Source organism: Botrytis deweyae, assembly GCF_014898535.1.
Source record: "Botrytis deweyae strain B1 chromosome Unknown BDEW_010, whole genome shotgun sequence".
Lineage (NCBI taxonomy): Eukaryota > Fungi > Ascomycota > Leotiomycetes > Helotiales > Sclerotiniaceae > Botrytis > Botrytis deweyae.
Window position 1 is genome coordinate 1,080,460 of NW_024066217.1, and position 228,038 is coordinate 1,308,497.

Here is a 228,038-nt window from a genome sequence, read left to right on the forward strand (position 1 = left end):
GAAACTGTTTTGGGGGTTCTTGGGTGGGGTGCTGGTATACTACTAGGTATGTACTGTGTTTTTGATTGTGGAGAGGTTGTGGATGGAGATGTGGATGTGGATGAGGTTGTGGATGAGGTTGTCGATGTGGATTTGGATGAGAAGGGATAGGGAGGGTGAGGGAAGGTGAGGGAGGGTGAGAATGTGGAAATGCAGGGGGAGAATAAGGGGATGTGAGTATTGAGTTGGGAAGGGAAGGGAAGGGAAGAATAGAAGATATGATTACGAGGAGATGGGTGACTTGTCTTGTCTTTTCTAGGTAGGTAGGGAGGAAGGGAGGAAGGGAGGGAGGAATTCCCACTCGCGAGGAGAGGGGTGAGGTGTTAAGGTGTTATGGTGTGGTGTAGTGTAATGTAGTATAGTACAGATACTTAGGTATTTTGATAGTATACGAATGGGAATTCAGAAATGATTGATGTAGTGCGAACTGAGATCTAGCTAGCTAGTTATTGGGATATGGTATTTTGGAGAGAGGGATGGGATGGGATGATTGTGTGATTGTGATTGTGATGGGATGGGATGGGATGGATATGTATGCATGGAGAATGGGAATGGTAGATAGGTGTACTAATACGGTAATACCATCCGGCTTTTTTTCTTTTCTTGGATTTTTAACTCCGAAATGCGAGAGGGTGTTGATGATATTTTGTATATGTGTGTGTTTACTTGAGATGAGAAGACTGGGACTTTTGTTGGATGTTTTATTGTAGATTGCTGCTGCTGATGATGATGATGGTTAAAAGACTGATTGTGAATGCTGGGTAGAGAGAGAGTAAGTCACTTCTTGAATTACGGGCCGGGCTCTAAGACATACGAGTGATAGTCATGGAGAGTGAGGAGAAGGGAGAAGTGAATATGGCACGCTTTTCACAATGATAAAGCGAGTGGATAACTAGGTACGGAGACCCAGGAGGAATTGGAAGGGAGACTTATGAGACGCTAGAAACTTGGATTTGGGGATAGATTTTGCGCGATTGCTTCAAAAGCTTTGAGAAATTGTACAAAGACTCATTTTCGATCAAGTATTTAGATTGTAGGTTTTTGTCACAAGTAATCGATGTTTGGATGGATTGTGATTTTTCCCACTTTGAAGAGTTCCACAAGCCCGTGCACCTACTGTTTGTTGGAGTATAGATTTGTGAAAGGATTTGGATAGAACTTGGTTCGGAGATGGAAAATTGCTGTAGGAATGTGTGAATGAAAATGATGGGAGATTGAGTTTCGTAGACATGATGGGCTGTTGGCAGACTGTGTAATACTGAGCTGAACACTAATCCCATTGTTGTCTCTTGAGAACGGAAGAACTCGAGGTATCGATACAGCCTGTTGTCGGCAAAATGAGCAAGTCGATGGTGGTGAGTCGAAAAATGGTGATCGTATCGTCACCATCATTCTAAACACCGAGAAGTCAGACAAAGTTGAACTCTTGCGAACCAACCAGCGAAAGGCGCTGGTGGTTTGACTCAGAAGATTGGTAGATAAGGATTGATGAGCTCATCACTATAACAGTCATCTTCTTCACTACATGCGCAAATCACCGTCCTACATCACTAAATAAGGCTGTCGAATACAATAAGAAGATAGAGTTGTACGACGAGACTTCTCAGATGTAGAACACAAGCTCCAATTTCCTTCCTTTTTTGTCTCATCGGGCCATCCTAGTGGGAGCCAGTGAAACCGGCTGGACTGCGAGACAATTCTTTTTCAGCATCAATGATGTCCATTCGATAAGTGCTGTAATTGACGATTCAGGATGAGTTCTATTGTTGGAAGGTTACTCTCACATCCACATGTCCGAAGAGAAAATATCCCAATCATTTCGAGATCCTGTGGTCCGGACTTGGCCAAGTTGTGTAACCGGCAGGCCTCGACGGGTAAGAAATGCGACATTAAAACCTGGAAAACTTCCGGGAGAATGGTTTCCATTTCATGTGTCTGTATGGTTGGTTTCCGTAGAATCTGAAATTGAGGTATTCGCTATTAGGCAGCAAAACTGGTATTGCCTGCAAATACCGGTATAGATTGATAAGAATAAATGATGTATCGCGTTACATTGCGTTTGCATCACTGCATAGAAGGAATCTATTATTGTTCCTCGTCTTTTTGAAGCCATCTGGAGAAAGTTCTCCTCGCTTGGGTCTTGACTCATCGTGTAACCACAGAAGCTCCAAACCCTGAAACATATCAAGATGAAGATGGTGGTTCGTGATTCGGAGACGGATCAATTCGTAACGAGCATGATTGGCGATGATAACAATTATCAAGACGAGGTTGCAAGCGGCCCGGTTCGTACGGTGCGAATTCTGAGATGTGATAGGATTTTGTGCCCAACGCTCATTAATGGATGAAGATGACCTTATTTTGATCTGGATATCAAAATTTCCCCATATGCCGAACGAGGTAGTAGATATTGTAGATCATGCCATCTACCGGAGTTTTTCACCGCACCAGCCAGGAAACGAATTTAGTCGGGAAAAGTCGGTTCAAAAAGTTGAGCATGTTCATTGTACAGAGAAGGTAGCGGTAGATTGCTAGAGAGGATATGGACGGGTTGATATTGAAGGGATTATTCCATATTGAGCCATGGTTGTAATAACCATTCCAAGTTTTGTGTGTGGTTGAGCGTTTAAAAAGGATTAAGAGGAGCATACGACGCACGCGTTTGTATGGAGATTGGTGAGTGGTCGAGTGAAAGCTGGCGTCGGTTTTATATCTTACTACTTTCTACCTAGTCTTTGGTATTTACCTGAAGAAGAGTAGTATTATACTTTGAACCGTAGTCCTCTTCCAAAAAGCGGAGCGAGCGAGCGAAGTATACTTACTGCACCGAAAGACAGCCCACCAGTAATTAACTTTTCAGGGATTTAATGATCAAGCTGTGGCTGATGAGATCGTTTTTTGACACACCTGGTGCACATTCTATGTGTTCTAGCCCTTTCAAGTCTCGACTAGAGCGCCAAGTTTCCTTTTTGGCGGTGGAGCTCCTCTGCCTTGGAAATAGATATAACATGAATGTTGAAGTCAAGGAAGGAAATGGGTGAAGGAATTAACAAATGATAAATAAATAATAAATAATAAATAACTAAACAAACAAACAAACAAACAAACAAACAAACAAACAAACAAACAAACAAACAAACAAACAAACAAACAAACAAACAAATACATGGATAAATAGAATGAACCATTGGATATCTGAGAATTGCATCTTCTATGTCGCAGTTATTAAGAATGCAAACCTCGAAACAATGCCAACTACCTATCGTACAGATACAACAAAAGTGTGATAGTCCTGGTGCCAATGCTAGTCAGTCACACCTCCGCATGGAGCTTTGTATTGACAGATATCTTTGAGTTTGTGAAGACCAATTCAATACGAGTCCGAAACAGTGGTTGGCTAAGAGGAATTGTTGAGTAGGTAAGAATGGTTAGCTACAGAGGTCCTGAGCACATCACCACCATCCACCGCCATCCACCACCATCACAGGCTTTCTTTTGATCGAGACAGCTGTGGTTTGGATTGGTTGAAATAGAGTTCTCGATGTATACTTGGGAGAGGCACAGAGTAGCGAGGGAGTTTAGTCCCTTGCCGTACATACACATTACACGCTTCATGCCAAAGCTAGCCAGATGGCGCGTTCGTCTTAGTCGTGAGGGGTCTTGACTGTTGGGGAACTATGTTTCCACGTATATGCTAAGGGACTAACCTTATATCCAAGAAGATCGTCCGGACTGAGCTATAATTATCCAAAAATGGCTCAAGTATACCGGTGTCTAGGGAATGTACCTTGGTATTCGTACATCGTACAAAGTATCGCTTCAATGGAATCGGTATTGAACAATGAACAGACAGACCGTGAGCGTGTTCCCCTGAAAGAGGATGTATATACCGGTACTCAACATTTGATAGAGAACAATTGCGGCGGGATGTGGATTCACATTGCATACCTAGGTACTTGCATCTCTAATCCATGTCATGATTGTCATGATTGTCATGTTATATTCGATTTCTCGTGCCTGACGTAAACTCAATGGATAAAATGCTCCGGCTATGAGATAATGATTTTTATGAAGAAACGGAATTCTCTAGAAAGTACCATGTAAGAACTTTTTAGCTTTTGATATATAAGAAAAGAAAAGAGGGACATGAGGAAATCTTTTTTCATATCACATTGAATGAATACCACCAGGACTGAGAGATAGATATATCTACCCGTCTCTGCTTTCCTACTCTGTACCTCTCTCTCTCTCCCTCTCTCTCTTTGCCATAGTATCGACTGGTACCACGAAGAAGTATACTTACTACTACTTCATTTCACACCTTACCTCATCCTGCTAGCATTGCATCTCTCCCGCATTTCCCCCAAACCCAAAATAAATCATTCGACTGGTTGAATCCAATTTCAAACTTTCAACTTGTAAGTTTAAACAAAGCATGCGTGCTTCCTCTGTTCTTTTACTGGTCCGGCAATACCCTTGTGTCCCTTGGAACTTTCCTATCCTTTACGCCTTTTACCACGTATTGGCCTCAAGAAAGATTTTACTAACTTCCTACGTATTACTCGTGGACCAGATCAAACTTCAAATACAGCTCAGCCCCTTCAAACAATCACAATCCCTCTTTTTCTCCATCGACACTCATATCTATCTATTGCATTACTTCTTGCTCTGCTTTACACATCTACCGGTATTCCTGTCTTCACTGATTCGAATTCACACATCTGCCCCACCATCTATCTATCTACCTATCTATCGATTTATTTACTGCCCCTCCTTCGACCTTGCTCTCCTCAAATAAAGAAAGATCTTGTTAAGCTATCAAGCTACACAACACAACCCAGCATACCCTCACGAAGCTCATGATTGCGCGATTACCACTTTACAAAACAAGTTACTTCGAATTTCATTCTCCTTCTTCGTTCTTGAGGATCTCGCCAAAAATTTCATCATGACCGTCTTTGTGGTCTCCCTGTACGTGTTTCCCTCCCAGGATCATTTCGGTGCTAGGCATATGTCTATTGTCTCTTTCGACCATTACAGTTGAAACCCAACACTATTTTGTACTACAATATATGCTTTCAGAGCTCCGCAAGTTTTGCTATTAAACTTGGCAGGCTTCTGGCTATTGGCAGGCTTCTGGCTACAAAGTCACAAAGATTGGAGACATTTGTCTGGTTGCGATTTCATCTCCCAGCTTTTTTTTAATGATAAAAACTAACATGAGTATTTCTAATATAGTTTTCTCCCAAACACAATCAACTTCAAACTTCCTTCCAATAATTCTCGTCCTCCTACCAGATCCAAGCTTCACCCAGATTCCAAACTAGACGCTTCCCGCTCTGGGCGTCCAGGTGCTGCTAGAAGAACTACTACCAGAATCGACACTGGCAAACCGAGTCTTTTTGGTCACCAAAGAGATATTACACCCCCAGCAACACCAATACACGATGTTGATCATGAACAATTCTTCGCTCAAACCGACCCGTTAAACCTAAAAGCCTCCCTCCCCATACAAGAGAACCAACATTCCATAATCGCGCCCAGCGATCCCCATTCACCAGCATGGGGTGCAGGAAAGATGTTCAACCAACCACGCTCCCGAGCCAGTTCCCCTCCTCCCGCAGATATTCTCAAACATAATAAAATGAAGGAGAAGGCAGAGCTTCTTGGAAGCGCTGGAGTTCGTCAACCACAATATAAAAGAAGTGACAGTCATGATAGGGTTTTCGCAAATGCCGAATGGGAAGTTGAGCCAGCGGAGCAAGGTAATGGGGGTTTAAGAAATGCTGTGCAAGCTGCAGTCAGAAGCGGAAACCTTGAGGATAAGATTTGGGTCGGTACCCTAGGAATGCCAACGGATGCTCTCGAACGTCAACAAAAGCAGGACATTGACGATCGTATGGCTACGGAGTACGATTCTTTGACAGTTTTCTGCAAAGATGGCGATTTCGACGGTCATTACACGCACTATTGTAAGCAAATTTTGTGGCCCGTCTTCCACTACCAGATTCCCGACAATCCCAAAAGCAAGGCTTATGAGGATCATTCTTGGGTTTACTATGTCAAAGTAAATCAAGCCTTCGCAGACAAGATCGTCAAGTCATGGAAGAGAGGCGATGTTATCTGGATCCATGATTACCATCTTCTACTGGTACCTTCAATGATCCGTAAAAAGCTTCCAGATGCTAAGATCGGGTTCTTCCTTCACGTTGCATTTCCATCTTCAGAAGTATTTCGATGCTTGGCAGTTCGCAAGGAATTACTTGAGGGTATGTTAGGAGCAAATCTTATCGGGTTCCAGATTCAAGAGTATGCACGCCATTTCTTGCAAACCTGCAGTCGTATCTTGATGGTTGAAGCCACAAATGATGGTATTCAACTCGAGGATCGATTCATCGATGTTATTAATCTCGCAATTGGAATTGATCCCGTTGCTCTGGATATGAACCGCCTGGACCCTAAAGCTACCCATTGGCTGAACACAATGCAAGAGAGATACCGTGGCAAGAAACTTATTGTTGCGCGAGATAAGTTGGATCATGTACGAGGTGTACGACCTAAGCTTTTGGTGAGTTTTATGTCTACTTTGTTCTTCTGAATATACTTGATGATGCAATTTTCTAATGAAGTCCTTCATGAACAACTACTAACTCTTTTCCTCCAGGCTTATGAGCTATTCCTGAATAAATACCCTGAATGGCGAGACAAAGTTGTTCTTATCCAAGTAGCAACCTCTACCACAGAGAATGCTGAACTCGATGCGACTGTTTCAGATATTGTTACTAGAATCAACTCTTCATGGGCAAATCTCGCTTATCAACCAGTCGTTTACCTGAAGCAAGACATCATCTATCCACAATATCTAGCTTTACTCACAGTCGCTGATGCCCTAATGATTGCAAGTCAGCGTGAAGGAATGAATTTAACATGTCATGAATATTTGTTTTGTCAAGATGGCAAGTTTGAAGGCCACAACAAGCATGGATCCCTTATTCTTAGTGAATTTACTGGTAGTTCTTCTATCTTCGGTGGTAATGAACTATCTGTTAATCCTTGGGATTATCGCCAATGCGCCGATGCAATCAAACAAGCTCTTGAAATGGAGGATGAAGAGAAAGAAGAACGATTTACAAAACTTCATGCAGCTGTCATGCACCACACAGGTGAACACTGGTTTAATGAATTCCTTCATCGCCTCGACAAGGTCTATGATGAACAGCATAAGAGGGAGACCACATCTGTTCCTCGTCTCTCGATCAATATACTTGGCCAAAAGTATCAGAAATCGGAGCGTAGGCTCTTCATTATTGATTATGAAGGAACTTTGGCATCATGGGGCTCACCGAGCAGTATCATTTTAACAAGCCCGCAAGTAAGTGATTTTAACATACTCGATCTCAGGTTAATGCTAACAGTACATAGCGCACAATTGATACTCTTAATGATATTTTACAAGACGAAAGAAATACAGTCTATGTAATGTCTAGCAGACAACCAGAGGAGCTTGACCGTTTATTCAAACGAGTTCCACGTCTTGGTCTCATTGCTGAAAATGGATGTTTCCTTAGACAATTTGGAACTTCGGAATGGACCGAGATGGCCGACCCCGAAAAAATGCGCGCCTGGAAAGATTCAGTTGAAGGTATCATGGCTTATTATACCGAGCGAACCCCAGGATCTTGGATTGAGACGAGACATTGTAGTTTGATCTTCCATTACAAGAATGCTGAAGACTTCGAAACTGCAACTCGACAGGCAGGTGATTGTGCAAGCCACATTAATGATGCATGTGTTGAGCAAAGAGTTAGAGCTCTTCCTCTTGAAGGTACGTATTCCTAGCTTTTGATATTTACGAAAAACCTGCTAACGTCTATTATAGGAGCTGTTGCAGTAGAACCAATTGACTGGTCAAAGGGTACAGCTGCCATGAAAATATTCGAAGGCCTTGCAAAAGACATGTCACCAAACGCTGAACACACTTCTCCTGTCGATTTCTTACTAGTGATAGGTGATGGTAGGGATGATGAGGTTATCTTTAGATGGGCGAATGATTTGGGTAGAGCTAAGAATGTTGATAATGTTACAACTGTTAGTCTGGGTAGTAGAAATACTGAAGCTGGGTATACACTTACCCAAGGTGTTACTGGTATGTCTCTACTCATCATAATTGTATGATTGATCGATTGCTAACGTTTCAATAGGTGTCTTGACAGCTTTACAAAAGCTAGCTCAATTGTCTTAGAATGTTTTTATTGATGGGTTGCATTTCTTTACGAGAAGAAATGATTGAAATGGGATAATTATCGGGAACAATACACTGAGACGATGATATAGATGATTTTATGAATGGTTCTAATTTGGCGGCATAGCGAGGGCGTTTATTATTATTTTTCCTTTTCTCTCTCTCTCTTTCTGTAATGTTTTCATTTCTTTTCTTTCCTTTTTGGATTGGATTGAGGGAATAGAATTAAACACATATACATACAGACAGAACATACATACATACATGTTATGAGAAAGTACTCGGAAATTGAGATATACAAATATACGTACATATACGCAGATATATCATATGATATGAAATGACATAATAGCGCATATTCAAAATGGTCTTTTTACCTTTAGCCTCTGATGCTAAATATGCTAGATCCCCAAAAAATACTCTGTTTTTTAGTATTTTTGGGGGGAGGGGGAGGGAGGAGGGGGAGGGATCTTTCGCTCCTTCGTTCAGGATGTATAAGTGAGTACCTATCCGAGCTACATATCTACCTACCTACCTACCTACCTACCTACCTACCTACCTACCTACCTACCTACCTACCTACCTACCTAGATAGATAGATAGATCAGTAGATAGGTATATGTGAAGAGAGCTGATAAAGTAGATTTTGGAGTGGATGGGTGTAGTGGATAGCGAGCGGGTGGGTGAGTTGAGTAAGTAATAAGTATTGAGGTGTGAGATGTGAGATGTGAGATGTAAGATGCGAGAAGAGAGAAGAGAGAAAGCTAGAAGAGAGATGTAAAGATGACAAGAGATGAGCTATACCTAGGTACACACTGAAAGATCCCAAATAAAAGAAGAGGGGGAGTTAATAGAAGAAGGGGATATATTACATAATAGGGTAATGGTATAAATAAACACAGTAAGAACCTTGGAAGATAAAAGAATATACATTAATCTATAATATATTCAGACTTAAGAAAGAAGGAGGAAGATGACAAACAGAGCAGAAAAGAGTATTCATACGATTGAAATCACCACAGCATCCTCACTCACACCAAAACTCAAAATTGATAAAATAATTATGTATTCCATTTCATGTATACGTTCAATGTATGCTTATACCACGGGAAAAGAATGTGGGCATGAGTAAAACAAACGAAAATCCAGGTCCGGATCCAGATCCAATATGTTTGGTGGTGTAGTTGCCAGTCCAGGAGGGGGGAGCTTTCATGTGAGTAGTAAGAGGTATTTTAGTCAAAAAGGGGGTGGGGTGGGGCGGGGAAGGTGAAGAGATGGGTATTGATGCGTACCTTGAGTAGCGAATGCCGTTGATATTGATGTGATTTGAAGTTGAAAGTGGCATATAAACCTGGAGTAAAAAGGTATGGAATGCTGAGTGTTGTAGGGGAGAGGAGAGGGGAAAGGGTGGAGGGGCGGGTCGATCAGAAGGTACGTACCTCACACAAAGAGAACAATAAATCAAGAGAAGAAGAAATACATGAAAGACAAAGATATCATCGTCCTTGACCAACCACTAGCCTTCAAAAACACAATTTGTAGAAGAATGCAAATGCAGATATACTCCATGCATGAATGTCCTAATAACCTTCCAGATACTCCTCCAAAAACAAAAACAAAATCCATGTAATGTCTCGCCGAACAATAATAACTTTCCCCATATTCCATGCCTAATATGCTCATCTCTATAGAAATGCTAACTATAGCTACCTAGAGTAAAACGTATTCTTATTTACAACATCTCCTCGTCTTCGCCTCCATTTGTGTATCCACCAAACTGATAATTCTGAAATGCTCCATACCTGCAATGATCGAGTTAGTAAAACCCACGTGTGCAGAAAAGCTATTCAAAGGTGGGCAAGAATTTGGAAAGGTGGGGTTGTATTCGGAGTGGGGATCGTTTGAGGTGGGGTTAAAGAAAAAGGGGAGAGGGGAAAGATCAAGGTGCCAACACATTAATTTGAGATGAAGGGAATACTCACTGGTTCTCCATCGCTTCAACATTTGGGTATCCATGAACGGCTTCGACATTGTTATAGACTGGGTCTGTAGACTGTTTGTATTGAGGTCCACCAACTGCCGATCCAAAGTGCGAGTAGATATCCTTTGAAGGACCAGTCGATTGTTCGTATTCTCGTGCAGCTAAAATTTCATAGCCAGATGCCATATAAGGTTCAACATGCTCAACATGATTCCAACGGGCATCCCCACCTTGAATTGGTGTCAATGGAGCGTGGCTACTACCATCACTCATAGTGTCATCGTCCATACTTGAATCTTGTGTTCGAGACATTCTTTCTTCCATCATTTGACGTTCATATCTCAACTTGGCCATGGACTCTTCCTGCTCCAGGCTAGTAGAAGGACCAGTCCACAGATCTTGTGCCAACGCATGTCCTCCATTGTATGGTGGGCAGATTCTCCATAACTCAATCAAGCGCATCTGCTGAGTAGCATCTGCAGTTTTGAAAAGTTCGATTTGGGTAGGATATAAAGAAGAAGAATCGACACCATGTCTGGCAAGTATAATATCTACTGTAAGTTGATCTGTTTGAGGTGGTTCGGAAGCAGGTCTGGATGCTTGCTTAGCAACGTGTGCGGAATGGGTATAATGTTGAGAAATTGAGTATGTGTATGTTGGTTCAACTTCCTTTGGCTCTTCTACGGGGGCAGGAGGAGGAGGAGGGTTGTGGAGGGAAAGGTTACGAGCGAAAAGCATCGCGAGCTCTTCTTGTGTAGCCATGACGTATATGTGTGCAAGTAGTTATTCGATACTATGGCAGATACGTTAGTTGAGTGATTTGGAGGAGAGCAGGTAGAAAAAGGAATCGCATACCTTATGTTGTAAACGAGATGAGAATCTGCAAGACCAATCTTGCAAATGAATTTAACTGTTGCGGGATGTTTCTGAGAACGCAGAATGTTCGAATCGGATGTTGATCTGATTTGGAGTAAAGGCTAAAAGTCAGAGGAACATGCAGGTATGTATGCAAGAGAATGGAGCAGCAGACTTTGTGGACAAGTGCAAAATGATTTTGCTTGTTATTATTGACTATGCTATGTATGTACTGAGATAAAGGGGTACTGAAGTAAAGGGGAGAATAGAATGACTCCTGAGAGAAATTGAGGGAAGGGAATCCTGAGATGGATTGATTGATGGAATAGAAGAGGTGGCGGTGATGGCGGGTAGGAGAGCAGGGAGGGAAGAAAGATGGGAGACCTTTTGGTTTTGGTAATGGTAATGATTGATAAATGAGCTTATTTGGAATGGTTCAGCAGAGTAGCGGTACCCAATAAGCCACCGAAGTTGGGATGAATCTGAATGTTTCAAGTGTCTTGTAATCTCGTGTGTGATTGTGATTCTTTTCCAAACATTTATTAATGGCAAGGCAATATAATCTTTGTGAGTTGAAAAGGGATATGAGAGTTTATGAGAGTTTATAAGAGTTTATAGAAAGTTGAAGGAAGGAAGGAAGGAAGGAAGGAAAGAGTCGAAGGAAGAGAGATAGACAGATAGCTACCTATATAGACACAGATCTACCATCGATATTGATATGGATATTGATTGATATTCCCCCTCATCAATGTGCTCCGTACTAATACCAATCAATGTACGATAATTATCGTATCAAAGAGAGATAAGCACGTGCTGGGTAGAGATGTGAATGGTTAACCCCTCTTTGTTAAATCATCAAAGACGATAAAAGACAATCAAAGATGATATTCCAACCATAAAAACCATAAAAACCTTCAAATCCTATTAAAAGTATCATTCAAAGTGTCAAAGGTGGTTAATTTTCTATTTTCGAAACATATTGGGCTGCTAGCGTCACACTGTTCATTGCTTTATCTGCCAATTGTTCCATGACACGAGTATCACCTGGGTTCAATTTGCGGGCTCGACTGGATCAGGATTTTCTTTCATTTCAGATCTCCATGCTTTATTTACAATGCAGCGTGCACATAAAGAAAGAGATGAACAGTTGTTTGTAGATCATTAGGTACCAATAAATTAGATAGAGACTGGGAATGTATGAAGGGTACTTACTTATACTTGGGAAAGTATCTCCTGTATCTCCTGTGTCTCTCATGTCTCTCATGTCTCCCTTTATTTGATTTGAGTAACAAATCTACCAAGTACCTACTACGAAATATCAAAGACGCTCCGCTGGGCCACTGCCGTGGAGGCTTCTTCGCTTCGCTCTAGATTTTCCAATCTACTATGTACATCTTCTGGTTCGAAAGATTCATATTCATTCAATTATCTGATCTGATGACTGCCTGACTACCAGGTATACTGGGCAGGTATTAAGATACATCCATCCGTATGTAGACGAACTGGAGCGAAGCGAAAAAGCCCCCACGGCAGTGGCCCAGCGGAGCGTCACCAGATCTAATCCAATGCTGTATTCGTATATTCTTCGTATATTACTCGTATCTTATTCGTATAAACTTTGAGAACTCTCTATACTTTTCCTTTCATCACACGCAGGTATAAGATGGACGTAAAATGGAAGCATAGCAACTTCAAGGCAAAAAATGATAATGAATGAAATTCAAGTGACCTGCTATGTGCCTGTATGAGACATCTCTTCTCTTCTTCTCTTCTCCTTCTCAGTGACGCCCTCTCCCCCTCAAAGCCCCCCATGTCATTATTGTCATTGAGTAGGTATCTCGGTATCACCTACGAGGCTACGAGTATTGAGTATCACTTTCTGTCAGGGGGGTTCATGACCCTTTGACTTCTTTTAACTTTCTTTATCACCCACCACTTGACCTTATCCGATCATTTTTCCGATCGATATTCTTATCATCATGTGATTCATATCCATATCCAATGAGCCAATCTTCTGCCTCGTCTGGTAGATATGTTGACACCTTATCATTAAGGCTTGAATTTCAAAGATGACGCTAAGAGCCGCCCTCCAACCTAAACGCGTTTCGTGGTGGCCTGGAGCTCTAAATATACAGAATCTAAAGAGCTTCATTAATAAATCTCCCTCAAATTACACCACCCCATCTCAATTATTTGTCTTTAAAGCTCTCGAATATCTTCCATTAAAATCTTGAAATCATGGTAAGCTTCAATTTATCCAAATTGGCGGTTTGGATCAAATAAATGAGCTTCTTAAGCTAACTTCCTGCCCTGTATTAGACTTCGATAGGTACAGGTTATGATCTTTCGAATTCCGTCTTTTCCCCTGATGGACGAAACTTTCAAGTCGAATATGCAGTAAAGGCAGTTGAAAATGGCGGAACTTCTGTTGGAATCAAATGTAAAGATGGTGTTGTGCTTGCAGTTGAGAAGGTCATTACCAGCAAGCTCCTAAAGGCTGGAGCCAACAAACGTATTGCGACAATCGATAGACATATGGGTGCTGTATGTACAATCCTGATACTTGGATGGTCATTTTGAAGTGATAAAATGGCTAATGATCCTTTCATAGGTATCTTCAGGATTAGTACCAGATGGTAGACATTTCGTTTCCCGTGCCCGCGATGAAGCTGCAAGCTGGCGTAACGTTTACAAAACTCCAATTACAACCGCAGATTTGGCTAGTCGAATGGGTGGATATCTTCAAGCATATACTCTCTATTCATCCGTACGACCCTTCGGTATAACTGCAATCGTCGCAGGTTATGATTCCGAACAAGAATTACCAGTTGATGGACAAGTAGGAAGTGGTCCAATCATTGGTTCCGGAGGAAAGGTTGAGGGCAAGAAATATGGAGGACCAGGTCTTTACATGATTGAACCAAGTGGATTATACTGGGGTTACTATGGAGCTGCCACCGGTAAAGGACGTCAAGTCGCAAAAGCCGAATTGGAGAAGTTGGATCTTGCAGCTGGCAATTTGAGTTTATTAGATGGTGTTAAGGAGGCTGCACGAATTATCTATGTTGCGCATGATGACAATAAGGATAAGGAATTTGAGCTTGAGATGACTTGGATTAGCAACCTTGATGGGCCAACAAAGGGAAGACACGAGGAAGTACCCAAGGATATCCTTGAGGAAGCTGAAAGATTAGCGAAGAAGGCTTTGGAGGGTGACGATGATGAGGAAGAAGAGAAACCGGCTGAGACCGCGGCTGAAGGAGATAAGATGGAGGAATAGTCGAAGAAGTATGTGTGAGAACCCCACTGTATCAACACCTGCCTTCACATTTTACATGGCTCAAAAGGTTTTGAGCTTGATCACAGCATATGATACTCTAATGATGCATTTACGCCCTGATCTGAGTTTTGTTAATGATTTTGACTATTGAATTTGGTGAATACTTTGGATTGTGCCATTCTATAACTTAGCTAGGTTGCCTGCGTTACCTGCTTCAAATTAGACATGGCATCATGATGACAATATTTGTTCACAATCACGATTGAGGAAAGGTGGTACATTTTCTATTCTACTGCTTTCATTATATGGCGTTACGTGATCCGTTACAGACAAGTCAGTCTGACACTGGAAAGTTCTGGGTGATTGAGAAGAGTTGACAGTTACCATACCTCCCTACCATTTAGCTCCAGTATACAGTGGTAGGCAAACTTTCCTATTTTTCAGATTGGCAACAAAACCTTTCCAACGTTATCCTATTGGTTGTCGTATGGAAGGCAATTTACACTTTCAATTAGCGTCTTGTCTCTAGTCGACAGTGGTGGAAAAATTCTCCTTGATTTTAAGACATGCAACAAAATTCCGCTGTATTATCTTATTGGTTGCATAGTTCTCACAATCTCACTCAAAGCCAGGAGCTCCTTTTCCATATAATCTTCTAGAAATAACAGTCGCCAAAATACATCTGAGAAATGGAACGAAGTCACAGTGCAGTAATTGACGGGGTAACGCCTCTTGGTACTCTGTGCCCCTGACTTTCCTCCCACTTTGCAATTTTGTGGTGACCAATTGTCAAGTCGCCATTCATTCAGAACTTCATTTGCCATCATTGCAGTCATTTATCCTGGCACTGAATTTCCATGGGATTCAAACGATAATGGCGGCGGCGGTAGGGATCCACATACTCATGGTTGATTCGTATATCCCCTGGAGAAAGAGCTGAATAGCTTGAAAGTTCTCCGCATTTGGCTGATAATTTTATCGATCATTGCCTCTACAGTGAGTCGAATGGCCGTTTTCAAGACCTAGCGATTGATACCTGGTGAAAACTTTATGGTTGATCATCGTGTGGAGATGGGAGAGACTGCTCACGCTTCAGGGGATGATTCTCGTCACAGTATCTGAATTACCTTGATTCAATTATCTGGAATATGTATACCTCACCTACTGAGAAGAAGCACGATGTACCCAAAATGCTCACATAAAGAATCGATCACATTGAAAGAAATTTTCCTTTCCTTTCCTTTTCAAGTTTTCACCCCCGACCGATCTCAAGACCCATTCCATCCATCACCATACCCACGCCTCCGTGGCCACTTCACCCCCGCTCTCCTCATCCTTCCTTCCCTAAGTTCCTAGAGAAATAAATACTCTTCCATGCACGTGGATGCGTAATCGCGAAAGAGATAGTCGGAGCATCTCAACCCTTGAGGATTTATCACCTAATACATTCACTACATGGTCCTATATGATATACAACCCCCCCCCCCCAGTTTAGTAAACAAGTGACTAACTCGTTGGGCAGAAATCTAAATCTATCTCCGTGTAATACCGAGCTAGCCACCACTCGTGAATGAGTACCTAGTAGTATCTATCGCCTTTCGTTAGCATGGCTTTTTCTTCCAGGATGACTTCATCTTTATGGGGTTCTCCTCTTCCTTTTCCCCTGGGGATTTCTTGTTACTGGGGTTGTATCTTCTTTTGATGTATATATAGATTTAAAGAGACGAGAGACGAGAGACTGAAGCTCAAGATTCTAGCTCTAGCTCTAGCTCTAGCTTTTTCCTCTAATCCATACACGGGTATACGGGTTTCGGGACTGATATACATCGCTTCGATTCTCGAGTCTCGATTGTATCCGTCACTTCCTGAGCTTCTAAGCAAGAGCAAGAGCAAAAGCAAGAAGTTGCAGTTGCAGTTGCAGTAAATAAACTATGGGTTTCTGGTCGCGAAAATCATCTCCTCCTCTCCCGTCACCCCCCCACCGGGAGAATGTTAAATCGAAACATAAACCTGCTTCGAAGAAAGTGGCTTCTCCTCCTCCTCCTCCTTCTAAACCCAAATCAAAACCAAAACCGAAATCCAAACCCAAACCCCGTCCTGGAAGAATAATCGTACATTTTGTTCGTCACGCTGAAGTATGTATCCCCCTCCCCCATTCAATCCTCTCCATCCAATCCTCTGCTAACCCGCACCCCTCAGGGCTACAACAACCTACGCACGCGCGGCGCAGGAGAACTCACCGATCCCCCGCTGACCCCCCACGGCAAATCCCAATGTGCAACCCTGCGCAGACAATTTTCGCACCTCCGTCCCCAACACATTCTCTGCTCTCCTCTGCGACGCACACTGCAAACCGCACTCCGATCTCTCTCCCCCCGCACCAAGATCCCTATCACGCTCGATCCGGAGCTGCGCGAATACGGGTCCGTGCCGAATTGTACGGGGACGCCGGTGGCGGAGCTGAGGAGGAGGCATGAGGGGGTGGGGATGGGGATGGGGATGAAGGTGGATTTTGAGAGGGTGGGAGAGGGCTGGGAGAGGAATGGAGAGAGGGATGGGGGGTTTGTGGGGGGGAGGTGGAGGAGGAGTAGGGAGCAGAGGGAGAGGAGTCGGAGGGTTTTGGAGAGGTTGTGGGAGCTTGGGAGGGAGGGGTTGGAGAGGGAGAGGAAGAGGGGGGAGGGGAGGGATGTGGAGATTTTGGTTATTTCGCATGGAGAGTTTTTGCATGGGTTGACGGGGATTGTGAGTTTTTTTTTTTTAGTTTTTTGTTGTTGTATATACCTCCCTATTCACTCCCCTTTTTTTCACATTATTCTCTCCCTCCCCCTCCCCACTCCAAACCCAAAACTAACCAACTCCCCCGGGGACCTTCACCAGACTGGCACAACGCCGACATCATCTCCCTTACCATGATCAAAAGTCGTCGCGGCTATGGATTTATCGATCCGCCGATTCGGTTTGCGTATCATGATTTTACTTTGGTATTCTTTATTATTTCTTAATTCTTATTTCTTTTTCGGAAGGTGGGTTGGATTGGTTGGGTTGGGTTGGATTGGTTGGTTTGGTTTGTTTGTTAAGATAGTTAGGGAGGAACTTGGAATTGGAACTTGGAAATTGAAATGGCTATGAACTTGGAATTGGAACTTGGAATTGAAAATTGAGATTTAAGATGTTCGATGTGTAATTTGAGGGTTTGATTAGGTGTAAAATGAAAGATGTAAGATTCCAAATCCCAGATTATCTATCTATTTTATATAAATATCAATATCAATATCAATATCAACATCAACATCAACATCAATATCAATATCAATATCAATATCAATATCAATATTAATACACAATATACAATAAAATTCTCGGGGAATTTACATATACGAGTTATAATTAGATTAGAAATAGATAATATTGATATATTAATATATATATATATATATATATTATCTCTCTTCTCTTCTCTACTCCTCTTACTCTATATACTCTATATACTCTATATACTCTATATACTCTATATACTCTATATACTCTATATACTCTATATACTCTATATACTCTATATACTCTATATACTCTATATACTCTATATACTCTATATACTCTATATACTCTATATACTCTATATACTCTATATATATATAATTTCATTTCTCCCCTTCTCCCCTTCTCCCCTTCTTCCCTTTTTCCCTTCTCCCCTTCTTCATACAAACAACAAAAAACAAAAAAAACAATTTGATTTACTTCATATACCTAATACAATATATCATTTATACTTCTATTGATTGATATCTCTATTCATCAACACCTTATTCATCAACACCTCATTCATCAACACCCCATTCATTTCATTTCCCATAGCTATCTAGATACAGATACAGATAAAGACAGAGAAAGATAGAGAAATATAAATATAAATAAAATAGTAAGTAAGTACATAAGTATACTACTCTATATACTATTATACTTCTCTCCCCTTCTCCCCTTCTCCCCTTCTCCCCTTTCCCTCTTCCCCTTTTCCTCTTCTTCTTTTTTTCTCCCCTTCTCCCCTTCTCCTCTTCCCCCCTTTCCCTCTTCTCCTTTACCCTCTTCTCCTCTCTTCTCCTCTCTTCTCCTCTCTTCTCCTCTCTTCTCCTCTCTTCTCCTCTCTTCTCCTCTCTCCTCTCTTCTCCTCCAATCTCCTTCAATCTCCTCCAATCTACCCACATAATCAATTTCTAACATCGCCTACGCATCCATTCATACATTTTGAACAAGACATGTTGATTCGATATTGATATCAAATATCAAATATCATTCTTATATACAATTCATACGTACATATACTATACTACACTACACATTCACATTCACATTCACATTCAATTCATTACCATGCAATCCAAAATAATCAATGAATCAATCCATTCAATTCTCACTACACCACACCACACCACACTACATCACATCACATCACCTCACCTCACTCTTCAAACTACGAGACTACATACCCCTCACCCTACACACCCAAAGAAAGATGAAGAAAAGAAAGAAGAGAGAAAGCCAAAAAAGGAAAAGCTACCTAATAAAAACGTATAAGAAAGAGACACACACACACAAATGAGCGCTAATCGTCAACCAACCAATTACTCCCCCAACGCCATCCATCCATTCATCCATCCATCCATCTATAATTTCATGTTCCCCCAATTTCATGTTCCCCCAATTTCATATCCCCATCCATCCACCCATCTCCAACGTGTGTAGTCGTCATAACTCATATCATAGCTTCTGCTCTGCTCTGTCTGTTCTGCTCTGCTGTTCCATCCCATCAAATCTCGAGATCCATCCGCCTATCTTCAAGCAACCAAAGTTACACTTGATAGTTATCAACTCCAATCCAAATCAATCCAAATCAGCTCTGTTTTTCCATCATCTTTCTCCATCTCTCAAAATAGTGCATCGATATAATACTACTCAACCATGTATCTGCTACATCTTTGTGTCTCTCCATCCATAATGAAGTCCTCCTAAATGGGAAAGAAAGAAACATGTGAAATCTAACGTCATCCCATGTAATCCTAGACAGTGACTGACTGCACCAGCAAAAAAAATCAGGCTATCAAAAAAAGAAAGCATTTGCTACTTGATAGAACCAACTTAAGATCTTATAGTCTTTGCGAAGTGACATTAAGAGAGAGTAAAAGAAGAAGGGTATCTTTTATGATCGATTGCTCCAAAACCAAATCCATCTCAAATACGAGGTATAGAAAGGAGAGAAGCCGTTGACCTCGCATACAAAAGTGGAAGAAAGTCTATCTCGCTGAAAGATCATCATCATCATCATTATTGAGCGCCGTTATCATCCATTTGTCTTAACATAACCAACATCTGTTGTACCCACAGACAATCATTGACATAGGAAGAAGAAATATTTCGTGGTTTTCTTACATTCGAAAACATGAGTACCGTTGACATCTCAAGATGCTGTTTCTTGTTTATATGCCATATCTGTCATACCACTTGCTCGTTTTTGATCAACGATCTCTCGAGCATAAAAATCCACAAGCATTGTGCCATAAGCCTCTAATACTTCAACGGGAACAGATAATCGGAAGTCGTTTAATAATAGAAATTGAAGCTCCAAATGGTTCAATTCATTCAACGGCAATCCACCAACCTAGACAGACGTTAGCACGAGGAATGAAGTATTTCATGATCAAATTCACCTTGGCGTATCTCGAATTTGTGTAAAAAACATCAGAGAAGAATTTGCTGGCACAAGTGACACCAGCAATAACCAAACGATGAATGTTAAAACTGTCAACTACAAAGAAGTGGGACAGGGGGAACTGAGCCAATCCAGGTTCAGGATCTTGTGAGTGAGAGTATTGAGCATTTTCAAACTCGGATTTGAGCTCCGGAACGCTTCTAGCTCCTGGTGGGGTATCCGCCAAATCAGAACCCTCTGCAGAATAAGTAGACGAAGGTCGAGAACCATCCAGATCCATGGCTTCTTGTCGCATGGCATTTATGGGTTCCGCATTAACTCTCTCCGTCATTCTATCAAAGTAGACTAACAAACTCAAGAACACCTCGTATGTTGTTGGGCAGTATTTGTGTATTCTAGTTAAATAACTCAAGATGGTAATGCTAGGCACATTCTTTCCGTGAAATGCGAGTACGCTCGAGGATAGTCCTGTAAGATTGGCTGTATTTTCGGCAGATGGAATGGATCTTTGTAAAGTTTCGTGTTGACGATCGTTTGTGGTGGTGATTTTGGTTAAAAGTCCAGCTACCATTTCAATAACATCTGTAATAGGCATACCACTGATCTCGTATTTTAATCCAGGCTCATCTGCTGTCCGTGAACCTCCAATTTGACCTCTGGATGAGAGGAATTCTGGGCTGGCGAAACTTTCAATATGTGCCAAATCTCTAACTTTGATCGTGTTACCACCATAATTCTGTACATCATCGAGAGACTTTGCCGATCTTGGTACTGTCCGCTCAGATGTCCCAGATGTCATTCGAGGCCTTAAAGGAGAATCGGTGCTCAAGGTATGCGAATGCTCGGCTCGTGCATGATGCGCTGCAGATGGAGGGAAATTTTGCTGACTTGTAAATTGTTGTTGTCTATGTGAATTCGTGTTTGGACTGGAGCTCGAAGGAGGAGAAATAGGTTCGGACTTGATATGAGGCTCGGGTTTAACTCTTGTGCGGTGGTCTACATCATGAGAGTCGCCATATTTGGCTTGCATATTTGCGCTTGGAGGAGGGGTACCATCAACTACTGATGTGGGGTGGGGGTTCGGACTTGGTGGAGGCTCGACTCTCGACCGGGAAGGTTGTCGATATGGTGAATCCTCTGAAGAACCATGATGCCCTGCAGCGGGTATCATTGTATGGGGGTGGAAGCGTGATGAATCTGACACAAAATCAATCACCGCAGCCATATCAAGTGAATGTGATGGTCGTGAAAACCTGATCAGTCGTTGCGATTAGCTCTTTGATTCTGTCCCAAAACTGCGATGGCTGGAACAATGTGGAGAGACAGGAGAGAATATAATAATGATAGGAATGTCTTCTTTCCAAAGAAGTGAGCGCCAACTGAGTCCTTGCTGTTGATGAAGGGTGGCTAGGATGGCCAGAAGGTTCAGAAAGTCTTATCGTGAAGGTACTTTGCCTATCGATCGGTCTTTAAGTACCTAGTAGGTACCGGATAAAAAGGTAAATGAACAAGCCAACATCAAAACAATCCTTCCTGACTCTTGGAACATCTGCCGACTATCTCCTGATGCAAACTTCCATTTCTCGAAGATTGTTTATGAATTGTGAGATTGCGACCACAAACCCAAAGGTTGACAAACGACGCGCCATTTTCTGGCCATTTTATCAATCTTTCGTGGGGGTAACGAGAGATTCCAATATAACAAAACAAACAGACACACACGCACACACACTGGGCACTGATTGATGACTTGAATGGGCATGCACCGTATTGGCACAAATATACAGATATAAAGAAGATTATTAAAAAAAGACTTACCTGCAGCATTCCTGATCAAAACAATTCAACGATTATGGGAGAAAAGAGGACAATTTCTCTCACGAGAATCGAAAATGTTGATATTTTAATTGTTGTATTAAGAGAAGTTGAGTAAAGAGACAAACAAGTGTAGATAGGTAGAGAGAGAGGAAGAGAGGGAGAGAATAGGTAGTAAATCAGTTGTTAAGTTGATAAGTTGATAAGTTGATAAGTTGGGGGGATTTTTATTATTATTATAATTATGATTGAGGGACGTGAATTATGGAAAAGAGATTTGGACGGAGAAGGTGGTTGATGGAAGAGTACTGACTGGCTCGACTGGGTAGATACTGGGTATGAAGGTATGGACTAATGGACTAATACATATGTACTGACTGGGGCGGCTGGGCTGTCGGGTTGAAAGAAGATGTGGAGAGGGCGCTGGGTGTGGTACAATCGATTCACTACCACTGGCCGAACGCTGGCCGACTGCAGTAAAAGGACCTGGGAATCCGTGGAAATAAGTTACCTATGACGAATACTTGGAGATCGATGAGAACCCTGAATTGGCAAAGGACGAGGTAGAGGACGAGTATTGCCTGAGGTAATCATGAATAAATCATTTAATCAACATGATCGATCAATCGAAGGAGATGGAAAGAGAAGAGAAGAGAGAAGAGGATTACGATATGATAGAGTATGGAATTATATAGTAGATTTAGACTGATAATTACCTAGTACCTGAGTAAGAGATGAATAGGAAATAGAGAGATGGATGTTGGAAAAAGAAGGGAAAGAAAAGGATGAATGATGCATGATGAATGATGAATACTAGATAATAGATGATACCATCACCTAGGAGGTACGAGTTTGTAGTCCAAATTCTATATCCTAATAATGACCTCGAGCACTTGAGTATCTATCTCTCTAGTAGTATCTATATTGATCATCTACACTATAATTATTATCAAAGTAATAGTCCGTCGATTTACCTAGGAGGTAGTAGATACCTATGTAGTTCCAACAGTCTATCTAGATACCTACCTAGTAGATAGTAATCAACAACTCAAATATAATATAAGTAATAAATCACTCCAAGAAAAAACAAGAGCAGGTAGAACTAATAAATAGATCTCCGTAATCGACCAAACACTACTATAATACCTAGTAAATCCATGAATCTATCAATCATATTAAATTCCATTTAAATTCCATTTAAATTCCATATATAAATCTACAGCTTCAATCAATATCTCCCAGGCCCTAGGAAGAGTTCATCCCGACATCCTCAACTTGATACATCCTTCAATACTAGTCTATGTATGAGCATCTTCCAACTCCTTTTCGCTTTCAAAACTCTATTCATCTAGAGCGAATCAACAAATCCTATCGAATGAGTACTTATTAGATACCTATGCAGATGTATACCTATACCTAGTGTACCTATATATATATATACCTACTCTGCATTCGATTCTAGACCGGTATCGCTCTGGAAATCTAAAAGGAGTTGTTGGAGTTAATTAACGCTGGTATTCCCTTCAAATTCATACCAAGAGTACCTAGTAACTACTAACCACAGGCACATCCATCCACAACTCAACACCCCGAGATACCCTTAATTTCACATCATTAGAAGCATAAAGATGATCCTATCGCTTCTTCTTCATTTAAAATTGCCCCGTAGCCTATAACAATCACACATGTTGTAACACGGAAGAGTATCAAATCATACTCCCACTAGAATGGTGATACGATTAAAATTCGGAATGGAAGCCACACATGAGAATCTTCCTATTCTTAATCTCACCGCTTCAATCAAAATGCAAATTTCCCTGGATTGACCGTCATGAAACCTTGCAAATTAATCCATTGCGTAAACTCCATGGTATTATGGTCGGGTTCTATTCGTACATTGATTCATCATCTATTGATGACGGACGGTATAATTCGTGTCTGGCAAGTACAGATGCCTGTTTGCTCCCTTGGCCGTCAAAACCACCATTCTAATGACACCTCCGGAACTCCCATCCCATTTGATAGCCTCCTGCAGTGCGCCCTTAACAAAGTCAACAGCATCAGCCTCTTCCATACCTTCCTTCCAGTTTGCATCACAGTATCCGTAGATGTATGTTGAGCCGGAACCTCCAATGGCATAAGATTGCTTGTGTAACGATCCTCCTAATGGTATCGAGTAGACTTGACCTCCATGTCGCTCATCCCAACCAGCAATAATCAAACCAGCACTAAATCCAAATTAGAACAAGAAACTCGCGGAGCTGAACAACATTCATACCTCAATTGATCCTTGTTATCGTAGCAAAGTTCCTGGAACATAGCGGCGGCCGTTTGTGTGGTTGGTGTTTTGCCATTCAAAACTCCATACATTCCCAACTGGTAATGAACAATATCCGCAACAGCTTGAGTATCAGCCGCAGAACCTGATCGACAACACCAAATTGTATCATGTACTTGGGTGAGCTTGTCTGTAACTCGATTTGCGATATATGAGCCGGTGGTTGTTCTACTGTCCGCACCTGTCCAATATATCCATCAGTAACTCTTATACCCCGCAGATTGTGAGCTAAAGGAACTGACCCAAAATGACACCATCCTTAAAGTTTATGGCCATACTGAAATCAATGTCAACGCTGATCTCGAATCGAACATTATTGTTATCGTGGTCTCTAGGCTTCTTACATGGAGGTTCCTAAGCTATCATATCAATCAGTAAAGCTCAAAATATAAGGCCAGGCTACCTAGGTATCTTACTTGACTTCTCCCTTCTTCAAACGATCCATATCCACATGAATACCATCTTCAAGAAGCTCTCGTTAGCTATAATTCCACTGGTAGCTGAGTTGGATACCCAAATACCTTCATTCAACATTCCTGTGTTTCCAAACTCCATCTTGAAAGTTTTAATATTGGTCTTCTTTAATTTGGAATATGTAGAAAAAACAAATGCGAATCGTTAATCGTTATGTTCGTCGGGGTGGAAGATGAGCTACCGATTTGAAGCTCTCGAACAGGCAGACCTTAGACGCGAGGCAAGGCAAGCAAGCGCGAAGGTGAGATAGATCACGTGGTGATAGTGATTTGAGCTTGGGCGGTTATTCCCGTTTCTTAGGGTTGCTCCCGGTGAGGTTTCTTAGGCCTTGTAAGTTAGGAGGTAGCGTGTACCTAGTCTTCTTATATACATACATAGCAGTGAAAGTTTCGAGTTCAAGAAATAAATGATTACGCTAATAAATGCTATTTACAATTTATACAAATGGATACTGGGCGTAACATTTTGAACACCCCCTGCCTATTCCAATCCAGATAACAATATCCCCAATAGTCCAAAATCTAATCAACGCCCTCTTTCGATAAGTTCCTGACCTCGATTCCTAATCATACATGATCTTGTATCCCCATAGTTGTAAGAGAACTGAGGCAAGCTTTTTCTTGTTCTTGAGAATTAGAATCAGATAAACGTGCTTTGTGCCAGACGAGAAGTTCCTTTCCTGGACTAATACTAAATTCCAAATGCTTTAACCTCCCCGAGTCAAACTACACCCATTTTATTAGCATCACATCATCCTCTCAAGAAGACGCTTAAGCTCAAGGAAAACCTACCCTTCCTTATCCAATTCCAATGGCGTGAAACCCTCTCCCTCCCCCTTCTTAACCTGAGTCTTTGCCTCGCCAGCTTTCCCCGGCTCACCATCCTCGGCACATCCACAGTCGTAGAAGTCTCCAATCTTACTACAATCGAATATCTCTTTCTTCAAACGCTTATTGACTTCGTTATGGACATGGCATGCCCACGCCGCTGCCGTACTCCTCGTTGCCACTTGAGGTGGATATTTCTTCAATAGCCCTTGGAAATGTCGCGCACAGTCGCCACATGGATAGAGGCGCGCAAATAGATGGATGTAGGATTTCAAAGCCGAGCTGTCTTCTTCTGTAGGCTTATCGGGGAATTTGGCCATCATCGTGTGTAGAACTTTCCAGGCTGCGTGGCCGAGTTCCGCTCTAGAGGGTGAGAATGTTAATAAGTACAAAGATCACATCATTCCAACCGTATTTTGCAGATGGGTGACATACTTTAACGTGGCATTTTCCAGCTTAGGGGCAGTGGCTGCTCCATGAAGAAGATTGTCATCGACGAGAATTGGAGTTTTATCCAGAGGGAATTCAGCGTTATAATCGCTCTCTGTGCCATAATCGACAGCTCTCGTTCCATGATTTTGATTGCGAAATGTGAGCACAAAGAATATGCATAGAAAAGCTGCTACAGCTATTCCCGCAAGAGTAAAGTGCGGCTTTCGAGCCATGCTGTATTATGACCGAAGAGGAATTATTATTTGTATTGATGATTGTGATCTGGTTGGCTAACGGTACAGAATAAGGGCCAACTTCTTGAATTGAACTCGGCTCCGAATGTTTCGATGGATACTTCGTAGCGTTGTTCGAGATGTCAGCAACAAAGGAAAAAGAGAAGCATCAATTCAAAGTAATGAATGTTAATGTTAATTTGAGAAAACGGCCTCGTCGAACATTCGACAAATTCATTCCCAAGTACCTACCTACCTACTTAGGTACATAGGTACATAGCGTGATAAATTCCTATTTTAGCAATCGCCGTCCCTCGAATAAATTAATTCCAAGACTCTTATTCGTTCTATTTGATTGTTTCATATTCATTCAAGATCGTATCTTAATTGGCTACAAAGCTGTAACATTTCCTTTTCTCCACCCCCATTTCTTCAGGTACATCTCGGAGCATCATTCCTCCCCTTCCGTCATTTCTGCCCCGCGTTCTCCGAGCTCGGAAACATGAAATATTTTTTGAGCTAGCTGACTGTGTTATATTTACTACATCTCCGTGGAAACACTGAACGACTCAATATTATCAATCTTGAATCCTTCACCATCTTAAATACTTGCTGTGCTACTTCCAAATTTCTGGATATCTTGACTTTCAAAGCAATTCCCATCAGATCTTTTTTTGCAAATCAATATGACTTTCCCTCCTCCCCCTGTTAGCACAATCGACTGGAGTGACATTGGCTTCAAATTCCGTGAAGGTAATATCAATTTCTCTGTCTTGGCCTTCCTATTATTACTCAATTGACTGCTGTCAAAAGTCTCGTCCACATAAAGCTAATTCCTCCTTCAGTCAACGGTCACATCGAATCCCACTACTCAGTTAAAACCGGCCAATGGACCCCTCCAAAATTCATTACCGATCCCTACCTCCGTCTTCATGGCATGTCCCCCGCTCTCAATTATGGCCAACAAGCATACGAAGGCATGAAAGCTTTCCGCACTCCCGGAGACTCCTCCATTACCATTTTCCGTCCTACCAAAAATGCCGCTCGTCTAGCCCACTCTGCAGAATTCATCTCCATTCCTCCTGTTCCTGAGAATGTCTTCATGGACTGTGTACATGCTGCTGTCTCTTTGAATGCAGAATATGTACCACCTCATGAAACAGGCGCTGCCATGTACATCCGACCTTTGATCTTTGGTTCCAGTGCTCAGTTGGGATTGAGTCCCCCAGAGGAATATACTTTCTGTGTTTATGTCCTCCCAGTAGGCGTTTACCATGGTGTACACCCAGTGAAGTGCTTGATTCTCGAAGAATTCGATCGTTCTGCACCACACGGAACCGGAAGCGCAAAAGTGGGAGGAAACTACGCGCCAGTGTTGAGATGGAGTGATAAAGCCAGAAACGAGGGATATGGTATAACATTGCATTTGGATAGTCAAACGCGCAGCGAAATCGACGAATTTTCTACAAGTGGATTCATTGGCGCGAAGAAGGAGGGAGATTCCATTACATTGGTGGTACCGGATAGTAAGAATGTTATTGCTAGTGTAACATCTGATAGTATCTTGGAAATCGGAAAGAGTCTTGGGTGGAAGACGGAAGTTCGCTCGGTTAGTCAATCCTCCCCTCATTTTTTTTTTTGTGCAATTCCCATGTCCCATCCATTTTATTACCTCCATTTCACATCCAACCTATTCTAACCCTCATCTTCTAGATCAAATACGAAGAACTCCCCACTTTCACCGAAGTAATGGCCGCCGGGACTGCCGCTGCTCTTGTCCCAATTCGCTCCATAACTCGTTACTCCGATAACAAAACTACAGAATATATCCCTTCATCCTCCGAAGAACCCGGTGCTATCTGCGCGAAGCTTCTCACCACCCTTAAGGGAATTCAAGCAGGAAAGCTCAAGGATACATTTGGCTGGAATAAAATTGTTGAAAAATTGGATGTTAAGGACTTCACTCCAGAGGCAAATGATACCAATGGTTTGAATGGAAATGTGGATGAATTGCCTTAGATGTTAAAAAGATTTTCAACTGAAATAGTCTAAAAAGAATGGAAGCGGCGTTGAGTAACTGGGCATTAACAAATTGTACTATCTACTAGGTATTCTTCAATAGAATTTAAAGTGCGGACCCTTAGGAGTTAAGACTTCTCCCCGGATTTCGTGCAATTGATTGAACAGCGGTATTACGTCATAGCCCCCAAGCGCCCGTTTTCTCGCTTAGTCATTCGGTCTGGATCTTTCTTATTATTACGCCTCTTCACGACCAACCATGCTTCGCGAGACACGAAATCAAGAAACAAGTAAATGAATGCAAATCATCCATTCATTTGGCACCAGCACAACATGATTAATATAACGAAACGATGTGAGATGGGGGCTTCTTTTTGGGTGGAGGTTGCTTGCAAGGTTAGTGGGGTCGGGAATCAAAGTAAAAAGGTGAATGTATGGCCAAGGGTTCTCCGGATCTTTTCTTTGTACACCGGTGAGGCAATGCTGGTCATTTGCTACTTTTTTGTCCTTGGTTTACACTTTCCAGGCTCGGAGTTATAGGACTGATGAAAATTGGGTTCCAATCAAAAGTAAGAGCATATATGCGAGGACTTACAGGACTTGGGGTGAGATTTATATGATGTCGATGACCACAGACTTCACCTCACTTTCATCTCACGACTTTTCTTGCTTCTGACGCGAGGGTATTTGCTATATATATTTGTGTATTCTGCTGCGACGGTGTACTTTTTTGCTATCACTGTAACGTTAGTTCTTTTAAGATACTCTTGTTTACATAGAATCACTTTTACAAGCCCATTACAAAACCACATCTCACAATGCGTATCCGCATACCCATAAATCTGCTTTTCCTGATACCTCTGGCGACCGCGAAAACCACAACTGTTACAACAGTCACGGAATCGGCAGCCTCTCAACCAACTTCTACATCATACACCTCTGATTCTCAATTCCAATCCGATATGATCGCGGCGCATAATTTCTATCGGGGAGAACAAAATGTTAGTAACTTGGAGTGGAATGATACCAGTGCGAAAATAGCGAAGGAATGGTCGAAAGGTTGTGACTTTAAACATTCTGTACGTCAAGTCCTTCTTTTCTGTCTCCCGTCCCCTTTCCCAAGTTGGACACTTCATAAATTCAAGCCTCCAAAATAATAACAAATAACTAATACCCATTACCAGGGCGGACCGACAGGCGAAAATCTAGCGGCCGGCTATCCCAACGCGACCTCATCCGTCGACGCTTGGGGTCTCGAACGCCTCAAATATTCGTACTCCTCTCCAGGTTTTAGCGAAGATACAGGTCACTTTACACAATTAGTCTGGTCAAACACCACATCTGTCGGTTGCGCGCGCACCAATTGTGCAGGGGAAAATGATACGCCGGGATGGTATGTAGTGTGTGAGTATTGGCCAGCGGGGAATGTTGTAAATGGGGGGAAGGGGGATAAAGAGGAATTTTTTAGAGACAATGTGAAAGAGCAGGTTAAAGGGGAAGCGAGTGATACGGTGGAGAGTGGAGTTACGAGTGTGGGAAGTAGTATTGCGGGAGGTAGTGTGGTGGGGTGGAGGGGGAGGGAAGGAGAATTGAGATGGGGTGTTTTGATGGGAGTTGTGGCTGTAGGAGCTGCGGGGTTAATGTTTTAAGATGTCGGGTGTATTTGATTGGGATTTTGGGACGAAGAAAGGCGAATGGAGGAAAGATACCTACGAGAAGGCTATTTTGCTTAAGCGCGGTGTTTGGGGTTCTGTATTTAACTTGGGAAAATGGATGCAGATATGAGATCAGGCGTAGAGGAACCAATTTGGCATTTTATTTAGTCCCAGGAATATACCCCATGATATAGAAAAATGGGGCTAAGTAACTCCTCGATGGATTTGAAAAATCACAGGCCAGAATACATCTCTGCTGTTTCTGTTCTGGAATACATTCGATTCATCCATTGATCATGGAAGTGACAATATCGATTTTTATTTCTTGACAATAGCTAGATGGGTGAGCAATATTTGCGTTCGGCTAGAGTGGAAAATGGAGAAATAAAAGGGGGGAGGGGAGAGTGGGGTTCAATTTAGCTAGAACGGAACTTACTTATGATTTTTTGTTTGCTGTGGGGAGAAGATTTGTGACTCGCAGATGAAGTGTTTGATGAACACGATTAAGTTTGGGATGGAATGTTTTGGGAGTGGATGTGATGTTGTGTTATTTAGGTAGGTATGCTTACCTACTTATCTACGTACAAAGAAAACATTATTTCGCCGTGGGAGGTCGATGTATATCTAGATACTACTGTTTTCACGCATGACAATTTGGTAAATAGAAAGAATGTAGTGAGTTTCAATGTTCGGAGCATAGATTCCAAGAGTATTAGAAACGTAGACTAGAAGATGAGGAAGAAGTATGTGGCCTGGGATGGATGTTTATTTATCTTAGCTGGGGTCCATCACTCAAGTTGAGAAACACCTGCACAGATACCTGGTTTTGAGTTAAATGGGTGTTGGAAATTATATTAGGTTGGAATTGGGGACTTGATAGGTCTGAGTAGTAATTTTATCCTAGGTAATGGGCGAGGAGGTATTGTAAAGTTATCTATATTGTGAATTACCTGGAAAATTCACATAGGATTAAAGCTCCTACTCAACCCCTCCCTTTTCATTTCTTGGCAAAAATTAATGCTCTGTATCCTATGGATGTGTACATGTAACAATCGCATGCTGTCTAGCCTTTGAAAAGGTGTACACATCCTCATTCTGACCATTTGAAATGGTGTTCTCCTGTTCTCTTATCTCCGGTCCTGAACCCTTCAATCCTTACTAGAGTCCCCTCCCAAGAAAGAAAAATAGGACCTTTCCATCTCAAGATGCGTGTTATAAATCGACACGAAGAATCGATGCGTAGTGTTCTTGAAAGTCGGAAATCAGAAAGCTAAATTATGTCAATTTTGGTGATTCTAGAGGTGAGCATACGTAGTAGTTTGTGGGAATTGAAGAAGGTGCGTCTCACCTGGTTGCCATTTTAGCCAAAATTTTGGTGTAAGTTTCTGTCTCGAGTAATTATGTTTGATGTGAATCTTCTGGTCATTATAGAAGCTTAATTGATGTAGCACGAAGACTTTTCAAACAATGTTAGGCCTGCAATCTTGAATAAAAGGAAGTATCATCATAGTCTTCATCATGTATAGTTCACCGAAGCATCAAACTCCTTGGTAAAACAGGTCAAGTTCACACGAAAAAAGCAGAAAATATTGTCGGAAGAATACATTCTTAGCTTAACTTTACTTTATTAGGCCAACATACATGTGTGTTGCCGCAATGCGTGAGGAACAGAATACCTATTATATCTCCTCCTACCTCCAATGGCAACCCATATCAATCCACATGAGCCTGTGTACACAACGAACTCACAGCTGAAAACATCCTTCAACAGTCTCTCGCGTCGAAGTAACCTGTGTGCGCTATTAACGGAGCACAATACTGGAAGTTCGTCGTCCGAGTCTAGTCAATCGACCAGAGAGAAACCCTTCGCAGCCATGCTTCGCAAAATTGCCGATTCGGATACAATTCAGGATTCTATTGTTCAATTAGTTATGATATCAAATGTTACAGAGAGAACTGCTTACCGGTAGTTGGATTCTCCTCAACCAGATAGTTGTCCCCAATCATCTGAGAAAGCTTCCTTGCCCTAACATTTTCAGGTAATTGTCTTTTTAAGGCCTTTATTATGTCACCCAACGCCTCCACTGGGTAAGAAAACAAATATCCGTCAAGGAAGCTAGGGTTTTTGCACCAGCAATTATGCTCAATCACAAAGCGACGAAGAGCACTGCCCTTAGCAGTATTATCATAGACGTATCTACAATCGTAAGAAGTCAGAGACCGATTGCAAACTAAGGCTTTGTTACAAAGAACGCGCATAGTATAATTCTGAAGTCGGTGAAGTAGGAATTTTTCGGCCAAGACCCAAAGCTGTAGCAGCACATTATCTTCGTCGACACACTCGACCGCTGAAAAGAAATCGTCGCTGTGGCTGACATCCCAGTCTGAATGAATATGGTCGAACTTCTCTTGGTAAACCCATTGCGTCAATAATCGAAACACCTCAGGGCCAGTGTCTTCAATACGATAAATCTGCGTTTGTCCCTCGACAAATACGCTATTGAAAGCACGATTCCAGACTTCCGAATGTTCGCATGCGATTTGTTTGTGGATCTGAAACGTCTCTTGTTTGTCGCCTGTGCCAACGATAAAAGTGACCATTTCGTTTGGTGAAGAGAACGGCTTCTTTGAGTTTGTTGGAGGAGGAGTTGTGGTCTTCTCAGCCGGCGGCTTCTCTGGTGAAGACATTGTTGTCGTTAAAGTGGAAATCAGGGAATTGGCTTGTGAGGTAGATTTGATGTGATGGTTTGATCTGGGGATAGATCGAACAGAATTGGTTGTAGAAACGATGAATAAATTATGATTTTGGAGGACGAGAAAAGTTTTTTATGGGTTTAGTACTAGTCGAGTGAATACTTCAGAACTTATTATCGTTTTTGAAGATAAAAAATAAAATGTGAAAGCAAAGTGAATATTGAGTTGTTGAACTGACTTCAGTGGCCTAGAAAATGTTGATGCTTCAATCCAATAGTGACTTATCACTCAATTCGATGTTCCAGACAGATTCCATTCATAAAGACGCCTCGAAAACCGAGTTTCTTACTGTTGCATTATTGTAGGTACGATTTAGGAGCTCCTTAGTATAGAATGTGAACCTCCAATTCTCTTTCAAGACCGGAGCCAACTAACAACATCCCAATTTGCTACGCCTTCAATCCAAAAAGGCACATGATTCGCTAATACCGACTACCAGAATTCTCTGCATTTCTTCCTGGAATATCCCTTTACACCAATTCGCCTATACCATCCCATTGAAAAACTAGAAAGATAGAAGCTCATCATCGTCAGAATTCTCACTTTCTTCATTTCTCCCCCTCGATTTCTTCCCAATCATTTTAGATTTCGGACTTTTCAGCCACCAAGAAACCACTGTGATTTACCGCCAATTTTCTCGTTATATGGAGATGTTGCAGCTCCCTCTTTGCCCTGATCTTCCAGAGCTTGCCTACATCCGAAGTCTTCATATGCGGGACCTACTTGTATGCAGTCTAAGTCTGGACAGCAAACTCTGATGCCGCTTATGGGATTGCATTTCACTAGTTTCTTTTTAATCTCAAATTTTCAAGAAAGTCAAGAAGAAAGAACTTACTGTTCATTGGTTTACACTTGGGTAATGCGGTGATATCGTCTAGTCTAGGGGGCATTTTAATTACTTCGAGAAAATCCCACTTCTTTGCTTCTTCTTTCTTCTCTTCCTCTGGCTCAAGACTTTCAGAATCCATATTCGAGTTCAAGTTCGAGTTCTGTTCAAGTGACAGATATGGTTTCCGCAACACATCCAGAGTTTCTTCATCTTCAGACTTTACATCGGAAGGTGGACGGCATTCACTCATGCTTGAACTTCTGGACATGTAGCAAACAAGTGAGGGGCAACAGTGTTCGCCTTTGTGAAAATCGCATGATGCTATTTTCCCAGTCGTGAGTTTTTAAGAAGTGTTTGAATTCTGGAAGGGTCAATACGTACAGCCGGCTTTACTACAAGATTCCTTCGCAGTAATAGTTTCACCACCTAGTCTCAAAGAAACCTCTATTTTCATCCCAAAAGCTTCACCAAACTCTTGATGTTTAGACTGATGAGCGAGATTATTCAAAACCGTCGCAGCCCTTCCCCCAAATGCTAGAAGAATCTCATAGAAGGTATCTAATGTCGATCTTGTAGTCGGAGTCGCATTATCTTTTTCGTATTTGCAAAAATGGATGCCATGACCGTCTAGTTGACATTCTAAACCCGAGTCTTTACAACAGGGTGCTTGGGCACAGAGACCTTGTTTCACTTTAGTACGGAGCGACAGAACGAGATAAGAGGAAGGTTTTACCGTCTGGCTTGATACATGCTCCATCTTGGGCGGTCGCTTTGGACCCGATACTTCCAGCTGGATTTAAGACAGCGAAGGAGGATGCGATCGATAAGAAAAGTATGACTTGTAATATTGGGGCGATGAGTAGCATCTTAAGTGGCAATCTTTATCGTCTGTTATCGAGCTGCTATCTAATTTAAGGGGGGCGAGGGTCAATGAGTTTTAAGATCGTTGGTCAATGTTGATATCACGATTCCCCGCATTCTTTGGATCCCATAAATCGGGAATCGCATTCCACGCACAACTTAAGTTTTGATGTTTTACATTCCAGACCGTTGAGGCGCGGCAATTGGTAGTGAATCACTAAAAAATCACGAGTTTTGTAATTAAAAATGGAGTATTCATATTTGTGTTGAAATTTGAAATAATGTTCTCGGAAGGTGTTGACATAAATTTTTGGTGTGGCTTATACGACGCCATTTAGCCAGCGAATGATATGTTGCGCTACGGTACTGTACAGATTTCTAGGTTATCAATACCTCTTTTTGGGGTGCGCTTGAAGAAGTGACGTTGGAGGAAAGAGTGAATGGAATTCGATCGATCTGAAGCTTGAATGATGAGTGATTGAAGAATCTTGATGTAATTTTTAGGATAGTTTTTGTTCAATGCGGATGAAAGTTGAATTCGTAAGATCTTACATCAAATATTCGAGCATTCGGTCAACCCAATATGTTCAGCTCTGAGTTCAAATATGATCAGAATTCAGAAGAAAACATGAATATGATGAAGATTGAAAGGCAGCAAGGGTTTCTGCCACTTACTGGCGTCAGCTATGATGAATATATATTGTTGCTTCCTTTTTGTCTTCTAGGATGAAGTGGTCCGGATCTCCAAAGGATAAACTTTAAATGGAGGTCCGAGTGATAATGCTAGGTAGGAAGTCAGCTCCCCAGACCTACCTATCGGGAAAGGATCCAGCGAAGGAACCTCCACACTGTATGGATTTGGCCTACCATGATTGAGTGGATTGTGAAAGTGGATCGCACCCCGAGAGAATTGGAATGTGGAAGTTTCTGCTGAGATTTCCATTTGAAAATAGGAAATAGGAGATGGATAATTTTTGTTTATTTGTCGACCGAGAGCTAACCGCCAGAAACGGTGAGGTTACAGCTGGATTTGGTCTAACGGGCCATACCTAGAGCCTGGCTACTGTACGTAGGTGTTGTTCTACGATGCGATGTAGGTCTGATAGCTTCTAGCCTAGCCTTGAATATCGGGTCACATCGTACACGGTCATACATGGATCATCTTGAAAGGTCAGCATGGGTAGAGGTACTCTGGAGTTTGTTTACGCAGAAGGCAGCATGATCTAAATGGCACGATCTTCAGAGCTCTTTCTCACTACTTCCTCATCGAAATGTATTTTAACCATCTTATTCACCAGTTTGATGATATCCGTCTACAGTGTGAATTTTTTGAGCTGACTATCTAGAAATCCAGGCAATCTGGGCTGAGTTTGATTTCTTTTTTTGATATGTACGAAGTACCACTTTTGATAGAAGCCCCTGTAATAACAATAATAAGTAACAAATCTTTACTCTAATAGACTTTGGAGAGTGCATTTACCCCATTCACGGAGCACGGGAAGATTTGTACCTTTAGGTCTAGCTTGATTTTCATGATCCTCCAAAACTTGGAGGTTGATAGATATCGTGAAACTTGAAACCATTACTTGGGAAAAGTAACGTCTCTATGACAGCTAATGTCAGCATTATAAAGATTTTAGATTCAATGTCGTCTCAAAAGCTACGCAGAATTTGGAATTCTACGCAGCGAGTCAGGAAAGGATTAACCGATACCGATGCCAATGGCAAATATTGCACAATCCCATCGCGGCTTCCCGTTCGCACGGGCCACATACGTCCTGTCCTGCTGCAGTAGTATTATTAGTAAGCTTCAATGATAGGCTTTCTAGAAAGTAAATGGCAAACACACTGTGATACTCGTATAATCTTCCCAATTTCTGATCCTGCTCTACGCGGTTATCTCCTATGTGATGAATGATGAGTATGAATTATACAGTGACGTCTTCTTTGGCTACACAATACGCCGTTGAAGTAAAGATCAATAACGATTCTCGTCAAAAGATATGGAGTAGGTTCGTTGTTGGTACAATGAGGCAAAATCTTAATCTTCCATTATCAAAATTCAAGATGATAATGAACTCTCGTCTTTGTCACGCACGATCTTAGCCTTGTCACTTTCCACCTTTCATGAATACTTTGGTATGCTTTGATGAATTTGGAGGAGGGGTAACTGAGATATACTGTACAAAATTTCAAATTGCTCCCATCGAGCCCATTTTTAAAGATTTGTTTGCTTCTCTACATTCTAGAGCTCCATGCACTTCACGCATAAAGTTTTCGGTATCCTTGTCATTACGGAGCATTTTCCGTGGCTGGTGTCGATAGGGATTCACTTCGATCTCCATACCATCGCGACTAACCATGGGATCGCTCGTCGAGCGGTCTCTCTAGACTTCAAGCTAGACCAAGACTTTGCTCAAATAAAATTAGCCCCCATGCACCGATGGATCTCAGTTCTATATTGATCACAATTTCTTTTCTACACGTCAACCAAGCGTTTAGAGATGGACACTTTCAATATTCAATATTCTGCTTGGTAGGATACAATATGCTGAATGATGTCCAACATAGATACAACACCTTCCAAGTCGGTGGTTTACCCATCGGTTGAAGAGTTTCAAGTCGAACGGATATTTCCCATTCGAAATCTTGTCAATGGAAGAGACCTCGATACAAAATTAGCCTCGCAGAATACCGAAGGTGTTTCATCATCAAATTCAAGCTGTCGAGGTCCTAATTCGGCTCAAGAGCCTTACGATAAAGATGACATTTTGAATGATGAAAGCCATTCCGATGGCTCTAGCGAAACGAACTTCTTGCCACCGCCTTACCCACCAATACCTCCCGATGACCAAATTCGCAGATTACCAAAAGATTCAATACATGACTACTCAACAGAAATTGGCGGTGGTGAAGGCCCAGCCGAGAATGAAGATAGGAAGATATCGCAACGTTCACAATTGATCCCTTCGAAATCGGGTCCCCCAGGCATAGCCCCCGGCGAACCTGTGAGCACTGAGGAGCGGACATTTTTCAAGTGTGAAGATGAACCTATACACATTCCAGGAGCAATTCAACAGTATGGTGCATTGCTAGCTCTGAGATACAATGATCAGGGAGATCTCATGGTTCGGATTGCCAGCGAAAATGCGTTCAAAATATTGAAATATACTCCAGAACAGCTTTTCTCGTTAAATTCTTTCCTTGACCTTCTTGGCGTTGACGTTCGCGAAGATTTTATCGCACGAGTCGATCATGCTCTTCGGGCTGTCACCAAAAACCCATGCTCCGACACAAAGCTGGATGTCTTCTCCATGTCGGTTGTTGCACACACAGGATTGGTAAATCTTTGGTGTGCGATTCATATATCTAAAGGCACAGATGATTTGATCATCTGTGAATTTGAACCATTTTCTGACGAAATGTTTTTTTCTGATGAACCTCATAATACCACGAACGATTTACCCAAGTTGCCGACGCGAACTATCGACAATGAAACAGTACTTGGAGAACGACTGAAAAGTATCTCCAGTGGAAGCCAACCTCTTCGCGTCTTGCAGATTGCAAAACGAAAGGGTAGGCATGCTGTCGGTTCTCTGGAAGTGTTTAATGCTATGACACAAGCACAAGAACAACTTGCTGCGTGTACTTCGGTTCAAAAGCTTCAAGACGTCTTGGTGGGCCTCATATTTGACTTGACCGGCTTTCATCGAGTCATGTTTTATCGATTCGATTCCACCAAAAATGGATGTGTGGAGGCTGAGTTACTCAATCCCAAAGCCAGTGATGATATATTTAGAGGACTGCATTTTCCAGGTTCGTTTTTGGATTAATTCCCCCTTTCATCCCCCCTTTTTAAACGGATTAGTGATAACTTATAATTGATAGCTTCGGATATCCCTAAACAAGCTCGGGATTTATATAAGATTAACAGGATCCGAATGCTTCATGACCGAGATGAAGAGACCGCACGACTGGTGAGCAAGTTTTTAATTACTTTGTTGTTTTTTTTGTGTAGATGGTGGCCATGTAACCGTTTTACTTTTTACTTTTTCTTGCCATGCGCCAGAAGCCACAATAATCAACTCCGCCGAATTCGAACATCAAGTTCAATGTGTCTCAACAGTTTGGACACGTGCTCCTCAAATACCCCAGCTAATAAATACGCCAATACACTGCTCGAAAATCGTGAGAGAATGTTTAAAGTCTTGATTTTTCTGAAGCAAAGCTGAACTTCGCCTTACTAACAATACGATAGGTCTGTCGTGATCAGTCAGATTTTGAAAAGCCCCTCGATCTAACGCACGCTTATTTACGCGCCATGTCGCCACTTCATTTGAAGTATCTTTCGAATATGGGAGTACGTTCGACAATGTCAGTTTCCATTGTAATTGATGGCGATCTCTGGGGACTTATTGCATGTCATGGGTATGGCAGCCATGGCACCCGCGTAACTTTACCAATGCGTGAACGTGAGTATTCTCCGAGCTGTCATATTCTCTTTGAGATTGTTTAGCGAGATTGGTTATTGTCTCTAGACGCATCAGATACATGTTGTGTTCAAAAGAATCATTTTCCACTTTACTTTGTCTTGAACAAGAAAAGCTGACTGTGCTATCCCTTACATAGTGGCCAGAAATATTGGAGAGTGTGCTTCAACAAATATTCAGCGATTGTTGATGCATCAACGCATTGAAGCTCGCAAAGCACCACGTCAGAATCCAGGAAAGACACCTTCTGGTTTTATTGCGGCATCTTCCGACGACTTACTACGAGTTTTCGATGCCGACTTTGGTCTTTTAAATATTCAGGATGAAGCACGAGCTATTGGAAAACTTCGCCCCTATCGCGAGGCATTGACAATTCTTGCATACCTACAGTCTCGCCACTTCACTGAAATATACTCCACGCACAATATTACAAAAGACTTGCCGAAACTGAAAGATTCTCCAGGAATCAGCGCTGTAGCTGGGATACTAGTCATACCTCTTAGCACGGGAGGGAATGATTTCTTGGTTTTTTTCAGAAGAGGTCAACTTCGCGAAGTCAGATGGGCGGGTAACCCTTATGAAAAGATCAAGCCTGCTAAAGGACAGTATCTAGAGCCAAGAAGTAGTTTCAGTCGCTGGACACAGACTATCAAAGGCACTTCTAAAGTATGGAACGCTGATGATTTCGAGACTGCGTCTGTGCTAAGTCTTCTGTATGGAAGGTTCATCGAAATCTGGCGACAGAAGGAATCAACAGGACTCAATCGAATGACTCGCCTTCTATTGAAAAACACCAGTCATGAAGTTCGCACTCCTCTGAATGCTGTTGTCAACTATCTCGAAATGGCCCTTGAGGACAAAATCGAAGGTCCAACCCGCGAGTTGTTGGAGAAAGCTCACAGAGCTTCAAGATCCTTGGTTTATGTCATTGACGACCTCCTGAAGCTCACCAAAGCTGAAGTTGGCCCGGTGAATTCCATGAAAGATGTTTTCGATCTTTCAGCTACAGTTTCAGAAGTCATGTCAGCTTTCCAAAAAGAAGCTGTCCGAAAGAATCTAGATTTAACCGTTACTATTCAACAAGGCATCCCGGAAATGGTCAGGGGTGATGCTACCCGGTTGCGGCAGGTTATATCTAACATTACAAGCAATGCATTCCAAAACTCCGTCGTCGGCGGTGTTAAAATCGACATCAAACCCATACAGATATGGCCAGCCAGCACTGTTATTTCTCTCACCGTTCAAGATGTGGGAATCGGAATGTCGGAGTCACAGCTTGATGAATTGTTCCAGGAGTTTGAACAGATATTAGATGAGACTGATTGCTCTACAATTAAAAAGCCGGCACAACCACTAAGTGATGTGAGAGAGACACTTGGTATCGGCCTTGCTGTAGTTGCGCGATATGTTCGTAACTCCAATGGTCAAATTCGAGTACATAGTGAGGTAGGCAAAGGGACTATATTCGGTATTGAGTTACCTTTTGAACACGCTACAGCTGCTTCAAGTGCTCAAGAAATCCCAACCAGCAGTACTGCTAGACAGATTCGTCCATTTTCAGATTCCGGAAGCAATTACGATGAGAGTGAGAAAATGAATTCTAGTTATACGATGTCGACTTTCGGAAGCACTCCGTTAGCTACACCAATCGAAGAGGGTTCATCTATTACTACATCATTTTTCGATCTCGCAATGCATTCGAAAGAAGAATTTGTCGAGCCACCATCCGCACGCCGAAGATCAAGCCTACCTTTCTTAACTATGATCGATCTTATGTCAACAAAGAAGTCGCTTTCTATTCTAATCGCAGAGGATAATCCTATCAACTCAAAGCTTTTGCATAAAAGACTCAGCAAACTTTTACATAAACCTGAAGTTACAGCTGAGGGGCAATCATGTTACGATTACTACACGTCTGGAAATAATAATGTCGACGTCATCTTGATGGACTTACAAGTACGTCATCCCTCTAATCCTATTGAAGGTTAATATGTGATAGCTAACATTTCGTAGATGCCACTTGTCGATGGTACGAAGGCAACGAGAATGATACGCAAGTTTGAGAGGGAATATCTCGAATTACATCAAGTTAGGAGGAGAGTTCCCATTATTGCTGCTTCGGCCTCACTCACAGAGGAACAACGATTTGATTATATCGAAGCGGGGTATGTCTATTCCCCTTATTTAATCTTCCCTGAATCACTTTACGAAAGAAACTAACGAACTTTTTTTTTTTTTTTTTTTTTTAGCTTCGATGGCTGGATAATGAAACCTATCAATTTTAGTCGACTTGACTTTCTCCTACAAGGGTTAAATAACCCGCAGCTCAAACAACGGGCTATTTACATTCCGGGGATGTGGGAATTGGGTGGATGGTTTTTCGCTTGAACATCATGTTCTTGTTGTACAAAAGTGTTACAGGCGTGGCACAGGTTATTCTGGTTGTTCTACACATTTCATGCTTATGTAGAGCGTCAGAGTTCAAATCAAAGGTGTTTCGGGCGTTGGTTGAGTACTACTTGTGAGTCTGACCATGGCACTGCAATTATCTTGCCGGCAGCAGCAAAGGATTAAGAAGGTTTCGGTTTTGTGACTTTGGGAATTTGCCAACAAGAAGAGTTCTTTAGGCTAATAAAGGGGTGGATTTCATGAATGTATAATATAAATTTCTTTGAATGGCGAATTCAACAACAGGGAAATGGAGGCGAGAATGAAGGAAACATAGATGTGAAGCGACTTATGGGGCTTGAGCCGGATGATATGATGCAGGATTCGGTTACAGGATACTCGACATGTCAGATCGAAGATGATTGAAACTATTTTCAGATTTAGGAATGAATAGGTCTGGAATTGAACGTGGGAAGAAAGATAACTATGGTACTAGAATTCAAAGCTTCTTACGGTCAGGAAACTTATATTTTGGCTGGTGATGAACGTGACCTTTGTGTGAATGTAGGTGGTGCATGTATGCCCTCTTTCGGGGAGCTTAACAACGAATCAGTATTGATTGTTTGATAGAAGTCTGGAATTTCTTGGAATACTATGTAGGTAGTGGTGGTTTGATTTGATTTGATGTGTGAATTGTGATTTGATATTTCCTCGAGCTCCCTGTTCTTCAAATCCGAACTAATTGTCATAGCCTCTCGTCCAAAAGATAGGCCGTGAGTCTCAATTGTAAAACTCGGCGTCAATTGTGGTGAAGTTTTGGCATGTTGCCTGTGGGTCAATGATGGGATTGTAGTGTACTGGTGACTGTGCGTATTTGATAGGTAGTCACTGTCACTGTGAGTCGAAGAGTTATGCCTAGTTATTGTAGTGATTACCAGTGAACAGAACCTTTTAATAAGTGACAATGCGAACTCATGTAGATAGGAATTTCGATCGTTCGTTGTACGCGAGTTTTTGGTATCGGTCTGTTACCAGCCCCTTCGTTTAACGGTCAGAAACTAAATTTGAATATGTAGATATTCGATCATGTGAATCTGATAGTCTTGACAATGAATAGGTGTGGCAGGTATTATAGGGTGGGCTGGGAGTGCTTCATGTAGATGACGTCATGAAGCTAGAGTTCTAGCCAACGATTCTCCATACTCGATATAGACTGGAAGATTTGATATATGATGTGCTTAGGATTTGTAGTATATGGATTGGTGAAGTCCTTTTGCTGAAGATCTCTCTAGTGGGCATGTTATTTCTAGTTAATAGCGATAATTGCCAAGTATAGTAAGTCCTCCTGCTTGGGTGCGAAGTGCTTCCTAAAGTCTTGCAATTGTTTCAAACTAGGTTAAATGCCTGTCGCCTTTATTTTCGACCATCAACCGTGAAACATAGCACAACACCACAAGGTTTAACGGGTCTTCCCTCAGCCGCATCTATTCAGTTAACGGTAACGGTCCATTTGATGAGGAGTGTCATGGGATCAATTTGTTCAAGGGGTTTGTTCTTAGCCGTTGTTAGGGTACTTCCGAAAACCTAATCATTTACTAAGGATTTACTAGACTCAATACTAGATGCTCTTCAAAACTTCACCACTCATTACTATCTATACAAGAATTATTCCCAACAAAAAAACTTCTGATATCTGTCATACTTGATCACTCATTGATGAAGTATCAATCACACTCCAGGCGAAAAGTATAGCACAGTTGTAGCATATGTTTGAGAGCTCTGGATGGACAATTGATAGAAAACCAATCAAACGCTAGAGTAATAAGATCTTATACTTGATACTATATCTTGCATTACTCACTATAAATAATAAAGAGCCAACACCTGAACAGACTCGGGATATTGAAGAGGGGCTATGAGACCTGGATATGTATCTGTGACGCGTGAAGGGTTTGCCATTGAAAACGCCATCTAGTCTAGACATCTGGTTATATATCACCATTTCATGGCCTGCTTTGTTTGAATTGGAGCATCCCAAAGAAACATATATGCCAACTCGGGGTTCATTATCCATAGAGAAAGTTTTTTAACACTTATCAGAGAATGACGCTCCGCTGGCCCTCTGGGAGCCATTGCCGTGGAGGCAAAACAAATATACTTCATCGGATAGAATGTCCAGATGTTCAACCCTCAAAGTACTATTTGATTGTCTAATCTAAGCTAATTCGGATATCAGAAAGACATACCCTATGTCAACTGCTAAGTTTGGATTGCGATCTGTTGCTCATTGGATAGAATGCGTATAGACGTCTAGTTCCAAAGCGCTATTTTATTGTCTAATTCCAAATCAGACATTGAGAAGAGCTATGGTGTAGATGATGTAAATGATATGTGAATAGCTCGTTGTCATGTGCTTAGTAAATGATCGTTTCCTAATTCGGTTAGAGCAAATAATTTAGTGGGCGATAGTCAGAATCTGTAGCGCACAGGGATTTCTATAATACTCGTCTCCCGCCCGGTCCCTCTTACAACCTTTTGTCGCGTTCTGATTGTTTACTTTTGATTCAAAACATTAAAATCTGTAAAATTTGTACATTGTACCTTCTCAACAATCAATTAATTAATTTACGACATGGCTCGCAATAACTACGAGGATACTTTATCCTCCATCTCCAGTTCTCAAAATCTCCCGCAACGACCCAAGAGTCGATTTCAATCCAACCGCTCCATCAGCTCCTCCTCATCTTCTCGTGATCTCAATTTGAATTCAACAAATACTCAACACCATACCGTCAGCGACGACAGTCATAACACCCTCAATTACTTTGATCCCGACGATTCCGCAGAGCAATGCTTCATGTCAACTGAATTGGATATCGAAAGACTGAAGCGTAAACAAACACAACGTCCGGATATTGATATTCGCGATACCGCAAAAAAATACGATCGATGGAGCCCTAGAAGAGAGCCCGATATTTCTGCCAACATTGTGGATTTCAACAATTTTTTCGAAGACTTCACAGGAGGATCTTCACAAATTAATGGAACAAATAACAGTTCTAGATTGGCATCCAAACTTCAAAGATTGGACAGATTAGACCAAGACCACACACCTTGCCGAATTCCGAAATCGAAAATGTCTGAACGATCAAATTCAGTCTCGAAAAACAACTCCAAAATGAACACTAGAGCCCCTGAGTATGTCCAGCCTGCAAATACACCAAGACGAGTTGTCAAGAATACACCTGACGACCACGAATTTTCCTTGGATCTATCACATCCAATCCATAACAAGGAGAACATTCTACCTAAACAACGAACACTTATCTCAGCAAGCTCCCAGCATGAGAAGATTGCTCAAGCTGATTACAATGAAAGACAAGTACTTGCAGAGCTCGAAACCCTCATCAAGGACCATCCAGCAAACGCTTCCATCAAATCTGGCAGATTTGCTAAAGCTGCCAGCCCAACCTTTACAATGTCCACAACTGTTAATAACTCATTCGCAATTCCGGAAGTCCACAACATCACCAAGCTGGTAGACACCACATCAACTTCATTACTTAGAAAAGTTGAAATTCTTGAACAACCCACCCATCCTATGGGAAAAGAGGAGGTCGACATCTATCGCTCCATTGACGAACTTCAACAGCAAGTGGCTATATTGTTGAATGAACGCAAGGAGCGGGATTTTGTTATAAACTCTCTCCAGAAGGAAAGAAGGGAGCGGGATTCAATTATGTCTTCTCTTCAGAAAGAACTGAATGAGAAGAGCGAGCAAGATAATATCATATCTACTCTTCGCAACGAAAAAAAGGCACAAGACGCCATCATATCTACTCTTCGCAACGAAAAAAGAGCACAGGATGAAGTCATATTCAACCTTGAAGACGAAAAGCGCGCACACGATGCAATTACAACTACTCTTCGCACACAGAACAATCACATGAACGAGACCATCCGAGAACTCGAGCGTGATGCCCAGACACAGCGCCAAGAAAATGAGCAGATGATGAAGTCCATTTCTAATGTGGAGGCTGTGGCGAGATCACACCAGACAGAGAAGAAGGCAATGGAAAAGACCTTGGCCGAGATGTCTTCCTCAAATGAGGAACTCAAAGCCGATATTGAGAACATTTCAAAGCAACGGGATATGGTTCTTGCTCGTTACAAGAACCTTGTCGAGCGATTCGACACTCTACAACATTCAGCATCAGCCGAGACACCACAACGTCCAGTAGATGCTGAGACATCACAGTCCAAGGAACATGACAACATTGAACTATCACCAAATCAATTACCGAAGACGAATGAGGCATCCAATGGGCAGGAGAAAAAGGTCCAGCATGATGAGGAAGAGGAGGAAGAAGATTGCGATGAGGCTGATATGACCATACGTCCGACCATGGAGCCCCAACTTGCGCTGGAGCAGATCATGGCAAATGTACGCAAACAAATTGAGCAATTGAGTGCTCAACATGCAGCTAAATCAGCCGAGTTACGTACCCTGGATAAGAGCAAAAATCTTAGATTGAGAAGATCACTTGCGGAATCCTTGAAGTTGCTTGTCGATCAGATTTCTTCACACAGTGATTTCTTATATCGTCTGAAGGATGTTTCTTATGCATTCTAGTCCGGAATGAGAATCGAGGATGGATTAAAGTGTTGGATTATAATGTTTATAATGGAGTTGGAGGTATCAAATGGTATTCGGTATGGAACTTGGTGTTTTTCTTGTTTTTGCTCTTCTTTTGCTTGTTTTATATTCAATGGAGTAACATGAAACACCACTGGGCTCCGAATGAGAGCTTTTTCTCGTCTTTTTTGTCTTGTACTTGTTATTTTTGGACAGGAGTTTTCAAGGGATAGGATAATGGAGTGGTGTGTTGAGATTTTTTGTTTTTCGAAGGAGTTATTTTAGGAAAATTCAGTATCGATACCACATCATGAGGGACTTGGGTTAAAAACGGGACAAACGGATTACAATTAGCATTGTTAGTATAGAAATAACAATGAACATTAAAATGAATAAATAGTCTTGCTAATCATTTGAGGTGATTCATTTTGTAAATCTCTGACCCTACCTTCCCCGAATGATTCTTGAGGTAAAAGACAAGTAAATTGGTGCGGATGCATATAGACATTCAGCTTCGCTGACCTAAGTATTAAAGGATGAGTTTGCTCATGCTAAGAAACTTGCGATGAGATATTGGACTACCCAGCAACGTGACAGACGGGTAAAATAGGCGGGAGGGAGTGTGAGGAAACGGAAAAAGATAGGTTGGTGAGTGGGTGTTGATCCGGTGAGATGAGATGAAACGGGATGGGATTGGGATAGGGATAGGGATACATATTTTCATGAGCAGATAGCTTGTTCCCGTCGCTAGCGAGTCGACATGTGGAAATATATGGACTTTAGGGTCGACATGAACATGAACAGAAATTCACACGAACTGTGGTATATGATGCTAGACCAGATATCCATATATCAACTTCATGTATTGTGGATATTACTCTACAGGAAATTCAGAGTTCGTAGGTAGGCAAGAAGCAAAATATACAATTCATTTCCAGGGGGTATCAAAATCATTCAAGCAGCCTTCTTTCCCTCCAACGCCAATGCAGCCCTTTCCATAAATGCATTGAATGCCTTGATCTGTTTGAGAACGCCTCCATCATCACTTGCACTACTTGCTTCAGAAGCGATGCGTTTCAACATGAGCTCTATATTTGCTTTCCCGTCATCCGTATGATCGGAAGAAGATTTCCCTCGCTCGACTGCAAGTTCGATATCATGAACTGTTGTGTTGAGAACTTCTCGTTGCTGTGATGCAATGTTAGTGAAAGGCAACTTTAACAAGACGGGGGAGCATTACCTGAGCATCATGAGAGTTTTTCTCGTGAGCAATTCGGATTCCATCCATGCGTAGAGCGACTTTCTCTCGCTCTGCTCTTACACGAAGGATTTCCTCTCGCAAAGAGAGCTTCTTTCTCTGGCCTTCGCGCAGACGTTTCTCAAGAGAGTACGAATTGTCGAGGTTGATTGTCTTGGAAGACGTTAGCGGAGAATGCAATTATTAGTAGTGGAGTACTTACATGTTCTAGAAGGCGGACTCGCAATTCTTTACCAAAACTATCTACAGCTCGGATTTTGGTTTTATATTCAAGTCTTTGAGCAGCGTCCTGAGTTTTAACAGCATTATCCCCAAGAGTTTCTAAGCCAGCAGTAACTAGCTCTTGGCAAATTTGACCAAGAACATCCACCGCATTGACACCTGCTCTTGTCGCACATGGTATTTCGGAATTCAGAATCTCAGCATCCGAATCGTCATCATCATACACAGGACCTTTTGTTAAACGATGTACAATAACAGGTATCGGGCTTCCTTCGCGAACTTTCTGTTTCTTGATCTTCTTCTCTGCCCTTTGAGGTTTGGACTTCGGAGGTGCTGGTTGACGTTGCTGTACTGGACTAGTAACTTGTCGAACCCTACCTCGCTTTTTCTTTGCGATGGGAGATCTAAGAGGTGCAGCATCTTCTGGAATAGATTCATCGGAAGCAACAATATTTCTGGATATTCTCCGTCCTCGACTTTTCTTCAATGTTACTGCGGCTTCATAATCGTCTATCGCTTCCGCTTGCTCGGTATTGTTTTCAATCATTTCTTCCTCGTTGACTCCTACATCTTCCTGCAAAGCCGACTTTCGACGAGATCGTCTCGGTTTTTGAGGTAGAACTTCCTCAGTATCGTCGTTAGTGGTATCCAGTGTGTCAACTGCAGCAAGAACCGATTCTTCTACGGCTAAAGGTTCGGAAGATGGCTCGTCTCTCTTTCTTTTGTTCCGTGATGGACGTGGTAGCTTTCTGGGAGATTTTGTTGCTTTCACTACAGCGAGGGCGGCTTCTTCTTCTAACGACGTGTTTGCGTCCACCAACGAGTCTTCCTCGACCTCGACCTCGACTTCTTCCAATCCAATTTCATTTGAAGGATCTCTTTCGATGGACTCAATTGGCTCAGAAGGTAGATGGGTAGGTGATAAGGCAGTCTCTGCCATTCCTGATTCTGAAACATTTTCCTTGGACGCTTCTAATATTGACAAATTTGAATGATCCGTCACAGGTTGTTCTAGCTCTTCATCTTCTGGTAAATCATATACATCTTTCCTAGCAGAGCTCCGAGAAGACCGCATACTCCTGGTAGAAGAAGATGGTGGCTCATCAGTCTCCAACTTCCTTCTCTTTGCGGACGTATTTGCGTCATTCCCAGTATTAGATCTTGTAACGTTATTCGATTGTAAGCCTAGTATATTCGAGGATCTATCGCGACTTCTGGTCGCAGTAGCAGGTGTTTGATTTATGGGCTGTGAAGGTAATTCGGGTTGAGGAGTTTCTGGATTTGCTGGAGCTTCTGGAAGTGAATTTGGAATTGTTGGCGCTGGAGTTGGAACTGGAGATGGTTCTGCTGCTGGCGGGGGTGCAGCAAAAGCTGGTAACATAAAACCGAAGTCGACATCTTTGACTTGACGTCTACACAATCAATGGTCAATTCCGCATAACGAAGAGGGGTTAATTCTTAAAACTTACTGGGCACCTCCTCGTAACCGTTGTTGCATGCGCTCTTCTCTAGCTTTGAATCAATTAGCATCAATTTTCTCCAAAAGCCAAGTATCTACTTACTGGACTCCATTTCTACTTGATTGGGAGAGGAAGATATCTCTCTCTCGTCATTGATGTCGCGTTTGTCACAGAGTTACGCGACTGTCTAATGTTTCAATAGATTGAGGTTGTAATATTATAAATACACACTATAGCCTGCTTACCCCACACCCCATCGCGCTTGGTTGCCCCAGCAATGTATTCGTATCATTCGATATATTACTATGCACACGACTCCTTCAACCAATCATTCAGATGCTCATACAATCCTTTGAGGTGGCGTAGTGAAACTCGTTGTAAAGGTTGCTATTGAAATGCTTACTTCAGTGTTACCAGGTTGGTTCCCTTTCATAATATTTCAAAGTTCATGCCATTTTGCAATTCAACGGATGGTGCCATAATGGATTATATACCAATTCCCTCCTTCATCAGCAAGGCTCTCCAAGGAAGAAGCCAACCCAGGAATCAAGATGTATCATCAAAAACTCCCAATCCCTTGAGTTATCCTAAGAGTTCTTTACCTTATGATTCTCAATTGTTCAAGAATCCATCATCGGAGTATCGAGGTTGTCCTTTCTGGGCATGGAACACAAAGCTCGACAAGGGACAACTCCTCCGTCAAATTGATTATTTCGCAGAGATGGGGCTGGGGGGATTTCATATGCATGTTCGCACTGGTCTTGATATAGAATATATGGGAACAGAATTCATGGATTTGATACGTGCTTGTGTTGACTATGCCGAAACTAAACATATGTTGGCTTGTTTATATGATGATGATAGATGGCCTTCTGGAGCTGCTGGTGGAAAGGTTATTGAGAAATATCCCGAGCATAAAGGGAAACATCTTCTTTTCACACCTCATGCTTATGGAACAGTACCACTTGGAGGGTAAGTTATGAACCAATCAAATTCCCCTCATGTTCTGATTCAATTCATATACAGAGGTGCTCCCGCGTCTGCCAGAGCTAGTAGGAGTGAGAATGGACACCTCATAGCAAGGTTTGATATCGAGTTGGATAACAATGGTACACTTAAATCAAGCCGTATTCTGAAAAAGGACGAGCACGGGGAGAACGTGTGGTATGCCTATGTTGAGACGAATCCTAATTCATCTTGGTTCAATGATCAAACATATATCGATACTCTTAGCGAAGATGCAATGGCTCGATTTATTGAGATGACGCATGAAGCTTACAAGAAGAAGTGCGGCGACAAATTTGGAACTGTTATACCCTGCATATTCACCGATGAGCCCCAGTTCGCTACCAAAATACGCCTTCCTCATCCCCGAGCTAACGAAGATATATTTCTTCCGTGGACCACCAATTTGCCGGAAAGTTTCGAAAAAGAGTACCATGCTGACATTGTGGAATCCTTGCCACAAGTTATATGGAATCTTCCGAATGACAAACCAAGTTTATCAAGGTATCGATATCATGATCATGTTTGTGAAAGATTTGTCTCTGCTTTTATTGATCAAATTAGTGGTTGGTGTCGGAAAAACAACTTGTACCTGGATGGACACATGATGGAAGAGCCAACCCTTTATTCTCAAACTACAGCTCTTGGTGAAGCTATGCGATGTTACCGAAACATGGATATGCCGGGCATAGACTTACTTGTTGATGGTGTCGAATACAATACAGCGAAACAAGCTTCTAGTGTTTCTAGACAAATGGGTCGTCGAGGTACAATGTGTGAAATATATGGTGTTACTCATTGGTATTTCACATTCGAGGGTCATAAAGGTTGTGGTGATTGGCAAGCAGCTCTTGGTATCACTTTCCGTGTTCATCATCTTGCTTGGTTAAGCATGGCTGGAGAAGGGAAAAGAGACTATCCAGCGTCCATAAATTATCAAAGTCCCTGGTACAAAGAGTATGGTTATGTTGAAGATCATTTTGCAAGAGTTGGTGTTGCAATGACCCGAGGAAGAGCTGTCACTCGAGTTGGTGTCATTCATCCGATTGAGAGCTATTGGCTATGCTTTGGTCCTGATCAAAGTGGTGATGAGGCAGGATCTCGTGATCGTGCATTCTCCGACCTCACAAATTGGTTACTTCATGGTTTAATTGACTTTGATTTTATATCTGAGAGCTTATTGCCAACTCAAGTGAGTAAAACCCAGAAAGGCAAAAAGCTGGCAGTAGGATTTTGTGAATATGAAGCGATTATTGTGCCGAATTTACGCACCATCAGATCATCAACACTTAAGGTCTTACAAGCATTCTCAAAAGCTGGTGGTCATGTAATCATTGCTGGTAGTTCACCCGAGTAAGTGAAACTGCATTACAATTAATGGCTCTATTGATTCTTGGCCCATGATTTTTGTGGTTGAAAAGTACTAATTGGATTCTCTAGATTGATCGATGCCACAGTCCCGTCAGAGAAGCCCACCATCAAGCATAGTATTGACGTATTCTGGAGCCAGCAGAATATTTTGTGTGTACTGAATGATTATCGTGATCTTAGAGTAACAAATGAGAATGGCTCATCTACTGAGCATTTGTTGTATCAGATGAGGGAAGATGGAGCTGAAAGATATATCTTCATCTGTAATACAGATCGCAATTCTCCAATCATGACGAAGATTGAGCTGAAAGGCCAATGGGATGTTTCAGAAATGGACACTTTCAATGGAGAAGAGGCTTTGATGCCTAGTCAACTTTCAAAGGGCTGGACACAATTGCACTATAAGTTTGAAGGATGCGCAAGTCTTCTCATGCGATTGAGACCAAGGACAAGGCAATCTATCACAGAGATTTTACCATTTGTTAAGACTTTTGAGAAAATTCCTATACTTGAAGGAGATGTTACTCTCGCAGAAGTAGAATTTTCCGAGCCCAATGTCCTCATACTTGACTATGCATCCTACAAACTAGATTCTGATGAACATTGGTCGGATTGTACGGAAGTTCTCAAAATTGACAATGCCATTCGGGATCGACTGAAATTACCTCGCAAGGGAGCAGCGTTTAGACAACCTTGGTCGGTGCCGGCTTCAGAAAGAGCTCCAAAGACGTATGTAACCATGCGTTTTCTGATAATATCAGCATTAAATAACAATAAGCCAACAAAACTTGCACTGGAAAATATTGAAGGAATGAAAATTAAGTTAAACAGGACCGAGTTTGATTCCCAAAAATTTGATGGCTGGTGGGTTGATGAAGACATCCGAACTTTGGAGATACCAGCCTACACAATCAGACCTGGGAGGAATACTCTTACGCTTTCTTTTCCTTTTGGAATTCTGACAAATATCGAACGTCTTTATTTGTTGGGCAACTTTTTTGTTGGTAACAAGCATAATAGTTCTCTTGGTACAGACTCATATTATCTTCAAGAACCGAGAACAGTATCCTGGGGAGATATTACAAAACAAGGTCTCCCATTCTATGCTGGGAACTTAACCTACATCTGCGATATATCAATACCACCAACGAGCCCTGATACAATTATTCATCTTTCAGTACCTGAATATTCTTCACCAATACTCGCTGTGGCTTTAGCTGACACAAAACAAAAGCTTGGGCGTATAGCTTTTCAACCTCGAACACTAGATATCACATCTCTTGGGCCAGGAAAACATAAGATTGCAATAACAGCTTTTGGGAACAGGTACAATTCTTTTGGACATGTTCATTTGCCTGATGGACTTACGAACGGTTGTTCCCCAGATATCTGGAGAAGTAGGTTATCCTATCTGCCCTTTTGTTTTGTGGTCATGTACTAATTGAATCAGCTGGTGGAGATTGGTGGACGGATAGCTATAATGTGAAACCTATTGGTATATTGGAATGTCCGAGTTTGAAGTCAGAAAAGAAGCTTATTTATGCGGCCAGCGAAAGCAACGAGGAAGGATGGGAAGTGATTGAATGAGCCCTGTCTCGCAAAAGCAATATAATTGTCAGCCTAGCAATAATTTCTTTACAGATCTACTCTATCTACACTATTTATTGACCCAGGAGTTCTGAAAACTGTCCTTGAACCAACTGAATTCATTCTTTCCATCTCAATATCATGTGAAATTCCCTCTTCAACAGCTACCACATTCTCAGTTGCATTTCTATTTCCCCCTTCACTCTCGCTTCTCTTTTGAATCTTTCTTTTGATCCAAGGTAGAAGGTTGAAGTATCCACCACAAGCAAATACTCCACACCAAAGAATAAACTCCGAGGCGTAAATTACTAGCCCCAGTATATCAAGGTGTGGTTGGAAGACTAAGACATCAGGTTTGATTTGAAGACGGGCCATGAAGAGGAATCAGACTTACAAACAGAAACTAGAGAAAATACATCTCCAGCAGCATCAATACCTACAAAGATGAATGAGATACCACGGACAGTACGATGAACATAGATATCATAGTAGTGTCTCAATACTCCAGCTGACAATAGAACAGCTGACATTACACCCATCAATATGACGGGCCATTCGAGATCTCTACGTTGACCGGCCTAATCGTGATCTTTAATGACTGCAACCAACTAAGCCATGCATGATATTTAGCATACCTTCAACCCCGCAACAAATGCTACTTCAATACCTCCAAACACCATCCCAAGACCTCCCGTAACCAAAACACATTTCTTCAAACTCCAACCCTGAATCTCAAAATTAGCAATCCATCATGCATTCCTCATACACAACCCCTCCCCTCCATTCCTCTATCCTGTTCAAAAGATAAGAAACATACTTCACTATAATACAAGCACTGTCCCCAAGTAATCAAACTCAAAACAGTTAGTATCTGCGGCTGCACTAACAGCGCAACATTGAATCCAGATGCGATATTAAATGCCCCTAAAGGCACGCCAGCACAAGCCCAGAGTAGCATCATAGAGCGTTGGAGCCCGATTGTGTGGTGCCGGTTATAATTTATGATTATCTGGGGTATGAGCTAAGGGGGGTGTTAGCGTGAGAATGAAGGGGAGTTACAGTTGAGAAGATGGGGTGAAAAGAGAGAGGGAGTGATGGGGCAAGGAGGGGGTACCTCAAAGGCGGGGAGGGACGTACTTGGATGGACCAACATATTGCACCTAATGTTCCGAGAACATTAGCAGCGATGGGGATATCCATTGAAGATAGAATTGATAGAATTGATAGATTGTATTGAGAAATGAGAAATTTCAAAGAGAAATCGATTTGTTTTGTTCGAGACAAAACTTTATGGTAGCGATATCGGACAAAGCCACAACTAAAATCTTGGACGACTCAATGTATCAATGTCACCCGTCAAGACTTTGTGATCCTGGAAAAGGTACCCGAAGAGCTTTAGAACCTTCGTTGAATGAACAATTGGCATCAAAGACAGACATGTGGTCTGAGGATTTACCGGATCCGGCTGCTAAAACAAGCGGGCACACCCGATCGGATAGTCTTATCTAGGAGAGTATTATCCGTCGGCTACACTCAATTTGATAACGTGGTTCCAAAAAAATAAGCGATTTTTTATACCTCATCAATTTTGAAATTTAATTTCAATCATTTCTGAATTTATCAATATATCTTCAAATTGAATAAACTTTTTAAAATAATTAATATTTCAATTAAAGGAATTGATATATAGTTTTATAAATATATTAAAGTAATAATTATAGAATTGAAAATAAGTAAAATATAAATTCGATTTTGAGATTGAAAATTGATATATTTATAAATTACTTTTAATCATTTTCAAACTTTCGTTTCAAAATTTCCAATTCGATTAATATTGATTTAAAATAATCAAAAATTATATAAATATTGAAAGGTGTGGTTCACGTGATTATGGAGTAGGGGGAGCTAGTCTTAATTAGTACTAGTAAAAGCTCTGTTCTATATAGAGCTTTTCCTCTTGGAAATTGTAAAATAGACTTAATATATTAGTTCTTCAAATACTATTATATTCTATTTTATGTTTCTTATCTTATTTCCTATAGAAAGTTATACTTAAAACAGGTTATAAGCCTGGGTTTGTATCTGGATTAGAAACTATTAGCAGAAAGGAATATACAGAGGTGTAAGAAAGAAGGCAAAGGCTTATATAATTAAGAGAAGAGGCAGAGGTCTATATAACAAAAAGAATAAGTTGTAAAGGTATAAGAGAAAAGTAGAGGTTTAAATCAAATCGAAAAGAGTTATAGTAGAAGCTTTTTATTGATAAAGAGTTATAGTAGAGGCTTCTTATCAATACAAAATCAAAAATCCCCGAAAAAGATATATTTATTTTGTGTGAAAATTCAAATTATATTAAGGGAAAAAGCAAATTAATATCCCTATCTCGTAATATATCAAAACTAAGATTGATAATAATATTTACAATTATAGGAAATGATTTTGATAGTAGAGAGTTAAAGATCTTAATATTGGATAAAAAGAACTAATATTATTAGTTTAAAATAATAAAGCTATATTTCATAAAGAAAGGATAGGGTTATATTATTACAAATAATATAACTGTATATAGAGTATTTTATGTAGATTTTATCGAATTGGTGGATGTAGTATATAGAATAGAGAAAATCTAAGCTGATATAGAACTTTTTATTATTCAATATATTAATAATATAAATAATAAACTTATTGAAGATATTGTTGAGTTTAGTAATAAGTAAATCAAATTAAAGATAAAGTATAAATGTGTTATCTTTTAAAAATTACAAAACAAATTCATATAATTAATAATATAGAAGCTAAAGAAGGGTGCTATAATCAAGAAAAACTAAAACGAAATATATTTAATTCGAAAAGAGATAATTGAAGTAGAGATAATACAGAAGGATTTGTTGATTAAGGATATTATTCTAGAATTCTTTATTCAAGGATTGTCAAAACGCTTTAATATTACTATTAAAGCAATTAATACTCAAAACCTTAATTTCACAATCAAATTTGAAAAGATTCAAGCTATAAACAAAACAATTGCCTTTAAAAATACTTTTATAATAGATAAAGATAGAAATATAAGTATAATAATAATCATACAAAATTATTAAGATTGTAAATAATATAATAAAAGCTATTATTAAAGTTTTAAAAAAAGATTCTATAGTTTAAGTAAAGAAAAAGAATATTTCTATTGCAATGATCTGGATTACATTATATAAAACTATCTGTATAAGGAAGATATTCAGATCTATATCAAGAATAATCCGATTAAAAAGTTATTATCCTTTTCGAGATATTAAGTAAGTTTAAATTAAAAAAACTATAAATCTTCTTTCAGCAATCTAATTTTCCATTTTATATACAATTACAATTATATTATAACTGAAACCTTAGATAAAAAAGAATCTTATCACTATCCAAATAAATCTATATATATATCCTTCTATAATAATACCAGAGAATAGATTATAAATACTAACTATTTATTATATATAATTAATTAATACTATCTTCTATCTAGTTTAAAGCCACTTTTCAGATTAAAATAAATAAAGATTGAAGAAAAAGAATTGATTACAAAAGAATATAAAATAATAGAAATAAAATAAAATAAAAGAATATATAAGTTAAAGACATTATATATTCTAGAATTAGGAATAAGCTTATTATCTATAAGATTGTTTTATAAAGAATTTAATACTAAGAAAACCTTCAATAACAAGAAAATATATTTTTATAAAAATAAAAAAATCCTATTATCTATAAACAATTTTTATAGAATTTATATAATTGTAAATATTATTACCAGTAATTTTAATACTGTACTTTCAGCTATAAAGGAGAATAAGAAAGTTTTATTAGAAGTTAAGGATATTGTTTATAGTAAAGATAAAATAGATAAGATAGATATTCAACAACAAAACTACCTAAATCGATACTAGTTATAACATTATTATTTTGAATATATAGGATATAGAGTTTTAAGTAAATTATATCTGATTATAACCCTAAAAAAAGATATCAAGCTATTTATAAACCTAAAACTTTGTGAAATATATATAACAATAAAAATGAAAAAGCACTACAGTATAGTTCTCTTAAAGCATAAAAAACAATTACTAGTTTTTATATTACTGGATATATTGGGATTATTTCCAGTATTATTCCAAAAAAAGTAATACTTTATAGAAATAATCTATAGCTGAATAAAAAAAATTTAAATAATATATCTAAAAAAAAAGAATAATATTATTAAAAAACTAAAGAAATAGAGAGTTAGTATAGAGCAAAAGAGTAAATTCCTAATTAAAGTAATATATATTAACAATATTTTAGAGATCAAGAAAATATTATAGGAATAGTAAGATAAATTAGGCATATAACAACAATCAATATATATATATATCTCAAATCAAAACGGTATAGCCGAATGGGTAATTCAAACTACCTAATCGAATGTTCATATAATACTTAAAGATTTAGTAATATTAATTGAATTTTGGGATTATATAATAAAAATAAATATATATATTAGAAACAGAATATATATAGAACTATAGATGGATGAATTCGAGATTAAATAAAGATGTAAAGAAATATCTGTTAGCCAATAATGGGATATGAATATACAAGTAAAGAAAAAGCAAGTATCACCATATAAAGCATGGATTAAAATAATATCATCAATAATATACATTAAGATATGGAAATCAAAATACTATTCTTATATTGATCTAGTATCTCACCCTAGTAATGCTCATCGAAATAAATTAATAGATAGGGCAAGAATAGATATATTTATTAGATATAATGATTATACTATAAAGCAATTATGGATATATACCCCGAATAAATATATAGTGATAAAGATAAGCAATTATATATTCTTTAAAGATTTATTAGAAAATAAAATAAATCTGAAACTGTACTCTATTACTTTAAAAAGAAAATTCGTAGAAGGATAGGAAATATAGAATATTTTATTAAAATAATAATTAATAGAAAAACCTTATAAAATCACAATTGAAATTATAGATATAATATCTATAGAATCTATAATTACCAAACTAGTTGAATATAATTTAGAGAATGAAGTCCCAAATCTTATTGAAATATTTATATCAGAATTAGCAACTATTCTATAAATCATTATTCTATACATGATACAATCATTGAATACCGATCTAATAAATATGATTATAGAGATCAAAGAGAATATTAGATTAATAATAAAAAAAAGATTAAGAAAATAAAATAATAAAACTGATTTTCAAAATACTAAGCGTTTATATATATTTCTCATTATTATTACAAACTTAAAACCGAATCAAGAGTTCTTTACAGAATAATAAAGTAAAGATTATATATTCATTTCAAAAATAATTATTATAAATATAATAGCAAAAAATATATTAATCCCGAAAATATATAAAAAGATAATAAGTAATTCAATCTATAGTAAACAATAATAAACAGCTATTAATCAGAAAATCAAAGAATTGGAAAAGAATAAGATATAGTAACAAATCTATAACAATAAAACGAATAACTTAATTAGTACAAAATAAATATTCATAATAAAATTAAATGTAAATGGATTATTAGAATGGTTCAAGGCTAGACTAATAGTAAGAGGTTTTATACAAAAGTATGAAGTTGACTTTTTCAATATATTTATATTTACAGTATAATCAGTAACAGTTTGTTCATTTCTATTAATTATAATATTATAAAACCTTAAGGTATATTATTTCAATATAAAGAATGTATTTATTAAAGCAAAGCTAAAAGAAAAGATATTCCTATTCATATTATAAAAAATTAATATTAAACAAAAATATATTCTTGAAATCCTTTATAGCCTATATAAACTAAAGCAAGCAGCTTATAATTAAAATAACCTTATAAAGAAGTAATTTATCAAATAGAATTTTATATAAAATTTAACTAATCTATACTTATTCATTTATTCTAACAAAAAGATTATGGTATTATTATATATAAATGATCTTTCTATTGTAATACAGAACTTAAATAATATATTGTAATTTAATAAACAATTTACTTTTATCTTCAATGTTAAGAATCTGAGGGAGATTGAAAACTCAAAGCTTCTAGGTATAAGAATTATTAAAAACAGAAAAAACAGAACTCTATATATTAATCAAAAATAATATTTTGAGAAAATATTAAATAAATACGAATTTATAAAGAAAATATTTAAACCTATTTCAATATTAATAAATAATTATGAAGTACTTCAACCGGCTCAAAAGAACAACAAATAAGCAGATCCCATTAAATATAGCTATATAATCGGGGAGTTGATATATATAATAGTATATTTAAAATTCAATATAGTCTTTGATTTAAAAAAACTTAATTAATATATAAAAGATTTAGTAGAGTTCTATATAAATTAATTGTAAAAAGTGATACACTATTTATGAATAACAATCAATTATAAGCTGTATTTCGGATCAAAGAAAATTCAAAATCTAATAATCTATTTTAATATAGATTACACTAATAATATGATTGATAGAAAAAGTATATTAAGAGTAATTGTATTTTTGGGAGGAGGATCAGTATTCTGAATGAATCGAAAGTAGAATTCTATATTAATATTAATAATTAAATCAGAATATATAATTTAATTGATTATAATAAAATAAGGTTAGTAATTAGCCCAAATACTTCGAGATATGGAATATAGGAAATTTGTTGTAGAAAATAGATTCACTATTGATATAAAGGGAAATAATCAAGGAATTATAATTCTAATCAAGAATATACAATTAATTAACAAATCAAAACATATCGATATTGTATATTATTATATATAGAATCTCAAGCAAAAAGGAAAGGTTGATATTAGCTACATTCCTATAAACAAAATAATAATAGATAAATTAACGAAATTATTAACTAAGAATGTATTCAAAAAGTTTATAGAAATACTAGAAATAATAGATTATTATAATTGATTTAAAAGGAAGTATTGAAAGGTATGGTTTATATGATTATAGAATAAAGAGAGCTAGCCCCAATTAATATTAGTAAAAGCTCTGTTTTATATAGAATTCTTTCTTTTAGAAATTGTAGAACAGATTTAGTATACTAGTTCTTCAAATACTATTACATTCTACCCTATGCTTCTTATTTTATTCTTTGTAGAGAGTTATACTTAAAATAATAAATAATATAATTCATTATTCTTTATCATTTAATTAAATTTTTAATTAAATTAGATTACAATTAATAAAAGTATTATAAATTGAAATTGAAAAATCTAACATTTAGGTGTTTTTGATAAAGTACTGAAATTTAAGGTTTTGGAAATACATTATTAAATTGAGTGTAGTAGTAGGGGGTCTCACGAAGATTCAGTCTTTGGCGAGGATTAACGACAATTGCTCGATATTATTAGCTGGTTAATACCTAGGTAATTTATAGCCAGATTTATGGCGAATTTTATCTCGAGCCGAAGAAAATGCAGATTATCGCGAACCATTCAAGAAGGTCATATCAAAAGGTTATTTTTCCTATGTCTATTCCATCCTTTACTCGTAAGGGCATTGCCATCATCATATTCCCCTGGGAGGTCCGATTTAATGCCAAATACTATACAAATCAAGCTACTAATAGCTGTTACTTACAAACCAATAAAGTGGAGATTTCGTAATTTCCCGATGTATAAAAACATTGCCACGGGTTCTTCTATCTACACGATCAAACATACTTGGCCAACTAGGAAATTCGAAAATGAGAAGCCCCAAAAGGGGGCAGGTCCTCAAGATAACGAAGCTGGGTGCTTTTGGGTGAGAGGTGAGCACCTCGAAGGTGCGATGCCTTGCTATGGCCTTCCCCCATCATACTCGTATTTTTGAGGCCAAGCACCTGGCGCGTGAAGGTGGTGAGATGAAGGCATATGCGGGTCTTGAGCAGCAATACCACGACTCTCATCATCGCCCACGGAATATCGAGAAGAATTTGTCGCTAATAGTCTCCCTGCCCTGCTCTTTCCTTTGCCTTCTTTCTTCATCCTGTTTCTCGTAGATCTTTCCTAGCTGACCTGCAACTTGTTCACCAGCTTCGATTTCGGCCTGAATTGCTCGTTCCTCGACTAGTCTCTCATCATCGTTCAGTCCTTCAAGACGCTTCTTAAATGAAGCTTGTACCTTCGGTGAAAGATCAGATGCCTTGAGCTTATTATTTTCTTGTGCAGAATCCGATTGACCAGGTCTTGATTTTGATATGAGCGGAGGAAATATAGGCACAGGTCTTCCTTCTGCTTTTGCTTCTTCAATCTGTTTCTCTTGGTCAATCATTCGATGATATAATGTATCGGCATGCATTTGGATCTGCTCATCGACTGCAGGTGGACGATCGTAGGTTGATAAGTAGCCTAAAGCTTTCAAGAATTTCTATACCAATTAGAATTCGAATTTCTCATTTTTGGAGCGTTCAAAACTTACACCTTGCATAGTATAACATCTTTCAAGCTTCCTATTCTCCTCTCTGCACATAGTTAATCGAGCTTGCCATCCTCCTGAACGAAAACACTCATTCACATCCCATTGTTCCAAAGCGCAATTCTCCAAAGCTGCCCTTCCAATCTCTGCCTTTCTATATTTATATCCGTCGATAACATCTTGAATCTTTTCGGCATCCGACTTAGCTGCTTGCTCAACTTCTGCTTGTGGTTGGTATGTTTTCCATAAATGTGCGTAGCGTCCGTCTTGGTATAAACTCTGCGAAGGCACACTGGGTTTTGTAGGATCCTCAGTCGTACTTGTCGATGTGAGCTCCGGCGTTTTTGTTTGCGACGAAACCGTTGTATCCGCAGATTTTGTAGAATCGTATTTGACTGGTGATTCTTTTTTAAGAAACTCTCGTAAACTAGGATCGAGATTCTTTAAAGGATCTTGGGATTTATCCTTGTCGCCATCATTTGAATCACCCCAAAACCAACCCATTTTGAATCTTGTGAATCTTTGAGAAACGCGGGGGACCAAAATTTCCAGAGCTGGAGCACCAGAGAGCTTGTTCAATGGGGTGCTTAGTCATCACAGTGGTCAATGGGGAAAATTAGCCCAAAACCTAGCGATGGCGTGTTAGGAACAACCTTTGCGATCTACCAGTACATCAAAAAAGCATTACAATGATAAATCACTGGGACCAAGTTATAAAATTTGTTGTAATGATGTTCAATTTCTTGATTTTGTTGTTTCGATTTTCTGAATTTCTCAGAACATCATCATTAGCTTCTTTTCCTACATCAATGCTATGTATTTCCCTCTACAACCGACGTATGCTTTTGTTAAACGAAATATTCACTCCAAGAGTAATATATATCAAACCCCAAGAGCTGTATATCGATCAAATGATTTATCCAATCCAAGAATGGTATGTATCGAGAAAACCCCCAAAGAGCTGTATATCGATCAAATGATTTATCCAATCCAAGAATGGTATGTATCAAACAAACCCCAAGGGCCGTATATTTAACAAGCAAGCAATACACAGTAGTTTCCACCCATATTTCCCTCGGACATACAGGTGGCCAATTGACGCTTCTCTAGCTCACATGTTGTATGGACACTGTGGAAGCGGATGGTCCTTCCCACATCGATAGCAGCCCTCCTTACACATCGAGCCGTCATGATCACTACCGCCGCAGTTGAAGCAACCCGGATCGAAGTATTGATACTCTCCAGTGGTCCGGAATTTCTTTTCTTGATCGATAAAAACACCAGCTTTTCTACCATTAGGCAATATCTTCGGCTGAATGGTTGGGGGTAAGGGACCCTCAGCTTTCTCGCAAATTGCTTCTGTTTTAGCACGATCTTTCAAACCCTTTGGCGAACTTGGATCACCAAGAAGGTTTCCGGTAACGATGACGACAGGCTTAGGTGGCCTCGGGATTGAGGTAGAAGGTTGAGAAGGCTCTTCTTCCTCCTCGTTTTTGATCATGTTATCAAGTGCTCGTTCAGGCTGGTGTGGTGCTCCAGAATGGCTCATACGTGGTTGGCGATAAGTGTCTGACAACTGATTTACTACGCTCCGTGAATCTGTCTGAGATATCCCATTGTTTGTGGCTCTGGAAAATCCACCAAACACAGACTCTTCTTGTAAAGGTTGAGTCAATGCATTTAGCGGAGGACGAGGTTTGAAATCACCAAATGTAGTAGTTACTGCGTTCAGAAGTACATTTGGCTGCTGTACAATGCAGCCATTGGCGCCATCAAACTTGGATTCCTGTTTTATTGGTAATCTTGGTTGTGATTGATGAGGTTGTAGTGAACCCAAGTGAGCATTACCCGCAAAACGATCATAACCACCGAATATCGATTCCTCTTTAGGCAATACCTTGGGCGGTTGTCTAGAGACAGCAGGTTTGAAGTTATAAAATGTAGAAGTATTGCTATGTAGAGTTGCATTTGGCTGTTGTGTAATAGAGCGACTAGGGCTACCAAATATAGATTCCTGCTTCGATAGAAGTTCGGGCTGTGATTGATTAAATTGTGGTGAACCCAAGTGAGCACTACCCGTAAAGCGATTGAAGCCACCAAATGTAGATTCCTGTTTTATTGGAGGCCTTTGCTGTGATCCAGGATTGGGATTGCCAGGCTTAAAGTTGGCGAATATAGATGTGCTTGGCTGCGATTGCTGGGCATGTGGTGCATACATATTGGCTCCGAGGTGATTGCGTTTTGGTGAGCCTGATCGATTAATATTTTTTCGATCTGGATAAGGGTCCTGAGACTCACTTCCACGTTTGAGTGGATTCGATTGTTGAGAAGGTGTGTTTCGGTTCCAATAGCCTTGTGGAAATCCAGGTTGTGGTGGTGGCACATTATTTGGGCCAAATACGATTACTTGCAGACCAAATTGGTTTGTTGGTATGTAGATATTTCCACTTTGGAAGTTGAAATTTCGCTGTTGCCAAGGACTGCCACGACCACGGCCACGGCCACGGTCTAAGTTTCCACCTCTATATGGAGGTGTTTGATGTGTGAAACGAGCTGTCAGGCCTCTGCGATTATTTTCATTATTGATGTCACCTGAATGCGAATCTTCGAACCATTTACTGGTAGGGGGTTCGGGCTCGGGTTGACCCTCAAGCATTTTTGCAATTCTCTCAATAGTTAGAGACGCACCTCCCTCTGAGTTTGACTGTGAATTGTATGGTTCGGAATTCATCTTGAATCCTTGTCACCGAAGACTTATTTGATAACGTTCTTTTTATTGAGAACTTGTTGAATGTGCTTCGTGACTTGTGACTGGTGACTTGTGACTGGTGATTTGTGGTTTGTGATTGGTTTTTGAACCTAACCTATATGCTTTGGATGTGCTTGGAAGTGTAATTGGGAGAGGCGATTACGAAATTCATGACCAACGTATCTAGTGTATCACTTATCTTTCGCACTAGGGAGGAGCTCGAGACCTCACGATAATACTTAGCTTAATCTTGTGTGTGAAGTTTATTTTGTATTATTGGAGCTCAAGGCTCGGATTTCTACAAATGAATATCCTCCCAATCTCCCCATCCATGGCAATGTGTGATATTTCAGTACCAAGTACCTTTGTTACTCAGTAACATTTTATTTTCGATCATCTCAGTTACCCAGTAACCTGACCGTTTTCACACACATGCACAAAAGAACCACTTCCTCCACCTCAAATTCCCCACCTCAAATGCCCCCTCGCTCATAGATTGTTAAGCAAACATATGGTTGAGGGGGAATGAGAGCCTAGACATCACCATCCTCACCATCACCAGAAGAATTAGCCGCAGGATCAGCAGCAGGGACATCGGAAGACGTGACCGTAGGATCAACAGAAGAAGCAACAGCAGAATCAGCGGAGACATCGAGAGATGCTTCAGCGTCTTGTGCAACATCAGAGTTATCCTTATCCGCAGCTTTTGCATTTTTTTCTCTCCTACGCTCCCTCTTAAGTTGGTGCTTGTTCTTTTTCTTTTCCTCCTTGGTCTTAGTTCTTTCCTGCTCGGTCTTTAACTGTTCCTGCTCAGCCTGCAGCTTTGATTGCCTAAGCACTCGGATGGCCAATTGTTCTGCTTCCTTTGGAGGCATCGACTTGAGGATATGGTCTTCGAGAGGTTCATCAGTCAATTGCAGTTTGGTGGCATTGGCTTTCTGGGATTCTATTTGCTCTTGAAGTTGCTTTTTGAGAGCCTCCATAGATTTCTCAACGATTTCTTGCATTTTCTTCTCTAAGCGACCCTCCAAGAGCTTCTGGTATTCTTTGTGATCGTAGTATTGGCCAGTCTCCTCGTCGTAGATGTTTCGCCCCTGTGAAGAATCAGACAGATCAGTATCATCTTCTTCCGTTTCATTTGCCCAGTCAGAAGGTGGAATAGGGGTCAGCATGATACGATGAGCCTCTTCCCGAGAGATTGAAGAAAAGTCATTGTTACGTACCGCATCCTCTGCTTTTTGGCGTTCAGCCTTCTTCCGAGCAGTCTCGTCCTTGATGTCCTTTTGGCTTGGCTTTAGGACAGGATCAAGATATTGAGCTACGACAAGACCAGCACTCGGGATAGCACTCTGCTTCTGAGCCAATCGCCCAGCTTGACCAAGTGACAAAGACCCTGGTGTTGGAGCTTCAGTTGAAGCGGACGTGGTCACTACTTGGCGATCGTGAGAAGGACGACCAGCATTTGGATCGGCAGCAAAGTGTTGTGCAATTCCATACTTCTTGCCCGTGTAGACAGGAAATGGTGTATCTACCTCAGCTACTTCATATGGTGGCGGAGCTACAGCGTGGGCTCGAACAGGGTTCTTAGGAACCTCAAAACTGTTGGTATCTTGAAGATCTCTGAGCTGAGGTGGTAGCGTATCGAGACTAATGTAACGTGGTCGAGATATGAAGGCAGGTTTATCGTGGATATTGACTCCACTTCTAACAACTATAAAAAGAGGTCAGTACCAATAGATGAATTGGAAAAGATTATTTCTCACAGAAATGCCACCATGTAGTGGCCGCGATCAAGTATTGATGCGTCTCCTTGCTGTAGCCCTCAAAGACACTTCTGACATCTTTCTTGATGACTTTGACCGCATCTAGCCATTGATCTGGGGTTGCCAATTCCCTACTGGGATCAATAACCCTCTCTTGTATATCATAGAACCATTGACAATGAGACTCGTTGGCCTTTTGGTCTTCTTCGCTCATTTGTGACGACATTTTGACTGATTCTCCAATTTATTAAGGAGAAAAAAGGGAATTGGGGTGGAAAATTGGAGAAGAAAGATGATTCAATTTATTGAATTGATGTGTATATGTGTGTGTGTGTGTGTATATGTGTGTGTGTGTGTGTGTGTGTTTGTGTTTTTGTTTTTGTTGTTGTTGTTGTGTAGTCAGAAACCAAGATCGAAGAAGATTTTAATATTCTGAAATTCTTTTGTGCGAGGTTTCCAAGGTGATATGGTCCTAGCGAGCCGAGATATATTGACTTTTGATTTAAGTGAAGGTTGAAATCTGAAGATTTATGACACCGGGCAACGCAAGGTTCCGGCCAATGTCAAAAAAATTATATGACGGCCTTCACCTCTGAGTTTCATAACCATCTCATCGATTAGATGAAGGATCTTGATCAGCAATAGGAGCAAGTGCTTTTGTGCCAATTATCCTCAACTCTTGTTCGTCTTTCTCATACAATTATGACAGGTGATGGCAATGATCTCTCTAGATCCTGTATCTTATATCTCAATTACTGCCTGTATCGACTGGAGAGTCCTCATGGCCTCTCACACGTTCAACACGATATATACTACGAATAATTCTTCTATATTCGTCTTATCTGTTGTATTCCCTATAAAATGACAGATCAATCTCTGAAATCAACTCATAGTTTGAAATCCGATCATAGTCTAAAATCCATCCATACATTGTAATGGAGGAAGTGATAATAGATATATGAAGTATCAGATTGAGGACAGACAATGAATGGTCTCGAAAGCAGGATGCTTTTTCGTTCTGTATATTGAAAATCCTAGAAATAGATACACAAAATCTCAGATTCAACTAAACAATAAGATGACTTAAAAGCAAGACGCTTTTTTGTTCTGTATTCAAACTAATAAGATCGTATCCGTATTTGAGGGGATCACAATTAATGTCAAGTGAAGCATCTCACATTCAATAATACTCAATATAGAACCCAAGTTACCATCTATTTTTCTAATTTTTAAAGCAAAACGCCAAACTCTCAAACTCCATAACGAATCCTCAAACACCAAATCCACCTATTTTTTTGTTTTCTCCTTCTGGACCGCGATACGGCTCAATCACTCATAATAGAACCTACCATCATCTTCTGGCGCTTCTATCATTCTCCTGTCTGTTTTTCTACTTATTTGACTCGCTCTACTGGGGGACCTGTCCCTGGAATTGGATCTGTGAGACCTATGTGAACGCTTGTGACTAGATTTAGGTGGCCTTGGAACCTCAGTTTCGTTTCCGGAATCAGATTCCTCATCATACTGACTACTCTGATGTGTAGCTTCTGACTTTGAACTTCTTGACGAAGAACTTGTTTTGCTACTTTTCTCGGAACGAGCACCTCTGTCTTTCTCGCGTTTCTCGTGTCTCTCGGAACGAGAACCACCACTTCTGTCTTTCTCGCGTTTCTCGGGTCTCTCGGAACGAGAATCACCATTTCTGTCTTTCTCGCGTTTCTCGGGTCTCTCGGAACGAGAATCACCATTTCTGTCTTTCTCGCGTTTCTCGAGTCTCTCGGAACGCGTATCACTTTCCCTGGCTGTTGAGGGAGGCCCAGTCTTTTCACTGTGTCTCTCGCGTTTCTCGTGTCTCTCGGAACGAGAATCACCATTTCTGTCTTTCTCGCGTTTCTCGGGTCTCTCGGAACGAGTATCACTTTTCCTGATTGTCGAGGGAGGCTCAGCTCTTCTAATACTATCTTCTATCTTGCGTCTCCCAGGATCCTCACGTGGTTGACTACTGTTTGAGGTTTGGCCGTTCCGCTTAGGGTCGTGTCTATCCTTGACAATACCGATATTTCTACCTTCCTTTGTGGGATCGAGTACGATTTTGGATGTAACACTTGGTGGCGGCGGCAGTATAGATTCCGCATATTCTTCAAGGTCGGGATCAGGTTCCATGCGCCTTAAGGCCTCTTCAAATTCTTCTTTCCTTCTTCTTTCTATATCGGCAGGCCTATCACATGAATATTAGTCTTCGTGAAGTTCAACGCAACCAATATAGATTGTCAAATGGTACGGGGGGCTATAACTTACTCCTTATCCTTAGTCTTTGATGTTTTGCCTGATCTGCTACTTCTACCTACATCAGATTGCCGTAACGTTAGATCTGATCGATGTCCTGTCCACGAACTCTTCTCTGTCCGTTCTGATGGTGACACATCTCGCCTTGATCTATCATCTCGTCTTGATCTATCATCTCGTCTTGATCCACCACCGTGGCTTGATTCACCATCTCGTCTTGATCCACCACCGTGGCTTGATTCACCATCTCGTCTTGATCCACCACCGTGGCTTGATTCACCATCTCGTCTTGATTCACCATCTCGTCTTGATCCACCACCGTGGCTTGATTCACCATCTCGTCTTGATTCACCATCTCGTCTTGATTCACCATCTCGTCTTGATTCACCATCTCGTCTTGATCCACCACCGTGGCTTGATTCATCATCTCGTCTTGATCTATCATCTTGTCTTAGTTCAACTCTCCGGCTAGCATCGAAATCACGATACTCATCGTCATGGTATTCCTCATCACCGTTGCCATCATTACCGTGGCGAACTTCTCTTCCCTTGTTATCCTTGTAAAGATACCCTATACTATCTTTCTTTTCCCCTGTTTTTTGATCAATTGTTGATTTTCGGGTAAGCTTGAAACTTTTTGACTTGTCCTTCTTCGCCTTTTCTAATTTTTCTCTTCTTTTTGCTTCTTGCTCCTCCAGTTCCTTCCTCTGGTCTCTTAGTTGTTTGAGTTTTGGATCACCTTTAGTTGCGATAATCTCGGCAGTTAAGCCAAGAAGTCCAGAAGGCATGATGGTTTGCTGCTATAAAGGAGACTAGGTTGTGTGATAGATGTTATGTTGTTGTGGCAGTATAGGGAAGATTTGAAAAACAACCTTGATAATGTTGTTACTTTGATGCTTTAGATTTGTTTATCAAGATGATGATTGAGCTGGTGATTATATTGAGTGTGTTGTATATGGAATAATATCAACTATGCAAGATACTTCAGTACATATATACTCATACACATCATACACACCCGGTCATCCCAACCATAAATTCCAACTAAAGTTTCCCGTTGAAACCAATATTGATGTCAAATAACTCGTGATGACCTGGTCTCTATTGCAATCTATTACTAAAAACATGCCATAAAGCAGAAATTTGGAGACCGGAGGCAACTCATCATGTAGTTGAAGCAGGGTTGAGGTTACCAATTGGGTCATGTTCAAAAACACCACTCATGTATAAGCATATGTTATGGCCTGGCCTAGAGTTTGGTTTCGATGAATTGATGCATGGCGAAGCAAGTTATATTGGAGATTATCCATTTCTTGGACTGAAATATGGTGAAGCAATCAACACATGTCCTTAAGTGGCCGTTGTGTTGGCCTCTGGGCAATCATCGGGGTCATGCTACAGGCAACGATTAATCGCTTCTTGGAGGCCTAAGATATTATTATTCTATTCACAGGTTTTGACTTTTGGGGCTCCTGGTCCCTAGACCCCTTTTGAGCGCTAATGGCGCGAAAATTCCACGATTCAAGTTAGGTCATGGCCGCGACAACCACTAACTTTAGGCGCAGCGAAACACAACAGTTTATTGACAATTGTTTTGTAGTATTAAATAGAGCAAATATCGCGAGCTGGAATATTCTGTGAACTCCCTTTCTTCAACTGACGTTATTCAATCGGAGTTTTATTGCTACTCATGCCGTAAGCGAACACTCCCGTCTCCACGCCTGGACGCGAAATCAAGTACAACTCACTTCACTTGATTATCACAAAAGGGGACAGTGACACGTGCTCCAGAGAACTACCAGAACAAACGAATTCAGCAGAAAACAAAATTATTGAAATATAAGGAGAAGAAGAAAGAACCACGAAACTCACACATTAGATACCTAGACATAACCCATTTTCAAACTTCCTTCTCACTTCCAAAAAATTCTCGTCGAACTTTACAATCGTTCTCGAGACACCGTAGGTATGCATCAAAGCACCACAAACTTTCTATTACAAAGTCCGCAAATCAACCTCCCTCACAAATATTCGCGCACAATTGTACTTCAAATAAACCCCATAGCATAGCTTCTAATACTATATATAACGAGCTATCTCGTAAACAACCATACCTAAAACTAACCTCATCTTCTTATTCCATCAAACCCCCCCCTTCTCAATCCAATCCCATCTCATCTCATCTCATTTCATGTATTCTCAAAGCCTAAGCTTCTCCCAATACCTAATACCTAATACCTAATACCTATATCCATATATCATAGAGCAGAAATGCAGAATGAATCAAGACATCGCTTCAACCAACCAACCAATCAACCAACCAATCAACCAATCAACCAACCAATCAACCAATCAACCAATCAACCAATCAACCAATCAACCAATCAACCAATCAACCAATCAACCAACAAACCAATCCAACACGTATACGTATACACAAAACAAATCTTCCAAAATCAACAACCCACTCACCCACTCACCCACCCATTTCAAAATCTCAAACCATATAAAAAGTAATCCCACCCAAACCCCCAAATCTCCCAAGCACCCTCAAATACCCAGTTATCAATCAATCCAAAGCCTTAGAAAGGCCAAAAATATCTCATCTCATCTCATCTCCATACACTGCCTGTCGTCACTCCATCTGATGATGCATCTATAATTCTATATATATGCCGAGCCATTGAAATCCTCGATTTATTGATACAATGCATGCATGAAAAATTCCATTCAAATTTCAAAACCATGCATGAAATCATGCGAAACTCTACTTACCTACCTACTTGTAACAACAGCATTACCCTCAATATACCACCAAAAGATGTCTTGCACATGCATCAACCACTGGAGTACAGATATTCTTTCACGAGTACGATATACAGATAGGAGGAACAGTGGTTTCGACCAACTAAGCAGTGGCAACGTATAGTTTATCAATTGAGACATTCAACTTACAAAAGAATATTATGCAATCTCATAATATCCCGAGTTCCATCGTCTATAACAATCAATAAATCAATTTTTCTTCTACCATGCTAGGAATAAAAATCCACTCGAGCTATATTTACTTCGCTATGCATTTGCCTAACTACCTACTTATCCCCCCATACATCACCCGTATGCGTACCCGTACCCCTACTCCTACCAAATCATCAACATGAACTTTCCCAACCCTACTCCTCCAGCAACTTCTTCACTCTCCCAAAAACAACCTTGACACTCTCATTTCTTTCCCCCTCCAACGCCTCACTCATCCCCTTCATCATCTCACCCCTCACCTCGTCGCTCCCCTCACTCCACATACCAAAAACTCCCGCCTTCCACGCCTCTACAATCATCTCCGCCGCTTCTCCCCTCTTAATTCTAATTCCCTCGCTTCCGGCTCCACTAGCCAATTCCAGTACCTCAAAAAATTGCACACACATTTTGTAGTTATTTTCCTTTTGTGCATGAGTTCTCTTTCTCAATCCATCAAACAACACTTTGATACGTTCGTAAAGTGTTGCGCGCGTAGTTATGGTCATGAGAGGTGATTTGAGAAGGGGAGTCAGTGTTTCGATGAGCTTTGGAAGACGAGTAAGAGGTGATGGATCGAGATGTTTAATATTGATTCCTCGAAACAAAGCTTCGATGCCCGCAGTTATCGTTTCCGATTCCGTGGATTCTCCTCCCTTGCTAACTCCATCTTTCTTCCTAGAATCAGAAGTCGAAGTAGTTGTACTTGTATCCATATGATCTTCACCGCCCAAATCTTCTAACATAGGGGCGATGATATTATATATCTCATCCCACATATCTACTTCTGTTCTCGTTTCTGCATATTTTCCTAGTTCTGTAAAAGCGAATGGTCGATAGATGTCGTTATTACGTTTAGCTTCTCTGATTGCAATCTTCTTTGTCTGAGCTGCGATACTAGATTCAGCATCTAAGAATGCAGTAGATGCCTTTGCGAATTTCACAAAACTAGCCAGTACAATTTCCTTGCCCGCAAAAGTTTTGAGTGCAAGAGCCTTTTCGAGAGCAGGCCAAATGAGAGCAGATGTTTCGGCAGGAATTGTCGGCGATGTGGTTGAAGTTGTAGATTTGACAACGTCGGCTATAGTTAGAGCAGCTGTATGTTTGATAGTCCATTTAGGAGAATCAATATATTTGAGCACTAACTCATTGATTTCTCTTGTATACAATAAGACTGCTCTGCTTCCGCCTACATTTTCATCCCAAGTTTTCTCAAATTGCTTCTTAGTCGCATCGTCGAAATCATGCTTAGCGAAGAAGACAAAGGGAACTATAATATTTGAAGTCAGCGTCTGATTCAGTTTTGTATTGAACATTCGACCTGAGCTGAATGTCGGATAAATTCCAATATTAAAGAATTGTTGAAACTTACGGAAATCGGAAGCCAAAGAGTTAAAATGATCAGTGGCGAATTTGGAAATGGCATAAATCAAATCTGATGATACTTGACGGCGAATTTCATCTTCGGCATTGAAGTAGAGGTCTTGTGAATAAGTGAGAAGCCTAAGAAGTGCTTTATCAGATGCCAATCGAGAAACATAGCCAGCTGCACGGGCGTAAGATGCGCTGACAGCATTATTACGATCAAGGACAGATTTCTCAAGGATTTTAAGAAAGTGGTCGGCGTGAGGGCGAAAGGTAACGCTATGACGAGTCGCTAGACTGACAAGAACACCGCCGCAACCAACCTTGGATGGCATACCGACAGTGGTCTTGATGACGTTCTCGAGGTGAGGAACAAATTCTTTCATGGTAGGTTCGTCGATTATATCAAGGCAACGTTCGATAGCTTCCATGAGGGGAGATTGAGTAACAGCATTCGTGCGGGCACTATCAATTTTCTCTTCGGTGAGATTGTAATGAGCGGCACGTAGGTATAGATAGTCAACGCCTTCCATTTCCATAGTACTCAAAAGACCCAAGAGTCGCTCAACGAGATTGGGTACAAATGGCAAAAGTGCTTTACCACCACTCTTGATAAGTTTGAGCACGGTAATGGTTGCGAATGTTCGAACTTCTTCGGCCGAACTTTCTAGGCCTTGATCTGAAAGTAAAAATGGTAACACATCTTTCAACATTGCTTGTGCATGCTTTGAAGATGTACCTGCTTCTACTTGTCGGACAAGAATACCAGTGAGAGCCATACTAGAAATCGGAAGTCAGTAGATGTCTATCAAGGAAGGATTCCAGAGAGGCAAGTATATAGAGCAGCGCTTCCAACTCTAGAGATGAGAGAGAGAGAGAGAACACAGAATATAAGGCAAGACATCCAAAGATCATCAGACATCTCAGAATACAAAAAAACAAATACAACACATACCTAAGAGACAAAGCCGCCTTTCTCACGGATCCCTTAATATCATCCAGAACTTTGAAAGCCACATGCCAAATATCATGAAGATATTTTTCATACTTTTCGAAATCTCTACCTTGTACTAAATCAGCAATGGCAGCACAACTTGCTTCTCTTGTTCGCCATTCTTTTCCTAAAATACTTTTCAATAAGTCTGTAATAATCTCATCAAAATATTGATTAACAGTAGCATTTGAGTCTTTGACGAGTGCACTCCAAATATCATTCATGGACCGCTGTACATTAGGATTTGGATCAAATCGATATCGGTACAACTTTGGGTATAACTTGGGATCAATCTCAGACTCGGAGAGAATGTTACTCAAACCAAACCTACAAATCAAAGATTAGCGAACGATCTAAAGTTCAACATGAAAAAATCAATCACTTACCGACCAAATGCTGCTCTAGTAGACCAAGTAGCCGCATTTGTAGCAAGAGACATAAATTTGTACACCAAACTTTGATCGCCAACCTCATTGGCAAGACTAACGATATCCTTGTATGAAGTGATAGATTTGCCCTCGCCAGTAGGAAGTGCACCAGGCTCAAACAATTCAGTTTCTTCATGAACCTTAATTTGAGTGCTGGTACCAGTAAAGCTTGCCACAAGATCCTTGACAAGTCTTTCTCTGAGTTCTTTATCACCTTGTTCATAAACAAGACTTAAGCCTCGAGAAGCAGTTTCTTGTACGATTTCTTCGCGTGCCGAAAGCAATCCCATGAATGCAGCTTGGCATTCACGTAGTCGCGCTTGAATTTGCTCCAAATGTCCACTGTATTGAATTAAACAGAAGAGCCAGATACCAGATGCTTTTTTGAGTGATGGCTTCGTGGTTTTACAGTCTTGTAAAAGCTTTTCAAGAATCTTCTCGAATGTATGCGATCGTTTAGGACGTCCGGTATATCCAGCATCAACATCCAAGCTGATTTGTAAGACCTCCGAGTCCCAACAAGCACCAACGCAACTGAGAGCTTCACCAATAGTGAAATGAATTTCAGGTTGCTTTAACTCATACAAATCATAAAGACCTTTAATGATAGTATGGAGCGGACTGTCTTCCGTGGAAGTATCAGGCTCGTCGAATATAATGGAAAGGCGACCCAGAGTTGACATTGCCTTCTCATTTGCTTTCTTGGACTCAGCAAGTAGAAGTTTAACAAGACCGTCGATTTTGAGAGACGATTTCTCTACAATTTCTGTCGTCAGAACTCCAGATGCACTCGTCTGACCAATAGCGTTCAGCACAGCTTCTCTCGTTGATGCGTCTTTTACACCTTCGATTATAGTCAGGAATTGTGCGAGAACTTCTCCTACAATTTCTCCTTGAATAAAGCTGTCACGTCCATAATAGGATGATCTACTCAACATATAACCAAGTGCAAGAATCGATCCGTGTACCTTATTCGCATCAGCACCCACAGCCGTTGACCAGATTTGTACGTCAGTCATCAGTGTCTCGATGAGTTTCTTGAGAGAAACTTCATCTCTATCTGGATGAGATGCGAGGATACCAATAGCTTGAGCTGCAAGGAATCTAGTTGCAACGTTGTTGGATCTAATACATGGAAGAAGCTCAATAGATCTCTCTGCCAGTCGACCAATAACATCCTTTGGCGTGATTGAAGCTATTTCTACGAAACATTTGCCGCATTCGCCTAATCCATTTCCATCATTGCGTAGCATACCCTCAAAAGCAGCTGAAAGATAGGTGTATAATGCGTCCTGATCAATAGTCGTGATATGGTCTTTCATGGCTTTCCTTGAAATTTTGTCGGAGCGAAAAAGTACATCTAATTGACGTTCCCAGTCTGCGTCGATTCCAAGGGGTGTTTCAGTCTTTTCCAGAGCACGTAACAACAAAATTCTCCTACAATAGTTTATAGCTGCTGGAAAAGCATTAATTCTTGCACCGGAGAAATTTCCAAATACAGACACGCTATCGACTTCCATCCCAGTTTTCATGGCGTTGGCAATATTGGAGTTCTCGACTAATGCTTGAGTACCGAAAAAGACTTTAATCATCTCGTTCCATTCAGGGAGTGGACATTCGACAGAAGCGCTGGTTGAATTAAGAAGTCGATACCAATATGGATCCTGGATAAAATCAGTCTGAGTTCCAAGCGAGTAGTTTTCGATAGCCTAGATTGTAGCTCAAAGAAAACTTGTAATGTTCGAAAAGCTTTAAGACTCCAAGAACGATTCTATAATCTGGACCTATTTGAGATAGTTTACAGATTCAAGAACGTTTCTTCATCAAGCTACAATTCGGACTGTTGGAATGTCAATATGGATAAACTTACCAAACCTTTTGCTCCTTCTTCTATAACATCACTACGCTCATCTGTGCGTGCACTTAATGCAAGGATATCAATCCAACGAGCTACAATATCACTATACTCTAAGCATCGATTTGCCCAACGAACAGTTGCAAAACGAGCACTTCTGACGATTTCGCCCTCTTCCTTGAGTGTCATATATTTGAGGAGCAACAATCTAAGTTCATCTCGAAGATTTGAAGATAAAGGTGCTTTGAACGTACTCAATAAACTCGCTAATGCTCCTTCTATGCTCACAAAGATATCATCAGATGAACCTTCTTCTGTGAGTGATCGAAAAAGCCAACGAATCAAAGAAAGATCCTCTTCAACAACAATAGATGGTGTAGTCTTCGCAAGCGAACCAAGGGTTTCATAAGCTAAAGCTCGTAAAGAAGCTGCGTCGGAAGATCTCTCATGAGGTATCGGCCATCCTTGATCTTCGATATAAGTTCTTAAGAATCCGACAAGCTGTGGTGCAACTTGACTGAGATCATGAATGGATCCCATGCGAGATACCCAATTCATATAATTGAACAATGCATTTCGAAATTTAATAGTTTCTAAACCTGGTGCAGGGAGATTTGTGTTATCATCAGGTTGAACTCCATCTTGCACAATTTTGACGATATCAGTAGGAAAGGTAGTTGAAATTGCGGACTTCGTTAAGAGTACAAGCACCCTCGTCTTTAACGCGGGTTTGAGACTAAAATAGATGTCTAGCAAATTGCGTACAATTTCAGCATCTTCCAATGAAACACTTGAACGCTTTACTAGGTCATCACCAATGCTCGAAATACGAGAGTTGGTGTCAGCAGACGCGAATAATGCAGGCAAGAATCTCTCCTCATCTGTAAAAGCACCAGAAGCGAGAAAACTTAGGACTGTGATTTTTGTTTGGGTGAGATTCAATCCTTCATTTGAGGTTGGATCCCATGCTTCTTGTTTCCCGTTGAGTGTTAAGAATTCGTATTCTTTGACGGTAAGTCCTGGGCAAGTCACTCCAGATGGCGCTGCTCGTACAATAGATAGTAGTACAAGCTTTCCAAACCACGATGCTATAAATTTTGAATCTTCTTGGTGTTCATCAAGACCAAGCTGGTGCCTCAATTCTGTATCTTCTTTACTTCCACGAGAAGGTACTTTGAGTTGCGGTAAGAGACGAAGAAACAGATTAAAAATAGTAGCACAAGTTGGCTTCTCAGCATCTTGAGCCAACCCATGTATTAATGTTGGAATTAAATCCATTTGGTCCTGACGACAAATTAGATCAAATGATCCGCCGAGATTTTATAAATCATCACTTACCTTGGAAGAGAGTTTGCCCACGCTTTGTTGAATAAACATGAGATCAAAATGTCGTAACATTGATGATTCTGGGTGTTCTTTATATTGCTTTAAAAGAGCTGCCACGGGTAATACAATGTCCCTGCAAAACTAATCAGTAAATTTTCAAGAATATCGAGCGTGAATTCCTAACTTGTTACCAGCAAGGCGAATTTTGATATGTTGACATGTTGAAATGACCTATGACAACCAAATTAGCAGGCAATTTCATTAGCAATAGATTATATGGCGCTTCGCTGGCCCTCCGGGAGCTACTACGGCGGAGGTAGAATATTTGAAGATATAATATTAAGAGTAATAGGACTATTGAGAGAGAAGCTTTCCTCTATCCTTCACCCGCCCTCCCCACCATCCTCCCGACCAGAGGCTTCCTCAAAGGAATCAAAAACCACAGCAATATCAACAGTCTCCCCTCCCCATTCTTTTCCGCCCCTCCAAAACTCAATTCCCTAACCAAATTCAACAGAAACAACTTCAAATAAACCACATACCTTATTCCTAACATTCTGATGTTCACTCGCAAGTTTGAGAAGCAACGGTGGCAAATACGGTTTCAATATCGCTTCAAGTTTATCATCTTTCGCCAGCGCAATTCGCATTTCCACTTTCCCCACGAGTTCCAGTTCTCTAGCTTCGGTGGTTGTCGCCATATTGATGTTATCTCAAGCTTAAGTAAGGTTCCAATCCTCTGTAGGTGTACTCTCTCGGTCTATGGAATTTGAAATCGTGAAAGAATGTAGATTTCTTTTTTAAAATAAGATGGTTATCGTGAAGCAGAAAGAAAGCAAGAAAACGAATTTCGCATTATTTGAAATAGGTGAAATGAAAGCGTTACGAATTCATCCGCGCCTTCCAACTTCTTGTGCGCGTCAAATCTGCCTTGAGATCCACGCCGAAGGAAGATAATCACGTGGTATGCTATCATTTTGGCCTTCAATTCGAGGCATTTATACTGACCACCTAAGTCAAACCAAAGACTACAACCCCTTTTTCCATATTGATTGGATAATTAAGAAACCCATTATTTCAATATCTAATGGTGAAGAAACTAATTAAATTCAACAAATATGCCATATTGTTAAGTTGAAGAGCCATTATTCACATTTCCCGTGATACATAACCGTCAGGAAACAGAATCTGGATGATTTTCCGCCCTACTTCCCATCTCATTCGAGACAAGATTGTTTCATTTGTTTCATTCACACTTTAAACTTCATTGGGTTCTAGGACCGGTCTTAACGTTCTAGTATGTGTTGTTATGATTCATGTAAGGGTAACACTTTAGATCTGGTACTTGAGTGACTGTTCATGAGAGACAGGCTGAATTGATCTTTGCTTTCAATGCCACAATGAATCCCTCAGTCAAAGCCGTACAAACGAGAAGCAATACCTAGGTAGAATAGAGAGGTTTCTAATTTCTCTAGATTTCCTCCCCCTTCTTTCTCCAAACTCTCTTCCATAGCTTTATACTCTGCCCATCCACCACCTCCACTTTCTTCTCCCTCAAAACCGTCACCCCCTTCATCTTTACTCATTCATCTTTCCTCGATTACCAAATCCTCCCACAGACCGTCACTGTATTCTCTCCAAGCCCACGGGCAAACCTATCTCTCTTCAAGGAGAAAGCATAATAGACAAGTTAATATCAGAATGATTTCTCAGGCCTCTCACCATAGTCCATTTGAGCAACGGAACAGGAAATGATTCGAAGGGGAGTTTCATAAAAATGCATAAGAACATACAGCCTCGTCGTATACTACTTACTGTCAAGTAAAAACACAAAAACTGAGTACAACTATAAATCACAACTCACAATCACCATTGACGTTCACGAAAATCCTTATGTACACGATTCATTCAACAAGGAATTAAAAAAAAACAGTTCCTATCATGCGATTGCATTTGGTTTGGAGACAACAACAAAATAGTGTTAGGTGAGTACGTTAGGCTATCCGCTATGACAACATTGAGATGTAAGAAATCCGAGGGATATCTAGACCAGAAAAGGCACGCCAACCACAGAGTACGCAAGCCCCCAATGTGTAAAAACTTGTAAAAGAGATTACGAGAATGGGCGATCTATTGTCCTGCCATAGAGGCACTGTGTGTTCTGAGAGGAAAATATGCATTCTGTCGAGCAGATACTTGTGCGATCAAACTTCAAGAATCCTTATCTCGTGAGAATTGAGGAGAAAAGGGTAACCATTTGTTAAAAGACAAGCAACTGACTTGAGAATACCGCAAGGAAACATCGCAATCAGAAAAGAAAAACATTCATCATCAGGATTCACAAAATCTTGGTGCCTTTGACAAATCGCAAGTATTTGCAAATATGCACCTAATTCTGCTTTTCATATCAACTCCTATGCCCTAGCCATCATGCTGCAATCAATCCACCAGCAAGCCAGGTATATTCCAGCCACTCCAGAAGATGAACAACATCAAAGAACGAAGACGAAGAGATTCCGAAACACTTAAGAGATCTAAGATTCAGGTGCAGGTGCGGCCTCGGTAGCTGGCTCATCTGCCTTGGTCTCTGGCTCGACTGCCTTCTCAGCCTCCTTTGGTGCATCACCAGCAGCGGCAGCCTCAGGGTCACCGTTGTCGGATGAAGTCCAGAGGGTTAAGTTATCTCTGAGAAGTTGCATGATAAGAGTGCTGTCGCGGTAAGACTCCTCGGAAAGCGAATCAAGCTCGGCGATAGCATCATCGAAAGCTTGCTTGGCAAGATGGCATGCACGGTCTGGGGAGTTCAAGATCTCGTAGTAGAATACAGAGAAGTTAAGAGCCAAACCGAGACGGATTGGGTGGGTTGGGGTCAACTCTGTTTGTGCGACATCGGTGGCGTTCTATTTAATATGATTAGATCATGTCATTCAATGAATAGACTTGGGATAATGTATACCTTGTAAGCCTCGTGAGCAGCAGTAGCAGCAACCTTGCGCTTATCACCAGAGGCAAACTCAGCCAAATAACGGTGGTAGTCTCCCTTCCTGTACCAATCATTAGCCCAAAACTCAGGAAGCCGTGGAATCCGGCGCAAAGAAATGTGAAGCGATAAGACTTACATCTTGTGGTAGAAGACCTTGGACTCTCCAGACTCAGCTTTTGGGATCAAGGACTCATCCAAGACGTCGAGGACATCTTGGCAAACCTTCTCCAATTCGGTCTCGATCTTTTGACGGTAATCACGGATGGTGGAAACGTGCTTATCGGTACCCTTGGACTCCTCTTTCTGTTCGATCGAGGAGATGATGCGCCAGGAAGCACGTCTGGTGCCGACAACGTTCTTGTAGGCGACAGATAAGAGGTTACGTTCGTCAACGGTGAGTTCCCCGCCCAACTGCATCACGCGTCATCAGTATTTGTATGTCGCGCCGCAATCTGCAACGAAAAACAAGTGAATTTGGGAGTCGCATACCTTGGCCACCTCCTTCATGTATGTAACCATCTCATCGTAACGTTCAGCTTGCTCGCAGAGCCTAGCAAGGAAAGTCTTGCTGTAAGGTCGTCGTTAGTACCACGTACGTCAAGCAAAGGAGGTTTTTGGGAGCCGCATGGAAACAAATCGAATCATACCTTTCACGCTGTAATTATCATAGCATTAGCATAAAGTTCGAAGAGGAGTAAATAAACAGGACAACAATGTGAATATGCTGTTGGATGGCAGTTGGGGGGAGAGGAGGGGGTAAGATTCGGGAATATTGACAAACGATGGAGGGGAAACGAATTCAAGGGAAAAGTGAAGTCGAGAAAGAGATTCACGGTAGCAAGCAAAGGGATTTGAACTTACTTCAGTAGTCATATTTGCTGATGTTGGAAGGGTATTGTTTTGTTGTAAATAGTATTAGGTAGAGAGGGAGTCGAAGTGGTTAGATGGAAAGAAGGTTTTGTGGTTGGGTTTCTTGGTGGTTTATTAGAGAAAGATGGGAAGTTTGCAAGTGCAAGAGTTGGGTATTAAGTGCGAGGAAGATCCAATCCATGGATGTGGTGTGAAGGTAATAATGGAGAAACTGACGCTAATTCTGATTGATTCAATAACCGAGCGGTCAATATTATATGATTGATTGTTGTTGGTAGGAAGCAGGTACTTGGAATAGATGTGAATGAATGCTTTTTTTTTTTTCATGGTAGGATACCGTAACCGTAAATTCATTGGAAAATGATTAAAAAGAAATGAAATTACATGTAATCTAATTCTCGATCGAGTGAATGCGTCCCATTATTGGACTCTTGGATTATTGTGATATCATGATAAATTGAGGACAAAGTATGGTACAATGCCAAAGTTCACGGGATTTCTATCAAATTGAAATGACACAAAGCAATCCATCCCTCAACTGCCTGGGGGGGAGGCAGGAGGTAGGAGGGACCACAGTGTGGATGTATCAAATAAAAGATCTTCACAAGTGAATGATTTACACCGGATCCTCTGGGACAGGAGCCAAAGAAAGAAAGTCTTTAGAATGCTTCTAGAATGAAAGATAATGAATGACATGGTGATATACCTCTCTCATACTGCGTATGGCATAATGTCAACAACCAATTTGAAAAGCAAAGTCTCAATTCACCAGCACGGAGATACGACATTTGTGAGCCAACAACTATAAGTAATCAATCTTTCATTGGTCTTCATTAAATGAGGGGTTCAATACTAGGTAGGTAGATATTACCCAGGTAGGTAGTCGTGGTCGGTATCTTTTCTACCCAATACATATATGGCCTCACCTTACCTATCTTCTCTTCTATCGTGCCTACACCTACACCTACACCTACACCTACACCTACACCTACATCCTATCAAAAGAAGATCATGGAAACTTGATATCGGGCTGGCTGATGTACAATGATGAATCAATGAGTCAACTTTTGTTGTATGGCAACCCTCTTAATTTACACTCCTTGACAAGCAACGGAAGGATCATATCCTACCTACCACACATTCAAAGGCATATCGAACATCAGGAGATTCGAGGGATTCTAAGGAGTAATCGTAGAGATTCTTCAGAAACATAAAGCTTGGTCTGGCCTCAATTATGAATACAGTCATGAGTCCCTTGATCCATTAAAGGGTGTTGGTATGGGATGTCTGCCCCACGCAGATGTGGATTATTTCCCTTGTGACAACTGGAAATCAACAACAACCTCAAAGAAATGTTCGGAGTATCCGCACGGCGAAGTATTGTTCTTGTCTACCTGGTAGGTATAAAGTCAGAAAGGATTAGTCGTTATCAAATACAGAACACTTTACCAATAATTTGTCTCATTAGTTGAAAAGGGTCACCATCAATTCCAGGGTTTGGTTGCAATCTAGAAAATCTAGGAATTGAAGGCGGAACTTCCGGTAATCTGATAATGGGGAGCTTTCAAGGATTCGTGTCTCAAGTCTATTTCCTACATATTGGTTCAAGATCACATTATAACTTATTCGCCTTCTATTTGATCGAGATCGACAAAGCCCCTGTTTGCTTAATTCTATGCGATCAATCCTAAATTTCAGACGAAAGACGAAAGACGAAATACTGTACCAACCCAACCTGCCTTCGGTCAGCTCAAGTGATCCATCCCAACGCTTATGGGATCCGAGGGCTTCAGGAGTATGGGAAGTATATACCTAGTATCGTGCTTTCCTGAAACTATATATGGTAAGTTGTAACAAATGAGTTCTCAGAACAGTGGGGAAAAGTGTGCTTAGAACTCTAATACTGTACAGCTGGCGGCATTTTTATCATGCGAGGAAGGTGGGAGTTGAGAGATGCCAGCAGTGGCCCAGCACCGCTATGTTTTTCCGACCCATCAGAGAACAATGAGTGACGAACAATCATGTCTACCTACCTCGTGGTAGGCAAGGATTACTACAAATTAGAACCAATCGGAGACCGGTCGTTGATGGAGTTGGGACGGATTGAAATGTAAATTTTCCATAGAACCTAGTTAATAGGAGGATCCTAAAAGAAACGAGGCTGCATGTTCATAAACCAAGCTTCATGTGAAGAGAATCAAGAGATGCCGTTGGATCTAGGTTGTCGAGTTATATCGCTTCCTGGGCACTTTCGGTACAACTCGCTTCGCCCCTCTGTTCCTTCATCGTTCCAACACGAAGGCTCATCCTTGTGAATATCTCTTGATCAAAAATGATGTTGAGATGGACGGAGTACATCAATCATAAGATTGATTGATGCTTTGCTACGGAGTACTCCTGGACTCAGTTCCATCGGTGAATACAATCGTTTCTTCGGAGAATCAATATTCAGATACAGTGCGCTGAATCTGCTTTTCACAGACAAACGGCAGAAAAATTACCCAGGTCGCTCGCGGGTTATTCTGTCAGTTGAAGATACGATGCCGATGTATCTGTGAAACGAAAGCTTTATAATTCCAAGGACAGTGAGATTGAGACCTTCCTGTAAGTATCATGCCTTTCATCTATCGCTACCATGCACCTCCTAACGGTGGTGATAAATAACAATTCATCCCATTTCAATGAATGAAATGACGCTCCGCTGGCTCTCCGAGGGCCACTGCCGTGGGGGCAGGCAATTTGAAAAGGAGATGTAGAAGATTACTGATTTGATACTATACACAATCAATATCAATTCCAATCTGTACCTATCAAGAATCGAGGCAGTTATCTCCAAGAAGCAACCCTTCCTCGAGCCTTCGTTACCAGATTACTCAATTACTTCTACCATTGCTTCTACTACTTTCCACAGATCAACGCACAGACCAAGCAGTATCAACAATCACCTGGGCAAGCTTCACTCAAGTCACAATGATTACCTACTGTGAGCGAGTGTGAGCCTACCTACTCGTACAGTCAGTCACAATCACAGTCACTCTGAACATGCGCATCCGGATCGGCAATGTCATACCCCGTTTCCATGAAGGCGACTTCTTTTACTAATTAATAATAAGGGAACTGGAAAAAAATCTGGAATTTCAACCAATCAAATCAACGTATGATTCATGATTTATGATTAAGATAGATTCCTAGAAAGGACACTTGTTCAAGAGAGATACTACCCAGATATTATTAAATAATTGCATCTCTTTTTGGAACTGCAAGATTAACCTTGGAACCTTGGAATCATTTCGTTTGAATATCTACCTACCTACCTACGATACATAGAATTCTCTTTCTTGCTCATCGTACCGTACGCCTTTTGATTTTTCAAATAAGGGAGATCTGTCCATAATTCTTCCTATTTAGATGAGACAATCAATTTGAACGAAGTGGCTATTATCGCTACAATCCTTCCTCTCTCTACAGATTGCCCCACGTTGTCTTCAACATAACATAAAGTCATGGACAGTGCATATTCCCAATCGACCTCTGAGGTCTTGGATCATTTCTCCGTATCCGAATCTCAAGGTCTCACAGATGCTCAAATTACTGCATCAAGGGAGAAGTATGGTCGTAATGGTAAGCACGCAATATCCCTCTCTTCTGCATCATTTGCGCCAGTTGAATTGGAGCTTTAGCTAATCATAAAACAGCTATCGCAGATGAGCCTCCAACTCCCATTTGGGAACTTATCCTCGAACAATTCAAAGATCAACTAGTTATTATTTTACTCGGTTCCGCGGCCATTTCCTTCGTTTTAGCTCTTTTCGAAGATGAAGGAGGATGGACTGCTTTTGTCGACCCCGCAGTGGTATGTTTTGACTCTCCCGTCAGGATTGGCTTTTTCGCGGTGCTAATGTATCAACATAGATCCTCACCATTTTAATTCTTAATGCCGTCGTCGGTGTATCGCAAGAAAGTAGCGCAGAGAAAGCAATTGCGGCCCTTCAAGAATACTCGGCAAATGAAGCCAAAGTCATTCGAAATGGACATGTCACTAGAGTTCGTGCGGAAGAGTTGGTTCCTGGAGATATCATCACAATCGCAGTAGGAGACAGAATTCCTGCAGACTGCAGAGTCCTCGCAATTCAGAGCAACAGTTTCTCGGTCGATCAAGCCATTCTTACAGGAGAGAGTGAGAGTGTTGGAAAAAGTACCACGGCTGTCAAGGATTTGAAGGCCGTTAAGCAGGATCAAGTAAACATGCTTTTCTCTGGAACCACTGTTGTCACTGGGCATGCAACTGCAATTGTCGTTCTTACTGGATCTTCTACAGCTATTGGTGACATCCACGAAAGTATTACGGCACAAATTTCAGAGCCAACTCCACTCAAGCAAAAACTCAACGATTTTGGAGACACTTTGGCAAAGGTCATCTCAGTTATCTGTATTGTGGTCTGGCTTATCAATATTCCTCATTTCAGTGATCCTTCTCATGGAAGTTTTGCCAAGGGTGCGATTTACTACTTGAAGATTGCGGTATCTCTAGGTGTTGCAGCTATTCCAGAAGGTCTCGCTGTTGTCATTACAACCTGTTTGGCCCTTGGTACCCGTAAAATGGCCGCAAAGAATGCCGTTGTTAGAAGTTTGCCTTCAGTAGAAACTCTAGGTAGCTGCAGCGTGATCTGTTCGGACAAAACTGGTACTTTGACTACAAACCAAATGAGTGTCAACAAGGTTGTCTATATCAATGAAGCAGGTTCTGATCTTGAGGAGTTGGAGGTTGAAGGAACTACCTTCTCTCCCAACGGTAACATTCTTTCAAATGGCACTGTGGTAACAGATGTAGCCACAAAATCGAATACCATCTTTCAAATGGCCGAAGTAGCAGCTCTTTGTAACGAATCTGCACTTGCATTTGATTCCAAGTCTAACACTTACTCAAACGTTGGAGAGCCTACTGAAGGCGCTCTACGTGTTTTGGTAGAGAAAATTGGCACCCTGGATGGAGCTCACAATCAAGCAAGAGCCAGCATTGCGGCAAGTGACTCTCTTCACCACGCAAGCTCTTGGTATGAAAAGAGAACTCCTCATCTCGCTACTTATGAATTCTCTCGCGATAGAAAGAGCATGTCTGTTCTTGTCGGAAACGGCCAGCAACAAAAATTGCTTGTCAAAGGAGCCCCGGAAAATGTTATCAATCGTTGCACTCACACTTTGGTTGGATCCAATGGCAAGAGAGTCCCACTTACAGAGACACTTGAGAAGCTTTTGTTGAAAGAAGTCGTCGAATATGGTAATAGAGGTCTACGTGTTATCGCACTCGCTAGCGTGGAAGATGTTGGATCCAATCCATTATTGAAGTCGGCAACTACTACTACTGAATACACCCAACTTGAGCAAAAATTGACTCTCCTTGGTCTCGTCGGTATGCTTGATCCCCCTCGCCCAGAGGTAGCAGGATCCATCCGAAAATGTAAGGAAGCCGGAATTCGAGTCATTGTCATTACTGGTGATAACCGCAACACTGCCGAAGCAATCTGCAAACAAATTGGTGTTTTCGGAGAATTTGAAGATCTCAAGGGCAAAAGTTATACTGGCCGAGAATTTGATAATCTTAGCGAAAGCGAACAATTGGTTGCTGCTAAGACTGCCTCATTATTTTCTCGTGTTGAACCAAGTCACAAATCCAAGCTCGTAGATCTTCTACAATCAGCTGGTGAAGTGGTAGCTATGACTGGTGATGGTGTCAATGATGCACCTGCTCTCAAGAAAGCCGATATTGGTGTTGCTATGGGTTCTGGTACTGATGTCTCTAAACTTGCTTCCGATATGGTTCTTGCCGATAATAACTTTGCCACGATTGAGGTTGCCATTGAAGAAGGTCGATCTATCTATAACAACACTCAACAATTCATCCGTTATCTCATCTCCTCTAACATTGGCGAGGTTGTTTCTATCTTCTTGACAGCAGCAGTGGGTATGCCAGAGGCTTTGATTCCTGTTCAACTTTTGTGGGTCAACCTTGTTACCGATGGTCTCCCAGCTACAGCTTTATCATTTAACCCTCCTGATCATGATATCATGAAGAGACAACCAAGAAAGCGTGATGAAGCATTGATCGGTGGCTGGCTCTTCTTCCGTTACATGGTCATTGGTGTCTATGTCGGTCTTGCTACTGTAGCTGGTTATGCATGGTGGTTCATGTACAACTCTGAAGGACCACAAATTACTTTCTGGCAATTATCTCACTTCCACAAATGTTCGGCTCAATTCTCGGACATTGGCTGCCAAATGTTCTCAAACGACATGGCTAAATCTGCATCCACGGTCTCCCTCTCGATCCTTGTCGTCATCGAAATGTTCAACGCCGTCAATGCTCTCTCTTCTAGTGAATCTCTTCTCACCCTTCCTCTTTGGGAGAACATGATGTTGGTTTACGCGATTGCCTTGTCCATGGCTTTACACTTTGCACTCCTCTACACACCTATCTTGCAAACTCTCTTTTCAATTCTCCCATTGAACTGGAACGAGTGGCAGGCGGTTCTTATTATTAGTGCTCCTGTTATGTAAGTTTTTTCCCCCTTTCCATCTTATGACATCTGATTTTACACATGTATGATCTTCCTTGCTAACGTTTTTGATTACTAGTATCATTGATGAAGGTCTTAAATTCTTAGAAAGACAATTTTTCATGCAAAAATCAGCAATTCAAGAAAAACCAAAGAAAGAATAGACGGGTCTCCATGGATTGGCTTGGAGAATGCGCAATTGGATGGGAATCAAAACGGCTACTTGCGGTAGCTGAACAGAAAACGGTGGAGGTGTAAATTATTAGATTTTGGTAAATATTAGATTAACATACACGTACGATACCACTCACACAAAGGAAGGGGTATTGAACTTGAATCAAGAATATAAGATTACATGCGCATGATTTACCACCCGATTCGCTACTTGGATATCTTAAGAAAAATATCTACATATTTGCAAAGTTCATTCCTGAAGAGGCAGTAGTGAAATTGAAATGCAAACGTCTACGTAGATGTGTCATTTATGCTCGTTTTGTATCTATCAAACCCTTGATGCCTTGGCTGTTCGCTAGATAGATCTAATACTACAAATCTTTTCCATCTTGCGTGCTTGCTATCTGCACACAAGAAGGCCCCTTTCACTGCTTCCTGCGAGAATCCCTGAGCATTGTCTTCATACCGTCGTAAGCATCGTTTTCTGTCAGGGATACGAGTTCGCATGCCTTCAAGATTACAACTGCGTCCTCCATCACAATTACGGCTTCGTTATAATTCACACCATTTAATCTTGTCTGCCCTTCAATAACCTCTTGGTAACCTTATCCTTCTCAATAATGTAAACATGGGCTCCCCAACCTGACAAGGCATCTCTGTCAACTGCGTTCAAGAGTGCTTGTGATATTGTCTCGAAGAGATCTTCTGGTCCCTGAATTTGAGAATTGAGCTGTTAGCATTTTATATGGTATATGTGATAAAACAGCTTCCTATTCCCACAAAGATGTTTTCCATATGACCGTCCCAGAAGTTGATCCCGCAAATATGTCAAGAAGGAAAAAAGATCCAGAGAATTAGACTTACCAAATCTGGTTCCCATAATCCTTCACAAGTACCAAACAATTGATCACTTGCAGTTCCACTAACAATGAAATCCTTTGCGAAATCAATACAACCAATACTATCAAAACCACAAATGAAAGGCTTCCCAGTCTTCTGATCCAATCCCGCAACCACAGGACTAACGAAAAACGGACCAAAGCGACGTTCATACAGCGAACTCGAGACGAGATTCGCCATGGTGGTGGGAGAAATATTGCGCTCTTCGCGGAGTCGATACATGTTTACTTTGTAGCGGAAGAGATCCGAGACGGTGGACACATCTGTGGCAAGACCGGTGAGACCGAGATAGACAGAGGGGCCGTAGGAGAAGATTTTGGGAAAGTTGTTGGAGACGGTTAGGGCTTGGAGACCGAGACGGAGATCGCAGGCTATGGCGACACAGTCTTTGCCTACCATGGCTACGCAGGCACCGCCATCTGAGGGGAATGGTTAGTATTTGTGGTTTGGGGTTGGGGTATGGTAGGATAGAGAGGGCAGCGTACTGATGGAGAATGGAGAGCTCTAGATGTAGGTGTTAGCTGGTTATTCATAGCGTAGATAACATGTTTAAGATATGTATGGTTTTATGTAGTTAGAGCAAGCTTACCATTGTGAATGAAGGGTACGAATTCAGGGTATCAAGAACTGGGTAAATCAGAGAACGGCAATTGTACTCTTTTTTTTCTAGAGAGATTCGCAGATAAAGGGTTTGGTGATTTCAAGTTGAAGTGGTCTGGGGTTGTAATATCGAGGTTGTAAGAGAGATATGGACAAGGTAGACACGGCTGGCGCGTCGATGTTGAGCTCTCAAGCTGACGCTTGGGCCAACAAGGCAACGATTATGAGATACGACAGGTACCATCAGCTACCTCGTACTTAATGAAATCAATTTACACCTACGATATATAAAAGGAAGGGATTTTGAATTGAATTTTCTTTTTCAATACTTTCTACTTGAAGGAGTACATTTGAAGCAAATTATATTCTTGGACTTGTTTCCTTATTATTCATAGATTAACTTGCTTGGTTTGACTTCCGCCGTACTCTACATCTACAAGGTTAATTGACTACGAGCTTGTTAACACCCCGCCACAAACCTCCAACACCCTTACAAATATCACAGAACTTTATAGAAAGACCTACGAATACACCATAACAACTTCGACCTGGAATATTTCTGTTTACTTCAAGTCGATATCGATCACTCCCAAAATCTCATAGTCGAATCATTCTATAATTTATAACATCTACTGCGTTAACTACCAATTCCTAGGTATGGCTTCCAACGTGGTAGTCATCGATAAGGGCTTCAACAGAGCAACCATAAAAGTCACTCCCGGAACTTACATGAGTGAAGTTGTCTCCGAAGCCTGCAAGAAGCTTGGAAAGAAAAACACCAACTACGATCTCAAGAAAAGTAACGACAAGCCCATCGATTTATCCCAAACATACCGTCAAACTGGTCTCACCCCCGGCGCAAAGCTCACCTTGGTCGAAGCTTCCAGATCACCCGCTCCAGTTTCCATTGCGCTCCAATTACCACAAGATCTCGCATCTGCGGCTCCGGGCGGGAGATTGAAAGATACCTTTCCTAGTAATACAACATTGTGGCTTGTTCTCCGCAAATTCGAGTCGAGCAACGGGGGTGCGAATTTAAATTTCACGGGAAGAGGAGTAGCGCAACTACAAAATGGTGCTTCAGGAGCTGGTCGCATGGTGTATGAGATGCCGGTGCTGAATGTGATGGGGAGAGAAATGGCTACATTTGGAGATTTACAAAAGACGCTTGCGAATTTGGGATTGAATAAGGGGACGGGATTGCTGAGACTTACATTTCGACAGACGGATCAACCCATTGAGGAGGCTATGAAGGATATTGGAGAGTATTTCAAGGAGGAAGAGCAAGAACCCGAAGTCTCTGTCGAAACGCCGCAGAAGACTGAAGCTGTAACGGATAATATTACTCATCTTCCTTCTTCTGAATCAGAACCACGAAATGAAGATACGATTATGGAGGATTCTGATCCTTCAGATACAACTCCCTATTCAACACCCACACCCGCCGGCGCAACCACAAACACTACACTTCCCAACCCACCTCCATCCTCCTCGACCGACCCTTCAACTTCACCTCAAATTCTTGGCCCCGATGGCCTTCCATTAGTTGTCTTCTCCGCCCCCAACAACTCCACTCCCCGCGCAGCCCTCGCCCCCCATAACGACGCCGATTACATTCCTACCATCCACCACGCCAAATCCGTGCTATCTCGTCTTCAAAATAGTTCTCAAAACACGAAACTTCTCTCCTACGATGAAGAACTTGCGCTTGAAACTTCCCGTCAAGATCGTCTATCCAAAATCAAAGAAATCCCTCTTCGTATTCGATTCCCAGATCAAATGGCTGTTAGTAAATCCATCACTAATGAGTCGCACGGAAAATGGCTTTATGAATATGTCCGCGGATTAATCGTGCATGAGAATGAACCGTTCAAATTGATCTATCAGGGCAACAAAGGAAGAGAAACAATACCTAATGAAGAGAGTAAATTCTTGATCAAACATTTAGGAATTCAGGGTCCAACGGTGGTTAATTTAGCGTGGGAAGATTCGGCGAAAATTGAGGGATTAAAGGGAAAACCGGTGTTGAAGGATGTCTATAGGGAGAAAGCTACAGAGCAGCCAGTACCCGTTGTGGAGAGTGTGGAGGAGAAAGAAGAGGAGAGAAGGCCAGAAGAGGTGAAGAAGGATGATGGTGGTGGGGAGAAGAAGAAGAAGGGATTGCATAATCTTATTATGAAGAATCTGAAGAAGAGGTAGATGGAGGGAGGAAGTGGACGGGGTGTCCGAGAATGGTGGATGGATGGATTGTCCATGTTGACTTTAGCAGCGTCTATTTAGATTCCGCCAGTTGATGCTTAAAGAGTGAGTTGTGCACTAGGTGATGATGATTCATGACAGTATTCATAGGGCGCGTGGTTGGACTTCTTTGATTTTGAGACTTTGTATTTCCCTTGATTAGGCTGGTAGGAAAGGGAATCATAGCGATAGGCGTTTTTGTTCCTCGTTTTCTCATTAGATCAGAGTGCAAGACATGAAAAGTCAATAGAAGAATTCACATGGCAGCCAAATATCAAGGACCATAAAAACAATTTTGGAAGGTATTTTATTTTTGCCCTGAAATCTTCATCAATGCTATGGTTACTAGCAGCTTCAGATATCAATTCCCAGAATCATAGTAAATCGTAAAATTCTTCATTGTTACAGCTCCAATTCCCGTTCACTTGACTTGTGTAATGTGGAGATCCATCATAAACCCATTTATCAATCCATTGTATTGGAGAGATGAGATGTGATTTCTTTGTGGTGAGAGAATATGAGGTTGGGGATTTAGTGACCGGCTCTGCGGGACTCGGCAATGACACCTTGGAGCTCGTCGACCTTGGCCTTAGCACGTCCGAAAGTACCGAGCTGTTGGTAAGTTAGTATTTGTCTTGCGTGGTGATATGATGTTGGTGATGTGGGGGCAGTGGAAAACATACCCTCTTCTTTGCGAGCTTACGGGCACGCTTGTCCTTGCTGTTACGGAGCAATTCGATGACTCTGCGCTCGTATGGTGCGAGACTATTGGGAAGATGATTAGTTGATTGTTCACTCTCGAGAGAAAAGTGGAAGAAACATACCCAGAAACCTCCTTGACGATATCTCTAACAAACGCAGTGCGCTTGCTCAAGTGACCCTTGGTTCTGCTAACCTTGGGCTTGGAGACACGAGCCTCGGTTTTCTATATATCACAACATAAATCAGCCGGTCCATCTTCTCAAATTTTCGCAAAGAAGATCCTCCAAGAGGTGAGACGGGCGGGTTTTTTGTTCCCCGAAATGGGGAATTTCATGAACATACGTGTCCTTTGTTGAGACCGACGGCGAGGCCGGTACGAGCTTGCTTTTCGGCGGCCATTGTAGATGTTGGCGTTGGGATTGTCGTGTTGTCGATGTTTCGTTGTGAGCACGAGGGAGAAATTTTGATGTGGTGGTGGAATTTGAAAAATTGGAAGTGTGGTCACGTGTGACGCTAGTGTGGGTAAGCGAGTATGAAATCTTGGCGTTTTGTGTGGAGAGACAACCTCATTTATCATTCTTGTGGTATGAAGTTTCTTTGTGTCCTACAATTCTTGAACCGTATTCAAATTGTCCTGGAAAAAGAATTATGCTACCAGCATGGTCGATTTCTCAATTGAGTTCCTGAGCCCCACTCAGAATTTGAAAAGAGTATAATGCCACACAGCAACAATGATTTGTCCTGTATTCAGCAGAGCCTTGCTATCATTTCTCGAAATTTTACGGGCAACGATGGTACTAACATGTTTTTCTTGATTCGTTAGCAATTTGGAATCTTCGCTTTGAGGTTATTTTCCAACTCCTGCTGGATAGTCAGTACTCATCCAAAATTCTGATAAATGGATTGGCAAGTGATTTGGTAGCACGGAGAGATACAACATATGCTACTAGCGTGCAGAACCTGCTCCTGAATTTCGATCGTACTTCCATGGCAGTGGCCCCGGAAAGCTAGCGGATCTTTAGTTTTGATTGTTGTGGTTTATCGATTCTACTGGCATCATGAGAGCAAGCCCCCCATCGCCGGTCATGCTGCTTGAACGATGATGGCTTCTAGAAGGAAGACATGTGTTACACAGCCCAACTTTTGGAGCAATGATGTTTCAAGAGACAGTTCCCCTAAATTTAGTCCCAATTTGATGATCGAATTTGAGTGGTTGGTCTACCACTTATAGTGGTTACAGAATGTGAAATAGACCCCTCTTTGGGGCACGAAATCCTCTCAAGAACCCCAGCTGCAAAGGTCAAATCTTCAAGGGCTTTCCCTATTATTCTTACTATCTATTGTTTCGATGCCCTCATATCAAAGACTTCATTTTCATAATCGATTGCGATCTGTGTTTGTAGTCTTCCTTACCCCATGGTTTCATCGTTTTGAACGCAGGCGACTTCCACTTCGCAATTCATGAGAAAGCCTCATTGTAGAAGTCCGATCACAGGCTTATCCTCAACAGCTAGACATCCCATTTTCATTTGATACAGAATACTAAAAACTCACACAGTTATCAAATCGCATCCAATGCTGGTATTCAACATTTCAGGACTGCCCTCGCTCACTACGGCTCATCGAATTCCTCTGTTAAAACTTCAAAATATTATATGCTCTAGACTAACCCTACAAGTTTCACAGCTCGCTTTGGTAGAGATTTACCCTTTAATGATGATTGATGTATAGAAATGATATGATATTGATGTTAACTATCCTTTGGGTGTTGAGCGTCTCTATAATTACGCCATTTACATAACACCAGCTTACATACGAGAGATGCGTTTTATTCTTCGCCATTAGTTTCCCAGATCGTGAATAATTAGATTGTTGTCTTGTAAAAGGAATTGGTTGTCTGGATTGAGTGCATACAAAATTTACCTTGGGCTGAATGTATTTGCTTGCTCCATCTCCAATCCTGAAACCTCCATGAATAATTCTTGAATACGATATATCATATTATCCAATCCCAGGTTCGAGAGCATAGCCATACCAGGAAATATGGAGAAAAACGGTTCCAAAATAGACCCCGCCCTGTCCCCCGCTCCCGACTCCCGACTACTAGTCCTCCAGAAGGTATGAGTAGGCTCCATAAGACACCATCTAATGGCCAGGCTAGCTTACAAACATATCAAGCTTATTTAAGAAACTATCTTCACAACTTTCCAAAAATCCATTGGGTAACATGACAAAAGGCTACAAGGTATTTCCATAAAAGTATTCCTATATGATGTCTATCTATATCGTCTTCCAACATGTATATGACGTGACCACGAATCCAAACATCAACACTTACCCCGGTAGATATGGTTGAACAAGCCATTCAGCCATTCTGCTTACCTGAACCGTTCGTTCCAGACCAGGCCACTTAATACTCTGTAGATATCTAAAGACAGTTTAGTCATACAACCAATCCACCATATATTGATCACCAAATATTACCGGTGTTGTATGATTCTAGAAACGTTGAAAGAATTCTGCTCACATAATTCGGATTTCGAGTCGGAACAAACTCCGCATCTCACATGTCGCGTTCCGCACTCGGAGCTAAGATCTCCTTCAGGGGTTACAACCAATCAGAGTTCATGAAAACTAGCTGACCAATTATAGGTAATATGTTGAACACCAGGAACCTTTTTCTCTTTTCCAAATTATCAGTATGGATGCGGGTATTCGAGATTTCAGCCTCTTCGGTGGCGTTCAGCCTTATCATATAATAGGTACCTAGGTATAGACAATCGATGTAGTACTGGGCAAGATAAAAGAATTGGAAAATGGTCTCCTCGTATCTCTCTCAAGATTGCAACATGACTACTGTACATACTCATTTCTCAACAAGTGGTGGATAAATTGAATTGACCCCTCCAAAAATGTTGTAAAGTCAAATCTCAGCCAATTTGTCAAACCGAACAATCCAGAAGAGTCATGTCAAATATTCTTCTAACAATCTTGTGAATATGTGGACTGTGATTGGTCAATGTGAAATATTGATTGATAAGATTGGAGAATCAAGTGGGTCGAGGTTTGCTTCGTTATCACTTCTATTTGGGAAATATCTGCACTTATTATTCTCATATTCTCACACTCTCACTGGCTATTTCCCTGGGAGAAGTGAAGCTAGAGATGGAAATTGGAAAGTGCAGAGGGGCGTCCGATGGAAAGACTAACTCGATATGGAAACTCGATGCAGAAGGCTTGAGGAAATGCTGGTGGATCGTGGCGGGTGGATTTGAACTGTGAAGACGAGGAGGTCTGTGAGGAGTGAAGTGAGGAGTGCAGTGAAGTAAAGTAAAGTAAAGTGGAGGCTACCGGTGGCTACCGGTCACTTAGGTTTCACTTCCGTACTACTAAAGGTTGAAATCTTACCACCTTCACCTTTTCAATCTTGGGAATATCATCAATAATAGTGATACCAGTAGTGTGTGAGAAAGATTCATTCACTTCTGTCTTTATCTTACTTCTCTTGTCTTCTGTAAGTTTTATATTCTCTCTACTCTCTACTCTCTACTCTCACCCTCTACTCTCTGCTCTCCACTCTACCTTATTTGCCCTCGAAATCTTTTAATTCGTTAGCTTTTCTTCATATAAAAAAGATCCCGTGGGAAAGAGAACACTTACTTACTTTTCGACTTGTTACTTCAACAGAATATTAACCATCACATACATCATAATACAATCCATTTATCAAAATGGCTTCCGCTACTCGAACCTTTGCTCGCGCAGGCGCTGCATTCAAATCAACACCTTTCAGATCCGCCACTCGTACTGCATTGAGTGCTCCTCGTCAAGCATTCCGTCAACAATCTCGTCGTGGATATGCATCTGAAGGACCTGCCAAGTCTTCCTTCCCTCTCTCTATCGGTGTTGCTGCTTTGGCCGTTGCTGGAGGTGCTGGATATTACTTCATTTCTCAAGGTAATGGATCACTCTTGAGTGGTTCTGCCAAGGAAACCGCTGGTCTCTTCACACCTACATTCGACGATTACCAAAAGGTTTACAATGAAATTGCAGAGAGATTGGAAGAGAAGGATGATTATGATGATGGTTCTTACGGACCCGTCTTGGTCAGATTGGCGTGGCATTGCAGCGGAACCTTCGACAAGGAAACTGGTACTGGTGGTAGCAATGGTGCCACTATGAGATTTGCCCCAGAAGGTGATCACGGTGCCAATGCTGGTTTGGTTGCTGCTAGAGATTTCTTGGCTCCTATTAAGGGTAAGTCGACTATTTCACTTTTTTGTAAATGAAGATGTGGTTACCCCTCCGGTGCGGGTGAGTGGGCCGGGGAAATGGAGACCAGCTTGGAGAAGTTAGAGAAGGCTTTCCATAATGGTTTTTGTAGACTCGAGCGCTGGGAGCTATGGGATTTCGGGGCTTGTTCTTATCAACCTTGGAGCAAGTGACTTCTTACTAACATCTTCACAGCTAAGCACCCATGGATCTCCTACTCTGATCTCTGGATCTTGGCTGGTATCTGCGCCATTCAAGAAATGCAGGGTCCAGTCATTCCTTTCCGACCAGGTAGACAAGATAAGGAAGCTGCTGCTTGCACACCTGACGGACGTCTCCCAGATGCAACCCAAGGTAACAAGCACTTGAGAGCTATCTTCGGTCGTATGGGATTCAATGATCAAGAAATTGTTGCTTTGAGTGGTGCTCACGCTCTTGGACGTTGCCACACTGATCGTAGTGGTTTTGAGGGACCTTGGACTTTCTCTCCAACAGTTGTGACCAACGACTACTACAAGCTCTTGTTGAATGAGAAGTGGAACTGGAAAAAGTGGAATGGTCCTAAGCAGGTATGATTAACCCCGTCCCTTTCCTTTTATGGACGCCAAAATAGAAATAAACTAACACATAATCTCAAAATAGTACGAAGACAAGACCACCAAGTCCCTCATGATGCTTCCCACCGACATGGCCCTCGTCTCCGATAAATCTTTCCGCTCATACGTTGAGAAATACGCAAATGATGAATCTCTCTTCATGAAGGACTTCGCAAATGTCATCACCAAGCTCTTTGAACTCGGTGTCCCTTTTGCAGAGACTACTGAACAAGCCCCTATGAAGTTCAAGCCTACTGCCTAGATAATTCATCTTCATCGACGAATCAACTTTAATACAGAGATTTGAAGAAACGGAGATGGTAATGGGTTAGATGGATGGATAGACTTTGTTTGCTTATTCCTTTTTAGAAGCGGGAGTTTGGTGAAATAAGATATCTAGATAGATGAGTTGATATTCTGTCATTTGAGAGACACGTCATCATCTTAGGCATGCGTGGATAAGATGAAACGATATCCTATGTGATTTGGATGAATGGTAATAAAACGCTGCGTCTGACCAGCTTTGACTGCGCCAGGTGGCTGGATTGTTACATCCATTCGGCGTGAGGAGATAAGAAAAGATGTACAATAGGAGACTAGATTTGTTACATAGAGTAGAGAGAAGAGAAAAAGAACATTCCGCCCACTATTTGAGTACATCAGGTTTTTAAAACTTTGAAATAAATGCATATCTGGTGAATTTGATGTATGATGCAAAGGGGAGTTTTAAGAGAGGTGAGTGATAGGCAGTAGATATATGATGATCGCTTGCTAGCAGCTAGCTTGAAGGAGTTGAGGAAGCAAGGGGCGATGTTTGAGAGGGATGATGAGACAGACAGGCTATACATAGGAGAAAAAACAGGCCGGAATTGACCACTACGCAATGGTACGTGCACCTTCACCAAAACAACGCGTAGAGAGCATTGGTTAATTCCGGCCTGTTTTTTCTCCTACGTATAGACAGGGTTCCCCGCACTGAGGGGAAGGAGGAATGAAGGGGGGCGTAGCCGGGTCTGCTTCAGTTCGACATATGATGACTTGGATTGATGATGATGGGTGTAGGATTAAATTTATTGGGAATGATCACCAGGTGGATTGTTTAGGTAGATTGTTATTCGACATTTTATCGGGTAGGAGCGAAGGGTATGTTTCGGGGGGAGGGGTGGGGGGGGGAGAGAATTGTAAGAATTGTAAGAATTGTAGGAGAGGTGATCAGGGAGATGGGAGATGGGAGATGGGAGATGGGAAATGGATATTATTAGATGTGCAGATAAATACTTTTGCTAGGTACTATTTCTTGACTAGATCAGGGATTATGAGAGAGGTCTTGAGCTTAGTAGATGGGGGGTTTCCGGGCGAGAAGGTGGGAATTAGAGAATTGAATGGTTGTGCGGGGTTTTTGAATCTCTGAACGGATGGTGTAAACACGTTCAGGGATGGATCGTTATGTTCATATACCTGTAGGGAGAATGGATGGGAAATATCTTGCTTGGTATTGTAATTGGTGAGTGGTCAGTATCAAGTAGGTATCGAGTATCAAGTTCTTTAATGTACAGCTCATCTCATCTGCATTTAGCAACCTCCATTCCATCGGTCCATTGGTTCAAGTTCTTTAATGTACATCTGCAATCAGCAACCTCCATTCCCTCGGTCCATTGGTACAAATCTCCTGAATATATCCATTAAACGACGTACCACTCCAGTCCCAATCTCAGAATCCACAAACACCAAGCTCAAAAATGATACACTGGATATTGTACACCCACATCCCCCGCATAAGAAGCAGTGACAATATACTTTGGTTGCATACCCCATCCCTGTCTGTAAACCAGCGCAGAATCCCCGCTATCCCCATCCACACCCCCCTCACTGACCATTTCTTCAGTAGGCTGATGCTTACAATCACCAGGGTAGATAAGACAGGCTGCGCGACGGGGAAAGTCATAATTGTAGCGCGCATCGAAGATTCTGAAGACCATTCTTAATTCCGGCTCGGGCTGGATGGCAAGCAGAGGGTGGTAATGGTCTTCTTCCTGGGTGCGAGCGGTGGAGAAGTGGGTTGCGACGTGTGCTCGGAACGCGGGGAGGTTGTGGTCAATGAGGCCGAAGTCGGGGAGGGGCGAGAGGAGGCCGAGGAGGAAGTGGAGGTGGGGGAGATGTTGCATCAAATGTGTATCCGCAGTAGACTCGATGTCTCGGATAAGAGTGCGGAGTTGGGGGAGGATGAGCGCGGAGTAGGTGTGTGCGGGGGGAGAGATGAACAGCTCGGGGTCGAGGAACTCGGAAGGTTGGGGGGGGGGGTTGAGCGGGGTAGTAGAAATCGTAGGGGGTGGTTAGGGTTATGTCTGGAACAACGAAGCGGCGTGGATGCGAAGCTCTGTGAGTTGTGTGGTTAGTAAATTGGATGAATTGAAAGTGACAGGAGATACTTGCTCATACAAAGTGGAATAATGTTGATGATTCTGATGAACCACTGCAGACTCTTCGTCGGTGGGGAACTGATTGGGATGTTTGACGGGTCTCTCTGGTCCATTGAGGAGACTAAGCGAATCGCTAGTCGAGGAGCTGTTGGAGCTACTAGAGTATGGAGAGATGTAGGGAGAAGCACTACGAATGAACGAGTATGGAGAGATGTAGGGAGCAGCACTACAAATGAAGGGGATGGGATAGAAAGCCATTGTGAAGAGAGTTGCTGTTGATAGATTGAGAATTGGTTTTTGAAGATCGAAGAATCGGTTATGGTAAAGGAAAAGATGAGATCCTTGCTGAAACTCTACTCTATGTAGGTAGTAGAGTAGTGATGTCCGTTCTGCGTTGCTTGAATAAGAAGAATTGACAGCAGAAGAGAACAAAACTAGAATCGAAGTGAGGAATTTAATTACTTCTCAGAAGATCTGGGTAAAATCTCGCTATGAAACTCTGACTTTATTGTCAAATCTTACCGCTTAGCTGACTCATAGAGAACTTGTCCAATTTCTATTGTCCACACATGATTTTCTGTTGAGAAAACCAACAGTGAATTTGAGAACGATAAAATCACAGACCGCCATAAAAAAAAACACAAACATGATATTCACTTTTTAGTACCAGAAACTCCATCACAACAATAAAAACCTATAATAACGAGGACAGTAAACCCACAATTTCTCAATGGAGGAGAAGCAATAGCGTATAGCTCGCTGAATTGTAGTTCTGAACTGTATGTAGGTTTTGCTTGGTGATAGCATCCTGCGATCGAACTCGGGCAGGCTTATACATACATGCTTGGCTAAGCTGAGGTCAACCGCTAAGTTGCTAGGGTACATTGTAAACCTTCGCCATCAAGAAAATTAACTTACCTTCATATTGATGTTCGACAGAACGAGGCGCTATTGGTGGTTGAAAAAGTAGTAGGAGGGATACATTCATCATGAGATGAATAACAGTTCAGTCGAGGATTTCAATCGTCCCAACTACATTCCGACTACCAAAACATTCAAATGGTTCCTCTGATTCTACACATCCCATCAAATAACACTCTGCACGCAGATGTTACTCTTTCAACTGGATAGTGGATACTGTCAATGGAGGAACTTAGATGACCAAGTAAGATCATCCCAAAAACTTTCACTTCGACGATTTGACTAATTGATAACCTCGGCAAGCTTTCACGGTGTTGGGAAGAATTTGAAAGCTAACCTTAGAGAAATTTCGCAGTGTAGTCCATACGAATATCTCGTTGAATTGTACGAAAGGAATCATGTGAGAAGTGTAGAGAAACAGATTTTAGCAGGCGAAAGATGTCAGACCTGGGTTGCCTAACATGGTTGAGTGAGACCATGTATCTCCTAGCAAGCATGCAAAAGCTAATACGCGTTGGACAATAGTCGCTTTCGGTCTGATATCTTGGAAATATTTGAGCGCCCTTGATAAGATGGAAGGACAAATGTATATCGTGGTGCTGGTCATATGCTTTCAAACTTCTAGGCTGACATATGTACACGGCGAAGAAGTCAAGCTAGTATGAATGAAAAATAAGGTCCTAGAAGAAATAGATATAAAAGAAATATGTATGTCAACTTGGAGAGATGGGCATTATCAAATGTTTGAAGTGAATTATTGCTGATTTCCAACAACAGACAATTGGTGATAAAGGTATCTTTCCAATGCGAAGTTTATCAAAAACTCTGCATTTCGCATATGATTTCCGACCTGGTCCTTTCTGGGTGGGGGCACAACAGTCACTGTTGACGCTTTGTCTCTGATCAACCATGGCTCTGGTTTACATTGGAAAATTGCCATATTAGAGCCTTACTAGCTCCTCCTCTCAATGCTATTCCACTGTGATTGAGCGAGTTATGGTAGCTAGACCATCTTGGGATAAAGAACATCGACGAGAAGCCAAGTCTCTCCCGTATTATTGAACTTTTGATCGTTCAATACTATTTTAGGTATTTGGAACTCTCGTATACTTCCACTGGAGTGACGAAGATAGAATCAAGTCTTCTAATCATGAGCAAATCATTCTGATAGAGTCAAACTTCTCCTTTGGAAAGTAAACGTCAGAAAGAGAGAAAAAAAAGTTCAGATCTCTCGGAAAGGATCAATGAGGAGGAGTCAAAGTAAAATGCTGGGGAAGGTTGGTGGCTGTTTTGTCAGCTTGAGCTACTTTGCACCACCTTCTATTAAGATTTCAAGATTAACATCAACCACCTCCTCATTCCGACGAAAAGAAAGCCGGTAGAGCAAACCCTTGCCCTTGAAGATAACCAAAATGAATACCAGACTCATTTGCTCAACAACAATGAAACAAGCAATCAATGATAGCCAGCAGTACTGGAGTGGCTCTTGGCTCTTTAGATACTGAAGCATTCATTTGACGCAGGGTTGGACAGGTTCACCAACATTTTGAAGCGGTTTTTCGACCACCAGAGGGCTTTTGGTTGACCCCATTTGATTCTCTTATTCAACCAGTCGTAAGTTGTGTTGATTTTGTAAGTGTTGTAATGCGAGAATTAAAGTCAAAGGTCGGAGGTCGGAGGATGTGCCCTACTCTGCCTCGAGTCTGCCTCAGGAGAATTAAAATCAAAGGTCAGAGGACGTGCCCTACTTCCCTACTCAGCCTCGAACCATATAACAAACCACCAACATTCACACAAACAAACATTTCCCTCATTCTTTTAAATCTCAATCATATGTTGAAAGATTTAGTCTCTTGAATTTTCTCTGGTAAAGGTTTCATATTTTATTTCAGGTTTTTAATCACTTACAACTGTTCAATACTGTTCATAAAGCATCTAGCCAATGACATCGTCCCAAGCGACAGTCATATATGATGTATGGGCTTTTCATTCTATACTTGCAGATACCGGAATTTCACAAGCTGGGGTGATTTTGATTTACGAGGGCGGCAAGTCAGTAGAAAATGATTATCATCTTTGTGTCTATCATACATCTCGGGACCTTTCAAAATGGCACACTTCCTATAAGCAATCACTACAATGTTCACTAGGTGGAAATATGATCTATAAAGGTAAAGTTTTCGGAGACGATATAGTACCATTTGATGCGATTTGTCGGAGCGTGGAACCAATAGCGAAGAAACTTGGTGTACCATTGAATAGCGCTGCTGACTGGATTGAAACATGGGAGGACTATATGAGTCGTGCAAATATTGCGCACATTCTTTTCGACAGGCCTGAAAAGCTCCCTATTGAGTGCGTCAGTCATATCCCTTACTCGAAATCACGGAATGAACATCCGTCATCGTATGCTTTTGAATCCGTTGATTGGAACAACATGGCATACAAGCCACAAAGAAGTGCTGTACCAGATCAGAAAAATTCTCGAAATTCTCGGAGTTCTAACATGGAACCACATCATAAGTATTACGCGCGGCAGCGATATGTATCCAGAGATTCAGAATCTTCTGACGATGATCTGGACTACTCTGGGGAAGAGGAGGAATTTCATGAGCCCCGATCAGCAAGACATTCTCGCTTACCTAGAGGGTACAGACGAGACGATGGGCCAAGTGAAAAGCCTGAAAACAAGAATTTGAAGTATGCAGGCATGATTGCTGAAACGGTGACAGCTAATGCCATTGGAGATGTGTTTGGGTTGATATTCGAGTCTGTTATTGGGGCTATTTTGTAGGAAGTCGATAGCAAACACTTTATAATTCTAGTTGTCAGTTTGTAGCATTGCATACAGTGTCAATCAATCTTATTTTTTGCTCTAATAGACATTTACATGTATCCATGGCTCGAGACCACAGCAAGAGATCTCTTCTTTATTTTCATATCTATTATGTACATTGAAATACTCAAGCATTTTGAACCTTTCTTCAAGGCTTCGCACAGGACTGGGAAATACCGCTCCACAACTTCCGAATCGTCTATTGCGGCAAATAGAATTAGCGACAGTCGCCATCAATAAGTTCGATGTCTTCACAAGGAAGCACAAACCTTTGGATTTAGAATTTCATTTTCTCCTCGATCATCTCTGGCTCTCCGAGGGCGTAGAACTTGTCTTCGTCTTCTGGGTCTATATCCGCTGGCAGGATTCCTATTCACATATCCACCCCTGTATTTTTGTCTTTCTCCTCTCTCGTGTTTCCTTACCTCACACCCCAATCTTCTTCTTAACCTTCCCAACATCATAGAATCGCATCCCCCCGGGCGCTCTATCTCACTTCTTCTCCTTCTCCTTCTAGAATCTCTTTCTTGCTGCCTCTCCCTCCTCCTCTCCCTCTCTCTACCCAAGTCTCTATCTCTACTCTCTGTGAGGATGCTTTCCACCCAAATGCCCTCTCGAGCCAAATCCAAGAATAACATCTTCGTCCACTCAGCTGGCTTTCTCAATAATTCTATTTCTTCAGCACTACGATGTCGTGAAGTTATTGAAGCACATATATGGAGGTAGAGAGGTAGGGAAGAGGCAAGAATGTTACCTTGCCAACTAGATCTACCACCAATGGAGGTAGGTAGTGAAGACCCGGATGCGGATGTGGATGGGATGGAGGACGAGGGGCTGTGTGTTGTGTGGAATAGATATGGGATCGCAAATTGGTTCGAGGAGGATAGCGGAGATTCTGACGTGCATGTAGGCATGGGTATCGACGAGGATGAGGACGGATATGGAACAATGAGAACGCCTTCTTGAATGACTCCCGTCTCGCCATAAGCAACCCAAATCTCAAATACTTGTAATATCTTTTCGCTTCCCATGTTTCTTATTCCCATGTTTCCTATAACTGTATGACTTTCCGATATAGAGTTCAGAATATGTATCTCTTACACAATGAAATGATGTGGAATGGGGAGACGAGAATAGTAGTAAAATTGCGGATGCTCTTTGTATATAAGTACAGGCTTCTCTCTGAACCAATATATAATGATTCCCAAAGCATTCAAACGAGTATCCACGAACCTCGCATTTGTTCACACGTAAGCAGTCTAACTCGCCTCCTTTTCCAAGCCCTCCCCACAGCTTATCATCCATCATTCCATCGATCAAGCATCATGGAAAACCGAAACAACAAGATCCAGAGGCAGCTAAATTCCCATGCGCGCGCGTGCGACATCTCACCTCATCGCATCTCGATTCTTCTCACAGCATCCGTAACAACCGAGCCCCCGAAATCAGTTCAAAGTGGAGATATTGGTCTGTGGACCTGTGGAGCACTAACGATAGAGCCCGATGTACCCTGAAGTACCCATCATTTAGAGTATAGTGTACCGTCTTACAGTAAGCGGGGATGTCAAAACCCCTGAGAAGTCGGTGCCCAAGAGGCCGAGAATATAGATTATATTCCCTACCTCGTAAGCACAAGATTCTTTTCCAGCCGATGAAGTAATAGGGGCAAATGTTTCATGTTTCAAGCTGGAAAATGATGTCTGTGATTCATGTTCGATGCTTTTCAAAGACCAATACTCGTAGATGCAAAAGTAGATGCTTAGATAGTGATGGTGATAGTAGCAATGATTGATAACATTTATTAAGGTGTGTGCTTATCGACGCTCGACTCTTGTCACATGATGCCTTAGCTCAATTTGGCCAACATTTACTAAATCAGCGGGACACGTCTGTTAAGTTCGCACCCAACAACTCTCCATCCAACACTTCCGAGACTTCCAAGCCCCGCGTCAACAAAGTTACGCTCATCATCCTTCACATTCCCAAGCAGGCCGCGATTATAAGCTGCAATCATTCCTTTTCTTCTGGTTTATTCTGTAGCCTGATCCTGTATCAAGAAATCTGGCGTGCAGGCTTTCTGATACTCCTCTGTCTTCCTTCAAGGCTGATCCATGAGAGCACAAAGTTTTCTGGAATCACAATGTTGGTATTCAATAGAAATTTGACTCTGTTTTTGGATGAAAGTTAGAGCAAGTGGTTCTGATCTTTTTGCCCCATTGTCGCCATCGTGAAATCAGCGGACATCTACTGATATTCCTATGGTTTCCAATCATTCGGACTGGTAAATTGGGCCAAGCTTCCAGTTATCAAAAGCGATACGATATTCAAAATGAGATTCAATATCTCAACCCAATTGAATCATCCGATTGAATCCAAAAATCAAAGCTTTTGATTGCCAGACTGCAGTTCAGTCCATTGGAAATTCGAGATACTCAAATGCATATTCAATCACTTGTTAAAGCCTACCGTACTTTTAGCATTACTGTCATCTTGCGCAAAGTCTTCCTTGCTCATCTCCAATCTACTGCAATAAACATATTTTCGAGTCTGGCCATATTCATACTTTCTTTGCGGAATGCCCTCGGTCTTATTCACCACTGTGTCGGGAAACTACATCCTTGATTCCAGGATGATTGTAATGGGCTTTTATGCTTCTCTGACCACTACAATTGCGTCAGGCACTACCGGGTACCAAGACTGCCAGATCCACCAGAGCTATCATGGCTGTCATGGCTTTGATTCTCTTGGAACTTTCAAGGCACTCCTCGAGTTCACTTTGGTATCGAGTCATTACTTTAGAATATTCAGTAACAACCCTATGTCGTTTCTAACATTAAATATCGCACCCTCAACTCGAGTATAGTCTAATGTATTTGACTCCCAAGGCCAGAAATTGCTCCCTTTTCTCCATTCCGTTACGGTTGAATCCTAGCAGCACTCTCGGCTTGCTTTATGTCCATTATTTGTCTATTGGAAGGAAAGAGTTTCCTGGACCGGTGATAATGAAGTCGCCTTCGTTATTGATTTGAGGTCCTATCAGCTCATAAATCTGTCTACTCGCGGTGGCTAATAGCTAGGGACACATGTTTCAGTGGTTCATTTCGGCTTCCCCTTCATTGTCGTACAAATCATTTTCAACACATTGCACAAATACCTAGAAATGAACAAGAAACGCTGCAAAGTATATGCTAGTGAGTTCTTGAATCATATGGACTAATTTGCTTAGCTGTCGAGTCATTCATACTGCTCATATCATCTAATGCCTCAATTCTTCATGCAGTAATTGCAATTCGTGATTAACACGGTTGGTACCGAGACACGGCGACTTTCCGGCCTTACATCGGTGCCAGGATGTTATAGTAATACCAGATGACCATGCGAGCCCATCTTACTGGAATGCGGGGTGCGGGCAGGTTGGATAAATATATATTATATGCCATGTGGCTTCAGAGGCTTATCCGCTTCTTTGGTTTGTGGAGTAAAAGTCTTTATAGCCTCCAGTTGTACGAGTTTGAGAATATCAGAACAAACAAACAGCCAATCATACCATTTAATATATATATATGCATTTAATGTTGGTGAGATACTGAATCGGCGTTTGATTCAGGCTGTTCATTTACCTGAGTATTTACTCATAGATGACATTAATTTATATATGAAACCGACGAAAGCCCGTCTGCGCCATTACTTGTTGTCTTGTTTACTACGGCGTGGTCTTTGGTTGCACCTACTTTAAGATGCAACCTATGTTTGGCACCACAAATGAGCTTCTAATATGTTCGTCTGACCACCTAGACCCTCAAGATTGGAACTTCATCACACAAATATGTCATTTCTTCGTTCTTACCCACAAATTTGAATATGCCAAAAGGCAATTTCTATTCCGAATAATCTGATTCGACGGTACGTACTGCCTAGAAACTAGGAAGAAAGTGCCGTGGTTCCTGATTCACTCCAACATGGAATTCGCTCCGATTAGATTTGTGCTCGTATGACATTGTGACAATTTCAAGAAACCATTTTAGCTTAAAATAAGGTGGAATCTGGGGAAAGTTGTGGAGATTAAGAATCTTCTTCTCACTTGCTGGTCTCTTTATAAAGACAGAAGACTTGAACTTTCGGCCTTCAACCTTTGACCTTGAATCTCCAAACAATACTGACAATCTACTGTCAAGTCCAGTCTTCAATATGCTTTTCTTTCAAGCAATCTTCGTTGTTACATCTGCTCTCACAGCAACTTGCATGACAATCAAGTCTCAAGATGTCCAAACCAATATTGAAAAGAGACAGAGCTGGACATCTATTGGCTGCTACACTGACAATGTTTCTGGTCGTGGTCTAACCACCTCCGTATCAGTATCTGGAGAAATGACAAATGAAGGTTGTCAAGCCTCTTGTTCAACAGCTGGTTTCTCATACGCTGGTACTGAGTATGGAGGAGAATGCTGTGAGTTCCTTACCTACCCTACCCCTCCCCAACCCTCCTTCGCAATTCCCCACATTTGCTAATCCATCTATGAACAGGGTGTGGTAACTCAATCGTCAATGGAAATGGACCTGCCGCAGATGGTTGCAATATGGCCTGCAAGGGTAATAATGCAGAGATGTGCGGTGGTCCAAATCGCCTGACTACATTCCAGAGTGGTGGCGGCTCGAGCCCAACTCCACCTAATACCTCTAATCCGAGCAAATCTGGAAAACGCGGTATCACATACGATTCTAACAATGTCCATGGCGATTCGACATACGGAAATATGCTCAAGGGATATAGTAAGATTACTTGGGGCTATGATTGGGGATTCAAGAGTAACGGTTTGGATTCAAGTATTGAATTGTAAGTCTTTTGTTTCTCGCTCTTTTCCCCTTCCTGTTTGTTCACTTACTTCTTTCTTCTGAGTTGAATACTTGAAATACAACTAACCCAATCCCCAGCGTCCCAATGCTTTGGGGCCTCCCCAAGATCATGGATCAAAACTGGGTTTCCGCCGTCCAAACCGCAAAAAGCATACTCGGTTTCAACGAGCCTGATCTTACGTGGGAACAATCTTCCAATATGCTTCCTGAAGCCGCAGCCGCCGGATACAAATCCTACATTGAACAATTCAAAGGACAGGTGCGCATTGGTGGTCCAGGTGTTTTGTGGAATAACTGGAATAGTGTAAGCTCTCATCCAATCCATTCCTCCAAATCCATTTAAACTCTCTCAACACTCTATCCTCTCACCCCCTCATAATATCCATCTAACTAACCCCTCCCTCCCAGTGGTCCTCTGGCGGCTCCTACAGCTCGCGCACCTGGACGCAATATTTCCTCGGAAACTGCACTTCCTGCCACATCGACTTCGCGGCCATCCACTACTACCAAGACTGCGAGCCGAGCTCCGGCCAATCGGGCTCCGACTGGTTCATCGCCAACGTCACCAACGCGCACGAAACCCTCCAGCTGCCCATCTGGATCACGGAATTCCAATGCTACGGTTCGGACGCGCAGCAAGCCGCGTTTTTGCAAAAGGTGTTGCCGTGGTTGGATGCCCAGGATTATGTAGAGAGATACGCGTATTTTGGCGTGTTTCCGGGATTTTTGCTGGATGCTGCGGGGACGGCGTTGAGTTTGGCGGGGCAGGTGTATGTTAGTTAGAGAGGGGGTTGGGTTGAGCTTGTTTAGATGGTTTGGGGGGGTGGGGATGGGTTATGGGTGGTACTCTGCTTTTTGGGTTTTGTGAGGGTGGGTGCAGGCACCTTGTGATAGAGATGATTTATTTCTCGATGGAGGGACTATCAAATGAAGAATTTAAGCGATGGATTTGAAGATGTTTGAGACGAAGAGTGAATAGTTCGGATCTTCTCATGTGTCAGCCATTCCATTCCAAATTTGGAATGGCTTGAATGAAATCAGATCATACCTATTAACTAAAACTTCGAAAACTTCTGTGACCATTTTGAGGAGGAAAAAAATCTTGTTGTATAATTTATCCAAGCTCATGAGATAACATGAAAGCGTGCAAGCAGCTAGGTATGTAAAGTAGGTATTATAGTATATACGATAAGAGGCTGGCGCATGATATCATTATCATGATTACTCCATTTCTTCGTCTTTCATACTTGTGCAATTTCCTAACCCATCTTCATTACTGATCCCCTAGGGAACAGGAGCAAGAAATATATCGTAAAACAATTATAACTCCGCCTTCAATACTCCACGCCCAAAGATTTAATTGATCTCTTCGTAATATCATTAATTCATGTAATGGTTTTACACATTTACATTTCCACCCCTGTCTTCGACTCCTCTACCTACTGTCCTCATACAATGCCATGTTATGTCATGCCACTCTATGAAAGAAATATGAATTTAATATCCACTATCCCAAATATCCTCTTCACTCTTGATCATTTCCACAACCGGTGTTTTGGGCATAGCTCTCTTCATCTTCTTTCTATCCTCCTTGGTCACTAATCGCGGCGTAATCGGCATCATGGGTGTAAATGGTTGATAAGGACTATAAGGTACCGTGCCTCCACTGAAAGGTGTTTTAAGACCTCCAGTTCTGAGACCTCCGGTTTTCTGTCCATTATCCCTAGGAACGCGTTCGAGAATGGTGGTTTTGGTGGGGAGATTTGGAGAGAGCATATTTTGTTGAAATTGCTCGCGGAAGGGGAGAGAGCGAGTTGGTGCTGAGGAGGCGTTGCTAGCGGTTTGATAAGTGGAGGTAGAGCCGATAGCTGTGGATGATGAGGGGGAATCAGGAGAGGCAGAAGAACCATTCGAGGTTTGAGGTTTATGGAGGAGAGAGTTTTTTGAAGGAGCGGCTCGAAGAGGTCGGGAAAACATGGTTTTGGTGCGTTCTCCTGCTGATTGAGGAGAAGCAGTATTTGATTCGGATTTGAGGGAGATTTGGAGATTGCGGGTATTCAGGGAAGGAAGTTTTTGTTGAGGAGATACAGGTGATATTGTGTCGAGGGTCTCTGCTATACTGCGAGTAGGTGATTCACCGTTAGATGATGTGGAGCCGTACGGGACTTGATTTCTTGGAATTGGTGGCGGAGCTCTATGCACGTATCCTCGTGGTGTTAAAGGCTCTTCGTCCGATGCGGCATGTGAGAAAGTGGTTGAGTGTGGTGTCGCAATTGGAGATGAAATTCGTAAACCCCGAATTCCCTTTCTCCGTGGAGATTTAGGTGATTTGGGTACAGATCTAGGAGAGGTAAGAGCTGAAATTATGGAGGATGCTCGAGAGTGGGTCTTGGTTGATTTATTATCGTTGGTATTGATTTCCGAAGGTTTATGTTTCCCAAGTTTCCTTGATGATGGTTGTACTTGATGTGGAGCTACCGTAGATACTCCTCCAGGTACCATGGGAGGAGGCATGTTTCTTACATCCATTCCTGCAGCCTTTGCTTCCTCTTGCTCCATCACATGAGCGTATAGATCCTCCAGATTTCGATTCATCATTTCTCGATCAGCTTCAACAATCTTATTATCAATACTAGGTTGACTTTGATGCGAATATATACTTTGGTGTATACTGTGATGTCGTTGAGTAGGGTAAACGTAAGGATTTGTGTATGATTCGTGTACTGAAGGGAAAACAAAAGCGTTTGGGTCGGGATTGATTGCTGGTGCGAAGCACTTTTTATCTGGAGATGGCCAGGAAAAGTTTCGAAGGTTTGATGGAGAAACTGGAGTTGGACCTGATGATCCAGTATAAACGCCGGCAAATGTTGAGTCGACTAATTCCACCTCCAAGGCTCTAGCTTCTAATTCAACTTGCCTTCGTAACCTTTTCCCAAGAGTAATTATGAGAATTCCCACGATGCAAAGAGAGAATAGATATGCACCTATGATACCACCAATCTGAGCTGGTAGAAGTGCCTTATTCCGTGAAGCTCCGGCTGAAAGAGGTGGACCGTCTTCTGGTGGTGGTGCTGGTGACCAATCTATTCCCAATGGATTACTTCGAGGAAGTTTTCTTGTTGAGATTGGATTCGCGAATACCTTGATAGGTAAAAGAGCGAGAGTCGAGAAGATGCAAAGAAGGGACGATAATGAAGTGGATGTTGAGTAAATCAAAAGAATGGACGATGGTATATTGATACGATCTGATTCACCTCGACGCATTTTGTGTATGTGATGATACAATTGACCTCTTTTATAGCCTCAACATTTCTAATGGAGCATGTTGTAAGTGTATCATAAACTCCCGTTGAAACAATTTTAGATATTTTGAGATAACAAGTGACATGAAGTGTTCCAGCTTTTCGATTTCAAGGGGGGATGAATTGATGTATATACGGGAGTGAAATCCTCCAAAGCCGGCAAAGCTGCATGCTGCACAACTGCATACTACCTATTATTGTTCTGCGAGAGATGCGTACCTACATGCCTACCTAGGCAACATCGAGTATAGATGTTCGAGTGCAAGGCTATCTCGTGATTGGATTGGATGAAGGGAATGAAGTGATAGAATATCTGTTTGGTCGATGTGCATTTTGTATGGTCAAGGAAGAAGAGAATGAGATGCTCTCATGGCAGTATTTGATAGCGCCCGGAAGATAGATTGACCAATGAAATAATAGAACGATGAGAATTCCCAGGGATCAAAAGGGAATATCAACAAATATAGTCAATGCAGATACTTAATTGGGAGAAATATCCATCGTCCTCGTTGGGGCTGCAGTCAGCTTTTCGTATGATCCGAGAGTGAAGGGTGATGTTTGATGTGGTTGGTTGAAGAGATGTGAAGAGATGTGAAGAGATGTGAAGAGATGTGAAGAGATGTGAAGAGAGTGAAGGGTGCAGAAAGGGAAGAAGATGTGAGAAGATGTTACCGTCCTCTTATGCTTGTTCTGCATTGTGATTGGATGATTATTATGGATATTGGCATTATTTTTTAAGCGCCCGGGAAAGAGGTGGGCTCGAGGTGGGGTGGTCAGCTCAGCCTGTCATTTATCCGGAAGTGGGTTACAACTACCGAATCCCAATATGTATCGATATCCATACTGCGCGAGCTGGGGAAAAGAGTCAAATTTCTCTCAATGGCTCTCGTCGTAACCTTAGCTACTTCCATCACATCATATCACATCACGCCAATCAATGGCTTGGATCATCCTCATCATCATATCAATCTGGACGCCAGCTACCATATATACACGAATAACATCAGAACAACTGCGCAGGTCCATGATTATATCTTGTGTGTGCACGATAATACATGGGGGCGGATACTGACAGGAAGAAACGAAACAATCTTTCGATACAATTCTTTGTACTCGTCCTCTTTTTCCATATATAGCATGACATTTAGCATGACATTGGGCACGACTCAAGGAATCCACCCACTGAATATTACTTCCAGAAGAGAGAGGCTTCATATCCTCACTACTCAGTTGGGTAGCCAGGCCAAGCCAGGTTCAGCAACCCAGGCTACACAATTAGAGGCCAGTCCTCCTCTCATGGAGAATTGTTCAATCCTAATTCTCATCATTCATATGCAAAGTATACCTATCACCCCATATATCTCATCGCGAATTGGGTCCTACTTGGTATCTGCCATTCGAAGCTCTGTATGTTTAGTGAACAATACACAGAACTTATATTGATTGAATTATGATAAGCTTTCAAGATATATTGTTCTGGACCCCGCAGAAGATCATTCAACTTGTCTGTCCCCCAGAGCCCCCCACCTTCCTGCATGCGATTCACGTTCTTGCCATTTGAATCTTGTATGAAATTTAGTTCTACTCGATTGAAGAAAATCTAGCCAAGATTCCTGCTATCCTTACTTCTTGTGTTTGATTTATTTGCCGCCTACTACATATGTTCAATTTTGCTTTCGTTGTTTCGGATCCCTTCTACCACTTCTGCTCAGCAAAGACCACCGTGCTTTCCCCTTACATTCCTATCTTTTCTTTTGCCTTGCCTAAAATTCTCTGACTTGTACTTGGGGCCCGGTCCCTTTTTCTTGCATCCAAGTTTTGTTGCTTGTGTTTTTCTTTGATGGCTGGACTTGCATCGTATGCATCGTATATACCACCGTTGCTCTTTCCAGTGTTAGCGATCTCTATTTTTATTTGCCGTGGCTCTGCAGACGATGGCTGTGTACTCGAAGACGACGATGTTTTCACGGTTCTTGCATTTGCTAGAGTGTTTTTTTTCGTTGTCTTTTTTGTCTCTTTCTTTGTCTTTGAAGTTGCTTCCATCTTGCAATCTTGGTCTGGAATATTTGTTCTGTTATTTCTTAAAGTAAAATTCTTAGGGTTTGAATATTTGTTGATGTGATATAATTTTTAGTCTACTCTCGACTGTATTCTCGTCCTTATATACATTTTAGTTTGCTGTTCTACTAAACATCGCCGTGTCCTATTCCCACTTAATTGAACGTTACATGAATTCATTTGGATAAATCAGTTCACGGTCGTGGGCGGTGTTAGCCTGCGACCGATGCTATTATTATCACATGTTTCTCGTACGAGACCTTAATTGACGTAAAAAAAAAACTTCCATAACTCATCATGTCTGTCCGTTTGCTCTTCTTCTTCAACATTACCACAAAGTGTGTATCAGTAAAAGCTGTTGTCAACTCGTCAAATCAATTATATTCAACATCGAAATCATCATGCTTGAAAGACCGTTTCGGAGTCATATCTGGCCACAGCCCAGATTTTCTCAATATTAGCGGTCCCGTAGCTCTCTAACAGTTTCTCCGTCTTGCATGTATCATCCAGATAAATAAATTGATTACGATTGACCGATGCCAATAGCATAGTCACTTGGTTGGAACAAATCATTGTGGCCCTCGCCATTTTATGCCAAGTAATATTGGAATATCGAATGTAAGCCACGAGTACTTTTGTGAGATGAGTGATAATTTTTTACATACAGATAAGCGTATCCTTAAACTGACCAAATTCAAGCATATCACCACCCTCTATAACGTCAATCTGGCCAAACGTAGTCGGGATAAGTTGGAACGTATTTTGCTTAATCTAATTACCAATTGATCCACTGTTGGTTGTGGGAATCGAAGCCTTGTGAAGTTGTGCCGACCAACTGCAAGTATGGCTTTACGTACCTGTAGCTACCTGTCTGCTCGAGGTCGATTATAAGATCGGTCGTAATGGTAACATTCATGGAATCGAATGTATTTTTGGGCACTGCCAGAAACTCTGTGACCGCTGAAGTAGCCACGGCGGGGCTTGTAAAACCATACGCGCTGACAACAGTAGTTGGCCTCGTTAATGTAGGGTGTTGCCGAATTTTGATGGCAGAGCAGATTAGATCATTGTTGATTCAGTTATCAAAGGCAATCATGGCTTGGGGTTTCTGGGCTGTAGTGCTATCTGGATCTGTCCCAATACCTCGCCAGATATTATTTGGCGACCAGCAAAAGCCGCCAAATATAGTCTAGTGACGGCTCCAAGATTTCTTGAGACGCCTTTCAATGTTTGAAAGAAGCTTGATTTAGTTCTGTTCTTGGCGTTGATCATTGTGATATTCGCAAGTGCGATGTGGAAGTTTCTAAAGGTTAAAGTAACCTCGACGCTTCCAATGATGCTGCACGATCTCCAGCAACAGTAATGCCATACGTGACCATCGTCTCATGTACTGATGATAAGCACAACGCTTCAAAGATGAGGTTATTCGACGTCAATCTTAGGGTACTGCATGGATGGATGATAAAGTGCTTCATGAATAGTTTGAAGTTGTGCTGTTTGTGGCGGTACCATTAGTATGTGAAGTTACTACCGCCACAAACAAAACGACGGCTTTCTCGTGTCTTATTTTGAATCGCGAACTGGGTGGTTAGGATGTTCGAGGACACTTAGGTATCAACGCGAGGAAGAAAACATCTATGCACTACCACGAAGTTTGGTGTTGAAGACAATGATCGGTGAAGATCTACAGAAGATAAATTAACACACGCCCATTCCTGATGACATCTGAAAGTGACTAGCCCGAGTACCTAAGTACTGACATCATGCAGATGGGGCTGAGATGTGGCGGGTATATACTCAGTAGTAAAAATGTTTTCAAACTCAATCATCCAGAAGCAAAACCTCTTCGAGATAAATGGTGACACCCTGTTCTCGAGAACAGTAAAGTTTATGGCGTATCCTTCAGCTACACACCATGCACTTCAATCAAACACAGCAATTTAGTTAATTGTCGATGTTAGATCTTTCTTTTACGGCTATCGTGAATGTTAAAAGAGCTAAGTAGCAACAGAGCTTAAAAGGATTCACCCACCAACTGAACATTCTGGATGATTGAACGATTAATAATCGCCGACCTTAAAATGCTAGAATTGTCTCATTGGGGTTGATTAAACTTTTGATACCCCTGAAAAAGGAATCCTCATAGAATATCACTCAAATAAGTTTAGTTGTTCAGCTGGCTAGGGCGTGGAGTTGGTAGGTGAACCGTTCCAGTTAATATTGTTTCCAGTGTGTAATCGTAGGCTAATAATTAGCCTACGATCTGGTGGAAACCACTGTCCCGGTATCGAATCAATAGTATCGCCTCAATGATCACAGGCTTTTTATTATTATCTCTAATAACTTTTCCTCATCGATCGACCGATCTCACATTTTATTTGGTGCTGCGAGCAGAGTGTCGGTGATTAATTGTGACATGTGCTATTATATAAAGTTGATCCTGTTAAGGGTTCTATAGTCTGTGCTAAACCTTAGTATTCCAGTAGGGTGGAATATTGATCACATTGGGAATCGACAACAAGAATTGTGATCATGAATCTGAAGTAATCAAGCAAAAGATCTACATTCCGCCTCATGTGGATTCAAGTTCGAATTTATGGGGATAGCGACAAGAAAATTGTTATTGTTAGCAGATCGTGGAATAGAAGTCATCTCATCGTAGATCTGCGACATTTCGATTAAGGTTCACCTAGTAACTCTAGTCCAACTTTAATCAAACATATACCATATCAAGAGACAAGTCAAGACCACCATGTGTCCCCTATCCCCACGAATGTTTGGAGAAATACATCGTGAATGCAGATTTTGCCACGTTATTAGGTCTAGACCACCTCCCATAGAAAATTAATCTTACAAAATTTGACTCTTTCATATCTCTTCAATCTAGGGTTGAAACCTTTTGCGAATCGAAAAGATCTATCATCTACTTTTGTAAATATAACAATGGATACCCATTGAAATAAAATAGACTGGCAAATTATGTTCCATGATTAATATACCGACGTTCCTGCTCGAACCTCGAAATATTTCTCAACATATTTCCAATGTCTTCACCGATAGCAGCCTTACCCGCACCGGAGGGTTACATCGTGAACTTTGATAATCCGGCAAGATATGAAGATATAACTGGATATTGGGTTTTTGGCGTCGGGACCATATTGAGCTTTTCGTTTTTGTGTATGAGGATTTACACAAAAGCGGTTGTTTCGAGGAGTTTTGCTGCTGAGGATGGTAAGTTGTTTCTATCATACTGCCATATTGGAAGACTTGCTAACTCATCTTCGGAACGCAGTCTGTTTGATTATGGCTTGGGTGAGTGATTTGATTCGAGCGGATGGCATTGTCATACTAAATGACGAAATAGCTTGCGGGAGTTAGTGTGCAGGCACTTTTTGTTTGTGCGCGAAATCCACGAGCCTACTGTGAAAAGAAAAACAAAGCTGATTGATCTCGTGCAGTCATGTGGATTCACAAAGCCATGGGCGTACACGCGTGGGAAATTCCCATCGCAAGATATCATTTGTACGGCAAGGTGAGGTTTCCACCAACGTACGCATGGGCGTCGACGAAGGAAGTTCCTCCATCTAACGTCTTTCTTCGCTGTAGCTGATTATGAGCTCTTCGGTCATCTATGTGGCCTGTCTCGGATTATCCAAATTTTCGCTCCTGCTCTTCTACAATCGTCTATCGCCCGTTCAGTGGTTTCGAAATGCGGTGTACTTTCTCATGATTGTAGTTGTGGGCCATAGTTTCGCTCTCATCTTTGCGCTTATTTTTCTGTGCAAACCGCTGGCTATGAATTGGGATTACGATATTATCGATGGGACGTGCATTGATCGAACCGCGATATACATCGCGACAGCTGCTTTGAATGTCGCTACGGATATTGCACTCCTCGCTTTGGTCATTCCGATGGTTATAGATTTGCAGATGCCGAGGATTCAGAAAGTGGGCTTGATTGTGATTTTTATGGTTGGCTCGCTGTAAGTGGAAATTTCTCTTTCTTTACTTGAATGCACTTTGGCATCGAGGAAAGAGCGCGGGTGCTGATTTTCGAGGATATAGGACTTGTGTAACGAGTATGATACGTTTGAAGATCATGTTACCTCTTCTCATGGCACCGGATCAGACATGGGCTGTTTCGGTTCCTTGCATATGGATGTAGGTATTTTCCTTTCTATCACCTAGCACCTAGTACCCATTACCTCTCCCCCTTCCACGTATTTGTCAAAATTAACCCCAACCCAAAACATCCGAGCATACTAATCCTTTCCCCACAGTATCGTAGAAGCCAACCTCGTAACCATCTGCGGCTCCTTCCCCATCATCCGGCAATTCGCCAAACACGTTGCGCCGGGATGGATCGGCGAAGCCACGTGCGATTCTCTGGAGAACTCGGGCTCTCGTCTCTGTGATCTCGAAACGATAGGGCAGAAATCGTCGAAGAAGAAGAAGAAGGTGAGATATGCAATCGAGTCGCTGGATGATGATGCTTTTGATTTGAAGCTGGATGGAAGGTGTGTGGAACACAGGGTGGAGATCACAGCTATTGGGAGAGCGTTAACGAGAGAGAGAAGTATGGAGGATTTGGAGGATTATGGGATTGAACCGCATGCAAGATAAAGATTGGTTTTTTTTACTGATGTGGCGTTTTGGGAAGGAAATAGTTTATAGGATATAGATATACGTTACTGATGAATTAAAAGATTGGGCTGAGTTATGTTATGGAGGCCCATGGATTTTATTTTTAAATTACTATCTACCTACTCTTGTATGTGATTACGGATACAATTCAAACAGTCAATGAAAGTAGAGAGCATCAGTAATCATCAACACAATGGCTATTCATTTGCGAAAATTACTTGAAGAGGGAACTTAGTGGTCAGATTCAAGTGGAATATTTTTCTCGTTATCTACAGAACTCCTTTAAAAGGTTCGATACACGAGGCCCCGCATGACAACTCCTCTCATCCAGTCCTATCAAACCATTCCTAACTTTTTCTTCAACCCTTCAATCATTCTTTCTTTCTTTTTTTGGGAAAGAAATCCTCTAAACGGATCCGACAGCCTTGACAATAAATGCACTTGCGGTTGGTGCATCATTTGAGTATGTCAAATCTAGAACATCCACATTATCAGTAAACGCATTCCCAAGATTCTCCATCCAAGATTTCAAATCCCAAGCACTCTCCCCCCCTTTTCAAGAAAATAATCAAAAAATCAAAAAAAAAAAAAAAACTCACGTGTAGTAAATCCACCACTTCCAGTACAGATGATATCCTGATCGTGGCAAATGCTCAACACCTTACTGCTTGGGACTGTTCCCACAGCTTGGCCGCGGTCTGGGTCGCCAAATACGACTACTGCGGCAATCTTGGCCGTTACAGCTGCAGAGAGTGTTTTGGCTGCTTTGTGCACGAGTTGCGCACCTTGAGAGTAGCCGGATAGGACGAGTTTGGCGGAGGGGCATTTGGTGGAGGCGGAGTTGATGAGAGTGGCCATGGTACTGGAGCCGGCTGAGTCGCCGCCGGCGAGGTAGCTAGAGGGGGGGTTAGTTTTGGGTGGGAAGGAAAGATGGAATGGGAGTGAATGAGATTGGCGTACCCTAATACACTGGCGGAATAATCAACACCCTGCACTGTAACTTTGGCAGTTGTAAGTGCGGATCTCAAGTTGGTGAAGACGTAGGGTCCGACGTCCTGGCCGACATTTCCCTCTTGAATATTGTTAGTGAGATGATTTTGAAGAAACAAAAAACGAGGTTTCAATACAAACATACCTTCATTAGTACCCCTTGCGAAAATCACAATGACGGGTTTGCAAGCATCAGTAGTCAAGCCATTCTCTGTAGTTACAACAGCAGCAGCAGAGTTTTCAAAAAAGTGTGCGGTTGTAGCGAGATGTTCGGTGGTTGTTACTTGGGCTGCAGCTTGAACCTCTACTGCTGCATCGACTTCCGATTCTGCGACTGGAAGAGCGAAGGCAAGAGAAGAAACGGAAAGGAGAAGGGGGATTGAGAATCTCATTTTGAGGGTGCGGATCTGCCTAGGCGGAGCCTGGTTAAAGAAGTGGTATGGGAATGGAGTGAGGATGAAGTGAGAGGAGATGGAAGGACCGAAGAGAGTACAATGAAGATGGCACTCGAGCTTACGGATTCTCTAGACATCGAGGGGAAGTGAGTATTTATGTTTGTACCAAGCCTCAGTTCTTTTCCATTCTCTTTGTAAACCTCGTGTTGCTATCCCCTCTCTGAATGGACATCCCGAGGTCGTTGCAATACACACTTGCATACATACACACATACATACGAAACAAGCCAATCGGAGCCACGTATCAGCATAGGAAGTTCGAATGCATCTACACACCTGCATGTAATGCCAAATTCAAAATAGCTCAACCAAGCCCCTCTTTAATCTTTCAAATTCACTCCCACTCTTCTCATATCCAGATTCTACCCACTTTCTATCTCCATCCAAGAAGAAAATCGAAGCCAAGCTCCATATAATCCATCTTTCTCTCACTTCTTTGGTCGATCGACTAACATGTACACTTAGCCGAATCAAATATCACACCCTCTTCAAGATTTTGTGGGTTCCGGACCTGCGTATAGATGCAGGTGATGAACCATTGGAGGTCTGACCTTCCTGTATTGATACATAACACCGTGCCTTTGAGCAGTAGTCGTAAACCAATGGTATTGGCATTAACATTGTTATTGGCATATAATAACAGCCTCGGTTCTCTTGACAACAGGCGGGGAAAAAGAGGGAGGAGAAAGTTCGATAGATGTTCTATTCTTTAAACTTTCGGCTTAATTCTTGGCTGCAGGATCGGAGGGTTTCGGGTGGACGTCGGATCCCTGGATGAGTATATCTTCTTAAAAAGGAAAGAAGGTAGGTGTTGGCGGGAACAACTCCAAGTGGATTATTGAAGTTTTTGTTTTATCATAATGACTTCTGTTGAGACTTGCGCAAGAGATACTTTCCTTGCCGATTCCAAATAGCATTTCGTATGTTTCGACATTGCTGATGTATTGGTATTTGGTTCCGGTCTTACTTTGCTTTCAGATATTGTAATCCATAGTCCTATGGTTTGCATTCCACTTTGCACGTGGAGGAGAAGTACAACACTATATGTAATATACATCCAATACTTCTGGATATCTGCAGCGTCCAAGAATATCTAGTCGACCCAGCCAATCCAATTTCAATCGTTTAAAATAATCCGTCTCTACTATAACCATGAAGATTCATGTGAGACTCGCTTTCGTCCAACTCATCCACATGCCTTCCCAACAAAGACCACTGATCCGTTTGCTGTATCATTGGCAATGGAAATTACTAAACAAACTTGCTCATTCTTGACAGAAAACGAAGCGAAATAAAGAAACAAAGACAAATCATCAAATCAGATACCCACTTTAGCACCTTGGCCCGTGATAGCTCCAAGCTCTCAACATTGAGAGGGATGCCGGTCCCAAATCTCCCCGCAAATCCCATTCTACCCTCTACCCTCTACCCTCTACCCTCTACCCTCTACCCTCTACCCTCTACCCTCTACCCTCTACCCTCTATCCAACCCACCCTCCAACCTCCAACAAAACGGCAGAATTGCGGGGGTGGAGTCCTCTACCTAGTGAATTCTCCTACCCGCCTCACTAATTTTCCGTCTTTGGACATATCCTCCGAATATAACTTACTAATCTCTGCAACCTGCCTACTCCACCCCTTCACACCGTTTTCCATCAAAAGAATAAGGATGAACTACCGACATACATCAAACATGATACGCACTGTATGCGAATTTCTCGGGGTGCATGTCACTTATGCATGAGAGGTATATGGAGCTAGGGACTTTCCATAACAGGAAGGAGGGTATGTGATAGAGATCATTCGGTCGTTTCTTCATTTCGCTTTGGGGGGATGAAGTGTTTAGAATAGGAAATTTGGGGTTATAGATTACATCATTTTATCACGGAAGATTTTTCCTTGCATCTTCTACCCCATAATCTCTCTTGGCATTGATCCTATTGACTGGGCATCAATTTCTACCGAGGCCTGATATGAAAATAGAGTCAAGGTATGTAGAGTAAAGAGAATCTTTGAGATTACATTGTACTTCGTAGCAATGTCGAAAGTACTACATTTATTCTCAATGTACAATCAAGCTCATCTACTATTTGCAATTAACCAATCATCCAGGCACATGTAACCCAGCCTATGTCCCAATCTTTCATATACTATACAAAAGTACCAACCCCGTAAATAATCCCAGATTCCCACCAACGCAAGTCCTCATCTCCGATATAACCAATACAGAATCCCACCTCCTTCTCTCCTTCCCTCATCTCAAAATCTTCCTCCTACCAATCGATCCAAACACCTCCCGGCAATACTCCCCTCATGACTCCCCAATGCCCTTTCGCACTTTTATCCTGCCACTCCTGCAACCTCCCCGTCTCGTTCCTCCTCAATACCCCCGCAAAAGCTTCTTCTCCTTTCTCTTCTCCCAACTTTAACTCTTCGTCTTCTATCTCCCACTTTGGTAATAAAAATGCTCTTCTCGCATTACTTCTCAAAAAGTCCTTTTCAATTGGTTTGCGGAATGTGATTGATGGCGCAGAAGTTTCAGGACCCAAAGAAGGCGTTTCGGAAAGGGGCTTTTTGCAAAAGATCACCATGTTAGTGAAATCTTGTCCCGTTTCCGCAATGTGTTGATCTGTTGGTGCTTCGGCCTCACGGTAAATACGACAGGTGGGAAATAGTGAGCGAATCGTACGGTGAATGATTAGGAAAGGGGGAAGCAGGAAGTCTCCAGCGTAGTTCTATAGGTAATTAGTACAAAAACTTTAGAATGTCAAGAAGGATAAAACGTACAATGGCGATAACACCACCCGGTTCCAAGATATCATGAAGATCCTTCAAAAACTCATATGTAAATAGTTCAACAGGTTCAGCTCCGCCTGTGAATACATCATGCACAATGTAGTTGAACTTCTTTCCTTGAGCTGCAAAATTTGATGCGACAGATACGGCGTCCTCAATAATAGTTTCTTGAGGCTCAGGAAGAGAAAAGTATTTCCGAGCGAAATCAACCACAACGGGATCAATCTCCACCAAAGTAGTGTGAATTCCATGGGAGATCAAAGCGGCTGGAGTAGTACCGATACCGAGACCACTATCTAATATCAGTATTATGAACAATTCGGTATGGAAAAATCTGAGAAACTCACATGACCAATGCACTAGCATCCTCGTCTTTGATTGGCTTTTCGACTTCAATCAAACGTATTGCCTCTAACATCACAAAAATTCCATAAATAGGCTCAGCAAGTCCTTTGGCCTTTTTCCCATTGACCAACCATTCTCCTCCCAAAAGACTATGATCACAACGCATAGCACGGAATCCATTGCCCATTGTCAAACTTTCAATAACGGACACATACCCAGTCAGAGATTCTTTTCGTTCAAGGATCGACCAACCATTTGCATTCATCGTGCTATTAAGTTGATTAATCGCATATGGCGTTGGAACATGTACATTAAACAATGCAGTATGGAATAGTGCTGGTAGTATCCAAAGTAGAAGCTTCGAAGGAGCAAAAGCTGAATATAAAGCCTGGAGTACAATTTGCATTCCAAGGCGTGTGAAAATGATGGATTGACCAATGTATTGAGAGATCTGATTTGCGGATATGTATTTCACAGTTTTGAAAAAGATGTATGAGAGAATACCTGGCGCTGCATCGGAAATCCAAGGCCATCGACCAGATGTGAGTTCTAAATCGTCCAGTGTAGTCGCCGTACACGAGACGGAAAGGATGAGCAGAGGTAAAAATGTGAGTCCTTCCGTAATAGGAGGTCCAAGATTAGCTCCCATATAACCACTCAACTTGAAGAGGAAATACTGGGTCACTGGAATGTAAGCGGCGATAATTGGAAGAAGTTGGACTGGTCTCCTAATTGGAAGATAACGCCTAATGAATAGATTTGACGACCACCCTAAGAAGCAAGCCGTCATGACTCCTTTCGAATGCCATATTCCAGCCGGATATGATCCATAGACTGGAGAGAGAGTAAGTTGAGAGACATTTGAATATATGGCGGCGAGTGAAAGGAGGGAAGCTGATTGAGCCAAGACCCAAAGTTGAGATAAGAGAAATCTGGTCGTGGTCTCTTCTTGGGCTTTCGATGCTAAGGCTTTGAGCTCTTTCTCAAAATTATCTTGAGTAAATGATTGTAATTGTTCATCATTTATACTGGTGGGTTTCGATGATTTGGAAGGTTTTGGGGATGATTTTGGTGCCATGATATCTATGGTTTGAGATAGTTTAGAGAAGAGGGGTGAGGTGAGGTGAAGGTATTTAAACTCCCACCAATAATCTTATCAAGCAAAAAAGCAACAAATTAAATCTTCAACATTACTTCCACAAAAGAGAAGGATTCGAGTTTATATCTCAATGAACTGATATCTGAATACGTTGCGACAATTGTTTTGTTTGAGGCCAATGCGTGAATTCTGAAACGCGAAAGAACCACAAAACACGTGATGTTTTAAATGAAAGAAGAGGAACAAGTCCTCGCTCGGAGTTTGATGTTTTTGTTCCGTAAGAGAATTTAGGATGAATTGGGTTAAATTGGAGTTTTGACCATGGGATGAACTAGTGGGTTGAGATTAAGGACTTGGACGTGTACCGGTACTTATCATTACATCGTGATTCATATATTGAGTTCAGTGGGGGGGAAACTTTCAAAGCGACGGCTCCTTGTTAGTTTGTAAAGTAAATAGATAAATAAATAAATAGGTATATAAATAATGATACTACATTTTTAGGATAACGAAAAAGTTATACAGGATGCCATCGTTGCCCTGCGGAAGAGGGCCCAACATGAAAACCCTCGACCCCTATTGGGATGAAACATAATCATACAGGATGCCATCGTTGCCCTGCTGCCGAAGACTCAACATTAACGTCATCGACACCCCTCGCAACTCCATCAACAACATAATTTAGATCTTGATACCCTCCAAAATAGGCTTAGCCTCTTCACTCTTCCACCAACTAACTCCATCCTTTCCTGGGTACTCAAATTGATCCATGCTTGCTGCCTTCATCTCAACACTGTATCCTGGCTCCAATGGAGTCTGGTAGTAACCACCCTTAATGACGGATGGGTGCTCAAAGTGCTCATGGAGATGGTCAACATATTCGAGAACGCTCAACTTTCCACTGACTACGACGTAGTCAATGGTACTCAAATGTTGAGTATACTCTGGAAGTCCGACACCACCACTGTGTGGAACAATTGGAACACCGAACTTCTTGGCCATGAGGAGAACAGCCAAGACTTCATTGACCCCTCCCATTCGGCAGGCATCAATTTGGCAGACATCAATGGCTCCGCTGGCCAAAAGTTGTTTGAAGATAACTCTGTTTTGGCACATCTCACCAGTTGCAACACCGATTCCATATGGTTTGAGAGCTTCACGGATAGCCTTGTGACCGAGAATATCATCAGGAGAAGTGGGCTCCTCGATGAACCATGGCTTGAACTCTTTGAGTTGTTGCATATATTCAATAGCTTCAGGGACAGACCAGACCTATATGATTGTTAGTTTGGAAATGAATCATCACTACTCTGATGTAACATACCTGGTTTGCATCAACCATAAGAATGTTGCCCTTGTCGTAGCCAATAACTTCTCTGGCAATTGACAAACGTTCTCGGTCATCCGCAACAGATGTTCCGACCTTAAGTTTGAAATGTCTGTATCCCTTGGCCAAAGTTTCCTCCAAGAGCCCCTTCATCTTATCTTTGCCGTAACCCAACCATCCGGCACTTGTGGTATAAGCAGGAACAGCCTTGTTGTCCATGGCATCTTCAATTCTCTTTGCCTTTCCTCCCTCTTCAGCCTTCAACATAGCGATTGCCTCTTCAGGTGTAATAGCATCTGTGATATAACGGAAATCGATACAGCTGACGAATTCCTCCGGGCTCATGTCTGCAACGATTCTCCAGACAGGCTTGTTGAGTGTCTTGGCCCACAAATCCCAGATAGCATTGACGACGGCTCCAAGGGCAAGATGAATAACACCCTTTTCTGGACCAATCCATCTAAGTTGTGAATCGGAAACGAGATATCTCCAGGTTTGTCCCCAGTTTGAGACGAGGGAAGAAAGGGTACGTCCCTTGAGACGATCGGCGACATGGTCGATTGCAGCACATACGATATCGTTTCCACGACCAATTGTGAAAGTCTGCGAGAAGAAGTATTGGTTAGTAGGGTGTACATAGAGTAGTTGAAAGTAAACCAAATATTGTAATCATCTTACCATGCCATGACCGGAGAACTCGGAATCGGTCTTGAGAATACAGTATGCAGAACTGTAATCTCCAGCAGCGTTCATAGCATCTGAACCTGTCTTGTCGAGAGAGGTGGGAAATCGAACATCGCGAGTATCCCAACCTGTGATTGTAACTTCAGCCATGATGATTGATATGAGGCGAAATTGTAAGTAAAATAGGCAAATGAAGAAATGTGAGAATGAATGATTGATTGAAGAGGAAGAGAGAGTTGGAGAGAAGTATTTGACGTACAGATTGGGAAAGAAGCAGACAAATATATACAAATTCAACGAGCCATTGAAACGTTTGGGAAGAAGTCAAGAAGGCATAATCAATTGGCTCAACAGTGGGGCAATTGGACGGAAGTCAAAGGTTCGACGATGATTTCTGTGTTGTTTGCCTGTTTGGTCAATGACATTCAAGGATTTGGATTGGTGGAAGAATAGAGTTTCCTGTCAACCCCGCGCTATTTTTTTTGATCATTTACCTCACGCTCGCTCACGGTCCTTTTCCAATCCTCACTCTCCCCCATTTCACTCCACTCACACTTCACCACCCACAACTTCACTCCAATCACGCTTCACCATTCTTCACCATCCTTCACCATCCCCTCGTAACCCCCTGATTCGGAACCCCCACATTGTTCGAGATTTTGGTGGGAGAAAGAAAATCCGGGTGAGACTAATAAATTTTTGATATCCCAGCTAGTTGTCGGTAGGTATTCATCATTCATGGGATTCATATGTGGCATTCATGCAAATACCTACAATTGGAATTAATACAAAATTGCTCCATCAACCCATCATACCAGATTCATACGCCAGCAAGGTTGCAATGTTAACATGCAGAGCTTTTGCTCCTTCTTCCAATTCTTCCAGAACTCAATGCTCGATGAAAGACTTGGTATAACCTCGTCTTCTTCGCATTCAATTTCCACATCATGGCTCAACTATCGTTTCGAGGGCCTTCGTGGAAAACTTACACTACACATTGTTTATTATTTGATCAAAGCGGAACGAAGGACACCTCTCGTGACACTTCATGCATTGAAGTGTCAATATCTGGATGTGACCCCACCTATGGACCGAGTTAAGGAGGTTGCTCGACAGTAGTATTGAGACTTCAAATAGACTCAATGCTCCACTTCGTCAATTGAGATCATAGCCATTCATTTTGGAGGAACATTTGGTGGCAGTAAAATACTCAACCATTTGTGTCTCTTCTTCTTTCTGAATTTCTTGATGGAGAGGAAAGTATATTTTGATCGCTTACCAAGTCTTCTCGGATACCCGATGGGTAGGCCCTTTCAAGTTTCATACTGATATACCCGGAGACATGAGATCAACGAATTCAAGCTTTCCAGGGCCCATACACGTTCTTTCAGCCGAAGCTATCAGTGCAACTCTCTTACTGTACGTCCCGGGCCATCTGACAACCATCGCTAGGAATCGATACCAGATCTGGATCGGTTGAATGAGAGAGAACAATCTTATTCATTCTTCTGGATTGATTTTTAAAAACAGGGAAACTGCACAGACGTCAGCAGGTAAATGTATGCATTGCAGAATACAAAGAAAGAGGGTCGAAAATATCCAAAATTAACAAGCATCTAATGATTGTTTCTCTCGTTAGGAATCAAAGCAAAATATGAATGCTTCCTTACCTAGTGGTATCAGAAAATGAGCTATTCGGCTTTCCAAGAAGTTTGCCTGGAGATTAGATGAATTTTTGAACCCGAACATTTTCAATACATGTACATATCATAATTGCACTGGATGTTTCACATTTGCTGTGCCGTTTTTCCCTATGAATTACCAATTGGCTGGCATAAGGATACTCTACTCTATTCCCTGTTTTTGCTATTTTGGGGGCTCAGAATATGAATGGCCCGTCGGTGTAGATTTCTAAACAAACAAGCTCAAGTAATGTTTGAACAACGTAGGCTACTGGCCTTAACTCAGGATACGATTGGGAATTCCCCTTAAAAATTGATCAAGAATTCAGAGTGTAGGATCTTGAAATAAACAATGAACGAGCTTGACATTTATACAAGGATGCAAATTCTACCAACATACTTTATGTTGGTCTGATGCAATAGATGCATGGGTAGCACACACTACTCTCCTATCAAAAGACGAAAAAAAGCAAGTCCAAAGATTTCTCCCAGTGATGGTAAGATATTCCCAACAGATGGAACAAGCCATCTGAAGCGTGGCTGAGTAGAATGTTTGTTTTCTATGGGAAAATCTGAAAAGCTCTCCGTTGTCTATCGCTCCTTAATCATTGTACGAATGGATACTGCTGGAAACGTCTTATAGCTATCCACTGAGTATCAATAATGAATTCACGGGCCGTCGATTCGATAATTATCAAAGTAACGAAATTTGCAATTACTTCCAGACGTTCACTAATGCTCTGTAGGGATCGAAGTTTTTCTACTCAAACGGAACCCAATTCTTTCTTCGAGGAGTTACCTATGGGTCGGATTCGTTAGATATATTGGCTGACAGAGACGCTTGCGAGCGTGATATCAAGGCATTAGTATCTCTGGGGATCAATGTACTGCATGTTTATGGGATTGATTCAAGTCAAGATCATGGGGAATGCATGGAAAAATTCATGGAAAATGGTATCTATTTACTAATCGACCTACACATCACGTCTACTTATATCTACATCGATTCTACTACATGGACAAATCAAAAGTTCTCCGCCTATGTGGATATGGTTGATGCATTTGCTTTCTACACGAACACACTCGGATTCTATCTAGTCGACAATCCCGTTACAGATAGTTCCACTTCTTTAGCACCACTCTCTAAAGCAGCTGTGAGAGATGTAAAAGGTTACATTAAAGCAAGAGGCTATCGTTCTATACCCATTGGAGGATACGTTCTGACTGATAGCGATTACGCACAAGAGACCTATCGGCTGGCTGCAGATTACATGGCCTGTGGAAATTCGAGCATTGATTTTTGGGCGTTGACAGATTATTCATGGTGCGACAACTCCACGTTCACCTCTTCAAATTACTCTCGTCTCACCCAAAGCTTTTCCGACTATCCATTACCAATATTCCTCGCAGACTATGCATGTGAACCCACCACAGAAGATAACAGTGATGTTGCCGGCCGGATCTTTGATGAAGTTGGCACCATATATGGCCCAGAAATGTCGGATAATTGGTCGGGCGGAATCGTGTATGAGTGGGCGAGATCGAGCGATTCGGATCCCAATGACTATGGTAAGTAAATCTCTTTGGAAAGGTTTGCTGGATTTCTTACAGTGTCTCAACAGCTCTGGTAAATTTAACCGACAACACGATCCAGCTCAATCAAAATTACAAATCGCTCTCAACACAACTTGCTGCGATAAATCCTTCTATAACTCAGATGTCAGCTTATACGCCAACTATTACAACAGCGCCATCATGCCCGGATGAAAACGCAGCTTGGGGTATACGCACCCATCCAACGTCTATTAAATTCTGCTAATATTAACAGCCGCATCGACAATACTTCCTCCAACAGCAAATACCCTATTATGCGATTGCATGATAGCTTCTCTACACTGTAAAGTTGACCCATCAACATCAGTCAATACAATCACATCAGTTCAAGCAACTCTATGTACATCAAACTCCACCATCTGTGACGGATTTACATCAAACGTCACTTCTTCAACCTATGGCGCATTTAGCGTGTGTTCTCCTTGGCAACAGGTTTCCTGGGCTATCAATCAATACTACCTGAATACAGGAGGTTGCTCGCAAAAAACAACGACGGCAAGTCTGCAAGCTCTCGAAGCCCTGAATTCCAGCTGCATCAATCTTCTAGCAAAAGCCGGTCCGTTGGGCAAAACACCAATTTATTCAGATATAACCATTGCCGATTCTACCTCAGACTCAAATATCACATCTGTGTATTCAGACACCTCAACTGATAGCTCAAGATCCTTATCTGGCGGTACCATTGCAGGAATAGTAGTCGGAATTCTTCTAGCACTTATCGCAGCCGGTTCTCTCATCTTCTTCTATCTACGTAAGAGAAAATCGCGAAAATCGCACATAGCCCAAGAACTAGAAGCTTCCACTCCCGGTCAACACGATACACCAGCTGAACTTGGGAATGACGGACAGAAGGCGGAGTTATGGGCGAATGATACATCTACCAATACAGGAACAACTAGTCCGAAGGAATTGGCGCATGAAGGCGATGCGATGTTACCGAGAAATCAGAATGAGAGTCGGGAAATTTGTGAAATGGCTTGAGTTGTGCTTTGGGGGGTTGTGTTGGGGTGTTTGGACTGTGTAGTTTAAGAATGAGGTGATCGGATTGTCAGGATTGGTGTTAGGAGGGGGTTATTGTGGATATAATGGTTTAGAAGGAGGAGGAAGAATATATATCTGTCCGGAAAAGGAGAGAGCTCGTTGATATCACGAGTCAAAAAAAAAAGATTACGCATAAAGAAACTTTTCTATAGATACCAAGAGTTACGAGAGAGATATAAGGAGTATAGTTTCATAAGACGTTCTACATTAAAGTTAATTATTAGTTTCCCAATCCAATGCTTAGGATTTCACATCAATAGAATCGCATTCGGCTTCGTGAGTGATCATCCACAGATTAGATTGAAGGTTAACAGACGGCTATAAATCTGTCCATTTTCAATCGAGTTTCGTCCGTTCACTTGTTCGAACTATGAACTTTAACTCAATTACACGAAAAATGTGAATTTACAATTTATATAGTTATGTTTTGACAGAGACTCCAAATCCTACATATGTAAATCGAAGGAACAAGTACCAAGTCCTCGCATTAAATTAAAGGACAATAATCGAACATGTAGCAAGCAGTTCCTCCACGTCGGAGAACCAAGGAAAGTAAATTCATTCAGGGTATCAATATTTTGCCAGCCAGTACACCTACACGCGCTTTCGATTCCCAAAACACCGTTTTACAGCCGTAATCATCAAGCAGTATGCCATGCCATCATCTAATCAAGACATCCACTGTATCCATATCATCGAAACCCGCCTCTTCCACTGTAGAATCTAGTTCCAAATGATCGCCATCAAAGCTCAGAATGATTTTCTTGTCCGCCGGTATCTTATTCGTACTTCTGAATCCATCTACCAGTTTCTTGATCGTCGTTGTGGGCTTCACATAAGTTTTGAATTCCTTGATATCCTTCGATTGAGCTTTCAGTATCAATCTCATCTTGTTGACTGGTTCAGGCACAGCTTCAACAGGTTCTTCATCATCATCGCTGATTTCTTCGGCTTCGGCTGCCTTGCAACATTCATCCCAGAGATCGTTTGTCCATGCCTCCATGTGTATTCTACCACTATTGAAACCCTCACCTGTGGTATCGACATCGCCATTCGGGTTAAAGTCGAGGCCAAGGGATGCACATGTCATGGAATCGAACAATCTTTTGTTTCTCCAGGTGAGTAAAATCGAATCTTTCAGTTCTTCATTCATGTGTATTCCGTCCACTTCCTGTTTCCCGCACCAAGCCTGTCGGACTTCTCGTAGACGCTGATGAAGTTTCCGCCTGATAATTAAATTCTTGGTGTTTTCCAGTCGAGACGATATAAAAATTTCTAATATAGGTTCGGTTTTTTTATTGTCTTGGAAAACATCGTCGTCGACTGCATTTCTGTCCGGTTCATGATTTTTATTTGCCCATTCGGCATTACTCCTCTGTTGGGCTAGATCCGCAAGTCTCTTGTTTTCTCGTGCCTTTGCCAATAATTCCGGAAATTCCTCCTCTGAGAATGCATCATCGTCATCGTCATCAATGATAGGAATTGGTTCAGCCGATGTTACAACAGGAGAGGAACTTCTGCTGATTCGCTGTGTAACAGGCGCGGCATCGTCACTATCGCTATCGCTCAAAGATATATAACCCTTTGCAATAACTTTCTGTTCTACGCTCTCCCTATTTCTACTATGTATATCTTTTGCAAAACGGCCCATCAGACCCCCCGGCGAACGACGCCTTTTCTGCGGGGATCTTGTTTGCGACTTGCGACTATCAGGTGTAGATATTGAAGATTCCCTAAGCCCATCAGCATACATACAATACCATATCTGCGTATCCATGAAATAAATACCTAGCCGGTTCCTCATCTTCTGTCTCACTACCCAAATCCACCTTCCCACGCACATCCTCATCAGAAAACTTCCTTCTCTTTTCCACTCTCGGACTCGAAGATGATTTCTCCCTGCTCTGCGATGAACGCTTTCTCTCTAAGCTCGCGACCTTCTTTTCCCTCTTAATCTCCCTCTCCCTAGCATGTAGTGGAAACAGATCTTTTGCGCGACTAAAAGCATCTGTGTGGTCCATCCCGGGTTTAAGCTCTGGAGCTTGCGCTGTGGTCAACTTCTTTTTAAAAAGAGAGAACTTTTTCTTGGCTGGAGGCGCCGATGCACCAGTATCGAAGTCTGCCATATTCAGTTATTATTTGTGCGATTTTTGTGATTATCCTGATTGAGTGCACATGAAATTGAGGTCGAGATGTACGAAAATACGGGGAAATTTTGGAGGGTTGCCGTTGCGAGGCTGCATGCGCTAAAAGTACCGGTAGCGATACCGATGCTTCATTTACTGCCATTGTTTGTGTAGAACTGTGAAATTCAAAATTGTCTCCTCCATCAACGATAAGATTCTAGCAAAGTCATATTGGTATTTCGAAGAACGATATGGAGAACGGCGCATTACAACAAGGTGAAGGCAAGGATCCTTCATCCTTCCTGTCAGAAATTATTGGCTCAAAAGTCATTGTAAAGCTCAATAATTCTCTCGTCTTCAAAGGTTAGCTAGTTGCCCATACCTCCGGTTCCTGTCTAAAACTTACATTTTTGCAGGAGAATTACAGTCCGTGGATGGATATATGAATATCGCATTAGAAAAATGCGAGGAATGGGTTCATGGAAAGAAGAAGACAGTTCATGGTGATGCTTTTGTGCGGGGCAACAATGGTGAGGATTCTTCCTGAACGACATTCGATATCAGCAGCTAATTCTGTGTGTCTCTTAGTTATGTACATATCGGCCGATGAATCTGCTTAATTGGCACAATAGTGGAAAAGCATTGGGTGGGAGTTATGGAGTGCTATACAGGAAGGATCCTTTTACGAAATTCATGATATCCAAAAGACGACGATGGGATGCGACAAGGTAGCAGAAACTGGCGGGATTATGTGCAGCCTTATAAGTAGGTGTGCCGATACTTGAAATTCGCGGAAACAACAATGGAGCAGCTTCTAAAGCTATCTAAGGCCATCTATCTACACTAGACATTCAAACCCTTGAGGTCCAGAAGAAATAAGTCTTACCATGCAACGCAACCTCACCATTCTCATTACGCTCAGCATCCATTCCCTTCAACGATCCGAGAACCTTCTGCTTCACTTGTTCTTTCTTTTCAGGCTCCATCACCGCTATAGCACTCAAAGTCCCGAACCTATTCCAAATAGCCTCATCACTCAACCATACCGTCCACTCAACATGATCTTCTCCAAGCGGTAGTGAGAACTGCGGTAAATCCTGCGTAAATGTATCTTTCAAGGTTTGCAATGGCGTGGAATCTAATTGATCCTCAAATACTTGTTTCCATTTCCCATGACGGAAACGTGGAAGCTCATCTTCACTACTTTCAATAATGTCTTTTAGGACCTGTTCCCATTGTGTGGCTGTTGTTCGACCGTCTCTTGGTGAGTTATCTGCATATTTTGTGATTAGTAGTAAGTGGAAAGACGCAATGTTATAACATACAATCTTCTATGTTCCACTACAACAGACATGTTAGCATCTCAGCCTACGCCTTCATGCATCAAGACTTCTTACGATCATTCCAAATACTCCTCCAGGTCGCAAAGCTCTATGAATCTCTTTCAAAGACTCCTTTGTAGCAAACCTTAAACGGCAAATCAGTCTACAATTTCGTTCTCTCACGACTTCATCCCCATCACTCACCAATGCCAGGACTACCAGAAACCTGAATTAGCAAACGATCTCTCATTTCACCCATGTTCCTAATTCACGAAGCAACTCACCTGCGAAGCAATAACCGCATCAGCCCAGCCCTCCTCAATCTCCATGTTCTGTGCACTTCCCCCAACAATCTCCACACTCCCTTCCCACGCCCCCTCATTCCCCTTGCCAAACTTCCCCCTCAAAACCTCCTTCATCTCATCATGCGGCTCCACACACCTAATTGCAAATCCTTCCTTCCTCTCCGCCAACAAAGTAGTAAATTTTCCCGTCCCAGCTCCTACATCTACAATTCTAGCTCCTTCCACATTTTCCACTCCCAGATTCTTCAGGAGTTTAGAGACTGCTTCGGGTGGGTAGCTTGGACGATGTTTGTCGTAGTCTGAGGCATTGGAAAAGCCATTCAGGGCTTCGGGGGCTAGGGTTGACATTTTGGAGGGGTCTATTTGAAATTGATATTATATTGATGTCTGTAGATGTTGTGTAAAGCTCGGCGAATTTAAATATATATATATATATATATAATTTGGTTGGAGGTTTGAATGACACTACGTCAGCGATATGACAGGGGAGCGGAACGGCACCGTAAATCGCAATCGCAATCGCATTTGCAAAACTGGTGGGGAAGATATGATTGAGATTCTGAAGCATTATGTTTGCTGTGCAAGAAAAATAAAGTATTATTATATACCCAAAGTTTATAGAAGAAGAATTAAGAGTTGCTATCCCATGCAATATCCCACTGCTTTCAAAAGACTGTCTATTTACAATATCAAAATCACTACAATAACGGCCAACGATTGGTTCCTTCCGTGATTAGTCAAACTAATATAGTATCCCGAGCCCCATGACACTACATCTCTCACTACCTATTCGGTTCAAATCTAACATTCTTGCCTCTAGAACCCAGTGATGTTTCTAGTACGGAATTCCATTAGTCAGAAGCTGGAACTGATCATAGACTCCAGTCGAATAACTTCCATAACTCCTCTTTACCAGGCCTCTCATGAATACCGCAGCCTCAGCCTCCGTCTTTTCCAACACAAATCTATCCCTGAAATGTTGAATAGACTCGGGCTTGAAGCAAGGAAGACCAGAGTCCATCATAAGCATAACGAGCTGCGACAGCTTCTCTGTGTAAGGACGAGAAGCCAAGTAAGCCTTCACGCATAATTCCTCGAACCATTTAAATGCCTGATGTTCAGTACTTCCTCCCATCACAGCCACCATCTCCGTTGTAAGTTTGAATGGTGCTCTTTCAAATTTGACACCTCCAGGGGCAATGTCAAAGCAAAAACCAAAATCAATGTGTAGAATGTGACCAGCGTCGTCAATCATAATGTTACCATTGTGTCGATCCTTGAATTGTAATAAGAAAGAGATGACCGAGTAGGCTGCCATACTTTTGACAAAGTTGGCGCGCGCTTCTTGAAACCTAAGAGAGTCCTCGTTTCCGTATTTCGATATGAAATAATCATATAGACCATTCACGGCTTCTCTTCCCAGAATATCACGCGAGATCGAGTTTGGCAAAACATCAATAACACCACAACCAGGTGCGGTCGCAGTAACACGATACGGGAAGACGTAAACATCGAGACCAACGTTGTTGAAGATTCCACGGAACGCAGCGATCATTTGGAGAGCGAGAACGTCTTGACGACAATCATCACCAACTTTGAAAATTGCTGATTGCCAAATCTCAATCGAATTATCCATTGGGGTGTCTCCGCTTTTATTGGTTTCTTCAAGCATATCATCAGTGCCTTCCATGTCTGCACCTATACTTTTCTTGATGCGGAAAGTTGCCATATATGGTGCTTTGGCATGACTTTGCAGGGGCTTTCCAGATTGTCGATCGATGCCAATTACCACACCATCAGGGTTACTAGGGAGATATACTCCAATCTCCACCTTGATCTTGCGCAATTCTTCTTCAATTTTCTGCTTCTTCTCTGGCTTGGGTCTTTTGATGTATGGCTTCAGCTTTCCTGAAATGCTAGTGACTTCGTCAAAAAATGTGAATTCACGCTCATAGAAGGCTTTGTCAACACCCGAGAAGGATTCTATCATGCGATTTGTAACTTTGTCGAGTGTAGGTTTGACAACATCAGGCTGGACTCGTTAGTTTAATACTTTAAAAATATGCGCACCACTTACAATTTGTGAATCTTCATCTTTGAAAGCATTGGCTTTCATGTTCCAGATAATTTGATGTGCAAAAAGTTGCGAGAACTTTGCAGTTTCGACAATATATCTCTCAACATATCCAAGGTCATCATAGCGCAAGGTTTGGACTATCTGTGGCACGTAAAAGAATGTGACATCAACAGAATGACTCTCCAACGCCCGCATAGCATACTGAACGATGAAGGGATGGTTTCGGTATGACGGTAAGAAATATGTAACAGCAGATATCGGGTTGACAGGAGCCCAGTATAAAAGGTACTAATTTTGTCAGCCTGTTAATAAGCAGTTCTTTCAAATCACGTACCTTCATTTGGAATGCAACATCAGATGGCAAAGTGTCGCCAAGTAATATGTGTACTGCTTCAGGCTCCGATATTGCTTTGTCAGGAAATTGAAGCAAAAGCAAGCGAATGTCCTGGTGTAATCTCGCCGAGGGAAATCTAGATACAAGTTGAATCGCCAAAGATGGACTTTCGTTCCAGGCGGTTTTCACCAGAGGAAGTAGTGCTGCATCGTTAGGAACTTTAACAGGAGCGGGAACCTGGATATCACGACCTTGACGTAAAGGATCGAGCCAAACATTCAATCTTATCTGTTCACTCTCTATTAATATATGGAGAAGCTCCTCCTTTGCTTGCATCAATTGAAGCATAGCTGTGGGCTTGGAGCCTGTCATGGTTACGCTTTTAAAAGCCAGAACGACATCATTCAACAAGCGAGTTTCGGCTTTCAATTGCAGACGATTGCCACCAAATGACCAGCGAGGGGCAAATGTGAACCAACTAAGGGCAGCAGAGAGAATCTTGTCCTTCAATCTACATTTCGAGGGGAGATCGAGGGTAGTGGTGTGTCTCAGGACTCTTAAGCCGAAGAGGACGATCTGAAATCTTATTTCTCGAGCAAGCGGATGCCCCGTGGAGTGTTTAAGGCTATCCAGTGTGATTTCCAGGATTCTCAAAAATGTCTTCTCGGTATGTGGGCTGCCAAGGCGAGTCGCGTTGAAATGACTACTGAGGAGTTGTAGAAGTCGCGTGTGGGGAGCAAGCATATTGTTGACAGCCTGTTGCTTTTTGGCCAGTACTTTCCTATCGCTAGGTGCGAACTCCTCCTTTATATAGAAAGGATCTTGATGGCTATCGGCCGTTAGTTTGCAATAAAATAAATATTCGAATGTACTTACATGAACATGCCATTGAAAATTCCAATTTTACGATGTGAGGTCAATTCCCATTGTTGAGCGATTTCCATCAGAATTCTAGGTTCCATGCTGGGATTTTCGTTAATAACGCCAAACCACAAAGAGCCCCCAAGTTTAATTGACTGCTTGGTAAAAATAGCGAAAGGTATGGAAACAAGATAGCGGATAATAGCACATTCATCTTTGTCACTTCGGCAAAGCAAAGCAGCAGCTCTTCTCAGCACATCGCGGATCTCGTTAATTGCTATGTGTTTCTTTGCGTGAATTTGTGCTTCAAGTTTGGATAGAAGTGATACTGCATCGTTACAATCCTTGTCAGACTTCGATGTGATCGAGGGTCTATGTTCGTCGAGATGCATGGAGCGTAGCCATTCGGCGTTGTGATCAGGAAGAGTTTCTGCATATCGGTACTCTTGCCTTGTAGTATATTGAGCAATGAAATCAGAGGCCGTATTGATATTGCACTCCCCGTGGCGATCGATTGCCTCAAGCCTCTGGTCCATACTTGGAATGACTGCACCCATCTCGGAAGCGAATGACCGTCCGAGGGAGATGTGACCATAAGCTCCTTCATCATCATATTCTGAGAGGTACGTCTGTAGTAAACCCTTTACATTTGCAGGAGCAATATTAATCACTGCTGTGACCCAGCCTTTAGCCTTCCGGTATAAAGCATCAAGGGTGCGACGACGGAGACCATAATCATCAGACAATTCGATAGTTATATGTCCTTTGGCGGAAGTAAAGGAAGATCTCAACCCATACTCATCGGTTTCAGCTTCTAAACAACTTACCCACAGGAGTGACAAAAGCTCAAGAAGTGCAAACAAAGAGGATTTTTGACACAGAGCAGATGGCACATCTCGAATTATCCTGTCTGCGCAGTTCATAGCAACTTGCTGGACCCTTTCGATTCGATAGCAACAACCAGTAAATATTGAAGCCAATTGTTTAGCAACGTACGGAGCTGAAAAGGTTGGGTTTAGGCCTGTCAAAGATTTGCGTAAATAAGTGTCCATAACAGCAGCTGTGACACTTTCCATCGTGCTGCTCATTTCACCTCTACGCATGCTAGGCTCAAGGAAGTAGGTCAACGCTTTACTGCAATCGCCTGCATCAGCCCGTAGCGTTTCAACCAAATAGGCAGCCTGAAGGAAGATGACTTTACGATAACTAAGGGCACCGATTTCTCTAGCTTTACTAGGAAGAAGGGCAGTGAGTCGTTTTTTCTGTGTAGTTTCGTGATCTTGACTGATTCCTCGACGCAATACTGTATTCAATTCAATATCACTCTCCACCTGCTCACCTCGCTGCTCGGCAACAAGAGGTTTCGAATGGATCGCCAAGATACGTAATTCTTTCAAATGCAGCTGACCACGCTCAGTGTTGGTAGTAAAGCCATGGACAACAATGTTGAACCAAGCATCCCGTACTAAAGATGACATCTCCTCGCTAAGGTCATTGTTGGAAACCATATTATTAGTTGAAAAAAAGATTGCCAAGGGCTGCAATAGTTGCGCAATCTCTTTGGCTGCAGCTTCTACGTCGCCTTCGCGTGTGTTCTGCCCTTGGTGGACATCGCCTCTGCTAATGATATCCTCTAGTAAGTTCTCAAAATATATGTCATACAAAGGAGTGTCTTTTTGCAGACGAGAAGATAGGAGGTTTCGACCTTTCATCACCTAGATCAAATTAGTTGGTGAAGCTTTTGAAGTTCTTATATTGAGCTTACAGCATGAAGTATAATTTCATTATTTTTCATAACACCCAGATGAGTGATTTTGCTATAAAGTTTGAGTAACGATCGAAATTCCAATGGCCCTCCATGTAATGATAATTCTGCTGCTGCCGTGATAATACGAGCATCGATTAGTTGGTTGATTTTGTCGATCTTTTGCAGAAGCATAGATTGAGCCAATGCAATAATTTTAGAGTCTTGGCAATTCTGAGCAATAGCACATATAGCTTGTACGACGTTGCCATATACAGTAGATGTCTCCTCTTCTGTGAAGATCTCCAAGGATATAGAACTTCCATTAGGATTCTTTCCATAAAGAGTTGACTGTGCAGCTCCATCCAAAGCCAAATCTCCATTGGGCACAGAAGTATGTTTTTCTGGATGGCTTGCACCAGAGTTGAGAACATTTCCTAACGTATAAAGGGTAGTTATGATGGCATCTTGGGACAGATTATTCAGAACGTATGCGAGACAGGCAGAGGCGACCGCGTTTGTATTCCCTTGCGGATTGCCCTGGACGATGAATCGTGGGAGAAGGCGGCTGACTTCTGGAGCCAATTGAGGGGCGAGTTTGGAGACCAAGGCCATCGATCGAAGGACAACATTGGCCAATGTATCATCGGCCATTTGCACAGGGTCCGCCAAAGTATCTTCAAGCCAGGACATCAATGTTTCAGGTTCAACTTCATCGTCACTTACACTCAACATTGCGCAGTTCATATAGGTAGTTAAAGCACTTGCTTTGACGGAAAATGCAAGTCTTTGCTGCCAAGCAGAACCCAAACGGAGGTAATCCGCACCATCTTCGAGAAGACTTATTTCATTCGAGGCAATGTTTGCCAACGTGTTGACCGTCTCAGGATCAACTTCCTCATTACGAGGAGTGTTGGGTCTCGAGTCCTCAAGACGTGACATTAATACGCTCAAAACATCTTTGTCTCTAAGGTTCTCGACATCAACTAGTAGAAGCGATGACCCTGCAACGAGCAGCCACATAAAACTCCGTTGTAGAAGCATAGCACCCAATGGGCGGCCAATAGCTGCATAATGGCGAACATATCTCTTCCACTCTCTTACATGACTGCTCTGGAGATGGGTATTACGAATAGTCGAGAAAGCGGTCTCTACTGCCACCAAAAATCCTTCTGACAAAATAGCCTTGGCACGTTCACACAAGTCCAATCTCTCCTTTGCGCTCCAAAAATTGACCAAAGAAGCTACTGCATCTAAGAATCCCAAAAGAGATATGGTTACAGTTGCAACGTGGATTGCCTCCTCAATCTCTGTGGCATACTCGGAGCTAACTCCTCGATTTTCTGTAGCAGTTTCGCTGGCATGTACACAGTTGTCTAGGTATATCGATAACTTTTCGGAGATGAGCTTTTGTAGGTGGCCATGTTTGATACCGATAGAGAGAAGGGCAGTGGTGAGGTTATAGCTCAGTGCCTCGACGGGTGATGGTTCAATCGCGCGAAAAAGGGGCGATTGCACAAACAATTGTGTATGCGCCTCAAGAACGTATGGGCTCAACTGACTGGTAAGCTTCTCCGCGCTGTATGTATTATCGATCAGAGGAGCTGCTTTGCATAAAGCCAGAAGTACTTCAAATTCCCTAATGTTCTGCTCTCGGCATTAGTATCCTGTAGATAAGGAGATCTTCCCCTTTTCGTACCATAGGAGAGCCCGCCAACGAGCTCGACGAATCATTGTTGATTCCATTCACACGCCCAGATAACTTATTGTTGCCGGGAGAAACACGACAGAGCCTCTCAATATCAGAACCCTCAAAATTTCCAGTTGATGACGTCGCAGAGAGTTCAGCGATTTTAGCCAGGGCATTTCGCCGTATGCTTCTTGGGAGACTTTAGATAAGAGTTTAGTGTTTGTAGATCTCCAAAAAATAATCAAACAATATATTACACATACCTAGACATTTTTATTTGTAAATAGCAATCAGCTATTCAGTCATGTTTACTGGCACCTAGGTAATTATCGCGAATAATAAGTTGTTACAGTATCTTTAATTTCTAGGGATGTAATAAAGTTGTTCCGTTGTAGCTACCCCTGTCAGAAAGATTGGCGCTAGTTATCACCAGGCTGAAGGTCGACGCGACATCTAGAGTGATACCTTTGAACCTCAAATCTCAAACCTCCACAATATTTACCAAAGTCTCCCAAATACCTCTCCGCATTTCAACTCCAAAGATTCCCAAATACGATAATCAAGATGTCCATGTTCAGTCAAAACCCATTGATGAATGGTCCAAATTACTCCTTCAATCAAGCTCCAACCAAGCAAGCTGATGGTTTCACACAACATCATGGTTTCTACCCGTATGTATTTTAGGGAGACTCTACTGGTATTAAAACTAACATCATTTTCAGATACACCGATAACGGTGGTTCTACTCTAGCAATCTCAGGTTCCGACTTCACCATCGTCGCCGGCGACACCCGTTCCACATCCGGATATAACATTAACACAAGATACCAACCCAAAGTCTTCAAGATCGGTGGCACAACCGCTGCTCAAGATGATGCTACTCTCGTTCTCTCCGTCGTAGGATTTGCCGCAGATGGAGAAGCACTCAAGGAACGCCTCGATGCAATCGTCAAGATGTACCGCTACCAACACGGCAAGCCTATGAATGTTAAAGCATGCGCTCAGCGATTAGCAACTATTTTATACAGCAAGCGATTCTTCCCATACTACGTTACCGCGATTCTCGGAGGTTTGGATGAGGAGGGAAAGGGAGCAGTTTACAGTTATGATCCTGTTGGAAGTTATGAGAGAGAACAGTGCAGAGCCGCAGGTGCTGCAGCCAGTCTGATCATGCCTTTCTTGGACAACCAGGTCAACTTCAAAAATCAATATATCCCAGGTAGTGGAGAAGGACATGCGTTGGCGGAAAGAGAAAAGATTCCATTGGCTAGAAATGAAGTGGAGGATTTGGTTAAGGATGCATTTGATAGTGCGGTGGAGAGACATATTGAGGTTGGTGATGGTTTACAGATGTTGATCATTACGAAAGAGGGCATTGAGGAGATTTATAAGCCATTGAAGAAGGATTAAAATGCTCTTATACAGAGCGGTGATGCGGATTTGTATTACTAGCAAGGCATGTACATCCTCGAGCAATTGCCTTTACGAGACCAGGTGTTACTCGAAATTCATGAACTTTGCCACGACGTCCAAATGAGTATGCATGTAGTTGTTTGATTAAATATTTGCAACTCGGAACCATATACACATACAACAAAATCTTCAGTGAAAAGACGCAGGTCAAGTCGGAACGGAACATACATATGACGAGCACACACTTTTCTGTTAAGATTTGTATTTTCTTTTGACTAGACTAGTAATATATGTTGACTCGAGGACTACTAATATATTCTTGGAGCACTGCAAAGCGATGCTCGATAATTTATAATGGCACGGGTCTCGATTTCGGGCAGGCAAAGCTCTATTGAGCCGAGACTCTCGGAGCGGTGTTGAATTAATGTTGTTGAATTTGTTTCCGAAGGTGGGACCATGAAAATGTTCAAAAGTAAAGACTGTGCTGACGGGGCTCGAATCGTCCAGCCGAATAGAGAGTATCGTTGCAATTGCATATATCTTCGTCTAGGATTGACCGGGTTGACGAGCAATAACATTCTCAAAGTCTGTAGTATATGATTCAACCAGCATAAAATCAGGTCCGTTGGGAGAATCAAGCATCGCCAGAATCGGACCGCCTCCATCCCCTACAAGAATACCTTTCACACAAGGGTCAAAGAGGCATTCAATGTCTGTTGCAGAATCGCCATAATAGGCCGCTTGATCATCGGTGTCGAGGTTCCAATGCTTAAGCAATCTGTGCATTGCGTTTGCTTTCGTGTCCGATGTAGTTAATGGTGTCATAAACTCTCGATTATGAACGTGTAGGAAGTGATTAATGAGAAGTTGGGTACTGGGAAAGGGACCGAAATCGCAATCCGGGCAGTTAGCTTGAGTAGTGTTGAGTCCAGCCTCCCAACCCCATTCAGGACCCCTCAAGATTCCTGCTTCGTCTGGAGAATTCGCTACGATTGGTGCTTCGATAAGATATCCCAAATACTGCTCCAAAGCGCCCCTTATAAAGTCTTTTGAGAAACTAACTGAGACGACACCCCAAAAACCATTTCGTCTCTCAATTTCTTCTATGATTTCCCTAAAGCCTTCTCTGATCGCCAATTTTCCTTCCAAGACAGCACGCCCACCAGCAGCTTCCCATTCTCTTTTGGATATGCCTGCAAATATACCTGAACTACTGATGCGGTTGATGCTTCTAATCTCGAGTTCCTTCTGGCTTCTTTGACGCTCAATTATCCCCTCCAATGTATCCCATTTTGGCTCGTATCCCTCAATGTGAGCACTATACTCAGTGTCATACGCAGTAACGATTTCTTGCCACACTTGAGTGAAATCTTTCGCTTCGACAAGATGATAGGCAATAGCAGTGTCTGCAATGAGCTGGCTAGTGTCCTTCATGGTAATTGTACAATCGAAGTCGAAGATGAAATGAGTAAATCTTTCATCCCTCGGGTGTGTCGTACGAAGAACCGGAAGCGGATCGGGCTTCATGATGTTTGGTGTTCTTCTTTTGGGTGATAGACGATTAGAATCTTAACCAGAGGGTATGAGAATGAGATTCGTGGATTGAAAAGTCGAGCGGGAGAAACCACAAGCAAAAGTTGAACAGTGTAATCATGGTGACTTGATTTATTAACCACTTGATCGAACTTGCCAAATACAATAGGAAATTTGTACAGAGTCACTTCCCTGAAGGAAGAGGTCTATACCTCGAAGGCAGGTGATGAGCACATGATTACAGATAGAGAGAGTTTACTACAACTCGAATAGAAGTCGCAAACCGAGAGAAATACCTACATAGCAGGCCTTATAATGATCCTCAATGTTACAATACTGTCTTAGTAACTTAAATTTCTCTTCAATTTCGGAGTGTTACACTAGAAACCTTAGCAAACAATTATTAATGGCTTTCCGAAACTGGTAATGCGTATGGTGGGAGAATTTGCTACAAAATTGCCAACACTGCCACGTGACCATTTGGAACTAGCTACCTATTTACTAACCTTAGCCATTCACGTGCCATTTTTACAGCGATGTGCACCCCCAGTTGTAGCCCTGGTTACTAAGCATCCACAAAAAGCACCTCGACGACTACCCACCCCCACCTAGGACAACTACCTACTACCCCTCATCTCTTGATCCAACAACACCAAGACATTGAGTATGAAGATATCTATTGAATTAATTGATTCGCCGAATTTGAGTTTTGTCATCATGTCAGATGGTTCTCATAATTACCATTCATAGAATGTTCTCACCAATTCTAGCAAGTTTCCAACGCCTTCTAGCATTTTCCAGTGATTGCTTCTTGCTTCAATGGCCTGATGTCTCCTGATTTCCAAACCCCGCATCTATTCTTTGTAATTCTATTTGCTCTCAAACATGGTAGTCGTCATTCTAGAAAGTGCTGGTGTTCAATTGAATATTGATCATTACATCAATATCGTAAATTCTAGTAATTGCTAGAAAGTCCAGGAGTCCATCAAATTCAATATATAAAGGTAGGCTCAATCTCTGAATAACCTCTTTTTTTTTCCTCATCAATACAACAATCTTCAATACAGTTTCATGCAATCTTGTTATCGAACAACTTCAAGACTTCCAGTCGCAACAACTATCAAACGAATTCTCAAACCACAAACAACCACGCGCAAAATGTCTTTCTTCCCACGACACTACATCACAAACGAGGCTTCCTCCTTCCATCCTCTCTTCCGTCTTCTTGACGACTTTGACCAATACAGCAGTGGCCGCAACGACAATAACTCTCGTCACCACCGCAGCAATGTCATGAAGACCTTCACCCCCAAATTCGATGTCAAGGAAGCCGGTGAAATCTATGAACTCCACGGTGAACTTCCAGGTATCGAGCAGAAGGATGTCGAAATCGAATTCGTCGATGACCAAACCCTCACCATCCGTGGTCGTACCGAGCGCTCTTACACTTCCGGTACTCCACCAGCTGGTTTCGTCGAAGATGCACCCATGTCTGGCGCCATTACTGAAGGTGGTGAAGCCGAACACAAAGACAAAGTTCACCAACCAACCGTCGAAGATGAAGATGAATCAACTTCAGCAAGCAATGACGCCAACACTCAAGTTACCAAGGCCAGCAAGGAGAGAAAGGCCAAGGAACCTGATCACAAATTCTGGGTTTCTGAGCGTAGCATCGGTGAATTCTCTCGATCTTTCAGCTTCCCAGTTCGCGTCAACCAAGATGCAGTTCAGGCTAGCATGAAGAACGGTATTCTTAGCATCATCGTTCCAAAGGCTAAGAAGCAAGAAGGACGCAAGATCACCATTCAGTAAATCAATCACTTCTCTCGGTTTATCTGATCACTTCTACGATATTACGAATGCATTAACGGATGGAAGGGGCGAGGAGTATTTTGGCACTGGCATTTTCTTAGCGATGGATTAACTATGGTGTTTTAAGGGAGGAAAGGGAAAGGAACTGGAGGTGATAATGGAAGATTTGCTTGTAGGAGGAAATTCATGATACTTTGCTACGAGTTTGACTTGCTCTTTATTTTTCTTTGTTTGCTAGCACTAATCCTATGTACTTACATAAAAAAAATAACAAAAAAAGAGCACTTGATATCCAGATAATTTGTCTATCCATAGCCTTGTGAAATTTGAGTGTGATTTTGAGTGTGATTTTGAGTGTGATTTTGAGTGTGATTTTGAGTGTGATTTTGAGTGTGATTTTGAGTGTGATTTTGAGTGTGATTTTGAGTGTGAATACCTGACTTGAATGCATCTCCATCTTAATGCTACCTAATAAAATGCCAATAAAGAACAGTACCAGATTTGAAAGCCAACCTTTACAGCTTTCATTCTACCACAAATCTGTTTGGGCTTTGATTTTGACCCAGCTTGAGTTCAAAAGATCAATTTAAGGTTTGTTTAATAGTTGCCACTGGCATCCTGTTAAGTATTTGGGCGAAATGAATTAAACAGAAGCGATGTCTAGCAGACCATTCTATCATTTTTATTCAATTTCATATATGAAAACTCCCACTTTCTATCTGGTCGATTAAACTTGCAGGCAGCCTGTCATTAAGTGATATTAACAATCGAGAACCCTCGATCTACACTCTGATCACCATCTGGCCATTTCGTTTCAGATGATTTCACTGCTTACCTACCCCTTTAAGACACATCCACTGAATCCACTGAATCCACACTCCTTCATCTTGATTCTCGACACCACCACTGAGACACCTGATAGGATAAGCGATGCAAAACTTCCGTCACCTGCACAGTGCACATCTAAGACCTGACGCGAAAGCTTCATTTCAACCAACGTCTAAACCTCCATGATTGCTGATAAACAAAATTAACGCAATCCATGATTGTGTTGTCAATCGCTCGAAACAATAAACATGAGTTTGACCTTGAAACTTCATGATGAAAAAGTCATCTCGTAGATATTGCATCTGGTCCGTCCGTGTATAGTAACCGTAGCGGTCAAGGCCCGTCCTAATGAATCATGATTGATTTGAGGATAACCTACTAGGTACATATACCTGGATATTTCATATAAAAATAAATTGACAGACGAGGGCAAAACCGCCAAACAATTAATAAATTCCATAAAAGCCCTAATGAGATGTCGATCCCCAGAGCCTCGAACGTGTGGGAGGGATATCATTGGTTGTTTACCTAGGTATCAATGGATTGAATCTTGATGATAGTACTTCGTACTCCTAGCAATCCTACGGTATCTAATTGATCCTTCCGCAGAACGTATCATTCCAAACGTCCAAGAGATTGCTTGGCTGGGGGAGAAACAACGTTCACTCCCACACTGCCATGCCGTGCCCACTGCCCAGCTATGTTATCGCGATTGTCATGAACACATCGGTGAACTAACTACCATGATCCAGGAACCATTTGAGAAACAACATGGGGTTTAATCTTAAGCTGCTGCAGGGGCCCGCATGGAATACCACCGATAGCCCTGCAAGAACCCGTCCGCCCGTCAATTGTGATTTGTCTAGATTTCTGGAATATCAATATTTGAACATTTTAGAATTCGCTCTTCGTCACGCTCGTTCGTGGCCTTTATGAGTTTTCTTCATGCTGTGCGACGGATTCGTATGATGAACGAGAGATTGTGACTAGTGAATCTATTAACGGCTACTGTTGTATTGATTAGGTATGTTTTTAATAGCACGGCAGCATCTATGTATAGATACCCGTGGACATTGTTATCAGTTGTTCATCTTTTGGCCAATTCAAGCTACAAATGACGTTTTTCCAATTTCTCAAATCGCTGTCTAGAATTCACCAATGATAGATTCTATTTGGCTTCATCAATTTCATGATGCTAATGAGAATCTGGAAAACAAACAAAGGTATGGATTCCCTGCATGCTCCAACCTTGACAGGACTGAGTGGAGCTTCGATTCTTCGACGATTAGATGAAGTTATAATTTCTATGCGGACATCGTGCCAAAACGTGTAAACCATACAATTTTCTGCCACAAGCGATGTATCCATGCCGCCATACCAGTGTTACATACAATCATATCACAGACGATATCGACCCTAAAAGGTTCAATCTGCCTATCGCCAAGTACAAAAAAAGTAGTAACCTATTGGTTAGTTGAAAGTGAATCCAGACTCGACAGCAAGGGCCCATGGGGTTGTACGACAGGAACAGGAACAAGAGGGAGATTTGCCATGGAACCACGATAGATTGCAGCCCCAATCACATCAACGAATCGCCTCATTCCCGTGCAGTCTCGCAGTCTTCCCATTTCCTCATTCAAATTGTGGAAGAAATGAGAATTGGAGACGGTAGAAGTTGTCAATCTCCGCTTGGTGGGTCGGGGAGATTCACTTGGTGGGTCGACCGGGGATTCGTTATCAAAGGGGGGAATAACCCGGGATATCACCTTTGATGGCCTTTATACCTGACAATTAGACGCGTGTATATATGACGCTGCCGTTCGTCTGCAGTTCACCTTTTTCTTTTTTTCTGTATCCATCGATCAGTTACACTCATTTACACTATAGTAATCACACACTCATTTAAAAAAAAACAATCAACCTCTTCAAAATCCAAACACTTTCTCCAAACCAAAACCCAAACCAAAAAACTTCAATCTATCAAAATGCAGTTCAACATCCTCGCCCTTACCGTTGCCGCCATGGCCTCTGTCGCAGTTGCCACTGAGTAAGTTCTTTCAACTTCGAAAATTTAGATCGAACCCCCAATGCTAACGATATCCATAGGACTGTCACCGTCTACGCTTGCCCAAGCTCCACTGGTCTCTCCGGCTCTTCTGCCACCGCTGGTGCTTCCTCTGGATCTTCCTCCGGTGAATCTTCCGGCCTCACCTCCGGCTCCAACCCATCTGGTGTTGCTGCCCCTAGCGGTGTTGCTGCCCCAACTGCCTCCTCTGGTGTCGTTACCTCCCCATCTGGAACCAGCTCCCCAATTGCTTACGCTACTGGTGCTGCTGGCCACATCCAAGTTTCCGCTTTCGGAATGGTTGTTGCTGGTGCCGTTGCTCTTGTACGTTTTCCATTTACAATCCCTCATCTCTATCTCGAAACTAATTCATAAATTAGCTCATCTAAATTTCTTCATCGAGCATCGAAAGGCGTCCGGATCATCAACGATGGCGTCTTCAACTTCTTTCGATAATTTGACCTAACGACATACCCTTTTCTTTCGTGACCCAGCGACGAGATACCCTGATGTGTGATCTACACTTGTGACGCAAGTTGGATGGCTGATTTGGTTCAATTACGGAGCTGCTGGATTTTTGCAGAGGATGTGGATGATGCTTTGACATCGACTTCTCTCTTGTACATATGATACTTCATTGCAAACATATTAAATCAACAAGACTGCGTCGATTTTCTGAGTTGTGAATACTACAAATTAATAAAATAATCTTTCCATTTATTGCGAACTTCATTTGATGTGGCTCCGATTTCACTTTTTGCAGTCCCATAATTGAGGTGATTTTTTTCCCAGCTTGGCGTCTGAGGATCTTCCAAGTCCCGACGATCGCCCACAATTTCCATGCATATCCGTTTCAGATACACACAGCGGTACTCTACTTGGAGCTCTCTGAAGTCAAAATATGATAGGCTGAAGCAACCCACAACTTTCAAACGGGCACTATGTACCTACTCACATCATAACCTCGACCAAACGCATCCGCAACATACCATCGTTCCAAACAAATGCCAGCAATTAATCTAGATATGCCAAAGGATTCACACTAAATCGAAGACAATAGATGCCGAAGTACTATTCTCCATGAACATTGATAGCTACCTAAGATAATTCATAAGCATATCTGTACATATTTAATTTGCCTTACCTAGATACCTAGGTAGTCTCCAGTCCGCTCAAGTCAATCGCTTTGCCTTCAAGACCACCACAGCTCTCATCCGCTGCAACCATTCTCTCGTCTCTCGAGGTTTAGAGAATTCATATCCCATCAAACAACATCGTAAGTACTGTGAGGTCTTCTGATCACTCATCATTTCCGCTGTCCAATCTGCTATCCACGTAGCATACATAGTCTGTAGCTTCCTTGTCGTGGAAATAAAACATGAACCTATTGCTATCTACCTTTACGATGATGCCATCAGTCATGAATGTGCCAGTTCGTAGTATATTGTTGCATTCAATCGACCTAGAAAACACTTATCTATGTATATCATATCGCAGGTATGTACTCGTAGGTATATATGGAAAGATAGAAAGAAAGGGGGGAGGAAATGAAGTTACCAAATTTCCCTGCACGGTCGTCACTGCCAGCCAGACCCCAGCAAAAAAACCCCTAGCGAGCCTCGCCCAAAATTCCCATCTCCAAAGCTAAGCTTCCTCATGCACATGTAAATCATAAATCAAAGCAAAATATCTCCATCTTCTTTTCCACCATACCACACTCCACACCACCAAAATGGCACAACCACTCCCCCGATTCTCGCGTCGATTTCTTCAGCAATCTTCGCCCTTTCAATCTCTCCCACGAACACGCAGCTTCCGTCCTCAGTTCCATGCGAATGCCAAATCTACAAGAGGTTACTCAACCGGAGGACCTAGTAAAAGTCCATTGAAGATCTGGCCTTTTGTCGCTATTACATTGGTGGGAAGTGGTGCTTATGCGTTGATGGTTAGGAGTAGAGCTGGCACTGGTATGTGTATTTTCCTTGCTATTGGTTATGGATGATTGGGGTGAATGCGATTGGAAGATTGGATGGGGACAACACATTGGATGGGATTGATGCTCTTGGTTGAATGGATTCGAGGGCCGCTTTAAGTTTCGGTGATGGACTCATGGTCATACACCAAAACCACCTCATCTCATGCATTCGCTCATTGTCCATCCATCTATCCCCCCATCTGCCAAATTTCCCATTTCCCTCTCTCCCTACCTCCCGTACCATATTCAGCACAAACTCATCTCTAACATCCCATACCACCAGACATGGCCCCTCCAACTCCCCAACTCCCTTCTCCCCCAAAACCAACCCCAACCTTCTCTCCCGAAAAAGTAACCATCCTCTTCGTTCTCGGTGGCCCAGGAGCCGGAAAAGGTACTCAATGCGCCAACCTCGTCCGAGACTACAACTTTACCCATCTCTCCGCCGGGGATCTATTACGGGCTGAGCAAGAGCGTCCCGGCTCTGAATTCGGAGAGATGATTAAAGATTACATCAAGAACGGTCTTATAGTACCCATGGAAGTAACAGTTCAACTGCTCGAAAACGCCATGACGGAAGTCATTTCCAAATCTCCCACTGGAACTGGGAAGTTTTTGATCGATGGATTCCCACGCAAATTAGATCAGGCGCATAAATTTGAAGATACAGTTTGTAAAGGAAGATATGTGTTGTTCTACGATTGCCCCGAGGCGGAAATGCAAAGAAGATTGATGGAGAGGGGAAAGACTAGCGGCAGAACAGATGACAATGCTGAGAGCATTCAGAAGCGATTCAAGGTTTTCATCGAGACGAGTATGCCGGTTGTGGATTATTTTGATAAGCAGGGCAGAGTTATTAAACTCGACGCTACAAAGACCCCAGAGGGGGTTTATGAGGAGACTAGAAAGAAGTTGGAGGAGAAGTTGGGAAAGACATTTTGAGAAGGGTCGAGGATACACAAGTTTTGGAAGTGGGGGGTATGGAAATGGATATAGGTAGATTGCATGGGAGGGAGTTTGATAGATATATGGGAGCAGGCAAGGAGGGTATAATCCGGAATATAGATCAGGAAAGTAAAAAAATACCTCATACAGACAGAGTATGAAAAGAAACATACAACAACAAATAACAAACACATAATACGAATCAGGGATTGACATCCTTCATTCTCGTTTTAATCCGATAGTTGTAGAAATCATAAACATCAGGCATGTTCAAATGCACATCTCATTCGATATGTAGATTTCTATTCTTAATCTTCTTTTCACTTCACTCCCTTTTCATGGCTTTATATCGTGGCTTCATCGTGAACATGAAAATAATGGATGTTCTCCTACACCATTACCAGATGCTAATGCGAACCATTGCATTGCCACTGTACAAACATCTAAGAACGCCGATGAAACGAGGAACCTTTTTTTGAGACCAATCCATGAATTAACAACAACTTTCAGGGGTTGATGTCCTAATCAGTACCCATCTCTACCATGTTATCACTTCTTCGTCCAGCTCTCATCCCCTGTGTACCAGAAACCTTCTTATCGGCCTCTTGGATTTCTTTCTCCTTTTGAGTTTCAGCAGCTTGTCTCTCCCTGCTGATAACCTCCTTTACGCCTCTCAAACTCTCCTTCCATTGATCCAACCTCGTGGCAACCTCACGCCATTGCTTCTCTCCAAATACACGGTATGTGGTTCTGTGAATAAGGAAAACTTGCTTCTGTTGTGATAATTTGCCCTCAACCAAACCAGCTCTGATAACGTCGATAACCCACATCTCAACATCTTCAGGTGCGACTTGCAATGCTTTGGAAATGCGCTTGTATTCGAGTTCGCGGGTATGGGTCGAGGCAGCCAAACTAGCCAAGGTCAGGAGTCGCATCTTACGGTGCAACTTGCTGTTGTCCAAGTTCTCTTTCTCGACGAAACCATCGTGCTCGTCTTGGAAATCATTGTAGTCCTCAAGCTCCTTCTCGGCGAAGATTTCAAGGAGTTCAGAGTAGATTGCGTGGGAATCGCTCAAGGCTTGAACGGCGGGAAGGGAAGTAAGATCATGGAAATCGAAATGGGTGTTGGAGAGAATCGCGGTTCTTAATGCTTTAATGGCGAGTTTCTGGGCCGATTCGGAAGCAATGGCTTTCTCATCTTTGCCGTCGAAAGTTCGGAGAGCTTTGAGAATATATTGGTATGATTCCCTAAACGTAGCAAGATTAGTAAAATATACTCGAGTCACTGAGATTGACTTCAAACGTACTCCTCCTCGCCGGAATCATCTGCCACTTCTGCGATCATTTCGAAAAGTTTTCTTTGCTCCTCCTCCTCAATCTGCCATTCAACAATCCAGGTGTCCAATTTCTTCAACTGTGGTCGCAACATTTCGTAGTTTCCACTGTTCTTGATGAGCTTAAGAACAGCTTGGAAGACATTAAATCTGGTCTCATTATCTGGTTGTAAAAGGTTGAAGATGGTTGTCAGAACATTCAGCGCGAGGCCTGGTCCATTCAAAGGTGATGAAGTAATTGGTTTTGCGAGGTTGTCGCAAATTCTAGGCAGATACATGTTGACATTTGGAGACTGGTTGCAGAGATAGACCAATAGGTTGTATGCGGCAGTAAATTCTTTCTCTGGAGATGAGTTCAACTTTTCCGAAGCAGTGACAAGTTTCTTTAAAGCTTCATCCTTCTGTTTTGCTGCGAGGAGGGGTTGAACTTCTGGGCCGATTTCGAGGTATTCGGCCAGCTCTTGGGCCAAATCCTCGAAAGTGCCATCGATGAAGACTTGCTGCGTCGCGGGCGCCATACTTGCAGAGATGATCGAAATGTGGTTGAGGCGGGGAGGTTGGGGTCTTCGATGGGGTAAAAATTACGATTCTTGAAGTTGTCGGCATCAAAATGTTCTCTTCTCTTGTGGGATGCGCTAACCGAGGGGCTAGTACGGCGATATTTTTACGACACATATCGGTATCAGCACGAACAAATGTCAATGAATTCTTGAATTTTTGAAAGAGACAAAGAATGAAAAATCATGAGATTGTACAAGATCAAGATGGGTATAAAGAGAAGAGTAAGTTGTTACAATTTTGATATCTATGCCTACTATTTGCTGCCATGTTCATTTTCATTCCGTGGCCTAGTGGCGAGGATATGAGTGAAATTCTAAGAAGTTGTTTGAAATACCTAAAATCATTGATTAATTTACAAAATTATGATAGAAAGATTCCAAATCTCCTTAGTTAATCAGGATACTATTTAAATATTGAGGGAATAGTACTTCATGCGAAGAATCCGCCATGAGTTCCAAGTTCAAAGCTCAAAGCCAATTCAAAAATTGCAGAGAACCCAAGTGGGCTTCATCAATGGCTTCCGGTGAGCTTTGTTTCTGGTGATCCTTTGGGAAATCTTATTGTGTGAGACTGCTTTCAAATGGACTTTCACGTTATTGCTTCTAATGAAGACAATATTCCAAGCTCTTCTTGGTTTCGCATTCGTAAATCTGTGTTAAATTGTACAGCACGAGCGTATGTTTATGCTTCATGTCGGCGAAATCGAGCATGTCGAATTTATAGCAGAAATTTTCGAGCAATTCGTCTGGATTTGTAAACGAGTATTGAACCTTTCAATTTTCCAACTCTGCCATACCTTGTACGCCTAATATGCTACATTCTCTGACAGAGGTGTTGGAGCTTCTTGGTGCTGTCGTGAAAGCCATTAACGAATACCTATGTTCACCAGGTTATACTGCCCTCACATATCTTCGGAAAGTGAAATTAAAGAGTATCACCAATTTGGTCTTCTACTTAATCGAGATGGAATCTTAACATCATGCCCACACTGTTTTGCTCATCGACGCGTGTATTCCTAGGTCTCTTCGAATACTTTACTCAGAAAATTAGACTATTGATACTCCGTCAAGTCTGGGGGTAAATGTGCTAACTATGCAAAGATTGTTTAGGGGGTGGTTGAAATTTGAGCTTTACATTTAACTTTTTGCGTACACATCTTTGCAGATATCAGTGACCCTTATTTCTATTACCAAATGATTTTTTTACAATATTTTATGGAGAGGTGAGATATTTGGTGCGTGAAGGACCCGTTGCTAGTCATTCCTTATTGTACATACCCAATGATAGAATCAGGTGAGTACAAGGATATTTGTCACCCAAATCCCCTATAAACATCAAACGCGATTTCCTCTCTCTAGGCTTCATCTAAAGCTAACCACTAGTTATTTGTATTTACTTCTTCAGTTAGAGATGTCTTTCCTACTCGATAGTTCATATCAATGATTCCAAGTGGTATCAGACCTCATCAAGCGTTGACCGCGGAAAGGTCTCATTGAGAAATGTGTGATAAGGATCTATTGAGGTTTCTCAATTTCAATATTTTTGTTTAAGAAGGGCTTGTGTCAGGTAGCTAGAAGTGGGTTTTATCTTTAGCTTTCGCTGCAAGGTGTACTTAGAGTTATCTCCAAATAGTAGCTCGAACATGGATTTTGTGATGATGTATTTCCAAAAGAACAACAAAGAGTTATTAGAGTAAGTAAGGTAGTGGTTCTATTGGGAAATTTTCAACTGCTAAATGCTTAATGATGTCATTCCGAAGAAGAGTGTATAAGCTAACAAAAATTGCTGCACTTTTTCTCTTGTCACCAATTTAACACGTATTACACCTTGTAGCCAATCGAAATGATATGCGCGCTTATGCGGCTCTTTTATGCGCTGCTTCAGCATCACACAACCCCGGAAGTTGAATAATTTGTGCGGAGACTATGCGTTTCGACCATACATGCACTAAGCATCACAACTACCCTTTGACAGTAAATAGAGCGAGGCTCCTTTCATGGGCCAAACTGTTGCTGACATTTCATAGGATAGCATTGCTTACTGCGTCGTGTATCATGTTGTTAGAGAAATCTATCTTGCTGCTCTATTGACCAAAGTTAGTGTCAAGACCCTCGTACCAGGTGTTAGCAAGACTAGAGGAAACAGTTCCGTCTCGTGTATCCATCTTTCCCGCGATATAAACTAGGTACCTCGACTGAAACTTGAGGTGTTCAGAATGTTCATGTAGACATCAGATTTGATGGCAATGTTATATTGGGCACAAGAATACGGCTTCAGGATCCGCGCTCTCCTGAGGTCCAAGAGCATGTTTTCCTAGGTGAGGTTGCTACGCTGCATATCTCACTCAAGCCGAAGTGACCTCGCTCAAAAGCCTGTTGTTAGCCAAAGATCCGGCCTGTTTCCCCGTACATTTATGGAGATCATGCGAAAGATCTGATTGCCTAGCGCTCGGTCAATCCTGAGTGGACATCCAAGATCTTGCAATGATTTGCAAATATATTTGGAGACTGAGAAACATACTCTGCCTACAACAAACTCGCTGGTTTCCTTCAATAACCCTTGATAATATTGCTGAGAATGCCAGCCGTTAAGAACTGAATGATTTGTATTCGCTGAGATTATGGAATTAAAGTTCAGTTTGCCGCGTATGAGTGACTTGCAAGACGATTATAATAATGGAATTGGTAATTCATGTTCGGACGGATCAGAATTTGCTTGAGCCTTTGAGAATCATAGTCTACAAGGTCAGGTAAGATAGTAAGGAATGGTCGTCAGTGGTAGCGCTTCATGTCTTCCCCTGGTGTTGGGTGATAAGATAAGGTTTATTGCGCTGGTTCAGGATCTACGCGGCACTTGTTCTGATGCTATTGCATGTCTTTCAAGGAGTGAGGACTGGAAGAAACAGATCGTCACTTCTGATTCCCAATGATATAAATGTCTTCGGGGCCTTTTGGGAAAAGAAGGGAAGGTCATTCTTGATATATGAAACCGAGTGGACATAGTTGCTATGATAGAGCTTTAGCTTTCAATAGAAGTCAATAAATGCTTGTATGAAATTATGATGCGCAACGAGGTTTTCCAGTCGAAGTACGATCACTCGATAGCAGAGGGTATACCGAGATACATATATTTTAAGACAATCAAGATGAATGATTGGTATTGTAGACTTACGATGTTCATGTATTCCATGGAAAGAAGTCTGGATATTTAAGATAGGGGCGGTTATAGACGGCGTCTACTGCCACTTGGAAATTGCAGGTGTTGGCGGGGGACAAGTGGGGATGCCGGACTTGGACTATGGTTTTTCTCAGTCCCGCTAACATAGAGTTGCCAATGGAATTCACTATTCTCCCGAACATTCTTAACTTGTAGATGAAAACAGCATTTGGATTTCTTTATGGTTGGTGATGCGATGCGATGCTGATGTCGATCTTTGTAGCTTGTTCGTTGGGCGTGGAGAGTCGGGTATAGATGCGTAAGACATTGAAGAGTGTCCGAATGCAATTATGCTCCCATTTTTATCCAATAGACTTGTCATATAACCATAAATGGATATTGATATGCCCAAAACACGAGATTTTAACAAGAATCAGATAAGCCATCATTTATTGTTTGAATCGTGATGCCTTTCAATCTTATTTGTGGTGGTCGAGATCGAGGATTTCAAAATCTGAATTTTGGTGGTGGGGTGAGCTGTTGTGTGGCAAATTTCTGCAAAACCCAGATCATCGAGCTGGGAAACTATTTGTGGCCACGGAAAAGGAGCTCCAAGAGCACGACATAGATATCTCTGCTACTACGACGTCTGATTGCGGGATCCATATCTTACCGGAATACATTAAATTGTCGAGCTTTCAAGTTCTGGAAACCCGCAAACCCTAATGTTATCCTAAGGGTTGCCGGCATATTGAGGCTTCATGCTTGTCTCCAGAGCTGTTGAATTGTGCTGAATTGGTGCTGCGTTTCACAACTGGTTGCGAGATTATGGGGCTTTAACAGCCAGAAGTCAAACCTTTTGCCGGTGCAGCGAAGCAAACCTTGTAGTTACAGACAGTGCAAAATTCATTTGCAGCGCATAATGTAAGTTCTACTGCGATGTGGCTTCTGGGCATCCACGCAAAGATGATTCACCGACTTCACGGGAAGTGACTCTCAAGAACATATGACTAGAATGAGAGTAATTAACGCCGTCGGCGAAGGTGGGTCTCCTCCAAACAAAAAACAATCATGGGGGGGCCGAGGCCCTGGGACAAGAACCATGGGTGCGACGGGAAAGATCCTGTCCAATGCCTTCAACGGAGAAAGCATACTCGGCCATGCACTCACAGCAGATGTGACCAGCCCAATTTGCGACAAATGACAAGTAGACTAGACTCGGAGTTGTACATCTTTGGAAGCCACCGAATCCTTTCTAGGTTGAACACCATGTTCACCTCCTCCATCTGTTAGGACTCACTGCTGGCGTATCCTCCAACGAGCTATGCCAACTTGGGGGTCGAAGCTAGATCGTGCATGGGTGTCTTATAAGAACAGAGATATTCAGTTGGGTATCAGTGGAAGACCCAATGATATATGCAAAGGCAGTTGCACTAGCCCAGTATAATACAGTCATGCGTGTTGGTAAAGGGTAAATTGTAAGAAAGAATATGCGATATTTATCATGAGCTATCAAAGGAAACAGTAGAGGAGGTAGCGTTATAGGCGGCAAACATCGAGTTGTCCAGGGACTTTGAACACACGATCTAGAACATGATTCTTATGTAGTGTGACGATCAGAGAGCTAAATGGTTATGCTCTTTCTATAAATTGCGCAATCACTCACACCGTAAATTTAGCACTCATGAAGGTGCTAATTGAGATCTTCAAAGATACCTAGCATCCTGGGAGATGGGGGAACTTAGCTGCTTAGATATGAAATGGGCATTCTTTTGCTGTGATTTTCCTTGCTTAAGTATCGACTGGGTATAATTGCGGGTATCTAGAAGGTTAGCACATGAAATATACACATTTCCGAGACATACTTGTTAGGGACGCTAAGGTGAGCTGTCCCCTGGAACCTTATATCGATCAAAACTCAAACAAACCCTTAAAATGGAGTACTCGGTTACTTTCTAGTGATGCAATAGAGTTGCTTGATACTTGGTATCTGCTTCCTCTACTCTACCGTCACTGAACGATGAATTCTTCAAACAGCAAGCTCTAATTGAACGTCAGTGGTCAATGGTCAATGGTCAACACCAACATCGATCATTAGCGTGTGCAACTGAAGCTCTTCTAGCCTTCAGAAGCGACACCGAGTGAGAAACCTCAGAACTAACAAGCTACCCTGACCTGGTCAGGGTTTAGCCATCCGTCAAACTTGAGCTCCCTCCTTTGAGGGAAAGCACGGCACCTACAATGCTTAATAGAATGTTGATATCCGCTCTGTTAAAGCAGCATTGGGTGGCAAGGACTGTTTCGTCGGCAATATTTTGCTTTTCTCTGTTCGGGCAACGGCTCCTCTATAAATGTTACAACGTAGGATGGTTGTGCATTTTCCCAAGTGCGCCGGAGGTAAGCGGAAGTCACGATGAGAGTCTTCTTGAGGTTCTATGGTGATCGTTTACTTGATAAGGCTGGTGCTGTTGATCATTACTATACACAGAGTTGTGTCTCAGCCCCAGTGTGGCGTAAGTGACCATGATATTGGCAACACCTAGGTATATTCCAAGGTGATGAACTTTCTACCTAGCTCAAGCCTCGGTATTACTGATGGAAACGTTACAAGAAGACACACTTAGCATGCTGGTGATGTGGTGGGCTATTTTCAGAAACATGAACATGCCAATTACGTATAGGATTAAACCTGGCATCGTTGATGAATCTCTTCAGTCTTCAATTAGCTACAACCTAGGTATTACACGCTTCGCACAACTTATGTAGCTAGGTTCCATGGAAAAATGATGTCCGGGCAGAAATTCCATCCCACCCATTATCCATACACCCGAAAGCATCCAATGATTGTATCGGACTTGCGCCATTCGCTTCGGAGACCGGGCCCCTTACCGAAAGGTTACTTTTCCAATCATGGTTTTGGACTTCAATCCTTCTTTTTCTTCCCCACAATGACGATTAAGGGTCCATTTCCTTGGATCGATAACAAAAAGGGCAACTTTTTGATACTCAAGACGAGACATCATCTCCAGTCTCAACCCCTCCTCCCACACAAGCAACACCGAATTGTATGCTTTTGATGATTTGCAGACAGACACCCCCAAGGATTGTTATCTAATAAAGTTAAAAAAGGTAAAAATCAGTCGATAATTACTTCTTCTCATTGAAGGGATGATATCAGCCGTTAGCATTCATCGATATCCTTGAATAAATCTATTTCGAGTTCCGTCCATCTTCATCATATTCCGCACACTTGCATTTACCGTTTAACAACCTGATATTTGAAATAGTAACAACTATTAGGTAAGCCATTAAAAAAAAACTAGATGCTTGGGAACCGGTACTTGTGTAGTCTGTTAATAATTTGTATGTTGACAGAAATTTTAATACACGCGGCTGTGGGTAGATGAAGGGGCTTGAGTTTTGATACGCTTAATAAAGCGAAGAAGCGGACATTACTTCCGAATTTGTTGAATTTTCACGTCGAAAAGAGATGAACCTGTAACTTTGATTGGTCAAAAAGACAAAAACTCAAATCCAAAATCATATGAAAAATTGCACGCGATTCACACGCTATTTCATAGTGATGATGCCTAGGTAGTATTTAGTCGTCCGTCGTCCCCTCCATCCGTTCGGGGCTTTTGTTGTGATCGCAATAGATAGAGCAAAAGAAAGTACGTTCTCTATGAATCTGGTACTATCGACCAATCGTAACTGTGGTTTTTGAGATCAAGCAGGGCTATGACCTCAACTGATAACTTCGGTTCATTCGCAGAGTAGTAGCATAACCTGATGTAGCTTACTCACTCTGCTTTAGTACGTTTCGTAAGCCAACGATTCTTTTTCCTCGTACGAGCAATGATTTCAATGATTTTATCGGTGGCTTTATCCACGTTCCATGCATCAAGCCACAACAAACTTTGCCTACTTTTGTTGGATCTCCATACAGGTATTTCGTACCAGCCCAGAAAGCAGATACGGGGTCCGCACATCATTACTCAAGACATTTTTCGAGGATGGATCAAGACATGTAAAATTATATTGATACGACTGTTGAAGATCTTTTCAAAAGAAAGAAAAAAGCCCCCCCAAAATATCAATAATGATGCCTGTAGCGTCTAGACAGCATACCACGATGCCGGGTAATACTTGTATACCTCAGTACCTAAGTTTGAAGAACTGTCTATCTATCGAACTACTGAAACCTTCGCAAAAACTCCCGTTTGCATCAATATCCAATCAGTTTATTCGCCACTGCTTCTACTAGCCGTGTTAACCTTACCAAGGTACACGCAAGTCTCCATCCTCAAGGGTTCTCCCGTACAGTAGAACGAAGTAGTGGTAGGCGAGGAACTCCTAGGCAAAATAAGCTGCGTTCCTTCCCTTTTACAGTTTAGTCAATAGTACTCGCTCCAGCCATGGAATTCTACAAATCCCATGAAATTTTTACCATTTTTTAAAGCGGCCTTCAAGCTCAACAATCAATTTCCCATCATGGGTATCAGGCCAACTCCACCACAATAAGATGTTCGATTCTCCTTCCTTCTCTGCCCTAGATTTGGCTACCTGGACACTGATCCCATGCCAAAAACATTGCTCTGCCATGCATGATTACAATCTAGAAAGCTAAAGCCAACATTATCTTGTCGTTATAACTTTAGATGGGTTTGTAAACGACGTTGAGGCTTATAAATAATGTTTTTTTCTTTCTCGTGAGCAGACTTTACCGAATGTCCTTAGTCTTTTCGGTCTTCGTACTTTCTAGATTTCCTACCCGATAGTAGTGAGGGTCAATATCTACTTAGTAAACGGGTGATATTTGCCTCCCTACATGTTCCTGACGATCTCTACCCTTTCTTCTGACGCTCAAGTGCCTACATCAAGACGAGACCACCGCCACAAAAACCGTTCCGACCCCCTTCATACCCCGCGTGGCCTTCGATTTCTGGCCGATAGACCGTCAACTTGAGATTAGACCTTATCTTTACAAATCTTTAGCGCTGCCTCATTCTATATTTTGTTCGCAACCCATTCAACAATTCTTCGATATTCTACAGCTCGACAAAGACATTCTGACAGGAAAGCAATCCACATATATTTCAACTGGCTGGAACCTTGGCATCGGGATAATTTCACAGCTTCTCTGTACTACATTGCCTGTCCTTGTTGATCGACTGCATCCAAACATCCCGTCATTGTTCTATGCCCTTCCTCATCCTGGTTTTGGACAGCTGCTTTAACTTCTATCAACCTCTACCGAACGAGCCACGATTGGACCCTTGTTTTTGCCTCCTCCACACAATCTGATCAGCTTCCCATCGTGTAATCTCGAAGTACTGCCACACTCGCTACAAACTTTATATCGACTTTTACCACCCGGGTTCGATTTGGCCTCGGACTCAAAGCTTCCTTCTGGACACTGTGTTATACTATCTTTATTGTAATTGAGTTTTCCGCATCAACTCCTCTTCCACCAACGAGTCACAACAAATCACCATTTTGTTCATTCACTATACTTACATTGCACACTTGCCTCATACTTCAGTGAGTGATTGGCACGTGGAATCCCTCTGCCTCCTTGCCAATACTGACTTTGCATAGATCGGGGTTATCATCAGAGCAACCAACCATAAATCCATGGGAGACTCATCAGTTGTCGGGTCCAGATCAAACGATGGCGGATTCCCAGATACTTCACAGGTTCTAAGACAAGATGCTGCGCAGAATCCAGGAACAGAGTCTCAACAGGATAGCTCAAGGAAAGCTTCGAACAGACCCTCGCAGTTGACTAGCACTCCATCGAACTATGCCCCGAACTTGGCGTATTCTCAACATCCTATGTCGCATGCAACACCGGAATCTTTCAACATGACAACACTTAGTGTTACGCTTCCAGATATGTCTTACCAGAACTATGGCCAACGATTTCCTCAAAGCCCCGGCGCTCCACTGCCTTTTATGTATCAGACGCATTTTGCAAACCAAGGCATCTTGAGTCCTCCACCCACCGCTTCGTCATACAGTACCCCATACCAGACGCAATATGGAGGTTATGCGTCCAATCAGCAAATGCACCAACAGCACATGCATATGGCCGCCACCAACCATCAGTTCTATGTTGGTCAAGGATACATGGGACAACCGCATCAACAACCGCAACAATACCAAGCAGGGTCGCAATATTATATACAACCTGGTAGTTATGGACAGCAAGGCCAAATTTATACAGGAAATCAGATGGGAGTGCAATATCCACAGCGCGGTAGTTTCTCTGGGGAAAATAGACCTATGTCACAACACCGCAATGATTTATTCGTCAATGTGACGGGTCAGGTCGGGAAGTCGAATAGCGTTGGTAAGCTCTAGGCTTCTTCAAGTGGCCTTTGAAACCCAATGCTAAGCATATCATAGTCTCTAGTCCAACACAATCATCAGTCGTCAGAGGACCTCCACGAAAGCCCCGTCAAAGTGGTATGTCTAATCTGATTCCTCGCTCGAATTTTACTTAAAAAGGTTTCCTAAAACTAACGAATTTGCGCTAGGACACGCGATCGTGAGCATAGTTACTTTTTTCATTCCACATACCATATCGAAATCTATATACCCAGTCTCATGTATTCCCTCGACTCTAAAATAAGCTTTAAACTTCTTGGTTGAATTAGGAAGACCTACTTGATTGGCAACAACTAACCTTTCTATGCTTTAGTGGATCGGCAATTTACCACCCCAGACAGATCTCATGAGCCTCGTCCTTCACGTTTGCAAAGAGACTGTTGGCCTTGAGTCACTATTTTTGATATCCAAGAGTAACTGCGCTTTTGCAAATTTCAAGGATGAGGCTGCATGTGTCGCAGCGCAACTGAAGATCCATGATTCGAGATTTCAAACTGTACGACTTGTCAGTCGTTTACGGAAAGCGTCCATTGGGACCGTCGGGGGTGTCTCTGTTCCAACAGGCCCAGCAGCTTTGACAGTTCCACAGTCATCACCAATCCCGTCGATTGATTCGGAAAATGAGAAGGTTTCAAAAGCAGCTGATGAAAAGGCACAGGACCCAGACAGGGATTCTCCACCTCTCACAAAGGATAAATTCTTCGTGGTCAAGAGTCTTACGGTTGAGGATCTAGAATTAAGCGTGCGAAATGGGATTTGGGCAACTCAGACACATAATGAAGAAGCTTTGAATAAGGCATACCAGGTAATTTTAATCCGAATTTCAGCCGAGACATCCTAACATAAAGCGACAGGCAGCAGATAATGTCTATCTCATATTTTCAGCGAATAAATCGGGCGAATATTTTGGGTACGCACGCATGATCTCACCCATCAACGAGGACCCAGCAGCAGCCATTGAATTTGCGCCCAAGGCTCAGGCGGTCGAAGATCCCGATCTTCCCAAAGCAATCTCAACGCCAGCATCTGAATTTGCACCCAAAGGACGCATTATCGATGATTCAGCTCGTGGAACAATTTTCTGGGAAGTCGAGCACGACGATTCTGAAGACGTAGAGGAAGATGATAGATCTCAAAGTGGCAAGAGCGATGTGGAAGGCGATGCGCCGTCAAAGGCCTGGGGTAAACCCTTCAAGCTTGAATGGATATCGACGACTCGATTGCCATTCTATCGTACACGCGGACTTCGTAACCCGTGGAATTCAAATCGCGAAGTGAAGATCGCGAGGGATGGGACTGAGTTGGAAACGAGTATTGGAAAGAGATTGGTGGGGCTTTTTCATAGGGTTCCAAGTCCTGTTGTGCCCAGTTTGCCTCAGATGCAGGGAATGCCAATGCCGATGCCGGTGCCCATTCAAATGATGCCTCCGGGTGGATATCAACAGATGCGTTCTTATAATTAAGATGAAAAGGGACGTTGATGTGGGTATCAATCAGATTGGGTGTGGAAAATGACGTGGGAAAAGTCTCTTCAATTTTTGTGTTCATTTTTCGTGTTGGCTCGGGCGCCCTGCCCTTCTTCTTTGAAGTTCTTTCATTGTATGCATGCATGCTGGATAACGCACGTTAACATTCTCTTTTGATATGAAAGCTTTTGGATCGATGCGAATCATGCGATGCAGACGACTTACGAGTCACGATTATCACAAAAGCACAACATTGAGGTTAATATTTCAGAAAGAGTCGGATTGCTTGGCGAGGCGTCACACGAGTGTTGAGCGAGCGAGCGAGTCTTGCGATGATGATTTTGGTTTCGTATCTTTGCGATTTTGTGGCATGTCTGTATACATACATGTAGCCATGTTGTATTAGCCAGGTTCTCATGTAGTTATTATCTAGAAACCCCTCAAATATTTCACTGCAAATCCATTCAATTTGCGACATTCCTCGTTCAACTCCCTATGTCTCTACTTCAATTGTTTACCTGCATTCATTCATTCATTCATACCCAAAACTAATTTCTCAAAGGCATTACCCAAAAAAGTTTCTTCGGCAAAAAAGAAAAAAGATGTTGAAATTTGCCACCCTACACTACCTAGGTAGGTATCCATAGACAATATCATCCATGCACCTAAGAGTCTTCCCCGCCAAGTTGTATTACCTCCGCTCCGGCATTTCGCCAAACTCAAACTCAAAATCAAACACGATGACAAAGACGTAAAGATCAGACCATTTTTTTCAGAAAGCTTATAATCAAGACGGAATATACCGATGAGATGAACAAAAACATAAACTTTATCGAATAGGAAGGACGTAAGCGGCGCCCCCTTAAGATTTTTTTTCGCTCGCTTATTTACACATTAGCATCGAGATGCTTCATAATTGCATGAACGAATCGTAAATCGCAGTCAGATGTCAATTTAAATTCGAAATGTAGGTAATGCATGTGGCGAATTTCCCCTCTTATCAAATACATTACGACGGAGAATAAGATGTGGCTGTGATTGTGTATATCTGGGAGGGGAAGGGATTTGCAATTTGTGAGATTTAAGAGGGCATGTAGGTACACGCATGTGATCACTAGGTATGGGTGTGCGAATGGTGAGTGGCGAATGCTGGTGATTGTAGAACCACACTGGAGTAGGGCGTACAATTGTGTAGCATGAATGGTGCGATACATCACATGCAAAAGTGATTGATCAAAGTGTATAACGGCTAAGTTATGTACGTTATGGTATAGCATGATATTTTGATATATCTAAATGGGATCTGGATTGACATATTTGTGACATCGAGATCCAAACTATCGCCAAGATTCCCAGAGATTTGGTATCTACAACTAAAGCTTACTGCGGAAATATTGTCACGTAAATTACATGCGAGAGGACACTCACACGGGATGAATTTGGATCGGAGAAGAATAGGCTATTAGGAAACACACTCACTTCACAGGTGTCCTTTCTACCGAAAAGCTACGAATTCGGAACCATGAGATAGAGTGATAGTTAAGAAGTCTTTTCTAGGCCAGCCAGTTCGCGAGACACTCTATGGAACCACAAGTGAAAGTACTTTAGCATTCCGATTAAGAATTGCATGTATTTGCGAAAAACCGGCCAACTCTTTGGGTCGAAGAAGCGAGAGGTGTTGATGCAAGATTGCCGCTCTCTCGCTCGGCAGTCGATCGAAATATTGCTGACTGGGCTTTCAACTATTCCTATTTTTCTCGATGGAATCCTTCTTCTAGGGACTTGTTTTGTACGGACTCGAGATTAGTAGATGTTATCTCATCAAGACGACGAATATTTGCAGTACGGAAAAGTCAGCTGTACGTTTCGGGGATCGATTGCTTTGAATTTTTATGTTACCTTCTTACTACTCCATCTAAGTATGTGATTATGATTTGGATAGTTTGATGAAGCCAAAATAAACAATACAAAGAGCTCATTTGACATATAGTAAATGAAGTCAATCGTTTGTTTTGGAACGTCTTTGCCTTCAGTGCTTATGATTACTGTGTTTACTACTACACATGACTTATAAGGCTTCAATCCGAGACACCAAAACTATTTTTTCGGTGCTATTGCCGTCACGGGAACTACGAGCTGAGAAACATTTATGGGTAGAATCGCGCTGTAATCTTGTGATGTGAAGGCTTCGAAGGAAAAATAGGTTGCTCAGTCGTCCCGCATGGTTCGTGTATTTCCTCAAGCATTCTTTACTGTCGTCGCAGATGCTGTCGAGAATGCTTCTTCTGGATCCTTTGAGCCGTAAGTATATAACTCAGGGAACGTTCGCAAGACTTTGATAGTTATTTGTGACTTTGCTATCTCGGCAGACAAGATGGCTTTGCAGCGCAGTCCGTTTATGGGAAATAAGCGCATTGGTATTTAATTCCTTTCTAAGGTTTTTTCTTCTAGGACGGGAGGAGACCAGGAGAAAAGGTTCGTCAGTATCTTACGTGTACAGAAATCCAGGTAAGGAGGACCTGATTCTATCTCCGAGTGGGCGCGCTAGTATCCCAGATATTACGATGAGTACAAGGAAGATAATATATATACGACGAATAGAATCTGGAACTGCATGAACAGCCGATTTTCCACTAAGGGTTTTTTTATCCCCATATAATCATGAATGATGCCATATGCCGTACGTCCTACTTTGAATAGTATCGAGAATCTCTAACTCTCAACTCAATCTCAACGATAGCACATGCTTCCGTGCCTTCAATACCGACTTCGTCTTCATTTATTAATCGCGCATTGGCTCTCACAAACAACTTTCTAAATCCGCTCTGCTAAGTAAGTTGATTATCCCGGGGATCTAACAGCGGCGAGATAGCTCGGGTGCATTCATTCAGTGACTTTGCACTCGCCTTTCTCACAAATCCTCCATTCTGTTCGCCCATTTATCTACATACATCTTTCAGTACATATACCACACCCCCTTATTGATCTGCTATCCACCAAAACCTCGCTCTGCCATCCTATCGAAACTTGTAAAGAACGATTTTGGCATGATCACCAGATCTATCTCTCATGGTGTTTGACATTAAAGTAACCCTCAATTTCCAATATTGACTAGCTCAGGGAATGACTCAAAGACTGCGGTATAGAAAAGTACATATTCATTGCGAAAAGTGACACAGATTTACTCTCAATGCTTCATACTCTATCCACTGAAGCACCACCATCAATACACGTCAAATGTTCATATCCAGGTTCGTTGCTATCACCATCGTCATAATTCACCATAATCTCCAACATTTGAGAACAAAGCGAGTATGCATCCCATCACAGCAGAGTTTGCTTGGCTAACTGTGCAATCGGTATAAGATTAAGAGGTTAGTCGAGAAAGCGTGTGGATTTGTTGCTGCTCCTCGACTTTTACATATCGACATTCCTGTTTTCACCGAGACGACCGAGAAAAATGCTTGACGGTGGTTTGCTTGGGATTTGGGAACTACGTTATAATCTTCGAGCAAGATGTATTGTTATATGCGGCATCAACACAGTGGATTTGTTGAACATCAAGTCTTTTCTCAACTCAAAGTTCTCGGGTGGAGGTTTTGATGCTGGTATGTCCACACGAAGATTTCCGAGCAATCTTATGGCAGACAGCACATTCTTTTAAGGTACGAAGATGTACTCCTGATGAGAGATGCTATTTTCACACAGAGGTGCATCATGTAAGCACCTCCAAAATACGTTGTACTCAGTGTTCCTACTCAATCGTACCAATATCCCGTACAGATTGAAGAACACACCGAATATATTAAACTTATACCAAAAAAATCATTGACTCACAGCCATTATCTGACCGGTGTACTTTGACTACCACCATAACTTCTGCTCGGCTGATCAATGGATGCATTACAGGATACAGTTACAACCTAAGATGCTTTCGACGGGCGATTTCGGAAGCACTCCGTCTGCTTTAGGACTACCTCTTTCGCCGGAGTCGCATGGGCAACTCATATTCGCTGATTGATGGCGAAGACTTTCATGAGAAGAACTCAGTTTCGATCCATCGACGGAGCGATTCAAAAGGCTCGCTTTCAGGGCCCGGAAGACATAGCTAGAAATTCTCATAACTTTCTGAACATTCTGATTTGAGAAATACAAGATTCTGAAGTCTTGCGGGGGAGATATTGAATATCGAGATAGCTGGTGGAGATAAAATAGCATTTAGTTTACCATGGACATTGCATGTTCGCCCACGGCCATTGATGACCTTGGTGTTGAGAATAATTCTCGAAGTCGTCTTCTAGAGTAGCATCTCAAGGCGCTTTAGAAGTTACGAGATGATATAGTCTACTGTAGAAGTCGCAATAAAGTTAAGACTGCCAGATAGAAATGATTTAAAGAGGATGAGATATTGAATTCCATTATGAAAGAAAGATGCTAACGTCGTCATTCTGACAAATAACCTTCAGTTACATTCTTCCGTTCCAATCAATCCACGGACAGCTCTTGGAGTAATCAGATTAATATAAGTAGGGATCCAGATCGAACCAAGCCCGTCGTGGTTCGAAGAGACTCTTTCATGGTGTATGTTATGCTTTGCTTGCCTGAAGAATTTTATGGAGAAGATGCCGACCCCTTCTTCTTAGAGCGCTAGGAATCTAACGGAAACGACATCATATATCTCAACATCATTGATGATTGGCATTTCATGTTCAATCTAGGGCTAAATGTTTCTTTGGGATACAAGTAATGTCATGCAAAATGGTCGTGTAGAGCATGTTACTGACAATATTTTAAAAAGACTTTACTTTAACTTTACAATTATAAAGATTAATTTGTGAGTGTCCGCATATAGCAGAACCTCCAAAGTATTGACGTGAATCAAAAGACAGCAAATATTATTGCAGGAGTAAAGATGCAAGATGCGATCTTGACACTTGCCGTACAGATCGATGTAGAATTGTAGCAACACTTGAGGTTTGTGGGTCTGAACGGTTTTCATTCATGTGACAATACAATGCGCAACTCTATTTCAGAGACTCTACGATGGCATATGTTCAGCTGAACAGTGCTAGACTATTATTCGATTATTCGGAAGATCAATAACCTTCAGCAGTCTCCATTGAGATTCTCCAGAATCTGTGATTTCTCAAGGACCGAAAGTCAGCAACCCATTGCCGCAGTGGTAATCAATAAACTTGTCCAGAATGTTACTATATACACACCTAGTACTCGGAACATAAGGCTGATCGGGCTCTAAATTCACACCCTGCGTAATGCTAATTATAATGATTCAACTTCCAAGATTGATATGGAAATGAAAGTGTACAAGAATAAGAGTGCAAAGTTAGGGATTCCTCAACAAGACATGATTCACGTACCTACCTATAGGTAAATACTTCTTGAACAAGTCATCAGTTCGTACACCTGAGATAGCGACGTGCAGCATCACTCCTTCCATACCTGCTTATTTAGCATGCATGTATGGCACATCTTGTACGGTCGGTCTTGCTTTTTCTAATACTGATATCTATGACTGTAACCACACAACAATAAGCTTGAACTGCAAAAACGACCAAGATGAGTGATGTTCACAGGTTTAATTCTACATGGGTTCATGAGTCATGACAAGTCAGAATTGAGATGATGGATATTCACCCGGATGAATTTGCTTGACACATTCGTCGAACATGAAAAGCTTCATGGGCTTGTATGGATAATCTGTGATCATCACTCTCTCGATATTGATAAGTTAGAGACCACTTGCATGGCGCATCACATCATGGTAATTCGGTGTTGCACGGCATCTTGTATGTGTCGACAACAGTCAAATGCCAGACATTCAACCACCATCCAGATCATACATATCAGGTTCATACGTTGTGGCATCAGGTGTACTTCAACAACCTTCATGACAGCATGCAACCATTCATCACTCATTTCATCACCATGACAAGGTAATGCATCAAATCAAAAATACAAATTTACAAAGATTGGAATGTATGGCCAATCATTGCGACCCTTCCTATAGTGAAAAAGGAAGCGCCGCACCCAAGATCGATCAATTTCTCTCCATTTCGACTGACGATTCTCAAGGTCGTGGAAACCTCACATCATCACGAATGATGACGGGTTTCTCACCGAAAATGCTTTATAGCGAATGTGATGTATGCGTTGTACTTCCGAAGAAGTTTGTGAAGAAGAAAAAGAGAAATCTTGGGAAGTGTCTGAACCTTTTTATCTTCGATTTTTTTTTCATTCGCTTAATCATCCACGATCTAGACCATCTCGGGATTAGTGTCAATCACCCCACCACTCAACCCGCGAAATGGGACAAGCCTGACAAAAAAACTTATTGACTGACCTATTGCCCCGCGTTGAATTATAATTTGTAACTAACAAACTTCATCGTTTGATTCAGAATCTCCAGATTTCTATTCATTTAAAGTACGTGATAAATTGTTCAATTCCCATCTCTTTTACCTTCAATTTGTGTCGATTACTCTTTTCACTCACACAGATTCTTGCAGCAAAGCACAATGTCTGCCCAAAAGACTGGTCAGTTAGTCTTATGCCATTCAAATAGAGAAAGGAAAGATTGTAATTAATAGAACCTCCTCGACTGACATGATTCAATAGCTATCATTTCTGTCTATGACAAGAAGGGGCTTCTTGATTTGGCCAAGGGATTGATCAAGCAGAATGTTCGTCTTCTTGCTTCAGGTGGGACCTCTAAAATGATTAGAGAGTCTGGTTTCCCAGTTGAGTAAGACGCTCCCTTACCCTTTGAACCTTTCGACCTTGAAACCCTTATCACCAATGCGATAATATATCATTTACATCTCTAACGTGTAAAATTAGAGATGTTTCCGCAATCACTCATGCCCCAGAGATGTTGGGTGGTAGAGTCAAGACACTCCATCCATCAGTTCACGCCGGGATCCTTGCTCGCGACCTTGCATCCGACGAAAAAGATCTCGCAGAGCAGAACATCGACAAAGTAGACTACGTCATCTGCAACCTTTACCCTTTCAAGGAGACAATCAACAAGATTAATGTTACAATCCCTGAGGCTGTCGAGGATATTGATATTGGAGGAGTTACTTTGATCAGAGCTGCTGCCAAAAACCACACTCGAGTCACAATCTTGACCGACCCAGGAGATTATCCAGAATTCTTGGAAGAGCTTGCGAAGGGTGATGTCACAGAGCGTAGCAGAAAGTTGTATGCATTGAAGGCATTTGAACATACTGCGGATTATGACGCTTCCATCTCGGATTATTTCCGCAAGCAATATGCTGGAGAGGGTGTACAACAACTTGCTTTGAGATATGGTGCCAACCCACACCAGAAGCCTGCTCAAGCCTACGTCAGTGAGGGACCTATGCCATTCAAGGTTCTTTGTGGCTCCCCAGGATATGTCAATCTTTTAGACGCTCTTAATGCATGGCCTTTAGTTAAGGAGCTCAAGGCCGCCCTTGGTCACCCAGCAGCGGCCAGTTTCAAGCACGTCTCACCTGCAGGTGCTGCAATTGGTGTTCCTCTCACAGCTGATGAGCGTAAAGTCTACATGGTCGATGACATTGCTGGTTTGGAGAATTCTCCTTTGGCTCAAGCATACGCACGTGCCAGAGGTGCCGACCGAATGAGCAGTTTCGGAGATATGATCGCATTGAGTGATATCGTTGACGTTCCAACTGCCAAGATTATTTCAAGAGAAGTTTCGGATGGTGTTATTGCTCCAGGCTACGAGGATGCCGCCCTTGAGATCTTGAGAAAAAAGAAGGGTGGTAAGTACCTTGTCCTTCAAATGGACCCCGACTTCACACCACCTACACAAGAGACAAGAACCGTTTATGGTATCAACTTGAGCCAACGCCGCAACGATATTGTCATTTCCCCCAAGTCATTCTCTTCCATCATTACACCAAAAGAGTCCGCTCCTCTTTCCGACTCAGCTGTCCGAGACTTGACAGTGGCTACTATCGCATTGAAATATACACAAAGTAACTCTGTTTGCTACGCCCTAAATGGTCAAGTCATTGGCTTGGGAGCTGGTCAACAATCTCGCATTCACTGCACCCGACTTGCCGGAGATAAGGCCGATAACTGGTGGTTGAGGTTTCATCCACGTGTTTTGGGTATCAAGTTCAAGACTGGTACCAAGCGCCCTGACAAGAGCAATGCAATTGATCTCCTCGTCAGTGGTGAATTGCCAAAATCTGGTCCAGAGCGTGAAGGATACGAAGGTTTCTTTGAAGAGGTTCCTGCCGAGTTCACCGAAAAGGAGAGAGAAGAATGGATGTCGAAACTCACTCAAGTTGCAGTTTCCAGTGATGCATTTGTAAGTTTACGTTATTTCTATTCTCTCATTTTATGCACTACTAACTTGACTAGTTCCCATTCATCGACAATGTCTACCGTGCTGCAAGATCAGGTGTTAAGTACATTGCTGCACCAAGTGGCAGTCAAAATGATTCATATGTCTTTGAAACTGCTGAAAAGCTTGACATCACATTTGTCGAGCAAAGCATTCGTTTGTTCCACCACTAAATTGTCTATTTCGTAAGGTTCGGGATAGCGAGCGGATATTGCAAGGTTGGAAACCTTGCTTCAACCCATTTGAGGGAAAAATTCTAGAGATACCCTACCATAGAAACGACCCACAGGGCGTAACGTGATATGAAAATTCAACATTTGTGACTATTTTTCAATTCAATTGAGCTTTCAGGCACATTTTTTGCTTTGCTATCATGACCATGGAGTACCTATATGTAGTATAATCCACGTGCATAATCAGAGTAAGACAAATTCATCGAATTCTTGCGACTTCCTGAAACGTAGGATTGGGCAGGAAATGATAAGACCGTTCTTGTCGACCCATCGGCGCAGACATGCAGCCATGACTTTCAACTGGAAACATGAATCTGCAACATGCAAAGAACTTTTTTTAGAGCATTATTATATCATCTGGGGTTCGGTAATGTTGAAAAGGCGTTCGTAAATTGTGATGTCGCTTTTCACTGGTGCGTTCGACACCTGAGAGGACAGATGATGGGTGAATGGAGTCAGCACTAGAACTACGGTATCTCTCGTGCAACAGCCCAGTGTAAGGGTGTTCGTACGGGTAACTGCTTGCCTAGTATTCAATTCAGATGGGATACGGACTTTGGGAGAATAGCCTAGGTACTCATGCTTATGATCTATTTTATTATTATCATCATTGTTATGGTTATCGTTACATCTAGATTTCTAATGGAACGGATGAGCGGGAATTTGCAAAGGCGTCTGGACTGTGATTTGTTTGTCTTTGATCTGTTTAAAATAGAAACAGACATAGACATGGGAAATATCTTGGAATTGATTGCATGAATTGAATGGAAAATTTCTCTTGAAAAATGATTTGAATTGATAATTCGATCTATGTAATCATTTTATTATTATTGATATTTTGCAACCAGTAATACTAATACGGATGAATGTGTATGCGTGTACTATCACATCTTTTAAATATAGATTCTTTTATCTGGATGGATAATGTGTATGTGTGTGTACCTGCCTATCTATATATGGTACCTGCCTCAAGCCTGCGTAGTGCGGTGCGTGGATGCTTGATAAATCTAATGGGCATTCCTTTGCATTATGATTAATTGCCTGGTAGTTTTTTCCATCATACTCCGTAGACAAAGTTAGTATAGAATATGATATAGCAAAAATAGTTCTTTAATATCGAAGGAAAATCTATCTATTGGATATCAATCGATATTGAAATTCTCTATCGAATGATCAAACGATAGATGTCCAAGCTTCTTCTGATAATGAAGGATTGATTGGATTCTGAAGATCAATACGGTAGATAGAGACTTTGGTGATGCTGGTCAAGGGTCCATCAGAAATGGTACTTGTCGTTCTTACAGAAGTAGATGCCGCCAAGTCCGTGCTGATGAAGGGGGAGGATGGATAAATCGCGATTGGTGCTGACATACTTAGTATGTTTGTTTACCGCCCGAGCTAGTCCTCGCTAATGCGGATAGGCTGGGGGAGTAGTTGCTGTTTTAGTTGTGTAAGATTTATCTCGATTGTTAAATGCAACCAAAACTTTGAAGCCAATACATAAATTGTGATTGTGGTCCCCTGTTTATTCATCGTGCACACCATGTTCGGATTTAAAAGCAGCATGTATATCACTAACAAATCATAGCCGAAAGATTCAATTTTCACTCTCACTCGCATCATGAGTCGCATGTGTTTCCTTCAAGCATTAATATCGGTTTCCTCCAATCATATCCTGGTTTGCATCGTTCACACATCCAATATGCAGATGCAAAGTGCCAAAGAGGTCAGCCCGGGAGTATTGAAGGGAATTGAAATCCCCCGCTCTGCAAATCATTGATAAAGACCAGGTCAGAAAATGGCCCTGAGTGGTGGTGTAGTGAAGAGTGGGCGCCAAAAAAAGATGAGAGATGGGTAGTACCACCTTACTCATTTGCTTCTAACCGTGTAATTTCTGCTTGCAATTTTCTGTCTTCTATATCGTTTTCAATTTTCTCCATCTCTTTCTGCATGTTCAAAAGTATCTTTTGCGTATGTTTGATATTCCTCTCGTGGCTGAAAATCCAACAAATGTCGAATCATTTATAACAAATCTCACTCAGCCTTGTGTTGAGACCGCAGTTCTTGCCCCCATCGATCTAGACAATATATCGACGGGTAGAACCACACACTTTCTACTTTTGTTTAGTTCGTGCGAATAGAAAAACGCATCTTTGATGCACACTATCAGCGGGCGTCTATTTCGGTCCCAATATCTGTAAGGTTAGACCCCACCATTCATCCAGTTATATTCTTTCCCTTCAGTGCGAGGCCAATATTTGGCCACTAGGTGTCCGATATCCTGGTCTTGCATCTGGTCTACAAGTCATATCATTGCTCTCCATCTCCCGCTTTCTTCAAACAGTCGTACGAAGCCTGGTATTTTATTCCAATTTTTTGCTTTTGTCGTTGTTGCGCGCGCTACACAAAACCCTACGGCATCCCCTCATCTTCAAGAACTGTTTTGTCTTTTTTCTCCCTTGGTAGCTGGTCTCTAATTGTACAACCTTTTCTTCCTTTAACCATTTTACTTGCTTGCACTTCCATTGATAGTGCTTTTGGTCAAGTCTCTTTTTGGCCTCACGATATACTCTAGTAACTTGCGTCAATTTGTCCTTCCTTCCTTTTCAATTCATCACAATGTCATGTTAGTAGTCTGACTATTAGTTATCGTTGATGTATCCGTATGCTCATTGATTTATTTAGCACCACCAACAAACAAGAGGCGTCCACCTCCCCTCACACAGCCCCGATCCTCTAGCGATTCATCTACAGCTTCATCAGCTTCATCACTCAAAGTTCCTCGAACACCCAGATTCGCCGAAGCGACGGCTGTATATTCTCCTGTAGATGATAAGAGATCACCATTTGCAGATCCTCCAAGCACATCAGATTCCCACGCCCCGAAATCACAAGCATACATGGCTCAATCACAACCCTCCGATATTGGCTTCGGCTACATATCAGATAATCAAAGACAATCTCAAGGTGTTCCGGTTGAGATGCCACTCACACCATCATCACCATTGAAAAGCGCGTTAAGAGTACCCGGCACGCCGGGAAGAATGATGAACCCATTAAGTCCGACATTTCGAGAGGAACAGGTTTTAGAAAAGCATGAGGAAATGACTGAGAAGGAACAAGTCAAGGACTTGGTATGAGAATCTTCAAGACAATGATCTTGATTTATACTAACAATTGAGCAGAAAGTCAAGACCAGAGTCAGAGTAGCAAAGCTACTCCTAAGATTTGTAAACTTCAGCTGCAGTCTAATCGTTCTCGCCATGATCTCAACTTCCGTCACCATCTTCAACGCAACCAAATCATTACCAGCCCGAAGCAATCTTCCGCCCTGGGCAGAGGGTACAAAGACTTGGCCTCAAATAGTCGTTCTTTCAGTATCCTGCGTATCACTTGCACTTTGTCTAGTTGTCTTCTACAATTATTGGAAAGGAGGCCACAAGCGAGCAGAGAAGGTTGCGGTTTATTATACGCTCTTTGCAGTCGCCTACTTTATCTTCAGTACAGTTATGTGGGCAGTAGCAGCTGGTATCTTACAGGGTGCAAGAAACTCTGGAAATAACAAAGATATCTGGGGCTGGTCATGTGTCGACAACAAAAGACGAGAAATATTTCAAGAAGAAGTAGACTATGCCCTAGTCTGCCGATTGCAAGTAAGTTTCTCCCCTCGTTCAATTCATTCTCGCAATTCATTCCAACACCTTCACTCTAGTCCTGGGGTCTCGTCTGTTGCATCATCGAAGTCGTCCTCGAATCCATCACCATCGCCATCTACGGCGTCGTCTTCTACCGCTACTATTCCAAACAACGACTTCGCAAGTCCATGGCCATTCGCGATCGCGCTCGCTCAGATCTCTACCTCGCTCAACTCCGCTCCCAATCTGCACCCAACACGCCTGGTTTTGGCCCCTTGAGCCCCTCCTACTCCCAATACGCCAAATCTCCGAAATTCCCACCGAGCGCGTATCAGAATGGGCCGGATGCCGAGGAAGGTCATGGAACGAGATTTGTAGAGGCAAAGCCGTACGGTGGAATGAGTGCAGCGAAACCGTTTACCCTACAAGCACCTCCGATTAAAGTGCAAAGCGCCACGCCGAAGATGGATCAGGGAGGATTCGAAGCTCAGACTCCTCCGCCGCCACCACCTCAGCAGCAACAACAGAGAGTTGTGGAACATGTGGATGCGGCGCCGGGCGAACAAACTTATGCTAGTGTACCGATACCCGGTGCATATGCTAGTCCGCTTCCGAATTCGGGGAGATAGAATTGTTGGAGAATAAGAAGGTGTGAATGTAGATAATTTATTTGGGTCTGTGGTGTGAGGGTGGGTGGATAGTTTTTTGGAATTCTTGGGCTGGGACTTGGATTTGAATTTGGGTTCTTGTGTGTGGTTGGTGTCTAGGACATACACACACAGTACACCCGTACTTTATATTGTTCCTTGACATTTATTTTCTTTTTCCCTATTTCTTTTCTAAACTATCTTTTTGATGGACGGAGTTTGGTCGGTTGGCTGGAAGATACTCCCTATAACGCTGCAGTCGTTTACAATTTCTTTTTTTGCTTTAACAGTTAAAGTGTATGTATGGATGAAAGGGTGTGGATGAAGGGGCAAGGGGTAGCATTGCACTACCACGGTATATCGGCGGATGAAACAACCGAACGAACAAACAAACCAGGGGAGAGAGAGATGAAAGGATGAATAGGATAAACACATCCACTCCCACGATACCAGGACTCAGAAAGAAACCCGAGAAACCCAAAAGAAGCCCCCACTCGTTGAAAAGAAAGAAGCTGGACTTGAAATCTACATTAATATTGCTGGATGCAATTTTGGAAATACAATACGCCTAGGAATCCGGAGTTGGAAGATTCGCTATCTAGATTGATTGTGCGCCATGAAAATGAAAGAATGCCTATCTACCTACCTACCTACTATTGTACCTTTGCTCTCTCCTCGTCGCTTAACTCTTGATGCGTGATTCTCGGTCTTTGATTTCCCTTTCATCAATTCACATTCTATACCCACAAACTCACAGCATCACATTACATTACATTCCATCCATTCGAAATCCACATCTTGAATCTTTCCTTCTCTTCTCTTCTCATCTTCTCTTTCCTGCCAACCCAATTTCCCTCTTATCTCATCTCTCAATTTCTCCTCCCAATGCAATATAGGCAATCTATCCCCCGTCCACACACACATATGTATACCAACACTGCCCCCCCTCCCTCTCCAAATACCCACGATCCCACAATCTTAAAAGTCAATCTTAACAGCATACCAGCGCCACATTGATGAAACCCCAGCACACCACTTCATTCTTCTTCCTAGGTTCTAACATGTATGATCATGTTGGAATTGATACCCTACCCCCCTTCCCCCCCCTTGTATACAACACAAAACATCTTTTTCAATTTCGCATTTCCTAATATATAATACCTAATATTCACTAAGTAAGAATATTCCTTTTCTAACCTTGTTATCGAATTTTACATTTCCCCGTAAATTGGTATGATACGATACGATGCGATATGATACGATACGAATGATACTACCTACGTAGGTAGGATACCTAATCAAGACTCGCACCATCTACATATACGAGATATCTCAATCCTAATCTCGATAACAATTAACCAACTGCCTACTACCAACATAGTAGAGTATATTGTTCCCCTACGAGCCTACTCCTACTCACACTCCTTCTTCTCACTTGACGTTATATTCTCCCTCCCTTCCTCCCCTCCCCTCCCCTCCTGCCCCGTTCATCACCTTAACAAATCCCATCATTTCACATGCTTAACTCCCACAACTCCTCTTTTAATCAACCTATTGATTTTCATACCTCTCAACCCTCACCTCTCACCTCCGTTCCCCCTTCCCATATCTTGTTTCCCCTTCTTATTTCCAATCCCCAATCTCCTTTCCAAACACCACTCCTCACCAAATCACCACTTAGTACCCACATATCCCCAGAAATGAAATCCGTGCCGCAATCTGTCTGTGCCGCAGACCAACATGTTAATCAACGGATGTCTCGATTCTCGCCGCTTGGGAGATTTGATGGTCTGATGGTTAGCCCTTTTGTATCCATATCTGAATGATGCCAGGCTGGGTTGTTGTATAGCTTGTGTTAGATACTGGCCTAGTATGCAATGTATATATATACCGTCTTAACTCAACAAACTTGGAATCTACCAAATCGTTTACTGAAGACCATCCGAAGGTTTGGTCTCTCGTGGTTTTGCGAGTAGTGAACAAACAATTCTTAAGAATCAAAGCTGTCTTAAAGCTCGATTAGACATCAATGCAACGAACAAATATACTTATTCGGCCAAATTCAAAAATGCAAAAATCGTGATCTTTTTATTGAATAGGTATCAGCCCGTAATTGCATTAAGAATTCCATCCATCATCTATCTTTCTTCATCTTTTGCATTGCTTTACCCCCTCTAGGTGAAATGCACAAACGCACGCACGCACTCTCCGATATCTTTTTGATACTCCAGCATCTGCATCTCTCCTAGCCCATAACCCATTGTACGAGTACAGTGTTGCAAAGCGCCTCTCCCACGTCACCAATTCTCCTCTCCTTTCTCATATCTCTCTCATGTTCCACGCCGCAAATTCATTTTCCAACAGCCTTCTCAACCTTTGCCTCAGCCTTCTTCACAGCCTCCACGACACTCTCCTTAACACCCTCTACCCCAGTTCCGATCTTTGCCTTGGCTTCGGCCTCTTTACCCCCCCATTGATGGTATTGCATCCATCTGTAACCCTGTGTGAGTTGTGCGCCTTCATTCACGAAGTGGCAGAGAAAGAGAAGAGGATTGAGTGGTGTGACAGCGAGGGAGTAGCGCATGAAAGTTGCGGAGTAAATGCAGAGTGCCAAAGTCATTTTACCCGAAATCCTATTTGAGGAAAATAATTAGCTACTTGGTTTTCAAGATTTGAATTTAGATTTAGAAGAGGGGAGAAGAGAGAGACATACAAATCAGGACTCTTTTGTGTGTCCATTACTGCGGCGACGGGAATACCGAAGTTGGAGACTGGACCCCAGAAATCTGATCATAGTGTTAGAAGATAATCTCATGTATATATTCCATACGCTCTATGAGATTCCGGAGCTGCGAATGCCAAATCTGGATTTTGGAATCCGAGTTTCTCTAACCCGTCAATTTCCCACCCATTCTCCTGATCCTCACACTCAATCTTTCCCAACACTGGAATCAACTTTCACCTCCTCAGCCCACTTCTGATTCCTTCACGCAGCTCTCAATTTGATCCTGCCAATGCCCATCCATCCCGAAACCCAGCTCTCTCCCTCCTACCCTCTTTCCCGGTTTAAAAAGATTAGAAGAACTTACGGGTAGAACAAACATAGCTAACCGCAGGGTTACTACGAATCTTCGCATTAATTGCTTTGACCAACGCAGCCATCTTGAATATTTTTCGAGGTATTCTGGATGGTGAAGTGATTGTTGTTGTTTGGTTACCCAGCTGCCAAAAGAGGTTTTGATGGGACGGACGGAACAACGTGCTGGGATCGGATTTACCCTGAATTTGTCCGAGAATTATATTTTGATGTAGTGTCACGTGGTGACGGGACTGGATTTGAATGGGTGAGTTTTAGGGGAAAATGAGAAGAGAAGATGGTAAGATTAAATCAATTTAATGATGTGAGTGAGAACTACAACACCTGCATTGCGAGAATGAGCAAAATTATATAGAATTCAATTAGCGTTGTCGCTTTGCTTGCTTGCTTTTATGCTACAAATTTGCGAATTTTGGTATGTGAAGTCAAAAGCCACCCCTCAACGCCTTTATTCAGATTGAATTTAACCTTCTCTGCATTGCCCCTATCATGCATGTCCATGAGTTTCCTTTGGATCTCTCTTCTCTTATTTCTTTACCGATCATCATGTTCAATATGCCTTGACCATTCATCAGATTACATGCAGCTTGCTCCTCTGAGAATATTCTTTAAGATTCAATTTGAAACGATCGTGTAACCCATTGTTCTTCAGATATCTATCTGCGAGGTGGAGCAAAACCTCCTGGTGGACCAGGTGGACCAGGGAAACCTGGAGGAGGAAATCCACCACCAAATCCTGGAGGTGGTGCACCTCTTCCAAATGGCGGAGGAGCTGGCATACCCGGGAAACCACCAATTCCAACAGCAGGACCAGCCAAGCCCCCTCTTCCAGCAGCTGGTCGCGCGATTCCAGTTCCAGCGGCCATAGCAGCTGATGGTACAGCACCACCTGGGACGCTGGCACCTAAACGAGAACTTGGATCTGCTGGTGGTGGTGATTCGACAGAAAGAGATATGACGTGTGTGCCTCGAATAATAGTAAGACCTAATGTACGCTTTTCTTCGGTTTCAACAAGAGGTGGTGCAGTGGAACTAGCTCCAGGAGCAGCTGTACTTTTTGGTGCCTTGCGCTTGACGCGTCTGAATTCTTCGGTATCGGCGAGAACGAGGTTCATGTGCTATTGAATAGTTAGCATGACCCATTGTGATTGATGCATAGGAATTCGACCTTATCAAATGCTAACATCTGTCCGACCATTTGACGCCCATCATTCATAGTCACTCTCATCCGGTAGTTGATCTATAACTCAATCAGTCCACATCTCAGGTCGAAAGGGTCGCGCAAAGCTGCAATGGCTGCATTGAAGGATATCACATACGAGACCGGCCTGTAGAAAGAGTAAATGTCAGCCTATAATGTCAACACAAGCTTGTAATGGTTTTAAGAAGGGGGTTTTAAACTCACCATCTTTCCCTGCTTGTTCGCCATGATGATGACTTTTGAGTGCGCGTTATTACGGCTCTCTGGGTTTCAAAGAATGTGTATAGAAGTTCGATGACTTCTTTTGATTTCACAGCTCTATTATGAGTATATGAGTTCTTGATATGAGGTTCTTCAAGATTGTACAAGGCTGGCTCGAGCTTCAAATGAAAAAGTATTGAAGCCTCAAACACGAGGCCACACAAAATGATTACCTAAACATCGTCGCCCACCTTTTAGGGTTTGCGCACTTATTAGCGAATATAACTTTTTGGACCTTTTCGAATTTCTTTTTGAATTTGACGATCCACGACGAAAAACGACAATTCCCCACGACTAATCGTAACAGCATCATTCAAAATGGCTGCATCCGGAGAGAAGACCGCAAACCCCATGAAGGAGCTTAAAATCCAGAAGCTCGTTCTCAACATCTCCGTCGGAGAATCTGGTGACAGACTTACCCGTGCTGCCAAAGTTTTGGAACAATTGAGTGGTCAAACCCCAGTTTACAGTAGGCATCCACCAATTACAGCAATGATTCGTTGGGAAATTCCTTTAACATTTAAACCACAGGCAAGGCCAGATACACTGTCCGTACCTTCGGTATCCGTCGTAACGAAAAGATCGCTGTTCACGTCACCGTCCGTGGCCCAAAGGCTGAGGAAATTTTGGAGCGTGGATTGAAGGTCAAGGAATATGAGCTCCGCAAGCGCAACTTCTCTGAGACCGGTAACTTCGGTTTCGGTATCTCCGAACACATCGATCTCGGTATCAAGTACGACCCTGCGATCGGTATTTACGGAATGGATTTCTACGCCTGCATGACCCGCCCAGGTGAGCGTGTTGCCAAGCGTCGTCGCTGCAAGACCTCCATTGGTGCCAACCACAAGATCAAGCGTGATGAGACCGTCAAGTATGTGTTCACCGAAGAATTTAATGTCAATGATTGTGCTAACATTTCAACTTAGATGGTTCAAGAACCGTTTCGAGGGTATCGTCAGATAAGCGTTTCAATCAAAAAAATATGGCATGGGCTTCTAGTGTATCGATTCGGCGAGTTCTTTAGGATTTTGTCGTAACGTGGGCTTATGGAGTTATTGACAGGAAAACAAGGGGCATCATTGGTTGTACTTTACTGCATCTACGGATCAGATTACAATGAAGCAGTTCATCCAACTGTTCAGCTTGCTTCCTATTCGGATCAAGTCTGCGGCCTTAGAGACCGACCGGCTTGCCGGCTTTTCTTGCAAGTGCTGATTGCATATTTGTGATATGAAATAAAACAAAATTCACACCAACCTCACATTTTAACTTGCTTGTTATTGGTGATATTCTGAACAGACTGGTGTAATATCGCGGGTACTGGTACTGGAGCAAAGCGATGGAAGATATGAGCCAAGTATGGCGTTTTTTTGCTTCAGCGCATTGAGAAACAAGAGTGTGAGATTCTAGATTGCTCTAGATTCATTGATGGATGTGCAATAGAATAGATTTATAGCAAAATCAAAACCAATCTTCAACACCCTCAATTTATATATACTAGTTCTTGTGAACTTCGAAAGTATTCACCCATACCTTTGAACAAACAAAAATCTGTGAGCAATAAGGTATTTGGCAACATATTAGATTGCACAAGTGTGTAGTCGTAGAGGTTTCATGGAATATACTAGGTATCTAATAGCTTTACTCAACATTCTCCAGATCTTGTTGATGTTCGAGAGCTGGAATTTAGAAGTCAAGTTAACTGGGCTAGATTACTATAGAGTATCTGCGCTTGAATGATTTTCGGAGCTATGTTTGAAGTCAATGGACAATTGTTTGCTTCTTTTCATCTTCCTTTCTTTTCCACGGGTATGTTATGTATGTATTACAATCTGGAAGAGGAATGAAGAAAATATGAAATGAAATTCGAGTAGAACGAGCGAGCAAAAGGGGGTTTGAGGGCTTGCCTTCATGTTGTCTTCCACACTGTCAATTGAATTTCTAACTTTCTGTTGATGAATGGGAGAATGAAAAATGGAGAATGACGCTCCGCTGGCTCTCCGAGGGCCACTGCCGTGGAGGCAGACTATGAGACTATTTTGAAAAAGAAAATCAATCCATCGATTCCTACTTAAGCCTCCAGGATACTTTGAATCTTCGATATCAGAAACAGCAGACGGGAGTGAAAATCAAAGTCGGCCATCGGAACTTTAAAACACCGATGATCAAGGGTTAACCTTACCCCAAACTCTTTCATTTGATCCCCCAAATGCATGGTGTGGTGTGGTAGTCAATTCGTCATTGGTTTATATGGATCCCCCCACATTCCAAGCTCACCACCGAGACCACCACATCATTGGAATCAATGCTCGTGCTCGATCGATGGACCTCAATAGACTTCGATTTCTATCTCCAGTTGCATTGTTCTTTGATGTGATGATGCCTTGAGGATGCTCTAGTATGAGAAGTATAAGAGTATAAAAGTATAAATTGATACTCCTCTGCTTAGATAATAGTACGAATACGACAATGCTTTGCTTTGATGAGGTGTTCAACATGTAAATAATGCTATCTTCATATCAGATAGATGATGAGACCCTTGATTTCCAATATGTATGTATATCGTATGCATGTCTAATAAGTACATGGTAGAGAATCACGCCAGGTTTGCGGGGTAAAGTGATACCTTGACGTGAGATGTGTATTCGAATATTGGGCCATGATTTGGCGGTACAGGATCGAAGATCGAAAAACATGTCATGAATCATGATTGTGAATTGATTGATTGGACCAAAATGAATTCCCTTTCCAAGATCTCCTTTGTTTGATAGGGGAAGATAGAGTTTGATTGGTAAGGGGGTTGCGGATCGTGTGCTATTGGATCTATCTGCAACATGAAGCTTGAGGGGTTTGGAGGCTCGGACTGGGATGAGGGAGGAGGGGGGTGGTAGAGATGTAGAGAAGTAGAGAAGTAGAGAAGTATATTAGGAGAGCTTTTCTCGTGTAGTTTTTAATTCATTTTCGTATCACATCTCATCAACATTTCAATACAAATACCAATTGTCTTTACTACTTGTTTCTCACGAGTAACAATACAACACAACACAATACAATACATTTCAATCAATCAATCAATCAATCTACCAACTAACCAACTAAAAACAATGAATTCCCAACAAACAACCGCAGTCAAGGGAGGAACTGGCAGCGTTGCTACTCCAGCCAACAACGTCAATTACAGACGTGTATGTCTCCCCCACTTCTTCCCCTCCTTTTCAAAAACCATCTTGATGTCTTCCTTTTCACTATTCTCCCCATCAAGATGAACAAAAATCACCTGGCATACACAAACATCCACCAATTCGTTCATTCATTCTTCATTCCCTCTCCACACATCTTCCATTCAGAACTCCTCACTAATCACCACCAAACAACACAGGGCTCTCAAGAAGGCACTCTCTTCTCCGGACTCCAGAACCAGAAACGCTCGAGCAGTGATGCGGCTTCCAAGGCTAGACGAGAGAGTTTTGCAGAGCAGGCTCCCAAAGCAGGATTCGTGGGACAGATGTGGAATTCGTAAGTTTTTATTCTTCTTTTGTTGTGCTGTTTGGAGGGAGGCTACGAAGAAGGGGAGGAGGTATAGAGGCTCAGGATTGAATGGAACTTGGGCTAATGTTTGGGAACGCAGAATTGTCAAGGGGCAGTAATTCAGAATGGTGTTTGGGGATATAATGGGGAGGATAGGGTGTGGATATGGATATGGATATGGATATGGATATGATGAGAAATATGGATGTGGATGTGGGTGGATCGAGAAATCTAGCACAGGCGTCAGGAGAACGAAGGTACAACGGGTGGAAGAGGAGATATAGGGTCGATTTATAATGATAGCGAGCATTTGTTAATTGCTAGCGAAGCAGTATGAACACTGTTCGGATTTTGCGATTGGAAGATGGGGATGGAGATAGCGGATATGAATTACTCATGATGATAACCTTTAAATTATATCAAAAAACAATTTCAAAATATATTCATCTACGAATCTTCTTATCCACATTATCACCTTGTATCACATCACATCACTTTATCCTGTGATATCATTCCCTATCGATGAAATAACATAACTCCTACTATACTCCACGCATATATATATACACATACACATATGTCTGCACTCCCTGCAATAGGTAAATGCACAAATCTCATCAAATCCCATTTCCATTTCCAATCCCCATCCAAAACCACCCACCACCCCCCGATCCCAACCCCCCATCCGCAAATGTCACAAGCAACAAACCACTCCCGATCGAGGGGTGCAGTCAGGAGTGGATTCATCCGATCGTCATTCGGGGACCACACTAGCGGGTTTCCGGTATCGACTATCTAGCAAGTACCGGGATGGATCATGGATGGATCACGGATCCGAGGGGCCCTGACCCGTGGTGGGTGGGAATCTTGGTTGTGGGTGCGGAGGGGATGATGTATGACGAGTTGATTTGGGTACGTACACCAGTACTCGATGCACACTGCCAATTTGCCATGCGGCTATTGTGTTGCGTTTCAATACTATGCTTATCTATGATAGATGTGGTAGAAGTATGGGGAGTTTGATGGAGGAGGTACGAGTGTGTAGATTGAAGGGTAGGGTAATAGGTGGGTAATAGGTGGGTATTCGTACTCGTAATATGATTTGATATGATTTGATATACTGTGCTATGCGATGCTATGCTATGACATAATGAGGAAATGAACATTTCCTACCTACTCGTAGATCCAAAATTCTGCGTGTATGGTATGTACTCCGTAAGTACTAGGTAAGTAATGCAAATCGAATTGCCATATTTGGGGTAAAGCGACTCCTCTCCTAGGTAGTCAGGTTAGTCGAGAAACCCGCCCACCCTATCTCTATCGTATCAGATCCCAACCAATGGATACCAATATACTTTGGGATTGGGATCGATGCGGGAGGAAGAACAGAACTCGCCTCCCTTCTGTTGGTTTGTGGTATTAATATCTTCTTGATCCATCTTGTTTTATTTGTATCTTTATATCTATCTATAGGTATTTATTTGCATCGCTAAAAACGAATCGGGATTCGAATTCTTCTTTGGTATTTTTTATATCTATATTCTGTTTATTTATTCGCAAGGGAATTCTTCTGTTTGGGGATTGAATCTTGGGATTTCATACACACATACTTACTTATACGATATACCTACATACATACGTATATCCATACACATACATATAAACAAAATGACCAACTCCAACTCCGATTCCAACAACGACATGAAAAGCACATCTGCGCTGAGCGATTTGCTCCCTTCGTTTAAAACTCCGGGTGGTGAGATTTAATTTTTCCTTTTCTCCTTTTCTCCTTTCTCCTTCTCGTTTGGCATTTTCTCCCCTCCTTCCTACTTTGCCATCTCTTCTCTCGGTACGGTAGAGAATCACCCATCGCTAACCTCCAACCCCAGTACAAAATATCGAAGCGGCATGTTCCCGCGCCGGAGCGAGTAATAATCATACGCCCGGCTACGCATCCACGCTCGGCTCGCAGTCGCAGAAACCGGGGAGTGAGGTGGCGCAGGGGGTGGGGAGTGAGAAGTTTAGTGAGGGGATTAGTGATCAGAGGGTTGAGGTGAGAAGTTTTTGTTTTTTTTATTTTTCATAAAAGAGGGAGCTGGTGAGGGTTGGTGGATTGGAAAGGAGGGTTTGGGGGGTTTTGGTGTAGGGGGTGGATATATGGTGGATATATGGTGTGGGTGTGGGTACTAGGTGAAGTATTTTGGGCAAATTCGAGAGGAGAGAGGGATGAAGCAGTTTGGAAGAGGAGATGTTTAGGTGAAGATGATAAACTTGGATTTTGGCTAATGCTTGTGGAATTATAGCCCTCTGCTGTGGGAAAACTATTCAATAATTTAATTAATGGTACGGATAAATCGAAGTGAGGCGTGGACTATGGAAGAAGAGAGAGGGAGGTTGTAAATCTTGGGTTTGTTTGGTGTAGCAAACAACTGGATGTTCATTCTCATCTTGGGATGATACTGGGATAGGGATTGGATTCGATTAGATGGAAAAGTGATGGTGGTATCACTAAGGATTACAGTGTATGATATGGATAGCATGTATGAATAGAAGGGTTTGAGCGTTACGTATGATATTTTGTACTCTAGAATTACATAGTTTGTCAATGGATATTAGGCGCATGAACTCAATATTTACTATACCTGATAAATACACTCATCACAATACACCCCATCTATCAAAAGTCTCAACAATACAAATTTCACTTACAAAAGCAATCTAGCTATTCACAACCACCATCCAACCCCCTCCTCCAAAAATCAAACATCCATCTCCTTTTCATTCGCCTAATATAAAAAGGCCGGATACATTCATCCGCCAAAACACAAATATTGACTACCGAGCTGATGCTATCACTTCTTCGGAAATCCTTCACGCAAGATATGTCGTGTTTTCTTTATTTCTTTTCCCTTCTCTTTGTATATTGCATACCCTAAAGTATATCTAAGTCGAGATCATGATAACTCAGTAACTCAGCAACTCAGATTAATACGGTTGAAACGATGAGAATCTTGGGATTTCGATGATTTGGGTATTTAGTAGAGGTAGTAACCTAGATACATATATACATAACATGCGCTAAATCTCTCACGAGAAGATGAATAGATAAATAGATATGTAGACAAGTAAAAAACGAGATGGAAATTATATATATATATATATACATTTTCAAATCTCATATAACTAGATCATTATTCGAATATATATAAATACTTATAAATCTCACAAATCTCACAAATCTCACAAATCTCACAAATCTCACAAATCTCACATGTTGTTCAGAGATACTGTATGTACTATATGGATTTTGTTCCTGTGTGCGGATGGATGAGCTGGCTGGGGTTGAGATTGCTATTAATGATAATGATAATATTAAAAAAGCATGAAAAAAAAGGAGAAGAGAGAGGTGGGAAATATGGAAACTGAAAAATAATGTAACGAGTCATGATAGTAATGAATCGAAAGGGGGGAGGGGAAGTGTATGTAAGTACTAAAATATCGAGAAGATGTAAAATCAGGGTAGAGTATGTAAGAGTATACTTGATTAGATTGGATTAGACCAGAACAGACCAGAGAATATTAAATAGAAATAATCGATAAAAGTAAACCCAAGTAATTAATACCTAACTAACTACCTTGAACTTCTCGAGGATTAAGAAGGAGTGGATGGATGGATGTTGTGCTGTGGTTTATTTTATCTTGGTATACTCTACACTCCATGTATTTACATCGTTATATTCATCACCTTTCACTTCTCCACTTCAACTTGTCTGGTTTATGGGAAGTTTGATAGGAATACAATCCTATTTATGTATATATATATATATAGATATAATTTTTATCTTCCCTTAATATCCATTCCAAATCAACACCTATACACTCAACCTATTACTACAACTCCAAACAGACCAGTATACAATAAGAACTGAACTGAGCTCCTAATCATCACATCCGCATCTGATATCCAGTATCCAATATCCAATATCCAGTATCTCCACCCCTCCAAAGTTCAAACACAAGAATCTCACCAGCTAGGGAATTCCCTCCCAGTAACAGTGTTGTAATTAGTATACGATAGTATTACTGTGGCTGATATAGAAAGTATAATACACATGCTAGTATATATAATAGCTAATTATATTCATGTCCGTATGTATTATACAAACAGAGCTATACTGAAGATATACTAAAATACAGGAATTCATATATTTTAATTCGAATATTGTATATTTTGATTCGAATATTATATATTTTGATTAACTTTAAGTTTAATAAAAAAAGAGATTATTCAAAATATATAATATTTGAATAGAAATATGTAAATTCCCGTATTTCAGTATATTATTAGTGATATTCAATATTATTGAAATATGAAATATTTTTAATGATATATAATTCAATAATAATTATTGAAATATTATTATAAATATCAATATGTATCATTAAAGTGGGGTGTAACTGAAATACGGAAAATACTAATTACAACACTGCCCAGTAATCCTCATGTCTACCTACATTCAAAGAGCAGAGAATAAAGTAACGAATGAACAATACATATATCTCCAACATCCAATTCCAAAAACCCAATCAAGACAATACAATATCCTCTCTCCAACCCGACCAAATATCAAAGATCCTCCTCGATCGATCGATCGATCAACAAGCAAACAGATGGAAGTATTCGTTTATCTGCACTTACACAACATGCCAGAGAACCCGTGTCAGATAGGATGATAGCAGGAGTAGTAGATACGATAAAGATCCAAGATTTTCTTTCATGGATATAACAAAATTCAAACCAAGCTCAAAGCTCAGCTCCATACGATGATACAAGATTATCCTGCATACCTCTCCTAGCTAATTCGTACCATCTCATCTCATCTCGTTTCTCTCTTGCTCTTGTTTCATTTCATTTCACTTCAGAAAATAAAAATAAAGTGCGAAGCTACCTATGTATTTGAGTACATGTATCACTATCATATCATATCACATCGCATCGCATCGCATCGCATCGCATCACCCCACTGAGAATTATGTAGCGAGTAAGAGAAGCGATGTATGAACCCGTCCCCCTTTTCCACGTGTATCACCCCCCCTCCTTCCTTCCATCCTTCTATCCTCCCTTCCCCCCTTCCCCCCTTCCTCCCATCACTACGCAAGATAGAAATAGAACCCCATAATCCATAACCTACAACTCATCTAACAACGCGTAAATAGATCCCTCAAGAAACTAAAACCGAAAATTCCCACCCACACTTTTTTAAAACCTCACAACAAAACCTCTCTACCCTCTCATTCACGAAATCCCCTCCTACGCTACACATACACACATCACTATTCCAAAATCAAACTCAATAATCAAGATTCCATCCATTCATCTATCTATCCATCCATCTATCTATTTATTCATCTATCCATCCATCCATCCATCTATTCATCCATTTATTCATCTATTCATTTATTTATTCATCCATTTATTCATTCATCCATCTATCTATCCATCCATCCATCCATTCATCCATCTTATAAACAGAAAAAAAAACACACAAAAAGACCAAAGACTCTCTATGCAATTCTCACACTCCGAAATTCTCATGGATGAATATTCAATCCAATCCAATCCAATCCAATCCAATCCAATCCAATCCAATCCAATCCACTTCATTCCTAAACCATCCTCACATATAATATAATATAATATTGCAAGAGCACGAAAACTCAAAAAATTCCCAGCTTACCTTCCTCCCTACCATCTCCTCCATTCAGTCATCTCATAACGAATTTTCATCACTAGATCTTATTAGAGTGATTTGGCAAGAAAGATGATCAAGAAAGAAATAGGTGCCGTAATGATTGAAACTGTATGAGTTCGACAACTCTCATTCTGACATCCTCTCCTTCAGGCATATAGTAATCAAATCCACAGAATGAATGGAAGTCTTCACTAGAGGACTTCGGATTTACAAGTTCTCAATCCCGAGTTGTGACTTAACTGTGGATGAACTTGTCGGAGTATGATCACAGAAGAGATAATGTGACCCAAAAAGTTTTTGTTGGTCAACTCCCACAGGTAAAGCATGATTTTGTTCATTATGTAAATTTGGCTTTTCATTCAGCTATCATAAATATGAAGAAAAACCACCATCCGAATATGTGTATGGGAATCCTTCATGAATCATCGTATCTATCTATCAATTTCATGCCTTCATACCAGGTATCTAGTTATTCATTTATTGGCGACTAACACACCAATTTACAGCTTGTTAGGAGCGGTTTGGGTAGTTGGCCATTGGTAACCAGCTGCGTCGCTGAACTTGTATCCGTAGGAAGAGGTGAAGTCATCCAAGACGGCGGGTCCGCGGGAGCCTATTATTAGATTAGTTTTTTGTTGGTTATGAAAGTATAGGGGTGAATAATGTGAGTACCGTATGGGTATTCCATGGGGATAATCTCCTTGTTGTCGTCGAGGTAATGTAAGAGTGGGGTGAAGATTCTCCAACTTGCATCAAGCTCATCATCACGAACAAAGTTGGAGTGATCACCCTTAAGAGCATCAAGAATGAGGGATTCATATGCTTCTGGGATCTTGAGATCAGAGAATCGGCGACGGTAAGTCAAGTCGAGTTCAGTGACAACAGTTTGCATGCTCAAACCTGGCAACTTGGAGTTCATCTTAATATAAACACTCTCGTTTGGTTGAATGCGCATAACAAGCTCGTTTCTTGGGATATCTTTGAAGATACCAGATGTGACATCCTTGAATTGAATTCGGATCTCGGTCTTTTGCTCGTTAAGAGCCTTACCAGCCTTCAGGATGAATGGTACACCGTCCCATCGCTCGTTCTTGATATAGGCAACCATAGCACAGAATGTGGGGCACCTCGAATCCTTTGGTACGGTGTCGTCTTCCTTGTAGGAAGGCTTGTTTCCGTCTAAGGATTTGCCATATTGACCAATGATGACATTCTTTGGCTCGATTGCTGGAATACCGCGAAGAACTCGGACCTTTTCGTCTCTAACATCCTCTGCGGAGAATGAGATTGGTCTCTCCATGGCGAGGAGGGTGAGGACTTGTAAAAGATGGTTTTGCATAACATCTCTGATGATACCGAATTCGTCAAAATAACCTCCTCGGCCTTCGGTTCCAAAAGGTTCCTTGAATGTGATTTGAACATTGTCAATGTGATTTCGGTTCCATGTAGCACCGAAAAACTCGTTACCGAATCTCAAAATCAAAATGTTCTTGACCATCTCCTTTCCAAGGTAATGATCGATACGGAAGATCTCATCTTCCTTCCAGTTTGGCTCCAATGCCTTTTGTAACTCACGGGAACTTCCCAAATCCTTTCCAAATGGCTTCTCAACCTACAAGTTGTTAGCAATAGTATTCAATCGTGTGGAAATCTTGTGGCTTACAATGATTCTTGCTACACCGGTCTCTGGATAGGCGTTTGCTTTTAGTTGTTGGGATACAGTTGTAAAGACCGAAGGAGGTAAGGCCATGTAGAAGATTCTGTTGGCTTCTTTTCTTCCCTTTTCGAACTCCTCGCAGTGTTTTCTAAGCTCGATGAAACCCTCTGGCTTATCATACTGTCCGGAGATGTATGTACAGATATCGCAGAACTCTTGAAGTTGCTGTTCCATATCCTTGGTGGGAGTCTTAATATATGATCTAACTCTCTTAATATATTCCTCGTGGTCCATCTTCGTTCGCGCATATCCAATAATTCTGACATCCTTTGGGAGGAATTGGTTGCGATACTGTGGTGGCATTAATATTGAATCTTCGGCTGGAGGTATTCTGCACCACTTACGAGACCGAAAAGAGCTGGGAACTACAATCACATACGTTAGCAAGAAAAAGAATCTAGGTTAGAGGGGTTTGCTTACAGTCTTCTTCTTTGCAAGATCACCAGAAGCTCCCAAAACAATGATAACAGTGTTGTCCTTCAGTTCGAGAGATCTGTAGTGGGGCAAGGCAATCAGTCATTATTCGGATGAAATGGGTTCGAGATGTCCAGAGCAAGAATGGAAAGCAAGAAATTCATCACAGTCCGAGAGACCCGGGTTAGCCCCTTGGAGTGAACAATTTGAATATGTGATGAGTGTTGTTTACGTGAATGACCTTGCGTGAGGTAGATTGGTTGAAGAAATGAACCAACTTACCCAGCATTGCCAGACTCCTCTGGTTTGATAACAGTGTCGGCCATTTTGTATGTATTGTTTGTGATGTGTGAAAAAGGGAGAAAGGGAGAAACAATCAAATTTTCCTGAAGATCAACAAGGCTTTTAATAAGTGAAGAGGGATTGAAGGTTTGAGAAGAAGCTCAAGAAAAATGTTGGGTTTGTCCGCTTTTGATGAAAGACTCGACCCCGCTAAGATTGATGGGATGTATGACGGACGAGAAGTATTTCCGGGTAGCCTCCGAACCCAAAACAGACCTGTCTTATGTTTAAAGTACCTGGTTCACAACCCAACCTTTTGCATTTCCTCATGATTTGTGCTCTTTGTAATACATGTTGCTTGGATTATATGGATTCATTTTTCTTGGAATGTAATTCAACATCAATTCACTCTTTCGAACTCGAAAGACTCAACACCAAACTCTTGCCATCTCAGTATAGTGAAGCTTTTATCAAGCTTTAAAGCTTTCCTTGAGAGCCATTGCCATAACCATAACCATAGTCATAGTCATCCACAGCCATCACATCCACATCCACATCCACAGCCATAGCATCCAATACCATCTATCTTCTACCTTCCAAGTTCCAGAATACCTTGTCCCTACTCGACAAGGCCCGACCGCCCCTCATTTATCACCGATGCCCTCTTGGGAAGATTGGGAAGGGGGGCTCGGGGGGCCTCGATTTCTTACGGGTCCGATTATCAAGCATGTTGCATAGTCCTGATGGCAATGCTCGGTGAATCTTTACAAAAATGCCAATAGATCCCTTCAAGGAGCTCCCCCAAAGCATTACTCTATCGTTATACGTTGACAATGACTCCTGAAGCCATCTTCCACGAAAGTAATGTTCAAGTTGCTATCAAAACAAAGAGACGCAACGCCGTAACCCGAATGGCTAAATTAGCATTTAATGGTCGCTTGGGGCTCTAGAACTGTGCTTCCGTACTCGGGGCTTTGATGATTTGATGGATGGATGTCTTTGCGATATGCCGTTTCAGCTCATTTGGATTATTATTATTACAATCGTATACCTAGGTAGCTACTTTGGAGAGAGGAGAGGAGAGTTTTCGGCCGGTCCTCATCCACCCCTACCTTGGTAAATACTCCACCGATCATCAAATCAATATCATCAGTTCGCTCAAGAATTCTCAAAAGGCAAACTCGGGAAAATCGTCTCGGGATTTGAAACATCAACTGAATAGACAAAAATTTACCTTTTTACTCTCTGTACATTCTTACTTTCTTCCGCTACCTTCTAGGATCCTACAACACTGCTATGCTGCTCTCGTTATCCAAAAGAGGACTGAGAGGATGGTGCGAAAGAAAGGGAACCTGGTCTTCCAAATCACTGGAAAAATAGCCTCCGATATGGTTTCGACAATGTCTGATATTGACAATTCGCATAGTCCTCTTCGCAAACTATAGCGACGTTAACATCCTTTTTTTTCTCGTTTGCTGTTCCATGATGATGATGATGATGATGTGATTGCGAAATGGATACATCGGAACTTATTCCTAAAATTCTTCCGTTCAAAATCCCCGCTTCTTGATACCTTAAATTTCAGAGAACAATAAATCACGCTTCTGGATGCTTAGTCAGATATCCTGGCAGCCCTAGTTTTTCGCTAAACTTCTAGGAATTGTGTGCATTCTGGAAAGACGAAAAAAACATCCTCGACGCCGACAATCATTTACGCCAAACCGAACGAAGTCTTCCCTCTCAAATCCACGAGAGACTTTCGCCAAAATGCCTACCGAAGCCGGACACAGACGTGAGTAAACCTGATTTCGAGATAGCATTGGCTGTGCGGACCTTGGAGAGGAGGAAGTAGTTGGGGAAAATTGCGAAGTTGCAGTTTTCCTAAGACGAAGGCAAATTTGTTATACTCAAGCAAGGCCGCGGTTTGTTCTTGAATCAATTGCTGACTGTTGTATGTTTTTAGTCTATGTTAAGTAAGTTTACAATTTATCCCGATCAACGAGCATATTCCGGATTCGAATAGCGATATGGAGGTTGGAAGTGGGAACAGGGGTCAGAGATTGATGGAGAGGAGGTTTCGACAACGCACTTACGGATTCGATTGTTTGATTGAGATGGACTGCTTGAGTTGAATTATCGGACACATACTGATATGTATATCTTCAGGGGACGCCATTTGAGCTACCAACGCGGCAAGCGCAACACCACCCCAGGCACCAGCTTGATCCAAATCGAGGGTGTCAACAACACCGAGGCTGCCAAGTAGGTTATATCACGATATTCGAACATTTCTCGTTTCTAACCAAATAACAGCTTCTACTGCGGAAAGAAGGTTGCTTTCGTTTACCGTGCATCAAAGGAGGTTAGAGGATCAAAGATTAGAGTTATCTGGGGAAAGATCGCTAGACCACACGGTATGAGGAATCCGATGTGCTTCTCGCTGGGAATCAAACACTAATTTGTGCCAAAGGAAACTCCGGTGTCGTACGTGCTAGATTCAGACAAAACCTCCCACCTAAGTCATTCGGCGCATCCGTTCGCATCATGTTGTACCCATCATCGGTCTAAATGGTTGGTTTGGAGTTGTTAGCATGGACTGGGAGGATGGTTGATGATATGTCATATTTGGGCACTCGAAGAGGGCGGCAATAATGAGCACAGCCTTGCGGGTAGTATACCAATTAAGCAATTCAACACCACAATGGCCGCATGGGTATATGATTAAAAGTGCATATGGGATCGTCGTGGAAATCTTCACTAGACGTAGACAGGAGTTATCGATCAAAGGTTTCACAATTACACCCAGAACGACACGGAAAGATGTGCTCCTGAATCTTTTGGTCTTACCCATGTCATTTATGCTTTCAAAACGAAAATCGAAGTTTGGCACAATGGTTTGCACGTTTTACTGGTTTCTGGGAACATACATTTCGATTTTGAGACTCTAGGCCTCTTGATAATAGTGATTTTTGACAGTCCTGCCATGTACATGGGAAAATGACTTGGGTACGCACCATAGGGATGGATATTGACGTCAAGATGGAATAGTGAAATATGATACCGGTACTTGACCGGGACCCCAAATCTACGGACTCCGCACCCCCAAAGTGATCCATAGGTCTCATTCCAAAGCCTTGATCCGCTAGGTTAGTAGTGATCCATCCACCCATCCTCCAATGTTCATGCATCCCATCTACCTCTCCAATTCTTCAATCTACCTGTCCCCCACGCAGCTCTATGTATCAACACCACATTTCACGACACCCGTAGCATACAAGCCGCAGATTTCGAAACACCGATATCACACAAGCTGAATATCCCACAGTTGTGTACTCTTAGTGCTTTATGGATTAAAATACAATCTTATCTTGATCTCATGCCTCCCAATCATCTCATGAAGAGTCTCACCTATGGAGATGTACAGATACTAGGTAGGTATGGAATACATCTCATCGAACAAGAAGGTTTGGCTCAACCCAGCCTCGAGTTAGTTTGCATAGGTACAGTTATCAAGACATATAACGAGTTTTCCCAAAGTCTAAGCGCCCCGCCCCTCCAGTGAAGATGTGATGTCTATTGAGCCTTCACTAGGTGATAGGTATGTATCTGAAACCCCGAAGCTACTTTTTGTTTTATTTTGTTTTATTATCACCGAGTTGGGAAAGTGAGGACAGAAAGAAAAGCGTGGCATACTTGTAGTGAGTAGGTAGGTAGGTGGGTAGGTGGGTAGGTAGTAGGTAGATCAAGGTTGGATTCAGTAGGTAGCATGATGTGATTGATATTTTCAGCTGTTGTTTGTATGCATGCATGCGTGTATTTGATTGAAAGGTACTAGATAAGTAGATGGGAATGAATGATCGGTTGATCGATGGATGGATATATGGATATATGCCAAAATTTAATTGTATGTGGAGGTATGGTAGCTCACTCTGGATGGAAAAACGGGTACACCGAAAATACAATATTATTCAAAATTCTGTTTTGAAATCAATAATCAATATTTTTGATTTTGAATTGAAAGTAATTATTTGAAATCTAATAATTTATAATATATTTTTGATTTGTTTATTTTATTTTATTATTCAAAATTGTTATTCAATTTTGAAATAATAATGTTTTAAAAAAAGTCTCGATTTTGGTGGGTTTAATGTGTTTGTTTTTCTGTCTAGAGTAAGGGTAGGTAGATAAGGCGATGGGATAAGACAGGACAAGACAGGACAAGACAAATACCGAGAGTTCCGATTTCCGATGAGCTGATCGCGGAGACGAGAAAGTTCGTGTTTTTATCTGGCTAGGTAGGTAGTAACTAGTAATTCTTCAGCCACCACCATTTTTTGTGGGGGGCGACCTTATTTTTTTTCTTTTGGGGTTAAATTCTTGAAATTCTTGAAATTTTTGGGGGTGGATGGATGAATGAATGATGGTTGGAATGAATGGATGGATACCGAGATACCGTAATACCGTAGTTGAATGGATGGATGGATGGAAGGCGAAAATGAAAACAGGATTGATGGATCTGTCGATATGCTGATGAAGATGAATGGGGATGAATTGGGATGGATTGGGATGGGATAAGATGCATTGGGTTCAGGTATGGCTTGCTTGGTGTAATATTGGCATTTGATATGATGGCTGTTTGGACTCTGGAGTGACTGACTGATACATCTGAAGTGGGATTGATTGATTGATTAATTGTTTCTTTACGAAGTCGTATACTTCTGGAATGTCTATGTATTGTAGGTAGGTGTTCGGTAGGTAGATATGTCTTGAAGGGAATCGAGAGATGGATGCGGGGGGTTGTTGGTGAGTAGATACTACTACGATAGATACTAGATACTAGATACTAGATACTATTAGATACTAGGGAGTTAGATACTGGTAAAACTTTAAATTCGACTATGATGGACCAGATCGGTCTCTGTAGTAGAAGTATTCTATCTATATCTATATAGAGTGTTATATAACTTGTATTGTCAGATAAAGCTCGGAAACATGGCAGTCTCCGTTGGGTTGTTATGCTACCGGCAATGTTGATGGTGGAAATGTGAAGAAAATGAAAAGGAAACTAAAAATAACTCAATAATGTGACTAAGAATAAGTGTAAGAATATCTACGGCATTATTATTAAGTAGTACCTAGGTACGTACCGTTACTTCTTCTGCATTGGTTCGAAGCTTTGAATGCACCAGAACTTCCCAGAATCCCAGAAATCCAGAAAATCCCAGAAAATCCCAGAAAATCCCAGAATCTCAGATGCATCACTGATACTCGCACAGCACCAACAAAAGGATTCTGACCCGGGATATAAATAACTCGATTAGGACTAGTGGTAGATCATTCTTTTATCGTTTGATTTACTCGTACGAACTTCAATTCATATCACGATTCACCACACCACCACTTTTCTTATGATCCTTTCCCTATCTTTCCATGGCATCCCTGCCTGGTAACGAAAGAGCATACGAATTCCTGTCGCAATGGCCATTGTGGTATCGCTGGACTTCGGATCGAAAGCAAGTTTCCGATGAGCGCACACTATCTCATTGGTGATGATGGAAAGATTTTCATCAAAGCCATTCCCCTTGAGAGACGTATCGACTTCGTACGGATACTACGGTAGGACAACAGACAGAGCATTGCTTGCTACATCCATGGGATTTGTTGTTGACTCACGATTGAATAACGAATCAAAAGGGGACCTGGATGCTAGGTACCTAGGTAGATAGATAGGCGTGATTTCTCAAGGTGCGAGATACAAGATGCAAGAAAGCTATACGAATTCCGAAAAGCTTTATTCACTGCTTTGAACAACTAGTAGACAACTTGGACAAGAGCTCCTCGTCATCAAAATGCCCTAACACCCTAACACCTAATATTATACTTTTTTCTCATGGCCTAGTATGGATTCCATCGATGGATGATAAATATTGATTGTGCTTCAAAATTCCCCTCCAGTGGCTGAATACTATTGAATGCTTCGTATTAACTTTTCTCTTTCCCCGCGTAAAGTGCGTATAGTCGTACTCTTATTATTCTATACCTCTCTCTCTCTCTCCCTCCCTTTTCTTGTCCTTTTACAATCAAATTTGATTCTTTTCCAAATCATCATCAATCGTTTATTCATCTCAATTCTTCGTTTTCCTATTACCTACCTACGTATTAGGTGCGCACTCGTGAAGGCTTGAAGAAAATAAGCTGGGCAAATAAACAAACATAAACAAAAATCTGCATTCATCGGTCATCCTATAAAAAAAAGGAAAAAAGGAAAAAAAAAAAAACATTCGCTGCAATCCTTTCGATCAAAGTTCTGATTCACATCATACGAAACCATCAATCGTTATATCTGGAGATTGTCTTTTTGGGGAAGAAAGCTTAACATCAAACGCATTTTTGATCGTCTTCAAACTATCCACTACCGTCGTTCCATTTATCAAAACATCAGGTTTTTAATTCTCATCAAGCCTAATTCAAACATTGTGAAACGGATATCTACTTCTGATATAAAGCCACCAAATTCCCAACCACCTACTTTTGACGTTCACGACCGAGACTCAGACCAAAAGGACCAACTTCATTTCAGAGTTCCACAAATATCCCTACAAATCTCTCGATATTACTCCACCACACCCAGGTTTCACGACGATAAGGCTCAGAATATCTTGATAAAAGTTGTAATAGACCCACAACAGCGACAATCACTGTCCACTTATCGACTTATACTTAGAAATATGCAAAACCAAAATCACCCGCTACCCTCGCCCCCGGGCAATCAAGAGCGGCCTGGGAACCGCCAAAGAGCAAAGACTTCGTCTGGCTTCAGTTTACATTCTCATAAGAGCAGTGGCAGTGGACAACAGAAACTTGATCTCACAGAAACACACCGAGAGAAGGAAGCAAAAAGACTTCATTCTAAAGCTGATCCCTCCCTGGCCATGACGGAAGCCGAACCTTGTGAGTACTCGTTCAAATCATGGGATTCATAATTCACACACTGACGATACCATCACAGCTGCTGTTGCAAACGAGGTTGCGACTTCATTAGCACCCATTCGAGCCATTCAACACAGAGACAGTCAGGGAAACCCCATCGGTTCGTTATCTCATTCACTCTCACCATGAATCTTGTGCGCTGACTTATTTTTCACGCAGTGGATCCCGATCGTTCAAATCCTACGAGAAGCAGATGGGAGAGACCTTTGGATACAATTCGAGCCTTTGAGGCAGCTATCGATGGAAACTATTCTTCGAGGAAATCAATGATACGCGGTTCTGGTGAGAATTCCCAAGCTTCTTGGTGCTCAGGATTCTGGCGTATCAATTCTGACATTTTCACTTCACAGAATCCGATGTAGGCTCAACATACAATCGACGAAACAGTTACTATGCCGGTTAGTGCATTCCAATTATTTTTCTCATTTTTCTTGTTTGCAGAATTTTCTGCACACTACTTTTAAGACAGTTATCTATCCTGTTTTTGTGTTGGATTTGAGCGCTCAGACTATGGTGATCTGTGGTCTGTGGTAATGGCCAATGCCAATTCACCAACCGAGCACATTTTCGATGAGCTGAATGGGAATTTGGTATCTCGCATGCTCTAGCGATTTTCGTCTCCCAGTGGATTCTTGGCGCAAAGCGCGTGAAATTGACAACTGTCGTACATACGCTAACAGATCGCCATATAGCAAGTCAAATGCACAATGACGAACGACCAAGGTACTCTCAGCAGAGCTATTATGGAGGAGGACAACAACCTTACAGACAAAGCAGCCACTATGGTGGTGATGGACGACCAAATGGAATGACCAGGCCCGATAGTTATTACACTACCGATAATCATGGAGGTCATGGCAATGGATATACCCCAAACAGATCTCGATACCCTCGAACAGCATCAGAACCACAATTTAACAGTGGTGTTTACACCGCACCTGGAGGCCAGCAACATTCATATGAAACTGTGACGACTGCCTCTGGTAGTGGAATGTCTGGAGACGCTGCAGGATACTCAACCGACCCCAGCAGCTTGAATAGTTCTGTAGATGGACTTCATGCACTACCACAACAACCAAAAGAACCTGCCGAGACATATGGATTCAATGGATTTGGAAATAACCCCCAATACCTTCCACCTGGAAGTGGCATCAATGAGCAAAACGGAGCGCGAAGACAGCCGATTGGTCAAGGACCTCCGCCCTCTAACAAGGACAGCACACCACGAACTCCAATCAGCCTTGGTATCACCAGTGAAAATTCTCTACCTCAGAAATCGGTTGTTCAAATCACCAAATCAGAGGCTAAACCTCAACCTGAAAAACGGAAAAGTTGGTTTGGAAGAAGGTTGAGCAAGAATAAATAAGATAGATGCTGGTCATCCTCCAATATCTATCACGCTATCTACAATCTAATACGGATATGAGGAGAGAATCATCTGGGAGTGCATTGTGGGATGTATGGTATTGATTGTGTTCTAATGATATTCATGACGGGCAAACATAGGGGGTGGGGGCCAAGGGATATAATGGAATACACTTGGAAGCGGTTGGATTATTTTTTGCATCGGAAGGCGTCTGGTGTTGTATTTCTTTGTGTCGACTACTATTCCCAAAAGTTGGTCCGGAAAGGAGCTGTGCGCTTGCAGGCCTTATGTCTGGCCTTAATTGGCTCCTTTGCCTAGAAGAAGATGATTGGTGATGCTTGGAGCCCCGATGAGTTTGGATGTGGAAGGCCTGAATATGAAGATGAATATTTTATCGGTCTACATGTTTCACAATGATTTAACACACTTCTATCTACCCACTTTCTGGAATATTGATGATTTTATTTCCCCTATCATCACTTGAACCTTTGTGATGTGATTATTTGTTTTTCTGTAAAAGATGACTGACACATGACTTATGCTTAATGTGATCATTTTCCATACAACCCCAGAGTCATTCTCATGATTGTGACATCTCCAAATATGCATGACTGGTACCTGTACTTCGATTTATGAGTTTTCTTCGACCATTGTCTCGAGAGCTTTAGCTTTATCCACCACTACTATCTTTGTGATCATGGTCAACTGATTTGATGTGGTGTGATTTGACCTTTTGTTTCTTCCGTGGGATTTATGATGATTGATTAGAAAAAATGAGCTATGAGAGGAACTCCTAAAAGTCCTTTTGAGATAGAGAGATAGGTAGGTAGATGAAAATCGGGATTTGTCTCCTCGTGTAGGTAATGAAAGGAGAAAATCTTTTTTGTTGAGAGGTTTGACGAGGAGGGAGTTTTCTGGTGTGAGAATTGGGAAGAAAGTCCTCGTGTGTCATCATGTGAGACTTGGGAAAGAATCGCTCGTGTAGACGCGCAGGAAAGTGCTCGTACAGACTTGCAGGAAAGTCCTCGTCTACAAAGACTTTTTGGATTCCTCGTCCTTCGCGGCGGCTTCGAGTGCTTCGCTCTGATCTTCTCTCATGGCGACGATTACGTAGCCGATGAGGACGACGTTGGCCATTATGGCGGCGGTGGCGCCGGCGAAGGTGGAGTTTCCTGGGGTGTGTCAGGGGGAGAGAGGTGGAGATGGGGACGGGGATGGGGATAAGATGGGAGAAGTACCTCGAAAGACGGAATTTAGAGTTAGGAAATAGGAACCTATTGGGACGACGATCATGGCGAGGGTGAACCCGAGGAGTTTGAAGATTACATGTCTGGTGAGGGAGGAATGTTAGTTGGGGGGTTGAGAATTTGAGGATGGGTGAGGTGGTTTGTTCATGTGATGTGAGGATTGGAAGAGGTAGGGGTGAGGAGGAGTGAGACGGGTGAATGTGAGGAGGGACATGTGATTGTTATAATCGTAAGGCTGAGGTGAAAATGAGACATATTGGAATATTGGAAAGCGTACGCAGGAACAGCAGGAGCAATGTTACTCTTTCCTCCAGCAACAGGTTTGAATTCTGCTTCTTTTTCTTCGCCGGCGGCGATGCGGTCGTGGGGTGTTCGTCTTTGCGTCGCCATTGGATTGGTTTGTGAGGAGGTGAGGGGTAGGGAGGGTTGAAGTAGATGTATGTTTTTAGTACTTATTGGGAAATAGATGGGCAATGGATTTTTGTTCTGTGATGTTATTGAAATCTGGTTATTATGATTGTTTTTTCTTGTAGATCTGGATATCTGACTGGCTTGTCTCTGTGGAACAATTTGATATATATGTAGGTATGTATCAATTAGGAAGCGGAAGTGGAAGTGGACACTGCTGACTTCGCGCATCTCGCGAAATAGGACAATATGGGGAACGCGTTAATTGGATTTTTACTAGCGTGTTAGCGTGTCTTTTCATTGAGCGATAGTGGACCATTTACTAAAATCAAAAGTTATTTCTACGACCTAGTTATCGTTGGTCAGAGTAGGGCAGAATAAAGAATAACGACACAAAGATCGAAGGGTCAGGATTGATGGAATATTGATAAGAAGGTACGAGGAAAGCTCATTTTGGAAAATTCACTTTTGTTTTGGCAGGGGGATCATTGCAAGAAGAAGCTGGAGCGTTTACCTCAAGGCTTTGCCATCTCGCTGTCTGCAGTCTCGCCAGTTCGCAAGATTTCTTTTTCTCCCACTGCTTCTTCTTCGTCTTCTTATTATACCACAACAATCTCTGGGAACCCAACCTATCTTGATCAGGAATGTTCTGGACATTTTACCTGGAGGAATCTCGATTTTTAACTGGAAACAATTGCAGATTGCGAATCTACGCCGACCAAGATCCAAACTTTATATTAATCTGATTCAATTGTTGCTTTTACAACTTGCAATCCTATCCTCTTTTAATTTCTCGTCGAAGAACAAAACGCTCTCTATTTCTCATTTCAACAAAATAACGACAGAAACGAATTATGGCTTCCAATTTTCCCAATCCCTCTCTTGTACTTGATTCGCCTGCGGTAAAACGGCAAAGAACCGAATCAGGTTATACATCTATCAACAATTCTGCGAGAAACACAGATACCTATAATTCAGATGCGGATGATGGGGATGATCTTTTCAAGGATTATGTGCCTGACACGCCAGCGACAGCTAAGAAGTTCGAAACGCAACCTACACAGATTATAGGTGCTGCTGGGAAGTTCGAGACTCAACCCACGCAGATTGGACCCACTACCAAGAAGTTCGAGACTCAAGCTACCCAGATAATCGATCGATCTGCTTCGCTGGCATACCCACCAAGTTCCCCAAATATCAACAGCTTGAATGGTGTACAAGTACCTGCTTCATCACCTTTACGACAATCGCCTACACCAAGGAAGTTTTTGGCATCTGCAATGGCACCTGCTGGAACTGAATATAGAGCACCATTTGGAATCAATCAAAAGCCTATCGCCCCTCCAAGGAAGATCATCAACTTGGATAGTGATGACGAGGAGCCGTCATTTGTTGGAGACAGTTCTGACGATGATGACGAACTAGCCAGTGCGGATATCAAACCTACATCGTTCGTTTCAAAGAGTGCTTCTTTTGGGTCTACAGGCTATCCAGATGCTTCGCGATCATTCAATGGCAATTCTAAATTTCAAAACGCTCTCGCCAAGGCTGTATATAATCCACAGAAAGGCATGAAACAGCAAGGTTCAGAGAGAGCCAGGCCAATCCAGGATATTTCAATCAATGACATTCCAGATGGTGAGCTCAGAATGAAAGCTCAGCGCATTAAGGACATCTTTCCAGGGGTATCTATCATGGAGATCAAGGATGCTTTGCTCGTGACCAAGAACGATTTTGATGCTGCTTGCAGCTTGCTTGCCAAAGATAAGCCTATTGAGGTTTCCGACGATGAGGACGAAATTCAAGAGATCCCTGCCTCGGAAATGGCTGAACCTCAGATGAGAAGAGGTCTCGCGAAACCTATCAAGTCAATTAGGGACCGATATACTTCTACCCAAAATCAGTCTACGCAAAGACCGGCTCCAGTACCAGCTCAAGCTACCACGCCACCAAAAACAAGGAAAAGACTTATGAAAGGACGTAGAGATCCAACTTCCCCTGCAGCTGCCTCTTCTCCAGTCAAGTCTCCAACCAAGTCTCCCATGAAGTTGGCTTCATCCCCAGTCATCATAGATATGTCTGATGATGATTCTGACCTTGAGCAGGAGGAGGAAATCGAAGAAGATCCAATTCTGGAGGATCGGCTACTCAAGTACTTGAACAAATGCACATTGGATGATCTTATTGAACTTACCAATACCACCAAGAATAACGCCCAAGCAATGTTGGACAGTCGACCTTTCAGGAGTCTTGATGCTGCGAGAAACGTGTCAAATGTTAAGACTTTGAAAAGTGGCAAGAGAAGTGCAAAAGCTCCTATGGGCGAACGTCTCGTGGAAACTGCTTTGGAAATGTTTTCTGGCTACGAGGCTGTAGATCTCCTTGTCAAAAGATGCGAGGATCTCGCAAAGCCATTGGAGGCTGAGATGGCGAAATGGGGATTCAACTCTTTTGGGACTCGCAAGGAAGGAGAAGGTATTGAATTAGTATCTTTCGAAGATGCAGATTCTCAGCGTGATTCTGGAATTGGCACTCCAAGCAGCACTTTATCTACCAATGGCGAGAATGCTGATGAGGACAAGATCGCATCCGCCAAACGCAGGAAAGCGAGTGTCGAATTTCTGAAGAAGCCCTCGCTTATGGCAGATGAAGTTGTTCTGAAAGATTATCAAATTGTTGGCTTGAATTGGTTGAATTTGATGTACGAGCAGAACCTGAGTTGCATTTTGGCAGATGATATGGGTCTTGGAAAGACCTGTCAAGTTATTTCGTTTCTCTCGCATCTTGTGGCTACTGGTCGGACCGGTCCCCATGTTGTTTTTGGTCCTGCTGCTGTTTTTGAGAATTGGTGTCAAGAGTTCCAGAAGTTTGCTCCAAAATTGGCTATTCAACCTTATCATGGTATGTTCAACATAAAGAGACTCGCGTGAAGTAACTGAAGATGCATTGACTAATTAAACTTCAGGTCCTGCGGCTGAACGTGTCGAGTTGGCTGAATCCATATTGGAGAATCGAGATGAGATCAATGTCATTGTTTCTACCTACGATATGGCCGTCAAACCTGCTGATAACAAGTTTTTCCGGAAGTTGGGAGCTGATGTAAGTCTTGAACATGAATTAGTCTGATTTCGATTACTAAGTAGCCTTAGGTTCTTGTTTGTGATGAAGGTCACATTTTGAAGAATGGAGCGACTCAAAAGAATCAAGCTTTGAATAGGATTCCTGCTAGCTTTAAGCTTTTACTGACGGGTACACCCCTTCAAAATAACCTGGTCGAATTGGTTACTTTACTTGCATTCATTCTTCCAGACGTTTTCAAGGAACGAGAAGAAGACTTGAATTATATTTTCAAAGCAAAGGCGACAACTCGAGATACTGATCATGGAGCATTACTTTCTGCTGAACGTATCACTCGAGCCAGATCTATGCTAACTCCATTCGTCCTACGACGGAAGAAGCATCAAGTGTTGAAGCATCTCCCTACAAAATTATGTCGGGTTGAACGTTGTAGTTTGGAGCCAACACAGGCTAAAATCTATAACGAGCATGCAGATGCAGCGAAAGAACGGGCACGCAGGCGTCTTGAAGGTGTCAAAATGCCACCTTTGAAGTCTGAAGAAAACAATCCAATCATGCAACTTCGCAAAGCAGCTATCCATCCACTACTTTTCAGACGCCACTTTACGAATGAGAAGATTGAGAAAATGGTCGACATTCTACGAAAGAAAGAACCAGATAATTTCCCTCCCTCTGCTAAACGAATCCATCTTGTGGAAGAGATGCGCAACGCTTCGGACTTTTGGTTACACACGTGGTGTGTATTATATCCATGTATTAAATCGTTCGATGTTAAGAAGAATGCTTGGATGGATTCGGGGAAAGTGTCTGCTTTAGTGGAACTTGTGACGAAATACAAGGAGAATGGGGATCGGGTTCTTATCTTCTCTCAATTCTCGCTTGTTCTTGACATTCTGGAATCTGTATTGAACACTTCCATGATCACATACACTCGTATCGATGGTGCCACCAAAATTGACGAACGTCAATCTTTGATTGAAAGATTCAGGGACGATACTGATATTACGGCTTTCCTCTTGACAACTAAGGCAGGTGGAACAGGTATTAACTTGATGTATGCCAATAAAGTCATCATCTTTGATGGTAGTTTCAATCCTCAAGATGATGTGCAAGCAGAGAATCGTGCTCATCGTGTGGGACAAACTCGCGATGTGGAAGTTGTCAGATTAGTCACTCGTGGTACCATCGAAGAAGCCATTTGGAAAATGGGTAGAAGCAAGTTGATGCTGGATGGAAGAGTGGCAGGGGAAGAAGGTGAAGAAGCGGGCGAGAAGGCTGTGGAAAAGATGTTGTTAGAGGGAGTTACAATTACGGATGAAGAAGCGGCCCCTGTTGCTGAGGGTCATGAAACTACGCCCAAGAAAAATGCGAAGGGCAAAGCGACGGGGCAAAAACTACCGGATAGGAAGAAATCAGGCACGTTTCTCGATTTGGCGATGAAGGGAGCGGAGAAAGATGATGAGGATGAAATGCTTGTTTGAGGTGGTTGGCCAATATATCGGTCGTACATGCCAAGGAAGATGAGCGGGATGGATTGTTTTCAACGAGATGATCAGGGTTAATGCTAGAAGGTGGTTCTGTTTGCGTCATCATATAATTCAGTGGATCTTTTAGACTGGGGTGGCGTTCTGAGCTGTTTGGTTTGGATTGATGTGGCATAAGACGTAATATGAGGAAGAGTTTAAGCGAGCGAGATTGGGGAGGATTTGATTCAATATCTACTTTTTTTTTCTCCCGTATGCATGAGAAAGGGGATACATCTGTATAAGAAGCTAAGAGGCATGAGCATAATGTGGGTAGGGGGAATATGTTACGGTATACATAGATTACGATACGAATTACCAGAGGAAGTGGGAGAATTAGGGGAAGATGGAGATGATAGAGAGGTGGTGGAAAGATTTCAGATGGTGTGTTGGATTCCTAGTGGAGATGTGTAGATGAGAATTAGATGGAGGTAGATTAGATACCTGGGAATGAATAAATGAATGAATATACAAATTTATCAAGGGTATTGGGTTTGGATGTGTATGTTCTTTAAAAGGCAATGTGGACCACTTAGTGAGTGGTACATATAGATTGCCCGGATAGGTTCTTTCACTTCTGGAAATATGCACTATACAGTAAGTAGGGTTGAATGGATTTCCCAATTTTGTTCATGTCAGAATTTGGGGGCTCCCTTTTTGTTTCTTTTTGCCATGCTGTGATCTGTAATTGTGATCTGTGATGGATGGATGGTGGTGGCAAGTTTTTGGTTTGTTGGTTTATATATGATGTGTCTTTGTTTGGTAGTGGAAGTGGAGTGAGGTGATGGGGCGAGGCGAGGCGAGGCGAGGCGATGGAAAGATTGGGAAGGAAGGAAGGAAGGAGTGCTTGGGGTTTGAGTTGTGTTGTGTTGGGTTCTTGGGTTGAGAGGAATGGGTTGGATTGGTGGGAGGGGAGGAAGGATGTGGAGAGAAGAGGAGAGAAGAGGAGGTATTTTAAATTATGTCTAGAGAGAAGGGGGTTATATATGTATATGTGTGTGTTTTGAAGTATTGTGAATTCGGGATGTGGGATGGATATAGTATAGTTTGATGGCTTTTGGTTATGTTTAGGAGTATGTGATATAAATGGTGTATGATATGGTGAGAAGGTGGTTATTTGGGGGGTGGAGATGGAGATGGAGATTGGTTGCTGGTTTCTATGGGGAGGAGTTGGTTGGTAGGGTATACAAAAGGGTATTAGAATGACTGATGTAGTTCAATGGGAGGGTCTGGGTAGTGAGAACATATGGAAGAGAGGTATGTTTGGTAATCCGTACAGTTTTTCTTTGCATTGCTTTTTAATCGAATTGCTTGTATACTGGTGGGTTAAGAATGAGGACCTCAGGGAAAGACTTTCATGCATTTGTATTGTTCACTCTCAACCTTCATTTGAAACGATGGAGGAGGCAACCTTAGGGTTGTGAAAATATTATTACTTCATTTCGCACCATGCCAGTATCATGATCGTGTTATCTAGGAACAAACTTACGAATTGTATGTTGGTATATCGATAACGATATGCGGTTCTGGTGATTTTGGTCTCGAGCCTTGGGAACTATATAAGTGATCCTCTCTAGCTTTCAAGATACATGTTGGGAATCTTGGATTATGTTTTCTTGATACCTTGGCTCTGCTTCCTAGAGGTTTGTGCAATATTTTTGAAAGAATCGAACACTTATTCCTATTCGATCAAACGGTATTCATTTAGCATTTCAGAAATTGACAGTAAATCATGTTCACATCCCGAGAGGGAGGTGGAGGGAAGGTGAGGCCTCGCTAGCTCGCTAGCTAGCCTGTCGACTAGCTTCAACTTCGCACTGGCCAACTAAAACCCCTACTTCTTTCAATTTCGACCAAAGCGATTCCCTTCATTATTTAACATCCAACTGTCGAATTTGCTGTTGTGTAAATGGAGAGTTTTGACGGTATAATCTACCCCAAATGCAGAGATTCTAGCCTTCCAATATTCGAGCTTGATACTGTTTGTTTTCACAATACAACGAACGTTTTCTTTGAGAAGCGTTTCAATAGGCTGGGTGGAATAAGAAAATGGCATTAATTCAACTTCGTCAGTCGCGTACTTGACAGTTCTTGAAGTGCCGCAGCGTCGCAATGTGGGGGACTGGATGTCCCCTCGCAATAGTATGGCTATGCTGTGAATCAAATTACCTGTTGGGGCATTGTTCAAGTTATTCATACCTCGATCAGGATGGTGTCAGCGGGATATTTCAATTCCTGATGAGCACCATGGGGACTGTTTGGCGTTGAAGCTGAATGCACATCTCGATAATCACAGAAATTCATCTTCAAGGGAACAAAAGGGCGCGTTGCAGAATATTGCGGGGTTCGATCAAATCAAATGCTTCGTCGGCTGAATCTGGTAGGTCACACTGCATCCCCTCGCCACGATTGAAGATTCCAGCAAATAAGACTCAAAGTATCAACGAATAATGAGGAGCATTGCCATTTCAGATTGATACATCATCGAGGCCCGACCCAGGAGTCTGGCACTTGCAAGCTTTGGACAATCCAAGTTTTATTGCTTTATTGCGCCGATCCAGACCATATTTGAAGTCTTGCTGATGTACAAACTAAAGATAGCCTTGATGGTGTTGTGCTACCTACACGCATCTCATGATATCTCAAGTTCAATAATCTTTCTTATATTCGTTCATTTTGTCTTAACAAACGCAACCTTGACTCAACTGGATTGAACCTGACAAAGCAATATGCAAAATTATTCACAAGAGCAGCTAGAGAAAGCACGGCAGTTTATAGATGATTTGCGGTATGAAAATGGCGGCATTACAAAAGATGATCGAGAATTTCTCGAGCGAAAAAGACCTGGGGTCCTAAAATCATTTGATAACATCCGAAGAAAACTTGGTGCATCGACTCAAATGTTCGTTTTCTAACCACAGTTGAAGTTGCTGTTGTGTTATTTGCAACCAAATTTTACTAATTCTTATAGTCTGGCTGAGCAGCTATATCAGAAGTCTACCCGCTTTGTTTACGAGCTCATTCAAAATGCTGAAGACAACAAATATACAATCACAACGCAATCGCCTCACCTGTCTTTCACTCTGCAATCAGACCGCATCATTATAGACTCCAACGAAGATGGCTTCACTCAAAAAGGACATTAAAGCCATCTGTTCCATAGGTGAGAGTACCAAAACATCCATCCAAGGCTACATTGGGGAGAAGGGAATCGGGTTTAAATCAGTTTTCAACGTTGCTCATAAAGTTCATATCCAGTCTGGCCCCTACTCATTTGCATTCGAGTATCGCAAAGGGGATTCTATAGATCGTGGACTTGGTATGGTTACACCGCTGAGTGAGAGACTATATGAGCTTCCCAGTGATTTTCGAACAAGGACGATTTTGTACCTTCACGAGGATGAAAATCGAGAGGCAATGTGCCAAGACTTGATCAAATTGCCAGACACGTTGTTACTCTTTCTCAAAAATCTACAGCAATTGACTGTGAGATTTGAACTTCCTGATCAGGTCATTCAAAAGGTGCAATATTCACTAACGCGCCCAGAAAAAAGTCACTTCAACAATAAAGTTCAAATAAAGGCTGCAATCACAGGTACAGATAGCATAGACACATCTAATAAGAGCTTCTGGGTCAAGAAGCACCGCGCTTTCAATCTACCTCCCGATCCCGCTCGTCAACATATTCATGAAGCTGAAGTCGTACTCGCCTTTCCTATAGACGAAGATGATGTCCCAGTTATTGGAAATCAAGATGTTTACGCTTTTCTTCCGTTGAGAAAGGTCGGATACAAGGTTATTCAAGCCCACCAACTCCTACTGGTCTATGTTGAAGCTAACTTGGATTGTCAGTTTCTTATCCAATCCGACTTCGTTACCAAGGCCAGTCGCGAGGATGTTGTAGTTTCTGCGTGGAACAAAAGGCTTCTTGAGGAAGTAGTCGTAGCGTTTCGTAACGCAATCAGTGGGCCTAATGGATTCCTTGAGCACGATACACTCCGATACAGCTGGATCAGATACATACCCAGAGATATTATTGCAGATGAATTTTGGGGCCTCCTACAAGCTCGCCTATACAATGAACTTTGCATTAGTAAATTTTTCTACTCCATGGATGGATCTTGCCGGAAACCCAATCAGTTGCGAATCTTACTGGACTTCTTTCGAGATGAGTATAGCAATCCGCTTCTTGCAGATCTCGCCGCAGGAGAAACCGCATACGTCTCAGAATCTTACAATGTTGCTATTGATATTCCAATCTTGCAGCAGATGAAAGCAACACATCTAGGTTACTCTGGATTTCTGGAAAGATTGGAACAAGACCTGAACCTAAACCTAGATCCTCGAATGAAAACAAAGCCTTCAAATAGCCCTTGGCATGTCAAGGTGGCAACAATTTTGATTCTTATTGCTCGGAAGAATTATCAGAAACTGAACGTACAGAGACTGAAAATCGTACCGCTTGACAATGGGAGGTGGATTTGTCCATTGAATGCGAGTATATTTTTCCCAACTTCAGGTGGTATTGACATACCGAAAAACTTACCTCTGAATTTGGTTGACAAGGAAGCACTCGAAAATTCGAGTAGAAAAGAGCTCTTCTCACAACTCGGAGTAACTGTGTGTTCACCACGACAGATATTTCCTCTCATTGAGCAACGATATAAACTCCCCTCTTACATGTCAGATTCTGCTTCTGATGTCAAGTTTCTTTTCTGGCATCATGAGGAACTTCCAACTAGTAACTATTCGATATTCATGTGGTTTTGGGATGGAGAAGACTATGCCCTATCTGACATTCAAGAAGGCGGTTAGATTTATTGCAGCAAATCCAACCACGCATACGCCACGGTCAAGATTATTGGTGAATATAAAGCGCTCGAACTATATAAAGGCAATCATGTCAGATATGTATGGGAACATTGTTACAGGGCTCTTGAGGCTTGTGGCGTTCGGAACAAACTCACTGGAATTGAGTGGCTTCGGTCACTTGGGATTAAAGAGACGCCGCAATTACGAAGGAGGGGTCATTTTCAAAGTCCAGAGATGTCGGCAGAACTCAAGTACATTGCGGGAAATCTTCCGGGGTATCTTCTTGGCGTGTTGCAGGCAGAATGGCCACAATATAACAAGTCAGAACAATGGGATAGTTTCATCAGAGAACAGGAAGTAGGCATTCTTTCCTCGGCAAATATGATGCAGCTAAAAGATACATATCTACCATTGCCAAAGCTTAAGGCTATTGCTTCAAACCTGGGGCTAGCAGAGGGGTTTGGCTTTGTGCAAGAGTTGAATGGTATAACTGATGCCGAGGCTAACAAATGGGGGTTTCTAAAACGGTTTGGGGTTGGAGTAGATGAAGATGTTTCATTCTGGCTGAGGCTGTTGAAGCAGGTCCGAGAGAAGAGTTCAACAACTATTTCGATCATCAAGCGATTTCGACTGAGAAAAAAGGTGTTGTCCGTCCCCAATGTCGTCTTCGAGATATACCGACGTCTACAAAAGTACGATGACGAGTCAGAGATCATAGAAATTAGGTGAGCCATCTACACATTAGAATTTGTCCAGCATAAGTTGATCAATAACACCTCTTTAGAAAAGCGTTCGAATCTGGTCTGATTTTTATACCCTCCTACGAGGACGTTCATGGCGGAAAGTGGATATCTATCAGTTTGTGTGTATGGAATGCGCCAGAGTGGTTTGATCATCTACCTCGTCTTGAATCTATCAAAGAGTATCAAAAACTACAACCATTATTTGTGAATACACTAGAAGTCTCGAATGCTAAATTGAGCCATTTTATGGTATACTTGAGCTGTATCAAAAAACTCGAAAGTCACAACCCTCAAGAGGAGGCAAAGATCCCATTACTATATGAAAAGTTTAAAGAATTGACTAAAGAGGGTGCAAGGCTCATAGAAACAGAAAACATAAGGTATGTACCCTACATCGTGGCATGACGACTTGTTTCTAATTGAACAGGTCGTGGATCGAGAACAATAAACTCCTTTACTACCGTCCAAATAAATCATGGCATGCCCCTTCATCTTGCATTTGGGCAACAGATGAGATTCAGCTTCCGGGGAAGATATCTATTGCCGCCGAATACAAGAAGCAAAGCGTCTTTGTCCGAAAAGTGTTAGGAATCAAGGAACCAAGTCTGGAAATGCATATTCTTGCACTCCAGAAACGCGCGCTCGAGAACCCTACCAAGGAGGGAATTCTCAATGAGCTGAAAAATATATGTGCGCTCAACCCTGCAGATGGTATACTACGAGACAAGCTATCCACTTGCAAGTTTCTTCCCGTATGCGGAACATCCCAGATGACCGAATGGATGGATGTCACAAGTAATTTTGCAATTATCGATCGAAAAGAGTACGGCGACATCTTCAAGAATAAGATAAATATTCTTGACTTTTCGCTAGAGGAAGCTCATTCTATAAACCCAATTCTGGTTTCCCTCGGACTTGAAGGGCGATACATGTCAAAATCTGTGAAGGAAGAGACGAAGATCGCGGATGGACTGCTGAACGACGCGCTCACGAAAAATTTGAGAAGAAAAGCTTATGCTATTTGTCGGTAAGATACCTTTTCTGGGGATGTTGGAGAGATTCATTTGCTAAGCTATAACTTAAGGTATGCTGCCCATTATGGGACTAAAGATGCTATCTCTGCCTATCGTTTGCTGCAGACCCTCGAGCTCTTCACTAGCGACAGCATCACCAAGGAGGTTTCCATCACACAGAATAAGAACATCACATCGATCAAAGTTGATACAGCACTTTTACATATCGCGCAAGATGACAGTAAACTTAAAATTTACATACCTAAAGAGCAACAGCAAAGAGAAGTCTGTCTTTCGCGACAGCTGCCTATTGAATTGCTCAAGCATCTTGGCGTCTCCAACTTCCGCAAGGGGGCCGAGCTCGGCCCTATCATTACCGCAAATAGTTTCTTTGCTATAGATGCGATTCTTGACTCTGATGGAATTATCGATGTACCAGGGATATCCCCTCCAAAGGATTATAATGAAAGCGAACCGTTGACACTTGACGTTTCTCAGGATGTTGTTAGTCCAGCAATCAACGCTGACATGGGGAGGAGTGCAGAATCGCGTGAGGACTCTAAGCACAGTGGCCATGATGGATTCTTCGTCGACGAACATTTCAATCGAGTTGAATCTATGGATAGTTCTCTTCCATTTCGAGCTACATCCGGCTCCCGCTTCCATGAAAGTTCCCCTGAGCGACCCGATCTCTATAAAGAACTTTTAGATGCGGTCGTTAAACAAGCTAGTAAAACGCGTGGTATACCAGTTGCTGGTGATGTCATCATAGCCCCTATATGTGCTGGTTTTTCCGTCAATACAAGTTTAGCTATTAATTCAAGTGAGCCTGGAGAGGGTCTATATAAGATAGGGGCAGCTGGAGAATTGTTTGTACGTGTGAAAGTATCATCATTTATCTTGCACATTTTCTAATCCGTTCCAGATGTTCGAAGTATTGAAAATTCTAAATTTGCCTCTATTTAATCTTGAGAATTGGAGGAGCAGTATCCGACATCGAGTTACCATACACGACGACTATAAAGATATGCCATACTGGAGTGGTCTCGAAACATTAGATATCGTATATGAAGACCATGGTCGAAAGTTAACTGAACTCCTTGTCGCAAACAACTATTTTGATCATGTCGAAAAATCAGATGAAAAGTCAGAAGTCAAGCAACTTACCACTTATTATATCGAGGTCAAAACAACTCCTGGACCGCTCACTGCTCCATTTTACTGCAGTCAAAACCAGTTCGATAAAATGGAAAGCATGAGGCTTCAAGCTGAACAACCACTAAAAGAAGTTTACCTAATTGCTAGGGTTTTTAATCTTGGAGCTTCAGGTATGGGATACAAGTTGTACGTGGATCCTGCTGGATTGCGAAGGAAAGGGCAGCTTAGGTTCGCGGCGGATAAGTATGTTGTGACATTGTAAGAAGACCACAGTAAGTCGATGGTTATAAGCGAATTCCGTCTCACTCGAGGTGTTCCATAGTCGGCACTGTAGTCTAGTTCGTGATCAAGCTCTGGTTGAATCTTTGAGGAAGCCGAAATCATCGCTCTACAGATACAATGTTGAAAACCCTCAAGTCATTGTATTTTAGTCTAATCATTTGGCTAATTTGTTCTACTGGGTGAGTTTGCAATGAGTTTGATATTTGGAGTAGAAAAAAAAAAGAATAATGACTCATTTGATGTTGGTGACTTCTCTGAGTAAATCCCTTCCTAATTGATGAAACGTTATAGCAGTCCTCAATAGGCTTAGAGGATATGTATGTTGTACCTGTCAAAATTAGTTGTGCCAATCAATCACTATCATCATTACCGTTTTATCTTTAAAAAATATGGACTTCATCTAGTTCGTACCGTTAATTGCTGTTAGAAAGCCTCTCTATGAATGTCCTTATAATAGGGTTTTCAGGATGTAGATTATTTCCAAACCTAAAAAATTAGACCCAAAAATGTATCCTAAGATCACACAGAGAGAGGTTGTCCTATCCAGGATTCTTATAGAGGGGTATTGCTATTCCCTAAACCGCCAACTCAGGACTCCTTTATGGTTTATGCGCTGAGTAAGAATATCAATAATCTTATAAATAGTATTAAAAATAAAAATACTTATATTTAGAATTAAAGATTTAAATTTCTTAAATAAATTATAATAAATATATGAAGTTTATTTCTATATATTTTTAATTAAAAAAAATTAATTAAAAACTATTGTTTTTATATATAAATAATAATACATCTTTATATATATATATATATATATACAGTTCTATATTCATATACTATACTAAGAGCGATTCACAGGATCACATGACCAATCACGTGATCGTCGCTTATAAGCTTCCGAAAGCGACCATACGAAAACGACCGTATTTAGCTTCCGAAAACGACTATTATTAGTTTCCGAAAACAACTATATTAGATTCCGAAAACGATCATTAATAAAGAATAAGAAAAGGAGCTTTATTTCGAAGGAATGGCCGGATTAGAAAGAGATCTATAAGAGATAAACGAAAGCGGAAAGCTAGGTTAGAATAAAAAAGGTATATAATATGGGCTTTTTCCCTCTTAATATAGGATAAAAAATTCAATACTACAATACAAATTCCTAAATATCATATATTATTATTGCTTTTTAGTTATTAAACTGAGCCAGCTTCCTATAATAAACTAATATTAGTCTAATCCCTCTTATATTCTATATATACTTTATACCTATATACCTGCTTATAATCTACGATAGATTATAAGCCTAATATTTCATATTTATAACTAAAATACAAGTTTATATATATCGATATTCGATTCGAAAAAATAAGGAAAGGGTTATATAATTGAAAACTAGTCGAAACAGTAATCGAAATCCGAGTATTCAATGAAATCGCATTCAAAATCCATTGAGTTGATATATATTTATTCAATCAAAACGTTATATATATCACCTAAGCGTATAAATATACTAATATAAGTGTATATTGATCCCAAATCCATATTCGAGTTCTTAGTCTATATATATTAATATAATATTAATATCAGAGCTATATCTTATTAGAGAAATATCATTTAATAATTCTATATAATATTAATACTATATATTACCGGCAATATAGTAGTCCCCTTATTACACCAGATATAATAAATTTGAATATCATACCTTACTGGAAGCATAAAGCTAATCATTGCTTATATTCAAATTCTTATCGAATTACCGAATCCTTATCGAACCATATAGCTATCGATCTATATATATATATATATATATATTTATATACGTATACAAACCCTTGTCGAACTATCGAACCCTTATCGAACTATCAAACCCTTGTCAAATCATCGAATCCTTATCAATCGATATACATTTCACTTATACTATTAAACTATATATATATATACCACATGGAATTTGAAGGTAAAGATACACCTATAAGGGCAACTAAAAGATTTTAAAAGAAATAAGATAATAGAAAATACGAAGTAATCCAATACAAAAACAAGGAGAAAACTAGAAATAATAGCAATTTCCTTATAAAACTATAATTTCAAATAATAGTTTGATACTATTCAATAGTATAAGGAAACGAAATTCAAGTTGAAATAGATTAATTAGGTATTGAAGATTCAGTATATAGCTTTACAGTATATTATAACTATAAAGATACGATATATTCGAATCTATTATCTATAGAATATACTATTTGGACCTTATATTATATATAAAATACTATAATATATAATTATATCAATTCGAATTATAATCTAATCAATTTCGAAATCCTAAATATTTTTTATATATTGAATTTAATTCGAAAAAAAGAAATTAGTTTAATTAGTCTACAAATCCCTTATTTTTATATAAATATTATAATAAATATTGAATAAATATATTATATATACCTATTTATATATAGAATTAGTATAAAACTATTTTGAATAATTAATAAAAGGATATATAAAAAAGCTAAATAATACGGAATACAATATTGTTTAATATAAAATAAAAAGGGAATACTATATAAATAATAGTAATCTATATAATTATATTATTTATTTAATAAGGGTTATATATTAATTAATAAAAGAAAAAATCGAAAATCCAGAAGATTCTATTTATAGCTTAATTATATTATATAATTATAATAAAGAAGCTATTAATAAAAACCTTAATCTTATTATTAAAGAATTCTGGAATTTAATCTATATTTAAAATACAATTATAGAGAAAGGTCTAAATTCGAATTCAAACCTAATTCTTATTGAAATCGAAGATCAAAATATCGATTTAATATTCAGATTAATAAGAAGAAAGGCTAATCAACTAAGATTATTAGAAATCCTTGTATTTGGTAATATAACATATATTATAATATAATTGTATTAATATAATAAGAGATATTAAATATATTAGTTCCTTTAGTTTACTTTTATCTGTGTCCCTGAGATTAAATCTAATTGAAGAATAAAATTAGATTCCTAGAAGCTATATATATATATACGTTATCTATAGCGGATTGTATAGTATTATATCTTATATGAAGGTGCTTTAACTTGAATAGATTTATATATAAAGGTTTATATAAATTTATATTAAGAGGTGGTAGTTAAATACTAAATCACTTTTTGAATTAAAGCTTTATAAGAGTTATATAAAGATTCTGATTCTATAGTACTTACTATACTATAATAAAATATTTATATATATTAAAAATAAATATATAAAAATGAATATGAATTAAGGAATCAAGTATATTAACTCTAAGCTAAATAGTTGATCTAATTATATAGAATAATATCAAAAATCTAAGCTTTTTTTAGAGGCTAATGAGTTTATGCTCTATATAGACGATTCAGAAAAAGGCTCTGAAAGAAAATACTATTTTAAAGACAATAATACACCTATTTCGAAAAAGATTCACCTTAAATATAGCGAAAAATTGAAAGAATATAAAGATAAATCTAAAAGAGCTTTAGTTACACTAAAATCAATAATATTGATGAATTTAGTTGATAGATTTAAGAATAAAATTAGTTTAATAAAGCTTTGGGATATTATAAATAAAATTTATAATAAAACTTCTCTTGATATAATAGGGAGATATTTTAATAAACTAATAAAATCAAATTATAATGATTTTAATAATATGAATAAATATACAAACCACATACTCTCATCCTATATATACTTAAAAGAGTTAAAATTTGAATTGCAAAAAGCTTATATAATATAGATTATATTTAATAATCTAAACGATTTATTTGATTTGTTTAAATCAAGAAAAACTGAAGAATTTTCGAAAGACTTAAATAATAATAATAATATTGATTTAAATAAACTAATATCTGAATTAATATTCAAGGAATTTAGAATAAAAGATTCTATAGAGTTTAATAGAATAATAAAATCACAAAATATTATTCCAAATTACACTTTTTGTAATAAAAAGGAGTATTTAGAGGAAAAGTACTTTAAAAAGCATTTAGAACTCTATAATAAAGATTATAAAAGATCTAAAAACTTATCTAAAAACAATAAAAAATCAAATAAAAAACTATATAAAGTAATTAAAAAGTTAAATAAGCTTAAAAAGTCTAATAGGATTAATAAAAATAATAAAAAGACTAATAAAAAGAATAAAAATTATATAGAAAGCTCTGATATTGAAATAAATCAGGCCTCTCTAGTAGACTACAATATAGCATCTAGTCCTGAATACAAATCTAATATTATAATCATATTAGCTAATCATACTAATCAATCTAAAAACAATATTATTATAAATTCAGAAGCTATAGAGCATTACTATCCAAATAAAGATTGGTTTATAAATTATACAGAATATAAAATCCCAAAATATACTAATATAGTTAATAGAGAATCTATATTAGTATTAGGATATAGGGATATTCCTATTATTATAAATAATAAAACAATATTTATTCGAATGGTCAAACATATTTCAGACCTAAAATCAACATTAATAAGCACTAAACAAACCGCTAAAAAGGATTGAGCAAGCAAAATACTACTCTTTGAAAATATATATAAATTTTCGAATAAATCTCTTAATATAAAAGCGAATACTAAATGACTTAATAATATATTCTATTTAGAATATAATATAAATTTTGATTTATTAAATCAAAATAAGAATATTATTTATAATAATAATAAAGATTCTAAAATAAATCAAATAAATAAATCTAAAAAAGAATCTAAATCTAAAAAAGAATCTAATAATACAAATCTAAAAGATTTAGACTTATGGTATAAGTATCTAAATTATATTAATAAAGATTATATTATAAAAATATTAAATCTAAAGAATTCTAAAATAGATTTAAATCATTGTGAAGTCTGTATATATAACAAAATAACTCAAAATATTAGTAAATCTTTATCGAATTTGAAATTAAACAAATTCAATAAAATTAATATTGATATTTGTGGACCATTTAAAACACCAGGATTAAGAGAAAAAAAATATTTTATTACTTTTATTGATTGGGCTATACGAGATATATGGGTATATTTTATAAAATTTAAATCAAATACTTTTAATATACTAAAAGAAGTATTTAATTTGATATATAATCAATTTAATACTAAAATAAAGGCGATAAGATTAGATAATGCAAAAGAATTTAATTCTAATCAATAGAATTTATTCACTAAATCTAAAGAAATTATATTAGAATATATAAATCCTCATTATTATTCCTAAAATAAAATAACCGAAAAATTAAATAGATATTTAGTAGAAAGAATATTAATATTTATAAAAAATAAAAATCTACTAATACTTTTATGGTCTAATATATTAAAAGATATAGTTTATATTAAAAACAGATACTATAATAGAACTATAAATAATTCACCCTTTAAATTATTATATAATAAAAAACCTAATATAAATTATATTAAAATTCTAGAATCTCTTACATATATTAAAACATAAAAAAAAGAGAGATTATAAATTTAATTATAAATCAGAAAAAGGAATTTTAATAGGATTTGAATCATCAAAGAATTTATTATTTTATATATCTAATAGAAATAAGATAATAAGTTCTAGTGATTTTATTATAAAAGAAGATATACTATATTATAATAATAATATTAAAAATAATCTTATTAAAAAGGATCTATTAGAAGAATTTAATAAAAACCCTAATAATATTAAAGATTAAAAAGAAGAGATAGATATATATAATAATATATATAAAGATTTAAATAAAAATTTTGATTCAAATAGTTCTAATATTAATAAAAGCAGATTAATAATTGAAATTCCATTTAATTCTAATTTGCCTATCCCTATTAGATAATCCAAATATATATAAAGGGTAGAACTACAATTAGATATATATAATCTCGTTTATTTGCAATATATAAAGCTAGAAAATCAAGATTATAAATTTAAATTAAATAATATTAGTAACGATTAATATAAAAAGAATATATTATTATATTTCAATATAAAAACTAATGAAAAAGTAATAATAAAAAGGCCTTATAATAAAAATCTAATAACTCCTGAAATATATTCACAAGTTATAAATTCTGATTAAAAAGAAAATTAGAAAAAGCTATGAATTATGAAATAAAAACTCTAAAAAAGAATAATAATAATATTAAAGAATTAAATATATTAAAAACTAAATGAATATATGAAATTAAATATTTATTTAATGATAATATTGAATTTAAAGCTAAATACATAGCTAGAGGATTTGAACAATTATATGGGTTAGATTATTTAAATACTTTTGCTAGTGTGATAAAGCAAATGGTCTGGAAATTGATATTTGTACTAGCTATAAATAAAGGGTGGTATATATATAAAATAGACATAATATTAGCTTTTGTACAGGGAGATATTAATAAAAATATATATATCAAAGCCCCTGAAATATATTAAGATAAAGATATAATATTAAAGCTAAATAAAGCTCTATATAGATTAAAACAGTCTGCTAGAATATAATATATTACATTAAAAAGCATATTGAATAAATTAAATTTTATTAATATAAAATCAAATGAATATATATTTATAAATAAATATTTGGGATTAATATTGAATATGTTTATCAATAATATTACTATTATAAACTCTAACAAGATTCTAATCAAGGATTTTATAAAAAATCTTAAAAACTATTTAGATCTAAAAGATTTAAATCCAATAAAAAATTATTTAAATATTCAAATAAATCTAAATAAAGATTCTATTGAATTATATCAAAAAGAATATATAAATAAATATTTAAAAAACCTAAAACTAGAAGATTATACCCCTGTAGCCATATCTATGGTTGCTAAAAATAATATAAAAATAAATTCAAATAAGGTTGATTTAAACAAAATAAAATGGGCTCGAAAAGCAATAGAGAAACTACTCTATTTAGCTCTAGGAATTAAATGGAATATTACTTATTCTATATTAAAATTAGTAAGATATATATTTAATCCTAATAAAGATTATTTAATAACTATAAAGAGAATATTTAGGTATTTAAAGGGGACTAAAATCTTAAAAACGATATATAAAAAGGATTATAAAAACTATATAAAAGGATATTGTAATACGGATTATATAGAAAATAAAAGCTCTACTAAATCTATTAGTGGATATATATTTTTATTCGCTAATGGACTAATAAGTTAGAGAACTAAATTGCAATCTGTTGTAGCCCAAAATATAACAGAATCCAAGCTAATTTCCATAAATTTAGTTGTTAGAAAAGCTATATATTTAAAACATATTTTATAGAAATTAAATTAATATAAATAAAAGAAATTCCCATTATATACAGATAATATATCAGCTAAAGCTATATCTGAAAATCCTATATATCACGATAAAAATAAACATATTGATATTAAATATTATTATATAAGAGATCTTATAAATAAAGGGTATTTAAATCTAATTTGGATTTCGACCGAAAACCAATTAGCCGATGATTTAACTAAACTATTAGAAAGAATCAAATTATCAAGGTTTATTGATATGATTCAAAATTATAATAATTACTAAAAATATTATAATTTATATAAAAATATTAATACTCTTTTTCTATAAGTAGGTTTTTAATGAGACTAATATATATATAAGATATTAGTACTCTTTTCCTACAAAAAGGTTTTTAATGAGATTAATATTTATATGTATATATATATATATATATATTATATAAAGACGATATATATTAAAGGGGACTATTGTTTTTATATATAAATAATAATACATCTTTATATATATATATATATATATATATATATATATACAGTTCTATATTCATATACTATACTAAAAGCGATTCACAGGATCACATGACCAATCACGTGATCGTCGCTTATAAGCTTCCGAAAGCGACCATACGAAAACGATCGTATTTAGCTTTCGAAAACGACTATTATTAGATTCCGAAAACGATCATTAATAAAGAATAAGAAAAGGAGCTTTATTTCGAAGGAATGGCCGGATTAGGAAGAGATCTACAAGAGATAAACGAAAGCGGAAAGCTAGGTTAGAATGGAAAAGGTATATAATATGGGCTTTTTCCCTCTTAATATAGGATAAGAAATTCAATACTATAATACAAATTCCTAAATATCATGTGTTACTATTGCTTTTTAGTTGTTAAATTGAGCCAGCTTCTTATAATAGACTAATATTAGTCTAATCCCTCTTATATTCTATATATACTCTATACTCATATACCTGCTTATGACCTACGATAAAAACTTTTATGAATATTATTATATTTGTTTTTCAAAAAAAGAGAATTTTAGATATGATTTATAAATAATTTATAATAATAATAAGATATCAAATCAAAAATTCAATATTTATTCAAAAGTTAAAGATATATATAAGATTATATAGAAATATAATGAATGTATTATTTATTTTTATTATAATTATAATTAGTTGATATTTATTATAAAAAAACATTTCAAAATAATGAGATCTCTTTAAATCCTAACAATTTGATTGGTCAGTATAACCCTGTATACGCGAGGAGTCCTGAATTGGCGGTCTAGGGGATACTGTACAACCTCGCAATCTTGAGAAAAAGCCGGATACTAAAATTCTATACCTTAATCAAAATTCAATATCAAAATAATAGATTCAATTTTTTGATTGAAATTATATATATTAATAATTTATCAAAAAAAGATTCTAAAACTTCAGTTTTCAAAATAATATAAAATATAGAGAAATTTATATTGAATTTTGAAAAAGATTATTTCTAGATTCTTTTTTATTTTTGCAGGGTTGGTATCCGGCTTTTTCTCGAGGTCGCGAGACAACTTACAACTCCCGAGTACAATGATAGTCTCGATTTTACGTATTACCGAGGCCGATAACGCGCATTTGAACAATACACTAAAAATAGATTTTTGCCTAGTGAAAAAAGAAATTATAGAATCTATATAATGTGTTTTTAGAAATCTTATTCTATATGATAGAAATCAATCTTATTGAAAACTTTTTAAAAAGAAAATTATATTACTGAATAGCCCTTAAAGTTAGCTTTATTTATTTGATTTTAAAATCTATTTCGGAAATTTCTATAAGAAGTATATTAATATTTAAAATCTATCTTCAAATAGTTTTCTTTATAATACATAGACCACTCTAGAATAAGCAAAAGAAGCTTAATAAAAATTCTTATCTAAAGCTCGAGCTCTCGAAAAGCTCAAGCTTATCTCGCTTAAATCATATAACTAATATAGCTTTAGATAGCTTCTATAATATTAAAAAAAAGAATTCAATTTAATACACAACCCTAAAGGAATTTATAAAATAAAAGAAAAAGAAACACAATTATTAATTAGAGCTTAAAGAATCGATTAATATAATTACTTTTGAATTATCTCAAAAATTAGAATTTCTATCGAATTTAATATGATTCTAATCAATAATTTGTTTTATATAAACATCTCAAATATTACTAAAACTTGATGACTAATCACACCTTACATAAATTGATGACTAATTAAACCTTAAACAATATCATCAATAAAAAAAAAACTATTCAATTCAATACACAACCTTAAAAAAAATTAATAAAATAAAATAAAAAAAGCATGGTTATTAATTAGAATTTAAGAAATCGATTGATATAATTACTTTTGAATTATCTCAAAAATTGAAATTTATATCAAATTTAATAATATTTGAAGAATAAAAGATTGAAGATTAAATTGAAATATTCAGTTTCTTATTCTTCAAATACTTTTAAATTCGATATAAATTTCAATTTCTCAAATAATTCAAAAATAATTATATCAATTGATTCCTTGAATTCTAATTAATAAATATATTTCATTTTATTTCATTTTATCAATTCCTTTAAGGTTGTATACTGAATTGAATAATTCTTACTCTTAAATACACACTACTAAATTCTAAATACAGTTTTAGCTTAAACGAAAATGTATTTTTAGTGTATTATTCAAATGCGCGTTATCGGCCTCGGTAGTATACATGGTTTGAAAGCAAGATAATCTTTCGGGGAAAAGAGGCATTCGAAGCGCGAATCTCTTAGCAATTCCCCACTTCACATAAGCCGTGGCACGCAGAGCTGTAAACGAAGTGATATATATACTCCACTCTCCTCTTTAATTTGTCAATTATCCATCAACGTTCATACAAAAGACTCCTTATATATCTCCTGGCCCATTCTTGAGTGTTCTTATATATAGAGATCTATTTCGTTAATTGAAAATTCGGTCAATCATTCTACTTCATTATGTTACCTCAAGCGCAGTCAGAACCCAAAGTCGTAACCCGTACATATAAACCTTTTTCGCCGGAATTCTTTGGACAGGTTGAGGAGACTTCGGATGAGGAAAGAACTACGCATGAGGGGAATTGTCATTGTGGTGCCATTGCTGTTAGTACTTTCCTCTTTTCAACAATGTATACTACACGGAATTGTGTAAAACTCGTGTGACGAAAAGCCCCTGACTAACGCCACGCCAGTTCACTGTAACACTCAAATGGCCATTTCCCAAATACACCGTTAATTCATGTACTTGTTCGATCTGTACTCGTAACGGATATTTATTAGTTTATCCCATGAGACAAGATGTTAAATTCTTAGGTGGTAAGATTGAGTTTCTTTCCTCCCCCATTCTTGCAATTTAGATAAATATCTAACCAAGCACTAGATTCGGAGGAAAAGATGGGATCTTATAAATGGGGTCATAAAGTTGCAGATCATAGGTTCTGCAAAACTTGCGGGAGTAGTATTATGATTGATCTGCGTCGACCAGAGACGTTTGGGGAAACGGATCCTAGAAAGGATATGGTGGGCATCAATGTGAGTTCATTTTCTCGTGAATTTTTGGATTCTGCATTAGAAAATATCCAAATCTGCATAGCACGTGGATATTTTGGAAGCCAGTGCTTCTGGAATTTTCAATGTCGATTATCGAAAAATGCAATGGATAGAGGGCCGACTCCTCAACTTACAGGATGGAACAAAATATCAATCGAAGGAGTATCATTCATGGACTAACACTGAACAGGTACGAAACTTCAAAAACGTCGATCTTGATGCAATGAGTTATACTTATTTCGATGGGAAGAATCTCATCTAATTTAGCAATTCTCCTTATCCTGAAACGCAACCTGGACTCATGTTTTAGAGCAGCGTTCAAAGGGGCTCTGAAGAACATCTCAAGGTGAGATGCTTACTATCTTAGAACTTCTCAATTAAACCGTTGTGTTTATTGCTGATTCATGCTTGAAAAATGTTGTAAAATTTACAGACTAGCATCTATAAATTATATACAGAGGAAGGATGCATCCGTAAGGCGTAGCACCTACATGTTGGTTCCTTAAACATCATGTAAATAATTCACAAAAAGGCGTGGAGAAAAGAATTACCGCTTCAGTATTTCACTCTGTACCTCAATCATATATCGATATGTTTAGAACATTGTTGTCATGCATCAAATCTAAAAGTATGTCGAGTGTATCGGCAAATGTTATGTGCTTTGGTTACCAACTGTCTGCGTAGCGCTCTCATCATAAGTAGTTTTGAGTTATTACAACGCGGCGGTTGCGGCTGTCGCTCAGCTTAGATTTGGGACATCAGCCGTTCTTTTGAGAAGGTTTGAGATATAGATGGTTATCTGTTGTATGATCGTAGGTATAAGTATAAGTAAGTATCACCAAATTCTACTATCGTACAGAAACCTTACAATGAATAATGTGAAGCTCATGTTTGATATTAACCAATACGTCATAATAAGGAGTAGACCTCATTCTTAACTTCCCTTTCAATATGCCCATATATTATACTCCGACTTACATTCTCCTCATTCCATCGCACAAATCCCAGTCTAGTCCCAATTTCGGCTCTGAGAACCGCCTTAAAGATTTAGATATTTGAAGTCCAGAATCGTTTGTAGGCCTTACAATCTCCTCAATGTGTGTATCCTCTGGCATGGCCACTCACACCTGGTCTAGTAGGTAAACCATCGAATTGTTTATCTGCGGCGCACTCACGATTATATTTGCGGTCCAACAAGTCTTCTGCTTGATGACTACAAATAAGATCGATTCTTTTCGATACAATTTCTTAATCCTGTTTTTCTTCCTCGAAAGTCGAATGTGATTCCTTGCCTGTTTGAGATCGACATCGAATCGACTATTGGTTCGAAGCGAAGAATTTTCATATATATTATGATTTTAGAAAGACATTCTAAAGAAATTATTAAAACGTCTTATACTTTATCTATATTTATTTTATACTAGTCTTTATCTTATATTGATTCTAATAGTATAACTTTATATATTGTTT

General features: G+C 41.0%; 68 protein-coding genes across 68 annotated transcripts; 33 read left to right on the forward strand and 35 right to left on the reverse strand.

Moving 5' to 3' along the window:
• Positions 1 to 4,987: 4,987 nt before the first annotated feature.
• EAE98_005396 (uncharacterized protein) lies at positions 4,988 to 8,281 on the forward strand (the record flags this gene model as incomplete). The annotated part of the gene is made up of 6 exons (XM_038953018.1): positions 4,988 to 5,010; positions 5,278 to 6,607; positions 6,704 to 7,411; positions 7,462 to 7,864; positions 7,919 to 8,185; positions 8,241 to 8,281. 6 exons carry the CDS (start codon positions 4,988 to 4,990, stop codon positions 8,279 to 8,281), a joined length of 2,772 nt encoding a protein of 923 aa, XP_038810860.1.
• A 1,732-nt stretch (positions 8,282 to 10,013) lies between these two features.
• On the reverse strand, positions 10,014 to 11,024 carry EAE98_005397 (uncharacterized protein; the record flags this gene model as incomplete). The annotated part of the gene is made up of 2 exons (XM_038953019.1): positions 10,014 to 10,083; positions 10,264 to 11,024. The coding sequence occupies 2 exons, from the start codon at positions 11,022 to 11,024 to the stop codon at positions 10,014 to 10,016; spliced, it is 831 nt and encodes a 276-aa protein (XP_038810861.1).
• Positions 11,025 to 13,355: 2,331 nt separating this feature from the next.
• Positions 13,356 to 14,397, forward strand: EAE98_005398 (uncharacterized protein; the record flags this gene model as incomplete). Its single annotated transcript, XM_038953020.1, has 3 exons — positions 13,356 to 13,358; positions 13,437 to 13,661; positions 13,729 to 14,397. 3 exons carry the CDS (start codon positions 13,356 to 13,358, stop codon positions 14,395 to 14,397), a joined length of 897 nt encoding a protein of 298 aa, XP_038810862.1.
• A 1,931-nt stretch (positions 14,398 to 16,328) lies between these two features.
• Positions 16,329 to 17,310, forward strand: EAE98_005399 (uncharacterized protein; the record flags this gene model as incomplete). Its single annotated transcript, XM_038953021.1, has 3 exons — positions 16,329 to 16,532; positions 16,597 to 17,139; positions 17,275 to 17,310. The coding sequence occupies 3 exons, from the start codon at positions 16,329 to 16,331 to the stop codon at positions 17,308 to 17,310; spliced, it is 783 nt and encodes a 260-aa protein (XP_038810863.1).
• Positions 17,311 to 18,342: 1,032 nt separating this feature from the next.
• EAE98_005400 (uncharacterized protein) lies at positions 18,343 to 18,615 on the reverse strand (the record flags this gene model as incomplete). Its single annotated transcript, XM_038953022.1, has 1 exon — positions 18,343 to 18,615. One exon carries the CDS (start codon positions 18,613 to 18,615, stop codon positions 18,343 to 18,345), a length of 273 nt encoding a protein of 90 aa, XP_038810864.1.
• Positions 18,616 to 19,131: 516 nt separating this feature from the next.
• On the reverse strand, positions 19,132 to 22,391 carry EAE98_005401 (uncharacterized protein). Its single transcript, XM_038953023.1, has 3 exons — positions 21,920 to 22,391; positions 20,100 to 21,354; positions 19,132 to 20,050 (listed from the first exon to the last, which is right to left on the reverse strand). The coding sequence occupies exons 2-3, from the start codon at positions 21,324 to 21,326 to the stop codon at positions 19,850 to 19,852; spliced, it is 1,428 nt and encodes a 475-aa protein (XP_038810865.1). The 5' UTR covers positions 21,327 to 21,354; positions 21,920 to 22,391; the 3' UTR covers positions 19,132 to 19,849.
• A 1,434-nt stretch (positions 22,392 to 23,825) lies between these two features.
• EAE98_005402 (uncharacterized protein) lies at positions 23,826 to 24,809 on the reverse strand (the record flags this gene model as incomplete). Its single annotated transcript, XM_038953024.1, has 6 exons — positions 23,826 to 24,144; positions 24,195 to 24,435; positions 24,497 to 24,531; positions 24,599 to 24,613; positions 24,671 to 24,716; positions 24,776 to 24,809. The coding sequence occupies 6 exons, from the start codon at positions 24,807 to 24,809 to the stop codon at positions 23,826 to 23,828; spliced, it is 690 nt and encodes a 229-aa protein (XP_038810866.1).
• Positions 24,810 to 25,434: 625 nt separating this feature from the next.
• Positions 25,435 to 26,220, reverse strand: EAE98_005403 (uncharacterized protein; the record flags this gene model as incomplete). Its single annotated transcript, XM_038953025.1, has 3 exons — positions 25,435 to 25,453; positions 25,520 to 25,918; positions 25,991 to 26,220. 3 exons carry the CDS (start codon positions 26,218 to 26,220, stop codon positions 25,435 to 25,437), a joined length of 648 nt encoding a protein of 215 aa, XP_038810867.1.
• A 686-nt stretch (positions 26,221 to 26,906) lies between these two features.
• Positions 26,907 to 28,239, forward strand: EAE98_005404 (uncharacterized protein; the record flags this gene model as incomplete). Its single annotated transcript, XM_038953026.1, has 3 exons — positions 26,907 to 26,973; positions 27,066 to 27,829; positions 27,934 to 28,239. The coding sequence occupies 3 exons, from the start codon at positions 26,907 to 26,909 to the stop codon at positions 28,237 to 28,239; spliced, it is 1,137 nt and encodes a 378-aa protein (XP_038810868.1).
• An 818-nt stretch (positions 28,240 to 29,057) lies between these two features.
• On the forward strand, positions 29,058 to 29,888 carry EAE98_005405 (uncharacterized protein; the record flags this gene model as incomplete). The annotated part of the gene is made up of 2 exons (XM_038953027.1): positions 29,058 to 29,318; positions 29,424 to 29,888. 2 exons carry the CDS (start codon positions 29,058 to 29,060, stop codon positions 29,886 to 29,888), a joined length of 726 nt encoding a protein of 241 aa, XP_038810869.1.
• A 1,628-nt stretch (positions 29,889 to 31,516) lies between these two features.
• Positions 31,517 to 32,582, reverse strand: EAE98_005406 (uncharacterized protein; the record flags this gene model as incomplete). The annotated part of the gene is made up of 2 exons (XM_038953028.1): positions 31,517 to 31,808; positions 31,859 to 32,582. 2 exons carry the CDS (start codon positions 32,580 to 32,582, stop codon positions 31,801 to 31,803), a joined length of 732 nt encoding a protein of 243 aa, XP_038810870.1. The 3' UTR covers positions 31,517 to 31,800.
• A 663-nt stretch (positions 32,583 to 33,245) lies between these two features.
• Positions 33,246 to 34,595, reverse strand: EAE98_005407 (uncharacterized protein; the record flags this gene model as incomplete). The annotated part of the gene is made up of 4 exons (XM_038953029.1): positions 34,211 to 34,595; positions 33,859 to 34,158; positions 33,484 to 33,798; positions 33,246 to 33,430 (listed from the first exon to the last, which is right to left on the reverse strand). Exons 1-4 carry the CDS (start codon positions 34,341 to 34,343, stop codon positions 33,246 to 33,248), a joined length of 933 nt encoding a protein of 310 aa, XP_038810871.1. The 5' UTR covers positions 34,344 to 34,595.
• Positions 34,596 to 35,651: 1,056 nt separating this feature from the next.
• On the reverse strand, positions 35,652 to 36,111 carry EAE98_005408 (uncharacterized protein; the record flags this gene model as incomplete). The annotated part of the gene is made up of 3 exons (XM_038953030.1): positions 35,652 to 35,757; positions 35,791 to 35,942; positions 36,046 to 36,111. The coding sequence occupies 3 exons, from the start codon at positions 36,109 to 36,111 to the stop codon at positions 35,652 to 35,654; spliced, it is 324 nt and encodes a 107-aa protein (XP_038810872.1).
• Positions 36,112 to 36,806: 695 nt separating this feature from the next.
• EAE98_005409 (uncharacterized protein) lies at positions 36,807 to 41,739 on the forward strand. Its single transcript, XM_038953031.1, has 6 exons — positions 36,807 to 38,154; positions 38,227 to 38,315; positions 38,597 to 38,810; positions 38,968 to 40,784; positions 40,842 to 40,993; positions 41,078 to 41,739. The coding sequence occupies exons 1-6, from the start codon at positions 36,894 to 36,896 to the stop codon at positions 41,214 to 41,216; spliced, it is 3,672 nt and encodes a 1,223-aa protein (XP_038810873.1). The 5' UTR covers positions 36,807 to 36,893; the 3' UTR covers positions 41,217 to 41,739.
• A 2,109-nt stretch (positions 41,740 to 43,848) lies between these two features.
• EAE98_005410 (uncharacterized protein) lies at positions 43,849 to 45,849 on the forward strand (the record flags this gene model as incomplete). Its single annotated transcript, XM_038953032.1, has 1 exon — positions 43,849 to 45,849. One exon carries the CDS (start codon positions 43,849 to 43,851, stop codon positions 45,847 to 45,849), a length of 2,001 nt encoding a protein of 666 aa, XP_038810874.1.
• Positions 45,850 to 46,806: 957 nt separating this feature from the next.
• EAE98_005411 (uncharacterized protein) lies at positions 46,807 to 48,904 on the reverse strand (the record flags this gene model as incomplete). The annotated part of the gene is made up of 5 exons (XM_038953033.1): positions 46,807 to 47,040; positions 47,093 to 47,263; positions 47,313 to 48,744; positions 48,802 to 48,844; positions 48,895 to 48,904. 5 exons carry the CDS (start codon positions 48,902 to 48,904, stop codon positions 46,807 to 46,809), a joined length of 1,890 nt encoding a protein of 629 aa, XP_038810875.1.
• A 369-nt stretch (positions 48,905 to 49,273) lies between these two features.
• Positions 49,274 to 52,755, forward strand: EAE98_005412 (uncharacterized protein; the record flags this gene model as incomplete). Its single annotated transcript, XM_038953034.1, has 4 exons — positions 49,274 to 49,764; positions 49,819 to 51,150; positions 51,238 to 52,565; positions 52,619 to 52,755. The coding sequence occupies 4 exons, from the start codon at positions 49,274 to 49,276 to the stop codon at positions 52,753 to 52,755; spliced, it is 3,288 nt and encodes a 1,095-aa protein (XP_038810876.1).
• A 36-nt stretch (positions 52,756 to 52,791) lies between these two features.
• On the reverse strand, positions 52,792 to 54,201 carry EAE98_005413 (uncharacterized protein). Its single transcript, XM_038953035.1, has 5 exons — positions 53,893 to 54,201; positions 53,573 to 53,776; positions 53,391 to 53,480; positions 53,150 to 53,333; positions 52,792 to 53,096 (listed from the first exon to the last, which is right to left on the reverse strand). The coding sequence occupies exons 1-5, from the start codon at positions 53,953 to 53,955 to the stop codon at positions 52,804 to 52,806; spliced, it is 834 nt and encodes a 277-aa protein (XP_038810877.1). The 5' UTR covers positions 53,956 to 54,201; the 3' UTR covers positions 52,792 to 52,803.
• Positions 54,202 to 60,137: 5,936 nt separating this feature from the next.
• EAE98_005414 (uncharacterized protein) lies at positions 60,138 to 61,724 on the reverse strand (the record flags this gene model as incomplete). The annotated part of the gene is made up of 2 exons (XM_038953036.1): positions 60,138 to 61,172; positions 61,224 to 61,724. The coding sequence occupies 2 exons, from the start codon at positions 61,722 to 61,724 to the stop codon at positions 60,711 to 60,713; spliced, it is 963 nt and encodes a 320-aa protein (XP_038810878.1). The 3' UTR covers positions 60,138 to 60,710.
• A 607-nt stretch (positions 61,725 to 62,331) lies between these two features.
• On the reverse strand, positions 62,332 to 63,951 carry EAE98_005415 (uncharacterized protein; the record flags this gene model as incomplete). The annotated part of the gene is made up of 1 exon (XM_038953037.1): positions 62,332 to 63,951. One exon carries the CDS (start codon positions 63,949 to 63,951, stop codon positions 62,332 to 62,334), a length of 1,620 nt encoding a protein of 539 aa, XP_038810879.1.
• A 551-nt stretch (positions 63,952 to 64,502) lies between these two features.
• Positions 64,503 to 66,109, reverse strand: EAE98_005416 (uncharacterized protein; the record flags this gene model as incomplete). Its single annotated transcript, XM_038953038.1, has 2 exons — positions 65,733 to 66,109; positions 64,503 to 65,680 (listed from the first exon to the last, which is right to left on the reverse strand). Exons 1-2 carry the CDS (start codon positions 65,956 to 65,958, stop codon positions 64,503 to 64,505), a joined length of 1,404 nt encoding a protein of 467 aa, XP_038810880.1. The 5' UTR covers positions 65,959 to 66,109.
• Positions 66,110 to 67,061: 952 nt separating this feature from the next.
• On the reverse strand, positions 67,062 to 68,806 carry EAE98_005417 (uncharacterized protein; the record flags this gene model as incomplete). Its single annotated transcript, XM_038953039.1, has 2 exons — positions 67,062 to 67,950; positions 68,031 to 68,806. The coding sequence occupies 2 exons, from the start codon at positions 68,804 to 68,806 to the stop codon at positions 67,062 to 67,064; spliced, it is 1,665 nt and encodes a 554-aa protein (XP_038810881.1).
• A 2,385-nt stretch (positions 68,807 to 71,191) lies between these two features.
• On the reverse strand, positions 71,192 to 77,702 carry EAE98_005418 (uncharacterized protein; the record flags this gene model as incomplete). Its single annotated transcript, XM_038953040.1, has 8 exons — positions 71,192 to 72,303; positions 72,406 to 73,178; positions 73,354 to 73,719; positions 73,779 to 75,484; positions 75,691 to 76,959; positions 77,014 to 77,134; positions 77,186 to 77,232; positions 77,544 to 77,702. 8 exons carry the CDS (start codon positions 77,700 to 77,702, stop codon positions 71,192 to 71,194), a joined length of 5,553 nt encoding a protein of 1,850 aa, XP_038810882.1.
• A 1,833-nt stretch (positions 77,703 to 79,535) lies between these two features.
• Positions 79,536 to 80,857, reverse strand: EAE98_005419 (uncharacterized protein; the record flags this gene model as incomplete). The annotated part of the gene is made up of 6 exons (XM_038953041.1): positions 79,536 to 79,901; positions 79,958 to 80,045; positions 80,121 to 80,395; positions 80,474 to 80,552; positions 80,632 to 80,639; positions 80,846 to 80,857. The coding sequence occupies 6 exons, from the start codon at positions 80,855 to 80,857 to the stop codon at positions 79,536 to 79,538; spliced, it is 828 nt and encodes a 275-aa protein (XP_038810883.1).
• Positions 80,858 to 84,357: 3,500 nt separating this feature from the next.
• On the forward strand, positions 84,358 to 87,572 carry EAE98_005420 (uncharacterized protein; the record flags this gene model as incomplete). Its single annotated transcript, XM_038953042.1, has 4 exons — positions 84,358 to 84,475; positions 84,550 to 84,707; positions 84,767 to 87,405; positions 87,488 to 87,572. 4 exons carry the CDS (start codon positions 84,358 to 84,360, stop codon positions 87,570 to 87,572), a joined length of 3,000 nt encoding a protein of 999 aa, XP_038810884.1.
• A 578-nt stretch (positions 87,573 to 88,150) lies between these two features.
• On the reverse strand, positions 88,151 to 89,074 carry EAE98_005421 (uncharacterized protein; the record flags this gene model as incomplete). Its single annotated transcript, XM_038953043.1, has 4 exons — positions 88,151 to 88,294; positions 88,447 to 88,901; positions 88,968 to 88,986; positions 89,072 to 89,074. 4 exons carry the CDS (start codon positions 89,072 to 89,074, stop codon positions 88,151 to 88,153), a joined length of 621 nt encoding a protein of 206 aa, XP_038810885.1.
• Positions 89,075 to 89,739: 665 nt separating this feature from the next.
• On the forward strand, positions 89,740 to 91,281 carry EAE98_005422 (uncharacterized protein; the record flags this gene model as incomplete). Its single annotated transcript, XM_038953044.1, has 1 exon — positions 89,740 to 91,281. One exon carries the CDS (start codon positions 89,740 to 89,742, stop codon positions 91,279 to 91,281), a length of 1,542 nt encoding a protein of 513 aa, XP_038810886.1.
• Positions 91,282 to 91,851: 570 nt separating this feature from the next.
• EAE98_005423 (uncharacterized protein) lies at positions 91,852 to 92,421 on the reverse strand (the record flags this gene model as incomplete). Its single annotated transcript, XM_038953045.1, has 4 exons — positions 91,852 to 91,932; positions 92,004 to 92,085; positions 92,145 to 92,245; positions 92,365 to 92,421. The coding sequence occupies 4 exons, from the start codon at positions 92,419 to 92,421 to the stop codon at positions 91,852 to 91,854; spliced, it is 321 nt and encodes a 106-aa protein (XP_038810887.1).
• A 2,951-nt stretch (positions 92,422 to 95,372) lies between these two features.
• On the forward strand, positions 95,373 to 97,600 carry EAE98_005424 (uncharacterized protein). Its single transcript, XM_038953046.1, has 4 exons — positions 95,373 to 95,536; positions 95,710 to 96,279; positions 96,490 to 96,863; positions 96,937 to 97,600. Exons 2-4 carry the CDS (start codon positions 95,754 to 95,756, stop codon positions 97,150 to 97,152), a joined length of 1,116 nt encoding a protein of 371 aa, XP_038810888.1. The 5' UTR covers positions 95,373 to 95,536; positions 95,710 to 95,753; the 3' UTR covers positions 97,153 to 97,600.
• Positions 97,601 to 98,623: 1,023 nt separating this feature from the next.
• Positions 98,624 to 99,568, reverse strand: EAE98_005425 (uncharacterized protein; the record flags this gene model as incomplete). Its single annotated transcript, XM_038953047.1, has 2 exons — positions 98,624 to 99,169; positions 99,320 to 99,568. 2 exons carry the CDS (start codon positions 99,566 to 99,568, stop codon positions 98,624 to 98,626), a joined length of 795 nt encoding a protein of 264 aa, XP_038810889.1.
• Positions 99,569 to 102,389: 2,821 nt separating this feature from the next.
• Positions 102,390 to 103,025, forward strand: EAE98_005426 (uncharacterized protein; the record flags this gene model as incomplete). Its single annotated transcript, XM_038953048.1, has 1 exon — positions 102,390 to 103,025. The coding sequence occupies one exon, from the start codon at positions 102,390 to 102,392 to the stop codon at positions 103,023 to 103,025; it is 636 nt and encodes a 211-aa protein (XP_038810890.1).
• Positions 103,026 to 103,215: 190 nt separating this feature from the next.
• EAE98_005427 (uncharacterized protein) lies at positions 103,216 to 103,705 on the reverse strand (the record flags this gene model as incomplete). Its single annotated transcript, XM_038953049.1, has 2 exons — positions 103,216 to 103,266; positions 103,337 to 103,705. The coding sequence occupies 2 exons, from the start codon at positions 103,703 to 103,705 to the stop codon at positions 103,216 to 103,218; spliced, it is 420 nt and encodes a 139-aa protein (XP_038810891.1).
• Positions 103,706 to 107,099: 3,394 nt separating this feature from the next.
• Positions 107,100 to 108,730, forward strand: EAE98_005428 (uncharacterized protein). The gene is made up of 4 exons (XM_038953050.1): positions 107,100 to 107,514; positions 107,592 to 107,901; positions 108,000 to 108,225; positions 108,330 to 108,730. The coding sequence occupies exons 1-4, from the start codon at positions 107,256 to 107,258 to the stop codon at positions 108,702 to 108,704; spliced, it is 1,170 nt and encodes a 389-aa protein (XP_038810892.1). The 5' UTR covers positions 107,100 to 107,255; the 3' UTR covers positions 108,705 to 108,730.
• A 688-nt stretch (positions 108,731 to 109,418) lies between these two features.
• On the reverse strand, positions 109,419 to 111,185 carry EAE98_005429 (uncharacterized protein; the record flags this gene model as incomplete). The annotated part of the gene is made up of 1 exon (XM_038953051.1): positions 109,419 to 111,185. The coding sequence occupies one exon, from the start codon at positions 111,183 to 111,185 to the stop codon at positions 109,419 to 109,421; it is 1,767 nt and encodes a 588-aa protein (XP_038810893.1).
• Positions 111,186 to 112,957: 1,772 nt separating this feature from the next.
• EAE98_005430 (uncharacterized protein) lies at positions 112,958 to 113,266 on the reverse strand (the record flags this gene model as incomplete). Its single annotated transcript, XM_038953052.1, has 1 exon — positions 112,958 to 113,266. One exon carries the CDS (start codon positions 113,264 to 113,266, stop codon positions 112,958 to 112,960), a length of 309 nt encoding a protein of 102 aa, XP_038810894.1.
• A 1,107-nt stretch (positions 113,267 to 114,373) lies between these two features.
• EAE98_005431 (uncharacterized protein) lies at positions 114,374 to 114,660 on the reverse strand (the record flags this gene model as incomplete). Its single annotated transcript, XM_038953053.1, has 2 exons — positions 114,374 to 114,533; positions 114,602 to 114,660. The coding sequence occupies 2 exons, from the start codon at positions 114,658 to 114,660 to the stop codon at positions 114,374 to 114,376; spliced, it is 219 nt and encodes a 72-aa protein (XP_038810895.1).
• A 1,540-nt stretch (positions 114,661 to 116,200) lies between these two features.
• Positions 116,201 to 118,016, forward strand: EAE98_005432 (uncharacterized protein). The gene is made up of 7 exons (XM_038953054.1): positions 116,201 to 116,512; positions 116,574 to 116,593; positions 116,646 to 116,679; positions 116,740 to 116,813; positions 116,888 to 117,264; positions 117,347 to 117,442; positions 117,562 to 118,016. Exons 1-7 carry the CDS (start codon positions 116,326 to 116,328, stop codon positions 117,902 to 117,904), a joined length of 1,131 nt encoding a protein of 376 aa, XP_038810896.1. The 5' UTR covers positions 116,201 to 116,325; the 3' UTR covers positions 117,905 to 118,016.
• A 20-nt stretch (positions 118,017 to 118,036) lies between these two features.
• Positions 118,037 to 119,484, reverse strand: EAE98_005433 (uncharacterized protein). The gene is made up of 4 exons (XM_038953055.1): positions 119,061 to 119,484; positions 118,886 to 118,997; positions 118,525 to 118,820; positions 118,037 to 118,399 (listed from the first exon to the last, which is right to left on the reverse strand). The coding sequence occupies exons 1-4, from the start codon at positions 119,305 to 119,307 to the stop codon at positions 118,332 to 118,334; spliced, it is 723 nt and encodes a 240-aa protein (XP_038810897.1). The 5' UTR covers positions 119,308 to 119,484; the 3' UTR covers positions 118,037 to 118,331.
• A 2,159-nt stretch (positions 119,485 to 121,643) lies between these two features.
• Positions 121,644 to 123,589, reverse strand: EAE98_005434 (uncharacterized protein; the record flags this gene model as incomplete). The annotated part of the gene is made up of 3 exons (XM_038953056.1): positions 121,644 to 122,105; positions 122,158 to 122,458; positions 122,514 to 123,589. The coding sequence occupies 3 exons, from the start codon at positions 123,587 to 123,589 to the stop codon at positions 121,644 to 121,646; spliced, it is 1,839 nt and encodes a 612-aa protein (XP_038810898.1).
• A 702-nt stretch (positions 123,590 to 124,291) lies between these two features.
• On the reverse strand, positions 124,292 to 125,771 carry EAE98_005435 (uncharacterized protein; the record flags this gene model as incomplete). The annotated part of the gene is made up of 3 exons (XM_038953057.1): positions 124,292 to 124,882; positions 124,935 to 125,540; positions 125,616 to 125,771. 3 exons carry the CDS (start codon positions 125,769 to 125,771, stop codon positions 124,292 to 124,294), a joined length of 1,353 nt encoding a protein of 450 aa, XP_038810899.1.
• A 1,852-nt stretch (positions 125,772 to 127,623) lies between these two features.
• Positions 127,624 to 130,125, forward strand: EAE98_005436 (uncharacterized protein). Its single transcript, XM_038953058.1, has 4 exons — positions 127,624 to 128,002; positions 128,050 to 128,872; positions 128,926 to 129,084; positions 129,132 to 130,125. The coding sequence occupies exons 1-4, from the start codon at positions 127,967 to 127,969 to the stop codon at positions 129,896 to 129,898; spliced, it is 1,785 nt and encodes a 594-aa protein (XP_038810900.1). The 5' UTR covers positions 127,624 to 127,966; the 3' UTR covers positions 129,899 to 130,125.
• Positions 130,126 to 130,619: 494 nt separating this feature from the next.
• On the reverse strand, positions 130,620 to 132,084 carry EAE98_005437 (uncharacterized protein; the record flags this gene model as incomplete). Its single annotated transcript, XM_038953059.1, has 2 exons — positions 130,620 to 131,691; positions 131,747 to 132,084. The coding sequence occupies 2 exons, from the start codon at positions 132,082 to 132,084 to the stop codon at positions 130,620 to 130,622; spliced, it is 1,410 nt and encodes a 469-aa protein (XP_038810901.1).
• A 251-nt stretch (positions 132,085 to 132,335) lies between these two features.
• On the forward strand, positions 132,336 to 132,704 carry EAE98_005438 (uncharacterized protein; the record flags this gene model as incomplete). Its single annotated transcript, XM_038953060.1, has 3 exons — positions 132,336 to 132,447; positions 132,501 to 132,614; positions 132,673 to 132,704. The coding sequence occupies 3 exons, from the start codon at positions 132,336 to 132,338 to the stop codon at positions 132,702 to 132,704; spliced, it is 258 nt and encodes an 85-aa protein (XP_038810902.1).
• Positions 132,705 to 132,935: 231 nt separating this feature from the next.
• On the reverse strand, positions 132,936 to 134,059 carry EAE98_005439 (uncharacterized protein; the record flags this gene model as incomplete). Its single annotated transcript, XM_038953061.1, has 5 exons — positions 132,936 to 133,357; positions 133,410 to 133,425; positions 133,482 to 133,551; positions 133,611 to 133,621; positions 133,691 to 134,059. The coding sequence occupies 5 exons, from the start codon at positions 134,057 to 134,059 to the stop codon at positions 132,936 to 132,938; spliced, it is 888 nt and encodes a 295-aa protein (XP_038810903.1).
• A 487-nt stretch (positions 134,060 to 134,546) lies between these two features.
• Positions 134,547 to 140,688, reverse strand: EAE98_005440 (uncharacterized protein; the record flags this gene model as incomplete). Its single annotated transcript, XM_038953062.1, has 7 exons — positions 134,547 to 135,743; positions 135,789 to 136,076; positions 136,123 to 136,951; positions 136,999 to 138,698; positions 138,749 to 140,374; positions 140,427 to 140,616; positions 140,681 to 140,688. 7 exons carry the CDS (start codon positions 140,686 to 140,688, stop codon positions 134,547 to 134,549), a joined length of 5,838 nt encoding a protein of 1,945 aa, XP_038810904.1.
• Positions 140,689 to 140,981: 293 nt separating this feature from the next.
• EAE98_005441 (uncharacterized protein) lies at positions 140,982 to 141,827 on the forward strand (the record flags this gene model as incomplete). The annotated part of the gene is made up of 2 exons (XM_038953063.1): positions 140,982 to 141,088; positions 141,140 to 141,827. 2 exons carry the CDS (start codon positions 140,982 to 140,984, stop codon positions 141,825 to 141,827), a joined length of 795 nt encoding a protein of 264 aa, XP_038810905.1.
• A 549-nt stretch (positions 141,828 to 142,376) lies between these two features.
• On the reverse strand, positions 142,377 to 143,357 carry EAE98_005442 (uncharacterized protein; the record flags this gene model as incomplete). Its single annotated transcript, XM_038953064.1, has 1 exon — positions 142,377 to 143,357. One exon carries the CDS (start codon positions 143,355 to 143,357, stop codon positions 142,377 to 142,379), a length of 981 nt encoding a protein of 326 aa, XP_038810906.1.
• A 1,164-nt stretch (positions 143,358 to 144,521) lies between these two features.
• Positions 144,522 to 145,175, forward strand: EAE98_005443 (uncharacterized protein; the record flags this gene model as incomplete). Its single annotated transcript, XM_038953065.1, has 1 exon — positions 144,522 to 145,175. The coding sequence occupies one exon, from the start codon at positions 144,522 to 144,524 to the stop codon at positions 145,173 to 145,175; it is 654 nt and encodes a 217-aa protein (XP_038810907.1).
• Positions 145,176 to 147,988: 2,813 nt separating this feature from the next.
• On the forward strand, positions 147,989 to 148,457 carry EAE98_005444 (uncharacterized protein; the record flags this gene model as incomplete). Its single annotated transcript, XM_038953066.1, has 3 exons — positions 147,989 to 148,050; positions 148,110 to 148,392; positions 148,449 to 148,457. The coding sequence occupies 3 exons, from the start codon at positions 147,989 to 147,991 to the stop codon at positions 148,455 to 148,457; spliced, it is 354 nt and encodes a 117-aa protein (XP_038810908.1).
• Positions 148,458 to 149,800: 1,343 nt separating this feature from the next.
• On the forward strand, positions 149,801 to 150,985 carry EAE98_005445 (uncharacterized protein; the record flags this gene model as incomplete). Its single annotated transcript, XM_038953067.1, has 2 exons — positions 149,801 to 150,035; positions 150,327 to 150,985. 2 exons carry the CDS (start codon positions 149,801 to 149,803, stop codon positions 150,983 to 150,985), a joined length of 894 nt encoding a protein of 297 aa, XP_038810909.1.
• Positions 150,986 to 151,509: 524 nt separating this feature from the next.
• On the reverse strand, positions 151,510 to 152,840 carry EAE98_005446 (uncharacterized protein; the record flags this gene model as incomplete). The annotated part of the gene is made up of 2 exons (XM_038953068.1): positions 151,510 to 152,236; positions 152,296 to 152,840. The coding sequence occupies 2 exons, from the start codon at positions 152,838 to 152,840 to the stop codon at positions 151,510 to 151,512; spliced, it is 1,272 nt and encodes a 423-aa protein (XP_038810910.1).
• Positions 152,841 to 160,551: 7,711 nt separating this feature from the next.
• EAE98_005447 (uncharacterized protein) lies at positions 160,552 to 165,027 on the forward strand. The gene is made up of 7 exons (XM_038953069.1): positions 160,552 to 161,591; positions 161,638 to 162,391; positions 162,448 to 162,507; positions 162,579 to 162,589; positions 162,743 to 163,234; positions 163,284 to 164,742; positions 164,794 to 165,027. Exons 2-6 carry the CDS (start codon positions 161,674 to 161,676, stop codon positions 163,890 to 163,892), a joined length of 1,890 nt encoding a protein of 629 aa, XP_038810911.1. The 5' UTR covers positions 160,552 to 161,591; positions 161,638 to 161,673; the 3' UTR covers positions 163,893 to 164,742; positions 164,794 to 165,027.
• A 5,404-nt stretch (positions 165,028 to 170,431) lies between these two features.
• EAE98_005448 (uncharacterized protein) lies at positions 170,432 to 172,445 on the forward strand (the record flags this gene model as incomplete). The annotated part of the gene is made up of 4 exons (XM_038953070.1): positions 170,432 to 170,450; positions 170,532 to 170,658; positions 170,754 to 172,236; positions 172,290 to 172,445. The coding sequence occupies 4 exons, from the start codon at positions 170,432 to 170,434 to the stop codon at positions 172,443 to 172,445; spliced, it is 1,785 nt and encodes a 594-aa protein (XP_038810912.1).
• Positions 172,446 to 175,124: 2,679 nt separating this feature from the next.
• EAE98_005449 (uncharacterized protein) lies at positions 175,125 to 176,769 on the forward strand (the record flags this gene model as incomplete). The annotated part of the gene is made up of 4 exons (XM_038953071.1): positions 175,125 to 175,131; positions 175,191 to 175,639; positions 175,691 to 176,158; positions 176,218 to 176,769. The coding sequence occupies 4 exons, from the start codon at positions 175,125 to 175,127 to the stop codon at positions 176,767 to 176,769; spliced, it is 1,476 nt and encodes a 491-aa protein (XP_038810913.1).
• Positions 176,770 to 179,137: 2,368 nt separating this feature from the next.
• Positions 179,138 to 179,949, reverse strand: EAE98_005450 (uncharacterized protein; the record flags this gene model as incomplete). Its single annotated transcript, XM_038953072.1, has 3 exons — positions 179,138 to 179,420; positions 179,501 to 179,573; positions 179,877 to 179,949. 3 exons carry the CDS (start codon positions 179,947 to 179,949, stop codon positions 179,138 to 179,140), a joined length of 429 nt encoding a protein of 142 aa, XP_038810914.1.
• A 591-nt stretch (positions 179,950 to 180,540) lies between these two features.
• EAE98_005451 (uncharacterized protein) lies at positions 180,541 to 181,313 on the reverse strand (the record flags this gene model as incomplete). Its single annotated transcript, XM_038953073.1, has 4 exons — positions 180,541 to 181,002; positions 181,053 to 181,124; positions 181,204 to 181,212; positions 181,290 to 181,313. The coding sequence occupies 4 exons, from the start codon at positions 181,311 to 181,313 to the stop codon at positions 180,541 to 180,543; spliced, it is 567 nt and encodes a 188-aa protein (XP_038810915.1).
• A 261-nt stretch (positions 181,314 to 181,574) lies between these two features.
• On the forward strand, positions 181,575 to 182,899 carry EAE98_005452 (uncharacterized protein). Its single transcript, XM_038953074.1, has 3 exons — positions 181,575 to 181,815; positions 181,878 to 182,217; positions 182,273 to 182,899. The coding sequence occupies exons 1-3, from the start codon at positions 181,665 to 181,667 to the stop codon at positions 182,307 to 182,309; spliced, it is 528 nt and encodes a 175-aa protein (XP_038810916.1). The 5' UTR covers positions 181,575 to 181,664; the 3' UTR covers positions 182,310 to 182,899.
• A 1,551-nt stretch (positions 182,900 to 184,450) lies between these two features.
• EAE98_005453 (uncharacterized protein) lies at positions 184,451 to 185,081 on the forward strand (the record flags this gene model as incomplete). Its single annotated transcript, XM_038953075.1, has 3 exons — positions 184,451 to 184,531; positions 184,726 to 184,862; positions 184,975 to 185,081. The coding sequence occupies 3 exons, from the start codon at positions 184,451 to 184,453 to the stop codon at positions 184,991 to 184,993; spliced, it is 237 nt and encodes a 78-aa protein (XP_038810917.1). The 3' UTR covers positions 184,994 to 185,081.
• A 1,461-nt stretch (positions 185,082 to 186,542) lies between these two features.
• On the forward strand, positions 186,543 to 187,237 carry EAE98_005454 (uncharacterized protein; the record flags this gene model as incomplete). The annotated part of the gene is made up of 3 exons (XM_038953076.1): positions 186,543 to 186,630; positions 186,764 to 186,927; positions 187,178 to 187,237. 3 exons carry the CDS (start codon positions 186,543 to 186,545, stop codon positions 187,235 to 187,237), a joined length of 312 nt encoding a protein of 103 aa, XP_038810918.1.
• Positions 187,238 to 190,883: 3,646 nt separating this feature from the next.
• EAE98_005455 (uncharacterized protein) lies at positions 190,884 to 193,274 on the reverse strand. The gene is made up of 6 exons (XM_038953077.1): positions 193,041 to 193,274; positions 192,765 to 192,837; positions 192,689 to 192,709; positions 192,291 to 192,635; positions 191,300 to 192,239; positions 190,884 to 191,240 (listed from the first exon to the last, which is right to left on the reverse strand). The coding sequence occupies exons 1-6, from the start codon at positions 193,082 to 193,084 to the stop codon at positions 191,128 to 191,130; spliced, it is 1,536 nt and encodes a 511-aa protein (XP_038810919.1). The 5' UTR covers positions 193,085 to 193,274; the 3' UTR covers positions 190,884 to 191,127.
• Positions 193,275 to 193,767: 493 nt separating this feature from the next.
• On the forward strand, positions 193,768 to 193,990 carry EAE98_005456 (uncharacterized protein; the record flags this gene model as incomplete). Its single annotated transcript, XM_038953078.1, has 2 exons — positions 193,768 to 193,796; positions 193,834 to 193,990. The coding sequence occupies 2 exons, from the start codon at positions 193,768 to 193,770 to the stop codon at positions 193,988 to 193,990; spliced, it is 186 nt and encodes a 61-aa protein (XP_038810920.1).
• An 817-nt stretch (positions 193,991 to 194,807) lies between these two features.
• Positions 194,808 to 195,608, forward strand: EAE98_005457 (uncharacterized protein; the record flags this gene model as incomplete). The annotated part of the gene is made up of 5 exons (XM_038953079.1): positions 194,808 to 194,832; positions 195,004 to 195,013; positions 195,207 to 195,302; positions 195,354 to 195,454; positions 195,511 to 195,608. The coding sequence occupies 5 exons, from the start codon at positions 194,808 to 194,810 to the stop codon at positions 195,606 to 195,608; spliced, it is 330 nt and encodes a 109-aa protein (XP_038810921.1).
• Positions 195,609 to 199,768: 4,160 nt separating this feature from the next.
• EAE98_005458 (uncharacterized protein) lies at positions 199,769 to 201,396 on the forward strand (the record flags this gene model as incomplete). Its single annotated transcript, XM_038953080.1, has 5 exons — positions 199,769 to 199,991; positions 200,050 to 200,130; positions 200,190 to 200,312; positions 200,381 to 200,428; positions 200,723 to 201,396. The coding sequence occupies 5 exons, from the start codon at positions 199,769 to 199,771 to the stop codon at positions 201,394 to 201,396; spliced, it is 1,149 nt and encodes a 382-aa protein (XP_038810922.1).
• Positions 201,397 to 202,425: 1,029 nt separating this feature from the next.
• EAE98_005459 (uncharacterized protein) lies at positions 202,426 to 203,033 on the reverse strand (the record flags this gene model as incomplete). Its single annotated transcript, XM_038953081.1, has 3 exons — positions 202,426 to 202,568; positions 202,635 to 202,726; positions 202,921 to 203,033. The coding sequence occupies 3 exons, from the start codon at positions 203,031 to 203,033 to the stop codon at positions 202,426 to 202,428; spliced, it is 348 nt and encodes a 115-aa protein (XP_038810923.1).
• A 409-nt stretch (positions 203,034 to 203,442) lies between these two features.
• Positions 203,443 to 208,122, forward strand: EAE98_005460 (uncharacterized protein). Its single transcript, XM_038953082.1, has 3 exons — positions 203,443 to 205,952; positions 206,017 to 206,150; positions 206,201 to 208,122. Exons 1-3 carry the CDS (start codon positions 203,906 to 203,908, stop codon positions 207,608 to 207,610), a joined length of 3,591 nt encoding a protein of 1,196 aa, XP_038810924.1. The 5' UTR covers positions 203,443 to 203,905; the 3' UTR covers positions 207,611 to 208,122.
• Positions 208,123 to 210,772: 2,650 nt separating this feature from the next.
• Positions 210,773 to 212,467, forward strand: EAE98_005461 (uncharacterized protein; the record flags this gene model as incomplete). Its single annotated transcript, XM_038953083.1, has 1 exon — positions 210,773 to 212,467. One exon carries the CDS (start codon positions 210,773 to 210,775, stop codon positions 212,465 to 212,467), a length of 1,695 nt encoding a protein of 564 aa, XP_038810925.1.
• Positions 212,468 to 212,698: 231 nt separating this feature from the next.
• Positions 212,699 to 215,640, forward strand: EAE98_005462 (uncharacterized protein; the record flags this gene model as incomplete). The annotated part of the gene is made up of 5 exons (XM_038953084.1): positions 212,699 to 213,189; positions 213,249 to 213,587; positions 213,635 to 214,234; positions 214,292 to 215,093; positions 215,146 to 215,640. The coding sequence occupies 5 exons, from the start codon at positions 212,699 to 212,701 to the stop codon at positions 215,638 to 215,640; spliced, it is 2,727 nt and encodes a 908-aa protein (XP_038810926.1).
• Positions 215,641 to 225,854: 10,214 nt separating this feature from the next.
• On the forward strand, positions 225,855 to 227,249 carry EAE98_005463 (uncharacterized protein). Its single transcript, XM_038953085.1, has 4 exons — positions 225,855 to 226,121; positions 226,211 to 226,334; positions 226,399 to 226,550; positions 226,759 to 227,249. Exons 1-4 carry the CDS (start codon positions 225,978 to 225,980, stop codon positions 226,828 to 226,830), a joined length of 492 nt encoding a protein of 163 aa, XP_038810927.1. The 5' UTR covers positions 225,855 to 225,977; the 3' UTR covers positions 226,831 to 227,249.
• Positions 227,250 to 228,038: the final 789 nt, after the last annotated feature.

Excerpts from the sequence above, each read along its gene's own strand:
- EAE98_005413 (XM_038953035.1), bottom strand. The coding sequence starts at position 53,955 with ATGGATATCCCCATCGCTGCTAATGTTCTCGGAACATTAGGTGCAATA. Across the intron at positions 53,777-53,892 it reads CAATATGTTGGTCCATCCAA|CTCATACCCCAGATAATCAT; the intron begins GTACGTCCCTCC and ends CACCCCCCTTAG. Across the intron at positions 53,097-53,149 it reads ATTTTCTCTAGTTTCTGTTT|TCTTCCAACCACACCTTGAT; the intron begins GTAAGTCTGATT and ends CTGATGTCTTAG.
- EAE98_005455 (XM_038953077.1), bottom strand. The coding sequence starts at position 193,084 with ATGGCCGACACTGTTATCAAACCAGAGGAGTCTGGCAATGCTGG. Across the intron at positions 192,838-193,040 it reads GAGGAGTCTGGCAATGCTGG|ATCTCTCGAACTGAAGGACA; the intron begins GTAAGTTGGTTC and ends GCCCCACTACAG. Across the intron at positions 192,710-192,764 it reads ATCTTGCAAAGAAGAAGACT|TTCCCAGCTCTTTTCGGTCT; the intron begins GTAAGCAAACCC and ends ATGTGATTGTAG.
- EAE98_005433 (XM_038953055.1), bottom strand. The coding sequence starts at position 119,307 with ATGAGATTCTCAATCCCCCTTCTCCTTTCCGTTTCTTCTCTTGCCTTC. Across the intron at positions 118,998-119,060 it reads CGCAAGGGGTACTAATGAAG|AGGGAAATGTCGGCCAGGAC; the intron begins GTATGTTTGTAT and ends ACAATATTCAAG. Across the intron at positions 118,400-118,524 it reads AAGTGGTGGATTTACTACAC|ATTTGACATACTCAAATGAT; the intron begins GTGAGTTTTTTT and ends TGGATGTTCTAG.
- EAE98_005463 (XM_038953085.1), top strand. The coding sequence starts at position 225,978 with ATGTTACCTCAAGCGCAGTCAGAACCCAAAGTCGTAACCCGTACATAT. Across the intron at positions 226,122-226,210 it reads GTCATTGTGGTGCCATTGCT|TTCACTGTAACACTCAAATG; the intron begins GTTAGTACTTTC and ends ACGCCACGCCAG. Across the intron at positions 226,335-226,398 it reads AGATGTTAAATTCTTAGGTG|ATTCGGAGGAAAAGATGGGA; the intron begins GTAAGATTGAGT and ends ACCAAGCACTAG.
- EAE98_005428 (XM_038953050.1), top strand. The coding sequence starts at position 107,256 with ATGCTTTTCTTTCAAGCAATCTTCGTTGTTACATCTGCTCTCACAGCA. Across the intron at positions 107,515-107,591 it reads TGAGTATGGAGGAGAATGCT|GGTGTGGTAACTCAATCGTC; the intron begins GTGAGTTCCTTA and ends ATCTATGAACAG. Across the intron at positions 108,226-108,329 it reads TGTGGAATAACTGGAATAGT|TGGTCCTCTGGCGGCTCCTA; the intron begins GTAAGCTCTCAT and ends CCTCCCTCCCAG.
- EAE98_005409 (XM_038953031.1), top strand. The coding sequence starts at position 36,894 with ATGATGTCCAACATAGATACAACACCTTCCAAGTCGGTGGTTTACCCA. Across the intron at positions 38,811-38,967 it reads AACTTTACCAATGCGTGAAC|TGGCCAGAAATATTGGAGAG; the intron begins GTGAGTATTCTC and ends TCCCTTACATAG. Across the intron at positions 40,785-40,841 it reads TCATCTTGATGGACTTACAA|ATGCCACTTGTCGATGGTAC; the intron begins GTACGTCATCCC and ends AACATTTCGTAG.
- EAE98_005452 (XM_038953074.1), top strand. The coding sequence starts at position 181,665 with ATGGCTGCATCCGGAGAGAAGACCGCAAACCCCATGAAGGAGCTTAAA. Across the intron at positions 181,816-181,877 it reads TGGTCAAACCCCAGTTTACA|GCAAGGCCAGATACACTGTC; the intron begins GTAGGCATCCAC and ends TTTAAACCACAG. Across the intron at positions 182,218-182,272 it reads AAGCGTGATGAGACCGTCAA|ATGGTTCAAGAACCGTTTCG; the intron begins GTATGTGTTCAC and ends ATTTCAACTTAG.
- EAE98_005432 (XM_038953054.1), top strand. The coding sequence starts at position 116,326 with ATGTCTTCACCGATAGCAGCCTTACCCGCACCGGAGGGTTACATCGTG. Across the intron at positions 116,814-116,887 it reads GATATCATTTGTACGGCAAG|CTGATTATGAGCTCTTCGGT; the intron begins GTGAGGTTTCCA and ends TCTTCGCTGTAG. Across the intron at positions 117,443-117,561 it reads TCGGTTCCTTGCATATGGAT|TATCGTAGAAGCCAACCTCG; the intron begins GTAGGTATTTTC and ends CTTTCCCCACAG.
- EAE98_005401 (XM_038953023.1), bottom strand. The coding sequence starts at position 21,326 with ATGGCTGCGGTGATTGATTTTGTGTCAGATTCATCACGCTTCCACCCC. Across the intron at positions 20,051-20,099 it reads CAAATTCGAGATACGCCAAG|GTTGGTGGATTGCCGTTGAA; the intron begins GTGAATTTGATC and ends ACGTCTGTCTAG.
- EAE98_005436 (XM_038953058.1), top strand. The coding sequence starts at position 127,967 with ATGAATTCACGGGCCGTCGATTCGATAATTATCAAA. Across the intron at positions 128,873-128,925 it reads TTCGGATCCCAATGACTATG|CTCTGGTAAATTTAACCGAC; the intron begins GTAAGTAAATCT and ends GTGTCTCAACAG. Across the intron at positions 129,085-129,131 it reads GGATGAAAACGCAGCTTGGG|CCGCATCGACAATACTTCCT; the intron begins GTATACGCACCC and ends TAATATTAACAG.
- EAE98_005424 (XM_038953046.1), top strand. The coding sequence starts at position 95,754 with ATGGCTTCCGCTACTCGAACCTTTGCTCGCGCAGGCGCTGCATTCAAA. Across the intron at positions 96,280-96,489 it reads TTTCTTGGCTCCTATTAAGG|CTAAGCACCCATGGATCTCC; the intron begins GTAAGTCGACTA and ends ACATCTTCACAG. Across the intron at positions 96,864-96,936 it reads AGTGGAATGGTCCTAAGCAG|TACGAAGACAAGACCACCAA; the intron begins GTATGATTAACC and ends ATCTCAAAATAG.
- EAE98_005460 (XM_038953082.1), top strand. The coding sequence starts at position 203,906 with ATGGCTTCCAATTTTCCCAATCCCTCTCTTGTACTTGATTCGCCTGCG. Across the intron at positions 205,953-206,016 it reads GGCTATTCAACCTTATCATG|GTCCTGCGGCTGAACGTGTC; the intron begins GTATGTTCAACA and ends ATTAAACTTCAG. Across the intron at positions 206,151-206,200 it reads TCCGGAAGTTGGGAGCTGAT|GTTCTTGTTTGTGATGAAGG; the intron begins GTAAGTCTTGAA and ends AAGTAGCCTTAG.
- EAE98_005447 (XM_038953069.1), top strand. The coding sequence starts at position 161,674 with ATGGGAGACTCATCAGTTGTCGGGTCCAGATCAAACGATGGCGGATTC. Across the intron at positions 162,392-162,447 it reads CGGGAAGTCGAATAGCGTTG|TCTCTAGTCCAACACAATCA; the intron begins GTAAGCTCTAGG and ends AGCATATCATAG. Across the intron at positions 163,235-163,283 it reads CTTTGAATAAGGCATACCAG|GCAGCAGATAATGTCTATCT; the intron begins GTAATTTTAATC and ends ATAAAGCGACAG.